The sequence below is a fragment of the Astyanax mexicanus genome, chromosome 1, assembly GCF_023375975.1.
Source record: "Astyanax mexicanus isolate ESR-SI-001 chromosome 1, AstMex3_surface, whole genome shotgun sequence".
NCBI classification, from domain to species: Eukaryota; Metazoa; Chordata; class Actinopteri; order Characiformes; family Acestrorhamphidae; genus Astyanax; species Astyanax mexicanus.
Genome location: NC_064408.1, coordinates 42,667,327 through 42,955,684, shown reverse-complemented (window position 1 = coordinate 42,955,684; position 288,358 = coordinate 42,667,327). Strand labels below are relative to the sequence as shown.

Genomic DNA, 288,358 nt, shown 5'->3' with positions numbered 1-288,358 from the left:
AGCCCATGTTTTCATAACAGTTCATAACAGTTTTTATTCAATTTACAGCCCAAAATCATATTTTTAGAATGCCTAAAATGCAGGAATGGATGTTTATTAACAAACGAAATGAACCTAAGTAAAAAAACATAAAAAATATTGGCTTTATACTGTCTGCAGTAAAATAAAAGTCAAGGAAAATGTACTTGTCACTAATATTTTCCAACTTATTTTTGTTGCCTCAAATGAATATTTTGACTGGCTTTCCTGTACTGAGCCTCATTTAGAAAACAGACTATGTGGCCTAAGCACCCCTTTTTCTGTGTGAGTAGATTGGTGGAGCTAAACGTTAGATGTACAGCTCTGTAAAAAAAAAGACTTCACTTCAGTTTCTGAGATTTTGCTATTTATAGGTACATGTTTAAGTAAAATAAACATTGTTGTTTTATTCTAAAAACTACAGAAAATATTTCTTCCACATTCCAAATAAATTTTTGTCATTTAGAGCATTTATTTGCAGAAAATGAGAAATGGCTGAATAAAAAAAAGATGCAGAGCTTTCAGACCTCAAATAAAGCAAAGAAAACAAGTTCATATTCATAAAGTTTTAAGAGTTCAGAAATCTATATTTGGTGGAATAACCCTGGATTTTAATCACAGTTTTCATGCATCTTCGCATGTTCTCCTCCACCAGTCTTACACACCGCTTTTGAATAACTTTATGGCACTCCAGTTCAGCTTGGTTTGATGGCTTGTGAACATCCATCATCCTCTTGATTATATTCCAGAGATTTTCCATTTGGTAAAATCAGAGAAACTCTGTATTTCTTTTCAGAGGTGTATATAAATGTGTGGGCTTTTTGTGGCTATTTCTGCTGCTTAGTTTGTCAATAAATACTGTATAAACTGCGGAAAGAATGTGCATTTTAACATTTTGACTGCTTAAACATTTTGTTTAAAGATAAAAATATGGGTTTTCCCTGAAATCTGTGTTTGAAAGTTTAGTTTTCCAACCCTCACCCTGAGCAAAAGCCTCCTGCACATCTCCACCCACTCCAGCCAGAGAGTCCTGGGGCATGTGGATGGGTGGGTAGCCAGTGTGCGTGGGGGTGGTGCCTGTAGAGCGGACGGGCATGGGGATTGGACGAGAGGACCTATGGCCTGGTGAGGTCTGAGGAGATCCTGCTGCTTGGGCCTGACAGGAAGAGATAAAAAAAAAATAATAATAAATAAAAAAATATATATATAAATATAAAATCAGCCACACACATTTTTATAAGAATTATAATAATGCATTCATGTGTTGTCATAATTGAAAGGCCAACATATGCTCACCCATGCCATCACAATCAATCCTTTACTTGTTTATTAGTGTTTATTCTACTGTTAGTGTTTTATACAGTAATAAAACAACTACTGCTCAGATTTTTTAGCAGATTTTACAGAACATCTGCTCAGTAGACTTTTGCCCATTGCTCACACACACACACACACACACACACACACACACACACACACACACACACACACACACACACACACACACAGTGAGGAAACTTACAGCCTGCCTCTGCTCCTCTTCCTGCGCCGGGCAGCAGAGGGGCGGAAGAGAAGAAAACAGTGAGAGAGGGAAAGACTGACAAACACAATCTAGCCTATGTTACTCTCAAACACGTGAGACTGAAAGAGGAAAAAAGAAGGGAGATTACGAGACATAAACGCACACAGCAACAGAGGAAAAGAGGAGCTGGGTTAAGACAGCTATTGCCCTCTAGTGTCTGTGTGTATGTGCAACATGGTGTTAAACATAAAGTACCATAATACTCTGTAAAGCATTAAGATGGCTTTTATCTGGGGTGCTGTTAACTTGCAGTTTATGAGGCTGGTAACTCTGATGAACCTATCCTGTGTAACAGAGGAAACTTCTGGTCTTCCTTTCCTGAGGCAGTCCTGATAAGGGCCAGTTTCATCATAATGTTTTTGGTGGTCTATGGGACTGCACTTGAGGATACTTTTAAAGTTCTTGAAATTTTTCAGTTTTCAGATTGACTGACCCTAAATTTCCTTCGGGATAAATAAAGTATCTATCTATCTATCTATCTATCTATCTATCTATCTATCTATCTATCTATCTATCTATCTATCTATCTATCTATCTATCTATCTATCTATCTATCTATCTATCTATCTATCTATCTATCTATCTATCTATCTATCTATCTATCTATCTATCTATCTATCTATCTATCTATCTATCTATCTATCTATCTATCTATCTATCTATCTATCTATCTATCTATCTATCTATCTATCTATCTATCTATCTATCTATCTATCTATCTATCTATCTATCTATCTATCTATCTATCTATCTATCTATCTATCTATCTATCTATCTATCTATCTATCTATCTATCTATCTATCTATCTATCTATCTATCTATCTATCTATCTATCTATCTATCTATCTATCTATCTATCTATCTATCTATCTATCTATCTATCTATCTATCTATCTATCTATCTATCTATCTATCTATCTATCTATCTATCTATCTATCTATCTATCTATCTATCTATCTATCTATCTATCTATCTATCTATCTATCTATCTATCTATCTATCTATCTATCTATCTATCTATCTATCTATCTATCTATCTATCTATCTATCTATCTATCTATCTATCTATCTATCTATCTATCTATCTATCTATCTATCTATCTATCTATCTATCTATCTATCTATCTATCTATCTATCTATCTATCTATCTATCTATCTATCTATCTATCTATCTATCTATCTATCTATCTATCTATCTATCTATCTATCTATCTATCTATCTATCTATCTATCTATCTATCTATCTATCTATCTATCTATCTATCTATCTATCTATCTATCTATCTATCTATCTATCTATCTATCTATCTATCTATCTATCTATCTATCTATCTATCTATCTATCTATCTATCTATCTATCTATCTATCTATCTATCTATCTATCTATCTATCTATCTATCTATCTATCTATCTATCTATCTATCTATCTATCTATCTATCTATCTATCTATCTATCTATCTATCTATCTATCTATCTATCTATCTATCTATCTATCTATCTATCTATCTATCTATCTATCTATCTATCTATCTATCTATCTATCTATCTATCTATCTATCTATCTATCTATCTATCTATCTATCTATCTATCTATCTATCTATCTATCTATCTATCTATCTATCTATCTATCTATCTATCTATCTATCTATCTATCTATCTATCTATCTATCTATCTATCTATCTATCTATCTATCTATCTATCTATCTATCTATCTATCTATCTATCTATCTATCTATCTATCTATCTATCTATCTATCTATCTATCTATCTATCTATCTATCTATCTATCTATCTATCTATCTATCTATCTATCTATCTATCTATCTATCTATCTATCTATCTATCTATCTATCTATCTATCTATCTTCATTTCATAAAGTATTTTCAGTTGAGTAGTTCTTGAGATAATATGGATAATTGTGTTTTTTTTTTTATTGTATTTCTGTGGAAATTAGACAAACTGTGTAAATGTTACAGTAAATGTGTCAGTATTTGGTGCACCTCAAAGTAGTTGAATAATTTACTAATTAAAGAGAGGGTGTCTAGATATTTTTAAAATATATAAAATGCACGTGTGAAACACTGAATTACTGAGCAGATTTAATTCAATACTGATGCTGAACACTTAAAGTTCGCTCTGTTTTATACAGAAAGTTACTTGTAAGAGAAGAAGTGTTTGTGTGTGTGTGTGAGCGCGTGTGTGTGTGTACCTTCAGTAGTTTCATCAGTCCCTCTAGCTGCACCATGAGCTCCCTCCGGCTCTCCTGCAGAGCTGACATCCTCTGCTCCAACTCATCCTTCCTCTGCCTACACACACACACACACACACACACTCATTACAATCAATTATCACTGACTGCATTACCCCTGGCTGTGGCAGGCCTGGCGTCAAGGGACGGCACAGGTGAGAACAGAGAGTCACTGCTTCCCCCAAACCCTCAGTCATCACAGCCAGGTCTTCCTTACACTCAACTGCTTAAAACACAAAGCTTTCTATGGAAATGGAAATTAAAATACTTTAATTACAATACAGATTCATATACGTATATGTAAGATTTTATCATTACACACATAACAGATGAAAACTGATTGATGAAAGTCAAGTGAGTGACCAAATGTTTACATGAATTCTAGGGAAGGAAACTGATGAATATTGTTGATGTATGTGAAGCATTGTCAGCTCAGTTACTGCGAGTTAAGGCCTCTGCTGGGGGGCTCTGTTGATGCCTGGGGCTTGAGTAAAGTGTGTGTCCGGTAAAAGAGTCACCTGAGCAGCCGAAGTTCAGCCAGCAGGGTGGGGTTCTGCTGGGCCTTCTCTGGGGTGGGCTGACAGGCCTGCTCATGTTCTAAACGCAAACGCTGGATCTCCTGTAAAATCTCCCTATACAGAGAGAGACAGAGAGGGGGAGAGAAAGAAAGAAAGAAAGAGAGAGAGAATAAAAAAAAAATACTAAATGGTTAAAAGTCATTCTGAAGCATTTCTATTGGTCCGGAAATCATAAAATATTAACACAATGTAAAGAACAGACAAAAAATACAACACAACAGTGACAATATACACTACTGTTCAGAAAGATTAGTTAGACCCAGTATATTTTTTAATTTTTTACATACAGAAAATGTACTTAATGTGTTTAACATTTTAAGCACAATGGAAAAAGTTATCAAACAATGATTTCACACTTACTTACCACACATCGTACTTTAAATTCTATACATACACATGTATGTTCCATCCATGCAGAGAGACTTTTGTTTGTTTTTACCTGTTTTTGTGTTCCAGTTCTGCTATTAGCTGCCGTTGCTGCTTGTTAACATCAAAGTTGAGCTGCTGAGATCTCTGCAGAAACAGAGCAGATCAGACAGTGAGCAATCTGGCAATTCAGTTACCATACATTTAAAAATAAATATGATGGGAATTATATATATTAAATAATGTACAGTGGCATAAAAAAGTATTTGTCCCCTTACAGATTCTTTTGTTTTCACATTTTTCATACTTACATTTTTCAGAGGATCAAACAAACTTTAATATCAGACAAATATAAAAAGCACTTTTTGAATAATGATTTCATTTATTAAGTGAAAAGAAAATATCCAAACCGAGCCACAACCAAGGCTGATTTCTGCCAGACCTGTAGAATCAAGAAATGACTTCAGTAGAACCTGATTGACAACGTTAAGCAGATAAAAGATCTCAAAAACAACACATTATGAAGAAATTTAAAAACAGATGAGAAAAGAATACAAAGTCATTTCTAAGACTTTGGGACTCCAGCGAACCACAGTGAGAGCTATCATTCACAAATGGAGAAAACCAGGTGAACCTTCCCAGGAGTGACTGGCTGACCGAAATGATTCCAAAAGGGCATGGACAGCTCATCCAGGAGGTCACAAAAGAACCCAGAACAACATTTAAAGTACTGCAGGTCTCACATGCATCAGTTCACTGTTGATGATTTAATAATAAGAAAGAGAAATGCTGGAAAACCCAGCATTAAATTAAAACAATTCTGTAAAGAAGAATGGATCAAAATTCCTCCACAGAGATGTGAAAGACTCATTGTCGGCTATCAGTAAAGCTTGATTGCGGTTGTTGCCGCCAAGGGTGGCACAACCAAGATATTAAGAGGCAAAAAAAAATAAAAAATCACACAGGGCTAGTCTGGTTTGCTTAGATTTATTTTCTTTACATTTTTTTATATTTACTCAGGTTATCTTTGTCTGATTTGAAAAATCTGTTTGATAATCTGAAAAATATCAGTATGACAAAAAACAAAAACAAAAGAAATTTCAAGGGGGAAAATATGTTTTTTTTTAAACACCACTGTATAAATTCACACAAAGTACAATCACATTAGCACAGTCAACCTATTCAATAGCTATAATAATACATACAAACATAACAGCTCAACTTTAACTGCATTAAAATATACAAGCATAACTATAATAGCATCACTGTAACTGTATAAATACATACAAACTTCTGTACTGATAGAATGTCAGAAATAAGAACACACATAACTTACAAACATAATCATTATTATGTATTTTAGGTCATTTATATTTTAGAAAATATAAATGACCTTTATATTTTAAGGGAAAACACTGCACTCCTCTACAAGACACTCTCCCATCACAACACGGCAGACTGTGGCGCAGCAGTGGCGTTTCTTTATTTACTTTATGAGTAATCTAGGAAAGAGTGAGTGTGCGCATGAATGTTGTTTATGGCTGTTTGTTGGATGAAGAACGACACTGTGTCTGGTTGAGAGTCTGTGTAAATAGGAGACAATCAGAGTGTGTCATTGTGTCATTGTAATAAAGAGGTGTTACATATCATATTTATGAGATCATATTTAATAGATTACGGCTGATAAACAACACCTCAGTCAGTTTGCAACGAGTAAATAAAGAATTCAGCTTTCCTGCAGTAAATACTAGAATTTACTGGTATTTAACTGAATCCATTCGTTCTTCTACTAGTGAAATGGCCCTTGTGCCACTGGTTGCAAACCCAAAAGCATGATCCTTCCACCCCCATACTTAACAGTTGGAGAGGTGTTCTTTTTTTAATGAAACTTCACCTTTGAACTTTTGCTTCTTATGGCCCAATCTTTCTATTTAAACTCTATTAGCCCATCAGGCTTGCTTAACAAAATGTCTAAAGCTAATGTTGTGATGAACGCATAGGAAACTCATATTTATGCTGGTGTCACTGCACAGTACAACAGTAGTGCACCACCAATTTTGGGTCTACTAAACAGAGGTTTACATTCATATTATATGTGTGTGACTCACAGGTGCATTGCTGGGTTCTGTCGCTAACCGAGATGTATATCGTGCAATAAGTCTGTGTTCCTCATCCGTTCGACTGGGACTGTCCAGAGCACTGAAAACACAAAAATGCAAATAAGCTGTTATCATAAATATCCTTGTTCAAAAATATATTACAAACATGCACCACTGTTCAAACATTTGGAATCATTTGATTTATCTTTCATAATTATTTGCTTTATATATATATATAATAAATAAATTATATCTGTAAGGTGGATCAGTCATCGTGGGGGTTTCTAGAATCAGAGGTTTAGTGGTGCTGAGCAACCATGGACTGAAAATAAAATTGATTAGAGTGCCAAGCAGGATATAAGAAGAAATAGACTTTATATATATATATATATATATATATATATATATATATATATATATACACTATATATATATATATATATATATATATATATATATATACACAGTTGCAAGAAAAAGTATGTGAACCCTTTGGGATGACCTGGATTTCTGCAGAAATTGGTCATTAAATGTGTTCTGATCTTCATCTACGTCACAACAACAGACAAACACAGTCTGCTTAAATTAATACCACACAAAAAATGATATGTTTGCATGATTGTATTGACATTCACAGTGAGGGGGGAAAGTATGTGAACCCCTAGGCTAATGAATTTTTCTAAGAGCTAATTGGAGTCAGAATGTGATGAGATTGGATGTGTTAGTTAAAGCTGCCCAACAATGCAAGTTAACAATTCTTGAAGGTAGGTCTTCTGAGAGCTCTTTTGTGTGAGGCATGATTCACACCAAGCAATGCTTCTTTAGAACAGCAAACTCAAAACGGCTTTGTTATTTATAGGGCAGGGCAGCTTTAACCATCCCATTCAATCTCATCACATCCTGGCTCCAATTAGCTCTAAGAAAAGTCATTAGCCTAAGGGTTCACATACTTTTTCCCCCCTCACTGTGAATGTTTAATAAAACCATAAAAACATATATATTTTTGTGTGGTATTAGTTTAAGCAGACTGTGTTTGTCTATTGTTGTGACTAAGATGAAGATCAGAACACATTTAATGACCAATTTATGCAGAAATCCAAGTAATCCCACATGGTTCATATACTTTTTCTTGCAACTGTATACATATGAAGGTGTGTTACTTTTATCTTAAACATCTTTTCAGCAGATATGAAGATAAAACTGAAGGCACATTTTTACAGATTTTCATCAAAAATTTCTCAAACATTAGCTGTGGGAGCATTATCGGACGCACATTCAGAAAGTATTAGTCTAGCAAGCAGGCTTTAATATAAACACACAGACTGTCCAATGGCAGTAGAGCTAGCCTCTCTCACACTAGTTTAAACATAGAACAGTGTCTTCAGCCTGCAGAATTAGCTTGCTAAATAAGAAGAGCGTTAAACAATAAAAGCATAAAGAGCGCAGTTTGATGCTGTTAGCATGTGTGCGTGAGCGCTTAATAACTGCTTAGCAGCCCAAAGAGAAAGTAACAGCAAAACAGGACTTTTGCTTCCACTTTAGGGGTACTGGCAGGACCCTAAGGCATCTGTTAGCTGACAGAACTGGCAGTTAGTGTTCTCCTTCAAGCGTGTTGAGTTCAAGAACAATAGAACATAATGTGTAGCCTTATTCTCACAGTGCTGGTGATATTTGTAAGTGAAAATCACCTATTCTGTAGGAACTGGAAACAAGTAAAGTGGAAAAATGGGATGATAATGAGATGAATAAGAAGAAAAAGAATAGTCTCATATGATTCTACCACAGATTAGTCTTATATAACTTAAAAACCCTGATTCCAAACTTTGGAACAGTTGCACATGCCAAATATAATGTATTCTCTCTCATTCTCTCTCTCTCTCATTCTCTCTCTCTCTCATTCTCTCTCTCTCATTCTCTCTCTCTCTCATTCTCTCTCTCATTCTCTCTCTCATTCTCTCACTCATTCTCTCACTCATTCTCTCTCTCATTCTCTCTCAGGGTAGAAACACACTTGCTGTTTGTCACGTAAACAACTGGCTGTGTTGTGAATGTGACTGAGAACATACTAGCCTATGTGCAACGTGTGTAACTGGAGGCTTCCACTAGAGGGCAGAATGTAGAAAGTGCTTCAGTATTTACACAATGTAAACATGGCAAAGGGCTTCCGGATTTGAAAGATGCAAACATGCTACAACGGTTACACTGCCCCTAGTGTTTATTGCACATTGCATACGGATTGCGTTTTTTTTGAAGGATGTGCACGACCTACGCTCCAAACAGACAGGCAGGATACACGAAGCAGCTATGATGCGTATGCAAACACGTAGTTAACAGCAGGTATATCTCTACCTTTAGGGCGTTTTCACACCTGTAGTTGGTTTCTATGGTCCAAATCAGTTGCACTAATTTACTTGAAGCGCTTTCTCTATCTGTGTGGTTTGGTTTCACGCAGGCACAAAGTTAAACGCACCACAATTAAACGCACCAAAATGCGCGCCAATAAACCATGCAAGCACACTGTCTCCTCTGATTGGTCAGAGCTGTCCGGTGCCCGTGCAAGAAAGTAAATATAGCGAGTAGATTCTGTGTTCCAACATATATCTGTGCTTTAACACAGAAAGCTGAAATGCTGCCCTTTCAAACAAAGGGTTTTCAATAAGACGTTCAGCGCAGCTGCCAGTAGTGAACGCAGCACAGACCTTGCATGTAAACAGCATGGAACAGAGACACAGTTTGTCCAAAGCTGTGGTAATTAGTGTTATCTGGCTAATATATCAAACTGCACCTTATCAGTAGTTTAGCCTAAATAAAAGGAGTATATTTAATAACTGGGTTAGACTGAGACCGCAATCACCACAATCACCACAATCGGATCAAACCGAGAACACCTCCACTAGCAGGTCTCAGTCCATTTTTTTTTTTTTTTTTATCCGAACCAGTGTAATTACTGTTTCTACTCCTGCTCAAACAAACCGCACGAAAGTTACAAACGAACCAAAGTCCATTTTAACCAAACCAAACAGTGCTGGTGTGAAAACACCCTACACACACACATACACACACACATACACACACACACACACACACACACACTCTCACACACACACTCTCACACACACACACACACTCACACACACACACACACACTCACACACACACACACACACTCACACTCACTCACACACACACACTCACACACACACACTCACACACACACACACACTCGCTCTCACCGTGGGCTGGTTTGTAGTTTGTTCACATATGCTGCAATCAATGCGTGTTCCTCATTCATACGCTGAGCAGCAGCTATACCCTGTACTCTACATGCGCACACACAAACAAACACACACACACACAAATAAGTGTACACACAAGACACCCACATATAAAAACACCACAGACAGAAATATGGATAAAACACAGAAACACACATGCACAACAAAAACATAGAAAAGAACAAATGAATGAGTGTGTGAAATGATGAATGAGGGAGTTTATGCCTAACAATGCAGTGTTGTGTGTGTGTGTGTGTGTGTGTTTTCTCCCTTATTATGTTGAAAGGAAGAAAACACTCCAGTCTATTTTTGTATGGATTTCCTTTCCATCTCACAGAGTGATCAATAGAACTCCCTTCCCTTCTCACACACACACACACACACACACACACACACACACACACACACTTATTACCATACTTTAGCAGCAACATTAGACCATCGCACACTTATCACAATTTTAGTATAATTAGGTCATTATCATTTTAGACAAACACATTGAGCTCCTTCATCTTCAGCCTGTGTTGCTCTGTAGAATGAGCTAATACACACAAACTGACAATCTTCGCACATTACAAGCAATATAATGCAAATTTATATAAAAGAAAAAAAACTTGATGTATACAGATATAAATGTAATTTGATGTACCTAAGCAAACTGTCTAAAACCTTTTGTCTGAGCATGTATGCATATTTGCTCATAAAACACAATATAAATATGTAGTGCACAGTATAAAGTGCAATTAAAAGCATAGCCAATGCATTGTTTTACAGGGCCCATATCTTATATGTCTTCTCTATCCAGTTTTAATGTTTGTGCTGTTTTATGTTCTGAAAAGCACAAAAATAATTTATATACAGCTCTGAAAAAAATAAGACAAGACACTTCAGTTTCTGAATCATTTTGTCTTGGGTAAAATGAACATTGCTGTTTTTATTCTATAAACTACGGACAACATTTCTCCCAAATTCCAAATAGAAATACTGTAATTTAGAGCTTTTATTTGCAGAAAAGATGCAGAGCTTTTAGACCTCAAATTATGCAAAAAAACTAAACAAATTCATATTCATAAAGTTTAAGGACTTCAGAAATCAATATTTGGTGGAATAACCCTGTTTTTTATCACAGTTTACATGCATCCTGGCATGTTCTCCTCCACCAGTCTTACACACTGCTTTTGGATACTTTGTGCCACTACTGGTGCAAAAATTCAAGCAGTTCAGCTTGGTTTGATGGCTTGTGATCATCCTTCTTCCTCTTGATTATATTCCAGAGTTTTTTAATTTGGTAAAATCAAAAAGACTCATGATTTTTAAGTGGTCTCTTATTTTTTTCCAGAGCTGTATATGGGAAACGGTGGCAGACTGAATAAGTGGAATTATTTAATTAAATGTTTGCCACATCAGAGAACCACTCAATTTTAAACACAATGTTTTTGTAATTTTGTTTTCAAAATGTAAAGTCTCAATTGTGCACTGTACATTTGTAAATGTTAGTAGTGTAAAAAATTTAATGTTCTGCTAATTTGTGTCCATTATTGAAGATGGTGCTAAACTGAACTCAATTTGATTCCCTCTCTCTCTCTCTCTCTCTCTCACTCTCTTTTTCTCTCTTTGTTTCGTTTGATAAATGTGTATATTAAAAACGATGGGGTCCTAAAAACTAGGGGAAAAACTAGAAGAATAAAAATACATAGTTTTTTGTTTGTAAAAAAAAAAAAAAAAAATGAAAGGGCTATCAAACGTTTTTGATCTTTTGAAGTTTTAAGAATAACCTATGTTTAGTTCTATATTTCTTCTGGATGGCCTGAACCAGTCACTGCTTGGATCTGTTTTAATCCAGCAGCAGCTGATTTCATTCTACTGCAGATTATACTGAGTATAAGAAAATCACTAAGGTTTCTAGTATGTTTGTCATTATTGTAATATTCTTATTTCTTCTGAGAAAATGAACTCATACTTTAGATATTACAGGACTTTTGCATAGAGCCATACATGCAGTCTTTGTGTTCTGTATCTAATGTGTCGACATTAATCATTAACTAGGGCTTGAGTGTAATGATACGGGTTGAATGTCCTGCCTTCCTTCTTATTCAGCGCTCCTCAGAGTCTTCATACACCATCGTAAAGAACTTAAACTCTAAATAAATGTGCACACACACACACCCGCACAAACACACACACACACACAGGCTCGGGGTCAACAAGTTCAGTCAGCAGGTGCACTGACCTCTTCATAGGGGTGTGTCCTGCAGCAGGGGGAGGGGCTGAGTCGTTCATGCTTTTTGGAGCAGGACGGGGCGGACTGAAAGAAAAGAGAAAGAACACACACATGAATACATACAGTCAGATATGCTAAAATATCATCTTACACAGACTTAAATAATCATAATTATATTTGAAACATTTGAAAAATCATTCAAATGATTTTAGTCTCTCACAGACATAAACACATTCGATCAGACACACAGTCACACTCACACAGGGAACCAAGCCCAGAGAAAGCTAATCACTCATGTAGAACTAATCAATAAAACAAACACAAAGTTAAGAGACTGAGAAAGCGAGAGAGCGAGAGAGAGAGAGAGAGAGAGAGAGAGAAAGAGAAAAGGAATGTAGAAAATGAAAGAGAAAATGATACCAAGTGCTGCTGATCTGGCTTCTTCTCTTAAAGCGAAAGAAAAAGATAAACAGATCTCTCTTTTTTCCCTCTCTCTCTTTCTCTGTCTGTGTGTGTGAGTGAGTGAGTGAGTGAGTGTGTGTCCCGTGCTCTACTGAAGGGGCATCACACTGACTACATCACTGTCTCCACGGAGACACAGGGGTCATGTGAGTGAAGTGTCCAATGGGAATTGTCTCACTGTCCTGACAGCACTGTCCTTGAACACCGCAGAGACAGACAGAGACAGAGCGAGAGGAAAAAAAACGCACTAGAGAAAAAAGTACACTATACAGACAAAAGAATGGAGACACTTGCTAACTTACTGTTTCTTTTAAAATCAGGCGAATTAAAAAAAGAGTTTATCCTGATTTGTTGGAGTAACTTTCTCTACTGTTCAAGGAAGGATCTCTACTAGATTTTGGAGCATCTACTAGATTTAAGAGCAGCTGATTGGTTGAATGATCATAAACCCACCTTATTCCCAACTTCACAACTCATCCTAAAAGTATACTGGATGTAGTACCATCATTACAGAGACCACAGCTTTTCCACTGCTTTATACCCCTCTAGTCTACACAAGTTCATGTTTATCTGCTACAGTGAGTCTTATTTTATTGTTTCTTTTTTTTTTTTTTTTACAGGGTCTAGTCAAGCTGTATGTATGCATTTTCACATCTGTGTCAGCTATGAGTGCAACATAAAGCAGTTAATTAAGCAATAATACAGTCAAGGTTCGTACTATAACTTATAATATTGACACTGCTGTGCTTTGATCGTAGGAACAAGGCCACAGACTTTGAGGATATTATGGCGATTATATGCAAGTTCCATATTCTCATCCTCTTTAATTCAAAATCTTTCAATAAACAGCGATAATGGAACTGCCATATACATATATATATATATATATATATATATATATATATATATATATATATATATATATATATATATATATCAAGCCCCCCTCTACAGCTAATATGACCATTACTTTCCCTATTACATCAATTAAACTATTTCTTGTGCAATATATCTTGAATAGTTATAAATTGCATAAATTGTTAGTGTTTCTAAAAAGTTCTTAGAACAACTTAATATAAAATGGGACCAAACACACATACAGACACACACTTACACGATGTTGGACAGGTCGAGGGGTCTTTCTGGGTTTTCAGGATACATAGGGTGGGGGGGTTCCCGGCTCGGAACGCAACCCAATGACTTACTAATAGCACGGCCGAACTTCTTAGCAGGAGATTTCTGCAACACACATATACACACATATACATATATTTATAAGGACTATATTCACAAATTAAACAACATTATGAGCATATCCTTGTTTCTACACCTATTATCCATTTTTTTTTCAGCTCTGAGCATACAGGAGCTATGTGTAGTTTGATAATTACAATCTGTCATCCTTCTGTTTCTCTGTATAAACTTATCATTCTCCTTTCATCACTGCTGAAACTCGGACACTATACTGAGCAGTGTTTTGTGGGCAGCGTCCTGTGGACAGGGTTTGGTGGGTAGCATCTTGTAAGAAGCATGCTGTGGGCAGATGAAGGACTACAGGTTGACCAACACAAATTGTTCAGTAACAGAATAGCAGGGAGATCTACAAGGTGGAGTTAGGTAAACGTTAGGAAAAAGTGTCTAATAGAGTGGAGGACAGTGAGTGGACACAGTGTTTAAAAACTCCAGCAGCACTGCTGTGTCTGATCTATTCATAGCAGCACAACACACACTACTAACACACCACCAGCATGCCAATGTCACTGCAGTGCTGCGAATGACCACCATCCAAATAAAAGCTGCTCTGTGGTCACACTGCGGGTTCCTGACCACTGAGGAACAGGGTGATTTTTTTTAGTAAAAACAAGTTAGCGTGTCTGAGCTGTCTGAGACTTCAGCTCAGTACTGTAGTGAAGAGGAGAGTGAGAGTGTAATAAAGGACACAGAGTGAATGTCCCTGCAGGACCTCCACTGATTAGTGATGACTGGGTTCCTGAAGCTCACCCAGGACGAGTGCTCCTTCATCTGGTGCTGGTTGCTGTGGTTACCGCTGGCATGGCCGCGCCAGAAGCAGTTCTGGCAGAGCTGATAGCTGAAGCACTGCTGGCATCGATACCGAAACCCAACCATGCTTTCACTGCGACAGTACGAACAACTCACAGGATGGACGACTGAGGAGGGGAGAGAGAGAGAGAGAGAGAGAGAGACACAGAGAGACAGAAAGAGAGAGACAGATTTGGAATCAAACATACAGACCGAACTTTATTAATTCTCAAGGAACTTACAAACTTACAGTATAAATACATACAAAACTGTGCAAACATTTTAGGCTCCAAAGCAAATGACACTAATCCGTTTATCTCAGAAATATGAGTGTTTTCACCTGAAAAAGCACCACATATGATTTAAACAGATGCAAATAAACATACATACAGTAAAACGCAACAAGGATTTCTCATTTTTAACTAAGTATGTTATATCCTGTGAGCCGAGCTGAAGAATAAAGTGTAGTTCCAGATTTCTCCTGGATGCCCTCAGCCAGCATGTGTATATGTTCAGTTACGTCAGCAGCTCACCTGATTTACCACATTTACTCAGTGTTAGATAGCTAAACAGTAATATTAATAGTAGATAAATTACAGTTTAAAGTGTGTAATGCAGCCATGTGACACTATAGTAACACATAATACATTATTATGGTTGTCATCACTGACTACATGAAATGAATTTATTTTATGTTTCTGCTAAAATGGACAGTAAAACAATAATTGATCACTAAAATAAAAAAGTGTATATGCATGTTACCATTCTCTACGTTTGCGATGCGATGCATGAGGGGCAGCCAGACGAGACACTGAGGAGGAGAGTCGTCCATGATCGTGTCCAGGAACATATTCAACATCACTTTCTTCTGTTTTAGACACACATGAAGAACAGACCTTTGTTCAACATCACCTTCTTACATAAAAAGTCACATTTCATCATTTATTGTGTTTTGATGTAATGCAGGAAAAGAGGACATTATTTATTTCTCTCCTGATAAATTACATCACAGAACACTATTCTGCGGGTCTCATTGGCAGTATTCAGTACCGGTACTTAAAGAACCTTGACCAGAGCAGAATTATGATCCATATCACACATTTTCAAAATTATGTTACATTGTGACCAAAAAGCCTGGTCCACTACATAATCTTCATATTGCTAACATTAGCTAACCTTCCAACAGTGATGGCATAGTTACTTTGAAAAAATAATCTGATTACTGATTACCCCTTTTAAAAGTAACTTACTAAAGCCCTATTAGAGCTTAGATTCTCTGCCGAACCCGACCTGACCCGAGGCCCGACCCGAAATCGGGTCGGTTCGGGTCGAGATTTCCCACCACATTCCTCAGGCTGGGTCGGGTCGGGCTCCAGAAAATAGTCTGAGATGTAGGCATCTGTTTTTTAATTAATATTTATTTTTAATAAAGCTCTGGTGTGATAATCACAATGTTGCTAAGTAACCAATTATTATTGTTAACGAAAACGAACCAAATAACAAAAACTGAAAGTGAAACTAAACTAATTTATTTAGAAGCGCTGTTTTCACTCCCGCAGTTGTACAGCGGGGGGTGTTGTGCCGATTCTGTCCGCGAAGCGGGAGTCGGATTTAGCAGGGAGTTGGATTCAGCATAAGCGCGGCGGCACCTCGCAGTCCGCGGTGTTAGTTGAAAACGCTCGCGCTAGCCGCAAAATACGACAGAAAACACTGAGGGAGCTGTAGAATTATGTATGGGACTAGACTATGAGCACGAGGAGATAAAAGAGAACCTTTACCTGTGAGTAGCTCACACCAGAACACGCAAATCTCTCTCTCTCTTTGTGTGTGTCTCTCTCTCTCTGTGTCTCTCTCTCTGTGTGTGTCTCTCTCTGTGTGTGTCTCTCTCTGTGTGTGTCTCTCTCTCTCTCTCACGTGAACTCCTTCGTGTTTGACTTGCAGCACTGTGTGTAGCTGTTCTTAAAAATCATTTAATTAAATAATAGTTCTATGCTTGTATGTTACAGTGTTAATTAACATAATTCTAATCATATTTCGCTCATTTAAACAGCCCGAAAACAGACAGTTTATGGTTCGGGTTGGGTCGGGCTCGGGCAGAACGTGCACGGGCTCGGGCTGGGTCGGGTGGGACTTTTTGGGCCGATCTAAGCTCTAAGCCCTATCCGGACAGGAGTAGTTTTTCAGTCTGTGAAAAATATTTCACACTTCTACTCAGTGATAAAACTCTTGCATCTGGATTGCAATAAAAAAAAAGAGTTTTTTGGCTTTCTCGGTCACGTGAAATTGCGATCAGTAGTTCCTCCATTTCCACTCGCTGTTGTGTTTAAGCAGATCTCCGTGAAAACACGTGGAAAATGTAATTACAGTGCAGGGCAGTGATCAAATAGCTATTTCATTTAATACGCGAGGAGACGAAACTCAGAGATGTGGATCCAGACGGGAATCACAGAGGGGACCACAGAGGGTTTAAGATACTTTTAAGTTACCTTTAAGTTACCGCTGCCTCAATATAAGTTTTGCCAAAACTCACTTTACTGAAAGCTTCACTCTACGTTTGGGACTTGTTCTTTAAGTGTGCCTCTGCGACTTCAAACATTTCTTCAAAAGTGACGTTGTGTTTTTGAAGCTAGGTAACACACAGTGACTTGATTAAATATTTTAATCTATTTACTGGACTGGAAACAGTAATGCGTTAAGATTACTTGTTACTGAAAAAAAGGTCAGATTTGATTAAGTAACGGGTTACTGACATCACTGCCTGCCAACCATAAAAGGTAGAACCACAAGTAGCACAAGTAAATATATCTGATAATTTGACTCCTAACAAGAATTTAGTGCTGCACACGCGGACACAGCAAAACAGTGTAGAACGGCTATGGATGAATCGCTGAGCTTAGTTTGGTGCTAACTTAGCAATTAGCATAAAGTGAGAATAATTACGCTATGTCATTATATAGTACACATAATACAGTACACTGCATTACAATTGAGTAACACTGAAGCAGTGGCAGGACTTTCAAATAGACATATTTTTACATTACAAATTAGAAATTGCTCTGTACCTGCTGTGGGAAGCATGATTGGGCGGAGTGTTCCGTGTAACCGAAGGAGGGACCCTCGAACACGGCGGATGGCAGTTTGAGGCACTCCCTCAGAAAGTGATCAAATCTGGACACAGTCATTGCCCCATTGGAGTCTGAAATCTGAGAGAATATATCTAACACACACACACACACACACACACAGTTAAGCACAGAAGGGATTATATGCTCTAAATGCAAAAAATGCACAACCAAGATTTTTAGTGTAATGTAAATCACATTTTTTTAGTTCAATGGAAGAGCCTTTAAACAACATCCTCTTCATGACAAACATTTTTGGTGAAAATATTGGTTAATATTATTTTACACTGGTTACTATAACATTAGTTTTTCTTTTAAGTCAGGGTCAGGGTAATTCCAGAGTAGAACTGGACAATATGGACAAAATATATATCATGACCGATTTCGTACTTTTGGTTGAGACAATACAATTCCTATATCGATTAGGGCTGCAGCAATTAGTCTGCGTAATCGACAACGTTGACTATAGAGACACACACAAAGTGAGAGAGTGGCAAATCCTGAGCGTCCTGATTGGCCTCTCCTTATTCTTAGTTGACCAATGAAGTTCAAATGTGGGTGGGACTTGCAGCGCGTAAGACAGCGGTAGAGAAGCACAAACAGTGTAGTAGTAGCACTGTGTTCATTAAAAACAAACAAACACATTTAACTCCACAAAAACACTCTACAGTCAGTCTTTACTAGTTCTGTACTGAGTTATTACCCATTGTGAATTAAATTACTGCAGAGAGCTGCTGAGGTGAGTTTCAACATTAGCTGGTTATATGCTATGTTAAGTTTTATGTCATAGTAACTACAGACTTCAACTTCAATAAAAAAAAATATATATATATATTTTCTAAAAACAAACTAACTTTTCAAAAAAATGATTTGGGGGCCTAAATGTTTAGCTTTCCTCACCAGCGGGAAGTACAAATTGAGGACATGACAAGAAATAATCACGACTATTCGACCTTTCATTTTTGGAAGGTGGCAAGAAATTAAAAAAAAAAATACACTAAACTCCTCCCACACAGTGACCGGCACAGAGCACTGACCAAGAAACACAAAAGATTCCTTTATACTGGTCATACAAGCTGGTCTGCATGTAATTGCATGTGTAGTCCACAAGGAGGCGGTGCTGCTTCACAGAATACAGATTGTACAGGTATTTTGGGTAGGCACTAGGGGAGAGGCTTGGTAGCAGGTGAACAGGGGAAATACTCACAGCGCAGTTTGTCTACGATCTTCCCTGAACACATGATAGCCAGCATCATCTTCACTGAGAACACAGTCAGCCTCCCCTGACCTTCACTGCAAAACACAAACCATCAGAACCTCTGAACACAGATCATCACTCCTCAAACCACATACAGCATGCAAATTCATTCAAATTGAAGTAATTCAAAATACAACAATACAGCACCACACACACACACCTCTCGTGTGCAGCCAACAGGAAGTTGAGTAGTAAGCTGATGCTCTGCTGGACGTTGATCTGGTGGGTGGTGGGCAGGCGTTTGTTGAGCTGGAAGTAAATGGAGGAGACGATGGTCTCCAGTCTGGACACACTCAGTTCCGTGTTGTGGTCCAGTGTGTTCAGTCCATTATCCCGAAAAGCCTCGATCATATTCCACACGTCCACCAAGTGTACTAAAAAGAGACAGTCCGAATATTACAGCTAAGCTTCTCAGTATAAGGCGCACTTAAAATCCTTTAATTTTCCCAAAAAATTGGTGTACATTTAAATCCGGTGTGTCTTATGTATGGATTTTACCAATGAGTTTTTAAGAAGCAGTAAAGCCACTCTTCTAAAGTACAGTGTTAAACAGGAGTTTCAGTTTAGTTCTCCAGCACCAGGGCTGGAGTAGCATTAGCATTAGCCCCTAACTGCTATTTCCCAGTTCAGATCAGCTTCTAGCCTGCTGCTAACCCCGGCTAGCGCTGCTGGAGCAGTATTAAGATTAGCCGCTAATCACGCTAACTGTTTCATTGTTCAGATGTGAGTATATTGGGCTGTATTCTGTGTGTTTAGTGTGTTAAAACAAGCTACATGGGATGAACTGCTAGCTGATATCGCCATGGTTTACTGGAACACTCATGGCTCCTCAGTGTAGCTCTGTCAGGCGCCACTAGCCGCTAATGCTAATGCTAATGGTCCAGCCTGGTGCTGAAGAAATTTGGAAATCTAAGCTTACTGTAAATAAACTGAAGCGCTTTACTCACTCAAACAATTTTTAGGAGAGAAATATGTGTAGATTTACGTCCAGCTCTCATTTGACTTTAAAAGAAAGTCTTTTTTATTACAGTTTTGTTTACTTAGCTAAGCTTTACTTAACTTAGTTAGCTTCCTTATAGTCTTTAAAATGTGCCTTATAGTCTGGTGCGTCTTATGTATAAAAATAGACGTTCATTGATAGTGCGCCTTATAATACAGTGCACCTTATAGTGCGAAAGATACGTTAACAAACCCAGATGCTGTATCCACTTGTCACTTACCAGCACTCAAATTACTTTAAACGTTCAAATCAGCATTTTACATATTTGTGAACCCTTTCGAATTTTCTATGTTCTATGTTATGCATAAATATGACCTAAAACATCATCAGATTTTCACACAGGTCTTAAAAGTAGATAAATAAAACCTAGTTAAATAAACAATACAAAAAATATTATACATTGTCACTTATTTATTATAGAAAATGATCCAATATTACATATTTGTGTGAGTGGCAAAAGTAGGTAAATCTTTGTTTCAGTATCTGGTGTGATCAAAAAGCTTTCAGTATCTGTTGATCAGTCCTGCACACCGACTTGGAGGAATTTTAGCCCATTCCTCCATACAGAACAGCTTCAAGTCTGGGATGTCGTTGGGTTTCCTCACATTAACTGCTCACTTCAGGTCCTGCCACAACATTTCTATTGGATTAGGGTCCAGACATTGACTTAGCCATTCCAAAACATCCACTTATTTCTTCTTGAACCATTCTTTAGTAGAAATAAAGATATGCTTGGGGTCGTTGTCTTGCTGCATGATCCACCTTCTCCTGAGGTTCAGTTAATGGACAGATGTCCTGACATTTTCTAGAATTATCTGATATAATTCAGAATCCACTCAACACCTGATTGTCATCCCATTGATTGAAAACCTCTGACTCTAATTTCACCTCTCACAAATATGTAATCTTGCATCATTTTCCTCAATAAATGAAAGACCAAGTATAATATTTTGTCTCATTTGCTTAACTGGGTTATCTTCATCTACTTTTAGGACATGTCTTAGAACAATTGATGATGTTTTAGGCCAAATTTATGCAGTTATGAAATATAGTAAATTCTAAAGGGTCCACAAACTTAAAAATGTACCTAAATTATTATCATATAGTTTTTCCTACCTAAAAGACAAAATTAAAAATAAACAATGAAGAGTGGTTGAACATTTTCCTCAGGACAGCGTCTTTATCATCACACGCTGTAAATTATTTTCTTTAAAAAATAATCATTGGCTTCAACAATGCTCACATTTGATTTAGGATATGCCCAGTCCTCCACCAGAGGGCAGTGCAGAACCTGTGTTGCTAATTTTGGTGCGAGTTTTATTATCTGTTCGGTCTGAAAAAGGAAGCAAAGAAAAACTACTGCAGCTGGTGTGAAGCTGCTCCAATACTGACCTTACTACATTCGGTTTATGATTAACATTTTTATAATGTTACTGAAAAAAAAAAGTTACAAGTCGTTAAGTAGCATACTGTACCAGAGCAGTCAATTTCTCTGGGAGAAACCTAAAAGGCATAAGTAGTTTCGGATTAAACTATCAAGCTTAACCAAGTTTGGCCTAGCCTTCTATCCTAATAACTTGTGGGTTAATGCAAGCTAACACAGGAAACATTGTAAATGGCTTACAGGTTTATTTGACACCACATGAATAAAAGTATTGGGATCCTGCTTAGTCTTTGTTTCTTCTGAATTCAAGGGTTAAAAAAAAATTTGCTGCTTTTGTTGGAGTACTGTCTCTACTGCACAGGAAAGACATTCTACTATATTATGTTGCACTGTTGAGGATTTGAGGTATTTTTCGCACTATAAGGCACACTTAAGATCTTTTCATTTTTACAAAAATCCTCCTTTTATCCGGTGCGCTTTAAGTATGAATTTTACCAGTCAGGTTGTAAGTAGCAGTAAAGTCCAAATTATAGTGTCATTCAGGAGTTTCAGTTTAGTTCTCCAGCACCAGAGTAGCATTAGCATTAGCTGGTAACCATAATTGTCCCGTTCAGAGGTGGATATTATCGGCCTGTAATTTTCTGCTAACCCTGGCTAGCACTGCTGGAGCATCATTAGCATTACCTGCTAAACGTGCTAGCTCTTTCACCATTCAGGGGGGAGTCTATCGGACTGTAGTCTGCGCACTTACCATGCAAAAACAAGCTGTGTAGGATGTGTGCCTTATAAAACTGTGCGCCTTATAATACTGTGCGCCTTATAATGCGAAAAATACAGCGAGTTATTAAAGTCAGGATTTGGATGATCACCACTTTACCTCATTTCCAACTACTTAACTCATCCCAAATAAATGGAATGGACCACATTTTTTTACAGCCATGGGTGTAACTTAAGTAGCTGAATGCATTTATTACAAGAGCGATCCACAAACATTTAAGAATATAGCATAGGTCAAACACAGGCTAAGTCTGTCCAAGAGGTTAAATTCAGGCTAACATTAGTTGACATAAGTAAAATATGTGGGTATGAAGTTTTAGACACAGTTCAATATTGCATTTAAAAAAAAGATTATTGTGTTTTTATTTATTTCTGGGACTATTACAAATAAATCTCTACAATGTTTATATGTGGTTTCTGTGTTAATAGTTGAAATAACAATGCTTCAATTCACAACTGAAGTGTTTTAAGTGTAGTGTTATCATTAGGGCTGAACGATTAATCGTTTTTTAATCGAAATCGCGATTTGAATGGACGCGATTTTTCAATCGCAGGAGCTGCGATTTGAATTAGCCAATAGCCTGCAAGTGTTTCCAACTTATGTGGTTAAAAGCGCCTGTTCTGTGTCTGAGAGGCTTGTGTGTGTGTGTGAGCACACCGCCTGCTCTTCTCCGATTGGCCTGATGCAGCAGGGGCTGGATTCATTTGAATATTTTTTTCACTGGAGGGCGGGGCTGCGTTCAACGCAACGAAGCCAGCATGCACTGCCGCTCTCTCCATTGCAGCTACATCAGGGTGAATTAAATTTAAAGTGGCGCTTGGACATGAGTGGAAGACTTGGATAAAATAATTTAAAGCCAGGCGGACACTGTGCAATTGTTTAAATGCGTTGTAGAGTTCAGATTGTCTGCGAACCCGAACCTGACTTGATGCCCGAACTCGCGCCGGGTCAGCAGAGAATTCCCTCCGCTTTCCTTTGCGCTCTGTCAGATGGTGCTCCAGAAAATGGTCTGTGAGGTAGATCTGTTTTAATACAACAAATCACACTATGATCTTTATGATGTACCACAAGTTACACTGTTATAATCACACAGTGCTGCACGCGTGTCAGCAGCTGCAGCTCTGCCTGTTTAAAGCTCCGCGCGTGGGTTAATCGGTTTGCGCCGCACACATCGCCGGGGTGACGACGCGTCTTTTTGGGGCAGAAATAATATTTCTTTATTTTATTTCTGCTATTGCGTGCCGTTTTTCGTTTATATCTTTTGGAATTCGTTATATTGTAATTTTATTAGTATTTGGGGATTATTAAATAAAATATAAAAGTAATATATAAACAGTATAAATAAATATCAGTTTGTACCAGTGTTGGGAGTAACGGCGTTAAAACAGCTTCTGGCCGCTGTGCCTGTGGTTTGGCGTGGTGAAGTGAGGCACAATTGTGACGATTTGCTGCTCTAATCAATTCAGTGATTGCCGTGGACAAGCCAAGTTCCGAATTAAGGACGTTAAGCTCTTTTTAGCTGCTCCGATGTTTGTGGTGCTGCTGCTTTCTCTTTTAGAGCTTAGATTTTCTGCCCGAACCTGACCTGACCCGAGGACCGACCCGAAATCGGGCTCCTATTTTTATTTTATATAAAGCTTTGGTGTGCTAATCATAATGTTGCTAAGTAACCAATTATTATTGTTCACTAAAGCGAACGAAATAGCGAAAACTGAAAGTGAAAAACATTTGTGTTAACTGAATCTGATAAAAACGGCAATTAAAAGAAAATAACATAACTATCTCGAACTGTATTTTGTGTTTATAAAACTAACTACAACTAACTGAAATTACTGATAGAATACCCTCATTTTCGTGTTAAATTAATTTAAAAGCGCTGTTGTACAGCGGAGTTGTACAGCGGGCGGTGTTGTGCCGAGCGCGTGGCACCTGGTCCGTGGCGTTAGTTCTTGTGTAAAGCGCTCGCGCTAGCCGCAAAATACGACAGAAAACACTGAGAAACTGCAGAACTATCTATGGGATTACAATATGAGCGCCAGGCAGATGAAAGAGAAACAGCAGATACAGCGTGAGAATATTTACCTGTGAGTAGTAACTCACACCAGAAATCTCTCTCTCTCTTTCTTTCTCTCTTGCAAAACGTGCACGTTTTGGGCCTGATCTAAGCTCTATTCTCTTTTGGCAAGGCTGTTGTTATATTAATACCATTTTAACGGTCATTAGATTGTTGTTTTTGTCCATTATTTTTTTTGTTTATATATACATATTTCCTTTGAGGGTGGCTTGGTATGTTTAATTTCATCCCCAGACGCGTTTTTCCGTTTTTTCCGTTTTTTTCAGTATTACAAGTTTTAGTAATTTTCTTTGGTTGTGTGGAGAATTTCGTTTTATTTTTTTTAAATTCGTTAGATTATATTTTTGTCAACATTTTGGGTTTATTTTCGTTTGTTATTTTTCTAATAGTAAATGTATAATTGATTTCCTTTTTTGATGGGCGAATATTAAAAAGTAACGCGATTAGTTACTTTTACTGGTAACTAATTACTTTTATAGTGGAGTAACTCTGTTAGTAACTCAGTTACTTTTTTGGAGAAGTAATGAATAACTATAACTAATTACTTTTTCAAAGTAACGTGCCCAACACTGGTAGCTACCAGTATGAAGCTAACAGCTAAAAACTGATTTACTTTTAAGTTCATTTATTTGTAAAAATGCATCTCAAAACTCAAAGAGTTTAGGATAAAACCGATATTTTGCTTTTTTTTTAGCTTTTCTGCTAAGGCATTACTGTCCACAGCGGACCAGTCAGTTACTGATGTTGCAGTTATACCTTTTGTGCATGCAAGCATTAATGATGCTACTTTTGCATTTAATGTGCAAAAAAACTGATTTACTTTTAAGTTAATTTATATTGTAAAAATGCATCTCAAAACTCAGACTTTACAGTTACTGATGTTGCAGTTAAACCTTGTTATTTATTTTGTTGTTACTTGCAATTTAAAAATAAAACTGAAAACTGCATTTAATCTGAGATACCTGTGAATATTTTATGTGGAAGAAGTTTATAAATTTATTTGATAGGTATGGTAACCACTAATACAGGTTTAGGTTTTTGATGGATTAAAAATAATCGCAATTTAAATCGCAATCGCAATATTCTGTGGAAAAATCGCAATTAGATATTTTGCCCAAATCGTGCAGCCCTAGTTATCATCCTGTAATATAATGCAACATTATATTGCAGTGGTTTTAGCTGGGATGAAGGTGCTTTATTGTTCTCGGCTGTACTCACATTTGCATTTCTTCTGGACAAAGCGAAGCTTGCAGGCCGTGCGATACGTGGAGAGTCGGATGGTGTCAAAATTCTGCGTTCCTGAGACATTACAACCCAAAATAAAAGGTTAGCAGCCGGCACTGTTCCATATTTAAAAAGCACAGGAGCCAGTTATAGTCAGGTCAAGAAAGCCTTAGGGGGTTTAGGTTAGCACTCACTCATCTCCATAAAAATCTGCCTCTTCTCCGCCATCGTCTTTCCTCTCCTTCCTCCTTCTTCAATCATCCTGAGAGAGAGAGAGAGAGATGAACAGAGAAATATACATATGGATTAGATTGAGCATCTGTGGCATAACATGAAAACTGCTGTTCACAGACGCGCTCCAACCAACTTGGCTGAGCTTGAGCTGTGTTATAAAGAAGAATGGGGCAAAAAACCTCTGTCTCTAGATGCACCAAGCCAGTAGAGACAAACCTTAAATAACTTGCAGCTGTAACCGCAGAGAAAAGTGGCTCTACTAACTATTTACTGTATATAGTGGGGTGGAATACGTTTGCATGTCACACTTTTCACAGAGTTTATTTGGTGTTGTTCTTTCACTTAAAATCTTAATAAAATACATTTAAGTTTGTGGTTGTAAAGTAACAAAAAATTGCAAATGTTCAAGGGGTATGAATAGTTTTGCATGACATTGCATATGCAGCTCTGGAAAAGTTAAATACCACTTCAGTTTCTGAATCTGTTTCTCTGATTTTGCTATTTATAGGTTTATGTTTGAGTAAAGTAAGCATTGATGTTTTATTCTACAAACTACAGAAAACTTTTCTACCAAATTCCCTAATACAAATATTGTCAATTAGAGCATTTATTTGCAGAAACTTAGAAATAGCTGAAATAACGACAAAAGATGCAGAGCTTTCAGACCTAAAAAAAAACAAAGAAAACAAGTTCATATTCATAAAGTTTAAGAGTTCAGAAATCAACATTTGGTGAAATAACCCTGTTTTTTAATCACAGTTTTCATGCATCTTGGTATGTTCTCCTCCAACAGTCTTACACACTGCTTTTGGATAACTTTATGCCACTCCTGGTGTGAAAATTCAAGCAATTCAGCTTGGTTTGATGGCTTGTAATCATCCATCTTCCTCTTCATTATATTCCAAACGTTTTCCATTTGGTAAAATCAAAGAAAATCAAGCTTTTTTAAGTAGTCTTTTATTTTTTCCAGAGATTTAGTTTTTGATTTTTCAAGTATTCATTTTTATTTAGTTCTCATCTCGTTTTCGTCATGAAAAATAGGTCGTCAACGAAGATTTTTCGTCATAGTTTTCGTATATTAAATTAACACTGCAACAAAGACAAACACCAGGCCGTCTGGACGTGTGATGCCTCATACAGTGCTGATTTGCCTTCACACACAGATTAATTGGTTGCCTCCACCAAGACAAAAGCAGAACTTGTCACTAAAAATGACCTATTCAGTTGTTCTTAGCAGTTTCAAACAAATACCCACCAAGTTTCATTTCTGTTGGTTCGAAGCCGTCTGGGTGCAAAAATGTCAGTTAGGAGGCTGTCAATATATTACATTATTTATATGATTTAACAAAATCCTTCCTGCATGAAAACAGTGACTTTCAGACAGACCTTGTATTTCCAACGACAAGCATTTCACACTCGCCCACACATCCAGAAACACACAAATACAGGAGTATGAACTGAAGATCACTATCTCTGAGAGTTCAGTAATTCATGCTTTAAATCATTAACAAAACTCAGGTAGTTCATGTAAGCTCTCAGCACTGCTATCATGTACAAGTGAGATTACTGCTCTCTCTCTCTCTCTCTCTCTCTCTCTCTCTCTATTCTTACACTGTACAGTGTTTCACTGCTTCTTCCCTCAATCACTCGTTCCCTCTCACACACATATGCACGCACGCACACACACATTCCTGAGGGGATTTAAGAGCTTCCCAAGAGACTTATCCATAATAACCTGAAACAAAGAGGCATACATGAGTTTGCAACAGCATTGTAAAAAGAAACACCCCCCCCCCACACACACACACAAAGCACCTCACACACCATCCATCACAGTCACGATTCCAGATTGTGTATCCTATTGTTACTGAGTCCTTTCACTCCCCCAACATTTCTCAAGATCCTTCATTCACTCAGGTTTGTCCATGGTCATATTAAATACACAAATCAGCCACAACATTAATACCATCTTTTCAATATAATTTATGTCTGTCTTTTTTGTTGCTGGGGAGGGATGGATTCCAAAAGACAAAGCCAGCAGTAACTTTTTAAGCACTTTGTGCTACAATAGCAAATTTCAAGGTAACAGATTGGCTAGCCTTCACTCCCAAAAAACAATTACTGTGCCTTAAGCGTGATGACCTTGACACCAGTTCGCTGGTTCTTCTTTTTGGTTGGTGTGTGGTACAAGGTTATTATTGTTAATGTAATAAAAACGAACGAAATAACGAAAACTGAAAGTAAAAAAACATTTTTGTTAGCTGAAACGAATTGAAAAAAAAAGGTAACTAACTAGAACTGAATTGAGATTTTATAAAAAATAACTAATATAAACTTAAATTACAGATAGAATATTCTTAATTTTCTTGTTTGTTAATTGATATATAAGCGCTCTTTCTACTCCAGCAGTTTTACTCATGGTCCGTGACATCAGATAGCCACCAAATAACGGCAGAAAATACTGAGAAAGCTGCAGAAAAGTCTGTATGGGATTAGAAAATTAGTGCGAGGGAGATAAAAGCATGTGTCCTGTTGTGAAACAGGAGATACAATATGTGAGAAACTCCATAAAGTCTTTTTTTTTGAGAAGCGGCATAAGAGCGCTAACTGTGAGTACATTTCCCAGCCTGACTCTGAGAGTAGCTCATACACCAGAACACCTCAAGCGGGAGGACGAACTGATAAATATCTCTCTTTCTCACTCTTATTCACACACTCTAAAAAAATTATTCCCGATAGTTGTGTTCACTTGTTTGAGGTTATATATGTGAGGTACAGTATAGTTAGTTCCTCACTGATATGCTAAAAATCTGTATCTGTATCTAATGCTGGGGGTCCATTTCTTACTTTATTTTAGTTGATAATGTATTGAGTTTCTGAGTTTCATTATGTGTTTCTCAGATTGAGCTCTCTGAAAGAAAAAAAAAAAAAAAAAACCTATGCCAACATCTCAGTGTTAACACACACACACACACACACACAACATTCCGGCTGCCTGTAACTCACAGCAACCCTGGATCTTGCGTTCCACTCCTCCCAGCCTTCATTAGCACTAATTAGCATGTCATCAGCACAAATGTTAGGACCCAAGCGCTAATTTATCTCTGACTGCTGACCTTAGCTTAGCTTAACCTGCAGGAAAGTAAACATTGTGGGGCCGAGTTAGCAGGTCTCTGTGATAAAGTACAGAGAGGCTACCTCAGCTACAGCCCTCACAGTACTATGATGCTAACGCTAATATCAGGAAATGTTAACATAACTGGATAAACACAAAGTAGATTTTGTTGATTTAAAAACAGGCTAAAAAGCATCAAGAAATCAAAGGTGAAGCTAGTGTTGCTTTTAGCCTGCAGGCTAAAAGTAAAAACAGCACACTGGTTAACAGATGAACTGGTTAAAAGGCTAAAAACAACCTTCTATCTAATGTCTTGAAAGCTAATGTTATGAAACTTTAGTGGAAGGAAATTGTTTTTGTTGTCCTGTTTATAGCTAATTTTTTAAAATATGTATTTAAAAGATCAATCATGAACAGCTAACATTCTGCTCTAACAGTGTCGCAATCTGAATGATCTTATCAAAAACTCTACACTGGTATGCCAAATGTATATGGATATGGAGCTAATTTCGTGTCCCATTACTTTTGCACTGTCCCATGGAAGCTAAAGAACTCAACATATCGTTGCTGTTCAATACAAAACATGTATCATCGAAACAGCTGTGTGTTTTTTTAGGGTTTGGTCTATAGAGAACTATGACAACTAAAGGACATTTAAGCAATTATACTAGTTGATTTGTTAGCAGTAGATGTGTGGAAATGTTTTATTGGATTGTTCTATATATAACCTTTCAATACAGCACCAAAAACAGGGTAAATAAAAAAGGCATTTTTCAGTACTTTATTAAACCCTATAAGCAGTAATAAGGGAAATGTGGTTAACTGTAGCATTATTCTGTGATTTTAGACTGTATTGTTGGCCTGTTTATAATGAAAAATGTAAAGGGCAGCTAATATTTTAAAAATATGTACAGCTTTGGAAAAAAGAGACCACTTAAAAATGATGAGTTTCTTTGATTTTACCAAATGGAAAACGTCTGGAATATAATCAAGAGGAAGATGGATGATCACAAGCCATCAAACCAAGATAAACTGCTTAAATGTTTGCAACAGGAGTGGCATAAAGTTATCCAAAAGCAGTGTGTAAGACTGGTGGAGGACAACATGCAAAGATACATAAAACTGTGATTAAAAACTAGGGTTATTCCACCAAATATTGATCTCTGAACTCTTAAAACTTTATAAATATGAACTTATTTTCTTTGCATTATTTAAGGTCTGAAAGCTCTGCATCTTTTTTTTTATTTCAGCCATTTTTCATTTTCTGCAAATAAATGCTCTAAATGACAATATTTTTATTTGGAATTTGGGAAAAAACTTTGTCCATAGTTTATAGAATAAATGTTCATTTTATTCAAACATTTACATATTAATAGCAAAATCAGAGAAACAGATTCAGAAACTTAAGTGGCCTCTTATTTTGTTCCAGAGCTGTATTTAAAAAGAACATTATGAGCAGCCCAAGTTCTGGTCTAAGAGTGTCGCTAAATGGATTATCATATCAAAAACTCAGACTTGTACCTTGGCATGCCAAATGTCACTAAATATGGAGTTAGTATTGTGTCCCATGACTTTTGCAATGTCCCATGGAAGCTACAGAATGCAGAATATCGTTGTTGTCTAATGAAAAACATGTATCTTTACATGGCTTAAGGGAGAGTTTGTGTGTTCAAACTGTGTATTATGTATGTGCATATGTAGACAATCCCTCTTGCATCAATTGTCAGGCCTCCCTTGAACTCCCTTGTACTCATGTCGTGTTGCCTCACTCACAAGATAATACCTCACCTCACAACTTTCACAGGTGTGAGAATTCCCAAGCTATCCCCTTTGGCGTGTCAGGATACTTTTGCAATTCTATACTTGACTTAACAATTTAAAGGTGCCACCTGCTGTACATTATGTGAATATAATTTATGGCTGAACAGTGATATCTGAACTGTACTGTTGTGGTTTGGTGGTAAGAATGTTGGGTTATTAATCACAGGCTTTTAAGATTCTCGCAACCACTAAGCCGTCAAAGTTTGAACCTTAAGCAAAGCCTTTAACCCTTTGTGCTCCAAGGGTGCCGCACCATGACCGACCCCGTGGTCTAACCCTGGCTTACTAAGCAGGGATTTGCACAGAGAAGAGCTTAACTGTACAAGTGTACAAGTATTATAAAATAAAAGATAAGTACCTCAAAACTGACAAGTAGCTGCTTTAAAACTGTATCGGCATCATACAGATGTTTAACCACAAATGTTATCTACTATATAGGATCCCCTTTCCCTCACCTGATGATATTAACACTGAGTGTATGAAGGCTAACATGTTTTCTGGTGTAGGAGTAAACACGCGGTAACCACATGGCCTCCATCCAATATGATTGGGCATGTGCTTGTAAACGCACGTGTTGAAAGCTGTGCACCTCAGTCCAGCACAGTTTTTCACAGATATTTCCAGTTACAGCTGAATTCACGCTTTTATTCGCAAAAATACGCTCTTATTTACCTTTCAAAAAGGGCCGATTACTGCTGTTTTGCTCGGGTTTTGAGTGCTCGGCGCTGACTCTTGATCGGTCCAGATCTCAAACACGAGACAGCACACGGGTGGGGGCGAGGCTTGTGACGTCAAGGACTCTGCATTGTTTAATATCGCAATATTTATCGCCAAAAAGTACAATTACAAACGTAAAGTTTTTTTTAATATTGTGCTTTGGATACAATTACACTCACTCCCTCACACTCACAATTATCCTCCTTGTACATTTGGCTGCCTGATGAAATGCTGTAAAGTTTGGTGAAGGAGGGATAATGCTTTTGAGTTGTTTTAGACACCTACAAATTACACCCACAAAAGCTTTTTTGACATCCTATTCTAAATGTATAGACATTAGAAAAGGCATTTCAAGGTTTTAGTGTGTGTCTATAGTAAATTCTGCCCATGCATCATATTTACCAATTAATGCTCTATAATGGTAGTCCACTGGAATTTAGTCCCAAATTCCATTTTAGATATACTTAAACAATTATACACAAGAGGGAGTGCTATAACCTGTAATATGTTATAGCAGATCAGCACAGCAGTGCCAATATTACACATTATAGCACGAACCTTGAGAGTATTTTATTGCGATCATACCACAGTTCCATTATCACTGTTTATTTAAAGATTTTGAGTTAAAGAGGAAGAGAAATTACAATCTGCTTGGTTATTAAAACTCTGTGAGTTAAAATAGTTCCACTGCTGCTCTATTTGTAGCTATGCTGTTAAGCTGGTAAGCACTGCATTGTTGCTAGGTTACCTGTATGTGGTGGAGTAATATATGGAGAGCTTCGGTTACAGTGCATTACCGGCTGATAATGGCACTTGTAGAACGCCTCTCATCCAATCACATAGCAGGGTCGGAACTAACCGTGATATAAAAAAAAAATTGCCAACTAATCTATGAGAAAAATATAGGTGACATGACTACTTATTATTATTATTACTTTGTTATTACTGGTGTTTTTCTTGCTCATCCTGTAAAGATAAAGCAACCATGTTACAGCATTTATTAAAACAAAAACAATATAACGTAACTGTTCACACTGTGACCTTTGTGTGTTTGTGTGTGTGTTGATTGCATGTGTATATAAAGCTGACGGTGCTCTCATGGGCTGTTAAATCATTCCTCTCTTAAAGGCCACAAGCCTCCGCACAGGAGGAGATCTCATAAAATGTTCTAATATCTCACACACACACACACACACACCCATCCACACACTGTTTCAAGTGAAGCCAATAAACCGTATTAGTAAGGAAATCCCAAAACACACACACACCAAGTATATGTTTATGTGTGTGTAGCTTATAGACACAGGCTATTCGATATGCATTAAAATGTCTTACCTCTTTAGTGGCTGGAGTTCAGCTAGTGCAAAGGGGCCAGGATGAGGGTCTGAAAAGTAGAAGAAATCACACACACACACACACACACACACACACACACAGGTGTAAGGAACGGGAGGAGGAGGAGCTCATGCTGAGGGCAAATACAGCACTAAATCCTCAGACAGGCTACTGGAACATCAGAAAGAACTGTTTGGGTAAAAACGCTGTGAGAGGAACATAAGAGGATGTGTGGCCTCAGTTAACAAGTCTAGACTATGTTCTCTGTTTCCACTGTGGTCCTTTTATACAATACTGTGTGTTAAGTCTTATGCAGGAATGAAAACTGATTCACTCTTTCAGGCCAGATGTTTTAATCTGAGCAGTAACTAAGTACACAAAATGTATTGCAGTATTAAAGTCTCATTCATAAAGTCAGTGTCAGAATATGAGGTGCCATTTTTTTGCTCTGTCTCTCACTAATACAGACTAAAATAACTCATTCATTCATGAGCATTTAAAATGTACACAAGATGGGGCACTCACTGACAAAACGTCACAAAATGTCACTATCTGAAAAAAAAGATGCTGTCATTTACCTGAAACACTGTCTGTGCTATAGTGTTAGCTGTTAGCTAACATTGCCCAGCTAACTAATTTAGGCTACACTCTCTCAGAACTGAGATTTTATCATCAGTACTGAGGTTAGTTAGTCAGAAACAGCTGTACTGAGCTGTCAGTGTGTATCTCTACTAGAGGCTAGCTAGCTTAGCCAGTAAGGTTGAAAAACCAACACTACAGAAAAAAGTGTTATTTCTGTGTTCTGTCCATCCAGTCGCTCTGGAGTGGAGTTTCAGTCATGCTAGCTAGGTGAATATCATTTATTAGCGGAAGAAATCACACAAGCACACGTGTGGTAATGGTGATTTGAGGTGAACAGAACATTAGCTATCATGCTAGCTAAGTAGATACCCGATATCATGGATTGTGCCCAGCCCTAGTTCAGAAAACACCAAAAACAACAAAAACTACTGACCTTATTTAAAAAATAAAATTAGCCAAGACAGGGTTGACTTGCTGTTCTTTAGTTTCCAATGGAAGATGCTACGCTAACACTTCTTAAAAAAAAATGGATTTGAACCAAACCTCACCTCTGCAGGTACACATGCACAAATTCTTTTTTTTATTTACATCAAAAACATCCAAAACACTCTGTAAACAAATGCTTTGGTACTGTATACAATTCAGTATAGGAAGACCTTATTTAAATAGTGAAATCTTAAACTGTAGATAGTTTATTTCAATTGTATTCCTAGCATTATTTCTGATGTTATTAGTGACAACACAAAAATATATTTTTCACTATGAAATATGAATTTCTTGTTTATGATACAACCATTTTTTTCTTCAAATATAAATGGTTAAGAAGTGATTTTTTTTTGTGAGTTTAACATCACAGAAAGAAAGTACACTTAATGCGTTATTAATACAGTACCTAATGCCTCACACACAGTTTTTACCATAGTTCTGTGGAATTATTTTGGCCAACAATTGACATTCATGGCAGAGAGGGTGTTGCAAAACAAACTATTTCCCAAAAATTCAGAAGAAATGTGTAGATTCAATGTTGGGTTTGGATAGTATATAAGAAGGTGATGTGTGCGTTGGTGACCCCTGAATTTGGACGTTCATCTCTAGAATGCTGGTCAGCAGCTAAAGAAGTAATGTATATATATTTTTTTCAGTTTGTTTATGATCTCTGTATCGGTCAGAATGAAGTAAAAAGTGTTAATAATCATTCATGATATTTGTCTAGACATTTACCTGTTATAGTACACAGCAAACTAAACCCAGTACACATCATGTTAACAATTATGGATATAAAAAAACATGATGATTAGTGCTGTAAAGTAGTGAGGCTTTAATAAGGAGGCACGTATTGATTTATGTTGCTCATGTTGCTTATGTTGCTTAAAATATGTACACTGTGTGATTGTTATTTACTGTTTATTCTGTTCATCACACACACTTAAACAGGTTAGCAGCCTAGATGCCAAAGCACTGTTTGAAAAGATATATTAAAACACATCTAATAAATAACATGGTCAGCAGACTAATAAAAAAAACAGATGACAAATGACTAAGATGCCACCCATACAGACAAACACGCAGAGGGAAAGCGAGTATCTCTTTGACTTAAAGCCCACCCACCAAGACTTTTGCAGAGAACACAACACCAATATCTCGGATCTGTTATACTGTTAGAATATGACTAGAAATATGATGAAGAAGATAAACAAACATCAAAGAAGATCAGAATTGAATATGCTATCATTGCTTTCCAACCGCTGTTCATCCTTTTCATCAATATTAAACTGATGGTTTCTGCGTTTTTAAATGTGTTATATGTTATTGACCTTTGTTCTGATTATCTGTTCTGATGTCTCATCAAACACAAGTCTAAAATTATGTCCAATATTCTATTAATATTTGCTGGTTTCACATTCCGCTGAACTACAATTCCCAGCATCCACTGCAACACAATGTGCACTACAATCCACTCGCCCCAATAAAAGCGGTTACACGCTACATGATTTTGTCGCAACAAATTCAGTGAATCTAGTGAATAAAGGCAGGTGTCTATAATTACTTCAAATAATGTAAGTAATTGAACTATGTAATATTTAAGGTCTACTTCAAGTGCCTATATTAAGCTATTTAATATAACACAATACTCCAGCAATATAACATAAAACAGACTGTCCTGCTTCTAATATCAACTGAATTTTCTATTCATACGCCTGGTAAAAAAAAAAATTATGTTGCATAGCAACCATGGCAACAAACTACACAAATGGGAGGACTTGTTTATTATTTCTATTATTATTATGTTTTAAACATTCAACAAAAAGCGAAATGTCTAAATGTCTGTCTTTTGTATAAACATAAAAAATAGCAATGTAGCAAACAGTATATATATATATATATATATATATATATATATATATATATATATATATATATATATATATCTATAAAAATACCTAAGTGCAAAATATTTACAACATGCACATAAGCTAGAAATATAAGCAATTACATAAAAAAACACCCTTATAGCTTAACATTAAGAAGCAAACCAAATGCAAAATAGACTGCTTTAAAAGACTAAATACTGCTGGTATCAGGAGATGGATTTTTTTTTTATCACAATATTACTGTCACAATGTACTGTGCATTAACGATATGACACACTCCTAGTGTGAATTATTTAGCTGAACAACCAAATGGCAAGCACAGTTATTGGGTAATGCTAATGCTGCTCCAGCAGTGCTATCCAGGGTTAGCAGAAGCATACAGGCTGATAACTCACCTCTGAATGATCGAATGGCTAGTGTGGTTAGCGGGTAATGCTTATACTGCTGGAGAAGTAAACTGAAACTGCTCTTTACAACCTGACAGGTGAAATTCATACATAAGGTGCATCAGATTATAAAGCGCATTGATCATTTTTGGGAAAATTTATTTTCTTAAAGTCCTTATAGTCCGAAAAATACGGTAATTGTGCTTAGAGCTGATATTGTTCTCCTGTGTACTTAAAAGTGTCTCATCAAACAACATCAACATAAATCTCAGCTCCACATTCAGTTCAGATAAAGTGATCTACAGTGTCTGGACTGTGAATGTGGAGGATTATATTTCCTCATAAAAATTCTGGAATTCCTGTAAGGATGTGGACACACAGAAAACAGGCTGACAGACTCAATAGTGCTCTAAAACACAATCCAGTGTGGTTACATTATGATCGTTAAAGAAGAGAGAGAGAGAGGGACAAACAGAGAGAAAGAGAGGGAGAAAGAGAGAGAGCAGAAAGATAGATAGATTGGAAGAAGGGCATGTGATGGAAACGTGTGTGACCCACCCCCCCCCCCCCCCGTGCTATTCCTGTAACAGCCCACCACCCCACCCTGCTTCACGTCATCTCAGCAACAGCTGAATCTATTCTCATACCACACACACACACACACACACTCATTGCCAAATAATTAGAGCACATCATACAAGAAGCATTTATATAGCTATGTTCATTTGCGTGTGCGTGCGAGTGTGTGTGCTATTTGTACCTACACACGTTTCTGAATGGGGATGTGCTGTCAGTCATCATGCCAAATTTAAGCCTTACTTTGTAAAGCACAATGCATAATGCGATCAGAATACTGGAATACAGTATATTGATCCCGTTAAAAAAAATTAGCACTGACTAGCATGTCAGAGGCTCACTCCCACCAGCACAAACACTATAACTGCAGTGCTAATTCATTCCCAGGAAAAGTAACTTTAGCTTAGCATAGCCTACAGAAAGGCAAACATGACAGAGACATGCTAACCCACTCTCACCACTACAAACAGAGAGGCTACTTCAGCTGAAGCACATTCTTAAACTAAAATTACAACATAAGCATAACGAAATAAACAAAAGTGCAGTTGTTTTAGTCTAAAATGAAAGACACTGATGCTACAAAACAAAACAGAAGCGCACACACTAGATACACGTCTTATGTCAATCTCTGACTACACTACATTTCGTTTTGTGTCGTTTTTGTGGGACTGGCAACACTACACGTTAGTCACGGACCAATCATCGATTACGTCCTCATGTGAGTTTGTAGGTCATCGCGGGGAAAAAGCATAGAATCTGACAATCATGGCTACAGAAGCCCTTTGCGTGATGGTGGTGCTTTTGTGCTCAGAAGAAAAAAAAAAAAAAGAGGGAAAAGCGACTATGGACTCGTTCCTCCAGTACTCCAGAGAGAACTTGAGGTATGGTAACGTAGCTACTGGTTTCAGTGAATGTAAACAGAATATCTCATTGGATGAAATAGATTATTAGATGATTATTAGATTATTCTTCTGTGTCTGTGGTCCAGTAAACGGCAGGAGCACCGCTCCGCTTTCTTTTCCCGTGTTTACATCTGTGCGCCACAGAACGATCTGTCTTCCTATTGGTCAGCTTCAGGGAGCACGTCGTGAAGCAGCATGTCAAACTAGGCGATAAAATACAAAAAAAATCTAACATGCTAGTCTTTCCGCTCCGACGCTGTCGCTCACGTCAAATGACTGATCTTTGACTGTGGCACACTACACGGACCTTTGTCGCTCACGACATTGAAATTCGGATCCAACGCACGACGTAGCCAACAAAATCGGGTCGAAGTCTGATCCAGGCATTTAGCAGCCGGAATAAACATTATTACTTCTCTAACGTCCTAAACTTTCACACAGTTGTGCTATTCAGAATAGACAGAAGCAAGTCAGGCCAATGTAGGCCCAAAATCAAATACCGGTTGACTCCGAACAGCAGGCGCTTTGTCAAACATTGGTAGGCACCCAACATCAGGCCAACGTAGGCCAAACATCAAACATTGATTGGCACTAAACTTCAAGCCAACATAGTGATTTGCCAATTCCATGCCAATGTAACCAATCATGTTGAGCCAATGTTGAGCCAACATATACTTACTATCTGAGTTTATCTTGCTCTACTATCTAGGGAAGGCTTTCTACTACCCCTTTGGAGCATTTCTGTGAGAATTTGATTGCATTCACATTCCTACTGCTCCACAGCTCAATGCTGGGTGGCTTTATAGCCCTCTAGCCCCCGTCTGTCATTAGGCATGGTAAGAAATGATACTGGATATATATTGCATGTAATTTCATGCCCCAAACAACATGAGACTGTTAGAGATTGATGAATTTAAATAAAATTTAAAAAACGTTACCCTAATGCTGCATTTATTATTAATAATATTGGTTATGATTTAAATTTTTTGCTTTAATAGTTGTAGCAAATGTCCTGCAATGACGATCAATGGCTTAAGTAAATACTTTTGCACTCCGTGTTACTTATCTGACTGGCCCTGTGACAGACATGACATCACCAAAACCAAATTTATTTCTGCCCAATTCAACTCCAACAGAAGAAAATTCTTTAAAAAATAAAAATCACTTAACCTCTCTCTTTCTGTGGCACACTCACACTTAGTTCACAGTAGTGACTGTATATAAGTGTGGACAGTGCAACACCTGTCAAAAAGTGAACCATGACAGGTCTAGTGCTTCTGTTTTTCCATCACTTCTAATTAAGGCATCGACACACCAGAAATTGTAACCTTGTAGCACAAGTGAACCATTATGGAGGTCTATGACTACTAAAAAAAATATTGATTGTGAGGTGCAGGATTGAACATGACATGAAAGGGTTAAACTTTGCATAAATTAATGTCCACAGTTTTAAGCATCCAACTGAATAGGAAAGAAAATTGAATGGCCCGGTGAAAAATATTAACTGGTCAACTGCTCTGCTACAGTCAACATTTGGTAGATGGGGAAAGTGAAAGTGTAAACTGAAAAAGTAAAAGTATCGTATGCAATAATATCGCCAACGTTTTTAATATTGTGAACGATATTATACCCTGAAATATCAGCCACTCCTAATTATCACATCAAGATACTACTATTTTGATAAGGGGAATTTACACCGTTCTCATTTCCCATTATATATCTACTATAGAAAGATTATATCTCTCTAGTTTCATTTATTTTTCTTCAGTCTTCAATATATGGAGCGCATTATTAGTATCATGATATTCTGGATCACTGACTTCTGTTACAAGCTGATGAAAATGCTCGTATTTTTTAATATCTCAGTTAGCCATATCATATCATATTTAATATTAAAATTTAGTTTTTATTTTGGTGTAGTAGTGTATTCTTAATTTTTTTTATTCAATATATTGTCATATCGCCAAGAGTATCGTTATTGCAAAATACCACAATATTACCATGATATTATTTTAAAGCCATATTACCCAACCCTAGTACAGTGTATCAAAAGATAATATGGGAGGATATGTAATGGTAGTGAGCTCCACAGGTGACATGACTAATACGTTGCTAAATAAACAGGTCTAGGACAAAAAATAAGAGACCACTTAAAAATGATGAGTTTCTTTGATTTTACCAAAATGAAAACCTCTGAAATATAATCAAGAGGAAGATGGATGATCACAAGCCATCAAACCAAACTGAACTGCTTCAATTTTTGCATCAGGAGTAGCATAAAGTTATCCAAAAGCAGTGTGTAAGACTGGTGGAGGAGAACATGCCAAGATGCATACAAACTGTGATTAAAAACCAGGGTTATTCCACCAAATATTGATTTCTAAACTCTTAAAACTTTATGAATATGAACTTGTTTTCTTTGCATTATTTGAGGTCTGAAAGCTCCGCACCTTTTTTTGTTATTTCAGCCATTTCTCATTTTCTGCAAATAAATGCCCTAAATGACAATATTTTAATTTGAAATTTGGGACAAATGTTGTCCGTAGTTTATAGAATAAGACAACAATGTTAATTTCACTTGAACATTTACCTATAAATAGCAAAATCAGAGAAACTGATTCAGAAACTGAAGTGATCTCTTAATTTTTTTCCAGAGCTGTATATACACCGAATACAGAGAACGATACAGTTAATAAAAACAAAGCTAATGTAATTACCAGTAATGGAAAGAGGATTATAATAATAGGGGGATATTTTAATGTGATACAAAATGACACATTTGGTAGGTTGCCTAATATTAACTGTTGTAAACCAACCAACCACATGCACAATATTCATGAATGATCACTCTCACTACATTTGCCAAAAAGTTAGTCAAACGTAGTCTTCGATCAGGAGTGCTGACAAAGAAGTGAAGCCATCACTTTTTTATTCTTTCCACTTCACTCTCTCTCTTCTCTCTCTCTCTCTGATGTCGTCTGCTCAGAGCAAATCCGATAACTCCCTCTGGGAACACTACAAAAGCTTTCAGGCTGGGAAAACCCAACCTGTTCCCTCGTTCCTCTCTCCCTTTCTTCCTCTCCACCTTTTCACGGCCCATTTTCCACTTCCGTCTGTAATCCTGTATTATCAGCCTTCTGTCTCTCTCCCTCTCTTTCTGTTCTCCATTCATTTAGTGCTTTTATACACAGTCTGTACCTGCTCAGGTCCCATATTCACTCTACGTGTCAAAAGTTTTGTGACTACCTATTATTATTAGTGTATTTAAACTAGAAGCTATAGTAAGTCAGCCATGAGGTTAGGGTCAACGTGGCCAATGGTGAGTATGGGTTAAAGGGGTATAAAAGGGTATAGAGTGCTAAACCTCCACCCTATATTTTTGGGAGGAGCTGGAGTGCCAGAACCGATCATCCGACATCAGTTAGGTAAACTCACTAAATCTGTTGTCTGCCTGAATCAATCAAATCTTCCTCACAGCAGTTCACATATTTAAGCCTTTACTGGAGTGTAGAGTTGCAAAGGAGGACAAACACAGTTAATATAGATCATTTCTGAAAAAATACCAGACAAGCAAGTCTCCACAAACTTTTGCAACAATCATTTCCTGGGAACTTCAGATTATTTTGAAGAAACCATCCAAAATAGTGCAATCCTTCACAATACAATAGCTTAAGGCTCGTGTTTTGGCTTGGAGCTAATGTATTAGCTTGTCACAAGTGTGTTATATTGCAACACTCTGAAGCACATCTTTTTTTTTTTTCAAATCTTAAACTATAAAAAAGGTTGACACAATAAACTGAAAATGAAAGCATGAACATAAGTTGCATTTTTAGCAACTTCCCATTTCTGCTCTGTAAAAAAAAAAAAAGATTTGTTCGAGAACTTTAACGCTAAAACACTACTGGTGTGTAACTTTTTTTCTAGACCCTGTTCACACCTGGTCACTTCATGTGTCTTGCACATCAGGACTTTATCTGGAGAAGGTTAAGCCAAACACACCCATTATGCTTTTAAAACAGATATAAATACATATACATTCACTCTTCACTACTTCAAAAAGGGGTCTGAGATGCATGCATTAGTCTGTGGGAGGAGCTGGTAACCAAGGTAAGATGGATAAACACTTTATAAAAGGAGTAGCGTTTTTGGATATTTTAGATTAAAAAGATAAAACGTCTGTATGTAAAATTGTGAATACTCCATTTAGAAAATTGCTGTAATTGTAAAACTGTAATTCAAATCGCCCAAATGTCACACTAACTGAAATGCATTGACCATCAAGTGATGCAGTTCAGATTTTAGTCACATTTAACAAGGTCTTACCTTAAATTAAAACAAGTATTACAAAATATAAGCAAAATATTTCTGAAAAAAAAAAAAAATAATAATGATAAGTAACAAAACCTCAATTATTAACTTTTGATCATGAACTTCAAAACATATGTACTAAATCTGATTACTCAAGTTTGCAAGCTAACAAATGGGACTGAACAGAATTAGTTAATTCATTTACGGTATTTTTTTTTCTAAGAGACTTCTGAGAGGTATCCCCATACTTTAAACCTTTACTACTGTTATCATTTGAGAACTTCACTGCCTGGCCAAAAAAACGTCTCCACTTAGATTTAAGTAAGCAAATTATGGGGTGTTTCTGTAACAGGATTCAGTAACAGTATGTGCTGAAAGAATGAGGTCAGCTGACTACCTAAATATACTGAATATAGACAAGGTTATTCAATCAATGGATTTTTTCAGGCATATTCCTAGATCACAGTGTCAGGATTCATGGTGCTGGAATTGTGAAAGAGTGGTTCAGGAAGCATGAGATCATCATTTTCACACATGGATTGTTCACCACAGAGTCCAGATCTTAACCTCATTGAGAATCTTTGGGATGTGCTGGAGAAGACTTTGTTCAGTGGTAAGACTCTACCATCATCCAAACAAATATTAGAGTGGTGACCTTTTTTTTTGGTGGCAATTTTTTGGCCAGGCAGTGTACCTTGTATTGACTTACAAATCATTCTACATGTATCTATATACTGATTTGAAGTGGAGTAAACTGTTAGTTTAAAAACATTATTGATTTTTTTTTTCACTTGAATATTTTCAATTTTGTCATTTCTAAATTAAGGGTCCTTTTTTTAAAGCTCATCATTCTATATAGAACCACATCAACTGAAATAACCAGTTGCAGTTCTTCAAATAAGGACTGAGGCAACAGCTTAATATAATCAAAGTCATTGATCAAGGAACTAAATCAGTTTGCATAATGTTCCTCAACACGTCACAAAAAAGTGGCCACGCCCACTATAACCAGAGTCTGAGTCTCAAACTACACACAAACACATTAAAGAGTGTGTTAAAAATAGGTCACCACCATCAGAAGTACACTCATTAATGTACTGGTAGTATACTACAAGTAAAAGTGTGAGGTTTGAGGCACAGAGTGAGCTGCAGCTGAAAACTCACCAAACATGCATCTAATATCCAATATAAGACTAGATTATATTATAATATAATCCAATTTTCCGTATTTTTTCGTATTTTGAAATTTTGTAATCTGCAAGGTCTGAAAAGAGGAGATTGCTTATACTTGTCAGTTCTTTCTTAGAATGGCAGAAAAGCAACATATTTTACATGCTGTCTTAATTTTTCCATGTTTAGAGTAGTTTCTGCACTGCTGCTGTTCTGGTGATATAACATTGCTCCATGCATTACCTAACATTGGCATTCAGCCATTACATTTGTGCAAGTGAGAAAATAACTTAAACATTGTAAATAATTTTAATTTACAACGTTTTCCATGCACTACACTGATACAAAATACAAATTAAACAGTGATTTCCTACACATTATCCCAGTCACAATATAATTCCAAGTACAACCAACTGAAGTTTTAATCTTATAGTTAAGTAAATGTTTTAATGCTGCATTTCAGATAAAGGGTTGCCATGACATAAAACAGAGATTATCTGTTAACACCACAAGTATTAACTGGTGAATAATGCTCTAAAGTGCTTGTGATGTGTTTTTAACAGACGATTTGTAAAGACATACTTGAAACATTAAGTTAATTGAAGATTATTATCTATAATTTTTTTTGAGTAAACGTACACAAAACACCTTTAGAATAACTAATAAATTAGTTTAGAAAACCTAATCGTTGGATAGCTAAATAGCTAATTACTAAACCACTTACTGATTCTTATTTTCTCAGCACAATACAGAACTTATTTTTTGCTAAAACTGTCAAGTTCTCTAGTAAAGAGTCACATTAAACTAGTTTAAAGGTTAAAGTACAGTATTAAAACTTTTAGATCAGCCATTAAGTTTTACAAAAGGGAAAAAAAACTGACCAGAGATAAGGGTAAGTGTGCCGTGTTCCTCAGGAGTCTTTATCCTGTAGCTGTGTGTGATCCAGTGCTGACTGCAGCCCTTCTCACTTCCTCCACTCGCTCTATTTCAGTGGCTGTTGCTATAAGCAGCTGATGAGAGTGGGTCTATGGAAGCTGCTCTATTTACCTCAGTCTCAGACACTTTAAACTGCAGGACGGCAGGGAGCTGCAACACTGACTGACTGTGTGTGTGTGTGTGTGTGTGTGTGTGTGTGTGTGTGTGTGTGTGGCAGGTTAGGCATCTGTGTGTGAGACACATGAGATGCATCTACTCCCCTTGGCCCCAGAAGCAAGTTAGGATGGATGCCTATGGGGTAACACACACACACACACACACACACACACACACACACACACACACACACACAGGTAGAAACAGTACAATATAAACAGAATAGAGATCATCTCACTGTTCAAACAGTCCTAACACTACACACCCTGTAGAAACACACACAGTGGCAGGTGCACACAGTAAAACACAGGGCTTTTAAAGCTGGCACACCAGGTTTGGACAAACAGAGCCAGAAGACACAGTACCCTTAACTGCCCCACACACACGCCCGCACCACTGGACACTCCACTGCAGTGTAGGCTAGTTCAGCACTACACCAGCCTATGATGTATTTCAAAAGTAGATTTTCACAGAGGGGTGTGTCTCATCATATAATTTGCAATAATACAGACAAAAAGGATTGAGGTGTAATAGGAGGAATAGCGGTCCTTTAGTGTCTGTGCCGGATCTCCTCTGAGCTCAAACCAGACTGTGTAAGTTTTCCGAGGCGGCCGCGACCAACGCTTGTGAGAACTGTGACCTGCTTTCCGACCTTTAGTTCTAACAGTTCTACAAGGGCTACTGGTTCATTCTTTACAAACTAAGATACAGACACTCTGGCAGAAGCTGGAAAGAGACCGAATATGTCTGAACGCCAGAAAACGAGAAAGAGAAACTAATCCGCCTGAAACATTTATTACACTCTACAACTGTAGGGGGAGTCCATGAGCACAAAATCTCAAATCCTACCAAGTGGAGCTTTTAAGCAAAGAGTTAAGAATTCCTATGGGACAGTTCTAACCTACAAGTTAAAAAAGTTGGAAAGATCAGTGAAAGATTAAAAGATCATAACTTTTAACTGACCCTAACACAGTCCATCAGCCAACGTGGGCTGTTTCTCAATATGCACTCTTGTATGTTTTTGCATCGTTGTGTTCTCGCCTGATGTAATCTTCCGCAGTTTCAAGCTGGAGTTACACTTCATGACTTTTATGCCAATTTTACCCACAATTTCTAGTTCTGGTCAGTCTGTGCCAGTTGGCTTTAGTCTGCAGACACTCGTGTAGTGTATGATGGGCTAAGACTCGATTTTTAACTTTTTAATCACATCTGTCTTCAGTGACAGAAAATCAAACGTTTTATTTAGTCAGTCTGATCCAGACCTGTCTTCTGCCTATATTAGCACCACAAAAGAAAATCATTTTAGATGCATATTACTAAAGTAAAAAAATCCACACACTGCTTCCTCCAGCTCTTTATGTAATGTGCAGGGACCAGCTGAGCATGTCTTCCAGCCAATCACTTTGCCCAACAACATTAAATAGTTTTTTGGTTTGCTTCCGCATAAATAACAGCACAATCAACAACTGCAGCAAGCTCATGCACCTCCATGTTTGCATCCAAATCTGGCTGTGTAGTTGATCATACCCAGTCATGTAGTGTGTGCTCTATACTGGTTCCGATTCCATACAAATCGGCAAAAACAGTTGTAGTGTAATATGTCCATTCTAGGTGACTGTATGCAAAGCTTTAGGTGAATTACAATATTTATTCATTTAACAAATTTATGAAGAACAGTTCTTGGATGTTCTTACTCATCCTAAAAACAGAGTAAGATACACAGCATCTAATTGTTATGTTACTGTTCTTGTTTTCTTGTGAGTTTGTTTTTGCAAGGTATTGAGGATTCAATATAATAATTGATAACATACATTTTTCTTATTTATAACAGAAGCTAGGCTAATGTTGGCAACACACACTGATTTGGACTGTTGTCAATCTCATCTTTGTAAACACATGCTCAAAATACTCTCTCAACCCACATCTCTTAAACACTCCAGATCTTTATTTATTTGGAGCAGACATGTCTGTGTGGTTTAGTACATGGTGTGACATACTTTAGTTTATAAACACAAAAATAAACTTACCTTTAAAGCTGAACCATGGAGCGACAAATAGAGTAATCATTCCAATTTTAGCTTAAACCTTTAAAATAGGACTGGGCCATCTTATTCTGTGTGTTTTTTTTTTTTACTTAAACCATATGTACTGGAACACCTTCTAGTTCATTAATTCTTCCAATGGAAGCAGGTATGGTCTCTACTGTTGAGGGAAGGCTTTGTAATAGATTCCGGCACATGAGACTTATTGGAAGTATTGGTTGGAGCAACATCATTCCAGTGAACAATGATCCACAACTCAGTACTGTTGGCTTAAATACACCTCTAAACTTAAAGGAGAACTCCAATGTAAAATTGACTTTTGGTGTAGTAAAACATGAGAAAGAGTACTAACCTTTGTTGAATAGTTCTAGTTATTTTGTGCTTTTTGCCCAGCACTCTTTACAACAGGAGCTTTAGGGCTGATTTTGCCCCTGATAAATCGCTTTTTACTCTCTTATCCAGGCTCAAAGTAGCTCCACACCTCATTGGTAGAATTCGGCGAGCCCTGACATTTAAAACGAGGCATTAATAACTTTAAAAGAAGCTTAATAAAACCACTGTTTACAACCCATAGCTTTAATCGGGCGCCGCCATCACTGTACTGATCATGACCATAGACATATATATAGACGCTGCATAGCCTGCACCTATAATAATCACAACCCTACCAATTTATACCCGATTTTCACAGTTTGGTTTATCACAAAAGTTCACACATTACAAATACCTGCTTTCATGCTGAAATACGTTGTATTATGCTCTTTGACAAAGACAGACTAACAAATGTTAGTACTCTTTATCATGTTTTACTACACCCAAAGTAAGTTTTACACCGGAGTTCTCCTTTAAAGTACTGTAAGCATTATTAGTAGATGTATCCACAAACATTTGGACATATAGCGTTAGTGTCCTGGACGAGGATTAAGTCTAGTGCTGCCTTACATTTTTCTTTCAATATAGAATCTTCGTTCAAAATGTTGGCTAGTCCAGGACAAGGCTTAATCCGAAAACCGACCCACAGAGAGAGAGAAAAAAAAAACTGTATTAGGATGTGAGAAACAGAATTGTTTCTCACAAAGATGGTTTTAGCTTTAAGAAGTTTAAGAACACCCTAAAACTGAGATACCACATGATGGCCAAGGACATACTACAGTTTTCCAGGACAGATTCTACTCAGAACAGGTCTCCATAGAAAGCTGATGGACTGGCCAAGAATGTCTCTAGACCTAAACTCAATTGAGCACCTCTGGGGCATCCTCAAGTGGAACTTAGGAATGCAAGATCTTTAACACCCACCAGCTTCGTGATGTTGTCACGGAACAGTGGAAGAGGATTCTAGAGGCAATCAGTAAAGCTCTAGTAAACTTCAAGTCCAAAAGAGTTAAGGCAGCCCTGGACAAAATTGGTGATCACAAAAATATTGACACTTTGGGCACAATTTTGACATTTACACTTAAGTGTTTACTCACTGTTGTTAACAGCGGTTTAAATATTTTTGGCTGTGTTGAGTTATTTTGAGGACAAGTTGTACAATGACTACTTTATATTGTATCAGTGTCATATCTTCAGTGTTGTTCTGTGAAAAGCTAAAAAAATTTTTTTACACAAATGTGAGGGGTGTTATCAATTTTGTGAGATATTGTAGATAAACAGAAGCAAATGGTCTCTACAGATCACTCAGAAAAAGAGAACACTCCGCCCCCTACACTTCCTACAGTGTACTACAATCTGTCAGAATAATAATGATGGTGGAATGTCAACCTTATTGTCTAATTAATCCAATCTACACACAAACACCTTTTCGGGTCAGCTTAGAGTCAAATGACAATTTTGGAACTCATTTGGTCATTCGGTCTCAGTCTCTCTCTTTCTCTCTCTGTGTGTGTGCGCGTGTGTGTGGCTGGCAGGTTAAATGTCATTCGGAGGGGTACCAGCATTCCAAACGTTCCGCAGGTCAGAACCGTGTCAGAGTTAGTTTGAGAGAGGTAGAAGATGGGGGTAAGTATAAGCTTCACTTCAGCACCACCTTGAGTGTATGTGGGAGGAGGGGGTGTATAATGAGTCGCATGACTAAAGAGTTCCCGCTCTCATTCTTTCAGAAAGCTTACATGCTTCAGGGACATCTCAAACTCATGTCTCATACACTTTCCATGTGTTGTGGAAAACATGCTCTTGTTTCCTAGACAGCTATTAAGTCATGTCTTATACTTTATAATGACTTTCAAAAGCCATTATAAATACTGCATGTTGTATTATACACATTATACTCATTTCTATATATATGCCAAATTTAATATACTGCCTGAAATAGGAATGCACCAATTCTACCTTTCCGATAGTGATACCTGATCCTTAAGTATTTATACCATCCCAAAGTGACAGTCATATTTCTGTTACTCTGAACAGTTATGCTAAGTTAAAATTATCTGGTTTTCAAAGAACACATATGATGAATTACTTAAATATTTTAGGCAAATTTACCCCCCCCCCCCCCCCCAACTTTTTGCTGTTTCAAAATAGCAAAAATAGACAAGAGCCAGAAGCAAACTACTAAACTACTAAATTTTTCAGCAAGAACACAAGAAAGTTATATTTTTCTAATGATTCTCAAAACAGGAAAGAAGTTCTTTATTAATAATACACAGCCAACCACCACTCCAGAGTCTGGTAAATCATCCTGAAAGTCAGACATGCTGATTTGCCTTTTAACCATCCTAAAAGCAGTTCTCCTTAAATTATGTATCATCCATACCAAACCTTGCCTGCCACTGTTTCTGTTAACTGCATATTTACTGTACTAATATATATGTTGTTGAGGATGGTATATATGTCGATTTGCATCACTTGGCCTTTCCTAACAAGTAAAACTGGCAGTTAACTTAAAGCTTAAATCTTGTTAAAATTGCACAAAAGGAAGTATTCTTTATACTTTTTAATGTTTAGAGACCAGTTCATATTCTGCATAATAACACAAATCAAGGACTTCTTAAAGGTTTAAGAAAGAAATTCTTAAAGGTTTGTGTGCCTTTGTTTATGTTTTATCGTTAAAGACAGTCTTCCATGTCAAAAACAAACTATAACGCACTTGCACGAATGGCATTTACAGATTGAATACCCCCATTTTTCTTGAATAGAGCAACTCATGTGTAACGTTATGTTCCATGTACAACTTTTTTCATGTAATTTCAACATCTCCATCTGAATAAAGATTTTTTTTTTTTATTGAACGCTTCGTAGTCCAGGATTGACCTTAATTTTTTTTCCACAAAATCCAGTGAATTCAGAGTACAAACCTTACAGTGAGACAGTTACACAGTGTTTCACTTAAAAGAGCCAACCTACCTATAAAACATATAAATATGAAACCACATCCGCTCTGTTAACGAAACCTCTGCCTGCTGTGGTTTGCGCATCTGCCCATGTTCTTTTCCACTTTACATCAATAACATGACACTACTACCAGAAACACAGTTTGAACTTAATTTTTATTTTAACACAGTTAGTTCTGACCCTGCAATTTAATGTAATTGGCAAAGAGACCCATATTGCAAAATAATGGCACTCAAAGCAAAGGTCTTCAAGTAGTACTCTACTACATGTACACATAACCAGTGAAGCCAGCACATAAGACAAAACACCAGCCAAAAGAAAATAGACTTCAAAATAGAGGGCAGGCAAATGTTGCAAAATGGCACTTTGGTACATTTTTTGCATTAACATTACTTTGTATTTAAAGTATCTGTTTGAATGAACAAAATCTGTGAAAGAGGTCAATATCACACAAAGTCTTTCCCTTTTGCAATTTAATTACAGTGCTGGTTTAAACACCGAGCTGTAACAGGTCAGTTTAACTTGAATTATCCCACAAACCATGGTTGAAGTGGCAGACTGTGTGAATTCCCTCTACCCTGACAAAACCTTCTCAAGTAATCATTAACTTGGTGATTTACACAAGGTCCCCCTACCACACACACACACAATTGTACTGCTGTCTTAGTGAAGGTAGCCCCTCTACTTACCATGTTAAAAAGTTTTAGTTTTTAAATGCATAACTTTTACTCACACATGTTTACATCTGGGAGTTTTCAGGGTTAAAAAGGGTGTATTTATTTCAAAACATTGTAGCCTTTCCAACATTTTCAATAATGTTCTCCTTTTCTAGAATAATACAACCAGTATTGCCTCAACTACAGGTGGTAAACACAACACGGAAAACAAATCACAAGCATTGCTGGCCTTTTCGTATTTGCTAACAGCTGTTAGCCACCATTATCTACCAGATAATGACTACATTACAACATAGACTACATTACAACATAGTACAAATGACAAAGTAAAGCTGCCGGAAAGTGAACAGTTACTCAGTTAACCACTCTGTACAGCTATGGTGAGTAGAAAAGCATATCCAGATGCACAACACATGCACAGTAGCTAAATATCATGCTGGCTTCCACTTCTGTCATCCAAGGACAGAAAAGGAGAAGTTCACAAAAACTAAACTGTTGAGCATGAGGCAAAAAAATATAATGAGACACATTGGTAGAGTCAGTATCTGATCCAAAAATACTAATATAGCATACCTTTATGAAGTCTCCGTTTATCCAATCCTACAGTGTTGAGCTGTCTTTCCACAGAAATGAAAAAAAAACGAAAGCATGATTTTCTACAGAACAATATCAGCCTATTGGAAATTAAAATGATTGCATTTCTATAAAGCACTAAAAAGGTTTAGTAACAAGTACCCCAACACATCAAATATCCCTGTTGTCTTGTCAGAAGACCAGTCAGCTGGTTCACACACTGATCAAAAGAAACACAACTCACTCAAATTAAGGGTCCAAGGCTCAAAGCAAACAAAATGATTCCTGCTGCCTTCTAATCCACCTCAGAAGTTTATGCTTTGGGGGTCATAAATACAGCAGGATTTCTTTTTAAGTGGGTTTTGGTTGGAATTTTCTAAAATGGCTTTAAGGCATTATAAGACATCTTTACCTCAAAAGAGGATGTACTACAACAGCAGAAGACCAAAAGGTTCCACTTTTTTCAGCCAAGAAAAGCAACCACTCTTTCCTGTTATATTTTATAATTTATATTTTATAACCTTTATATGAAATTGCATTATATGAAATTCAATACAGAAAAAATACTTGGGGGGGATAGTAGCGAAGTCAGAATATTTATTATTTTAAAATATAATAATGTAATCCTGTCCACATCCAACATTTCTGTCAGGAAAGATATGGGTATGCTGTCAGATCTCAAATTTAGAATCAAAATTCTAAAAATCAGATAGGGACAGTTTTTGGTGGTGCACCAGTCCTTTCAACACTCAGTGAATCATTTTAACACAAAAACAGTTCTACTGGAGAGTGTAACCTTTGAAAATAAATATGGTTCTGTAGTATGACTGCAACAATTACTGGTCATCATAATCACTTATGTTTACTATAGAAGTGTGACAAAGTCCTGGGGGCATAAATGCAAAGGGGAAGAGGTACACTGACTCAATCAGATCAAACAAATACATTTGACTATGCTATTAACCCCAAGTTTTCTGTTTGTGTTTTAAATGCCCCTTCCTACACGAAAAAAGTGCAATGTATATGAACATAGTACAAATAACAAACAAAGTACCTGATGTTGGAGATCAATGTAACTTCAATGCATTAACATAATCATTTAAGATACGGGAATTCACAGGTGTGCAGAATTGAGAAGGTGAGGTAAAACGTGATTTGGAACAGGAGCCATGCTCGCTCACAGAAAGCAGTGATTAAGAGGATGGCAGAAATTGTCGCAGACTACAAAAATAAGTCGACAACCAAAATAATCATTAGTTACAGACAGACATATATGGAGTACTAGAGAGACAGACTTGATCAAAATTAGGAGTACTGCTCTACCAAAAAAGTGACCTCAGTAGAAATTGAAGTGTTCTTTAAACACCACATTTATGCAAAAGTACTAAATATTTCAACATTTTTTACACTTAAGTATTGAAAGTACTAAACTGAGTATTTATTACTCAAGTACTGAAAGTAAAAGTACAAGTACTGTGTTGTGGAGTTATTACAGAAAGCAGTCAAAAGTTTGCAGAGTAAAAAGCAGAATGGGCGGCCTTGATCGCTTGATTCTCTTAAAGATGAATAGCTCATCATTCCAGGTGATGATGCAGAGCGTCTACACTCTGGCAGTGATGATATTGGTTTGGAATGATTCCTAACATTTTTATAATTGTAACGATTAACAATGCAGCACATAATGTATCGAAGCAAAAGTATTAAACAATAATACTCTAGTAGATACAGGTACAGCATTTTAGTAAGTTACTTAAGAACAGTAGTGAAGTATTTCTACTTCATTCCTCATGCATCTCTGGATGCAGACCTGTTACTAGTTAACAAAAAAAGGTCCCCAAAATGTAAAATGTCCCTGTTCTCCTGTCAGAAGTCCGTTAATTTGTCCCCGTTTGAATCAAAACAAACACTGAACACTCTCTCACTGGTTTTCCTCTCATTCAAATCAAGCTTCTCACTCTGAAACCCAGCACAGTCCTGTAGTACCTCATCAGATCTCGCAATATGAGACAGTATTAAATGAAGACTGTGAGCTCAGGCTGTTCCCTGGCTCATCAGCAGCTCTTCAGTCAGATAGATGAATGGAGCGGACTGTTATCCGCTGATCAGCGAGTCTGAGCAGAGCATTACAAACTCGGCTTTCATAATATAATTAAACCTGAGGCTCCCGGCGAGCGAAGAGCCTCAAAACTCAGAGAAACCAGTATAAAAGCTTCTGAAACTTCTTCAAACACTCGAGCTTTACTCGAGGAAACGAGAGAAGTCAGAGTAAAAGCGAGCGGCCATGTTGGTAAAAAACAAACAAAAAAACGTTAACTCTGTCCCAACCAAGAAACTCCACACTCCACAGCGGAGCGGCGGAAAGAGAGTCTGAAACCGGAGACTGGGCCGGATTTGCCGCTTTAATTTGCCTACAGTAAGCAGTAAAGTAGGAGTTTTCTCAGGAGTGAAGTTAGAAGCGCTGTGGGACTCACCGCCGCTGGTTTCCGCAGGTTGAGGTGAGTTAGCTCTACCAGCTACCAGCTGCTCCGGCATCCGACTGCTGCTGCTCACGCGGGGCTGCGAGCGGCGGCGGCGGCCCGGGGTCTCATTCCAAGCCGGGCAGAGGCGCTCTGAGCCCGGGCACAGGGCTGCTCTAACACCGGGAGCTCCGGGGGAGTGAGTACAAGGAGCGCAGACTCAACATGCTGGATCTCTCTCTCTCTCTCACACACTTACTTACTAACACACACACACACACACACACACACACACCAGGGGGAAGAAACATCAACAACCAACCCCCTTCTTTCTCTCTCGCTCTCTCTCTCTCTCTGGGTTGAATGCATGATTGCTAAAGCAGTAAAGAAATAGAGGGATAGAAAATAATAATGAAAATAATAACAAAAAAAAAAATATTTATATATATACAACTCTGTAAAAAGAGACAAATGCAAAGTTTTCTAAAAATCAGCATCTCTACATGCATGACAGCAATTCCATTCCAGTGTCAGTTGAATTCCAACCTATGTACACCTCATTCTACTTAATGTGCTTCTGATTAGGTGATCACCTTAACCAAATCTTATTTAACAAGGAAATGTATAAAAAAAAACACTGCTGTGGTCATCACAATCATCTTGCAATGGGACAAGCTGGATGGCAAAACAAGTGCTAGGAATAGCTCAAAGGTAATTGAAATTTAAAAAATAACTATTAACCATGCCAAAGGAGTTGAAAACAAAGTCTTGAATGAGGAAAAGAAGAACTCGATTCGAGGGTTAAATTGACTCTCCTCTGACCGGAATGACCGTCTTCTTCAAATGTCAGTCAGCAACCGCCGGATGACATCATGTGACCTACAAAAGGAATGGCAAACGGCAGTTGGGGTGCATGGCAAGAACACTTCATAACAGGCTCCTAGAGATTGGACCATAGAGGATTGGAGTAAGGTTATCTTCTCTGATGAGTCCAATTTTCAGCTTTGCCAAACACCTGGCGTCTAATGGTTAGACAGAGACCTGGAGAGAGCTAGGTCAATCAATGTGTGGATAAAGACCACCAGACCAAGACCCTGTCATGGCCAGCCCAATCTCCAGCCCTGAACCCCATTGAAAACCTCTGTAATGTTATCAAGAGGAAGATAGATAATCACAAGCTATCAAATAAAGCTGAACTGCTTGAATCTTTGCACCAGGAGTGACATAAGGTCACCCAAAAGTAGTGTAAGACTGGTGAAAAGTGCCAAGACGCATTGAAGCTATGATTAAAAAATCATGGTTATTCTTCCTTGTTTTATTAGCATAGTTGTTTCATTTTGCATTTTTTGTTTTTTGGTGTTGACCATTTCTCATTTTCTGCAAATAAATGCTAAATTTTGGTTTGGAATTTCAGAGACATGTTGTCTAAATGACAATATTTTATGTGGAATTTGGGAGATATGTATTTATAGAATACATTTTATAGAATAAAAGAACAATGTTCATTTTACTTAAACATATACCTATAAAGAGTAAAATCAGAGAAACTGATTTTGCAGTGGTCCCTTAGTTTTTCCAGAGCAATATATATACTAGCGCCTCTTAAAAATTTGAATATCATTGAAAAGTTTCTTTTGTTTCAGTAATTCAGTTTAAAATGTGAAACATATATATATGTATTATACATCTATATTTTATTATACATCTATTTTAAGAGTTTATATATAATTGGTAATGATTATGGCTTACAGACAATGAAAACACAAAAAATAGTTTTTCTGAAAATTAGAATATTACCCAACTGTTGTGCTTTTGGCAGTGTGGGCAGTGTGCCAAGTCCTGCTGGAAATTTAAATCTGCATCTCCATAAAAGTTGTCAGCAGAGGGAAGCTTGAAGTGCTGTAAGGTTTTGGACTTGATGGAACACAGTGGACCAACAGCAGCAGATGACATGACTCTCCAAAACCTCACTGACCATCAGTAAATTTTACATTTCATTTGTAAATCATGGGACCAAAGTCTGGAGGAAGAGTGGAGAGACACACAGTCCAAACTGCTTGAGGTCTAGTGTGAAGTTTCCACAATCAGTGATGGTTTGGAGAGACACATCATGTGTGTAATACATCTATATAATATACGAGTTTCTCATTTCGAACTGAATTACTGAAATAAAGTATCTTTCCAATGATATTCAATTTTTTTGAGAGAGAGAGAGATAGTTGATAAGAGTAATACTCACTCGAGCCTAATGCTGTATGGCAGGGGTGTCCAAACTACGGTCCATTTGTGGCCCGTTTCCTTTTTTGAAGTGGCCCGCAAGGTATTTTAGAAATTAAATAAAAGTTGGTCCGCAGGTTTTTATAATGTGAGATTTAAAGTTTAAATGCTAGGTGTCAGAAAGGGTCGAGAATGCATGGTTGTGGCGCAGAAAATGGGCCAAAGAGTCTAAAAGCAGCGAGAGTGCTCAGTTGTAGAGCGGAAAACGGGCCAAAGAGTCTAAAAATAGAGAAAAGTATTGGGAGTCCTGCTCATTCACTGTTTCATCTGAAATTATATTAAACACCAGTATTCGATTGCATTCAGCAGCAAGAGCATTAGTTAGGTCAGTATGTTGGACCACCATCACCCATTTCACCCTCAACTGCCCAACCCATCCTGGTACCAGAAGTACTGGATAGAGTTTAATTATTCCAGAGAACATAGTTCCACATTTCCACTGCTCCACAGCTCAATACTGGGGGCTTTATACCCCTCTATCCCAGAACTGGCATTAGACATGGTATCAAAATGGTTATGCTTTTCTGCTCCAGAGAGTCCTATTCTATTGACTGTACTTCTCTAAGGGGATTAGACAAGCTGTGCATGTCTGCAGTGGGTGCAACTGAGCAAATAGTATTTTGCTATGCCTTTATTAGATGCGGTATCCAAAAACATTTGGAAATAGAGTGTGAGTAGGATTTTTTTATGGTATCAGTAGTTATGCTGGATACTGACCTTGGTGTTTACAGTATATTGGAGCAATACAGAAAATGAGCAAGACTACAACTCCATGCAGTAAATTATACCTTTAGGAGTGATGAAACTTACAGTACCTCACCTCACAGGTGCTCTCACCTGTCTGATCTGAATGCAATCAAATCATTCACGAAGAGTAGAGAACACAACTAAAAAAAGAGGGATAAACACTAAAAGTACAGGTGTCCAAAAACTGTAGTGTTACAGTTCAAGCAAGTGTGTTAGTCATTTTGAGATGCTATAGGTACAGTGTGTGTGTGCCGAGCTACATTCATTACATTCCACACAGTCATGACACTGTGAACTCTTTTCCTTTTATGAGGGTCTCTCTCTCTCTCTCTCTCTCTCTCTCTCTCTCTCTCTCTCTCTCTCTCTCTCTCTCTCTCTCTCTCTCTCTCTCTCTCTCTCTCTCTCTCTCTCTCTCTCTCTCTCTCTCTCTCTCTCTCTCTCTCTCTCTCTCTCTCTCTCTCTCTCTCTCTCTCTGTGTTTCTCTCTCTCTCACACACACACACAGACACTATAGTAAGGTCACAGATAGTGGATCATTAACTAAACTTCAGTGGTGAGCCAAAACAAAAGTGTGTGTTCCTGTTCATGTGTGAGAGAGCAAGACACTGAGAAAGTGAAAGAAGCAGTGTGTGTGTGTGTGTGTGTATGTGTGTGTTTGTGAGGTTCCTAAATTACACACAGGCTGTGCAGACGCTGCAGAAACAGGAAGCCTTATTTGGTGTTTTAACAGTGAACTATAAAGACGCTTCTGCAGCGCCATCTGGTGGACAGAAGCAGAAACTTCCATCTGTCCATTCCAATGACTGTATATAAAGATCCAGCTATCCATCTTCACATTCTCGTCTTGATCATGGTTTCAGTGTTTCCAGAGCCCACCTAAAATAAGTTTGTGTAAGGCAGGAATGTTCTGTACTCCAGAGGTAATTAAACGTCAAATTCCATCGTTTTTTTCATTCATTTTAAAACGTCTGTTTGTCATCTCTAGTCTGAGTGAATGTCATGTAAGCTGTTTTTTTTTTGTGAAAAATGTGCTTCTTTAGTCCAGTGGAGAATTGGGCTCTCGCTAATGAATATTTATACATGCAAACATATTGCCTCTGATTGGCTAACAGCACTGTGAGGCAGCCAGACGGACAACAGTTAAAAACATTTTTTACATTACTTTATCGGTCTTTATATGTTATGTCATATGTCATATGTTACTTTACAACATATACTGTAATGCCTTGCTAAGTGCAGTTCAGCCACTGATCTAGACTTAGCTGATGTGATATTTGCACAAATATGTTGTTTCTAGCGCTGTTAGCTCCTATCTGACGAGGCATGAATTTTAGCGGGACGACACCTTTAAACTCTTCTTTTAAACAAGGCCAGGATGTGTTAGGATGTGCTTTTGTGGTTCACTTGTCAGGTCTGTAGCCTTATCCTTCTAAACAAGTGCTGTAAGATGTTGTAAAGGTTTTTTTTTGACATGTACTATATTGCTAAAAGCTTTCAATGTTTTCAAGATTTCAATGGCTACATATGCATAAAACTATGCACCTGGGCATGCAGACTGCTTCTACAAACATCAGTGAAAGCATGGTTCGCTCTCAGGAGCTCAGTGAGTTACAGCGTGGTATCGTGATAGGAATGCTACCTCTGCAACAAGTCCAGTTGTAAAATTTCCTCACTACCAAATATTCCACAGCCAGCTGTCAGAGCTGTTATAACAAAGTGGAAGCGTGTGGGAACCACAGGGTCAGCAAATCCCTTTTTTCTGCAATCGCTACAGGCCTCCAAACTTCAAAAAGATTGTGTTATATGATTGTGTTGGATTGTGTCTAACATACTAACAACTCTAACCTCATTTCCTTCTTCCCCTCCTTACATCTTATATCCAACTATTTTCCTTTGGCCTGTAATGTAATATAATGTAACATATTGTTTTCTTTTTTTGCATGATACAGCTTTAGCCTACATGGACAATAAATTCTGGAAGTGTTCCTGAGCCTATTCTGGGATTTCCAGAACAGAATCGTGCCAGTTCATTTTGGGTGCCAACTGAGGGCCCAAGGGTCACCAGCATTTAAAATTAACCATCAATCTTGTCCCTTGTGCAAAGGGATGTTTTAAGATTATTAGAGTCTGGTATTAGTTTTAGTATTAGTTTAAGCTGTGGATATTACTGTATGTAATGTTTATGGTGGGATATCCACAATTATGGCAATTTTACATTAAAGAACCTTTTTTTCTGAAATTGTGCAACAAATTTCAGATGCAGTTTTACACAAGATTGGGGAATCTCAGCCCATCTTTGCTTCTGAGAGACTGTGCCTCTCTAAAAAGCTCCTTTGTCATACCCAATTTGAGTCACTATTCCAGCCATTTGTTGCCCTTGTCCCAGCATTTATCTCACAACAACATTAGGGCTGCAACAAATTATTATTTTGGTAATCAACTAATGTGATGATTATTTTTTTCGATTAGTCGATTAGCCAGTGGGTATTTCTTTACTTTTGGAGTCGATAATATTAAATAATTGTTGCAGCCCTAAACAACATGTACCCTTCCAACATAAAAAATCTACTATGATAAAACATTAAATAGTGCATTTGATAATAATTTCTGTTTTAGTCCATGCACCACCACTCTGAACAATTCTGATTCAGTATGTTTCTCCAGAACAAAGTGTTTTATACCAAAAAAACACATAATGTTTTGAGAAGTTTTGATCACGTTTTCCTTTTAATACATAATAAATGAACCCAGGTGAACCCAGACTGGGGAACTATTTGTCCAGCAGAGGGCAGCAGTGGCACAGAGAAAGACAGCAAGCCTGAAGCTGGACTGCGCATGCGGCCTCTATCAGCACACAGCAGCACTGACACACACAACTGTCCAAATCTGTGCGAGAAGGACCTTTAGGTGACCTTGTGAGTGGATTTATATTTGTCAGAGAATTCTGACTTACTGAAGTCTGTATGATATTTGGGGTCATGTTGTCTCTTTAAAACCAGAGACAGTTTTAACCTTTAACCTGGTTAAAAGAGAAAAAACATTGAATGTTTAACCTGAGATAATTATTAGATAATTATTGGATTATTTAATAGCAGTGGAATAATGCATGCAGTGTTTTGGCTCATGATGGTGTGGGATGCGTTCTTATTTTTGGAAAATTAACAGCATCTGTATAATCAGGTTTTCAAGTGATTATGCAAATGCTTTGTCTCCATTATTAATGGACTGCGTTGTGGAAGAATTTCACCCATGTGAATCAGTAGTGGTGGGAGGGACAGAGCAAAATATACACACACTAAATAAACAAATAAACGAATAGTAAACGTGGTGATGCTGCGGAATGAAGAGCAGCCGAGGGGGAAGGGGGTTGTCATGGAAACAGATGGATTTCTGTTCCCATTCCCACCGTGGCAGCTCAGCTTCCCTTCAGATTCCAGCAAGAGCTTCTTCTAACCATCTCTCTCTCTGTCTCTCTCTCTCTCTCTCTCTCTCTCTCTCTCTCTCTCCCATTATCTCTGATGATCTTCTCCCTCATCCGGCCCCCCTCTCCACTTCTTCTTGTGCTCTTCTCCTTCAGCAGCTACAGTAGTGACTCAGATTCTGGTGTAAACAGACCCAGTCTAAGCCTTCACACACAGGCCTAAAATTCTCCAACTGCACAGTCCAGTGTTTCTGCTCCAGCCAGCAAACACCACATTCAGCTGATAAGCCAATAGCAAACCTTCCATTATCTGAATCAAGTCGGATTCTCTGCTGAAAAAAATACAAGATGTTGTTTGAATTTGATGGTTTAGCTTGTCCATAAGCATGATCAACCTAATCAAACTAGATCTCCAGTATTACCAAAAAAAAACAAGCTTGCTGAGCAACATGATCTGCAAGTCCAAGCTGGTCAACCAGCATGACCAACTATGGCAAGAATCAAATGCATGCTGCTAGAAATTGGATGCTTGCTTGCTTTCAGAATTATCGTCTATTGCTATCAAGCATCGTCATGGTGATGTGCGCATGTGCAATAATAGTCACATCGCAGGACGTGTGATGTCACCTAAGGCAATTAAATCAAACACATCCTGTTGCAATGTTTTGATTCTTGAGACAAGAAGTAGATACACAGCGTTGTCTCTGTGTCTGCGTGAGTGATAGGCTGCTGCTGCCTAAGAAGCATGAGGGGGAGCGGGCGTGAACATGAGGTAACTGCATGGCCTCCCCATTGGCACCTGGTTGTAAACAGCCTGACAGCCTTTTGAAAGCTGTGCACCTCAGTTCAGCACAGTTTTGCGCAGATATTTTCAGCTACAGCTGAATTCACGTTTTTTTATTTCACTTTTAAAAGGCCATTTAAATGCCCGAGTAAAGGAACAATTATTGTTGTTTTGATGTTTCCCTCAGGTTTTGAGTGCTCAGCTGACTCTAAAGCTGAATCAGCTCGACAGTGTGCCGGTGGGGGCGGGGCTGGTGACTTGATGGGTCCTGCATTGTTTAATATTGATACATATCACCGAAACAAAAACATTGCAATGTAATTTTTTTTCCAATATCGTGCAGCACTAATGTTTGTTGAAGCAAAGGTGCTTGGTTTTATACATGGGCCAATATGTTGAGTTTTATTAAGTAGAGCCATGACCGCATTCATTGTGATGCCAGATAAGCAGCTGATGGCCTAAAAATTCATTTGTTTGTTTGTTTTTCCAGGTAAAGTTCCATTGACAGCGATATCTCTTTCTCAAGGTAGTTCAGGCTTACACACACATACTCACACACGTACAAAGACATGTCCCACTTACACTAAGCTTGTCACTCACAAAGTGTGTGTTTACAGCAACCTGACCCACTCAGCTTTTACTGAGCGCTCCCCACGCGATGCTCATCAGTGCGATGCTCCATGAAAGGGAAGTGACCCTGTGTGGAGGTTAAAGAGAACATGCCCCCATCCACCCCCGCCGATTAACCGTAATGAGAGATTGTATGTGTGAGTGTGTGTTTGTGTGGGTGTTAATTATTAATGGGCGGATCCAAATACCTGATTCAGCTCTGCGAGGCCTGACGAGAGATAGAGATATTGTCTTACTGCGGCCTCTAGACTGGCATGCCTCACACAACACAGTCATTTGACCTCAAAGCATCTAAAGTACAGAAACAATAGTCTGTGGAAATGTCTTTAAAACATAGATAATGAGTTTAGAAATGTAATTCTGGACATGGCATGCTTTGCAGGCATTAAAAGTCAATGTGAGTCTTAGTATGTCATTAATTTAATTTTTAAGCATTGTTTCTCATTCACTCACCTTTCGCCATTCCATACACATGCCAAAGGTCATGGGATAGCACAATGTAAATTGGTCATGAATGTTTCTTCAGGGAACGGCTTGGTAATGCCCACACCTGTATAAGCTGTGAGGTGTTATCTTGTGAGTAAGGTTAAATGCTGGCCAGTGTGCTTCTTGCAAAGCGTGAATTACAATAAGAATTTTGGAAGTTTGAGTAAGGTCTGATAGTGGGGGTCAGATGGATGGTGCATTTTAATCCTAAAGTCTTGTGGGCATTTAACATTCCTCTATAGATTTGTCCAAGCGACTCACATGCACAAATAACATGTACATGTGCGGCATTCTTTAGTTTCAGTGGGACATAGCAAAAGTCATCGGACAAGATACTACATCCTACCCCATGTGTTTTGTCACATGTCATTGAGTGGAAACAGTATGTGCTAGTTTCTGGGTCATTTTCATACATAAGGTGCACCAAATTGTAAGGTGCATTATGCAAATCTAGTAAGGAACAGGGGTGTCACCATTTTTTTTTTCATTCTAATTCAGTATGTCTCGCCACTGGCTGGTTGGTGGGGGGGGGGGGGCTAAGCTAAGTAAACAAAACTAACTCCTAAAAAAGTGCTAATTACCTAAGGGTGCTGCAGCAGTGCACCAGATCTGATTAAAACCTTTGTACATTTGGTGGTTTTAGACATATTAACACAAACAAAAATGCATTGCTAATAACATTAGTAGCAACCCTCTTGGACAAGTGTGGACTTTGTAAATTATGGTTAATCACTGGGATGTAAGATTCTGTTACAAGCTTACAGCTAAGCAACCTTCATTAATCCATTTTTTGTGACCAGTGACCTTTAGAAGTAACAGTGGACAGTGAAAGTAATTTAAAATGATGTTCTAATAAAATAATATTAAATAAATAAGGGACACCAGTAAATCCAGCTGCAGTACATGACAGCCTGAAAGCCTCTCTGAATGCCAGACATTAAGCTGACCATTCATCAGCCTGACAGTTTACTTCATCAGCTTATGTGGTGAAGAGTCAGGGGTGGAAAATGAGGAGATGCTTTACTGACAGCTATTCTTTCCTGAAGACAAAGCCTTTAATGCAGCATTAGTGAGCAGAATCTGTCATATTAGCAGCATTTAAAAAAAATGAAAATCAATATTATTTCAATTACTTGGAGATTACAAGGAGAACAATAAACAATACATTTCCAGTGTTATTAGTAGTGTTGTACTCGGCCTCGTATTGGACTCGAGCTTGTTTGAAATTGTTCTTGTCTTGGTTTTGGAGTGAGGTGGACTCTGAGACTGTGGACGAGACTGGCCGAGTCAGAGTCCTCTGTCTGAGGTGAAGTTCATTAAAAACTGAACCTTTTTTCTATCGTTACTGAACATCAACAATTCATTCAAACAGACCGAAAGGTTGTGTGAATCATTGTGAGCTCGGGGACCACGATTCATTTTTCCAGACACCTAGAAAGAAAGCACAAGAAGAAGTAAGTGCAAACCAGCGAGATAACCAACTTAAGCAGTGGGCTAGCTAACTGTAGCGACGAGCTAACTAAAATACTAATGTTATTGGGGAGAGAACTAAAGTTAGCAACAAGCTAGCTAACTGTAGCGACGAGCTAACTAAAATACTAATGTTATTGGGGAGAGAACTAAAGTTAGCAACAAGCTAGCTAACTGTAGCGACGAGCTAACTAAAATACTAATGTTATTGGGGAGAGAACTAAAGTTAGCAACAAGCTAGCTAACTGTAGCGACGAGCTAACTAAAATACTAATGTTATAGGGAGAGAACTAAAGTTATTTACAAGCTAGCTAACCGTAGCAACAAGCTAACTACAATGCTAATGTTATTGGGGAGAGAACTAAATTTAGCAACAAGCTAGCTAACCTTAGCGACAAGCTAACTATAATACTAATGTTCTCAGGAAAGAACTAAAGTTTTCTACGAGCTAGCTAACTGTAGCAACAAGCTAACTAAATACTAATGTTATTGAGGAGAGAACTAAAGTTAGCGACAAGCTAACTAAAATACTAATGTTATCAGGGAGAGAACTAACGTTAGCAATGGGCTAGCTAATCGTAGCAATGAGCGAACTAAAATACTAATGTTATCAAAAAGAGAACTAAAGTTGGCGACAAACTAGATAACATTAGTGACAAGCTAGCTAACCTAAGGGATGAGCTGTTTAAAGGGGAAAATTGTGATTGTTTTTTTTTTTTAAGTTTAGAATAAGAATGAATGGAATTTGAATTTAAACTTTTATTTTTAAATCGTAATCTGGTCTTGGTCTTGACTCGGACTAGGCTTTAGCAGTCATGTCTAGCAACACTAGTTTTTTTATTTTCTTTCAAGTTACTGGCTGTAGAAACTTTTGACTGAGATTCTGACCATTTTGTGAGTATAATGTTGTCATGTGACCACTAGATGGTATGGTCAGTGTCTCCATGCAAGGCGAAAGGGCCAAAAATTATTAAAAAAAAATGTAAGTAACATGGAGCAGAGAAGCAGAAATGTAATGTCTGCATGGATATAAAAAAAAGACAAGATCACCTTCCCAAAAGAGATGTTTTCCTTCCATTTATTAACAGCGAGCTCATCCTTTAATTCAGTAATTCAGAGATATCTTACAGTCTTTTAGCCAGTAACACACAATTTTAAACACACACAGTCCTTATGCATAAACAGAACTTCATCTACCTATACAGTTACAGTCAGGGAGGCGGGCTGTCGGCTGGAGTGTATGGCTGATTCAGTCAGGTGTGTGAAAGCTGTGTGTGTGAAGTATCTCTGGATGTGTTCAGTAGTCAGAGCAAGTTTCTCTTTTGTGTGTGTATGCTGTCCAGTCTTTAGTCATGCGTCTAGTCATGTTGTCGCATTGCTTTGGGTTTGAGCAGCAATGTAAAGGTCTAAGCTGAGCTGAAACGAACCCCACATAGAATTAGAAAAGGTAGAACAGATCCTCCTGTTCCAGGAGTCACCAGTCGGTTCCATAAAGAGCCACTGCAGGTTTTCATTCTGACAACAGATACCTGATCCACTGTCTGAAGACTGGAAATAGTGTTTGGAATAACACTGGCTGCTTCGCTGATCTTGGGAGACTCCAAATGAGGTCACCATGGTTTACATGTAAAACGTATACTGATACAACAGGAGGATTTTAAGAGCCATACCACAGAAGAACCTCTAATAGTTCCCTACATAATAATTGGTGCCACTTTATGATAGTTCTTTATAATCTTTGCAAAGCATCTTACTGAATAAACTTTACAAAATACTGTATTTTTTTTGCACTATAGAGTGTACTTCAAATCCTTTAATTTTCCTCGGAATCATCAGTGCGCCTTATAATCCTTATAAATGAATTTTACCAGTCAGTTTGTAAGGAGCAGTTAAACCGTTCTGCTGAAGTGCAGCATTCTCCAGCAGTCTTAGCATTAGCCATTAACCACGCTAAGCGCTAGCTTTTAAGATTTCAGTGGTGAGTATTATCAGCCTGTAGCCTGCTGCTAACCCTGGTTAGCACTACCGGAGCAGCATTAGCCGCTAACCACAGCGATAGCTCTTTTGCCATTCAGAGGCGAGTATATCTGACTGTAGTCTGCGTGTTTACTATGGTAAAACAAGCTATGTGGTATGAACCGCTAGCTAATATCGCCCTGTCTTACCCAAGCACTCAGGGTTCCTCAGTGTAGCGCTGTCGGAAGGCTAACGATTAGCGGCCAATGCTAATGCTCCAACTTCAGTGGAAATCTGTAAATCTAAGCTTGTTGTCATTAAACGGAAGCACTTTACTCACCCAAATAAGCAGGTTTCAGGACAGAAATCTGTGTAGATTCACACCCAGTGCTTGTTTGACTTGTCTGAAAAGTTTTTTACAGATTTTTTTTTACAGTTTTACTTAGCTTAGCTTTCCTGCTGAATTAGAAAAAAAACATGGTGACACCCCTGTTCCTATTACTAGTTACTAGTGTTACATAAAATGCACCTTATAATCCTGTGTACCTTATAGTGCAAAAAATACAGTAACACTTTACAACAATTATTCTTTACGAACCTTGGGAAACACCTTTATAGTAAAATAGTTTATGGTGTAAGTTTTTGGAAACAATGTGTACCACCTTACAGGTACCACTTCAAAACAATGGTTCTTTGGGAGCCATAGATATCACTTCAAATCAAGATCCTTTCCAATAATTACAGCTGCAAACTAGTAATTATAGTAAAGTGGTACCACAGTGACTAAAGTACCAAGACTAATTTGAAAGAGTCTTAGAATTAGACGATTTCCAGAAAATAGCAAATAGAAACTGTTCATGAATATCTAAAATGTAGCTATTTAATGGTTATAAATGAGATCATAAACTAATTTAGGAATTTCATATACACTCTGTGGTTTATAAGATGTGATGTTTAAAAACATGGATGAATGTGGGCTCTTCTTGCTATTTTTAAATGCTAAACTTTGGGGAAATGATGACTTATGAAAATGGTTCCTAAAAGAACTATCAAGTGGAAAGTTTTTAAAAAGAAAACCAAAACAAGGTTTTTCTATGATGTCTCTCTGAAAATCCTTTGTAGCACCTTATTCAACTTAAGAAAAAAGTTTAGCACTTTGTGTCATATTTGTATGATAATATATGTAGAGTGTGTCTATAAACTACCGGCATTTTGTAGCACAGTAGGGTTTCATAATAGAACCAAAAAGTGTTGATTCTAAGTTTCCATTCATTTGAGAACTGAGAACTCCAGAGTTCAAAAAGCTCTGGATCCATTTGAATTCCTCTGTAGTCATTTGTACCCATAAAAGTGACTTATATTCAACCACAGCAGCTCTATAACACCCTATCCACCCAAAGCTTACAGAGAAAAATCAGGGGCATCTTCGTCCAAATAGGTCATATAATTAAAGTGACATCTGGAGGAACTGAAGACTTTGTGGCAACCCACAAAGTCACATGTCAAGATGTTTGGTTAATTTGTCCATGATAATTATAAAACAGTTTATAAGTGGTTTATGTACTGAATATTATACTTTTATTGGCTCCAAAAACAAAATTTCAGCTCTCTACAGAATGTAAAGGAACTAGTTTCAAACATAATGGCCCACGTTTCTCTCTGGACTGGCTGTAGAAACTTTTGACTGGGATTCCCACCATCTTGTTTTCAATCACTGCAGAATTTTGGGAATCTAACAGCCCTACAGTAGTCTGTGCAGTTTGACTGGACTTATTTAGACATTTTGAACACAACAGCCTCTCATTAGGTTGAAAAGGACATTTGAGTGAAAAGCTTGTGCAACCTATCAAAATAGAGCTGCTCCAAAGGGACATACATATTTGGGGACGGTGCACTGAATGGTCAACTGGCACATTACAGTGAGTTCTTCTGTCCTATTATACTTATTTGTACCCATAGATCACATACTTAGTACTGCACCCTATGCAAAAATGGGTTCTTTGATAACCCTTTTTGGTGCTATATACTGTAGAACCAATTGTTTTAAAAGCTTTATACAGAAGCATGTGCAAAGGTTTCCACCAAATCCAATCCAAATGATTTTTGAGTTTTCGTGGTTCTTCATAGAACCACTCTAGAACACTCAGCCATTCTAGAACACTTATTTTTAAACCGTACTTCTACAGAACTGACCCAGCCGACAGAACTGAATCCAGACCCTGTTCCACAACCCTGAACCAAATCACTTGAACACACACACACACACACACAGTAAAACATGCAGGCCGATCTCAGGAGAAATAGAGTGAGTGACTTGTGGTGCACTCGTCTGTAGTCCTCCCATCTCTCCTTTCCGGCTCTTTTCTTTACAGTAGATCACACGGGGAAGTTAGTGTGAGCACACGCAGCTTGGCCAATCGCCTCGGTTCCGGCAAAATCCTCTTCCAGCTTCGGAAAAGAAGATTGTCCATCCTTACCAGGGTGCTTTCAGAATTATTTTCCCTAGAATAAGTCTTGGATTTTTTCCTTTTTTCAGCTGGAACTCATTGATAGGACCTGCAGTGCGTTTTCATGTTTTTTCCAGCACATCAGTAGTAAACATATTGAGGTCATTCAGTCGACTTAGCTTAAGTGTTAAGCTTAATAAAAAAAAAAGGCAGCAAAAAAACACAATCAACTAAATCCTGATGCTGGAAAAGGCAGAGACGAATCGATCTTGATTGATCCGTCTGCAGCAAGTGTTCAGAACCTCGTCAGGTCATAACCCAAATGAAAAAAAAAAGACCCTCGTCAGGTCATAACCCAAATGAAGGAAAAAAAGACGAGATAAGAAAAGAGACGAAAACAAATGGTTTGGACTGTCTGTCGCACTGCTTTCCTTACTGTTATTTCTGCCAGTCTTGTTTTAAAGGCCGCAGTATGTATCCCATACGGAGTCAAGTGTTATATAACCTTTCACAAAAAAAAAAAAAAAAAACAGAAAAAGAGGATGTTGGGGGCCGACCAGTCCTTGCTTCTTGCTCATCCCTCACTGGTGGAGTGCAGAAGGGATGCATTCCCTGGAGTCTCATTGGTGGGCTGTCGCTGTGGCAGCACTGTGGGGGTGTGGCAGGCTGTTGGACCCTGAGGATGCCAGAGAGAGTGTGGAGCTTGAGGAGGACACGGGTCGCTGAGCTTGGCACCTGAGCATAAAACAGAGATCATCACTGTAGCCTAATGCAGGTACAGTACACACATTAAGATTTACTGCAGTAACAGTCTCTACTTTGTATGCTATATTCACGATTTGTGAGGGGGGAAGGGGTTCTGAAACTTTTCCTAAAATGATCCACAAATGCAGGTCTGTCCAATCACTTCTTGAACCAAAGGTGCACAGTATGACCTGAACCAGACCCAGTAATTATCCTAATCACACCCTTAGGAAAGATTATGCGTCTCTGTGTTGAATCCCAACACAGCTAATCCTGGATTACTGCACGCATCCCACACCTCAACCATAATCCTAATTCCATCCAGCTAATCCACACTCTGCATGTATATTGCTACAGAGCTATAAAAGTGTCATACCTGTCAATCGGACCTGTGCAAGCAACTTATTACATTTCAGTAAGTATAGGCAGAAAGTTTGACTCTTGTTAACTTCAATCACTAATACCCCTTCTGTATAAACTGTTTTTCCCCCCAAACTCAAGGTGCCTAGCACGTAAAATATTCCTGTCCCATTCAAAACAGCTATATCCACAACAAATTCCTTAAACATTCCATGACCCAACAGAAGTCTAGAGTTATTAATTATATTCTAGTATATAATTAGTCTGTTTTACACTTATTTAAATGCAAATAATAAAGAATTACCTGTAGGACCGCACCTAATGATTATTTTTTTATTGACTAATGTAATAATTATTAATGTAATAATTTACTGATTATTCACAATATATATATATATATATATATATATATATATATATATATTTGTGTGCTTGATTAAAATACCTGAATCATAACAATGACAAAAAAGTAATATTTCTTTTAACATTTCAACATTTTCTTTATAATCATCTTCACTTAAAAAAACACACAGTACGCACTTTAGGGCATTATTCTAATGGTGGTGTACTATTTTAACTTATCTATTTAGTGTAGTAATGTGCAGTTTGGGACAAAGCCACCATGGTTATGTATGGATTTTGCATTTGCATTTACCTTGCATTTAATTTTGTTTTGATCTAAAACAACCTTTTGTGTTTTTTTAGGTTTTTAATACTGGATAAAATGTCCCTCTTTCCCTCTGCCAGTCCATTTTCCCACTGCATAAGAAATTTAATCCAGCACACGGTTACTGCATTGCAGTTCTCTCAGTGCATTGCCAGCACTCTGTCACACTTACAGTTACAGTACAGTCAATGATAACTTGCTTTTATATCCTACAACAATGTGGCCAGGCAAACAAACATTATATACAGTGGTATAAAAAAGTTTGGGCACCACTGATAATTTTCATGATTTTCCTTTTAAATCATTGGTTGTTCAGATCAGCAATTTTCAGTTAAATATATCATATAGCAGATGAACACAGTGATATTTAAGAACTGAAAAAAGTTAAATATAGGACTTTCAGAAAGTTTGCAATAATTCTTTAAACAAAATTAGTCAGATGAATAAATTTGGACAACCCAACAGAAAAATTACATCAATATTTAATAGATTCTCCTTTTGCAGAAATTACAGTCTCTAAACGCTCTAAAAGCTATTTTTGATCATTCTTCTTTACAAAACATCTCCAGTTCAGTCAGGTTTGATGGTTTCTGATCATGAACAGACTGCTTTAAATCACAGTACAGATTTTCAGTAATATTCAGGTCTGGGGACTGAGATGATCATTCCAGAACATTGTACTTTTCCGCTGTATAAATGATTTAGAAGAATTTGAGCAGTGTAGAAAGAGTAGAAAAACTTTCAACTGGCACCTTAACCCTTTCTCATAGCTGGATTCACCTGTGTATGTAGGTCAAGGGTCAATGAGCTTACCAAAAAAAATTGTTTCAATAAATAGTTCTAAATGTATTCAAATCAATTAACAGACAAGGGTGCCCAAATTTATGCATCTGCCTCATTTTGTTTAAAGAATTATTGCACACTTTCTGTAAATCCTATAAACTTAACTTCACTTCTCAAATATCACGGTGTTCATCTGCTAAATGATATATACTGAAATTGCTGATCCGAACAACCATTAATTTATAAAGTAAAAATAACCATGAAACTTATCAAGGGTGCCCAAACTTTTATATACCACTCTACAATATAACCGGATACCCAAGGGAAGGTAGCCCGGATGGGCAAGACTGCACACTGATGGTGAGTTAGGGTTGGGAGGGGATAAATGCACATTATGCAAATAAACTAGGTCAGGAGCCAATAGAAACATTATGTTTCTAGTAATACACTTAGAAAGGTTGAGTAGACTTTACACAACTATACCCAAACAAAGAAAGAGTAAATTGTTGCTTTTATAGTGTTCAGACTTAAATTGGCTCTGTGCATGCTGGGCAGTATATTAGTTTATTTCAGGTAACATTGAAATATTTTACTCGGTCATATATATTTTAACACTGAACACCATTTAAATTCCAATGAGCTAAAATACACTATGAAAGTGTGAAAAATTGTGAAATTAAATTGTTTAACTTAAATGTTTTCTCTACAGTTTTTTGTATCTGTGTAGATGTTATCATTACCAGTAATTGTTAAAATGTTATAATGACCTGATAACTCTCACAACAGTGCTATAATGTCTAATGTCATGATTTTAAATGCACATTTGACATAAACTGCAATGGAATTATTAACTGTAGTATCTGACATGATAATAACCAATAATGATATCAAACTGGTACCGTATATTACAACTTATGTAAACATGTTTATGGCCTTGGTTTGTCACAGTGTTAATGGAGTGTAACAGTTTATTGTTATGCACTATTCCTTTTTATAATTTAATAGATGAATGTACTGTTTCTGTAATCCCTGTTTCAGTATTCAGTTACAGTAACAATGAAGTGTTTCAGTGTGATTCACAATAGTATTGTAGTTGAATTACATACTGACCATGACCGAGATTTCCTGACTCGACTGGCCCCTGTTTTCTCTCTATATGAAGCATTGTCCAGTAGCACGTCTCGGCTTGGCTCCGCCTCTGAGCTCGCCTTTGGAAAGTCCATTTGAAACAGGGTGGGCGGAGTCATGTCCAGCTCTAAAATCATGATGTTCTCAGCCTGTTGAGAGGAACAAAGCCAATGAAAAAATCGATAATAAAGTTCCCTGTTTTTGAACACAACAACCTTTTCAGATTGAATATGTATAAATATCTGCATAGTAACAAACATGATAAGTGAAAAGAGGCTTTTTAATCTGTTATAGAATCTGTGTGTAAAATATCCATCAAAATTTACCAAAAAAATGAACACCCTTTGTTTTCTGTTGGAGGTCTTTGTAGTAACTAACCCCTTGTGTGGAGGCTGTACTGAAGACAGGCTGGCATACATTGTGAGCTGTTGATCTGCTACTAAACAGTTCTCAATTACAGTCGCCAAGAGGGAGGTATAAATAATACAGAAGTGAATCCTGTGACTCAAACACACTAATCACAAAAACAGACACTTAAACAGACACAAACAAATATAGTCAGAGGGCCATAGGAATCATACATAACCACCAATGCCATAGTAACATGACAAGGTTGATGGTAATACTAGAGGTCGAATGTCTGACACAGTTTTTTGATTTTCTCTAAACATAGATGCTAAACTGGGAAAACCCTTTACCGTGCATAAAAAAGTTGTTGCACCTTAATCCCAGTGTTGCACTGAAAGCTCTGTTTATTAGCTCCAATGCTAATTTGTCATCTGGAGAAGTAGATTGTTCTCAAACAATTTGCGACCTGGTTTGTGTATGCAAGTTTTACAGGTGTATTCAGTCAAATTGTGCTACCACACCATGTATGTATAATTAAGGCTGGCAGGATATTTTACTTACCAGAAATGATTCCCAGAAATAAAAACCTCCATTAAAATTACAGGCAGGACATATTAATAACATTTAAAAAGCATGTAACAGCATAAAATGTAGGAAACTGTGATAAGATTTATTTGTAATTAATTACATGAGTAAATTTTTGTAACACTTATATTGGCAAATAATAACAGAATAGTTAGATCATTAAACACACCCAGACTTATCAAGTCTAGTAATGTCTAATAACTGTCAGAAGCTATCATAAAATTCGTCAACAACACTAAAGTCCTATCCGGACGGGAGTAGTTTCTCAGGGGGACGTTTGTGAAAAATATTTCACGCTTCTACTCAGTGATAAAACTCTTGCATCTGGACTGCAATTGAAAAATCAGGAGGAGCAGTTAGTTTTTCAGTTTTTTCGGTCACATGACATCACGTTTAGTAGCTCCTCCATTGTAGTTCTCCGCTGTTGTGTTTACATGGATCTCCAAGGAAAGTCTAATTACGGTTATTGGCAAGTGGACAAATAGCTATTTTATTAAATGCGAGGTGATGAAAATCAGAGATGTGGATCCGGATGTGACTAAAATTACCGGAGGACCACAGAGTTCAGTGTAAAACAGTACATAATTCAGCCTGTTTTCTTAGAGGATGTCTGAGAAAAACACATACAGGGTCATTCCGGGCGGGAAGAGATTACCCCAGGACCCCCTGAGAAACTTATCCTGTCCAGATAGGGTTACAGTAACATAAAAAGATTAAACCAGACCCAAGTCATGCAATACTTAACAAAGCAAAACAAAGCTCAGCATTTTCCGCTCCATTCTGTTTTGACTCGTTTTTAGCTCGGTCTTCCTCAGTCCTGCTGCCCTTTTCCTGCCCTGCTGTCATTCCGGTTTTGTTTCATTTTGTCTTTCTCTTTTATTCTCTTTTTGCAAGAAAAGAAAAATAATCATACTCTGTATCTGGAGTGGGCTCCCATCGCTATGGCAACCCTGGCAAACTGGCTGATTGGTCGCTTGTAGCCCACTGCAGAGGCGGGTCTCCTCTTCATCTGAGTGAACTTACTGAGAGAGAGAGAGAGAGAGAGAGAGAGAGAGAGAGAGAGAGAGAGAGAAGAAAAGAGGTCAACATTCTTTTGACAAAAGAAACATGCTAATTCCAGTGACAGAAAAGCACAATTAGTCGGTATGTGTGTGTGTGTGTGTGTGAATGAGTAAGCATTTCTGTGTGAGAGAATTTTGCCAGTGAATGGTCTTCTGTTCTCTCCATTCTCTCTTGCTCTCTTGTCTATCACACACACACACACATACACACACACACACATTGTGTTGTGTATTATGCTATTATGAAATCTGTGGCAGTGATTTTTCACACTGTGCCACTCTGATCTGGCAACCCCTCAAAAGCAGATAAAAGCAGCCGCTGTTGTTGTGAGGAATATTTACTGTATTATTTAACAGAAGATGCTTCTGTTACAGTTCAACCAGCGCCAAGCTGTACTATCAACTCTTGCTCTAAATGGAGTGTCACAAAAACACTAAGCAGCGGGTCGAGCAGAGTGCAGAGTAGGGCGGTTTAAATGACACTGTAAACAGCTGGCCTGTAAATACAAAAAACCCTGTAAATACAGTAATTAATAGTTTGTTATTAGTAGTACTAATAAAGCAGTTCACAGCTAGAGTGCACTGTTTTAATATAAATATACAGAGTGTTACTGTGTTGTTTTTATTTATTGGAGCTATAGTACTCAGTACTACAGTGAGGTATTGTTTATGTACAGCACTGCTGCCCTCTTCCTCTTCTTGTACCAGTTTTCTCCAGTTTCCAAGAGTCTTTTTAAAATGTAACAGGAAACAGTGTTCGCTACTCTCTGGCTTCATCAGTATTGTCTGAAGAAGACTTTTTTTTAAGGCACACCGGATTATAAAGCGCACCGAAATTGAAAGCCTTTTTTCTGGTCTATTTTCATACATAAGGTGCACTGGATTATAAGGTGTGGTAAATTTTTTTTTTTTTTTGGATGTTAATCTACACAGATTTCTCTACTAAAAACTGTTCATTAGAGTGAGTAAAAAGCTTCTGTTTACTTACAATAAGCTTAGATGTCCAGTATTTTATTGCGGTTAGCAGCAGCGCTAGCCTTGGTTAACAGCACTTAGCAGTTTGTCCTCTGTAGCTTGTTTTAACACGGTAAACACACAGACTACATTCCAATATACTCACCTCTGAACGGCAAAAGAGCTAGCATTTAACACGGTTAGCGGCTAATGCTAATACTGATCGAGCCTCAGTGCTGGAGAACTAAACTGAAACTCCTGTATAAAGCTGTACTTCAGAAGAGCGGCTTTACTGCTCCTTACAACCTGACTGGTAGAATTCATACATAAGGCGCACTGACGATTTTTGAAACTAAAGGATATAATTGTGCCTTCTAGTGCAAAAAATACGATACTTTTAATAGTTACAGAGTTCTCTGTGTTTCTGTGTATTTTTTCTAGTTATTATGATGAAAGTCTGAATGTGCTGTGTGTTGTTTATATGCTGCAAATTGGTAAAGGCTTTGTAAATTTACATTTTAAATTGACATTTTAAATGCATCAGTTTATTTTGCATATATTGCTACTTTTTTTTCAATATACTATTTTTTACAATACAAAAATTATTCTTTGTTCAGTTTTTTGTTATTTTTTTACTGCCTTGCAGTAAGTTACTTTGTTCACTAGATTTTGTACCATTACTGGTTATTGACTGAACCTAAGGATCTTAAATGGAAAAATAAAGGAAAATGGGGTGTTATAAAACCTTTTACTGGTAATGTAATTTTCTCCCATATGCCACTGAATACACTGCATTAAAATCAAATAAAAATGGAATAATTCTATATCTCTGCTACAAGCTAACAGCTAATGATGGATTCAATTTAAACTGGAATATCTAATTTTTCATGCCTAAGTTTCAACTTTATTTAACAGAGGAAAACAAATATAAAACACTTCAAAATACAATGAGTTGAAGAATTACATTAAATTGTGTGATAAAATAAATAGTAAAAAAACAAGAAATACAACTAAAAAAACTAAAATAAGGCTACATTAATTAAAATTACTTAAATGATGATAAATAAGCATGATTTATAAACTGAAACCAAAAAAATAAGATAAGTAACTGGAAAACTATCATTATATGAATGTGTAAAATTATTTACATAGAAATTACCCAATAATATTTTGAGTTTGAGTTATGCAATTGAGTTACATTACAATTTACATGCACAATAAAACATACCAGGTTATTCTGCTGTATTTCATTGTGTGAATATCCGAATAGAATTATCTTACATGCACACATGCCCCTACACTCCTACACACACCCACACACACACAGAGCCATTCTGCATGACCCAGATGGAGCTTAGCTTTTTTATCCTGCTCCTTTTCCTTCCTGCAGAGCAGAGCATGTGGCAGCCACACACACACACACACACACACACACACAGAGGAGCAGTTCACATGTCAGAGATGGAAACTCGAGTCGCAGACTCTCACTTGCACTCGTGTTGCATGTTGACAGACTGGCAGCTTAAATGACTCCTTAACTGACTGACTTGTGACTGACATTGGACTTGCACATAAATGGCTTGTGACTCATCTCTGTCTCACACTTAAACTACCGACTCTCGACTCAACTTGGACTTTTGCTTAATGACTCAAATGACTTCAACTGGAGCCAGTGACTGGAAAATCGACTCAGGCTCAAAGCCCAGAGACTCAGCACTCGACTCAGCACTTGACTTGGACGTGCACCTCCGAGACTGTACACTTGACTTGTACTTAAAATACTGACTTCTGACTCATCGTAGATCAATTCCTTAATGACTCACACGTTAAATCAAACCTGTACCAATATACACAAATACATTCAGCTCGAATTCACCCCACAGAGACTCAAAAACTGACTCAGACTTGGACTTGCACCTCATAGAGCTGGATGCATGCTCAGAAACTCCAGACTTAGAACTAAGAAGACTTGAGACTAGGATTAAACTGATATTCAGAAACTTGGGACTTGACTTGTAGAGAAAGCTAACTGATATTCTGTTATATCAGTAATTTATAGTCTGTTATAAATTATATTCTGTTATATCAGCAGTATAGAATGTATCACAGTAATGTGATGTAAAAATCCATATTGTGATAATAGCAGTATTCTGTCTGGAAAGCACTCTGTTATTTAATATGAAGCTACTGGCACTATGAACTATTTAGGGTCAAATCACCCACCCCTAGTACTTTAAGCTAGTACTTTCTGGTTAATGGGGATAAATAGAGGGACATTCTACTCTCAGTTATACTCTTTGGAACTCTCTGAGATCACAAATAGCTGTGACAGTAGCAAGGACAGAACCAGTGGTTTCTGGAAGGTACCACTAGGGAGCCTGATTTTTTTATACAACAGATGCAATTTCCATTGATTTTTCAAAGCTAAAAGACTCAGAATTAGACTCAGAATTCCTAATATGCGTATGACAACAACTGTACAAGGTCAATACAACTTCAATGGCCTAATATTTTCATTTCAACTGCTTAAAGCAGTTTAAAACTATTGAAAATTGTATGAAAAAACAACAGATTCCACTTTTATCCATCCAGTTTATGCTACTTTGTCGAATCTACACTGTAACTTATGCATAGCCATGTACCCTATGCCATATCTGGCACTGTAATCTTACAGCAACAACTGTGACTGGTTTTATTTGGTAGCATCATTCTGCCATCATTGCCATATGTAATTTCAGTGGTTCATTGGTTCACCCATATCATTTGACGCCTTCTATCTCTTTCGCTGCTTTACTGCACCAATGCACAAACATAAACGCTCAGCATAGACAACTTGCACAGGCTATAGCGTGGACTCTGAGCTGATTTGCTGCATAAGCATAAAATGACCTCCAGATCCGGCTCAGACTTGTACACAAGGATACATCACCGGTCACACGAAGGTTGAGGTCACTCACTTCTCTGCAGGGACGAGAGGCTGGAACTTCCATTGATCTTCCTCAGTGTCAAACACCAGCCGGTTCATTATCTTATTCTTCTCCTCCGGAGGAATGAAATTCTCTATTATCAGATATCTGCACACACAAAATGTCAGTGATTAGCATATATACAAGGCTAATGTAGCTAACAGGAAATGGAAGCATTGTGTGCATAACTGAATCAACGTACTCGTCTGAAAGTGAGTGCAGTGGTTCAGTAATCTCTAATAGACTTGTGTATGTAGTTCCTGACACTCTATTATACTAGGGCTGTATAGTCGAATTTATGATATGTATCACAAAACAGGACTTAGGATTCAATATATTGCAATATGTTATGATACTGTTAGAAAACTGTTATATTGTAATGGTTAAAATTATAATTAAGTAGTTTAAAAAACATTTTTATAAAGTCTGGGTAAAAAATAGGTTATTGGGATTTGATAGGAGAGTACAACACTGCTTTCTAGTGGTTGGGTTTAAACACAACACTAAATGAACCACTGTCACCATAAAATACTGTGTTTCTAAAAAAATTATTTTGTATACTTTACACAACAATATCAACAACTGTTATATCTCTGTACCATGTTTAGCATTTAGCCATGTGTATGTGTGCATTTGTTTACTCACTTGAACTTGAGTTCTCTCGTTAGCTCGTTTTGTGTCTGCTCCAGCTCCTGTCTGGTTCTAACATGTTCATCATTTACATCCTGAATCTCAGCCTTCACTGCCTGCAGCTTAGCATACAGCTACAGAGACAGAGAGAGGGAGAGAGAGAGAGAGAGAGAGAGAGAGAGAGAGAGAGAGAATAACACAGTTATATTTTGATGACTGATGTGTGAAGTGGTTTGTGGTGTGTATGACTGATCTGGATCTGCTCTTCTGATAATGATTGAAACGTTACAGATGGTCTCCTGGGCAACCAACTACATGCCATTACCATCCCCCAGCTGCCCTCACGTGTTTTTCTACATTGATTTATCAATTCAGTCTGTTTCCTGTCATTTATCAATTCACCCATTTCAAGTTTAAATATACAATCATTCATTCATTCATTCAATCATTAGTTTCCTCTCATCATTCAAAACCTTCAAATATCAGTTTACCCTTACCATTATAAGTCAATCTGAATTCCATGAAGGAAATCCACTCATCTATTTATATCTCTACCCACTCATCCATCTATTCATCCACCCACACATCTATCCTTCCATCCAACATCTATCCAAGCATTTCTCCATCCATCCACATGACCACCTATCCATGAATCCCTCTGCTCTGTCACCGTGTCATTGACCTGTTCATCCATACACTCATCCAACTAGCCATACACACATCATCCAGCCATTCATTTATTCATAAATACAGTGCATCTAGTCCTTCATTCACTCATCCTAGTGTAGTCATTCATCTATCCATCCATCCATCTATCCACTCACTCACCCATCCATCTACTTAACCATCCACCCAAAACCCAAACATCTATCCACTTATCCCTCTACCCACCAACCACCCACCCATCCATTCATGCATCCATTAATCACATTAGATCATCCACACATCCATTTACTCATCTATACAGTACATCCAGTCCTTTATTCATTCATCCCAGTTTAGTCGTTTATCCATCCATCTATCTATCCATCCATCCATCCATACATACATCTATTCACTCACCCATCCATCTACTTGACCATCCCCCGAAAGCTCAAACATATATCCACTTATCCCTCTACCCACCCACTCATCCAACCATCCACCGATCCATTCATGCATCCATTAATCACATTACATTATCCACATGTCCTGTTCGAAGACAGGGGCTTCATGCAGTGAGTGAAGGGTAGGAAATTCAATCTGTGTTACTGTGGGAAAACTGTCTGAAGCTCGGCCAATCAAAGAGCTTTACTTACACTGTTGGGGTGGAAGATCAGCAAGAGCAGTAATGGAGGTCAAAGGTGTAAAGTAAGAAGTGAGAGTATGTTACTGGACTGGTGCAGAGATGACAGGATAGAGGCCAGGCAGGTGGAGCAGGAATCGTGGCTGTTAATTTGTTCAGAACACTAATATGGGAGTCCTGATTGGGCACAAATCATGAACCACACATGCAAAATCATCACCAGAGAGATTTTTTGGCTGTGATCCCAATCTGTCGGAGTTGTTCACCTACATAATGTCACATTAATTGCCCCTTTATTCTCAGTTTTACTGGTTTAATCACACTACCAGTGTGCAACTTGGTCATTCATGAAGTATGTCCTCAGAAGAGGGCTTTGGGAACACCCACACCTCAAAACAAAAGTCATGAGGTCTTATCTTGTGAGTAATGTTAAGCATTGGCTAGCATAAATTGTCATTATAGAGTTGGAGCAAAGTCTGATAGTGGCTGCCAGATGGATTTAACATTCTATTTCCAAAGTTCTGCGGACAAGCAATTTAACATTGCTAAAATTAAAATCACGGACATTCAACCACATTCAATGTCCCACCAGATGATTAGGGGGGGCATTATTTAGCTATCATAGGACATGGCAAAAGATATGGCACCCAATACTAGTTATTATCGCCTTGACTTTGGGTGTGTCATTAATAGAAGATATAAAACTGATGAATGTTAATGTCCAAAGGCAGATTTCAATGACACAGTGATAAATGCCTGTGACAGTCTTTCAGCTTTGGCTATACTTTTTTGTTTTTGTCCACCTGTTCACATAGCCAACCGGCTTCATTGTGAACGTATTTGCCTTTGTGCTATGTGTGTTACTGGAAGCTTCTATGACTAGAGGATAGCTCAGGCATCTCTGATGGCTGCTGGACAAAACACACCAGCATTTTCTGTCATGCGCAGACATACAATGTGTCCACATTGGCTTTTAAAGCAAGGGTGATCTCTCACCAACTACACTGACAAGTAAATTTGTCACTGTGCAGCGGCGAAGACACATCATACAGCTGCTCATCAAAACTTTTCATCTGTTTGATGCTGTTGAGTGCTGCACTGCACAATACATGAGGTATTCATCCTGCATATTTAAATGCATAGTTAACAGCAAGTATATCTGTACCCTTAGATTGAGGACATGAAACATAAACTGACTTAGCTTCAGGAGAAAGATTTGTCTGGTTTGACTGCTGATGTGGCAGCAGTGCCAAACAGAGCATGTTGGTGTTTATTCTTGACTGCTGTGTAATGTTAAGTAGTAATTCCTACAATCCTCAGCATACATTATGTTCTTCTTTTTTCTTTATCAGTTGGAGGCTGGTTATGGCCTGCAGCAACTCCAGGTGTTACAGTCTTTCAGTCATTCAGCTTGGCACTAGGGCTGCCAACATTATGAGCTTATTACATAGGTTTGTAGTTTAAAGTGCTGCTATGGTGTCATGTCTTGATTGTTCTCACCTGTCGGAGTATTAATCTGTAAACAAACAGACTACATATATATATTTATAGTTACCAATTTTTTAACACTATAAGGCACACCGGATTATAAGGCGCACCAACAATAGAGGTCTATTTTCTGGTCTATTTTCATACATAATGCGCACTGGATTATAAAGCGCATTTTAGGAGACACTATAAGGAACTTCTAATTCAGCAGGTCTCGTTGCTGTGTGTAGCTAACTAAGTTAAGCAAAGCTAAGCTAAATTAAGTACACTGTTATTCTTAAAAATACTTTCTTTTAAAGTCAAACCAGCACTGGATGTTAATCGACACAGATTTCTCTCCTAAAATAGTTTATTTGGGTGAATAATGCGCTTCTGTTTATTTACAGTAAGCTTAGATTTACAAATTTTTCCAGCACTGGAGCATTAGCGGCTAACCGCTATTGGTTAGCGGCTAATGCTGCCCGACAGCACTACACTTCGTTCAGCCAGGGCAATATTATCTAGTGGTCTGTACAACGTAGCTTGTTTTAATATGTTAAGCACACAGACTACAGTGCGATATACTCCCCTTTTAACGGAGAAAGAGCTAACTAGCTCTTAGTGCGGTTAGTGGCTAATGCTTATGCTGCTTCAGCAGTGCTAGCCGGGGTTAGCTGCAGGCCACAGGCCGATAATGCTCCCCTCTGAACGGCTAAGTAGCTAGCGCTTAGCGGCTAATGCTAATGCTACTCGAGTCTCAGTGGTGGAGAACTAAACTGAAACTCCTGTATAAATGCTGCACTTCAGTTGAGTGGCTTTAATGCTGCTTACAACCTTACTGGTAAAATTCAAAGATAAGACACACCGGATTGAAAGGCCCACTGACAATTTTTGGGAAAATGATGTGCGCCTTATAGTGCAGAAAATACGATATATGCATGTCTGGATGGCTTTGATTAAGCTACCTAACTATATATTTTCAGTCAAAAGTAGTTGCATAAATACAGTGCAGCCTAATCTCTGGACAGGTTAAAGATTATTAGATAGAAAGTAGTCCGTTAGCAGATTAGCATTAGTGCTGGTGCTGGCGTTAGCATTGGCGGCACAGTCAGTGGCTGAGGAAACATAAACCGGACAAACCTTTTTGTACTGATAAAGGGAGGAACGCATATCCACAGGGTCAGGGAAGAGGTCCAGGGGTCAAAGGGAGCAAAGAACAGAGGAGTTAGGGAACCAAATACAACCTATCAACATGGAGGGACTGTGTGTGTGTGTGTAGCCAACATAGAGAGAAACCAGTTCTACTGTCCACACTGATGATGTGCTTGTAACCTTGTATCCTTGTATGTGTTACAACTCACCTTTTTCAGTTTTTTTGTTTTGGCCTCCACCTCCTGCTGCAGAGAGGAGAATGTTTCTCTCAGCTCCAGCGTCTCCTCGTCCTGAATCAACATCATCTGCTGCATCTCCCGCTCTTTACGCGTCTGCGCACACAGACATGCAATGATGCAAACATGTTCACAAATGTTACTGTATAACTGCAGATAGAGCTCTTACTCTTGAGTATATTGGTAATAATAAGTAACACATATAATGAACAAGCCCCTGGCAAGGCTAGTGGTTTGCTGGATGGTTGATGTGGTGTTCCAGATGTTGCTAGGTGGGTGCAACAGTGTTACTAGATGCTATAGTTGCTATTATGATGCAGATGCTTGTTCCTATGGTATTTCATGTGGTTTATATGATATTCACTAGTTTGCTACTAGTTAGTTGCTAAGCCATGCCTAGATGGTTGCTAATGTTGTACTAGGTCGTTGCTTAAGTATACCATGTGGTTGCTTAGTGTTGCTTAGTGGCTCCCATGGTATTTGCTAGGACATTCCTTGATGGATTATTGAAAAGCTATTTGTATCTTTGGTACTAGCTACTGTGTTTCCTAGGTCATGTTATGTGTGTTACTATTTAGTGTACTTGTGTAAAGGGTAAATTAGTGCATTACAGGACAATAGGAGTATGTATTTAATAGGCTTGACACTATAATTATATTATGGGTTTATTGTGCAAAATACTAAAATAACAATATTTGTTTGAAAAATAGTGTTTTATATGTGTATATAGGTTTTACTTATTGTGATATTTAAATAAAATAAAAATCATTCTATTCTAAGCCCAATACCTGAATACTGAACTCATAATTAAAAGCTCATTGCTGTTTCAAAGGAGGTAATTTCAATATAATAATTTTATTCTATAATTAAATAAATGGAATAAAATGAGAATAATGTTGTTTATTGCATTTTGTCTGGGAAAGTATACCTTCCAATGAAAAGGGTTAATATTTGGCTTGATACATATTTTTTTTAATAACTGATGACTTAAAATAACAGTCTAAATAATTATTTTTACAATAAAAATGTCTGTGTGTGTGTGCGTGTGTGTGTTAAAAGTTACCTGCTCAGTAATCTCTTGTTTTTTCTGCTCCAGCATCTTCTGTTGTTCATTAGTGTGATCAATAATGTTCTTTCCTCCAACCAGAAGCTTGCTCTCCATTGCCTAGCAACCAAAGATCAACATCAGCATCAGTACACACAGATACATTTCAACCCCCCCATATCTACACCCACTATGCACTTTCTCAGAAACCCCTCTGTTACATCTCTATCATAATGGTTTACAGTAAGAGACAGTAGCTCATTTGATGATGTTTAGTTTGTATTAACCATCTAAAAGCCCTTGAGCGGGGATCAGTTACCACAGTGACCGCAGAGCTGCTATTGGCTGGATTTTATGGCCTGGTGGTCCCACTCTCATCTTAGCAGTGACTAAAATGACTAAAATCCCAGCAACCCTGCTGTGCCTAATACACTGGTTAGTGGTTGTCCGGTCTGAATTACAGTATGTACCAATATAATGCCACTTCTGTTATAATAAAAATATATTTAATTACAATCATTCAAATATAGCAATGTATTACTTTTGTAACAATACTAATACTTAAGTTTAGCCCTAATTAGTGACCAAAGTGAAGGACAGCTGGCTCAGGGGGCTTCCAGAGCCCACACACTGAGCCCACTGTAAGGGAGATACTTCCTGTTTATCTCTCATTCGAGAATAACCCATTCATTTACAGTCTGTAGAGAGTCACTGTAATGAGTCACTGTGTGACAACACACATAAACACAGCAATGATGAAAAGAACCACTGATATCATTAAAGGAATAATTCACCAGGAAGGAATACAGGAAGCATACACACACATACACACACATACACATTTTCACAACTCATAGACAATGTCTCTCATTATTTAGTGATATATTTAATATTACTGTGGCCAAAAGAATAGAGGACCTTGTGTGTGTGTGGGTGTGTGGTGTCATGTTTAGTTTGCATTAGAAAACTGACTGGTTGGACAATGCAGACACTAAAAATAGCCACCCAAAAAAAAAACAGCCAATACACACTGACAGGCTGGAGGAGGAGATGTGCTGCTGACAGAACAGCCAACACAACCTCAGCATCTTTGTCTCTCTCCCTCTCTCTTTCTCTCTCTGTATTGCTATCTATCTGTCTATCTATGTATAAAAATAAGAAGGTTGAGTGATAAATGAACGATAAAATCCAACACAACCTCAACACCTCTCTCTCTCCCTCTCCCTCTCTCTTTATATCTATCTATCTTTCTGTCTATCTGTGTATAAAGATGAGAAGAGTGAGTGATGAATGGACTATGAAAAGTCTAATCAAAGCAAAAGTGAGAGAGAGAGAGAGAGAGAGAGAGAGAGAAAGAAAAAGAAACAGAGAGGATAGTAGAGTGTGTTATGGCTGTGGGATCAATGGTGGGATTAGAAGATTAGAAAATAACAAACATTAGTCTCTCCTTCCCTCACACACACACACACACACACACACACACACACACACACACACACACACACACACAGAATAAGTAAATGAGATGACTCTGGAACAAAAGACAGAAAGTAGTTCTTGAAAGTGCACTGTATATTACACATTATGTAATTCGGTACTGTACAATCTCAGATTCCATCTGTGCCAAATGTTTCTGCATATCAGCTCAATAAAGTTATTAATCAGTGGTGCAGTGTACTACAGTAAGCACTTCAACTAATTTATTCCCCTTTTTAATTTAGCACTGATGTCCGTAAGTTTTGGGATTTAGGGGATTTAGGGCCCTCTCTGGTGAGAATGGGTAATTGCACCGAGCATGCAGAAGAATCATTTTGAACTGGGTGGGTGTGATGCGGTCTCCTTTCAGCGTGGATGAATCCGATTTCAGGTTATGTTCAGTCAGAGAGAGAGAGCGTGCTCTCAGTCAGAAACTTCACTTTATCGTCTCTTTGTTTTTACTATAAGTGAATAGGCTACTGAGCTCTGAGTTTCTCGTCCTGAAGTCTCCATTGCTTCTACACACAATTCAGTCATCAAACACACAAACCATGAAAGCAGTTTAGTTATAATCATATAAAAAGCATCTGAAGAATCGTGAGAAATATGTGTCTGAATACAGAGAGAATTTGCAAATGATGTTTTCGGAACATGTGCAGGTGACCAAAACCACATTCCAGTTATGCTGCACAAAACACACAATACTTTTTACCACAAATTAGTCAGAGTGCTTACACTGTACTGAACAGCCAACAGCAGGTGGTTACACCTGTGTTTGTGTATGTATTTTCCTTACTCACTGTGTGTGTGTGTGTGTGTGTGTGTGTGTGTGAGTGTGTGTGTGTGAGTGATTGTGTGATGGAGGTGAAAATGAGTGTGGCAGAGAGGGAGAGAGAGAGAGAGGGAAGGGAAAAACACAGAAACAAGTTGCCAGGATTTAAAATAGAAAGGCAGCCTCAAGGGAGCTACCAGCTGAGTTGTTCTGTCATCTCTCTCACACACACACAAACACACGTGCGAAAGCACACACAAGCATGCACGCACACTTGTACACGTCATTGTGCACCCAGGCGATTTTTCAGCATGGCCTTCAAATCCAGGCCCCCCTTCTTTCACATCGCCATAGCAACAGGGACGGAATGAGACGAGTTCATTACGAATGCGTCCGAACTGCGACCTCATTGGAGAGGGTCCACAGAGCAAAGCTCCGCCCACAACCACACAGACGCTGACTCATCAATATTTCAGCAGAAGCAGCAAAACATGCTGGGAACCGGTGAAGAGTGATGCCTGCATGAGACTAATAGACACACGCAAACACACTAAGAGTCTCACAATCATGCACACTCACTCACACAGTTCCTCCTGGATTAGTAAATGCACACATACACACTCACCATTAACGGCACAACCACTCTCTTACTCACTTACTCCATCATTCCCTCATCTTTCCATTTTTATTGCTTACACAAGCATTTAAAAAGTCATGTGCAATTTTGAAATTTCGGCTGAAAAAAATGTGAAATTAGTTGTGGTTTCATTTACTACAGTTATATATACAATACACTTTAGCAGTGGTGTGCAGTGAGGCCCTTCTAACCCTTCAGAGAAGGGGTGACAATAGGTGCATGTTAACCATTACATAATATTTAAACAGGAAATATATATTATAGTTATTGTAAACTATAAGCATATTTTATAAATTAACTCAAATAAAAAACAGCGATTAATTCAAAGCATTAGTCTGCGTTTTTCAGTATCTACAGGACTCTTATCTGACTGACAGCTGTTTTAACCAATCAAAGCTTTTTAAAATGGCTTCTGCCCCCGTGGCTGCGTGACCCTTCTCCTGATTTTGAGAAGGGTGTAGTAATGAGTATATTAGCAAAGTCGCAGGACAATCTACCCAATCAGTTTCATGATTTTCACTCCGGGGGCGGGGCCATGACTGTCTAACCCCTTCTCAGCGCTGTGCTGAAGGGGCTACGCATTGCTCTGTGTAAAACAGAGCGCATGCTGGATTAGTTCAATATAACTATAATGGAATTGCAACGGTAAATGAGACAAATATTGTGTCACATCATATTAAATAGCCTTTTTAAAGGCTGTCCTTCAATGTGTTGCAGAAGGGGTACCCACTATATTAACTGCACGCCATTGCACTTTAGATTGCTAAACTGCTAAACAAGCAAAACAGAGAGATCTGAATCAGTTTTGCTCTTGATTTGTGATGAGTATGTTGGTTTGGCCGGCTGTGAACATGACACAGGTGTCTTTAACACATCCCACCTCTTTAGGTATAACCTTTTGTATTTTAGTGGACTATAAGGCACACCGGATTATAAGAAGCACTATCAATAAACGTCTATTTTCTGGTCTATCTTCATACATAAGGCGTACCAGATTATAAGGCATTTTTAACATGTCACCATGTAACCAAAACTGTAATTCTTAAATATATATATATATATATATATATATATATATATATATATATATATATATATATATATATATATATATATATATATATATATATATAAACGAGCGCTGGATGTTAATCTACACAGATTTCTCTCCTGAAAACTGTTTATTTGGGTGCGTAAAGTGCTTTTGTTTACAGTTAGCTTAGATTTCTAATATTTTTGGGCTGTTAACAAAAATGAAAAGATTTTAAGTAATTTTGCAAGTATATATGGAACATGTAGTAATACTCAGGAAATACTGAATTGAGGCTTGATATATTCACTCGCCAAATCCTTTCCATTTCACTTTTGCGCATTTTAGCTATATTCTAACTAACCATATCTCTTTTTACTCTCCCTCTTACTCTCTACCTACCTCTTGCTTTTTAACATGTTCTCTTTTACTCTTACATTCTTACTCTCAATCCAGTTCTCACTTACTCTGTCTTTTTTGCTCTTAACCCATATTTCTTTTGAAACATTTCTACCTTTCCCTCTCTTTTTCTATATATACCTTATACGTATAATCACTTCTCTTGCTTTTTCTCTCATTTTCTCACTCTCTACCCATCTTTACCCTCTTTACCCTCTCTCATTTTCTCACTCTTTACCCGTCTTTACACCCATTTCTATCTTTCTCAGTCTCCCCATATTTGTCTCCTTCTTTTGTCTGTGTCTCTGTCTTACTCTCCCTTCATATTTCTTCTGTCTTGCTCTTTCTCTCTCTCACACACACACACACACACACACAGGTCTTCCTGCACAGATTGTTTGCAGAGATTTTCCGGCTCTGGGCTGTGAGGAAGGAAACAGGGGAAAGAGAACAACACTGTTGGCTGAGGACTCATGCTACGAGTGTGTGTGTGTGTGTGGGTGTGTGTTCTCATGTGTTTAAATGTGTGTGTGAGTGTGCTCATAATGATTCAGTGTAATTAAATCTTTAAGATCTGTTTGTTTTAATTGATGTACTGAAATCCCCACCCAGACCCCCTCTGGTCATCTGGTGATGCATTTCCTGTTTTGCTGTAATTGTTCCGTGATCTAAGCTGTGATTGGCTGGTGGAGCAGCAGGCAGGATGAGGCAGTGATGACACATCCCCTGTCAGGAAATAACCACCAGCCACTGTAATGTTTTATTTATAATACATAACAGTAGCCCCCCTCCTCTCTCACTCTATTCCCACCTTTTTCATTCTGCCTATATCTCTCTGCTTCAATCAGCTGTTTATCCCTTTCATTTAGAAACAAACATCATATAAACAAACTACTATCAATTAACATATAAACTGTTAGTTTTGTGAATTATTTGGTTTCAAATTCCAGTTAGATATCTGTGGAGGGTGAAATTAGGTATTTTTACACACTTTAATTTGTTTCTCTGGTCTAAATCAGTTTTCCTCCTTCGTTTAGTTTGGTTTCACAGAAGGAAGTTCAACAGAATGAGTCTTAATAAACCATGTACCGTAAGCTTGTTGTCTCTGCTTTTTGGTCAGATCTGTCTCGAGCAGAGCAGGAAATTGAATACAGGAAAAATGTCCTGTGTTTCTGCACAGCACATATTTCATTGGACTTTCAGTAATTACCTGAGTAATAAATCAGGTTAAACTGCACATGAAAAGCCATTTAGCTCAGACATAAAGAGTAAATTTCATAGTAAACTAAAGTTATTCAGAAAACTCCAGATTCACATACTGAGGTCAAGTTAGAGCTTGGTATAGGTGTACTGCAGCTATGATTAGGGGTAGAGTTTAGGTCTAGTGTAATTTTGTGAGTAAATAATAAAATACTGATATAAAATACATAATCCTAATGTCAATAAACTCTCACTAAGTTAAGCTCTACAGCAGTTCTACTGCTATTGGATGCTGGCTTTTGGTTTTTTAGAGTTGTCCACATAAAAAAAAAACTACAAACCTGTGTGTTTACAATAATTCTGATTTTATCTATAATAAAGAGCCGTTTTTTCTACTGTACACATATTTAAATCAATAAGAGGTTAGAATTTTTTTTCCATTAAACAGATCTGAAGTAATCAATAATGATCAGAATGATTTCCATAACACAAGCACCTGTTTAAATTATTGTAATATGTGATGATACCAGTTATCATACCAAGGTAACAATAAAATATGGTGAATAGAGTAGCCCTATTATATTCCAAGTACTCTCTATATGCTATAATTGTGTTTTATTACTCTATATATACTGCTTTACAGATCCAGGCAAGATTTGTGACAGAGTTGAATTGGATCTCCCAATATTCACTCCGGTAATTTCTGCTGATTTCCCCCTCTGATACAGACACCCAGTACTGGTGATATCCAGATATCCAGATCAGCATTCTTTACTGCTTTTAGTCCAATACTGATAATGGCTATTAGTCTGGGCCATTTCTAGGCCTCCTAGTGCATTTCCATAGCACAACACACAAACACACACATAAACATCCATTTGTACACACACCCATTTGTGTACACACACACCCATTTGGACAGTTCACTCACTCCCTAAATCACTCACACACTCTAATGCTTCTTCGTAGAAAGCAGGGCTCCAGTTGTCTATGTAGCTTTTAGCATTAATCAATGCTTAAACAACCTCTTTCTCTGACCCAGGACCTGCCTGACAACTGCCCACTGATTGGCCGGCTGCTGGCAAAAAAGGAATATGGTTCCAAGGCCAATTATGATTGGCCTACCAGTCCCTTAGGTCAGCCAATCATGGCTCTAAGTGAAAGAATGTGCTTTGTTTGGCCTCGTCAGGACATTTAGCTAATTACCGCTGATTCACACACAGTGTGACCCAGTTCACACACACACACACACATACACACACACACACAACAATACACAGCATACAGTAGAGCCCAGAAATTTCCATATCCAATTTTGAAGGAAATGCATACATACTGTGCGTAAGTGCCCTTAACTAGACCAGGCCATTCACCATGTTTCCCTTTCAGGAAGAATAAACGAGTGTGTGTGTGTGTGTGTGTGTTTCATATGTGCAACTTTAGCTGACCTGGAAATCTGCTCTGATAAGGCAGGAAAGATGTGTCTCAGTGATCAAAGCAAGAGGAAATATAAACAGACTGCACAATTCTATTACTGCCCTCTATCTCCACTCATCTTTATCTAACACACACACACACACATTTTATGCGGGCCTAGTTACAGCCTGGGGGCCAGATAGCAAACTGTTATGTCAACTAAGATTAGTAGGCTACACTACTCTAGCCAAATCATTAGATAATGGCTTCCTTATTACCAAAGGCAGAAAGCAACATATAATTTTAAACCCAAGACTGGGACAAAAATGGATCCCTACTCATTCTTATATTACTCTATTATTTAGCTTTACTTGCAAGCCAAAATCAGAATTTACCACTTTGTAATGCAGGCAGACGAGCCCAGTATCTGTACCCTTTTCTTTCGTAGCCATGGGGTTTGTAATGTGTGCAGCATGTGGTTTTGCATTGTCTTAAAAAAATGTTTGACATGCCTGGCAATTATGTCATCAATGGCATTCTCTCAACCCCACACCATGTCAAATCCTAGATTTTAGATTTTTTTCCATACTATCCCGCGGCATATGCTTCAACCCTCAAAATAGGGTTGGAGTTTGGGAAAATATCTACATTGTTGGGCAAGGTGGTCTGGAAGTAAGGTGTTACTATTTTGGCGGCAGAAAACACAGGTGCGCCACTGACTGATTAAAACCCTGAGAACATTCAATCGTCAGAGTCCATTCCTATAGGTGTGCCATGCGTGTAGAACACATACACATGGATGCACTCCACAGCGTAAATTTAACTCAACAATAAAGAAAATAAAGAATAAAATAACATTGCTGTTACATTAAATGAGCTGCTGACATACCTTTACAGCATGAACACAGGTCAGTATCCTCTGCTGAGATGTACAAAAGTGCCGCACTGTTAAGATACGAATGCACACAAATCAGCGAGCACCTGCCTCTTAAAGGGAATGACAACTGGCACACTGATTGGTTTATGTTACGTTACCCCCAAAACACACCCATGATTAATTAAAAGAATTATTACATGCCTTTTGCGTACTTCGAGCCTTGCACAGTGTTTTATTGCGCTCTCAAAATACCAAAGACACACCGACTAGCCCTAAATCCAGCTGCGCTATAGATCGCTAAAATAGGGCCCAAAGTCTATGCACCAGCTGAGAGAGCCATGAATTCTCTTGCAGAACTACACTGTGGAGCTCAGAGTAGGAATGCTAACAAAAGTAGATGCTTAGCTTTTGCTTAAAACTCCATTATTTTGGAAGGGATTCCTTTTGCTTTCCAACTGCTGCTGCTGTACACTGGTTTGTGGTTAAATGTGGTCCACACAGTTTGTTGTGTTGTATGTTAGTGGTGGTTTTGGACTCTTGAGAGGGGAATCTAGTTAGTGGTGTTAAAAGTCTTTACTCTGCTTAATTGCGAAGGTGTGTTGTGCTGTGTACTATAAAGTACACTATGGGAGAATGTAGTGCCCTCAATGTCACACCTGAATAGGGATCCATTTCCACCCCAGCCTGTGGTTATTATAAATTTGAATTCTAGGAAAATGAATTTTAGGATGTGAAAAATGTTTTTTTCCAACAATGCCCTCTGAGGCAAGGTGATGTGGACACACAGCCATGCATTTATGATGTGTTTAAGTCAACCAGCTGCAATTAATAAATATTTCATATTGCTTATACATTTAAATTCATTGTATCTAGAGGCATCGTATCAGCTAAATGCGTTGTAGTTTAGTCTGGAATTTCTGTTCCTTCTTTTCCCAGAAAAATCTTCTACATAATGAATACCAACATACAAAAAAACACACTTAAGTAGTTAAAATATTTGTGCCTGACTAAAGAAATTCACTTGTTTCATGTTCTTTTTCTTCTGTTTAATAAACTAAACCAAACTATTTCTCACTATATAGCCCAATACTAAATAGGAACCCACTTGGGTCAACGGCCAATAACAAACAATATACAGTGCAGTGATAGTGCTGTACACCCCTCAGGCTACAGACTGCATCTTCCAGCTGACTTTCAGCATGTCCCATATTTCAGGCCAAAGAGCGTTCAATAACCCACTTTCAGTGCTTTCAGGCTCTTTTTATAGCTAACAGTGCTTGCTCACTGCTAACTAATCCCTATTTCTCTCCCTCTCTCTCTCCCTCTCTCTTTCTCCCTGGTTTCGACAATCTCTTATGTCACCCCTTATATCCAGCCTGGAACACACTGAAGTGCATTACATAATTTCATGTGAACATTAATAAAAAGTTAAAGAGGTTGTTTTAGATCATTGATTAGCATTAGCCTATTGACCTGGAAACGTTGCAGTGCAAACATGGACCGGTTCTTAAAAAGTTTGCAAAAACCGGCTCTGGCATTAGCACTTCATTGGTGGAAAAGAGGTATCAGGGTTCCTCAGTGTAGCGCTGTTGGGCAGCAAAGCGCTAGTGGTTAGCCGCTAATGCTAATGCTGCTGCCTTTTTGGAAATCTGAAAATCTAACTCAAATAAACAGTTTTCAGGAGAGAAATCTGTGTAGATTTACATGCAGCGCTCGTTTGACTTTAAAAGAAATTGTTTTTTTTTATTATTAAAGTTTTGTTTGCTTAGTTTAGCTTTATGTAACTTAGTTAGCTACCCCCTTTAAAAAAATACTTGACAGTGCATTCACTGATTTAGTCCTTTTAAAACAAGCTTTATAAGCCTCATATCATATCTGACTGTTCAAGATATGGTGTTTTTCATTACCAACACGATGAGAGCACAGGAAATATCAGAAAGTGCTTTTTTAGAGGGTTAAGTGTTTACCCTGTTTTTAGCTACAAAGTAAATCCCCATGACTTTCTTAGTCTTGAATGTAACTCTATTAGGCCATTACCTCCTTTATAGCATTACAGGTCACACAACCAGGAGATTTGGCTTGTATTATTAGCAAACACATTTGGTTTTAAAACATATTCTTTTCCTTGCGTACATAAACAGGTATAAACCAACATATCTTGTGTTACTTGTGGTATGCTGATACACCAGCACTGTACCAGCACCAGAACAGTATATACCAGCAAATGCTGTGGTTATAACTCAGTATGATAAAGAGCTAGCATACCACCAGCACTAAATCTGTATAAACACACTATAAATAGTTATTTGATGTCTTCTGAACACCACTATATTAGTAAACAAGAATCAGACAAGCATACATAGCATTTTATGAGTTTTGGAAATAAATAAACTGGTCAACCAGCTCCACAGCAGCCTCAAAAACAGTTTAATCCAGCATATGTTGTGTTCTGAACACTGGTGCTCACCCAGCACCACATCACAATAAGATCAGTATAAACAAGTATTTGTCTTGTTTGAACACTAGTACTAGGCCAACTAGAACCACAAAAGCAGCAAAAAAGCTTTAGCAATGCTTTTCATTACCTAAATGCTGGTGTGTAATTCAAGCTGGTTCACACACTGTTTTTTCAGCAGGTAAGTCTGGTCAGAGGAAATAAAATCAGCTCTGGTTGTGTAAACAAAGGAAATAAGAAATTATGTGGACTAAAAACTTCTGACCCACGAGGACAAGGATTTATTTTAACTTGCCCATCAGTCGCCTACAGTACAAAGAGGAAAACTACAGATTAGCATTTGCATCATACACTCAGAAAGCTACAAACTGGAGGTAAAGGTATGACAATGTAGCATTGGCAGTCTTATCTAAAAACTCATACTGGTAAGAGCATGAGTGAGAGCAATTAGCTATTTAGTCTCAAATCAGCTAGGCTAAAGCTAACCTACACCTACAAGTAAATGAGCATTCCTTTAAATAAGAACAAGTAATGCCCACTTTCATCGATCCTCACACAGCCGGTCACTTATACACACCCAATCAGCTGTCATATCAAGAACCTCATAGTGACAAGTGCTACATACTGTATTCACACATTCAAGTGATAATATCTCAATAATATTCATAGTATTTCCATGGAATAAATCTTGCCATCTGTTTCCCTATCCAACCTATTTGTTCATGCTTGTCAAACTATTTATCCTGACTTGATTTCAAGATGGCGACACCTGGAGCACTACCTGAAAGAACTGTGTGTCTTTTTTAATAAACTAGCTGTGCCCTTTAAAGTGTCTTGTTTTAAATGTCAGTGCCCTTAGAATTCTACCAATGAAGTGTGGAGCTACTTTGAGCTTGTTAATGGTATAAAAACCAAAATTTCTTTGCATTGGAACCGCTACACCCCTATCACTAGCACTGTAAGGCTGTTTGGAGCATCGGCTAAAATGAAAGTCCAGATTTCTCCCTTAAATGTATTAATGTTGTTGTCTATAACCAATTGGTTAGCATATATTTAATAAGAGTCTATTTACTTAGATCCAAAGAAAACTGAAAACTAAAGAACTGCAATGAAGTATATTAATGTTGCTCAGTTACGTGATATAGAAGCTAACATAAATGCTTGGTGTTTTTGCTAGCTGTTGGACACAGTCTGTATCAGTCCTTCTGTCTGTATCAAGGTTTAATCATAGTTAAATTATGTTATGACATTTATATAGTGTTGTTGTTTCAATGTCTTACTTTTCAACATTTAATAAACTATAGATTGCTCTTCCTTTTTATTCTACATCGCACACTTTTAAAAGGTATGTTGTTAACAATGAATACAACAGATCACAAAAGAAAAAATTACCCTTTTCACAACATTTAACATTTAGCCCTTGTTTCACCATTTTGCTAACGTTGGAACAACAACTGACATTCTTTTTAACTACATTTCAATGCTGAAGGTCAGTCATGTGCTAGCTGGGTGCTAGCTTATTCTGCAGTGCTACATAAAATGACCCAGAGCTAAGAGTCTATTTGTAGTAAACAAAGTGGGCTCTGTCAAAGAAACAGTGAGTTTGCGTAGGTGTTCAGACAGCTAATATTAGCATTTAATTCATTTCATTTACAAATTAGACCCAATATTTTTTAGCCTGAGAATAATGTGATGATGAGTAAGCAAGGCTTTGGAGTGAACACTAAAGGGACCTATTATCTATTCAGTCTTAAATCAGCTAAGCTAAAGCTAAACTGCACCAAAGTAAATGAGAATTCCTTTAAATGGGAACAAATAATACACACTTTTATCCATCCTCACACAGTGGGTATTATACAGTTATACAAACCCAATCAGATGTGATGTTTATAAAGAACCACATAGTGGCAAGTGTCACATATGGTATTCACACATTCACAAACCACAACCACACAATTACCCACCTTGAACTTAGCAGTGAGGAGCGCTGTGGCCTCCTGTTCTTTCTTTAAATCTCCCATCATCCTCTCCTTTTCATCAAGGAGCTTCTGCCTCTCCTCGACCACCAGCGAGCGATCATCCATGATGGCCTCCTTCTCTCGCTCCAGCTTCTCCTGCTGCTCCTGCATGTACTCCTGCGCCTCTTTCTCCATACTCTCCTGATCGTCATCCTCTACCTCCTCTTCCCCGACATCTTCATCCTCCACATCATTCTCCACCTCATCCCCATCTTCACTCTTCTTCAGCTGGAGGAGCCTTCTCTGCCTAGCGGTGGGATAATAAGAGAATTTTAGTAACAGGATAGCTGACTGTAGAAGTGACCAAATATGGAGTAACGGGACAATTTCCGGTGGGCTGCTCTGTGTGTGGGCCGCTTGAAAAAACTAAAGTAGAATCTGATTTAAATATTCTAAGTGCATGGGCATTAGCCAATAACCGACATGCCACCTCCCCCAGCATAACATAATTACAACAAGCGTGAACAACACAAACACATTAGGTTTGCTACCTTGTATGCGGTACACTCACCGCTCATGTGCGTGGTAGCTGCTCTTAATTAGGTAAGGAAACCCTAACTGAGCAATTTAAGACAATTCAAAACCCATCAATAATGAATATTGAGAAAAGATCATTTGTAATGTGTGGGCAATTTCTTTTCCAGCACAGGGACTAAGTCTATCTGTAGACTATATTTTTCTTTGAACAGAAAATCCCCATTCAAAATGCTGCGTAATCAAAGACTAGCCTTAAACTCTGTCCGGAAAACTGCCCCATGGTATGTGGTTATTATAGTTAATTTCAGTGGTAAGATAAAGAGAACTTATCAATAGAAGGTTTGCTAAGTGCGGACCACGCCTAAAGAAGTAGAGAAAGAAGAAGGAAAAAGGGGAGGGAACTCAGGGAAATTTGGGCTGGAGTTCTGAACTGCGTGCTTGAAGAAGCGTGCAGTTATATCCCCAAAATTGGAGCTTGTGTGGAAGCTAGTTTGGAATGAGCCTGTCTCAAACCGTCTGGTTGGGAACGGATGTATAGGTTATAAGCTTGGGAAGACCACCGGCCAGGGAGCTTGATCGTGTGCTCGGAGATTCCTTGTCTGGAGGCGTTGGATGCTGCACGATGTAAACTGAGTGGGCGGAGAATTGATCTGGTGAGTAACTACTGGGAGAAAGGATGCGACGGAGATGTATTGGAACCAGTGCTTTGAGATTATACTACTAGATTCCGTTGTGAACAGAGGATCTAAAGGTGATGCTTGTTGAAAGAGGCGGAGATTAAGTGGTGGACGAGTGGTTCGTACGGGCTGAGGGGTGAGTCAAGTTTGAATAGATAGAGGATCGTGGTTTTTGCCAATTTGGTCCGTTTGCTTCATTCTTGAAGGTAAGGGTATCTGAGTCAAGGATGATGATCTGAAATTAGGGGCTGAGAAGGAGTTGTGGGAGATTTTAAGGGAAGTAAATTCTGAGCATCTGAGGAATCTAAGTAGAAGGACGGCTGAAAGGATGGTTTGTTGAGCTTGGAAGATCAGTTCGTTTACACGGGGGTTAGGTGAAGTGTAGTTTGTGAAAATGAAGGTACTGAAAACGAAAAAGAATAGAATTAAATTCTATCAGCGATAGAATTAAATGGACCTCAGGTGTGAACAGCTTTAGTGGTGAACTGATGCTTAATGGAGTGCCAAGTGAGACGACGGATAAAAGGCAAGATTTCTAGCGATTTGGAGCAACTTTTTTTTTTTTTTTGATGTGGACTGCGGCGAGATTGATCAGAGTGGAATAGAATAGATTTTGACCATTCATGTCCCCAGCGACGAGGACCGCATATAAGTCCAGAGAGCGCAGAAGAATTGCGCGGCGGAGCAGATGAAGTTCTCCGGCCAAGCAGAAGCGACCAGAGGAAGGAGCGGCATCTGTGAATAGCTTAATATCAAAAGAGCTGGAAGCTGCGTTGGCGTAGAAGAAAAACCCGTTCGATTGCAGAGGAGGCACAGCCAGAAATTGAGCTCTGACGTGCAGTATCAGTTGAGCATAACGAATGGTGGAGGGCTCGGACGAAAAAGCCAAGCGGAGGAGGCGGGAAATGAAAGAACGACCCTGGGTTCGATTTTGGGTTGTGAATAAAGTGGCCGAGGGGGGAAAGACGGTGCTAGGTACGGGCGGGGAGACTTGAAAGGAGGCAGAGTCCAGAAAGATCCCAAGAAACTCGAGAGATGTGGAGGGACCAACGGAGTTCTCCGACGGCGGGGCACGGAGGCGAGTGAAAGCACTGGTCATGGCTTCAAGACCCATCGAGAGGGGCGAGGAAGGAGGACCGATGACGAAGTTACCCAGGAGGTGGAGCACGAACTGGGGCCCGTGTTAAGCAAATCCAGCAGAGCGCCTTAAGCAAAGGAGTCGAAGCTTGGGGTTACTTTGCACCCGAAAGCAAGGTGAACTGAAAAACGGACTCTGAAAAGGCGCCAGGAGTCAGGATGGAGAGGGAGGATTTTGAAAGCCGAAACCACGTCAGCCTTAGACAGCCAGGCCCATCGCGGGATGGGGAGCTTCGTTCCGCAAACACACGTCAATGAAGTTCCAGATCCGGGGCGTCTTGGAATGTAGCAGGGTTCCAATGTTGGAGATGAACCGCAGCGCGAGCTGAGAGGGGGCGGCGCTGTAGATGGAGAATGAAAGTCATGAAGCTCCAGCAAGGAGCTGAGCGGGTGCTGCAGCCCGGTGAGAAACGGCGAGAGAGGAGGCGGGGAGAGAATTGACGGAGTAAAGGAAGGAGAAAGGCTGGCTGGAAGGGACTAGGAAGGTTGGAGAATAGTGTTGCCAACTGCTCAGTAAGGAAAGTAGCCATTGGCTGCAATTTGTGATTAAAACCCCTTAAATGTTAGAAATGTTACAAATGAACTCTAACAAATGAACTACGTCTGTTGCTTTTATAAATAGGCAGAGACTTCTGAAAATAACTGCATTTTAACGTAAATTACATGATTAAGTTTTTTTTTTTTTTTGACAGTCAGCGGCGGCTTTAGGTATGCGCAGTTCGTTGCAGCGTGTTTGAAGAGCGGTGTGAGTGTGTGGTCTGACTGAGACTGCGCTGTGAGTGTCGTGGGCGGGGCTCGCGGCAGCACCTGCTGCTCGCTGAGGAGAAACTGAAGAGCATGTGTGTTCATTTAAACTCTCAATAACAAACAAAAACTAAGTTGGCAAGTTGGCAACACTGTTGGAGAACAGCAGGAGGAACGCAGAAATGGAGAAGGAGGATGACTGAGAGAGGGGGTTTGAACGACTGAGGGGAAGAGGGAAACGAGAGAGACGAGAGAAACGAGGAGCCGAGGCGAAGTTGGTGCCGCGCCAGGGGTGCGAGAGCTGCAGCAGCGGCGAGGGGGTTTGGACGACTGAGGGAGGGGGTTTGGACGACTGAGGGAGGGGGAGTTGGACGACAGAGGGAGGGGGAGTTGGACGACAGAGGGAGGGGGAGTTGGACGACAGAGGGAGTTGGACGACAGAGGGAGGGGGAGTTGGACGACAGAGGGAGGGGGAGTTGGACGACTGAGGGGAAGAGAGGCGAGAGAGACGAGAGACGAGGCGCTGAGGCGAAGTTGTTGCCGCGCCAGGGGCGGCTCATGTGCGCTGTTCAGAGGTTCAGTGAAAAGTTCCGCTTTTGGAGCAGAACGGGGGAAAGGGACGCCGCGGTCCTTCAAAAACCCGCTGCAGCTTAACAACAGTCCAATCGGACATGCGAGGAGGCTGGGACTTACTAGGAGAGAGGGGCGGGAGAGAGGGAGAGAGGAAGACGGGCGTCCGGAGCGGCGAGCCCGCGCAGGAGGAGTAGGGGAAGAGGGAGAAGAGCGGCGGGAGTGCCGAGATCCCGGGATGCACTGGTGAGGACGACCGACCCGGGAGGAAGAATAAGCAGTAGCCGGAGTAGAACCAGGAGTAGCCGGAATGGAGATTACGGAATTCAGACGACGAGCCCGGCGAGGTGGAGCAGGAGTGGAGACAGGCTGGCTAGGAGGGAAGAGGTCCTCGTCGGAGGCGGTGAGTTAAAGGTCCATGACGGAGAACAAGCTAAATGCTAGCAGGCGGGTGCGGCAGATTCGACTGATGCGAACTTTCGTCACGAGAGATAGTTAGTTAGGGGAGGTATTTATAGGACGGTTGATTGATACGGGGTGGAGTTAGAACGTAGAGTTCGGGCGTGGTCCTTCTCCCAAACTTTTGTTATTACATAACATCATAAAAATTTAACATCTAACAATCTTTTGGTATTTTCCAGAAAAGTGACCTCAGAAAATTACTCCTTTAGTAGGTTTATGTTTTATCATTTAGTTACTTGCATAACACTAAACATGCATATGTGGGAGCTGATCAGACAGTTGGGTGTTTTCACTTTGGTCCAGGGCCGAATTATGTTCCCAGTCCAGCCCTGCTACACAATCAAATTTATTGTGTGATCAATCAGTAAAAAGGCAGTACAATAAAACCTATAAGATGATAATTTACTGATATACATTTTGATGGCACGAATGTCTATAATATTCGTAGCACTGTAACTAATGATGTCTAATGTAAATTAGGGTGACAATATATTGTTTCAGTATTGTCACTGCAATGTGCTTATGCACAATAGTCCCATTGCTGGATGTGCAATGTCACGTAAGACACATTTAATTAATACGTTTTTGCTTCTTGATGTAAAATTCACACAGTTCTCATGTGACATATCTACTCAATATAGTCATAATATCTGCCCAATATATTTTATCATACTCCAATTTTACAAACACAAAGTGCATAATTAGTCTTTGATCATGAACCTCTGATGAATATATTTTTCACAATACACATGAAAGAAAAATAAGTCCTGCAAAGTAGTGCAGTCCATTTCAATATTGAAAATTGGAATTTGTATTCCGACAGTGGCTTCAAATTAAGCACAGCACTGGTGCTGACTAATGACAACTTCATTAAAAACATTCACTTAGAGGAAAAGAAGATATTCAGGATACACCTACAGGATATGGATCTGATCTAGGATCACATGTGAAGGTGACTTAAATCTGATTTAAAAAGATTGGATTTGTTATTGGAACTGACACATAAGAGCATTTAAAAAACAGATTTGAGTCACTTAAACTTGTTAATGTGAACATAGCCTTAGATGTAAAGCATCTCATTGGCCTAAAATGTAAGTCCAACAATTCTGTCTTGAAAATTCCACAAAGGGGGCGCTATTAGTAGTTATAGTTTTGAGCATATGAGCATAAGATTCTCATTTACCATTCTAAATGTTAATATTTAAATTATCTATGCATTGTTAAAGACAGGAAGTTCTTTTTCATAGAAAGGTTAACAAATTTTATGAATATGTGGGAAATTCTTAGTAAATCGAATCCTAACATAATATCAGTCCTACCTTTTCTTTTCAGTCAGCATTCCACGGCGGTCTAGCTGTGCCTTGAGTCGGGCGATCTCCTGCTGGAACTCCCTCAGCAGAGCATCCTTGGGGTCCTCGTTGACCCGTGGAACGTTCTTAATGTTCTTCGCTCGGCTGGCGTAGCGCAGCGTGGTCAGCGTCTCCTCGTAGCAGCATGAGGCTGGTCCCAGTGTGGCCACCATGATGGTTTTAGCATTCCCACCCAGTGAGTCCCGGAGCAGCCTGGTGAGCTTGGAGTCACGGTACGGAACATGAGAGCTGCGTCCGTCCACCAGTGCCGAGATGACGTTCCCCAAAGCTGAGAGCGACAGGTTGATCTTGGCCGCCTCTTTCAGACGCTCACCTTTGACACCAGTCTTGGCCTGCCTCTCGCTGCCCGCCAGGTCCACCAAGTTGAGCTTCCCCACCCGGATGTGGCTGCGGCCGTCCGGCCCGGGCTGCCCACACTCTACTGTGATGGTAAAGATGGCGTGCGAGCGTGAGCTGTGCTCGTTCATGTTAGTAAAGCCCACAGAGCGTGCTCGATTCCCAGCGTTCATCACATGCTCAATCTCCTTCACATTCTTGGTGACAAAGGTTGACAGGTCCCGCACGTACACGCCAGACTCAGGACTCTCCTTTAGTTCCAGCTTCCTACCCTGATCCTTGGACTAGCAATGAGATGACAACAGAATTTTAGCATCAAGACAATTGACTAACAAAATCAAAATATAAACATTAATATAAAATGGACAATAATTTACAATCAATTAATATTGTTAAATTAAATGTTTCAATACCAGCGATAAGGATGACTCAAACACATTTTCGATATTTGATTACACATTATTATCAGAAACATGTAGGTAAAGACATCTGTTGTTTTGTTGATCCATTCTCTCTTTTTTACTGGTCATATCAATATAGAAATACAGCTCTGAAAAAAAATAAGAGACCACTTAAAAATGAGGAGTGATGTCAAAAAATAGCCTGTTTGCATTTATTTCTCTACTCAGCTTAGCCCCAACCATTTACACTGAAGTCATAAAGAGTGTTTCAGTCCAGATTGCTAATTAAATCATAGACATTACAGGGCAGCCCATTACGTCAGACTTCATTTACATATATCTGGCTTAAAGGCATGATACCAAAAGAAGCATGTCTAGATAAAAACAGGTCATAAGATGGTCAAGTACAATTAAACAAGTGTGTTTATAGAGATAAGATTGGTGACAGTGTTTGTTAGCAGCATTAGCCTAGCATCCCTGGTTCTAAATGAAAACATGTCTTGACTTGCCTAAATCAATAATGCCCTTTTTTTTCGAATACACTCTTTTATGTGAACAATATATGTGATATATAAGTAGGTGCTGAATAGAAATTAGAATTAGAATTATAGAATTACAGACTTCCCTCCAATGGATTACTGGAAATAGTTAAACTAGCTAACACACAGTAATCTACTGGATTGTTTATTGTTTTTTTGTTTCTGATGTCAGTGTGTGTGTACAGTAATCTATACGGGCTGGGTGTGTCTACGGGTGTATCAGTGGAGCAGCAATGTCAGTAGCACAGTAATCTAGTGGATTGATTATTGGTTTGTTAGTGCTGATTCTGATGTCAGTGTGTACTGTGACATCCTCTATATGGGTTTGGTGTATCTAGTGGTGAATCAATGGACCAGCAGTAGGCCGGTCACAATGGCTATTTTTTTGGACAATAAATTGAAATTATATTATAGTCATTTCATCATGTCAGACCCATTTCATAAATATGTATTAATGCAACCAGTATTTATCGGTAAAGTACACTTTTATTTATAAAAAAAAAACAGATATTGGGAAGCTGCCAGAAAGAATCTCAATAGATAGGCTTGTTTTTTTCTGTCAAGAAACCTGTATACCAGTATATAACTGCTTTATTCTTTGTTCAATACAAAAGCTGCTTTTAGGGTTAAAGAGAGCTGCTTGCTATGCTTTAAAAAATAGCTGAATAAAATATGTTTATCGTGCATGGTTTTGGGAAATTAGTGCACCCAAGTGGAAGAACCGTAAAGGAGATTGAACTGTCTGATATATCTTAATTTATCATGTTTCACATCGATATCAGGATATCTATCTTTGTAATTGCACACCACATTTTTTTTCTATACCAAACACCCAGAGTGTGCTATTGATTATATAATTATATGGATATACAGCTCTGGACAAAAATAAGAAAACTCTGATTTTACCAAATTGAAAACCTCTGGAATATAAACAAGGGAAGAAGGATGATCACCTCCCATCAAACCAAGCTGAACTGCTTCAATTTTTGCACCAGTAGTAGCATAAAGTTATCCAAAAGCAGTGTGTAAGACTGGTGGAGGAGAACATGCCAAGATGCATAAAACCTGTGATTAAAAAACAGGGTTATTCCACCAAATATTGATTTCTGAATGTTTTGCATTATTTGAGGTCTAAAAGCTCTGCATCTTTTGTTATTTTAGCCATTTTTCATTTTCTGCAAATAAATGCTCTAAATGACAATATTTTTATTTGGGAGATATGTTGTCCGTAGTTCATAGAATAAAACAACAATGTTCATTTTACTCAAACATATACCTATAAATAGCAAAGTCAGAGAAACTGAAGTGTCATTGAGAATCGCTCCGGTGTTTTAAGAATATGTCAGCTCTTAATGAAATGATGAGTGTGTACAGGCCCTGGCAGCAGTGTGAGTGGTCTCTGTCGTGGCCTACCTCAGTCAGCAGGTCGCGGATCTCCTCCTGGTAGATCTCCAGGTAGGAGGCTCGGACCAGGTACTGCTGGTTGTGGGAGCGGGAGATGTGGGTGAAGATGTGCTCGAAGGAGTTGGGGATGATGCCGCGGCGCTCGGGGTCCATCCACTGGCCCTGCATGGTGTAGGTCTTGCCGGTGCCGGTCTGTCCGTAGGCGAACACGGTGCCGTTGAAGCCCTGCAGCACGGAGTCGATGAGCGGCCGCACCGTCTCGTCGTACAGGTCGGTCTGGCGGGACGAGCCGTCGTAAGCCGCGTCGAAGGTGAAGGTTTTGAGGGGCTCGTCCGGGAGCGCGCGGCCCGGGTTCCGCAGCGCCACCTGGCCCAGCTTCACATCCACCGACACGATGCTGTCGTGCCCGCCCGTCTCCTCCCTGCGGTTCAGGGGGCGGCAGCGGACCACCACCTTCACCGCCTCGCCCTGCTTCCCCTTCACAGACATCCTCCCGGTGAAGAGCTCGAGCAGCGGAGAGAGATCAGCCGTGGAGCGGAGGAGAGAGGAGGAGGAGGGGGGAGGAGAGAGACACGAACGGTAACGGCGCCGTCATGGCCGGACTGACAGAGAGAGAGAGAGAGAGAGAGAGAGAGAGAGAGAGAGAGAGAGAGAGGTAATGAAAGAAACGCGCCGCTGTAGATAAAGAGAAAGAGAGAGAGAGTAAGCTCAGAGCTCTGGAAGCTCCGGTGCTCCGGCGCGGTGTCTCTCTCTGCAGCCCTGCCCCAGAGCTGCGCACTGCCCCTGCTACCCCTACTGCTGCCGCTGCTGCTGGAGACACCCAGCACACGCACAAACACACAGAAAGAGAGAGAGAGAGAGAGAGAGAGAGAGAGAGAGGATGCGCGCGCCCCTCCCTCCGTTAAATCAACGTTGATGTTATGGTTGAATCAACGTTGGATTTGGTGTTGATTTGGAAAAAAGTGAATCAACGTTGATATGGCAACATTGTTTCAACGTTGTACGTTCAACCTTTAATAAACCATAGCTCACTAAAACTGGCAAATCCTATAGTTAAAAGAGTGTTAACAATAAACCTACATCATTGTAGTAAAGCTGAGTATAAAGAATAGTATAAATGTTATCCACCACTACCAATCTGATTCAACATCTGATCTCAGAAACACTAAAACAGTAAAACTAATAGAACATGAACATGAAAAAGCAGTTACTGCAAATGGAAGTAAAACCACTTTTTTATCCCTCCATCCAACCGTTTTTTGAAACTGTACGAAATGTAAAATGCTAATTCATAAGGCAGACGGTTGAGGACATAAAGTGTTTAATGTTTGCACAACTATTTAATATTAAATGTTGTTTGAAACAACAACTTACATTACTTCAGTCATATTTCAACCACATTTTAACGTTGAAGGTCGGTTGTGTGCCAGCTGGGTCTCTCTCATAAACACACACGTATAAATGATCATATAACCATAAATAATAATAATAAAAGTATATTCAGAAAAAAATATTAATAAATGTAATACAAATACATTGTTTTTAACATGTAATCATTTTTTGGTACGTTATGCACTGCCTGGCCAATAAAAAATAAAAGTTGCACCGCCTTTAGCTTTGATTGCAGCCCACATTCTCTGTGGCATTGTTTCAATAAGCTTCTGCAATGTCACAAGATTAATTTCAGTCCAAAATTACATTTATTTTTCACCAAGATCTTGCAGCATTGATAATGGTAGAGTCTGACCGCTGTACAAAGCCTTCTCCAGCACATCCCAAAGATTCTCAATGGGGTTAAGCTCTGGACTCTGCACAGTAAAGTCTGAAAAAGCTGCAATCAGCTTCTTCTCGTTTTCTTACTCTGTAGCTCAGCCTGTGGTTTGTGTGGTTGGTGTGGTCTGCGTGGTGCTGATTGACTACCAACTAGCGAAACTCCCTCTCACATACACAATAAGTCTAAATCGCCCCCTAGTGGCTACAGAGCTGAACTAATTCTGAACATGTGCAATACAGAACATATTTGCCCTCTACTATTAAAAATTATTATTATTTATTTATTGCTCTTACAATGCTATAAATAAATAAATATATTGATACTAATATATATATATAATATGATTACTGCAAACCATCTAAATAGCTACAGTCTAACTGACCGTCTATTTACACTTTACACATGCTTAGTGAAGGCAAATGTTCATTATTCTCACATGATTGCTTATCAAAAAATGCCTTTAAACTGCATTTCGCCATATTTTTCTAGTTAACTGTTTGTTGGATGTAAATGCTCTCTACACTGTGACAGTATTTCATCAAAAATTAATAAAATATGCTTTAGAACATAGAATACTATTTCACACTGCAATTTATTTACATTAACCTGCATTACAAACACTTTTATACGGTGGCCGAGAAAGCCCAACGCAGTGCAAATTGAAAAGCGCTGCAAAAGCACAAAACACATCCATCAAAATTACAACACAGGCGCAGCAAATAGAAAAACGCGCTGCAACTAGAAAAACGCGCTGCAACTAGAAAAACGCGCTGCAACTAGAAAAACGCGCTGCAAATAGAACCACAACACAACGGAAGTGAGTCACAACACAACGGAATTTTCCCGGGGGACCTTAAAAGATACTGTACCAGCTAAGCTGCGTCTTCAGTAACGTCTCGGACTTCACTATGTGTACAAAGGACAATAAGTGGCAAACAAGGCGTTTTGTGAAGCAGAACTTTTAATAATATGCACACAACCGTGGTAATCACAGGTAATAAACATAACTTACTTTTCAGAAGCTTGTTTGCCACTTATTGTCCTTTGTATACAGCTGGTACAGTATCTTTTAAGGTCCCCCGGGAAAATTCCGTTGTGTTGTGACTCACTTCCGTTGTGTTGTGGTTCTATTTGCAGCGCGTTTTTCTTTTTGCAGCGCGTTTTTCTTTTTGCAGCGCGTTTTTCTATTTGCTGCGCCTGTGTTGTAATTTTGATGAATGTGTTTTGTGCTTTTGCAGCGCTTTTCAATTTGCACTGCGCTGGGCTTTCTCGGACACCGTACTTTTACCCTAAACTAAAAATCATAGTATGAATCTGAATAAAAATATTTTAAACTAATATACAGTATTTACACTTACAGAACTGACAACCGTGTACAACAACTCTCTTACATCCTCTGAAGACATTTCCCTCTGACTTAGCTCTCTCTCTCTCTCTGGCTGAACATGATTCATTAGCTCTGAAAGAAAACCGCATCACACCCGCCCAGTTTAAAATGATTCTTTTGCATACTCGGTGCAATTACCCATTCTCACCAGAGAGGGCCCTAAATCCCCTAAATTCCAAAAGTTACGGACATCAGCTTCAAAGGTAAAACTAAAAATATTAGAACATTAGAACAATATTAGTCAGACTAGCTAGGGAAATATAGGTGATTAGAAACGTTTTGTTTATAGATTTTTTTAAATAATATTTTTATCAAATATAAATATATATTTTTATATGCTGTCACAGTCTTAGCATTGTCCAGCATTGCTACTAAAGCATTAGCATCTAGGACTGCCTTTTTCCTCTGTTTTGCTGGAATTACTATTCATTATTAATTGTCATTAAATGCATAATAATCAAATTGTCTGAAAATATAACCATATTATAATGATATACAACAAAATATTCAGGTAATTAATTAAACTTTCAACAAATTTCATGCATTAAAATGCAAAATATATAGATATTAGTGTTGGTTAATTATTATTAAGAATGGTAAGTACATGTTAGTAGTAGTTAGTAGTAGAAGTAAAAAGTAAAATTCCATTTTGAAAATAAATAAATCAAAAGTACAGAATAAAAGCTTCTTGTCAGGGTGAATTGCCTGTTTCTACTGTAGATCACGAGTAGTCTCTGTCAGGCTCCAGAACGGATCGTTAATGTACACTGAAGCAGTGAGGCTCGTTACTCTGACTTTATGAGCTCTAGCGCCATCTGCTGATCGGACAATAAACACGCAGCCTCATTTTTAATACAGTTCCTCCTTCAGCCTGCAGGGGGAGCGTCCTGCACACTGCTGGAGCAGAAGATGAGCTTTCTGTTCTGTATATCTAAATCAGGGCTGTTCATTCCTGGTCCTGAACTTAACTCATTCATGTCCAACAGCAACGTTTAGTACATTTACAAAATAAAATAAAATTGGTGTAAAATGATGACATTCTGTATAGATAAATGTCCCTGTGGAATAGTAGAGTAGAATAGTTGACCAATAGAATTAGGATTGTCACAGTTTAATAGTGTCACTCAACACTGAGAACTATAAGATTAGGCTATGTTAAAAAGCAGCTGCTGAATCTTTGTCCATTGTATTCGCAACCATATTTTTAAAACATTTTTATATGCAATAAAATGCTACCTTACTGTTACTAGAAAAAATAACATTTAATGAAATTTCACAGGCCTTTTGGCCGTATCATCTGCCTTCATTATTATGATTGAGTTTTTTATATATAATCAATATTTGGTGTTTATTATTATAATTATATTGCTATATTTATATTAAAAGGAAGCCAAAAAACACATCATATAAATGTATAATATTATATAGTTCATTTTTATACTATAAACGATACACAGGGCCATGTAGGTTTCAATGTTTTTCTCCTTTAGTAAATAAAATCTTTATTTTAAACCTGCATTTTGTGTTTACTTGAGTTGCCTTTGTCTAATATTTAAATGAGTTTATTGAAACATTTCAATATGAGTGAGTTTTACACCACTATGTATTTATAAATACACACACACACACATTCTAAAAAATGTTAAATATTATTGAAAAGTTACTTTATCCCAGTAATATAGTAATATACAGCACATCATGCTTTTCTTTGCTGACAACTCTTATGGATATATATATATATATATATATATATATATATATATATATATATATATATATATATATATATATATATGCGTTTCACATTTTAAACTGAATAAAAAAATAAACATAATGAAATAAAGAATAAAGTAACGTTTCAATAATATTCGACCTTGCTCCCCATTCCACCTTAAATGGAGCAACTGTTTAATTGGTGAATGGTAAATTATTCCACCGACCTCTTCACATGTGGAATGTGATTTAACAAAAACGTTAACAGGGAGGTGGAGCGCCCCCTGGTGGTGGAGGTTCTGAGCGCGTCAGTCTGTTACAGGCCTGTGATGGATCTTCCTCCAGTGCTGCAGGCAGACAGTCAAGTCCGTGCTTGGCTTTGACTGTGAGCCAGCAAATACTCCAAATTCCTGCATGAAACATTTCTGTGGTCCTCATGATAAGTGTGTGTGTCACCATGATAAATTCCCTGTGCCTGGATCTTCCTCCTGTGAGCTTTCATGGAATACTCTTCACCGAGAAACAGAACTGTCTTTACGGACAGAATAAAGCATAGATTTCTCTTAAATTTTAAGAGGATTAAAAGAGAGAATTAGCTTGTTTTGCTGCAATAACAGCATCTCCTTTTCTGGGGAGGATTTCCACTACATGTTTTAACACTTCTGTGATTCAGCTACAGTTTACTCAGTCGTAAAGTACTGGGATGGAGCACCAGCACTTCAGAGAACACAGATCCACGACTCCACAGCCCAATACTGAGGGCTTTATACCCCTCTACAATTTGGATTACAGTGTAAAAAATGCAGATGTAGTGGTTCCTTTTTCATGCTTCTTCTTTTGTTTTCTTTTTAATTTTTGTCTACTTTCATCCTTTTTTCTTTTTTCCTGTCTTTGCTTCATTTCCTTTTTTTTTATTCATGATTTTTCTGTGCAATACCATATATCAATATGTCTATGGTGTAAGTTATTGTATGTATTGTTATTGTGTATACAGTAAAGTTATCAGTATATTCTATTTTATTTTACTATTCTACTTGTAAATACTGTTCTCTGCAAACTAGTGGGAACCTGCACCTAAGTTTTTCACTCAAATGTACACCTGTATTCTGTGACATGACAAAAATCTTAAATCTTTTGTATTTTCTTTTTTTTATCCTCCTTACTTTTCCTCTTGCTTTAATTTGCTGTATTCCTTATGTCTGCACCTTTTCACTTTTTCTTTCGTGTAATTCTTTAATATTTGTTTTATTTTTCATTTTACTTTTTGCTTTTTTATTCCTGTGGCCTTCTTTTCTTTTCTTCATTCCTGTTTTTTCCTTCCTTTTTTTACTCTTTTTGTATGTTTTTACTCCTCAGATTATTTTTCATTTTTATTCTTCTTCCTGTCTTCCATCCTACCAACTTCTTTTCTTTCATTGTTCTTTTTTTATACTTAGTATTTTTTCATTTATTTTATACTTTCTGACTGTAACCAGTGCTTCTAAATAAAAGAACTGCTCTGCAGCCAAAAGGAAAAGTTGGACTGTTGATAGATTGGAAAGCTCTGCGCTGACCACAAAATCCCCCTTGTTTTGTTGTCCATGTACCGTCATCTTGTAAACACAGCATGGGACAGTGGATTTGAATGATTTTGCCCTGGTTAAGAGGGCTTTGATGGGCCTGATTTTGAGCTTAACCACAGTGAACTCGCTGTAACACACAAACTAGAGTGCATTGTTATACAGGGCCTCAGAACATGACTCTGCCAGTCAGGTTTTAGAACAGTAACTTTCTGTTATATAATAGAAAATGAATCACTATAGTTGGCGTTTAGCTCTGCTCTGTGTTGGACAGGCTGTTGTAGTGGTCAGCTCTGTGACTGAAGCTGTGTGGGACATCCGGTGGGTTTAACAGAACCAGATGTGCAACTTTAGTGAGTCATTCAGCAATAGATCATCTGACAGCACTGCTGCCACACCCTTACTTTGTGAGAGACAGAGAGAGAAAGAGAGGCAGAGAGAGAGAGAGAGAGAGAGAGAGAGAGAGAGAGAGAGAGAGATCCCTAGAGGAAGCTCTATTGTAACATAACAGGACTTTCTACAGATCTACAGCAAACTCAGTGTGTTGCCATAGTTTAGAATAAGGTACTAGATGGACTATAAGCCACAACTGGACAGTATTAATGTATAGATTAATACATAGATTACAACTGTGTGTGTGTGTTTTAAAGATCACATGACAAGCGTCTTTGACAGCTCTGCACTGACCGCTAGCAGAAGCTGATTCCCAGTCAGACTGAGAACAGAGCTTTCTCTCTCTCTCTCAGACACACAGACACACACACAGAAATGAGCCACTCATTAAACCACAGCCAGGCCCAGTCACCCTCCAGCCCTGACTCAGCGCCCCCAGGCTTCTTCACGTCTACTGGCACTCTGAGCTACAAACTAAACAATGCAATAAACATTCCCCATACATCACATGTACACAGTTTTCCGCTGTCAATCAGCCAAGAGATTTGCTTCATAGTCCTGCACTGGAGCTTTTAGTCTAGTGCAGCTTTTTTATTGGTCATCCCACTATACAGACACACCAGTGAACATTTTGTTGTTGTTGGTAAGTATATTGACTATTCCTCATCCAAGAATGTACTCTCCATCTCTCTTTCTTGATTGCAAATCTATTCAGAAGGAAGACAAAGATTACCAGACAGAAAATTATTAAACATTTAGACCGATATGACCAATATTTATTGAGCTACACATACAAACGTTGTGTGTAATGCACAAGTTACAAATGTCAGATGTCTTGAAATTAAGTTGTGGAGGTTACTGCAGTGTTGATAGCTCGTCAAATAGCATCCCTCACATTTTCAAACAGGGATAGGTCTGGCAATGCAGCTGGCCTTGGTGTAACATCTGTCTTGAAGCCATGATTGAGATAGCAGCAGCATGTGGATGAGCATTGTTCTGCTGGAGTAGCACACCAGGGTGTGCATTCAGAAAATCTAAGTCAAGTGGTTCCAGGATAATTTTAACATAACATTGGGCTGTCAAAGTGCCGTAATGAGTTGTAATTACAACGGAAGATGATATGGCATTGTATGAAATGAAATTGCACCCCACACCATGACACCAGGCCTTGTGGATGTGTGAAATGTGACATCAAACCATTTATCTAGACACTGACCACATTGTTGAAAGTCTCAGCAGTAGACAGATTTAATAAATAAGTAGAAAGGTCAGAGAGATCAGAAAGGTTAATGTTGTGCCACTTTCTACGCTGAATATTTCAAACTCAGTAACGGTACGTTTCCCAGTAAATGAGTGTTTCACACTAACTCTCTCTGGAATATTTTGTTTAAACATTTAATAACATTTGTTTCCCTGAAAATTCTGTGGAATTTCTATATTACAAGTGGGCCCAGCTTGAGCTCTCTTTAATTAGAGCAAAAACAAAAGTGGATCAGCGCCTTAAGATGACTATCAAATTCTGGCATAGGGCAGGGACACACCCGAGAAACACATCTTACATCACCGGATTTGACTCAACAGCTGGATTTAGCAGTTTCCCAACAGCAGGCCTGTAGTGCACCTGCACAGAATAGTCCAGTCCCATGTTTCAGCCTGTTTCACACCCTGTACCACTATTCCAACCAATGACTGTAGAAAAACAGTCACTGATTCCATTCCAACTGACTATGGGCTTATCTAATGCAGGGAGACACTCCAACTGTGCAGAGTAGGTGGAATACAACACGCCTGCAGCTGAGAAGTGGCCCTCTATGGCATGAATTATATTTTTGGGGGAAAAAAATAAATCACACGACTAATTGGGAGAATTTTTTAATAACAAGCTGACTGTTTGAATCAACACTGCTTTATCATGATGGCCCTAACAAAAGTGATCCACAACCACAAACATTTTTTAGTAAGTTTACAACCAGAATGTACAAATATATAAACAGCCAAATATAATAATTTGATATATTCTTGCTCATATGCATATTTTTATTTAGGACCAACTTGTACACCACATTTTATTCGACATAGATATGACTTGGAATATTATATAAAAAAATACAAACATACACAAAAACTAAGGTATGGTATGGAATGCTGTAATAACCAAAAAGCTGGTTTGTTGCCTGAGGGCAACATCATGCCATATAGTGTTAGGGCTGTGTACTGGAAAAAAAAACTTGAACAAAACCTTGGCATCATGATACAAAAGATTTTTTTTTATATCAATTTTTTTTATCCCATTTTCTTACCTATTTATAAGGCCAATTACTCAACCCACTCATTAGGACTCCCCCCATCACTAGTGATGCCCCAACACCAGGGTTGCGTCCAGAAACCCCAAAAGTGTCTCCTTTTTCCTACCGATCCTCCTCCTCTCCTCCGTGACCCGGAAACTGATTTCGTGACGCCATCTTGCCGCCTGTCCGAATACCGTAGGAGACGAAAGAAGCCGCTTAAAATTCTCCTGTAGTAGGCTTCCATTGGAGGATACATCAGTGTATCCTACACCGGAAGACTTTTAAGGATTTTCCAATGACATCACTGCATCCACGCCCACAGAGCACGCGAAAAGTAGTGCGAGGAGCAGGCAACGCCCAAATATACGTCATAAACATATTAATTAACTAGGTTCCTTATCTAATTATACAGCCAGTAAAGCACTAATATATGTTTTTGTTTAGATAAGCTGTATGCTCAGTAAAACTTTATTAATGTTCCCATATTTGTAACATGATATATATATATATATATATATAATGCCTGGGAGTAAGCAGGATTTTATTGGAATATCTGAATATTTAGCTGTGTGACAGTAATGTTCCATTGATGCTGTTTCATCTAATATTTTTTCACTTCAAAATGTATGCAAAATATAATATGTATTATTATATTTATTATTTATTAAGATTTGTTATTTGTTTTATTACATTCAATGAAATCATATTTTACTATTAAAATAATTTAATATTTACATATGCAACCTTCATCAATGGCTAATCAGGCTGCACTTTGAAGCTTGATCTCTAGAATTTGGTATTGTGTTTATTGATCTCTCGTTTTTATTTTTGTATGTGGAGCTTTATTCAGAAGCTGTGATTGGCTGGGCAGTATCCGGCATGTGCTAAAAGTGAGCGTTGTGATTGGCTCAGTTCATTGGTAGTCAACATCCTATCTAAAAGGGATCAGCTGTCCCATTTCCCCAATTACAGCTCCTTCCCTCCATTCCTCCTCCTCCTCTCCTCTCCTCGATTCCTCCACCTTCTTCCGGGGTAGGAGAGGAGGAGTAGGAAAGGAGGAGTAGGAGAGGAGGAGTAGCAAAAGTTTCTGGATGCAGCCCAGGAGGGTGAGGACTAGCACATGCCTTCTCTAATACATGTAAAATCAGACACTACCTCTTTTGGAACTGCTGCTGAAGCAGCATTACTGAGTAGCATCACAGCGCGATTGGAAGAAAGCGCTGCGACTCGGTTCTGATACATCAACTCACAGAAACCTTGTGCTGATTGACATCATCCTTTGAAGTGATGTGGGGAGAGAGCGCCATCTATCCACCAAGAGAGAGCAAGGCCAATAGTGCTCTCTCAGGGCTCTGGCAGCTGATGGCAAGCTACATGAATGGGATTTGAACCAGCAATCTTCCAATCATAGTGGCAGTGCCTTAGACTGTTGGACCCAGAAAAAAATATATTTTTTATCCAATCAGAACAGAGGGATCTAACAGCATGACTGACTGTCTGAAAATAATCTTTACGTGTAGCCTAATATATAAAAAAAATAATATGTTCTTAAACCCCTACACCACATACTATGTAGTATCTCCACAGCAAAAGAAGGCCAGTGGAGAGAGATTTCACTGGCTCTCTGTGTGAAATGATGATCTGCCACCTAGCCAGTCTCTCCCAGCTGTTTTTAGAACACGTAACTGAAGGGGGCAAATGACATGCACCCATTAACATTTGCCCCCTTTCAAACCCAAGCAGGCTTCAGCAGTGAACGCCCGCATGCCTTCTGACAGCGCAGCTTCTGTCCAATCAGCGGTGCAGAAAGCCCTGACAGACTGACGCTTTGGCCAATCAGAAGCGCGAACGCTGAAACCGGGGCGGAAGGGAGGCGCGGTCTGATATCTAGGGTGTCGCCTTTGGTGGCTCCATTCGAAGGCGACGGCGGTCGTCTGTATTTCGGCATCTTTCAGAGCTCGGAGAGTAAACCGGGGGAAACGGCGGCGGAGATCCGACAAAACAGCGCGGGGTTCGGCTCTCTCGGATGGTTAGACCCGCAGACACGGCTGGGATGAGGCGGTGTGCTGAGAATCTGAAGCAGCTCGGTGTTTAGTTTGGAAGAAAAGAGTAAAGTCGGGTTTTTGAGGGAGCCATTTTGTCCCGACTGTGTGGGAGAGAGTGAGAGAAAGAAAGAAAGAAAGAGTGGGGGGCAAAAAGGGGGAAATCTGCTCCAGAGAGAGGAACTGCCATCCTCCCGAAAACCCACAGCGAAAGGACGGAGCTCTAAACAGTAGTCTAGCCTGCCGGGAAGAGTCGGGTTTACACAGGGCCCGGGTTTAGTTAACTAGCTGTGCTCCAGATACCAGCCAGCCAGCGTAGCTTAGCCTAGCTCACAGCTCTTTAGCTCTGCTAGCCTGGAGACAACACACATATTTACCCCATCAGAAACTTAGCCGAGCTAGCTTTTAGCCTTTAAGCGTTAACGTTAACTTTTTAAAATAAAACAATAAAGGCAAATAATGGCGAAGAAGACGTACGACTTGCTGTTTAAGCTTCTCTTGATCGGAGACTCTGGGGTGGGAAAGACCTGCGTGCTGTTCCGCTTCTCAGACGACGCCTTCAACACCACCTTCATCTCCACCATAGGTGAGATCACCCGCTAATTTCTCAGTTTTTTTTTTTACAGTTTATTTTCCCTCTTCAGTTAGTTAACCTAACGCTACACTCGGGGACAGAAGCTGGTCTGAGGCGAGGTGTGGTGGAGCTGTGTGACTGACAGGCTGCCCTTGTTGGGCGGGGGGAAAATATCATTGAGGCCCGGTGTTCTGTCGAATTGTGCTACCTTGTCAAACCGTGCTACCATAGTGTATATTTAACTATAAAAATACGAAGCATGTTCCCAGTAGATGTGGCTAGTATATTTGGATGGCATAAATCACTGTATTATGGTAAAGTTATGGCAATGAGAGGTCATTACAAACTGCTTTTGTATTTTTTTTTTTCAAATAATAGTTATTGTATTTATTATTATTAATTTATATTCACACTTTTGTGCAATGACAGTGAGTCCAGGGTGTTTAATGCACAAAAAAGTAAAAACAAATTTATTATAAAAAAAAACGAGAAATAATAAAACAAATTGTAGGTTAGCGCATGCGCAGTGACTTTAGGAAGCCTGTAGCGATTGGTAGCATAACTCGACAGAACACCGGTTTCTAGCTAACGCTACAAGTTTGGAGGTTAGCTGCAAATCTAAGCTAACTAGCTAACGCTAGGTAGCTTTTCGCCTTTTTCGATAAACTGAGTTAAAATTAATTAGCTTTTACAGGGTTACTTTGGAACAGTAAGAGCTAAGTAACTGTGCTTTTTTACTTTCTCGAGAAACAGATAGATAAGCTTCTTGGTTGCTAGCTAGCGTAGCTAACCTAGCTCGCTAGTTAGCTAACTGAACAGTTTTGAATATCTTGCTAATGCTAGCTAGTTAGCTGGCTTGTGGTGTTGTCCTAGTGAGCCCCCAGAAGTTCAGTTCTTCACATTTTAGCTAAACTAGCTAACCAACTAGACGAAGAGAGGAGTTAGGTTAGCCGTTAGCTAGCTATAAATGTATATAGCTATAAACCCCCCTCACCCCACCCACATAATATAATAATGTAATAGCTAGCTAGCTTAATTAACTACTAAATGGCCATTGCAGCTGCACCACTGAGAAGCTATTCCTACCTAATTGCTAGCCAGCTGTCTAGTCTTGTCTAAGTGAACACAGGCCCTGTCAAGGGAGTGTTTAGTATCCCTGCCCTGGAAGGCTAGAGCAGTGGTCTGAAACCCTGCCCTTGGTACGTATTTCAGTATTCATCCAAAGCTATCTATCTCTCTTTGTCTAAACTCCTTACCATAAGTGTTCACTTAGTAAAATGCGTGTTCAGATAATACAAAAAAAATATAGGTTTAACAATAGCCAAACCTGTTTCCTCATTTAGATGTACATCTTGAGATTGTTAAGTGAAGGGTTAGTTGTAGTGTTGAGTGGGCCACAGAGATAGAAGGAGTAAACAGTGCTTTGTTTCAGTGATACTAGAGTTGGACGACATGGCACAAATCTAAATCATGATATACAGTTCTGGAAAAAAAAATCCTAGACCACTTAAAAATAAGAGGTTTCTTTGATTTTACAGAATTAAAAAACCTCTAGTTATAATCAAGAGGAAGATAGATGATCACAAGCCATCAAACCAAGCTGAACTGCTTGAATTTTTACACCAGGAGTGCCATAAAGTTATCCAAAAGCAGTGTGTAAGACTGGTGGAGGGGAACATGCCAAGATGTGTGAAAACTGTGATAAAAAACTAGGGTTATTCCACCGAATATTGATTTCTGGACTCTTAAAACTTTATGAATATGAACGTGTTTTCTTTGCATTATTTGAGGTCTGACAGCTCTGCATTTTTATTGGTATTTAAGCCATTTCTTATTCTCTGCAAATAAATGCTCTAAATGAAAATATTTTTATTTGGAATTTGGGAGAAATGTTGTCCGTAGTTTTAGAATAAAACAACAATGTTCATTTTACATATAGCCTACCTATAAATAGCAAAATCAAAGAAACTGATTCAGAAAGGAAGTGGCCTCTTAATTTTTTCCAGAGTTGTAAATGATTTCTATTAAAATGAACAATATAAAAGCCCTCACCCTTTATCACACACTGATAGAGCTGGGTGAAAATATGTCATCACAATATTCAAACAAATTATTTAGTTTTCTCAGTCTATCATATAAAAAAAAGCGTCAGCAGTGGCAGATTCTACTATTCTGCGGTTCAAATGCTCTTTCATGTAAAGTACAGTTATTCTTATTTTATATTTGCTGCACATCATTCAGGATATGTACACCCTCTGTAATAAAATGCACAGTTAGGTTGGTATTCTTTAGGTACTGAGGATATGCTCAATGCTTATTTTTGAAATAATAATTCAGCGCACATTTTTCAAGTATGCATTGATGTCAGATTACTTTACAAAACTTAAGTTACCTGATGTTTTCTTTGTGCTGATCTTACAAACCTAACATCTTGTCTTGTTTTTTTTCTGCTACACTAAGGGGACTTTTCAATAGGAATTTTAAATGCGGGAAGGTTGTTTTTAACTGCTCTTTAAAAAGCAAGGTGAATCACCTAGCAAATTATGTACGTTGTTAACAGATAGATTTGTTCTGCATTTCTTAGCACAACATTACCTTGATATCATCTGATGCTGTGATGTATGAATCTATGTGGCTAATACCTAAAAGGGAAATTTCACTGAATTTGAATAATTTACATTTGGTTTAGTTGTAAAAATATTGTTTACTGTTGAGAATCTTACAGATTCAAATTTCTTTATAATGGTTCTAATTAAATTAAGCATATTCATGATTACAACACAAATATAGTCATTTTTATATTTTAATTTACAATTCAGATCCACTGCTGAATCTTTTAAGGTTTATATGGGATTTTGGCTAAACTGAATAAGTGAACCACACAAGTAAACTACACATTGAATTTACTACAAACTTTCAGCTCAAACCTTTAACTCAGGGCTCTGACTGTGAACAGTGCTGACAACTTTCTCTAGAATGAAGCCTTTTACACCAAAACAGTTTTAGTTGGTTTGTTAGAAAGGCCATTTAATTAAGCAGGTAATCACTGAAATCACTTTTAATGAAGTGAATTTGTGCAGTGAGAGTCCGATTATAGATTGTGACACATGCATGCTTGATAACTGTTCCCAACTCCTTCTGCCTTTAATTACTGTCACCAGTATGTTTTCAGAAGGGAAGTCTGTTTCTTTTTCCCCTTGCTTTGGGAGCTAGTCAGCATGCTAGTGCATTGGCCTCAGAAGTCTGGGTCATGTTTTTGTATTTGAGTTTATGTTTTCAGGGATTTAGACTTGGCTGATTGGAGAGAGGTGTGTTGTGCTCTCAGGTTGGTTCTGTTTTTACAGAGACAGAGTTTAGAGTGTAAAGCCGGTAATAGTGTGTATGGGGTGTTGTAGTTGAGCCACCTACGTTGCGAGAAGGGGAGCTGTGTGACAGAAAAGGTCACAAGTTGGGTGTCATTCAAGGACAAGGCTGCTTATATGGATTTTAGTAGGACAGAGCTATCGACCCATCCGTGCGCCGCCTTCAAATGCTCTTGTTCATTGAAATTGTAGAAAATGGTGTTGAGAGAACTTTAGAATATCTTAAATTTAGATTTAGGTCTGGTACTTGGCATGTGAATACTTGGGGCGTATTCACATTTTTAGTTTGTTGGCCTTAGTCTGAATCACTTACAGACTTTGTGGACAGATTCAACTGGACAAAAAAATGCAGTTGTAAAAATGTCTGTAGTAAACCACTCCAAGTATGTCAAAGTACAAGGGTTACAGAAATCTAAAGTGAAACCCTACAATGGTCGCTCAAGGCAATAAGTTCCAGTATGCTTTTAGTTCGACATTACCCTTGGCAATGCTGTTGTGGCTGCACAAATGGATGTATGACATATATCTCAAAACATTATCCAGTGGTACTTATAATGTTTTGGCATTCATAATACACAGTATGTATCGCATCTAGGCCTGTATAATTACATGTGTGATTTGAGTTCATTTGTGTTTTATAGCATATACATATATGATCAGTAAAGAGAATCTGCAAGTGCCTTTGTGTCCAGAGTTAAAAAAAATAATTGTTACTTTAATCTATTTGTTGTTACTTAATTTTTTTTATAAAGGTCTTTTTAATATTTAGTGCCGTTTTTTCAGAACACAGAGTCCCAGGGTGGTTGTATTTTATTTGTTTTATTTACTTAGGATATAATTTGTTTTCTATTGGAAGCCCAATGTCTGTTCTTAATAATAAAAAAGTTAGTTTCACTGTAAAATGGTGTAATAGTATTATAAAGCTAGTATTTTATTACTGTAGCACATTGTCCTCCTTTGGGGAGCCCAGAAGCAAGAAAAAGCATTTTCTATAGTAGTGCTTTAAAATGACAATATTATCGTTTATCGCAATAATATCTGGGACAATATATTGTCCTGAAAATGTTGTTCTCGTGACAGGCCTAATCGCAGCTGCACCTAATTGTGCCATATTTTTGTTAAAAAAAGTACATTAAAATCCTGTCTTCCACATATGTGTTTTTTATTACATTAGGTATTGATAAATTTATATAAATTTTATTTAAATGAAATATAAATCGAATTTAATCAGGATTCACAGCACTACTATTTGATGTCTGAAGGCACACATTGAAAAACATATGGTTGAAAAAGAATCAGATGGGACTGAAATTCACAAATAATTTTTAATTGTAATATTTAAATGTGTATGCTTTGGTATGGCCTTACAGTTTTGAATACTGCCTCATGTATTTTCTGTGTATAGTACATCGCAATTGTCAATCATAGAGGTCCAAGTACTGTGTGTCAGTGTGGAGTCGGGAGAGCAGAAATGACGGTGAGGTTTGATGGATGGATATTGATTGCGGTACTGTGGGATTTATTTAGTCAGCTAAATAAGATATGAACATTCTTCTCTACATGAAGTTTGCTGCAGAGATGGACCTCAGAAATACAGTGTAGTAATTTTTTGCCATCACTTAGCTAAACGATTTGTAACCATGTTCTTTAGTGTGCAGTGTCGCAGTGTTGCTTTAGAGGGTGGTAAGTTTGAGCTGTAGGTTGTTGGTGTTAATTAGTACTAACAGAAGACTCACTCATCTGGTGCCTTGATCGTAATAGTGTGTGTTCTATGTTGGTTAGTAGAAACTACAATAGTGAAACACAAACAGTGATTCATTTTAGTCACAACCAGAGTTTTGGTATTTCCAGCAGCAATTGTAAACACACAGGTTGGTTTAGGGGTTGCCCAGGCGATGATGCATGTGGTTTGTGCGGTGATGCGTCATTGAAACGATGAGGAGAAACCATGTCATTTTTTTATTTAAACAAAGAATGAGAGTGATATGGCTATGTATGTTGTTTCTGATAAATTACGAATCACACACATTTGAGTGTATTATGCAATGGTCAGTAATTCTAAAATCATACGTTATCCTGCAACACTGAGTTATTAACTGCTTTATGAAAATAGAAAAAGTTTATATATTTTTCAGGAACTGTTTAATTGTTAGATCTGATATGTAGAAATAGATGAGAAAGGATCTATATAAGCAGATACTTGTGGAATTGGTATAGGCAAATATTTTATCAATAAATCCTTAATGAACACTACCAATTTAAGAAAGAACATAGTCACCTGTCATTTAAATGAAGAGAGCGGATCAAGGTTTAAATAGAGTTAACAGTCCTGATACACTCTGATGACAAGCGTACCACATGGGTATCATGTTGCCATGTATCCTATTCAATATTTTCTTACACCTCTGCTGAAGACCACCCTAACATTTTACTCTGTCATCTGCTCTTCCTTTCTGACCCACAGCCTGCTTTTGTTTTCTTTTCCCCTCTATCCATTTATCTTAAGTTCTCTCTGGTGTGATCTCTTTCTCTTTCTGGTCGATGGAGTTCTTAAACCATTTCTTGCATATGGCTGATGCAGCTGCGATGGCTCAGCATCCTAAAATACCCACCGGAAACTCCCCTTATCCCTGAGCACAGAACAGGATCGTGTTACACACTCATATAAACATACAGAGGCTCCTACGTTTAAAAAGAGCCCAGCTAATGCCTGTTATATCTAACCTTATAGCAGAGGACACACTCTTTCTCCATGTCATAAAAAATGTTTCCAAAGTTTCCTAAGAGTTTACAATCTATGATGCTTCTCCTCCCACCTGGTATCTGTCAGATAGGGACTGTCCAGTAGTGTTCGTGGTTAAACTGAGAAACCTGCTGAAATTCAATGAAAATGAAGCCAAAATCTTCCTCCATTTTGGCGATTCAGAGACCAGAGTCTGCGCAGAAGAGACCAGAGGAGGGAGAAAGGCTGTGGAGAGACCGCCTACTCATTTAAATAACCCCGCCCCTGAGGGCTGCCTCGCGGTCACAGACTGCAGAGCGGGGCGGAGCGGAGCTGACGGTCTGTTATTGGTCCCGCCCATAAGCAGCCCTTTTACCATAACCACACCTTTTTTGAATAGAGCTGAATAACGTTTTAAAAACCGAATTCTGTGGGGATATAAAAATTTGACAATATAAGCAGAGGTTACACTAGCTGTTACATTTAAATAATGGAGGTAGAATTACAGTATATTAGAAAAAAACGTGATTGAAAGTTTTCTGTTTTGCCATTGAAACCTATGGGGATGGGTGGAGTTACACAGCTTTCTGCAGCCGAACAGCAGGGGGCGCCCGACCTGAGGTGGCTTCACTTTTAAGAGACGATGCTCTGTCCAGCTATATACAGTCTATGGTGAATACCAACTACTGATGATCCGACAACCCGAGTGACAGACTCTGAATGGGGGCACGTTAACCATATAAAATAAATGTAGTATTGCATTTTTTGCAGTGCTTCTATAATGTTCTGCATTGTCTCTCAAGGTCTTTGTTAGCTTAGTACAGTGAAAATCGGCAGAGCTAAGTGATGGACTCGCAAGAGGGGAATCTGATTAATTGTGTTTACAGTTATTACTCTGCTTATTCTTCTATTACTCTGTTATTACTTCTACACATTTCTCAAATATGTAATAATTGTAGAATTGGCTAAATTATAGATTGATTGCACATTTCAGAAGAAAATCATCTGGTAGATTTGGATTGTGATACACAATCAAATTATACTTCTGTTTGTATTCTATACTGCTCTCTGGCTGCGCACTAAGAATGAGAAATACAAATAAAGTTAGGTACTACATGAGCAAAAATGGTTATGTAGTGATATTTGCTAAATATATTGGTGGAAACCTTTCTTTCGGAATCTTTTTTTTATTCCTTTGCAGTAATCTGCTCCAAACAACAGAGCATCTGTGATCTATGTTTTCTGTGCATAAGGTGGACTGGGCAGCTTTCATCAATGGGCTTAATTTCTATTAATTGAGAAAACCCTCTTTACTGAACAGTGGGTCAGGAGCTGAACATTTTTAAATGAATGTAAACTTAGTATAGTACTTAAATCTGCTTTTTTTCCTCCAGTTTTAAGGGGTTATTGATTAAGGTGAACTGGAGTTGTGATAAAGTGTTAAACAGTTAACACTTAACAGTAATGACAACAGTTTTGCGATGGACTGGTCTGCTGTGTTTATGGCTCCACCTGTATGTCCCAGTTCAGTACTCTTGTTGACTTGACATGGGTCACTTGGCAATGGAAATAATAATATGAGGGGTCACTGATTTGTTCAGTATACAGTACTGCACTGCTCAGTGGAAAAGTGTGCCGAGTTCAACCTGGTCATGTTTTATTGGGTGAAGCTCGAGTATATGGACTGAGATTGTTGAGGGTTTGTTTTTGTGGTATGAGAAACAGGCTTATTTGGGTTTAAAGGGTGCTACAGAGTGAATGTTTAAGGGATGAGGCTATGGGTAGAAAGAAGGAGCGTGTGTGTGTGCGTATGCGTTGTACTCTCTGCGCTGTTGGCCTTTTCTAACTTCTCTGGTTACATCCTCAGCACATTCTGCTGCACATGATGGAAATAATCACACATGCACACTCTTGCTTATGGGATAAATGAATGTGCAACTCAGATCACAGAGATTAAACACTTACATATAAACCAAAACACAGTCACTTTTTTAAGGTATGTTTGTGTGTCTAGGGTTTTAACATATTTTTAATCCTTTAATTTCACAAAAATCATCAGTGTGCCTTTAATCCAGTGCGTCTTGTGTTTGAATTTTACCAGTCAAGTTGTAAGGAGCAGTAAAGCCACCCCGCCAAATTGTAGTAGTGTTATTCAGGAGTTTCAGTTTAGTTCTCCAGCACCGGGACTGGAGGAGCATTAGCATTAGTCGCTAACCACTATTTCCCCGTTCAGAGGGGAGTATTATGAGCCTGTAGCCTGCTGCTAACCCCAGCTAGCAATGCTGAGGTAGCATTAGCATTACTTGCTAACCGCTCGCGCTATTTCCTAGTTCAGAGGGGAGTATTGTCGGCCTGTAGGCTGCTCCTAACCCCAGCTAGCACTGCTGGAGCAGTAAGCCATTAATGCTAAAGCCTTAGTGCTAGAGAAATTTGGGAATCTAAGCTTACTGTAAATAAACGAAAGCACTTTACTCACCCAAATAAACAGATTTCAGGAGAGGAATCTGTGTAGATTTACATCCAGCACTTGGTTTGAAGCAGCAGATAGTTGGCAAACTATCATTGCTATAAGGCTAACTGATGCCAATCAGACTTCTTTAAAATCCAAATTAATGCTCTCCAGCTACCTCTTGCTAATGTAAGCGCTCGCCTACTTTGTTGCACTCGTTGCTGATGCACAGACATAGAGCTTCTCTAGTCCCTACAGAAAAGTAGCTCCAATAATTTAGCCCATAGACTTGTGAAGCAGATTAATTTGAGCCTATTGGCACCATTCCTAAATCCAAGCAAGGGCTAGAAGGATATAAAGCATTGAGGTGAGGAACAGTGTTCTTCAGAATGGTATGGTGGTGCTTCATACTGTATTCACAGCATTGTGGTAAAATCAAGATAAAAGATATCCCTGGACAGTAGGGAAAGTTACATCCAACAAAAGCATGATAAAACTTTTCAATATTCCTGATTTCAGAAGAAACTGAGTGAACAGAAGGGTTGTTTTTTAATTGTACAAAATTTGTAGTGGTTAATGGATCCACATCTTCTCCACACTATTTTCATTTAAATATATCATATATATATATTCCATATAAAGTCATATATTGTGATATTTGCCTAAAAATATTTTAGAGCCTATTGTACAACATACACGGCAGAGGGGCCTCTCGTTTCATGTTGTAAGAAGACACATCTGCTGCTTTCTCTGGCTTTTGAGTGTGAGGCACCATTCACACCTGCCACTAACATGTATCCTGTGTGATTCGATCACAAATGATTGCCAGAACGCATAGCTATTAATGTCTGGCTTGTGACCACACATTGTTTCTGATAGAGGAGGAGTCTTCCACTTTTCTGTTCTCAGCCCAGATCAAGAGGAGGACACCTTTTTTCGTATGTTCACCAGCTGCAATTATTGCCCTTATCCATGCTGGTGATGGACAGTGTGGTCTTATGGTTATCATGTGTGTTACTGTACAGTTTTTGACTTGGTTAAAGCTTTGCAGTCAGGTGGCTCGTCAAGACACATTGAGGTTCACACTGCAGTACTAATGTGTACATGTGTGCCAAACCGCCTCTGAATGTGGTTTGCTTGTTACTTTGTTGAAGCCAGGTTTAAGAAAGGTAATTGTAGAACGTTTCAGAGAAATTGCATTGCCTGAATGTGTATTGGTTCTGCAGCTAAGGTAGATTCCACTTCTAGATATTTTTTAGGCTGTTGCTGTGGTTTTCCAGGTAGTTTCTATGGTGTTTCTATGGTGTTGATGGCTGATTGACATTGGCTAATGATGTTGGTAGGAGAATGCTTGGTGGTTGCTGTGTTTTCCTAGGTGGCTGCTATTGTGTTGCTAGGTGGTTGCTATGGTTTTCCAGGTGATTGCTGTGGTATCGCATGCTGCGTGTTTCTAGTGTATTTATCTATTTGAAGGGAGACTTTAAATTTTAGCACATTTTTTTAGATTTTTTTTAACATTATGGTATTTCTTTTGTTCTAGTAGCAAAATATATTATATTTTGTCTGGTAAGGTAGATTTTAAAAATGTGATTGTAGAATGGAGATATTCCCTACAAGTAGATGACAAATATTAATGTTTTGAGCTCAGTGTTGCACTAAATATGTTTGCTGAGGGGGGATTTGAATCTTATTTTTTAAGTCAATGTGTTACGTTTTAATAGCAAACAATTTTATTGAACAATATTCGAGATGGAACAATCAGGGGTTTCCAGGGCTGATTTTGATTGCCGATTATAAAATCTTAGGCAGGGTGAAGGCCACGTAGACGCCAGGCAAACTTGCTACAGCTCCATCAAATTACGACCTCCTCTAAGCAAACATTGGGAATCTAAGCTGACTAAATAAACAGAAGTGCTTTACTCAACAATTTTCATCAGAGATATATGTGTCAATAGTTTATAATAGTTTTATAACCCATGCAGCTGTGCTCCAGCTCCAGAGTTTCATCTAGAGGTTGGAGAAGAAATTGCAGCTTCCTGTAAACAAGCAGCTCCAATAGTGAAGCCAAAAGCTAAAAATAGTGAAGCTAAAAAAAAATTATTCGATACTGATACATAGCTGATTGATATTTCCATCTCTAGAAAATATTTGAACATATTTGAAATAGTTTCTCAGGTGAGGTAAATTTGAAGTTTCATTGTTTAAAAGCTTTTGTTTTTTCTAGTCCGAGTAATAATGTTAACTAATTTAATTTAGTTAATGACGTTAATTATATATTTTTCTGCAGTTATGCTCTCTATTTGGAATGTCTGTTTTAGTGGGCGGAGCCTGGATGGATTGGTTCCTGCAGTCATAAAACAGCCAGTGTTTGCTTTTACTGTGTGCACGATAACATAATGAGGCTTCATTGCCAGAAGGATGCATCACATGATGCCCTTGCACAGAAACACTTCAGGGAAGGTTTAGTAGTTGACGTCTTCGGAGTTCAGTCAAACACCTCATTTCACCCTCATTTTGAAAGCAAAGCTGGAGCCACAGAAACACGGATGTTGTCTTTTCTGAGCTTAGAAACGTCACGCTGCAGTTCTATCATCAGATAAGAACCTGCTGTCATTTCTGCATGCAAATTGAGGAGGAAATGCAGCCAATCATCCGAAACGCTCAAAGAAAGCTATGAAATCAATCTACTGCGCATTTTTCCGTACACACCAAGCAGGCAGCTTTCCTGCTGGACGTTATCACGCAGTACAAGCTTTGCTGACGGACACGGTTTATCCATCCCAGAGTGCATTAGGAGGTGTTTTTGGTGGAATTCTCTTTTGAGGCAGCTCGTATTTCAGCAGTTGCTTGATTTTTGATCTCTCTTTCTCGCTCTCTCTGTCTCTCCCCCAACACGTCTTTCACATCTTTTTCTAACCCTTAGGTTTTTTGCTGTCATGTCCGTGCGCACCTTCAGAAAACCCATCTCTCAAGGTTTTGAAGTGCGTTACAGCAATCGCTCGGCAACAGATCAAAAGCAGTTTACACTCAGATGTAGCAAAGACATGTTTGGTTCTTCAGTTGCACTGGGCCAATGCTAAATGTCCAAATGTTTGTGGACACCCTTTCTAATGAATTCACATTGCTACTTTACACTGGAGCAGTGTAACTGTGTTCTATGAGATGTCTGTGCTTCATTCATTACTTTTAGAATGAGTTAGGGATAAGGTGGGGTGGTAATCATCAAAAATTCTGATCTCTGTAACGCACTTGTTGCTCAAAGCAATTCCTTAAATCCTCATAGCAGTTTCCTGGAGAGTAGAGACAGTTATTTAATAAGTAGACGTCCCAAAACGTTTTTGTTTGTGAAAGTCTAAAACCTTTCTATGAGGAGATGTTAGAGACATTAAGATGTTTTGTTTTCTTCACCACCACTGTGTAAAACAGTGTGTTTAATGTTCAGCCCAATTTATACTTCTGTGTCAAACCTACGTCGGAGCCTGACTGTATCCAGCGAGAGTGCGCTACGCAGCAGAGCATGTTTATACTTCTGTGTGCGCATATCAGCGGCTTTGTGTCACTCTGCAGTTTAAACCACGAAGGCAGGAATGTGTGGGAGGGGACGTGAAGCCCGGCAGCTGTCCGTCACGCATAGTTACGTTTCCAGTGTTCTGTATAGTTAAACAGAAAAACACTCCTTGCTGACCTCTTTGTGAGCATGGTCAAACATCTTTAATTAGAGTTATTAAAACTGCTTGAAAGAACTGCAAACATTTCTTTTCTACTGTTCATAGAAGGAAAAAACTTAGTGTTAGTGTTAAGTTAGTTGATAAAGAAGTAGTTTATTGTGGTGATCTATCCGCCTTTTCCTGTTCAGTTATGGTATTTTGAACCCTGTCCATTTTTTTATACTATTATATTCACCAGCATTGAGGTTGTAAACTCTTGCATAATCTTTATAAAAATGCATTGACCATCAGAATAGGATATTCTGGTTGAGCCATGGCTATAAGCTGTGCTCTTTGCAGTGATGGAGGTTCATTCAGTACCCTTGGGATGAGTTGGAGTGGCAGAACTGAGCTTCCAGCATTAGTACTGGACTGACTGGATTAGTACTCTCTGATGCTTTAATTACTAAATACAAACAAATCCAAGTGTCTTAAAATCTGTGGAGAACAAAATAATTTGCCGCACGCGCTTTCCTTATGACTGATGCTAAATCCTTATAGTGGGGTAACTCTGTTAGTAACTCAGTTACTTTTTTGGAGAAGTAACTAGTAAACATAACTAATGACTCTTTCAAAGTAACGTTCCCAACACTGGTTGACAATGAGCAAGTTTCCCGACGCACAACGAGCAGGCTTATTCTATTTGCGTGAATAACATGAAATGTTTAAAATTAATACAGACATGTAGAAAAAAAAACAAAGACAAGCTGTAACCTAGATATAAATAATAATATACTAATAATAATAGAATAATAATAGAAGAATAATAAATAATATAATACTAATAATTGTAGCAGTAGGGTACATCCCTGACTCCGTACAATCCCTGCTAAAGCTTTAGGTGAAGGAGACCTAAAGAAGGTCAGTGCATGTTTCTGGAAAACAAAAAAGTGGGCGTGGCATATTGGGTCATAAATGACGATGGACCATGATATCGTCCATCGCCACAACCCTAGTCTGGAGTTCAGGCATCGATAAGCAGCGCTAGTGTCAAAATTTTTAGTGTTTTCAGGATAATTTAGTTTTCCTTGGAAGTGCAATATACACTTTTACCAATTTAGTTCAGACGGGTCCATATCACCTCTATTACCTTAATATTTACACTGATACAGAGATTTACGCACCTTCTGTTTGGAGCTTTATATAATATGATGGTTTTATATATAAATAAAAAACATACAGTTTGACATGGTATGTCATGACATTACAAGGTAGCACAAAATTACAGAACCACGTTTATTACTTTTATATTGAAGCAGCATCAGCAGATCGTCACTGCAAAACATAGCTGTTGCAAAAACACTATTGTGCTTTGTTGGTATGTCTGCTGGAATGCTAATGTCTATTATAGACATTTTTAAAAGTAGTATTGTGTAATTTATTTTTCTTAGAAACATTTAGGCTGTTTAAGATATACATCAGTAGGCCTGTCACGATAATTAGATTATCAACTTATTGTATAATAAATGGATATGAATTCAATAATATTTAATAATCGTGATGGCTGTTGTGTTTATCTGTATGTTTGTTCACATATATATTGTTTAATGCTTTGTTGTGCTGTTGTCTTAAAATAATAATAATATTGTTAATCGTAATAATTGCTGGGACGATATATTGCCCACAATAATTGATATTGTGACAGGCCTATACAATAATGAAATAAATAAACCAATCAGCAGCATTCTGATTAATCCTTTGTTTAATTTCGGTTATTAATTTTGGTTTATTTCAGTGCGCTTCAATTAGAAACTGTCACTGTTTTTGTATAGATTACACTGCGCGTGTTGATCAGTTTTTTAGTCGTTCCTCCAGTAACAGTATATTTCCTGCATCAAGTTTTCCTGGTCTATTTGAGCTTTGTTGGTGCTTTTCCACTTGAGTAAATGCTTTTTTTTTATACATCCTCCTTTCATTTTCTCGTTCAGTGCTTTCATAGTCTCGCTGTTGCTCTCTGACCCCCCTACCCTTTCTGAATAATGTTGCTGTGTGTGTGTTTGTGTCTGTGAGCTGCTAAATCTTCAGCAGTAGACAGATTGAGATGGGCCTCTTCATGCCCATGCCAGTGAGTGCCAGTCTGTGCCACATGCTCTGCCAGGCAGTTTCCATACTGCCTGTCGGCAGGGGCCCATCCGAGGCAAACTGCGCCACACACTTCAGTTTACTGCGTACACTTCTGACAGCCGAGCGACAAACAAGTAAACAGCCTTTTGTACGGGCGTTCAGCATATCAATGACTGAATTATTATTCGCTGGTTAAAGAACTGAAGAGAATTAATTTATTTGACCTCACTTTTTTGCCATTCGTGATTTAAAACTGATGTCTGTGTTTTGTTTAAAAAATGCATGCAAGCATAAATAAATCAGACATGTTGTCTTGGATTTACCTTTGTGTGTTTACATTATTGCAATAGGTTGATAAAATCGTTTGGATTTGAAAGAATCTGAAAAAATCGAATCGTGTGACCCCAAGAATCGATTCTGAATCGATGTGTGTGATTCCCAAAGATTCACAGCCCTATGCTCAAGTGATTTTAAAGTTTGTTGTAAATTCTGAGCTCCTTATTTTGCTCTTGGTGCCTCATCCTTAACTTCAGTTTCTCTTTTTTTTCTCTCCTAGGAATCGATTTTAAGATTAAAACAGTTGAATTGCAAGGAAAGAAGATAAAACTACAGATATGGTAAGTATAGACTGTTTGTCCTCACCTATAAGGGCATTGTTTTTAAGTAGGATATTTACAGGAATGTCAAGAGAGAAAAAATAAGGAAAAAGTTTTCTTGTGTTTGTTGCTTAGTAATTTTAATGATTGTTTATTTGTTTGATTGCATAGGGACACAGCAGGACAGGAGAGGTTCCACACCATCACCACCTCCTACTACAGAGGAGCCATGGGCATCATGCTTGTGTACGACATCAGCAACGCCAAGAGCTTCGAGAACATCAGCAAGTGGCTCCGGAACATTGACGAGGTTAGTCTCTCGCAAAGATATCATTTACACACTGTTGGATTTATAGTACTCTTGTCCCTTGCCAATATTGAGATCATTTTTCTTTTTAGGGGTTTTAGGGCCTTTTGTGCTGAAAGTCAAAACTGGCTCAAACATATATATATATATATGTATTTTAGCTTATTCCAAAAAGCATCAGTTGTTCAAGCTGCTTTTGTCACTGTTTATTTCTCTCCAGAATTGTAGACAATTGATACTTCCTGAATTAAGCTTTCCAAAATGTTTATTTAGGTTTCTGCCAGTTGTCATTAAAAGCTTATGTTGGCTTCATATTGCATTATGAATAGTGCCCTTTGTTTCTTGATAGAATAAAACATGATGTTGCCCCTACACTTATTATTACAATAATGTATTACAATGTGTCAAAGACCTCATGACCAGGGTTCCCATGTATCCTGGAAAACCTGCAATTTCAACAGCTTAATTTCCAACGACACTTTTAAGCCTTAAATAAAAAAAAAAGTAATGATACATTTGCATTTAGTGATACAGTAAGTGTGGAATAGACCTTTTTCACGGTCACTAAACTTTAAAACTTTAGACCCGTAGCCTCCTGCATCTCCGCTGTTTACTACTGCACAGAGCTCTGTGTGTGAGCCTGCTGCAGCTGCTTTCAGACGGTGGACGGGTTTTTACAAAGCTGTATGATCCTCGCATCTCTGAATGGACAAAATAAAATAATAACCCTTGCTGTGGATCATTCTGGAGGACAAAAGAAAAAACTGTATTTCTAAGAATCGTGTACACGAGGACACCTGCAAAAAAGGCCTTTGCACTGAAATAGTTTTGAGTATACAGTTTTCTTTTCCTTTGTAATGTTGAAGCAGCATTATGGAATAGTTAGCATTTCTTTCTTTCTTTCTTTCTTTCTTTCTTTCTCTATAGTCGAAATTAGTGTAACTCATATAAAGGGCAAGCATTACACATGCCTTTTTGGACAAGCTGAGAAATATAAAAACTGCCACTGCGTAGCTTGAGATATCAGATTAAAAATGTGCTTTTAACACAACAAAGGGATATAAACTGAGAAAATAACGAGTGACCTGTTTTCAATAAGAACATTACTTTACTTACTTTGCTTCATGTATTTCTACATTGAACTGCTGACAGTCCTCACTGATAATAATCCAAACAAATGCATTATGAATGAATTGAGTTTAGCATTTTTAAGCACTATTTTAATTTTACTGTAATTTTAAACTGAACCAGAAATTGCTTAATGCTACTACTTACTACTTACTACTTATGCTTCCGCATTACCACCGAAGTGTGAAAAAGGTCTACAGTACACACATTAACCATTTGTACAGTTGTTGTAGTTATGGCACATGTCCTGGAAAAGAGTGGGAACCCTGATGAGACATTGTACAGTCAAAGTAACATTTCATTTCTTTTTCTCACTGATGTGAGAAAATACCAAAATAGCCCATTCTTTCCAGGTTATGAAACATTTTAGCAGACAAGAATGCAAACAGACAGAACAATGCCATACATATAGGCCATGCAAACAAAGTACAAATTATACAGTAACCCCTTTTGTTCAGGATATGCTAACTGTCTACAGCAGCTAAAAGAAAACCTTGTTTAAACTGCAGAACTTTAATGTTATATTATACTTTGTTTTGTGGCCCCTTTTATTCTTAACATTTTAATAGATATTGGGATAGAGCCTTCTTCGGTCTGGAGTTGGTGTTCCTTCAGTCCCTACTTTAGCACATTTTCTGAAAGCTGAGTCCAGAACAGTGTAGCAACCTTCATTTAAACTGTCGACAACATTTAGTTTCAACCTTTTCTTTATTAGATTAGTGTTGTGTCTTGAGATCTTGATGATGTAAAGGTTCTTTATACACACACACATGCATCTACTGTGAGACTGAGGGAGCATTTTTTGGTTTGTATGACGTCTGTATTTGTATGCTCTTTATGTACAGTTTACAAAGATGTCAGTGTTATGATGGGCTGTACTGTGTGTGTGTGATCTACAGCATGCCAATGAGGATGTGGAGAGAATGCTGCTAGGCAACAAGTGTGATATGGAGGACAAACGGATCGTACCAAAGGCTAAGGGAGAACAGGTGAGGTTCTGTGTGTAGTGTGCATGCAAGTGTGTAAGACGGGGAGGTTGAGTGTTGCGCTGTTGTAAGGATCTATTTGAAGGGTGTTTATATCTAGGTTTTGCCTGTTGTGCAATACAGATCACTTTATACCAGACCCCCCCCCCCCCCCCTTTCCAAATGTCTGTGTGTTTTCTTCTTTACTTGCACATAAACATGTCCTCAAGTTTGATGTTTTGAAATGTGTTATGCCACACCCCCCAAACACACACATACACAGAAGTGAGAACACCTAAAATGATATTTGATTGGTTGTCTTTCTTGGCTTTTCTTCAGATTGCCAGAGAACACGGAATTCGCTTCTTTGAGACAAGTGCAAAAGCCAACATCAACATTGAGAAGGCGTTCCTTACGTTAGCAGAAGACATCCTCAGAAAGGTATGAGCTTGTGTGCACACTTCATTCAGAAATCTGGGGACACCACTTAGCTTTTTCCTCAGTGATTGGCCACACAGCTTAAAAATCGTCGGGTTGGAAAGACCCCCTGGGCCTTTATTATGACTCTGATCTGAACACAGAGCACAATTGAGCAGTTTTGTGAGTGATGTTGAGTGACTGTTTGTCTTTCCATCTTGCAAGCTCAAAGCTGTGTGGCCAGTCACTGTCTTCTCTTTTGGGGAGGACCGCTCATTAACTCAGTAAGCCGTGAACCCACAGAGGATGTGTGACTTATTTCTCTTCTAAGGGTTTCTTTACTTTAATACATTAAATATTTGTTATATCACAATCATATACACAAGAACACCTGCAAAAATACTTTACACAGAATACCAAAGTGCTTACTTTTGGCAGGTTTAGCTTCAGTGATGCGCTTTTGTATGGTAATGAACTTGTCTCCCACAGTATGAAGAACAAGTTTGACCTACATCATTTTGAGTTTATAGTTTTCTCTTCCTGATTAATGTTGAAGCAGCATTATGGGAGAATTAGCATTTCTTTCTCTAAGGCTCCCTCTACAGTGGTGAAATGTTATTTAGATAAAGGACAAGCATTACACATGCATTTCTGGACAAGCTGAGAGCTATAGAACTGCCACTATGCAAAATGATATATCAGATTGAAAATGATCTTTAAACCCCTGATCGATTTGACAGTTGCTGACAATGCTGATATTGCAACAAAGTGACAAACAGTGGGCTTTGGCATAAATCCCAAGTTAAGTTATGTTACTGGCATGTTTTAATGGTAATAAATTAGTTTGCACAATTCACATTTATTTAGCTCCATATCCTATATCCATGTTAATAATACATTTTATTTTTATATTATTATTATTATGTTAATTTATTGTTTTGTTTTTTTAGAAGAATGGAAACAATTCTTCAACCTCCAGTTATCGTTTAGATATAAACAGGGAGTTTTTGCTACTGTGCTGTTAAGTGCAGTGTAAGATGAATACGTTCTGCTCTGGTCTGTATTGTGTTACAGCTTTAAATTCCACATTAACCATGAGCAATTAAAATTGACACTAAATTCCAAACGTCTTCCAGCTCCCTAGTGCACTGTTTTTAGGAAGTCCTGAGACTATGGTTTCTACACCCAAATATTAGGCTCATTGTTTAGGTACAGAAGCCCCTATTTTTAAGCTACTAATCTTAGTCTAGACTCAACATGAAACTAAGCAATAGAATGTGTGTAAGCTGTAGAACCAATTAATAGCATGGGGGGAAAAAGTGACTCAGGTTAAAACAATCTAGATCACAGTAAGTGGGAAAAATCAGATTTGTGCCACTTCAAGCTAATAATGTAAACATGGCCTAAGGCTTTTGCACAAGTATTTGTACCCCTCTAATTTTTTTGTGTTTTTTTTCCAGACACCTGTAAAAGAGCCCAACAGTGAAAACGTCGACATTAGCACCGGAGGCGGAGTCACAGGATGGAAGACCAAGTGTTGCAGTTGAACAGTGTCTCTCCTTTTTCTCTCCTTCTCTCTCTTATCTCTCTCTCTCTGTCTCTCTCTCTCTCTCTCTTTCTCTCTCACACACACACACACATTCACACTCACTCACACAGACACTCACAACCCGCACGCACACATACACGGCCCATACATATAAAAAATGTCTTGTTCTCTTTCTCACACTCTCATTTTCTTCCTTCTTTGTGTCTAACTCTTCTCATCCACTTCTTCAATCTCTTTCTCTCTCTCTCCCCTTTTCTCATTTCCTCCCTTTTTCTCCCTCTCTAACTCAACTCTTGTTCTTCCACTCACATCTGCTTGCTGACAATATAATTTTTATTTCTGACGGCAAAAAAAAAAGAAATGTATAGATAAAAAAGAGAAATCATGTCATGTTTCTTGTCATTTATTTTAAAGGTTTAAAATAAGAGGAAAAGAGGGAAAGAAAACCTCTTCACCACTACATTTTTAAAAAAAGATTGAAAAAAAAGATGAATTCTGAATGAAGGGGGGTTGGAAAGGACCCGCTGGACCTTTTTTATGACTCTGATCCATCAGTGTGAAGGTGAAACTAGCTGACTAATCCAAACAGGCATGAACATTTGAGGCCATTTTTTTGTTGTTTTTTTTGTTTTTGTACAGTTTCTGGGTTGGTGGTTGGGATATTTTGTGTGTAGCTCTGTGGTTAGTGTGTACAGAGCTTTTTGTCTAACTGGGGTTCTTTTTCTTTTTTTTAAGGGGTCTTTTTTGTTTGTTTTTTTCGTCCGGTGCCTTAATGTGGAGCCAAAAGGCTTAAACTCCTGTTCTCCCTGAACCCCCAACACCTAACACAAGTGCACACACATACACATGTGCGCACACACTCCCAAATATCACCTCATTAACTATTCCACCTGCCCGCCCCCTCCATGTGAACTCACTGAGGAACTCCTAAACTCGCCAGGACAGACGTTTGAACCGAAGAGAATGGCATCTGTTTTTTTTATTTTTTTTTTCTTCTTTTTGTCATGATTTGTTTCACATTTTGTGATGTTTTTTAGTTGTTGTTTATTTTGCCACACCTTTCCCAGTCTCTCTCTCTATCTCGCTCTCATTATCTTTTTTTTCCTCTCTCTCCTGATCCTGCATGCCATTTTTCTTTTGGTTTGGAGACTTTTGTGTGCAGCATGAATGGCTGCACTGCTCATGCTCAGTTCTGGGGGGGTGGGGTTGAAGTTCTCTTTGGAAATTCAAACAGTTTTGCAGATCCATTAAAAATAAGCTTGTATAAGTTACATGTTTGTTTCTTCATTCTGGGCAAGTGGAAGCAGTTCGCTTATGTATTTTGATGATTTTTGAGCCGTTTTACACCTTGCATACACATGCGATTCGAGCCATCAGTTTACTTTACTTGCAAATGAACAAATGAGAAGCCCAGTGTTAAACACAGCCCACGCTGTACTGGGAGAAGGAAGTTGGAAGCTCTGATTTCATGTAGTTACACTGGGGACACAATGCAAAAGCCAAAATGTATTGATGAAAAATCTTGGCATGAAGTGCATGTCAATGCAAGGGGTAAAAAAAAAATGTGTGTGTGACTGAGTGTGAGTAATAGCTCTAGGTTCTTCCTTTGGATTGTAGAAAATCCAAATAAAAGAAAACGCTAAGGACATTTCAGTTAAGCCCTATCCAGACAGGATAAGTTTCTCAGGAGGTCCTGGGGTAATTTTCTCTTTTATTCTCTTTTAGATGTCCACTGAGAACATCAGGCTGAATTGACTACTGTTTTTCGACAGTTCTAGTCCTGTCCAGAGGCTCATCTCTGAGTTTCGTCAACTAACGTTTAATATAATAGCTATTTGTCCACTGCTACGCACCGTAATTACACTTACACTTGTGTTTCCATGATGATCCACGTAAACACAACAGTGAGTGGAAATGGAGGAGCTACTGAACGTGATTTCTCATGACCGAGAAAGCCAAAAAACTCACTGGTCAATCTGTTTTTCAGTTTTATCACAGAGTAGAAATGTGAAATATTTTTCACAAGCCTCCCCCTGAGAAACTAATTCCGTCCGAATAGGACTTTAGACAGTATACACCGCTGCACTTATCTTCCTAGATGAGAAATCCTGCTTTGTACAATCTTCTTCTTTGTTACAAAATATAAAGAAATATAGCCCAGTGTACAGCACAGATATTCCCATGCTGATTTTGGATGATGTTTTACATTTTACAATCTAGATTTGCAGTTAGCAGAACATCACTTTAGAATACAAACTTTCTCTCTCCTCTGGATGCAGGTGCATGTTGCGAGTCATCACACTCAAAATGGTACATAGAGTAGTTACAGAATCATTCCTAATTCCTAAACTTCTCGATAGCAAATAATAAATTCCTAGTAGATACTGGAAAATTAATAGTAGTTACTGAATGTTCATAAACTACTCAATAATTTATGGGCCATTTCACCAAATGGGTGCCATTTGCTTGTAACTTGTCTTCCAAATTAAACATATTTATGTCTTTTCAACTCTGAATCTAATAACATATTTAACTGTTCAAAATATTTACTGGTCAAACTCAGCTTTTCTTAATTTTTTTTAAAGGTTTCTAATTTGAAAATTAGAATTAGAATGGTTACAAAACTCATGTGACATTTAAAAATCATGTTTAAAAGCAAGTTCACAAATTCCTTTAATTTCCTCACGAAAGTCTTTATTTTAAAGAAATAGTTGCATGACTGCATGTTCAAATAGTTGATGTTGATGACAAATCACTCATTCCTGTTACTGGATCTTACTCCTGTTACTCGCACTCATTCCTGTTACGTTTTATGTTTTGAGTAACAGGAATGAAATTTTAGCATAGAATAAGCAAAAACATGACAAATAGCTAAATAGCGGCTATGCTAATAGCATGAGAAGACTGATCACATTATGTTTTTTCCGACAAAAAAAAAGTATTTTAAAAATAAATAAGATCTAAAAGTTAATTTAGGTTACAATAAAATCAATTATACAGAAAAACTAATGAAGGAACTTAATTTTGGTCTTCACGTGATCTTCAGAAGAACAAGCTGATGTCACTTCCTGTTGTAGATGTGACTTGTAGAATGTTCCAGATGGGGTAATGTTTTACGGTAACAGGATTGAGTAAAACCCAGGGATAAAACTAAAAGGTTTATTTTAACCTACATATTAAATATTAAAGCATATATGGGATTTAATTAAATAACATCTCTGAAGGATTTTAATAATTATATTTCATGGTAAAGTTTATAGTTGAAGAGTGGGGACAGGAAAGTTTACTTTTGCAATTAAGTCAACGTAAAAGACACTGCTTAAGTTGAGTTTGGATCATTCTAAATATTAAGAAGCATTATTAAGTAATGAAGGGTAGTTTTTGGTAGAGTTTGAAGGGTAGGAAGGGTAGAGTTTGAGGTGGATACAGACAATAATGGTGCTTACTGAATAAGTAATTCACAGTAATTACCGAATATAAAGTGGATATCAAACAATTCATAAACTATTGAATAATTCATTGTGGATACATTTATAGTGGATATTGTATAATTCCTAATTACTGATTAATTTAGATTATTTTAAAGAATTAAAAGCTGATACTTAGTGAGTTACTGATGTACAGTTACTAAATAATTCCATTGTTATTCAATGTTTCAAAATATATGCTGAATAAATGCCAGTAATAAGAATAAGTAGATGTTCTTACTTACAGAAACCTTGCTGTTGTTTTGGTAAAGACTGAAGCTGGGCGCTGTGTTTATTTCAGCAGGGTTCAGTGTTTGATTTGGCTGTTATCGCCTCCCTGTGGTCACATGAGGAAACAGAAGCACAAGACCTTCGCTCTAGTGAGCGTGTACTGTAATTTGGGAACTATTTAAATAACAGCTGCTGATTCTCAGCGCTAACTGGAAGGAGTCATGTTTTTAAAGGGCCCGTAATCCTTTCTTTTCTTCTTTCCTAATTTTGACCCTGAAATCCACTTAAAACACTTACATACCTTTATATAGCAAATACATGATTTAATTTTATGACAATTTCCTGGCATATTTTTATGACCCAGCTTAATCATTTTGTATCTGTGCTTTTAATGTAGTATGTAAATGAACACTGGTCTGATTGGTTGCTATTTTTGCAAAGCAGTCTAATTTCTAATTTTGGCAGTCTAAGCTTCTTTTCGAGTGTCCCCCTGCCCCTTGAAACAGAGTTACAAGAGAAAGGGGTGTAATCCTCACCCTAAGAACTAAGACCCTGCCATTGCACCATTCAAGGTGGAACGGTAAAGTTAGCTAGCTAGCTACAGAGACAAACGTTATGTAGAATTTGGCCATACAACATTGAAACTACACATTAAACTATGGCATTATAGTGCTAACTGCTGTAAGCTGCACAGATGCACTAGAAGTATGGGACATCTGATTGTAAAGCCATAAGCATTACTATGGAGTTGGTCCTAATATTCAGTCTTCTAAGAAGGCATTTGTGGAGTTTGACACTAATTTCAATTCTAGTCCATCCACAGGTGTTCGTTGGGTTGAGGTCAGGGCTCCATCTCAGTCAGTAAAGTTCTTCCACACCAGACTTACCCAGCCACTGAGCTGCTTTATGCGCTGGGATTCACAAAGTTGGAAGCATATCAATTGCTGAAGCTTAAGATTTTCCCTCACTAGAACTAAAGAGCCATGGTCAACCCCTGAAAAATTACCCTATAGTATAGTATCCTTCCTCCACAAAACTTTACAGCTGGCAAAGAGTGGCCAGAGAGGTAATGTTTTTTCCCACATTCGCAAAATACATAGAGAAATACTGTGATTCATTACTCCCCAGTGCTCTCACTACTCCGAAGTACAGTGACTGTGAGCTTTATTTCACTTGGTCCAACACTTGACATGAGAGTTTTAGTGATGTAAAGCTTGCATGCAGCTGCTTTACCATGGATACTCATGAATGACATGGAGCCCTTGGCAGGCGCACAGTTTATGTTGAAATATTAATGCCAGATGAAGTTTGGAACTGCAGTGACCCAGCTCTGTAACTTTGTGGTTGGACAATTCCAGGCAGAGTTGCTGTGGTTCCATTTACATTTACAGTGGTGTGAAAAAATGTTTGTCCCCTTATTGATTCCTTTTTTTAATCAAACAAGTTCAAACATTATTTAAATTAAGTTTTTTCTTTTTAAGAGAGGTAAAAATCCAAACCTACATGCAGGGGCAGATTTGGAAGTTCTGGGGCCCTAAGCAATGGTTTTTTTTCCAGGTGCCCTGATCAAATGGATTCTTTTGTATAGAAAATGCAATATTCAAGGTTCATACACCTTCAAAAATTCAAAAAATCCCGCTCTGTCTGCCTGGACTCTCGCCTGTAGCGACCGTCTCTCGCCTGGAGCGATCGCTCGCCGGCTCTGTCTGCCTGCCTTTAGCGCCTAGAGCAACCGGGTCTCTGGGCAAACAGCACCGGTCGCGCTAAGCACTGAAGCCGGGCAGACAGAGCCAGCGAGCCGATCGTTACAAGCAAGAGCCTGAGCGTGCCGCTCCGGGCCCTAAACTCCGGCGCGCCGGAGAGCGGGTTGTTAGGATGTTAGCATAGCCCGTTAGCTCACTCTCCTGCCGTCTCTTTTTCCCCGCCCTCTTCCAGCTCGTTGAGGTAGGCGGTCCGTCACGAACCCCGGAGATATCAGCCAATAGCGTTTGCTGAGGGAGGTGGCCCCAGCCACCTCTTTCAAAACTTGAGCGCAAAAAACTCAGGTAACTGCAGGTAATTCACACAGCGCACGAGGGAAAAAAAATCACCCAAAAAGGAAGTATAGTCTCTGAAACCAACCTTCAAAGTTTTACATGATTCCAAAACATTAAATGACACTAAAATCTACAAACACAGGGTTTCCAGGCATTCACAGCTATGTGTGCAGCAGACAATTAATGTCGGATAGGTAGGTGACAATATTAGCCTATAATGTACTGTAACCGTAGATCTCCATGTGTTACTCCGCCACATACAGGTAACCTAGCAACGATGTAGCGCTTTCCAACCAAATGCGATAATTTTAAACACCACTGGGAAGCGCGAGATCCTATAGGCACAGTGCAGAAACGACATGTCTCCAATAGGCGGCGCAGGCGAGAGACGCGGTCCACACAATTCAAAAACATGAATTATTACACACATTATCAGCCACCAATATCAGCGTATTTTAAGAGAGAGAGAGCTGATTGTAAGGTGGACTCTTGTAATTCCGCAGGTCTTGCCGCTGTGGGGCGCAGAGGTAAACAAAACTTTTAATTCTTAAAAAAAAATATTTCAGTCAAACGAGCACTGCACTTTAAACTACACAGATTTCTCTACTAAAAACGTTTATTTGAGTGAGTAAAGTTTATTCTGTTTATTTACAGTAACGTTACACTTAGATTTCCACAATATTGACTGAAATGGCCGGTGGGGGGTGGCAGAAGGAGAAATATATTTGAAGTCACGGGCCACAGACTCTGTAATAAAACAAATAATGAAATATGCCACTTTAAATAATACTTTTTCCTGATTATTTCATTTACACACCATTTTACTTGACTTACTATCTTTATATTTGACAGTGTTGTGTAAACTAAGATTTTCAAATTGATTTTTATTTTCATGATGTCTCTTAATATTAAACTCCTTAATTACGGCAACTTTTAGACTCGGCCCGTTTTCTGCGCTAGAAATGCGCACTCTCTCCGCTTTTAGACTCTTTGCCCCGTTTTTTCTGCGCTAGAAATGCGCACCCTCTCCGCCTTTAGACTCTTTTGTCACGTTTTCCTCGCTAGAAATGCGCACCCTCTCCGCTTTAGACCCTTTGCCCCGTTTTTTCTGCGCTAGAAATGCGCACTCTTTTGCCCGTTTCTGACACTTAGCAATTCCACCTATTCAAACTTTGAATCTCACATTATAAAAACCTGCTAATCAGCTGGCCAACTTTCATTCTATTTCTAAAATACCTCGCAGGGCGCTCCAAAAAAGGAAGCGGGCCGTAGTTTGGACACCCCTGTTTTAAACCATAGCTAAATGTTTCCCCCACGAGGGCGTGGTCTTTCTCAGGTGATGCAAAGCGCTGTTTCCACGAGGAGAAGCTACGGACCAATCCCAGCGCAGGGGGCGGGGCTTTTCGGAATACACATGGGGAAAAGTGATGATGAGGAAATGTCTCATTCACTCAAAACTCATTCATAATTCCAGCGTGTGAAAGGGTGGAGAGATTTAACTGCAAGTTAAAGTTTCTCTGCATTCTGATTCCTTACTTTCTCTCAATTTCTCATGTGATGAAAAACAGCTGAAAAAGGAAACATCTCTCTTATTTATCTCTTATTTCCCTTTCTTACTTTCCCATCTCTCTCTCTCTCTCTCTCTCTCTGTCTCTCTCGGTGGGTCGGAATATGGGCGGGAACAAAAAAGGAAAAAAGCGCGTGAGGAAACAAGTCTTCTCTTCCTCCTCCTCCTCCTCCTCCTCCTCCTCTCCTCTCTCTGCAGTATGGCTCTCTCCGGCGGCGGCTCCGCTGCTCTCGGTCTCTCCCCGGTTCTCCTCGCTCTGGACTCGGTATGAGGGCTGAAGGATGGAGCTGCTGGCGGATCTCTCCTGGAGCTCGGTGGCGCTGCCCCTGGACGCCGTGGTGGCAAAGTTCCGGCTACCCGCGCTGGTCAGGCTAAGCCAAGGTAACTTCTCCATCACTTTACCCACCCATCCTTCCATCCATACATCTATCCTTCCATCCACCCATCCTTCATACATGCATCCACCCATCCGCCTATCCCTCTATATAGAGTAAACTCTCTAACTCTAGTTTTAGGCTCGCGGTGGAAATGCTCGGGTGTGTTTTCTTAGCGATTAGCGACGCAGAAGTTTGCACAGTTAACTTTTCATGATTTTCGCAACTTTCTCCCTTTTTCTTTATTTCTACTTCTACTCTTTTTCTTTCATCATTATTTTTATTTATTCATCCCTATTTCTTCTTCATTTTCTTCTTTTCCTTCTTAATCCAAGTTCTTTCTCGTTTTTCTTTTTCTTCTTTCCCTGTTCTTCTTCTTGTCCATCCATTCTACGCATTTTCTTCTTCTCTTCCTTCTCCATCTTCTTCTATTCCTTCTTCTTCATTTTCTTTTTTTTAACTTCTAACCTGTTCTTCTGTGAGTCACAGACTAGGTTTAAACACTGTTTGGAAAACTGCCTCACTATGCACAGTATTGGTGCACCTGCTAATTCATTTTTCTTCTGCAATCAAGGGTATTAAAGGCCGGTTTATCTTGCTTTTGTTGGAGTAATGGTCTCTTCTGTCCAGGGAAGCATTTTGGAGCATTGCTGTGCAGATTCATGAATGTTATTGAGTTCAGGATGCTAAATCACCGCACCTCATCTCCAATTTCCTTCTATCTCCAACTCTTTCCAAAAGTAGTGGTTGAAACACCATCATTAAGAGAACACAGTGCTAGACAGCTCAGTGCATATATTGGACCATATATTGGACCAGGACCAGGATTACTCTGTGTCTGTGTGGAAACTGGCTTGGAGTTGGTTAAGAGATGATCTTACACAAAAGAAGATGTCAGGTCATCTGTATTTGTACAAGGAATAGTTTCATTAACAACATAATCTTATACTAAATTGCATTGTCAGTGCCTTTTTAATAAAAAAAAAAAATTATGTTGTCTGTTAAATTATAATGAATTGAGTGGTGCCATAGAAGGGCATGGCTCTTTATGGAACCAAAAGGGGTTCTACTATGGCCTCACTCAAAGAACCCTTGATAGTACCTTTATTTCTAAGACTGACCTCGAGCTGTCAATATTTGGTTTATCCAGAATTTACAGCATCCTAGATATAAGGATCATGGATTGTGTGGGTGTCTGCAGAATTGAAGGATGCACATTGGTTCTGCTTTCTTTTAGAGTGACCTTAGGTGAAGCAGGCTTCAACAGAGGTCAAAGTTGGTATCTGTTTATTGCAAGAAAAGATTTCTTACAGTTTACGATAATATTTGGCATAGTTTAAAATTAACTAACATAATAGCTCAATATATTCAATTAATTCTTATGTTTTTCATTGTATCATTCCAGTTAATATTCTCATGTACAGGACTAATATATTATATATGAAACAGTATAACTGTAATCTACAACACCTGTTGTGTCCCATTTAAGCTATTGGAATGATCCCAGTTAGGAGTCTTATAGAAATAAGTAATTGTTGAATAAATGAGTTAGTTAAGTGAGTTTAGTGTCTGAGCGTGTGTAATAAGGGTTGATGCTGTACTGTTAAGTGTGTATGATGATGTGAATATGATCAAGAGTGTGTGTGAGGTTCTCCACAGAGCTGAGGTTGGTGTAAGGAGTTACTTTGCTCTTGGCGAAAGGTGACAAAGTGGCTGTTGTGTGTGAGCAGTGATGCAGTGCCTTTCATATGGTAATGCTGTAATCGCTCGATGAGTGCTCTGCATACTAAGAGGCTGGGCCAGAGCACGGCTCCAACTTTTAGTCAAACGCTGAACGGCCCACAACGAGGCGGAAGAACCACCGGCCTGAAAACACACCGGCTGTCATGCATTCCAGCAGACCACGGCTGAGAGCTTTGTGTGGAGATTACGCTGAGGAAAAGCCTCCGATTCACCGGGGCAAAACTTTCGGCCAGTGTGGGAAAAGAGAGAGGCGTGAGCAAGGGAATGGTCAGGGTAGTGGATAAACACTCTCTAGAGTGTGTATGTGAGTGAGAGAGGGCTCTCAGTGGTTAGGTCATGGGACACTTGAGGACCCCTCATCTCTCTTTCTTCCTCATCTCTTCATTTACACTTCTTATTATTTGTATACCAAACTGAAAATTACTAACAGGTTAATCACAAAACTAGCAAATGTTGCACAAAGTAATGAGCCAACCACAACTTAATTAGCTAACTTAGATAAACTAGTGAATTAAGCATAAATTACTTAGCTAACTGCAAACTAACAGGCTAAGTACAAAGTAACGAACTAAGCACAACTTACTTAACTAGGAAGCCAAAGGCAAACTAATAGGCTAAGTACAAAACAAGTGAACTTAGCAACTAATTACTTAGCTAACTTCAAACTAACAAGCTAAGTACAAAACTAGCATACTAAGAAAAAATTACTTTACCAGCAAACTAACTGTAAACTAATAGGCTAACTACAAAACTAGTGAACTAGGTATAAATAACTAAACCAGCAAGCTAAATGCAAACTAAAAGACTAAGTACAAAACTAGCAAACTTAGCACAAATTACTTAACCAACAAGCTAACTGCAAACTAGCAGGATAACTACAAAACTAGCAAACTAAGCATAAATTATTTACAGAGCAAGCTAACTGCAAACTAACTGGCTTAGTACAAAACTAGCAAACTAAGCATAAATAGCTTAACTTGCAAGCTGACTACAAACTAGCAGGATAAGTACAAAACTAGCAAACTTAACATAAATTACTTAACCAGCAAGCTAACTGGAAACTTACAGAATAAGTACAAAACTAGCAAACTTAGCATCAATTATTTAACCAGCAAAGCTAACTGCAAACTAATAGGCTTAGTACAAAAGTAGCGAACTAAGCATAAATTACTTAACAAGCAAACTAACTGCAAACTATCAGGCAAGGTTGAAAAACTAGCGAACTAAGCATAAATTACTTTGGACCTGTAGAACAACGTCAATAGATTTTAATTTCAGGTTAAATGTTGGTGATGATGTCAGATGACAAAAAATTTAAATCAGGATAATGTCTATTACTGTTATATGCCTGCAGGGTTAGCTAAATGCAAGCTAACAGGCTAAGGAAAAAACTAGCAAACTCAGCACAAATTACTTAACCAGCAAGCTAACTGTAATCTAAAAGGATAAGTACAAAACCTAGCAAACTACGCACAAATGACTTAGCTAACTGCAAACAAAAAGGAGCTAAACTAATGAGCTAAACTGCTAATTAAACTAGCTAATTAAAAAGTAATATGTGAGCTATTATATAACTCACTGTGTGTTGTTATTATGTGCTGTGGTACCGAGATTTTCTGTTATTTTTCTCTGCATTTTCACATTTTGGAATCAAGTTAGCTTGATTTTTATTTTATTTTTCCAACGTTATGAAGCACAGTTCTTGTATGTTTTTTTTCTACTGTGAACAGTCTTTTCTGTAATGCTAGATGTTCTATTAAACTAAAAAAGTAAACATCACATTAAAAACACCCTCATGAATAAGCAGGATTAGTTTCCTACACAAATGAATATATAGTCTAAGAAGTATTACAGATTTTATAATATTATAACAGATTTTCTGGCACTCTTTTTTTATTTCATTATTTCAAAGCAGCGTTGGTAATATATTGTGTCTTTGTGGAAATGCTGAAGATCTGAATCAGTGAATTCAGCTCAGCACTTTATTCAGTGCAGTCAATTAACCAGCTCTCATCCTCTCTCACGCATTCATTCCCTCATTCATTTTCTCACCCCCTCTCTTATTCATTCACTCTGTTATTAACCCTCTTTCACCCACTCTCTCACTCACACACATAGAAAGGCATATTGGTCCTTTTCTTTTGCTGCACTTCATGTTCCATTCTTTCATTCTTTTTCTTTTACTCCTTAAGATCTCTTTCCCTCCCTCTCTCTCTCTTTATCACTTTCTGTCTCTCTCTCTTTCTCTCTCACGCTCTGCTGCCCTGTTGACCCTGTAGCTGTGGCTGACCCCTTACCTACAGGCCTTCCAAAAATCACAGTTATTTCTCTCTCCCTCACTTTCTCTTTTTCTCTCTCTCTCTCTCTCTCTCTCTCTCTCTCTCTCTTCTTTGCTCTCTCTCTCGCTCTCTTTCTCGCTCTCTCTTACTTGCTCTCAGTTCAGTTCAGTTCAGAGGTGCTTTATTTGGCGTGAATGTAATTACATACACTATTGCCAAAGCAATTAATAATACATGTAAACAGATATTATAAAAAAATACTACAAATAATAACAAAAATACTCTCTCTCTCTCTCTCTCTCTCTCTCTCTCTCTCTCCCACATTGCTCCTTGCTTGCCGACTTCTACGAAACACACACACAAAAACACACACAAACACACACACAGCTTTATTATAGGTTGGCATGTATAGACTGTAGATGTGTTTGTGTGTGTAGTAATTATAGACAACTAAGGCTTAGCAGAACCTGTGTGTGTGTGTGTGTGTGTGTGTGTGTGTGGTTCATTTCCTCTGTAAAAGCCTCTGTTTTAAGACTTCCATCAATAAAGGATTCTTTTAGTATCTGATCAATACGCTCCTCTTTCATCACATCCTCTCTCTCCCTCTCTCTCTCTCTCCTGCCCTGTCTCTCTCTCTCTCTCTCTCTCTCTCTCCCTTTTCGCTGTATCTCTCTCTCACACTCCCTTCTTTCTTCTATTGTCTCTTTATTTGCCGTCCTCTCTCTTTCATTTTATTTCTCTCTTACACACTGTCTCACTCTCACTCCATCACATACTCTCTCTTTCCTTTTCTCTCTTTAGTTTAAGTTGTAGTTAAAGTTGTGTTTTATTGGTTTGACTGTAATACGACCCACTGCTGTTAGTGATTAACAGTAATTATGCCACAGCCTGTGATGCGATTGGATGAAAGACATTCTTGGAGTGCCAATATTGCATGATAATGGCACTCTGGCTAGTTCTCTTCCAGTATACATAACCTAGCTAGGGCTCCCAGTGCTTACAAAGAAGCAGTAAGCAATTATTTTACAAGTATAATTATATAATTATACCAATTAAAATATTTTTGTGTAAACATGACATATTGAAAGTAGCTCTTTTTTCACTCTCTCTCTGCAAAATTCTCTCTCTCTCTCTCTCTCTCTCTCTCTCTCTCTGTCAGTGCATCAGTAACTGGGTTTCAAGGAAGAGAGTAATGTTTTGGCCAGTGTTTTTTCTTGTGTAATGATTCTTGTGCGTATATCATTGTGTGTGTGTGAGAGAGAAAAAGAGAGACAGAAGGAGAGAGAGAGTGCCCGCTTGGCTAAATTTCAGTGGTGTCCCCTGGCAGCAGAGGGGGTCTGTTCCGGGGAGAAACATCTCTGTAGTGATGACCGCTGTGGTTTCCGTTCTGTGTCCGAATGAAAGCGTGTCTAGAGACACTTTTCACGTCTCAGTATATAAAAATGACTAACTGTCCAAGAACCCCCCTGGTGTGGGTTTCTGTGTGGTGTGGGTAAAAAATAAACTTTTTTACTGGATAATCTCCACTAAAAATGTATTGTATTTTTTTAACTACATTTTAAGCAGTTAATAAACAATTTGTGGTAAATTGTATTTATAAAGCACCTTTGCTTTATAAATGATTGTTTACCAAATTGCAGTGCAGGAGTGTGAAAAAAATAATCTGGCCATGCAACTTGTAACTACAATAAACGGATACTTGTTTTCTGTTTTTGAATAGGTTATTATTGCTGTTTACAGACTAATATATATTATACCTTGTTCTAAAAAAAACCAGAAAAAAAAATCTGAATTAAGAGACAGGTTAAGATAAACTATTGATTATATGAGTGAATGGATCGGTTGCTTTAAAGAGGCCACTGAATACCAGCATGGTACTGTAATAGGATGCTACCATTATAACTGTCAGCTGGTGAAATTTTCTTCCTATCTAGATGTTTCACCATCAGCTGTGAGTGATATTGTTGAAAGTGAAAGTGTTTTTGAACCACAGCAACCCAGACACAAAGTGCAGAGTTGTACACTTGCTGTTAAAGCTGCAAAAGGGGAAATTACATCATATTAAACCCTATGGATTTAGAATGGGATGTCATCAAAGGTGTCATAAACAATTAAATAAATAGAGTGCTACGGTACTTTTGTCCACATAACATATGTTTTGGTGTATTTACTTGAGTCTAAGGCCAGTGTTAGCCTAGGATCTTCCTGTCACTAATACTGTACAATTACCAGTACTGGAAAACAAAACAAAAGTCCAAGGCCAGACAGTCAGCAAAAAACAACAGAGGCAAAGAACGTGAGAAGAACACATGCTTAACATAGTTTCACCCAAACAGAACTAAACAAAAAAGACACAAACACAAGATTTTAAATTCACAGACACACACCTGAAAGGGATTACAGAAAGGCAGGTCTATGAGAAAGGTACACCTGGAAACACGTAGGTGTACATAATAGGTAGGTGAAACAAAGCCAGTAAAAAAGGCCCAAACCAACGGAACCATGTGCTACAGTCCACATGGCAAACCACAACAAACAATGACAGGCATGTGACTCCTGGTCTGTGGAACCAATGTGACCCCTGGGGAAGGCTTTAAGGAGAGGCAGACATACAATGACTTCCAACAAGAGACGGGACCTAATTTATAAGATGCAAAAGAGAAGAGGAAACTGGGCTGGGGTACAGACACAACAGCACCAAGGATAAGACAGGTGATGGGACCTGGTAAGGGACAACCGTAACCAATACAGTTAACAGTACATGAACTGACAAGGCGACTGATCAGTTGGTCTAATATAGGGTGACGTTTCCATTATAACCAATCTGGATCCAGACCTAGCAAAAGTCAAAGAATTCACAGAAACCAGCATATTCATTGAGCAAATGAAACTGCCAATGGGGCCCATTAGATGTGTAGATGTGTTCTGAGGGTCAGGCAGGGGTGCTTGTAAATCTGACCAAGCAGCGCTGGTGGCATGAGTGCCTGAGGTGCTGGTGTCTCTGGCACAGGATAGGCCCAGGCACCAGCTCTGAAGGGATCCATGGTGCTGGCTTTGGGTGAGCCAGGGGTGACAACTCTGCAGGGGAACCACAGGATCACAGGAGTGTCTGTGACCGCTGAATCAAGCGACCAAGGATTCTGGGGCAGATTATTTTAGATTTTGTGTTTTAGGCTATTCTATAAACTCAGTTTATAATTTTGTTCACGTTCACTCAGGTTCACTCAGGTTACATGTAGCTAGCTAACTTGTATTTTTTTTGGTAGTTAGCTCAGATTATGTTATTATATTAGCTAGCTCTGTAAAGCTTGTATATTTCACCTGTAACTGCCCCACACTGCTGCTTGAAAAAGTCCTAAATTTTTACTGGAAACTCAGTATTATCGTATTTTAAGGTGCACTATTAATGAACGTCTATTTTCTGGTCCATTTTCATACATAATGTGCCCTGGATTGTAATGCGCTTTTTAAGAGAAACTATAAGGAACTTGTGGTTCAGCAGATCTGACATGCTAAGCTAAGTAAACAAAACTGTAAAAATACTTTCTTTGAAGTCAAACGAGCTCTGGATGTAAATCTACACAGATTTCTTTCCTGGAAACTGTTTTATTTGGGTGAGTAAAGTGCTTCTGTTTGTTTACAGTAAGACACTAAGGCTGGGGCATTAGCATTAGCAGCTAATCTCTCTAGCAGTGCTAGCCGGCTACAGGCCAATAATACTCACCTCTGAACAGGGAAATAGCGTTTAGCGGGTACTTCTAATACTGCCCTGGTGCTGGAGAACTAAACTGAAACTCCTGAATAGTACTGCAATTTAGGCTTTACTGCTTCTCTGACTGGTAAAATTCACACAAAAGGCGCAATGGATTAAAAGGCACACTGACGATTTTTGGGAAAATGTAAGCATTTTAAGTGCAACTTATAGTGCAGAAAATATGGTACATAAAATAAATGAGTCATTTTTTGGTATAAATTATTTAGTATTTCAACCAATTTGGCCAAACATCAAAAGCTATTTTTTGGGTTGAAAATTTTGGTTGCCAAATATACAGTGTATCCCTAATTATTATACCTTACACCAGGATTAAATACCTTCTATTTTTATATGCACAATACACACAATAGGGTATAATAATATTTTATTATACAATAATATTTTACTTTATCTAGGGAATTTTCTGTCACATAAACATTTTTAAGAATGTGTCTTTTGAGTGTCTATGTGTAACATATTTGTGTTTCTCTTTAGGTGAAAATGTGGAGGGATTGTCTGAAGAGGATGTAGTTCTGTTGCACTCGTGCAGGCAGTGGACCACTGTGACTGCACATTCTTTGGAGGAGGGGCATTATGTCATCGGACCCAAGATTGACATCCCATTGCAGTACCAAGGTAAAGACAAAACATGTGTATAAAAATATATATGACAACATAAATATACTTGTCTGCTTATACCAGAGGTGTCCAATCTCATCAGCAAAGCACATGTGATCAGTTGTGTAAAGACTGAGCAGTTGATTAAAGAAGTGGAGATAAAAAGTGCTAATGGTTTTTAAGAACAGCTGGCCCTTTGCATACAAGGTCAGACACCCCTGACAGAAATTAGAAACCATCAGAGGTGGAAAAATTGTAATTAAGTAAAAGCACCTTTACTTTGCTAAAATTCTACTCAAGTAAAAGTAAAAGTATCTAAAAATCTACTTGAGAAAAAGTAAACATTACTCAATTTAAAATAGTAAGCACCAATAAAAGAATACAACAGTACTTTGAGTAAAATTACATAGTTACTTTTAATTATTTGATGTAAAAAAAGGAAAAAAAATCATAAATTTAATTGTTTTTAATAAACTATTGTTTCACATAATAATTTGGACCTTTCAGGCAGTATTTGTTCAGACCACCCCATAAAACAAGTGGCATAGGTTTCTACGATCCATTTTTGTTCTTTACTATTAAAATGTATGGTAATCTAGGTGACTATACACTGTAATTTTATAGTTTTACAGTTCATTATTATTTTTTAAATTGCCATTGTTATGCTTTAACTGCTACTGACATGTTTTTTAACATTTAAGCAGATTGTTTAATGATAAAATACTTACACCACATACTTTCTCAGGTTTGATGTGGAAGTTTTGAAAGCTGACAGTTCTGTCTGGTGGGGCACATTTTGTACTGCATGAGGACATTATTGCCTCGCTATTCCACGTGCGAGCATCCGTGCCAATTTTTTTCCCCAGCATTTTATTTTTTACTCAGTAACGGGAGTTTTTCAATGTAGCAAAGTAAATTACTTGTGTCAAAATGTACTTGAGTAAACGTTAAATTACCTATTTTAAAAACTACTTTAAAAATTACAAATTACTCATAAAATCTACTCAATTACAGTAACTTGAGTAAATGTAATTCATTACTTTTCACCTCTGGAAACCACGAATCACAAAACTCAAAACTACTAAGAATAAAAAGTTATGTAGGTTCTAGAATAGAGCGCTGGAAAGCTTCAGAATTTAAGTAAAAGTAAAAATCTTAAAAAATGGATAATCTTGCACTGTATGCTACATAACATAACATTAGCATTAGGGGAACAGTTAGCAATAAACCATGTTAAGAATAGGCTTGAGGAAGTCGACAATTATGTTATAACTCTTTTATGCCGTTTACTCCAATCATGTGTTTCTTATTTTTTATTATATAAAATTCATATAAATATATCAATATCAGACTATACACATAAATTACATAAAACATACAACATGACTAGACTATTACAGTCTTTAAATCTGTCTCATATAACATTATACCTTTTGAAATAAAAAAAATAAAAAAATAAAGAGGATTAGACCGCACTCGTATAATGTCCAGTATATTTGAGATGTGCACAAAAATGGGAAAAGAAAAAGAATATTAAGGAAAACACAATACATCATATATGAACAACAACAATCATCATAAACTCATGAAAAAATAATAAACATATCCTACTCAAAACAAATCAAACAAAATTTTGACCTCTTGAAGTTAGCATAAGAGATTCCATTTTTAATCTTTTATCGCTTGTACTGAAAATGACAAACACAATCTCTACCACTTGTGCTAATCCTGGGTATAGATAAACACAGTGCTGCTAAACACAGGGTATCTGAAACTACATGTGTAGGAGGGGAGCAGAGAAAGGGAAAGTGCAGGAGAGTCTGACTGATAGACGGCATGGCAGTGATGTGGTGATGGTTGTTACTGCTGTATTGATTGTTGTATTAGAGCACTTAACATCACACTTGTTCACTCTGGTCTGGTCTGCTACATACAGTGACCTGGCCATTGTATCTGTCTCTGGTGTATTGCTTCAGTGGTCATCAGTGTCTTGTCATGTTATATAACAAATGTGTTCATTCTTCTGGTTAGTGTCCTCTTGAACCAACACACATGCGCAGAAATATACTAATAAGAGAGGCAGGGGTGGAAAAAAGCACATAGCCAGTCTTTTATTACAGAGTTTTATGCATGCCGTTGGTGTGTGACTATTAAAATAGCGCCAGGTGATGTTTTTTACTGTTGCTCAATTCAATAAGACATGGAGTAAGCCGAAGCATTTATTTATTTCCAGTAATGTATTTTATAGTAATTTAATAATATTGCCATAAGAAGAAATGAAATTATACAGCTCTGGAAAAAAATTAAAAGACTACTTCAGTTTCTGAATCAGTTTCTCTGATTTTGCTATTTATAAGTATATGTTTGAATAAAATTAACATATTGTAATTTAGAGCATTTTTTTTTTTTGAAAATGAGAAATGGCTGAAATAACAAAAAAATGATGCAGAGCTTTCAGACCTCAAATAATGCAAAGAAAACAAGTTCATATTCATATTCATATTTTAGAGTTCAGAAATCAATATTTGGTGTAATAACTCTGGTTTTTAATCACAGTTTTCATGCATCTTGGCATGTTCTCCTCCACCAGTCTTACACACTGCTTTTGCATAGCTTTATGCTACTCCTGGTGCAAAATTCAAGCAGTTCAGCTTGGTTTGATGGTTGTGATCATCCATCTTTCTCTTGATTATATTCCAGAGGTTTTCAATTTGATAAAATCAAAGAAACTCATAATTTGTAAGTGGTCTCTTTTATTTTTTTTAAGCTGTATAAGTAAGATATCATCATTAGTGCACCATAGTGCTTCTTTTGGGGTTCTTTAGTAAAGCCGATGACATTATTGTAGTAATGTACTATTTAATCAAACCAACTTTTTACTTAATAAAAATTACCCAGCTAACAGAGGAACATGAAAATGTTCCCAGCTAGACAAACAGTAACATTATGCAAATGTTAAAATGACATGCCCAAAACTAAAAATTCTAATCTAAACTTAACTACACATTTCTAGTGTACATACAAGAATATTTGGACAGAAGTATATGGACACCTGCTCAGTCAGTGTTTCTTCTCAAGCAATATAAAATAATTTATCCATCTTTACCTGTCCAGGAAAGGCATTGTATTCGATTTTGAAGCATTGCTGTGAGGATTTGATTGAATTCAGCAACAAGAGCATCACTTCCTGTGTGATATATTTTAACTGTCCCCAGAAAAGTGATTCCGAAAATGTAGAGCTTTTCTCTTTAAACCCAATAGAATATATGACTTTAGCAAGAAAAAGATTACAAAAATCGGGTTGTTCTCAGTGTTTTGATGTGCAGTGTGTTTATGAGAACATATATATGTGTGTGTGTGTGTGTGTGTGTGTTTGTTGGTAAACCTCACTCAGTGGGTAGTCCGGTGGCCGTTATCTCATTCATAAATTCGGCTTTAGCATGACTTCATCCTGACGTCATTCCCGAGGGATCAGGGGAGAAGCCCATTCTGAAAATCCGCTCTCCGGAATACCGGCCACTAAGCATGCTGCAGTTCCTCTCCTGGGAACACCACTACCCAATATACCCGTCTCCGGCAGCATGAGGTCATGTGACCAATGAGATCACCTACAAGGGTTTCCGGCGGCAACGAGACGCCAGGGATGAAGTGAGACAGAATGAGAGAGATGAGATCATCTGTGTGTTCCTCGGTCTGGGGGCTGGCTGGGCTTAGACAGACGATGACGGCGCGGATGATGATGATGATTATGATGAGGATGTTAGTGTTGATGAGCTTGACAGCATCCAAACAGTGCCGGATGATAAACAGATTACAGAGACTGTGGAGAAATCAGGACTTTATGAGGACTGCAAGAATTGATTATGATAGGGGAACAAACTTAGGAAGAGGATGATGGTGATGATTCTAAAGATGGGGATGACCGTGATGAGCAAATATGAAAAGAATGACTCAAAATAATAACAAATAAAATAAAAAAGTATATAACAGTAGGCTACATTAGCTACAGATGAATGTCAAATGTCCTCAGGAAGAAGGTCTTTTGCACATACTTTTAAACGGTTAAAGAGAAAAAGGGATAGGTTTTTTTACTCAAGAGCAGTTAGGTGGTTCTTCTCTGTGGATTGTAGCTGTAGAATTGTAGAAAAATTATCTGGATCTGTTGCTGCTTGATTTTTGCCAATAAATCACTAGAGGGAAAAGTAAGTCACTAAACCAAGTAACAAAATCATTAAGTATATGTTTTAATGTATGATGGGGATTGTAGTGCAGTGAATTGTGAAAATATACAGCTCTGGACAAAAATAAAAGACCACTCAAAAATGATGGGTTTCTTTGATTTTACCAAATTAAAAAGCTCTGGAGTTTAATCAAGAGAAAGATGAATGATCACAAGCCATCAAACCAAGCTAAACTGCCTGATTTTTTGCTTAAATGAGTGGCATAAAGTTTTCCAAAAGCAGTGTGTAAGACTGGTGAAGGAGAACATGCCAAAAAGATGCATGACAACTGTGATTAAAAAATAGGAACTTAAATGTTTTCTTTGCATTATTTGAGGTCTGAAGGCTCTGTATCTTTTTTGTTATTTCAGTCATTTCTAATTTTCTGCAAATAAATGCTCTTAATGACAATATTTTTATTTAGAATTTGGGAGAAATGTTGTCTGTAGTTTATAGAATAAAATAACAGTGTTCATTTTAATTAACATAAACCTATAGATAGCAAAATCAGAGAAACTGACTCAGAAACTGAAGTGGTCTCTTAATTTTGTTTGTTATTATCCTCTTGTGCTTCATCATTGTTCTCAGGATGCTATTGGTGGACTGTTCTCAGTCCAGCAGAAACAAAGAGGTGTTTAAAAACTTCAGCAGCACTGTTGAGTCTGATCCACTCTTACCAACACAACACACCAACACTATATCAATGCCACTGCAGTGCTGAGAATGACCCATCACCCAAATAGTAGCTGCTCTGTGGTGGTCCTGTAGGCTCCCGACCACTGAAGAACAGGGAAAGAGAATGATAATAAAGTATGCAGATACAGATACAGGACTGCAGTCTGTAGTTTAAAAACTACAGTGTGTCTCTATGTGCTCAATGGAGCTAATAGGAAGAACAGTGGGTGTAGAAACAAGAAGGTGGTCATAATGTTATGCCTGATTGATGTAGGTGTTGAAGGCGGCTGCATTACAGCATGAGTTGGGAGGAGAATGAGAAAATGAAAAAATAGGAGTAACCCAATACACACCTCCCTCGAGACGAGCATTACTCACTTTAAAGTCATGCAGCCTCCATCTGCTGTCATCTACCACACTGACCTTCAGCGAGGCGAGACCTGAGCATGTGTGTATGAGGGTGAATATGTGTCACAGCAGTTTATATTTGAAGAAAGGCGAACTTTACAGCACCAGTACACCAATAAACAACATCCTCTACTTATCTCTGAAGGCTTTGCACACGATTTTGGATTGTGTCTGTGAGAATATGTGCCTATTCAATCAGACAACAAGCACGAAAGGTCAATGAATGAAAGGCACTCGATCTCAGTCAATGTTGTAGTTCATTCTGAAGATGTTTAGAGGGGGTTAAGGGGGAGAGACATTGTACATATGTAGAGAAATCACTGGTTGACATGTTAATCAGAGTCCTTCTATTATTGCATGGCGTCTGTTTATGGATAAAGTCTCGCCCTTCATTAAAAAGAACCAGAGATCAGCTTTTGCTAGTCACAATTAGCGGGTTTTTTTTTTTTACTGTCGTGGAACCGGCACTGTTCTGGAACCTAATTTTGAACCATTCACTGTGTTTGCACCAAAAAAAAGTAGGTTCCTGAACCAGGAATGTGTGGCACTAGTGGGAAAGCCCTTCTGCATGAGGAGCTCTGTGCACAGACTAGGGGTGTAACGGTACAGAAAGTTTACGGTTTGGTTCACACCTCGGTAAAGGCCCATGGTTCAGTATTTTTTTAGGTACAAGAGACTGGGCATTCTGTATAGCCTCACTTTTATTAATTTCATAATAACAATGGAACTGACTTATAACCATGTTTTGTTTTTGGGATGGAATGTTGTAAACTGGGCTCTTTTATTAAATGGCACTTTTATTACGGGGTACTTTAATGAAACCAGGGTGCGTTTTCAGTGCAGCGACAGTGTGTGGACAATTTACGTCATCTGCGCTTCTGCGCACGCTCTCTGCTTGTGTGCTCCAGCCTGCACTCTCTAGTGCACTGTTTCCACTCAGCTTAAGTGCTAAGAGCTAAACTTCTCAGGGCAGGCTAGGGGCTAAGTCAGTAGCGAGTTGCAAACAAAAGTGAGAACACCCCTAAGTGAAAATGGCCAAATTCTGCAATAGTGTCAATATTTGCCTTCAGTATGGTCACTGTACAAGTTGGCATTTATGGTTTCCTTAATGAACTGTAGCTCCCTACAGCCAGCAGAAAACAACACTGCTATACGATATCAATATTTTCTTATATCACTATTTGCAACCATTTGATTTAGCATGCCTGGAATTCCACAGGGATCTTCTGTAGGGCCTATATAACCTGCAATATATATGTGTTATATAACCTGTTACAGTGGTGTAAAAAAATGTCATGATTTCCAGATTTTTTGCATGTTTGTCACACTTAAATGTTTCGAAACATCAAACCAATTTAAATATTAGTCAAAGACAACACAAGTAAACACAAAATGCTAACGCTTTTAAACGAAGGTGTTTATTATTAAGGGAGAAAAAAATCCAAACCTACATGGCCCTGTGTGAAAAAGTGATTGCCCCTAAACCTAATAGCTGGTCAGGCCACCCTTAGCAGCAACAGCTGCAACCAAGCGTTTGCGATAACTTGCAATAAGTCTTTTACAGCGTTGTGGAGGAATTTTGGCTCCACTCATCTTTGCTGAATTGTTATAATTCAGCCACATTGGAGGGTTTTCGAGCATAAACTGCCTTTTTAAGATCATGTCACAGCATCTCAATCGGATTCAGGTCGGGACTTTCACTAGGCCACTCCCAAGTCTTTATTTTGTTTTTCTTCAGCCATTCAGAGGTGGACTTGCTGGTGTGTTTTGGATCATTGTCCTGCTGCAGAACCCAAGTTCGTTTCAGCTTGTTGGTAGACAGCAGAATCCATAGTTCCATTTATCACAGCAAGTCTTTCAGGCCCTGACGCAGCAAAACAGCCCCAGACCATCACACTACCGCCACCATGTTTTACTGTTGGTATAATGTTCTTTTTCTGGAATGCAGTGTTTCTTTTACGCCAGATGTACTGGGACACACACCTTCCAAAGAGTTCAACTTTTGTCCCATCGGTCCACAGAATGTTTTCACAAAAGTCTTGGGGATCATTAAGATGTGTTCTGGAAAAGTTGAGACGAGCTTTAATGTTCTTTTTGCTCAGCAGTGGTTTTCGTCTAGGAATGCTGCCATGTAGGTCATTTTTGCCCAGTCTCTTTCTGATGGTGGAGGCATGAACACTGACCTTAACTGAGGCAAGTGAGGCCTGCAGTTCTTTGAATGATGTTGTGGGGTCTTTTGTGACCTCTTGAATGAGTCGTCGCTGCACTCTTGCGGTAATTTTGGGCGGCCGGCCACTCCTGGGAAGGTTTACCACTGTTCCATGTCTTCGCCATTTGTGGACAATGGCTCTCACTGTAGTTCGCTGGATTCCCAAAGCTTTGGAAATGGCTTTATAACCCTTTCCAGACTGATAGATCTCAATCTTGGCATGATTTGTAGCTTTTAAGAATCTTTTGGTGGACTTCACTTTGTCAAGCAGATCCTATTTAAGTGATGTCTTGATTAAGTACAGGTGTAGCAATAATCAGGCCTGGGTGTGGCTAAAGACAGTGTACTCAGGTAACAGAGACCACAAGGGGGTAATCACTTTTTCACACAGGGCCATGTAGCTTTGGATTTTTTTCTCCCTTAAACACCTTCATTTAAAAATAGCATTTTGTGTTTACCTGTGTTGTCTTTGACTTATATTTAAATTGGTTTAATGTTCCAAAACATTTAAGTGTGACACACAATGAAAAAAATCAGGAAATCAGCAACCTCATGGACCTGTAGCTTCTCTTAAAAGTGAAGTCACCAATAATCTAGTGCCTCTGCTGGCTGCTTGCAGAATGACAAGTAGCTCTGCCCATTCCCATATGTTTCAGTGACAGAATAGCCCAGTATGCATTTAATTTTTCTCCTCTAAACTGTCTTTCTATTTCCAGTGTCTAAGTCCAACAGTTAGTTCTCCCTGTACTGATAATGGCACGTTTTTAATTTTCCCAAAGAAGCCAGTTTTTAAAAACGATTTTAAGGTAATTGACAGCCTTTGCTGAAACAGACCTAGCTAGTTAATTATACTATTAGCAATCATGTGCTGTTGTTGGCATTAACAGCTAACATCTAGTTAGTGTAAAGTGTGGTCTAATTAGTTGTTAGCCAGCCAGCTAACGATTCCCTAAAGTTAACCCCCAGGAGAAACACCACCATGAACAACACAGAGGTCTGCAAACTATTTAGACAGACATAATGAGTTAAGCATTAGGCTCAGATTAAAGTTTTTTTTTATCATTCAGCATCTATCAGAATATAACCTGAAGTGTGTTCGGTTCTCTTTATGGATCATTTGGTTTAAAATAAAACAATTAAACTTTAAAATAAGAGTTATGAGTAAGTAAGTAAAAGCAGAAGCTCAAAAAATAATTAAAAATTAAACCGATTTAGGGATTAATGGTAATAAAGTTGAGTAAAAGTTGAGTTAATTTGCTCAGTTTTCTACTGCAGTATATTTAAATAAAGTAGTGTTTTTAAAACCCTCAGGACAGTGCAAATCCATCAAAATGTCAGGAGCAGGCAGGGGGAGGGATGTAATAAGTTGTTATAGAAACACTTCTGTAATAAAGGGACACTGAGACACTCAGACAAAAGACAGGGAGGAAATGGAGCGAGAGAGAGACAAAGCCAGGAGAGAAAGTGAAAGAGTTTGAATGGTTCCTGAGCACTGCTGATCTCACACACACTCAGAAACACTAGATGGTCAGAGGCTAAAGACAATCGGGCGGTCTGCAGTTTAATATGTTGCATTGGGTACAATGTTGCGTTACTCAAATACATCCAACAATGAGTGTTATTATGTGATTTTTATTAAAAGAAAAATGTATGTAGCAGGATACTAGACAGGGTGTTGTTTTGTTTGGACATCTAAATAATCAGTCAAATAATTTCTTAAATAGACCACACTTTATGGGCCTAATGCATAACTCACTCACTCATGTTAAGCAAGTGAAAATATTATCCACTAGTGGGACTTGTTAGCAATTGTCACTGAATGAGAAGTAACTGGAATGAACTCTCCATCAACTAGACCTCACAGAAAAACAGAATACTCGCCGTTAACCTAAAGTTGTTTTTTGTCATTGGTATGTTTTGTTTTTGCTTATTGGTTTCTGCTGTCTGGGGAGGGATCAAAAGAATAAAATACAGGAAGACGGTTGTGTGTAGTTCTGTGCAGTTTATCCTTACACATCATAGTTGGGTTGGATTGAGGTTGGATGTTTGTTTAAATAAATGTACTATATATATAATATATATAAACATTAAATATGTATATGATATGCAGTGAATACCAGAGTATAGACAAATAATGATACAATTTCAATTTAACAATTTAAGTGTAGTACTCTTTTTGGGGTGTAGTTGACTTACAGTTTCTAAGGCTGCTAAAACTCTGATGAACTTTTCCTGTGCAACAGAGGTAACTCTTGGTCTTCCTTGCAAGTATTTTTTAAAGTATTTTTTCTTTATTTAGTTGAGCAGTTCTTGCCATATTATGTATTAGAACATCAAATAGATACTCAAATAGAGCTCTGCACTGTATACCAACTCTACCTCTTTACAACTGATGCTCTCAAACACATTAAGAGACAAGAAATTCAAGTAATTAACTCTTGACAAGTTTAGCACAGCTGTTAACTGAAAGCCAATCCAGGTGACTCTACCTCATAAAGCTGACTGAGAAAATCCAGCCAAGATGTGCAAAACTGTCATCTAAGCAAGAGGAGCTTCTTTAAAGAATCTAAAATATAAAACATATTCTGGTTTGTTTAACACTTTTTGTTTACTAAGTAATTACATATGTCTTCTGAATTTAAGGTGCCTCCAAGCTTTTGATTGGTACTGTATATGTCCAAATGTTTGTGGACACCCTTTTTAAAGCTTGCTGTGTAATCCCTAGACAGATGTTCTGCCAATAGAATAGGACTGTCTGGACCAGATAAACAAGTATGTAGGAACATTTCTATGAACAGCTGTTACATTTTTGGGCATCAGCTCCAGTTAAAAAAACTGCTACCATACACATGCAAATACAACTCTGACCTGCACTTATTCAGGGCCTGCAGACTTCTGTGAACTTTGTCTCTGAATGGCTCTTGCTTCTTGGTGAGTCGAGGGTCGTGATTAAGACCTCCTGTGAGTGCTTGAGTGGTAGTTGTCATAGCACCCACAGTGGACTGAGTGACAGCTGAGATGCATGAACTTTTGTATTGCTGTCTGGGTGTTTGCTTTACATTTGCTTTTATTTGAAATGGACTAAGACTTATTAATAGATGTTATAAATACATTAAAATAATAATGGAGGGGTAGAAGATCTTATTTCAGCTAATAAAGGAAAGAAGCACTGAAAGCTGTGTATATGTCTTTAAATCTAAAGACTTCTCTGGTGTTTGTTTCACATGAAGTTTATTGAAGTCTGTGCTGTTGTTGTTTTGGTGTTAAGAAGTGGATGTGGAATGTGATCCTTCATCTTGTTGTGGGGAAAAAATGTGTGGAAGCAGAAAAAGACTGGCTACAAGAATCTCCAGCAGACAGTTTACATTCAGCCAAGTGTTTATATATGAGTGTGTGTTTGTGTGTGTGTGTGTGTGTGTGTGTGTGTGTGTGCGTGTGTGTGTGTGTGAGTGTTCACAGGGCACGGACAAAGCATTGTTGCTAAGAGACATAAACGCCACTGGGTCTCTTGGTTTAAGAGGAGCTGTGTGTGGGAGAGAGAGGTTTCTATAGAGCTAGTGAAGAATGTGTACTCTCTCTCTACCCCTCTCTCGCTGTCTCTCTGACAGTGACATTACTGTTTAATTAAACCTTTTTCAGAGCAACACACTGTTGCTATTTACTGTATCACCAGTAGTACTGATAGACAATGTATATCACCGCTGTCCAATGAAAAACATGTATCTTCATTTTTGATGATTTTTATTTTACTCAGAACTTGAACACAAAAACTGCCCTTATACTGAGTCAACATTTCTTCATGAATGGACCAATAGAAATTCTCCAAAACTACCTGAAATAAACTTTTTTAACATTGAATTCAATTGAAAGCTAAGACGGTTTTGTCTCTCTCATATAAAGTTTGTTTTGGAGATACATGTTTTTCAGTGGACAGTGATGATATGTATACTTTTCTATTGTTTACATGTTACTACATTGTATACTAATTGCATGATGAATGCATCAATACAAATCTTCCAACTAATTTTGTAAAAAAAATAAAAATGAAAATTATACATTGACTTCCATTTAAAAGTTTTTTGTTAGTTAAGAATGCCCCCCTCTCTCTCCCTCTCATTCTGTCTCTCTCTGTAGGAAAGTTTAAGCTGTTGGATCAGGACCGGGATGTGCGAGAGCCTGTGCAGTATTTTGCGAGTGTTGAGGAAGTTGCTGGAACTTTCCCTGATCGAGTGTTCGTCGTGGAGCCCATCACATTCAGCATGAAGGTCAGTGAGAAGAGTCACTAACAAACAAACAAACAAATAAATAAACAAATGCATATTTTAATTCATTGCTCATCATCAATAATGTTTATTATGATTAGGAAAGAAATTATTCTGACCTGAAAGACCTGATTCTGATTAGTTTTAAGTTCACTCTTGAACATAAAATAGGTGCCAGGAGGGGGTTCTTAATTTATTGCATTTTTCGCACTATAAGACGCACTTAAAATTCTTAGATTTTTCCTAAAAATCGGCAGTGCACCATGTAATCCAGTGAACCCAATATATTCTACCAGTCAGGTATTAAGGAGTAGTAAATCCACTTTACCTAAATACAGTGCTATAAAGGTCAGTTTTAAGTGAAGTTTCTTCAGCACCAACTCTGGGTGCAGCAGCATAAGCATTAGCCGCTAACTACAGCGCTAGCTCTTTTGCCGTTTAGAGGGGAGTGTATTGGACTGCAGCCTGCGTGTTTACCATGTTAAAACCAGCTACGTGGGACAAATCGCTACCTAATTGCACCCTGGTTTACCAGAACACTCAGGGTTCCTCAGTGAAACACACCGCTTAGACTAAATATTGAAAATCTAAGCTAACTGTAAATAAATGGAAGCACTTTACTCAGTTTTCAGGAGAGAAATCTGTGTAAATTAACATCCAGTGCTCATTTGACTTACAGTTTTGTATACTTAGGTGCTTCCCACTGCTTCCCCTTTAGAAGGGAAACATGACGACACTCTTGCTCACTTAGATGAAGTCATCCTTACTAGCGTTAGTAAATGTGCCTTATACCAGTGCGCCTTATGCATGAAAATAGACCAGAAAAAAAAGACATTCATTGATAGTGCGCCATATAAACTGCATGCCTTATAGTGCAAAAATAGTCCACTAAGGATCCTTTAAGTGGATGTTCTGTAATAACCCTGTTTGTAAATGAAATGAAAAATGTGAGGGCTTACACCATTTAAAGGTGTTTCTTAAACCAAAAGATCTAACCTAAGTTCAGTTAAGAAATATTGGTTTCTAAGTCTAAAGTATCTAGTAGATGTATTTTCTTGATAATTAAATAAGCTACAGAAGACTCCAGAGAGTCCTATTCTATTTGCAGCAATTCCCTACAGGGACAAGCTGTGTTTTGTACACAGATGGAATGTGGCCTCTACCTTTAACCCATCCGTGAAAACACTAGTGAGTACACTCAGAAGACACACAGTGATACAGTGAGAACACATGCCTGGAGTGGTGCGGCGTATGGCAAGCAGTGAGCTTTAGGGCCCTTGCCGTGGCAGCTTGTCATACCCAGTTATCAAACCCACAACCCACTGACATCATGTAGGCCTCATACACACTTCTTATTATTGCTGTATTTAAAAATGGATTGAATAATCAAAGTAATTTTGTTAAACGAAATACCCATAATTGACACATAATTGATTCTTCTGAAATCTCTGTCTCTGTGTCTGGTCATGTTTGTGTTCAGTCAGAATAGCTCAGCATTGTGCACTCCACCTTTGATAAAATAAAACTTCCTGTAAATAGAAAAAAACATTTAAATGGAGTCCATTTTAAATTAATTTTACTGTATATATATATATATATATATATATATATATATATATATATATATATATATATATTAGTGGTAGGCCCCTGGGGTTAGGGGCGTGACCACTGTGACCCGGAAGGAGGAATCTCACAGAGATACACAGACAAATCATACCTTTGAACTCAAATCATACCTTTTATTTTAAATGCCCTCCACCACACCCAAAAACAACTCAAAACATAACTCAGCCCAATGGGGCTCTAGAGTCTGTAGAATTACTTAGTTTTACTAAATACGAGTCCGTGCAGCCTCAGCCCTCAGCTCCCCAGTCAAAGTCCTCCCAAATGATGGCGGAGGCTGAGTATATATATATGTCTCAACTGGCGGCTCAATCAGCCCTCATGCGGGCCAGCTGAGACAGGCATGGCTTTGCGCTCTGGCGTGGGGCGGACCCACAACTCCCCCGCCTCCTCACGCCACAGTCCCTCCCCCTAAGCTTCCAGCCACCAGGGTCGAAGGTGAGGCGTGACCTGGTGACTGGAGCGAACGAAGAGAGGCGGGGTGAGGAGAGCGGGGGATGCAGTTCGTTGGCTTGGGCCCTCCCCTTCAGAGAGAGACCCGTGGAGATGGCAGCCCACCTCCCAGCCTCCGTCCCCCAGCCTCGCGCAGCGGCGGCTCTCGGTAGCCCCGTGGGGGCTCTCGGCAGCGCCGTGGCGGAAGGTGCGGCGGCTGCTCGGGGCACCGGGACAGGTGGAGCGGCTGCTCGGGGCACCGGGACAGGTTGAGCGGCTGCTCTCGGCACCGGGACAGGTGGAGCGGCTGCTCTCGGCACCGGGACAGGTGGAGCGGCGGCTCGTGGCACCGGGGCTGGCTGAGCGGCTGCTCCCGATAGCGCCGGGGCATTCGGAGCGGCGGCTCTCGGTAGCGCCGTGCATTCTCCACCACTGTAGTAGGCCCCTGGGGTTAGGGGCGTGACCACTGTGACCCGGAAGGAGGAAGCTCACAGAGATACACAGACACGGGGAGTAAATGAACTGAAATCATACCTTTTATTTTAAATGCCCTCCACCACACCCAAAAACAACTCAAAACACAACTCATCCCAATGGGGCTCTAGAGTCTGTAGAATTACTTAGTTTTACTTTAAAGGCTAAATACGAGTCCGTGCAGCCTCAGCCCTCAGCTCCCCAGTCAAAGTCCTCCTAAATGATGCTGGAGGCTGAGTATATATGCCTGTCTCAACTGGCGGCTCAATCAGCCCTCATGCGGGCCAGCTGAGACAGGCATGGCTTTGCGCTCTGGCGTGGGGCGGACCCACAACTCCCCCGCCTCCTCACGCCACAATATATATATATATATATATATATATATATATATATATATATATATAGATAGAGAGAGAGAGAGAGAGAAAGAAAGAAAGAAATAGAGAGAGAGCGTGAATAGAGGGCATGAATGCATGGTGCCTTTCCGTGCCCGTCTCTGTGTCTGTGTAATAATGGCCTTTCTGCGTTTCTGGTCTGTGTAATGTGCTTTCTGTTGACCAGTCATAGAAGCTTCATTACCCATAATTAGGTTTTAGACATATGTTTAGACAATAAGTGCTACAGTACAATTAGCCTGTATACAGAAATACATTTTTACTCTTAATGGAGGATTCTAACAGAAAACATTTTAGTATATATATGTTTTGTTAACAGGAAACTCCACTAGTTATTTTTATTATTATTTTTAACGTATTTATGAAGTGTTGAGATGTAAACAGTCATTTAGAGTGGGATTGCCGAGGTTTGTCAGGGATCATCATGTCTTCTACTCAAATAAAGTCATTTACTGTATTTACTATCAAACCAACCAGTGAACCTACATGTGTCTAAGGTGCTGTAATCTGTTGTAGTAACCTGATTCAGTAATGGCGAATCTGAAAAGCTAGTTAATATGAATTACACTACGTGTGACGTGCAGAGGCGGGAAAGCCGTGGGTCCGCCCTACACCATGACACGCAGCCCCTGCCTGTCCCTGCTGCTCTGAATGAGGACTGATTGAGCAGCCGGCTGAGACTGGCATAAAGACTCACTCTGAGGGCTGAGGCAGAAAAGACCCTTAAAAGACTAAAAGTCACAGGTTAAGTGACTAGAGCCCCACTAGATCATGGTAGTTTTGTTTTTAGTTGTTTTTGGGTGTTAGTGGAGGGCAAATCACTTTGTCTGTGTCTCTGTGTACTTCCTGACTACTGGGTCATGGTGGCCACGCCCCTATCCCCAGGGCAGACATTTTATCTTTTAATTTAAAAAATCCGAAAACGCAACTCTTTTCTGAAGTGTTTATCATCATATTGTTTATCATGATATATTTAACATGATATTATTTATCATATTAACTCAGACTAACGCACAGACTAACGCGCACAGATTTACTAAACATTCCGCCGAGGACTGAGCTCGTACCGAAAAAAGTTCCAGCACTTTCGACACAAACATCCGGTGGGATAAAGTATATATTTACCGTTTCTAAAAACTGCAGCGCCATCGCTCTCCGGTAAGGATCCGTGATTAGTTGAGGAAAACAATAATAATCTCTCCTTCACAGTTTATGTGACTCGTTTAGTGCGTTATTTCTCAATTTTCAGTCACAGACCCGTGTTCTGAAGTATAATCCAGTGTCTGTGTCTGTGTGTGAGTAACTCCGCAGCTTTGTGTACATGAGGTCAGCAGGTGAAATGAGTGCATGGGCTTGAAAACAATATTTGATTCAACCCAAAGCGCCTGAACACCAAACAGATATATATATATAATTGTTTTTTTTAACAGGTAAACCTAATTTTGAACCATTTCTTTGTCATCTGTAGTTAGATCTTCAGTGGGGGGGAGGGAAGATCAATTATAATTATAATTTTAATTTTGTGCATGAATTTTTTACTGCATGTATCCCTCCACCATGAACAAGTTAAAAAACAACATCCAAAACCCAAATTGTCTAAAAACAATTCTGACCTGAAAGACCTGATTCTGATTGCTTTTAAGTTCACTCTTAACAATAAACATAAAGGTGCCAGGAGGGGGTCCTTAAATAAGTCCACTAAGGATCCTTTTAGTGGGTGGCTCTATGATGAACCCTGTTTGAAAGGGTTCTTAACCATGTGGTGTGTTACAATTATGTAAAGGGCTTTTTACATGCTTTTTAATATCTCCTTTGACTCCTTTGACTAGAATTTTCTATAGGATGGAACTTTTCATACCAGACCCACTGAGTGATGCAAACAGTTAAAAATATATATTTCCCTGTTAATCTCTTTCTCTCTGTATCTGTGTGTAGGTGGTATCGGGGGAGTTCAGTGAGGACAGCGAGGTGTATAACTTCTCTCTGCAGGCGGGTGATGAGCTGACTCTGATGGGCCAGGCTGAGCTGCTCTGTGTACAATCCCCTCGTGAGAAGTCACGCCTGGCTGCCTTACTGCGCCGACTGGGGAAGGCGGGCGGGGCCCTGGGTCGCCCCACCCGTGCTAAGGTGCTCTGCTTAATTCTGTTTCTTTTAAAAGTATAAAACACAATAAATAACTTTTCTCTGGACAGCATTAAATATATCAATCACACCAAACAACTTTTATTACCAGAAGATTTTTTTTGTATTGTTCAAGAATTCAAGGAGACTTTATTGTCAGTCACTTCACATGTGGTACATAAGGTGAAACCAAATTGTAACCTCACGGTCCAGTTTACACCCAAAAGAGCAATTCTAAAATAGATAACTATAAGAAAAATAAAATAGAATAAAAACACAAAATAAAATAGATACGATAATATGCACAAAATATAAGGAGTAGGGAAGTAGCAGCAACATGAAGTCCAGAGTGCAGGTTGCTATAGCAGCATGGATGACTATGAATGGATATCAGTACCATGAAGGGTGATAAAGTGACTTTGTAAGTGTCCTTATAAAGTATCAGTGCAGTGTGTTTTCTAGGTGGAGTTTAAGAGTCTTGCAGCTATTTGAATAAAGCTGTTTCTCAGTCTTGTTATTTTGCACTTGATGCTCCAGGCAGATAAAAACTATTTTCTCATAATTTTTTTAAGCTCAGAACAAATATGTATCTTTGACACAATTAACAAAAATGGTTATCCTCCTGTCAGTTTCAAAATGACACATTCCCACCCACTAGCTAGACATCCTCTAATCATTTGATGCTACCAGCAGCAGGTGAAGGCTACCATGTGCTTCTCCCAAGTCACTTGTTTCCAGTGACCACCACAGTGTCATTAAACAGTTGAACATGCTTGCAGGAGAGCACTGAAATGCAAACGTTTGTATTGTTTGAGTTCCTGTAAGAATATGCTGAAACACAACAGTAACTATGCTACAAGCAAAAAACAAACCAAAGGGTGGACAGGACTATTCAAAGAAAAATCAAGTCTAGTTATGTTTTCTGGGACTTCAGGGATGGATCTTGCAGTCTACCACTGCTAGAGCCAATGCTTAGGCAGTTGCGTCACTTGGGAGAGTGTTGTTAAATTAAATGCACGTTATACAATGAGATTTTATATTTTAAATTAATCTGCACCGATGTGTTTATCAAATGATGCAGATGTTTGGACACATTGCTCAGCTTTAAATGAGTTATCCTGATTGCAGGTGCCCTGCCTGATCTGCATGAACCACCGGACCAACGAGAGTGTGAGCCTGCCGTTTGGTTGCCGTGGCCGTTTCTGCACACGATCGCCTCAGGAGCTGCGGATGCAGTCGGGTGAGCACACGGTCCGCAGTATTGTGGAGCGAGTCAGGCTTCCCGTCAACGTAGCAGTGCCATCCCGGCCGCCGCGGAACCCCTACGACCAGCACTGCGTTCGAGAGGGGCAGCGCTACAAGCTGTTGGGCATTATCAGCAAGACGGTGGTTTTGTGCTGCGTCCTGCGCAAGGAGGAAGTGGTCCCCTCCCACTTTCTGCTTCTGGCCGACATGCCACGGTTCTCCCTGCCGGATGGCCTGCTGCGCACTGACCCTGTCTACCAGCAGGCGGTGCTGCAGAGCGCGATCCGCTGCCAAGACATGTTCGATCCAGATGATTACTCGAGAGCCGTGAGGGAGGTGAAGACAGACTTCATGGAAGAGTGCCTGAGTCCGAGAAGAATACGGGTGTGCGTCCAGGGCTATGGACGCAACGATTTAGGACAGTCGCTGCAGAGGCTTTCCCTGTGTGTTTACGGGGGAGGGACCATCACACACACGCTATCGCAGGGCTGCAGAGACTCGCTGAGCAACACGCACACCTCTCCAAGCGAAGGGGAGGGGGAGGAGCGTGAGTATGTCACTCCCGATTGGTCCACAGAGACACAGGAGATCCCATACGAGGAGCTTTGGACCAATCAGAGTGGAGGAAGCTATGGAGAGATTCCGGAAAGCACGGTGAAGGTAGAGCACAACCTCATTTCCTTCCACTCCACCTCATCGTTGGATGGTACTGCCGGATCCGCTCAAGTGGCCACGGTGCAGATGGAGGCGGGCCGGGTGGCAACTCCACCCCCCGTCCCACCCAAATCAGAAGCTGTGAGTAGATTCTAAAACTTTTTACTTACTTTTTTACTTGTCTTTTACTTGGTGTCTGGTATATACTGAGATAATAAACTAGCAGGCAATGAATGAGTTAAAGGTCTCATTCCACCATTTTAAATTCATTTTAAAATGTTAAGTTGTGCTCTGTAGTTTGAATGAATGCCATGTGAGCCGTTTTTTGTGTTCTGGGGTTTCTATTTTGCCTATCTTTATTTCACTGAATTAGTGGTTTCTGAAGATGGACAGGATTTCGGCTCTTGCTCATGAATATTCTATTCATACATGCCAACATATCAAACATATGATTGGCTAACAGCACTGCAGCAGAGAACACCTACCTGAGCCTTGCCAGCCTGAGTTTTGCTCTGTCTGTGGGCGGTCCTGAGCTGAGGTGGGCGAAGCCATGAACTCACTGGTTGATGTAGACTTCAGAGTCTTTCCTGATCAACTTGTTTTCTGAGGATTTTCTTTTACTAGCTACTGCAGACAGGGCATGCATATACAACTCAGAGAGTATTTCACAAAGAACAAGGAAAAGGGAATTTTAGCAGAAGGAGACCTTTAATCTATAGACATCTTAAACAATATGTTTTGGCAACCAAAAATTGTGTCTCATTGTAGTAAAATGTAACGTGATATGGGGACCCGGTAAAAAGCGGAATCCGGCGAAAGTAAATGGTGGATAAATTAGCTAATTAACGAATATTTAGAGCTTTCCATTATTGTATACTCTGACGAGTTTTATTATTTCCTCTCAAAATCAATGAAAGAGTTCTGTTTCACACCAGCTAGTTAGCTATCTTGTGTAAGTATCTATCAAGATTGGTACACCATGCTCTTTCCAGATTCTGCATTTTACTGAATTTCTGTGATATGAGTGTGAGGACCATTTAGGGATTTTTTTTCTCCAGTGGTAATTTGGGGGACACAGCCAACCAAGGTTTTCCATTGGGTAGGACTTCTGGAACTAAACTAAGGGGTAATGCATCATAATAAAAAAAGCATAATGATAAGCACCAATTAGGGATGCAAATGATTAATCGACTTTAGATTACTTGTCGATCAAGAGGTTGCTTGAACAAAATGTATTACTCCCGATTAATCGCTAGAGGGCGCTACTGAAGTAACTTGAGCAGAGCGTGAGAACGAGAGGTGAACACATCTCGCGAAAGACCAGGGTTGAAAACAAAATGAAGCGGGCGAAAAGAAGTGCGGTGTGGGACCATTTCAACATTGTTAATTTAGGCAAAGAAGTACAGAGAGGATATGCAGCATAATCGAGAGAGATTTGATGCCAATCAACACAGTTGACGGTACAGGATTTTAGAATCTCATTGCTTTCCTACAGCCAGGATTGTTGAGGATTTCCTAATTAATAGCATAGATGCTTTTTCTTTATAATTGATAGGCTCAATAATATTCTGTTTTTTTTTTTTTATTTGCATCCCTAGTACCAATCAGTTATGTCCTTATTTCCAGTGAATGGAACCATTTAGACGACAGAAACAGCAATACCATGTTTCAGGAAGTTCTAGACACATCTCCAATATACTCCAATTTACTCCAATATACGTCCATATATGGTTTCTGACACTATATGACAACATTTCTGTATTTATAAAAAGGGGTATAAATATACATAGTGCAGAAAAAGAATCAGCAATTTCTATTCAGTTTTCCACTCAATTTGAGGTTAGGCTTGCTGAACTCTCATTTTAAGGACAAATGTGTAGGTGGTGTTTGTTCTTTTCAAACATTAACATTAAATATAAGCTAAAAAAACACTGAGGCACAGGATAATCTTTACACTTGATAGGTTCAGGTTTGGTTAACCAGTACTTTGTCTCTCCTCCAGCCTTTATGTCACTGTTGGATTGAGGTTCTATATCAGCTTTGCTGATTGTTTTCAACTCATTTTCATTGTAAACTTAGTCCAAGTTGTTGAGGTGTCCAATTCCAACTAGGGATGTAGGGGGTGTAGTATCATGATATAAAAGTATTTTGATATTATCTTTTGCAGTATGGTATCTATTCTATCTATAAGTATTGCATTTTAAAGATTGGTGTCAGATGCCCGTTTATGATGTGTTGTGTTTAAACCCTGACTGCTAGATAGTAGTGTTGTACTCTCATTATATCACACTGTTATGATTGTATGATTGTGTATTGCTTTTATTGTACTGAGATTTTTATACATACATTATTGTGTTTTTATACTGTTTAAATCATTGGAATATACAGCTCTGGAAAAAATAAGAGACCACTTAAAATTATGAGTTTCTTTGATTTTACCAATTAAAAACCTCTGGAATATAATCAAGAGAAAGAAGGATGATCACAAACCATCAAACCAAGCTGCACTGCTTGAATTTTTGCACCAGGAGTGGCATAAGTTTATCCAAAAGTAGTGTGTAAGACTGGTGGAGGAGAACATGCCAAGATGCATAAAAACTGTGATTAAAAACCAGGATTATTCCACCAAATATTGATTTTTGAACGCTTTAAATTTTATGAATATGAACTTCTTTTCTTTGCATTATTTCAGACATTTCTCATTTTCTCCAAATAAATGCTCTAAATGACAATATTTTTATTTGGAATTTGGGAGAAATGTTGTCTGTAGTTCATTTTACTTAAACATATCATACCTGTCAAGTCTCCCGTTTTGGCCTGGAAACTACCGTATTTTACTCCTCGTTCCCACCGTCCTCCCGTATTAGTATTTTCCCGTAAATTTCCCGTATTATATTGAAATTTCAAAAACTTTATTATTAAGGATACGGGGCACTGACCGCGGTGTGCCTCTGAACCAATCGTGGTGCTGGTTCAAGGAGAAAGTCCCGCCTTTCAGAAGAAACAGCCAATCAGCGGAGCGCAGAGGAGGGTCAGTGTGGGAAAGACCCAAACTGAACTGATCAGGGGTGGAGTGATCAAAAGAAAGAAGTATCAATTAAAGATTAGTAATTGTGTAGGCCCCTTAGGACAAATTTTTGCTGTCCTTTTAGTAAAACCTCATAATACTATTTTTAGGTCGCCAACAGTCATTTTGCAGAATTTGTGCACCCTTTTTTCAATTTAAAGGGGTTTTAATTTGGCTGTATTAAAAGAATGACATATGTAGGAATGTCCACAACATTTCGGTGTCAACAGAGCTAGACCTATCAGATTTTGATAATCTAATTGTAGTGTGTAAGTGGTTCACATGTGGTTATTTTAGATTTTTTGTAAACCTGTCTTAAAATGTAAGGGATACTGAACCTCGGTTGGGCTGGTGGGATGGCTTTAAGCGGACGGATGAAAATATCCCTTATTTTTAAATTCAAAACTTGACAGGTATGACATATATCTATAAATAGCAAAATCAGAGAAACTGATTCAGAAACTGAAGTGGTCTCTTCATTTTTTTCCAGAGCTGTATAATTTTACACACAAAATCCCTGTATGTTGCAATACTGTGTATTGTGATACGTACAGTATAATATCATCAGGTTATTTTGAATCTTTTATTCCTCCACTTTTCATTCAGTTGGTCTCACTGGGATCTCTAAACTCAAGTTATGTTTTAGCCTTTTTAGTAGTGTATCTCTGTTTCTTTAGAATGCTACTTGGTCTTTATTTCCAGTGACCAGTTGTGTTTTTTTATCCAAATAGGGGGAACATTTTAAATTATTTAATTTTAATCATGCAGAGGTAGACTGTGAACCAGGTGTAGACAGCATCTTCCATCATTGTAAACAACATTTTTTTAAACGTAAGTAAGGATTATCCTTTGACAATCTGTGATTCTTTCGGTCTCTCTTAGCCTCTCTTTTATTTAAAAAGTGATTATTGAATCCAGAAACAGGTCAAGGCTCAGGGGAAACACACACACACTCTCTGGGTCATGTATGGACTGTTACTGTGCATTAAGGTCCGTAAAGCATCGTAAAGCACTGCAGTCCCAGACTAAAGCCTAAATTATTGATACAGCTTTTACAGGCCTAATAATGACCACACGCTTACCGGAATAGAGTATGATGATGTGCACACACACACACACACACACACAAACACACACTGGCACACATAAACACACATATACTGTATACACAGAACTACAGAACCTTTACTGTATCATCAGAGCTATAGAAGTGATTACTCTCTTTGGCTCTGACAGATAAAATTATAGTATTTCTGCTCTCTTTCTCTCTCTCTCTCTCTCTCTCTCTCTCTCTCTCTCTCTGTTCACCCTTCTGCTATTTCGCTCCCACGCAAATTTTCTGCCCTGGCCTGTAATTTAGTTAACCAAAACACACACACACACACACACACACACACAGTCCCTGGTGTATGTGGACAGGAAGGCTGCTTTCTCAGAATGTCCTCTGGCGTCCGGCGGGGGAGAATGTGTGGACAAATATGTAGATTAACAGAGCGTGTCACTCTTCCACAAGAGCGGAGCCTTTCTCATAAGCACACAAATAAGAACTCCTCTAGTAAAGTTGTCTTTGCCTGCTTTTTGTGTTTGTTTTGCTACGTAAACGACCCCTAAACTCTGAGCAAATGGGAAAGTGCAGTCACTCAGGCTCAAATGCTCTTTGTGACAGAATCCTGGAACACATCTATGAGAGTTCCTGTAAGAAAAAAGCTGGAATATGACAGTAACCATAGCAGGAGCACCAAACAAACAAAAACAGTTGTTTGCCGTAGCTCCTTTGACTGCTATGACCGTAGATGTGGCTGATATGAGTCTGTGGTCGTCAGAATGTGGTTGTATTTGTTTTGCTTTGTAATGGTGATGTTGAGTCCACAGTCTATGGTGTTTGAGGGTCCAATTATGCAAATCTGGCTATTCAATAGCAGAGTTAAAGGTCTCGTAACATGGAAAAAGTATTTTTCCCCAGAGTTCAGTGTAATATGTAAACATTCGTAAAGTTTCAAACCACACCGTTCACTTCCCAGTCCATACATGGACATTGAGGACTAGTTTTACATTCATCATAGGTGTGGGTTGGGATCACAACAAGAACTGTTGTTCCTGTTTGTCAAAAAGCAAACGAATCATTAAAGACAGAAGGAAGAGGAAGAGTAAAAAGTTGTTTTTTTTCTTTTTCACGCACATTAAACACTTGTTCCAATCAGCCAATCAGAACAGAGCTTGTGTACATATCTGTCATAGAGAAAAAAGAAAAAAAAAATAATAACATAACAATGAGAATTTTTACTTAAAAGCTTTAAATGCTATTGAAAATATTTTTACAGATGTATTTTTTTTTTTTTTTTTTTTTACAGATTTGCAATACTTAAAATCCACAAAAAAGAAAAAGTACAAAGTGACCTGATAAGAGAACTTTTTTCAGTATGGAAAAAATAAACAGTTTAGAAGTGTAGAACTGTTTGTATCACTTAATTAATTGTATTTACAGATTTTAAATTGATTGTAAATGAAACTATAAACATGTAATCAATTAAATTGGTGAACTCTTGCTTAAATTTTACACCTCATTTTACACCAAACAACATTAGTTGCACTTTTCTTTAGTCCTTCCTAACCTTCATATGAAGAAAGGCAAAATATGGGCATTAAATCCTCAAAATCTAAGATATACCAAAATAAATGTTACATGTTACAATAAACTAAAAGCTTAGAAAACTCTCACTCATTTGTCATCATTGTCATCATTTGACATCATTGTCTTGATTAGTATTAGACCTTGAAACCTTTAAACTACTTTCTCTCCATTTTGTTGCTGGTTAGTACACCCATTCCCATTTCTTTCATGTAAGCCTAAAGTTAGCTAGGTTAGCTAATGCAAGAAGTACACAAAACTGGGTCAAATCTTCCACAAATATGTTATCTTCATTGTTTCTCTGCATGTGACGCATTCTAAACAAGATCTAATTTTATTTAATAAGCTTTAACCCTCAAAATACACAAGTGAAACTCTCAATTATTTTAAATCCATATTAAACCATCATTCTAACACCAGTTGCTAACTGTAAACAGTGCTGTGAACTACCACATTAGAATAGGTTAGAATCTAACTGATCAAAATTCAGATAAAAACTGACTCAAATCAATCAAATCAAAAGGTGTAGGTTTGAGCAGCAGGTTGTGGAGGGGCAGAACGGTGAAATTAAAACCTGTTCTGTGATGTTTGGGTCTGTAGCCTGCTTGCTAATTTGATGTTAGTTTAGGTAGACTGGTATAGATTCAACAAGTTCCACAAGCCACAGTACAGGTTATATTCTGAGGGGGGAAACATGGCCAAACTGCACTTTGGGGGCTTTTTACACCTTTAATTGGTTTCTTTGGTCTGGATCAGTTGATGAGTTTGTTTACTTGGAACACACCAGAGTCTGTTTTAACCAGACCAAATAGTGCTGGTATGAAAACGCCCAGTGTTGGTCATTTAAAGATGCAGCACTACATATTATAAAGGAGAAAACAACCTAGTTCTTGTACAAAACAAGTGCTGGGTCAGCTTAGTTGCTATTCCAGCAGCGGAGACAGTAGTGATTGATTCAGTAAGTTCATGTCTCTGGTGTGCATTATTATATTGCATATGCACATGTTTAAATTAATGAATTGATGTCCTCATAAATCATATGTATAACTGTGCTGTGTAGAAATGCTTTAAGGGAGCCTGAAGGGGGTTTTAAATCCTGTCTGTAATCAAAAGGTGAAGTGGTTACAGATGTTGGTTATTGGTCTGGAGCAGTTCTCGACACCGCTTCTTTTTGGATTCACATTAGAAACTGTTTTCTTTCTTTCTCTGTCTCCTTTCTTCTCCTATCTCTCTGTAGGTGAAGGAGGAGTGTCGCTTTTTGAATGCGCCCCCTGTACCGCCTCGCTGCGCTAAAGGAGGAGGACCCATACCAAGCCCACCAGTCCCGCCCCGTTTCCCTAAAGCACCGCCCACAAGCACTCGCAGCCCAAACCTGTCTTATTACTCCTCAGGCCTGCAGGAGAAGTATGCCTCCCCCACACACACAACACACACACACACAGTGATCAATATAACAATTCCTTTATTTCTTTTTGCTGTATAATATTAATTTGGTGAAAGCTAAAAAAACAGTGCTATACTTGAGGAACAATCAATCATTTTTATCTATGTAAAAAATGGTGGAATAAGCCAAATTTTTATTTACAGCTTTCATGCATCTTGGCATGCTCTCCACCAGTCTTTCACACTGTTTTGGGTGACCTTATACCACTCCTATGGCAAAAATGTAAGCAGTTCAGCTTTCTAAATGGCTTGTGTCCATGAGGTTTTCAATAGGGTTCAGGTCTGGAGATAGGGTCTTTATTTGGTGGTCCTTCATTCACACCTTGATGGATCTAGCTGTGTGACACTGGGCATTGCCCTGCTAAAAAACAGACCTCAACGTTGGGGGACTTTGCCAGAGCAAAAGGATATTGATTCCTGAACTCCTCCTAGCAATAGTAAAATCCAATAAACTGATAATTGTGAATTTTGTTCTTTTTTCCAAAGCTGTGTTAAACTCTGTACTGTATATTATTCAGTTATTGCAATCCGTTTCATGACCATGACTTGACCATCCAAAATATTTTTGCCTCTTTAACATTGCTGTTGCACAGCTGTAATTACCACTGCTCACGTGCACAGTGTACTTTATACAAGCACAATGTAATGATTCATTGGCTAAATTAACTTAGTTGTCCTGTAAGTATCCAAAAACAGGTTTAATGTCATCCTGCAGCACCAACTGCTATTTTTACCCCCCAAAATAATAGGGGGGGGGGGGTTAACAATGAAGAACATACATTTTAGAAACCAAATTTTTGCTGATATCTCTCTCTCGCTCTCTCTCTCTCTCTCTCTCACTCTCTCTCTCTCTCTCTCTCTCTCTCTCTCAGTTCAGCTCCTCGTAGTGACAATAGCTCTCCGTCTCCGGACTCCTACTCCCTGTATTGTTATCCCTGCACATGGGCCGACTGCGTGACCTCCGACTCCTCAGCATCCCCTGACCCCAGTCAGCCAGCACAAGCCTGTTGGTCCCACCCCCGAGGAGGCGGGGCCTTCACCTCAAGCGTTCTAAACACACCTCTCCTCAGCACTGACTCTGTGCAGAAAAACTACTCCACCTGTCCACGGCCCCGCCCACAGGCCCAGAACCGCTTTGCTCCATTTGGCGCTTTGAACCCTTTTGCTAATCCTGGACACGCCCACAGCTCCTCCGACTGGCTGCCCACTGGTCGAAACTCACCTGTCCTGACACCTGACCTCAGTGGCTCCTCCCCTAAGGAGCCTGCAGCCAGTCAGGAAAGCTCAGAGGCGAGTCCAGCTCCACCGGCTAGACCAACGCAGAGCTCAGAGGACGAGGCCATGGCCCTTAGCCCCGCTTCTGGGTCTGCTGCCATGGCCAAGGGAGCAGAGGGCGGGGCTACGTCATCGTGGCGACCACCGGCAGACCTCTGCTGGCTCTCGGTGGAGGAGGTGTCGGCCAGCCTGCGGTTCATCGGGCTGTCCGACGACGTGATTGGCCTTTTCAGCAGAGAACGGATCGACGGATCGATCTTCACGCAGCTTTCGGAGGAGATACTGTCCGAAGATTTCAACCTCACCAAACTGCAGGTCAAAAAGATCCTGCAGTTCATTAAGGGCTGGAGGCCCAAGATATGAGCCTTCACCTGCACACATACTGTGAACCGTACACAAATGAAGAATCCAGGAGGTACAATAGTGTTGAACAGAAGTAGCACAATTGTGTGTGTGTGTGTGTGTGTGTGTGTGAGAGAGAGAGAGAGAGAAAGAGAGAGAGAGAAAATGGGGACTGTCTAATAATATGCATTCTTACTAGGGCTTGTACGTCCAGAAACGTTCATTATTTGACATCAGTAAAACGTATTTTTATTAGTAGTACTTGCTACATTATTTTAAGGGGGCTACACAGCAGTATTTGTGTGGTGCAATTTCAGCAGCATTTATTTATTTCTGCTCTACTGCAGCTGGATATCTGGGTAGGTACTGTAATGTAATGTGTGGGATCTGATTGGTCATTTGGTTCAGGATTAATGATGTGTGTAATTTCCACAAATTCCCACAGAAAATTCCCACATGACACCCTGCATGTAAACTCAGTAACAGCAACCCAATGGCTGTGTCTATTAGTATGGTTCATTAGTTTATTCCACATATTGAGAAACTATTCATTACTGATTAAGTAGTAATATCAGACTGTAAAAATACTGTTAACAATACAGATTCATACTGGATTAAATTGATCTGTATATGTGACCATCAGACTGTAAATACCACACTAGCACCTGATTCTTTACAGATTAAAATTGCGAAAAACTATTACTATCTGATTGTAAAAAAAACATCACACTACAGTTTCACATTGAAGTAAATCACTGCAGCTATTAGTGTCCCTTCATAGCTATTAGATTTTAAAAAGTAAACACACTGCAAATTCATACTGGATTAAGTCGCTTTACAACTATTACTATGACTGTAAAAACTATGCAAATTGCTGATTAATAATGGAGCATAATTGTAATGCAAAATATTAATATCAGACTGTACAAGCTATGCACACTGCACATCCATACTGGATTAAATCATTTCACCATTATTACGGTTAGACCATCATAAAACAAACCACACTACAGATTCATACTGCATTAAAATCACTTTACCATTGTTAAAAAGCTTTACCATTAAAAAGTTAACCACACTACAGATTCATACTGCATTAAAATCACTTTACCATTGTTAAAAAGCTTTACCATTAAAAAGTTAACCACACTACAGATTCATACTGGATTAAAAGCACTCTACTATTGTTACTATTAGAACTTTAAAAACAAACCAACACTACACATTTATACTGGATTCAAATAACTGTACAATTGTTACTATTAGACCATTAAAAAAACAAAGCACACTACAGATTCATACTAAATTCAAATCTTTCTACAAATGTTACTATTAGACCATTAAAAAAAACACCTTACAGATTCATATTGGATTCAAATGACTCTACAATGGTTACTATTAGACCATTAAAAACAAAGCACACTACAGATTCATACTGAATTCAAATCACTCTACAATTTGACTATTACACAATTAAAAAAAAACAAAGCACACTACAGATTCATACTGGATTCAAATCACTCTACAATTGTTACTATTAGACCATTAAAAATAAACCACACTACAGATCCATACTGGATTCAAATCTCTCTATAAATGTTACTATTAGACCATTAAAAACAAACCACCTTACAGATTCATACTGGATTTAAATGACTCTACAATTGTTACTATTAGACAATTAAAAACAAAAGCACACTACAGATTCATACTGGATTCAAATCACTCTACAATTGTTACTATTAGACAATTAAAAACAAAAGCACACTACAGATTCATACTGGATACAAATCTCTCTACAAATGTTACCATTAGACCATTAAAATCAAACCACAATATAGATTCATACTGGATCCAAATCTCTCTACAAATGTTACTATTAGACCATTAAAAAAAAAGCACACTGCAGATTCATACTGGATTCAAATCTCTGTACAAATGTTACTATTAGACCATTAAAATCAAACCACACTACAGATTCATACTGGATTCAAATCTTTCTACAAATGTTACTATTAGACCATTAAAATCAAACCACAATATAGATTCATACTGGATCCAAATCTCTCTACAAATGTTACTATTAGACCATTAAAAAAACAAAGCACACTTCAGATTCATACTGGATTCAAATCTCTCTACAAATTAGACATATTAAACATGCAAGCCTCTAATTCATAGTGGATTACAATCGTAATGCGTTTAATTCTTTCAGGCTGTAAAAGCTATGCACACGACAGATTCATAATGGATTAGGATAATTTCACCATCATTACTATCGGACTGAACATAATTATTGAACAAAAAAACTGAACATAATTACATAATAACATAATTATTACTGTATGAATCTTTGCATACTGCAGATTCATACTGGATTAAAATCACTTCATTTATTACTGTCAGACTGTAAAAACTAAACATTCTGCAGAATAAAATAACAGATTCATTTGATAAGGGTAAATTACAATGCTTGTCCAGGTAAAACAAATCCAGCTCCAGTACAATTGTATCTGCAGTTGACAGGATTTTTTTTTTATTATTGTTTATAAAAAAAAAATTAGACTAACAAAGTACATTTGACTCTAAATTAAATTTAGCTGACTGCTGCATTTGCCACCACCATTTTTATTTACTAAAACCAGGTACAGTTACCCACTGCACTGATTACTGGCCATTTTTTTGACTGGTCTAAGAAACCCTTAGTTCATATCACATTCCCCCGATTCATTATGAGTTTAGAAAGCTCAGAGCTCAGCTGCTGAGGGACCACGTCCCACTGAACTACTGAATATCTGCGTGAGTCTGTGTGTGAGCGGTGCATGAGTGTTTTTGTGTTTTAAAATGAGATTTTATATATTTAAATATGACTAGTTGAGTACAGAGTGTCTACAGACTAAACTGTGTCGACACTGGGGAGCGTCTCAAAACTGCGTCTCCTCAATAAACAAATGACTGATGTAATAGTAACTAATCCAGTGTTGAGCACTATTTGAATTTGTATCTTTTTGTTTTTGAATCTTGCTTATTCTTCTGTTTTATTTTTGGGCTGTTGTTCAGCAGGTGCCTTTAAATGATAATAGAACAAAGAAAAGATAATTCTGCTGTATTTTAGTGAAACTTTTTTTTTTGTTTGTTTTATAATACCCAAAATGTGACAACTTTGTACTTCCTCCTTATGGCTTGGTCTTAAAGGTGTGTGTTTGTGTGTGTGTGCTGTTTATTATAATTCTCTTGTTTTTGTACCCTCTAAGGCACCATCCAGATTTATTCAGATATTAGTAAAAATGCATGGTTCTCTTTTTTTTATTGTCTGCTAGATTTCTGAAAATATCTGCAAGAATGCAAATACGGCCCTGAAACTCTCGTGAGCATACCAGCCCATCACGGGTTAATACCTGCAGGGTTTTTAAATTCTAGCATATCGGACAAAACAGACCTAAATACAGAGCATTTTTTTTTCTTGTCTTGTCTCACAGCAGAACTCAATAATCTCACAAACTGACTGAAAAATTTCATACAATCCTGAACAGGAAGAGAGGTAGATATTTCAAAATTGTGTTCTGTCACACAAAAACACTGAAGTTGCCATTTTCAAAAACTCAAAAAGAAGTTGTCAGTGGCCTGAAACACTGCTGTCTTGTGGATGGGAGGCCAAAACAATTGTTATGGACAAAGCATAAGTGGGTTGGTAAATGTTAAGCCAAGTAAGATCACTGCCTCTGAAACAGGACTGTGCAAAATTCTGAAATTCAGAATTTAATTAAATTAAGTTTTATGAATTCAAATTAAAGGAAATTACAGGAATTGAAATTAAATTCATTAGAATTCAAAGAAATTAATTCTTATAAATAAATTTGTCCACAATTTAAGTTATATTTTTTTAAAATAAAATGTGTTTTAATATTAATTTGTGCTCTATAAATAATATCTGTATGAAATTATTTACTGTAAAGCTTTATTGTTAAATACATCTTAATTATCTATTATGACTTTATTTGAATTTCATGGAATTCCTGTTTGCAGTCTCGATTAAAATTCTAAATCAAGAATTGAATTCTCAATTCTGTTCTGAATTTTGTACAACCCTGAAGTGAATATTCAGTATTGATCACGACTGTTTTTGTAAGGCTCCATTGTAGCACTACATTTACTTTGCCATTAGTCCTGAGTTAACTGAAAACTGTGTTCACAGTACCGGTAAAAGTAGCACAAATTAGATTTTTTTTTTTTGCTTAATTTTTTTTTAACTGTTTAAAATAGAGACAGTTTGAATGGTAAAGTTTATTCCTAGAATCAACCTTCGTTATTTAAAGTTTTTTTAAAATCCAAAGCCATTTTAGCTGTAAGAAGACAGTATTACCCTAAAGGCAGCTGTTTCTTTTCCTGATCTCCGTCTCTAGGCAGTGTTGAACCTTTTTAATGACAACCGGTTAAAGCAGCATTATGTAAGAATTGTTAGTTTTTGCTCATGTGTTCCCTCTACAGGTGAAGTGCTATTCACTTCAGTGAAGACTAATTGTGTTTTGAGCTCCCTCTCCTGTGGCATAAGGACATTTTACAAGCTAAAAGTGAAAGAAGCATGTGGACTGACGCAGATCTGAAAAAAGAAAAAAAAAACACTGGATTTTACACGAACATGAAACTGTTTGTGAAGCATTACACTGTTCTGATTAGTCATGTACCGTATTTTTCGCTCTATAAGGTGCACTTCAAATCCAAATTTTACCAAAAAGCAAATTTTTCTAGTCAGGTTGTAAAGAGCAGTAAAGCCACTCCTCTGAAGTACAGCTTTATACAGGAGTTTCAGTTTAGCTCTCTAACACCAAGGCTGGAGCAGTATTAGCATTGGCCACTAACCGTGCTAAGTGCTAACTCTTTTGCTGTTCAGAGGTGATTATATCAGACTGTATTCTGCGTGTTTACCGTGTAAAAACTAGCTACGCGGGACAAACCACTCGCTAATATCACACTGGCTTCCCAGAACACTCAGGGTTCCTCAGTGTAGCGCTGCTGGGCAGCGTTAGCCGCAAACCGTTAGCAGTTAGTTTAGTGCTGGAGAAATTTGGGACTGTTAGCTTACTGTTAATAAATGGAAGCGCTTTACTCACCCTAAAAACAGTGTAGATTAACATCCAGCCCACATTTGACTTTAAAGAAAAAAATGTTTTTACAGTTTTGTTTACTTGAGCTTAGCTTTACTTAAACTTAGTTAACCTACGCCACCACCAACACCCAGAAGCAAGACTTGAATTAGCTAATTAGAAGGAAAACAGGGCGACACCCCTGTTCCTTACCAGTGTTGTATAATGTGCCTTATATTCTGGTGCACCTTGTGTATGAAAACAGACCGGAAAATAGACGTTCATTAATAGTGCGCCTTATAATACGGTGCACCTTATAGTGCAGAAATTACGGTACTTGCTTCAGCAAAGTTACATAACACAATTAGAACCAAACTGAGCCTGAATTGTATATCTGTTAAAATATGGGGTGTAAAAAAATCAATATATTCAAGTTTTACAATATCTTATTTTGCAATACTGTATGCAATATGTGTTTTTTTAGTACTGTGTTTAAACCTGACCCTAGATAGTGGTATTGTACTGCTATCACCAAGTTCTAGCTGATACACACTGAACCTGTTATTTTAAAGTAAAAGTTCTACATAATGCTGCTTTTTAAATTGGCAAAAACCCTCCTTACCTAAAAGGTATTACAGTGCTAGCCAATGCAGGTGTTTGTCAGCTGCTGTAACAGAGCAGGTAGTTAGTGTTCTCCTCCAAGCGTTTTGAACCCTAGTGATGATGTTTGGAGCTTTAAACAACTTGAAAGAAGAACATGCTATATAGCCTTCATGGAGGGAGGAGGAGTTAGTGAAATGAGTCAGTTTTTTTTTATTATTTTTTTATTATTATTAGTTCCAGAACTCAAACAATGCGTTCTCTGACACTAAGAGCCATGTGTGATTCAGTCCATATGCAGATATGTACTTGACACATAGTAAACTATTTACTCAAGTGTAGTATAGTAAATGTACATGCATCTCCTAAACAGCACCTTAACAGTAGAGAAATAAAGCCTTCATAACTTTCAATAAAAGTCAATGTAAGAGGAGTTATCTCCATTTATGTTTTTCTGTTCATTTCAGGCCAATAACCCAACCCACTCATTAGGACTCTCCCTATCACTAATGATGCCCTAATACCAGGAGGGTGGAGAGAGAGCAAAGCCAATTGTTCTCTCTCAGGGCTCTGGCAGCTGATGGCAAGCTGCATGAACGGGACTCGAACCAGTGATCTCCGGATCATAGTGGCAGGGCTTAGCCGGCTGGATAATTTGTAGACCGAATTCTCTCTATTTTTGTCGATTTCTAATTTACTAATATATAATTTGAACACAAAGACTGTCCCTTACACTGTGTCAAAAGGAGCTGATGAATGGCCCAATTGAAATTCTATAAAATTACCTGGAATAAAATCATTTTTACATTGACTTCCATTGAAAATTAAAATGGTTTTATCTCTCTCCCGTAAAGTTGCCGTTTTGGAGATACATGTTTTTCATTGGAAAGTGACTGTATGGTTCTGAACACACATTTATGCAAAATAAATGTTTTAAAGGTGAGCGGTTGGCATGCTGCCAACTTGTACCCAACGGCTTCATAACAAGTCAGATTATGTTCAGGACATCATTAAAAACTAAAAAGAAAACAATACTAACACTATTCACATCCTCTTTTCTCCCTCCTGCTTCTACAGTGAACCTTCTATTTAGTTATCCATCTGTCATACACACACACACACACACCCGTATACCCAACATACACTCAGTTACTGTGAGACCTAACCTTAGGGGTTGCTTAGCCTCTGATAAAGGGAAAAAGTGTGAAGAGTGAAGTGTGCGTCATGCCCTCACACTCTGTAATTAAGTGACAGTAATTAAATGCTTACTAACCATAGCTTTTAATTGTGCAGGAGTTGTGCTGTGTGTGTCTGTGAGAGTGCAAGTGATGTGTCAAGAGTGTCTCCATAATGAGGGGTTTCAGCAGCCCTCCTTTGCTGTTTTCTCAGCGTTTGGGAAGCGCTGACGAATCGTGTCGAGTGTATATATTTTACACCTCCTCTGCTGTAGACACACTTGTACTCGGAATAATGTTTAACGGCTTTAGTGTTGATTTCATTTTTACTGAAATGTCACCTCCTGTATGATTTTAATCCATATGGATTAGTTCAAAAAACAAATAAAGAACTCTATAGTGCTCACTCAGTTTCACTCTTCCTCACCAGGTGCATAAATGTTGTGCAAGTTATTGATACACCCATAACACAGCCATAAAATAAACCACAAACAGTTGCGTAAGAAAATATTAATATTTCAAAATATTGCAATATTCTGCTTTGAAATACTGTATCTGTATTTATTATATACTGTATTTTATACCCCTTAAACTTTTTCAAATTTTGTCATTTTAAAACTACAAACAACTACAAGTTTAACTGGATAATTTGTCGACAGGACAACTATAAGTTGTGAACGCCACAAATCTGACCTTTATGGAAGGGTGGCAAAAAGAAAAAAGCATTGCAGAAAGAAAGTCCAAGTGTTGGTCCATCACTTAAAATATCAAAAAAATTGAAAGTTTGTGGTTGTAAGGTAACGAATTGTGAAAAGGTTCAAAGGGTATGAATACTTTTGCAAGCCACTGTGTATCTTTGTAAATTTAATCATAACCCCTGCACTGTGATATGTACCATATTTGCAAGTTCCTGCCAATACACAGTCCTAATAGCAGTGATACCTGCAACCAGTGGTCCTACTTTTGTCTCTGCAGGAAAAGGTTCATCCATATACTGCTGTCATATGAAGACTTTGCCTTGTAGACAGATATTATGCAATCTGCACTCAACTTCTACTACAAAATCTGCAGAAATTCTGTAAAAATTAAACCTGATTGGGATAGATTTTTGCAGGATAAGATAAGGATTGGTTCAACATGTTGTGTTACACATACATTACATTAATTATGTAAGTGTAGCTCAATAAATATGAACATGACTTTATGACATTGTTGTTCCTAGTATCTTTACCATCCTGACTCAAAGTATTACAATCCAACACTTGTTTCTCGGTGCAACTATTTTAACATTGAGAGACTGATTAAATTTACAAACCACAACTTTGGCCACTTAAGACTTAAAACAGAGTGAAGAGGCAGATAAAAACTACTGTAGAGTGAGACACAGTAGGTATTTTTATTCCATTATATTACACATAATGTACAGCAGCTGTGGGCAGAGGGACGGCTACCTTTCCATCTATTACAGAAACAAAACATCCAGATTTAGGTGCAGGATTTATCTAAAGGAATTATGATATGAAGCATGAAAAGCAGCCAGTTATTTCTAGAGTACTGCCTAATATCTGTAGAGTTAAAGTTCATTAAATTACAATTATTCACAAACGAAAAAAAAAGAAAAATTCTATACACAACAAATAAACAACAGCAGAAAGTGCAAAAGTCATATCTCCCATCTTCCCACACAGACAGACAGTCTGAATTCATGGCGGGGAAGAACCTGATCACAATATAGCTGCATTAGTTACAGTTCATCACGGCTGAGGGATCATGATATCAAGCCATTAAATAAGGACGCAATTCCCAGAAAATGCCTAAAATCATTAGCACTTATCATCTATTGCACATATGTTAACTGAAACAAGTTATGTCAACATGATTGTACAGTAAGGCACAAAAACTAAAAACATAAATGTGTTCAGCAAGAAATGAGCATAATTATACAGAGTACCAATGTGTGATTATTGCTTATCATGTCTTAAACAGTGAAAATAGAGAAACAGAGCACCCAACATGATTATTAGAGGTGGACGGATGAGTTATGGTGACCCTCGAACCCAAGTTCAAAAAGCTGTTATTGACCTCTGGTTTAGGTTCACTTGTGGAACTTCTTGCTGGGGTCCTTAGCATAGTCCAAGAGCAGCTGGCAGGGGGTGAACTGGATTCCATAAACGTCCTCGTAACGTTTCATCTTCTGAACTAGTTTATCTGCTCCAAACGAGTCCACAAACCGGAACGGACCTACAGCACAGATACAGATCACAAAAATAATAAAGCAAAAGTCAGAGTTTGTTATGTACAGAGGTCAGAGACAGTACAACTGACAGAGAAATGATTTCATCACACAAAACAATAAGAATGTACCGTATTTTACGCACTAAAAGGCAAACTTAAAATTCATTAAAATTTCCCAAAAATCATTAGTGCGCCTTTTAATCGGTGCATTTTATATTTTATTTACCAGTCAGGTTGTAAGGAGCAGTAAAGCCACTCTGCTAAAATACAGCTTTATACAAGAGTTTCAGTTTAGTTCTCCAGCACCGAGGCTGCAGCAGCATTAGCTTTAGCCGCTAACCGTGCTAAGCTCTAGCTCTTTCGCCGTTCAGAAGTGAGTATTATCAGCCTGTAGCTAGCTGTGGCTAGTGCTGATGGAGCAGAAATAGCATTACACGCTAAGCATTAGCTCTTTTGCTGTTCAGAGGTGAGTATTTACTAACGCTAACTGTGGCTTGATAGTGCGCCTTATAAAGTGAAAAATACCGTAAAATAATTAAAAAAAAATTCTTAATCAAAGATAGAGTTTACAAAGTACAGAAATAATTTTACTGTGTACAGTGCTGGAATGGCAAGTTAAATGTAAGTGAATGTGCAACATAATGCTGTAAACTGAGCAGATAGTATAATAATAATAATAATAATAATAATAATATTTTTTTGTGATTTATTAATGTTCAATGAAAAAGTCCTGAAGATATGATGCACTCTTTATTGTTTATTGACTAAACAAAACAACTTCATAAAGAGATATCTTCTATCAAATCACATCAGAGTTCCTAATATAATGTGCAATGGATGACCTGTTCAGAGTAGAAGTGATTTTCATAGACTGTGTACATATGACACGCACTGTATGATTACTATAAGAATTCTAAGAGTTGCTAGAACACAAAATTTAGCTAATAACTGTATGCATGTAATTTGGGTTGCCATAACTGTCACTGTTGTAACACTATTTCTAAACCGGTTCTAAAATGAAAATGTTCTTAAAAGGACATGAAATGGGAAATTGTTAACCATCACTACATCTGTTTAGAACATGCTAATCGCCTACAGTACCACAGCAGACAAATATCATTATATGCATTCACAAACATCACATCAGTAATTTTACAAAAAAGTATAAGGAAGCTGGATCTGAGGAGAAAATGTTTTGAAATGATTGAAGACCTTCATGTGCATCAAAGTGTGTGTATTTGTGAAGAGGTGTGTGTGTGTGTGTGTGTGTGTGTGTGTGGGGTCACCTCCTAGGCAGGGAGGGAAGCCCAGGCCAAACACGGCTCCAATGTCTCCCTGAATGGGATCGGCCAGAATTCCCTCCTGCAGACACAGAACAGCCTCATTCACAAAACGAGACGTCAGACGATACTGAACATCTTCATCCCCAGACCTGCACAGACACAATGACAACAGAATATTAACAGATATGAATCAAATGTTCATTAGTTTTAAGTTATGGAATGTCACGTAACTTTCTGTACATTCCACATACACAAATCTATTCTATTTGTTTTGAGGAAAGTATGTCATGATTTAGACATAAATACCACAAACTGTATCAGTACAAACAAGCAAACTCTAATAACAGCTCTAATAACCTAATGCTGCATTCTAACTGAACTTAAAGTTCTAAGTCTTGAAGTTCTAAGTATTTTTCACACTATAAGGTGCACTATATTATAAAGCGCGTGATGCTGCATCTGTCATCTGCTGGTGTTGATCCACTGTGTTATATTAAAGTCTAAAGTCAGTGCAGTGTTTTCCTGGAAAATCTTACAGCATTTCATGTTTCCCTCGGCTGACAACTTTTATGTAGATGCAAATTTCATTTTCCAGCAGGACTTGCACACAGTGGCAAAAGTAACAGTTGGTCTTATATAATATTCAATTTTTTTGAGATACTGACTTTTGGGTTTTCATTGGCTGTAAGGCACAATCATCAACAATACTAGTAATTAACACTTAAAATAGATCACTCTGTTTGTAAAACATCTATATAATATATTAGTTTAACTTTTTAAACTAAATTACTGAAATAAAGTAACTTTCCAATTATATTCAAATTTTTGGAGATCCATTAGTAGGTTGAGTGGCACTTACACAGCAGGGGGCGCTGTCAGCTTGAAGGCTTTTAGAACCTCTTCTGCTCCAGAGTTCAGCTGCTTCTCCTTCTTGCCAGCATATATGTACCATCCCTTACCAGTCTTACGACCTGGAGAAGATAAACACATGTTCAGTGGTTAATTGTTCATCACTCAGATATACAATATAAAAATGTGCACATGATTACAGCAGCACATAAATGAATGTGTTGTTAAAGATGCCCTTGTACCCTTAAAGCCTTTCTGCACCATCGTCTTCAGCAGTTCTGGATTTCCTCCCCCAAATCGAGGCCCAAACGCCTTCCCAAGATCCTCTGCAACATGAGCCGCCACGTCCACGCCCACCTCGTCTATCAGAGCCGTCAATCCCACAGGAAAGCCAAAAGACGTGGTCAAGGAGTCCAGCTTTTTCGGCGTTACCCCTTCCTGTAAACACAGCCAACGGGATTTTTGTAAGGAAGGTTTGTAATTATTCTGCCTAAGTATGAGACATAGGTCTGTCCTGATTATGTAATAATTCATGTAATAGTCCATATTTATCAAACTTTTCAGAGTAAGAATACTGATCCAGGATCAGTTAAAAGTTTACTAAATTCTATTAGACAGCTGAGTTGTAATTTTAGATCAGTAATTTCACTCTTAGGTGCTTGATAAATGTTTTACCACACAAAACATGTACCACACAAAACAGGTCTACGCTCAATAAATATTTTTTTCTTCGCAAAGCAAGGCAAAAATACATTTAGGTCATTTAAATTATGCAACTGTGAAGATATTTTCAGTACCCCTTCAGTAAAATTAAATGTTCTTAATAATTAAGTTGTCCCTGTTCTTGGGTGTAATTACAAAATCATGCTTTTATATCATTATTGTATCAGTTTTACAAATTAGTATTAAATGACAATAATATTAGTTATTTCTTGCACAATAATAATTTATTAAGCCTAGACAAGAGAAAATTCTATAAACTATTAAAATGCCTGTTTTTAATATATTTGAAAGTGCTAGATGAATTAAATGCCAGCTATTTAGAGAGCTCAGATGACCACAGAGGCAAAAAGACTTTTTTTTACCAGACTAAAATACACTGTCTGACCCAGACATTCAGTAAAGGGTTATTCTCACAAAACTCAAATATGTTAGACAGCAAAAAGTTAAATCAATTATTGGTTAACCAATCTAAAATCAACCACAACAAATGAAATGCAGGATATATTCACTTACCTGTAGTACCCTTACTGCTTCTGATAGTGTAGGACCCAGACAGCGTGTAGTATAGAATCCTGGTCCATCCTGAGAATAGAGTGAGAAAGAGTGAATGATCAAAAGAAGATGGTCCACAACTACAGTCCTGTTCTTCAATATCTGTCCAATATACACTTTCGTACATTTTAAGGAATCTCATTATTGGCTTTCTTATTTCCTGGACCAGATACCATTTTACAGCCCTTGAATAATCAAAACGAATTCATTAAAATAAATAAATTCAACATTTATTTACAAAAAATTGATGGGTCAGAGCTGTTTTGGTTAAGGTTTATAGTGTTTTAATATTATAGCTGGTTGGTGTACATATCTAATGTTCCATATCTACACACATTTTATTTATAGGTGATGTCAGTGTGTAAATCGAGTAGCCCCTTCCATCTTAGTCATGTATACTGAGATTTCTCAACCCGTGTGAATCCTACAGACATTCTGTAGTAAAGTTTTAGTACAATACTCCATTTCCCTAATCCGAATATGGCTATTTATATACACTCAAACATCTTACCCCAACCACTATGATGAGTTTGCCCTGTTTGAGCCCCAGAGCCACGGCTGTAGCTGTGGTGTCTTTAGACGTTTTATCTGTGGTGATGATCTCCAGCAACTGCATCTTATCAACTGGTGAGAAATAGTGCATCCCAATGACCTACAACACAAACACACACAAACTGTTTTATTTCAGCCACATACATTCTAATTTCAGATGTGAATGATTCAAACAAATGCCAAAAAAAACAATTTTCTAGATGTTAGCTGTAATTGAAAACGTAACAATGATGGGCTGCAAATGGTGGAACTCAGAATTGCAGAAGTGTAGCATCACAGAAACACAACAGAGATGCAAGATGAGCAACAAACCAGACCCAACGAAGTACTAAGCTCTGCCTGGTTTGGCCCAGAGCACGTCTGTGTTTTTATCCGATGTGCATTGGTTTGTCCCGAACAGATACGCCATTTTATCCGCACAGTTAAACACACACCTTGTCGGGTCTCTTGCTGGCAGCTGCGATATCTTTGATGGGCAGTGCTGATGTGTTGGATGCAAAAATGCAGTGAGGAGAAATCACCTGCCATCAGTGAACACACACAGTCACTCATTTAAATAACAACAAATTAGATTATTCCATTAAAAAGAGTTTACCAGTTTTAACACTAAAAACACACCTGTCTACAAATAAAACAAAGCATACTCACAGCTTCCACCTCTTTCAGTACTTTGTGTTTGATTGACAGGTCTTCAAACACTGCCTCGATCACGATATCTGCATTCTGGAAGCCACTGTAGTCGATCTGTCCTGACAAGAAGGACATATTTGTGTCCCTTTCGAATGAGGTCATGCTCTTCTTTTTCACTTTATCATTCATGCTGCGAGAGAGAGAGAGAGAGAGAGAGAGAGAGAGAGAGAGAGATCTGGTTACTGTTGGAACCTTAAACTCAAATATAAATCAATGAAAAACTCTTCACTATACATCCAAATGTTTGTGAACACTTCAACTCTACTGTGAATTCTGCAATAAGCATTGACCAATAGAACAGGAGGACCTCCATCTGAGCTAAACTATAGCTAAAGTCAGTTAAGGGATATAAAGTATATAGCCCACCCTGTGCTGAGCGTTGGAGTACTGGAATTGTGTTCTCTGATTTGAAAAAGCTCTATCCAATTTTTCTGGGATGACTGGGAATGTAAAAACCAATCCTCAGATCTAGAATAAATATAACCAATCACTAGGAGTAGAGTAGATGCTGATATTTGAGAAAATTGGGGCCAAACTCCTTATGAATACTACTGATTTCAGAGTGATCAATATTGGATTAGCAGGTATGATTTTATTAATCAGTCTTCTAGTTATTGCATCTCCTTTTCAGTCTTAACCTTTTAACAGGCCAGGATTTTTGTCAATTGTCTGATTGTCAATTGCCTGATATTACACCATTAAATCTTGAAGATTTCTATTTAAGCATTAAATAAAAAAGCTTTTATGTTTGATAAAGAACATTACTGAAAAGCATAACTGGAAATGTAATAGAAAATATTTCAAAATATTGAAGTAAATCTGCTAATGTCAAAATATAATGAATAAAATCATAAAATTGTTTTTTCCTGAACTTCATTTTAAAATCAACATTTTCCTTACTATAAATCAAACATTTCATGTGCTCCAAACATTTAATTTCATTGTTTGACTAATTTTTACGTCTATTTTCAAAAATGCAGAATTTGGGCTTCTCCAAGTGTCCTGTAGGAGATTTCAAAGCCCTTAAATTTTCTGAATGTAAATAAGTTATTTTACTGCAAGAAAAAAGGGTTTTGTATCACCTTCACTTGTAGCTTGTATACAGGACAAGGCATTTAAGCTCTAGATGACTTTGTTTTATTATCACCTGTGTAACAATCAATTTGACAAAAAGATATTACTGTGCCCTAGTGGTTCCCCGACAGCTTTCTTTTATTTATAGCTCTCCGTCTCCCTCTGGTGGATATAGGTTCATCCTACAGGTTTTGTATACAGAATTACTGCTTATTTGAAAGAAAGAAAAAATTGTTCCAGACTCTGTAAAATAAATAAAAATAAATATAATAATTTCAGTAAATTGATGTGTAAAAGAATTATGCAATTAATGATTTATTTTTATTTATCTATTTATCTTAACACTGTGACTCTCGATACAGAGGATGCAGTGACAAGACAAGTTCTTTTCCCCCCAACATATGACTTACAACTGCTGCCTCCCTTATGTTGTTTTTTTACCTTCTTTATTAGTTGGGGATCCTTAGCCAAGCAGTCTTTCTATTTATGATTTATGAGCCAGTCATCAGAGTATTTACCCATTATTAGTCAACAATCAAACAAGGCAATCTGTGTAGCCTACTCACGAAACAGCGTGGACATTGCCTGTCTTTTGAACGATCAGTGAAACTTGATGACATCTCTGCAGTGGAAATGTACACATGCATGTGTATGTGTGTAAGAAGATCTTACCCTTTGTAGACCTGGTTGTATCCTCTGACTACTCCTTCTGTTACGGTGTCCTTCAGGATGGTGGATATGCCTTTATCCACCGATACCTGGGCAATTCCTGCTCCCATCAGTCCTGCCCCCAGGATGGCTAATTTCCTGACCAATCAAAGGGAAATGACAGTTACTGCATCTATGCTGCTCCAACAGGCCAATCGGGTAAGTTCTCGTTCATCTGGGCATGCTTAAAATGTTCATTTTATTTAAATGCACAGAACTGTACAAAAATAGGACTGGACTGGACTGATTTGCAAAGTGTGACAAAGGAACATATCCATTTATGGAATTTTGTTAAGAGCCTCTAAGATGAAGATTTTGCATTATCCTTACATCTAAAGAGAAGAATGATTCCAGTACTGGACTCTAGGCTAGATTTCTAGCCTAAATCCTGTTATCCAAAAACTCTTTATTTGACACTATATACGGTGTCATTATTTCACCCTGTAATATGTGGTCATGCCACAACTACCACATTTAGTGCCTTGATGGAGCAATTAATACTTTTAACACATTAATTCCATGTAGATTGTTGCAATAAGAAGTCAAGTGCATTTTCTGTCTTATAATTATTTGTAATGACATCTGGTGAGTTTATTAGTCACTACCTGTGTTAGACGTTACATATCTGATTAGAGAACTTCTAGATATTGTTCTCCTACAATCATGCTTAGCTCCACTGCCTTAATGGTCATTCAAAAAGATGGTGGAGCTTCACATAAACAAATAAAATATTATAGACAATATTAAGCAACCACAAACAGCCCAGACATGAACCTATTGGATGCCTGTTGGGTGCCACTAATGATGCACATTAGTGAGTAGTGTACACTTACTTTACGTCTTTCTCTGGCTTGCCAAAGTTATTCTTCTTGCAAGCCACCTGGCCTTGGTATAGACCAATCAGGGCATTGGACTCTGAACTCATCGCCAGTTTCCCAAAGTGCTGGAAACCAAAAAAAAAGAAGTTAAACCAATAGCAAACTACACTAACATACTGGCAAAAATAACATGCAATATTAACTTTTTACTTTAAAACACCATTTTGTTATGATCATAATTTCAAGTTATTTATTCCCCCCTCAACATAACTCGAATCTAAACACAAAAACGTCTAACTTCAGTATGGCTGCTGATTTAGGCTAATCTGTACTTTAGTCCACAGACAGCTGTGTATTGGAGATTTCTCAATTCTGAAGTATAAGCTTTTATTCACTATTACTACCAGACTAAAATGTAGATCGCATAAGCTGTTTAAACTAATAAAACATAGTAGCTAAGCAGCTCTGTTTCTTTGGTGGGTGGGGAGATAAACGAGAGTGATACTCACCTCAGACTCTACTTTGTATCCTTCAGCAGAACCCTTCTCTATACCTGTTTGCACACACTAAACACACAACACACACGCACACACACACACAGCAGACTGTAAACTGCTTTGTTACCTTTCTTAACATGTCTCACTCCAGAGGCCTGTGAATTATCCAATTGTCCATTCATGATGCCTCTAAAACAGCGACACAGCGGTAAAAACAAAGGAACGGATGTAAATCGGACTGGATCCGCTGGATTGGATCAGGACATTCCTAGTAATGACTGTATTGCTGTTCTATTGCAGCTTACAGGGGCATCAGCTTCAGTGTTTAAAATAGCAAGCTGATTATGAAACAAACACTCAGATTCAGACTTGATCTCTGCTATAAGCTTTTGACTTGAGCTGTGCTTCCGAGACCAGGGGTCGGCAATAGGCGGCCTGCGGGCCACATCTTCAGCCATGAAACATCTGTTCCGTGAGGTTGTTTGAACTATAATGAACGATAATGAAAAAAAAATGCTTCTCTGGTAAAATTTTGTTTACATTTCTCCTCTGTCTCTCTGTCGCACTCGGCGTGATTTTAGTTTCTGCCCGTTCTCGTTTTTTTGTCCGGGCTCCTCATCTCCTTATAAGGGCGTTTCTTCCTGGCTGTGTCCCAATTCACTAGCCGAGGCAGCGATAGCGTATTTCTTGAGGTTTACCTGTTTTGAGATCAACTGTTTTGCAATTGGGTTCAACAACCCTCTGGGCTGGAGAGCAACTACTCTGTAGCATCCCAATACACTTCATTTTCCAAAACAGATTTTTTTTGTGGCCCACCACCTGATAGCTTGGAAAATTGCTGGCCGACCCCTGTCCTTGACATTGACTATGTGTATATGTGTGTGTGTGTGTGTGTGTGTGTGTGTGTGTGTGTGTACCTCTATGATCTTGAGTGGTGCAGGGTAAAGGCCTTTGGTTTGCTTCATCACTTTCTTCTGGACTGTATTGTAGATTTGTTTTCTTACAAAAGACAATCCCAACACAGAGTCCTGCAGCTCTAACACACACAGACCCATACATATTAGCATCCAGTGTAAATTTTAGATTAGATTTACAGTGTACTGTAGTTGTGCTGAAGGTGTGCTAAAGGTTAGGGTATTTCACAGTAAAGGTAATAATAAAAAAGCATCTTAATGATGTGTGTGTGTGTGTGAATTACTTTGCATTAGGCCTTTTTTCTTCTCCAAAGAGATTTTCTTTTTAGCAAGGTCCTTAGCCACGCCCACAGCCACCTCCTCCAGATATTTCATTGTACTCGCCTCTGGGTCATTCAGTCCAGGACCTGAACACAAACACACACAAACACATTGCAGGCAGTCTAATTAAAATAAAATATCGACATCTCTAAGTATCACATTACTATGTCTATTACTATTACTGTGACTATATTTTTTTTCTATGCATTCTATACATTGGATGGTATGCTGATTTATACTGAGACATTTTCTCCATAAAATAAAATTTAAATGAATGAATAAACAAATGAGCACACTTTAAAATAACAAACAACAAAAATCACTTACAGTATTGCAAGATATTAAATCATACCCTCTGTATAACTAGTTTTAACATTTTTCTATAAGAGGTGGATTTACTTCCAACTTTTACATTTTATAAAAATGTAAAGGTTTTGGTATCAAATGGTACATTCATGATGAACACCATACATATGCTATACTAGACAAAACAGCATATATTAAAGATGCAGTAAAACACAGTATTAAACAAACTGAATTAAACATCTAAATGCACCACACTTTTCTCTTTCTAATGCATAGAAACACGGATAACTGTAGCTTATAAAGCCAAAGTTGTCAGGAAGAAAGCAGGGAGTCGCCCATTTCTTGCTAAACTCATTCCTAAAATATACTTATAATTGCTTAATTAAAATGTACACAACATAGCAATGTCACCAAAAAAAAACAAAACAGTTCAGTGATATATCTTTGGAGCTGGCTTAATGCCATGTGAGGATGTATCTGCTTACCCAGTTGATCGACTACGTGGTGGATTAGGCCCATTTTCTTTGCCTTGTCTGGTCGAATACTCCTTCCAGTCAGCACCATGTCAAGTGCAGCAGGAAGCCCCAGCTTCAGAAAAGACATTATTATATACAATTAACTATACAGAATATTCATACATTACGTACATACGTAAAAGCAACTAGGCTACGATGATTTACAAGGCAGAATTCCATGATAAAATGTTTAAATGTTATTCTTTAACAACATTGCTGCATTCAAGTAATCTTAAAACTCTTCACATTCTTTACACTGCTAATTAACTGATTTTTGTTTTTTTTTCTACTGACTATTTTTCATCCTAACAATCAACAAATTACTAATAGCATTTACTAATAGCAACACTCACAATTTTTAGGCAGGACTGTGTTTGAGAAGGAGATGGGTGCCCACTCAGTTTAAATTATTGTCTGTAAACACAGAACCCCCAATTGGAAGTTTCACGACTGTCTCTCATGTGAAAGGCAACATTCATGTTCTCGGTTCATGTAAAGAGCAGAGCCACTGAATCTGCATACAGTGGTCTACAAGGTCTGCCTCAAACGTGTTGAGCCTCATTTAGAGAGGCAGTAAGAGCAAAAACTGTCCCTGTCCTGTTGCTGCTGTCTCGCGACACCCACCTACTGTCCCGTGACACTCACGTACTGTCTCGCGACACCCACCTACTGTCCCGCGACACTCAGGTACTGTCTCGCGACACTCACGTACTGTCTCGCGACACTCACGTACTGTCCCGCGACACTCACGTACTGTCCCGCGACACTCACGTACTGTCTCGCGACACTCACGTACTGTCCCGCAACACTCACCTACTGTCTCGCGACACTCACCTACTTTGTATTATGACACTGGAAATATTATATAATAGATTTGATGGTCAAATCTAGGGGAATTATCTCATAAGTCTTAAGTCGTCTCAAAAAAACTAAGATAAGACACAATGTATCACATTGCGGCACAGTTAAAAGCTCCACAGGACAGTTAAAAAGCTCTGCAGGACAGTTAAAACAGTTAAAAACCTCCGCGGTACAGTTAAAAAAAAACTCCGCGATACAGTTAAAAACCTCCGCGGTACAGTTAAAAAACCTCCACGGTACAGTTAAAAACCTCCGCGGTACAGTTAAAGAGCTCTGCAGGACAGTAGGAGAGTGTCGCAAGACAGTAGGAGAGTGTCTCGGGACAGTAGGTGAGTGTCGCGAGACAGTAGGAGAGTGTCGCGGGACAGTAGGTGAGTGTCGCGGGACAGTAGGAGAGTGTCGCGGGACAGTAGCAACAGGACAGGGACAGTTTTTGCTCTTACTGCTGCTGCTCATTTAACTGGAACTCAGTCCCACATCAGTTAGCCTATTAGCGGTTAGCCTATTAGCGGTTAGCCTGTTAGCGGTTAGCCTGTTAGCGGTTAGCCTGTTAGCGGTTAGCCTGTTAGCAGCTCAGAAATGAGTTTTTTATAATCAGTACTGAGGATAGTTAGTCAGAAACAGCTGTACTGAGCTGTTTAATACTCTGTGTATCTGTACTGGAAGCTAACTTAGCTTAGCAAGTCAACTTTGTATTTTTAACATTTTTCAGTTATATAACATAACCCAGAATTCTTTGGTATTGTAGCCACAAAAACACAGCTTATGTAAATCCCTGTCACAGTAATACAGTATACAAATGGTTATGTTTTGACTTTCTGTGGCAGTATATAAATACCAACCCTACTCAGAGACAGAAAATTGTGCTGTAATCATGTTTCTTGAAGACTTTACCAATATGAGTCCTTGCAGGTCAGTTTCTAACATGAGGCTCTAATATTTTTCACTAATTCTAATAATTCTTTTATTTTTTAATAATACTTTCTAATAATTGTGTGTTGCTTGTATGCCTTGTGGTGTTAAAAACACCACACAAACAAGGACGATACAGACAATGCTAACAGGTTAACAGGTTTAAGGTTAAATATATTTACAGCGAAACAGTAAATAAAAAAGCCAAATATGTAAAAAGTAAAAGGTCTGCAGCATGTACATTTTACAGGCAAACCATGCTACTATGTGCATGTTTTGTGCTTGTAGTCTACATGTTAAAGAATTAGGCTGGGACAAGGTCACCAATTCAAACAGGACTGGCAGGAAGTGGGGGCAAGGGGGTAAACAGAGTCTTCTCCTTTCAGCATCCATGAGTGAGGCGACCTTGAGCCAAGCATCTAATCTTCAGTGGCTCTACATGTACGGAGGTGGCTGTTCACTGCCACAGATTAGGTTAAATGTGGAGGCAGCATTCTGCTGTACTGCTGTGTGCAAAGATATTTCTATTTCTGATTCACAGTGAACAGGGTTTGTCTAATCTACTTTTTTTTTCTTCTTTCATTTTTACAGTCTGTGATGACCTGAATGCAGCATGAGTCTACATGGAGCGGTTATAAATAGCAGTATAATTTAGGGAGTGTGTGTAAAGTGTCTCACCATTTTGGGCAGTCTCTGAGTGCCCCCAGCCCCTGGCAGCAGACCCAGCAACACCTCTGGACAGGCCAGGACAGTTTTCTTAGACTTAGTAGCCACACGGTACTGACACGCAATCGCAAACTGCAACACAGATCGAAGAAGACATGTTATAGATAATTATCACAGAAGATTATGCCATAATCCATTTTTCTGAGTGTTCTGTGGGTATTGCTAACATTTAAAGAACACTGACAGAATGCATCAAACCATCCATCGATCCCCCCATCTAAACCAATTAAAACACCCATCTACCCAACAATACAATCATCCATCCATCCATCCATCCATTATACACCCACCCAATTAAACATTCCTGTTGGTGTAGTATATTCTAAAAAATAAAATAAAATAAGGGAAATAAATAAAATATTTCTTAGTGTGTTTTTTTTTTGTTATATCACAAATCAGTGTCATACAAAATCACTGCAGTATTGTGGTATTATATTAAGCCCATTTTATACACCCCTAATCATCTATTAACAGTCCTCTGTATTGGCAAGAACTTAGCAATATGAATCATGATACAGGGTGTACCATTCAAAATATCACTTTATATTACAATACAAAATACATTTAAAAAAATAATATAAAAAAACAAATAAAAGAAAATATTAGTTTTTCTGCAATAAGAACCATGCAAATAATGACAAAGTAAAACTCTGCTATCTAGTGGTCAGCTTTAAACACAACACTAAATGAATCCCAATCTTTACATGCATTTTAAAAAATTGACGCATTATTCCTAAACTATTGCACTACGATAATAATATTTTTTTGCACACCATTAGGTCTTTTGTCCTTCCATTTGTCTTACCATCCTCTGTTCATCTACCTACTCCTCTATTCACCCACTCATACACTGCCTATCCACAAAGTTACTCACTTACTCACTCATTCATCACACCACTCTTTTTTTTCCCTTTTACATCTTCTTTTATCTTTTTTTTCCCCGTTCTCACCTCCAGGCCTCCTCCCAAACAAGGTCCATTAATAGCTGCCACAATGGGGATTGGAGAGTTTTCTATCTTCTCAAACATCTTCTGTCCATCCCGTGAGAGTCCAGACACCTCCTCTGCACTCTTACAGGCCTTGATCATACTGAGAAAAATGTAAAAGTATATAGAAAAAAATAAATAAAAATCACACATTATGTACTATTTGCATTAATGTTTAAAAGTTGGAATGATTGTTTTGATAATTGTTATGCACTGAGCAGCTAAAGATATTAAACTATTTTTTGCTTTTTGCATAATACTGGGCAGCTTTCCAAAAAAAGTTCTGTTTCTCCAGAAGTTTGTAGGGAAATGTCTAGACTCTAACAAGCTTATTAGCATACATATAGTTAGTACAAAAAAATAAAAAAATATATGATTTGCATAATGATGGCTCTAGCAGCAAACTGCACTGGCAGCAGTGGGTAATGAAATCCCTTGTCAACATTCCTGAAATATTTCCATGTGACAACTGCACTGATTATCTGTCATCACTGCTCAGATTTGTGGGCTGATGAGAACACTGTGTGATGAGGGCACATATGAACTCTGCATTACAGTAATAATCATTACACACTGAACTATACATTACATGGTATCAAACATCTGTCTTAATGTCTATGTTATCAGAATTTCAAAATCCATTTTGTTAATTAAAAAATTATAAATAAAAAAAAACAATGGATTGGAGATAAATCGAATTAAACAATTTACTGTTTTAATGTTTTTATGGGGTAATCAGGCTGCCAGAAGGGGCCTCAGTAAGTAGGCTTGTGCTTCTGTAAAATCTGTAAAAGAAAACTCTTATCTAGCAGTCATTTTCTTGTGTGTCCTTAACTGAAATCTAAGCATGTTATTTTTTGCTTGCTAAAATATATTAAAGGTTTTTCTATTGGTTTAACATAGGGTTTAGTGCCCCTTTAAATCACAATAAAACCTTTTTTTACTGTCTTTAAAATACTTAGAAATCAAAGTTAGAATTTTTGTTTTTCTGTTAATTTTTACTTACTATACATACTGTTATAATTTTAGACAAAAAGCCATCATAATTAAGTATAATTAGGTATTCTGTCTTAAAAGCAGCATTTCCCTATTCACTGTGAAGGTTTAAGGGTATTTTTGTATAAAATGTTTTTTATTATTATAATGTAATGTAATGTAATATATAAATGATATTGTGATTTTACTTAAGGGCCATATCTCCCGCTGTTTATAAGCTACAAACATAACCTGAGTGATCTAAACTACTGAGCCAAAAGTTGAATGATCTGTTATATCAGTATATCTGTATAAGTGTGCAGTACTTGAGGTCGGCTCCTGCGATGAAGCTGCCTGGTTTGGTTGAGATGACCACAGCGCTCTTCACTGCCCCATTACCCCAAACCTCATACAACACCTCCATCATTTCAGACTCCATCATCTTCGTCAGCGTGTTCACCTGCTCTCACAAACACACACAAGCAAACACACACCCACAACAACCTGCATAAATATACAACACAATTATACCTGCATATACAAACACAACCTATCAGTTAGGGTTGTGCCGATGGACGTTGTGTCATTTATGACCCAACATCGCGATGGATGGTAACCATCGCGATGCCACGCCCACTTTTTTATTTTTCCAGAAACATGCACTGACCTTCTTTAGGTCTCCTTCACCTAAAACTTTAGCAGGGATTGTACGGAAAATTATCAAATCAGGTATATGACTTAAATGAATTAGAGTCAGGGATAAAAAATTAAAATAGCCTACTGCTACAAATATGCCTGATTGGCATATTATTATATTATTTATTATTCTATTATTATTCTATTATTATTAGGATATTATTTATATCTAGGTTACAGCTTGACTTTGTTTTTTTTCTACATGTCTGTATTAATTTTAAACATTTCATGTTATTCATGCAAATAGCATCAGTCTTCTGGTTGTGCGTCGGGAAACTTGCTCATAATCAACCAGTGTTGGGCACCTTACTTTGAAAAAGTAATTCGTTATAGTTACTAGTAACTTACTAGTAACTAGTTACCAGTAAAAGTAACTATTGACTTCCCGCCCCTTAAAAAATGTACAAAAGAAAATAAATTATGTAATTTCTATTTTTATTTCAAAAATAATAAACGAAAATAAACCCAAAATGTTGACAAAAATATAATCTAATGAATTTCAAAACATAGAAACAAAAACGTTAAAATGGTATTAATATAACAGTTTGGATCAAACAGTTATAAGGAATTAGCGTCAGGTCATAAGGAACAAGCGCGGCATTGGAATAAAAAAAAAAAAAAGTTTTAATAAATAAGGTCCTATCAAGTGAAGTAAAATATATGGTATTAAAAGGTATTAAATTTACATATTTATTGATTTTAATCAGGCAAAATGCGCTGCGAGCTCTCTCTCTCTCGCGCAGCGCGGAGCTGAATTCAGCTATAAATAATATAAAAGTTTAGTTAAATAAATTAAAATGAGTGAGGACCTGTAAATTTAATCAAATATTGTTGTAAATGAGTTTTTATTTTATATTAATTATTTTTAACCCCCCCCCCAACTCTATCATTGTCCATCGCGATGTTTCACTGTAAACATCGTCATCTGCCAATTAAGGAGACATCGCCCAACCCTACTATCAGTATAAAACCTACAAAAGCATGCAAAACACCCGTCTGAACACCCCTGCTTAAAGTGTCTTTTAAAAAAACAGATAAGAGAGTAAAAGATGAAAAGAGTTTAAACTAAATTATTTTATGAATCTGAAAGGGAAAAGGGCCCAAAAGCAGCCTGATCCAGGATTACAGAATTTGAAGATAGTAATACAATAATTGCTAATGGTTGTTAAGAACAAACCATAGGCATAGCAATGTAATTAAGGTCGTAGACATTGATAAAAGCTGCCATCCAAAAGTCTATTTTCCTCTCCAAACTTTTACTTTTTAGTAAACATTTTTATAGACTAGTTTATCTTCTATTTTCCTAAATATTCACAGCAACATATTTATAGGGTGCCTAAACGTTTGCTTGCACCTTTGAACAACACTGATTTTTGCGAAAGAAAAAGTGAATATTTGCTGACAATTTGCTGATATGATAAAAGTCCATTTCATAACACTCAGCCTTAAAAAAAAATAAGTGTGCAGTATGAAAGTGAAAATGACATCACATCACATCACAATAAAACTAATTTCCCTTAGAAAGACAGAACAGTGTGTTGGAGTTACTGACCCGGCCTGAAGGGTCGTTGATCTTGATGACTGCAACGTCATCTTTGAGCTCATAGTTGACATAGGTGCGAGCTGAAAAAAAGATCACAGATATGTACAGGATTATACGCCAAAAGCAGGGATCATAAAATTAATAATGTGTGTTGATGGTTTAAAACACTTATGCTAATAATTACCCAGCAGAGCTGATGATGCAGAGAAGTTCCGGCGTCCATTCACTAAACAAAAAAAATATATATTTGCACAAGTGAACAGAGCCCTCAGCTTAAAGAAAAATACTGAACCTAAAGACTGTAGATACAGCCTGAAAAGCTTAACACATTCTCTAGCTTACTATTTTATGTAATGTTTATATAAACTCAGATTACTTCATCTAAATCACATCTTTAGTTCACACAACACTGAAAAAACATGTGATCATGAATAAAAGTGTGAGTAAAACATGCAGTCAAAAACCAGTTTAAAGATGTTTACTTAAGATTGGTAATTTTAGGGTGATATTTGGACAAACATTTAAACAGGACAGGTTTATTCTCTCGTGTGTGGCCCGTCAAAATGATATTTTTTTGTGGACGATTTAATCGCCCCAGTAATTATTGTGATAAACGATATTATTGTCATTTTAAGCCCAATTACATGCCACTGACATAATGATAATAAAAAAAATCAATTTTATGAATTAATTAAAATTTACAGTTAAGGACGATGCGTTTTTATGAAAACTGATTTTCTCTGTTTAGACTTCTGCTACCTATGCTCCCTTCTGGGCTTCTATAGTTCAGAGTGGCCCTCCTCCGGTGAGGATCCGTGATTATTTGTGGAAAACAATAAATAGTGCTCCTTGAATGTTTCTTTCATTACAACTTTCTGTGACCTGTTTACTGCTTCATTACTGCTCACATTCTGCAGTATAATCCAGTGTCTGTCTCTTTTTAATAGGGAAATTTTTTTAGTTAAAATCAAAAAACTGATTTTCTTTTATTGGTGAAAAAAAAATAGATTTTTAGGGCATATTACCCAGCTCTAAAAAACAGAAAAGCTTAAAGCACAACTTCGTTCCCTTTTAAAGACAACAAATTTGTAATTTATTATAGTTTGGAAAATACATACTTTTTGCAGTACACACTGTGTGTATGGGGTTATTAAAACATTGGATATTACATAACTGGCTAAAATACTGTTCACTGTTATATATGTGAACAAACATACAATTAAACACAATAGATGATATCACAATTATCAAATATTATTGAGGGCATGTCCATTTAGTGAATGATAAGTCAATAATGTAATGATCGTGACAAGAAAAAAGGTTTTTGCAGAGCTGTGAAACCAGAAAAATCTTCAGTATTACAGAAATTAATCACTTAAGATATTTTCTTCTAATAAGAAAGCTTAAAAACTGTCCCAATATACAGCTATTATATCTATAGCTACTTTACCAACAAAACTTTGAGGGTCACTTTTACTGACCTTGGTCAATTGTAACTCTTTAATATTTAGTACTAGACTGAGCTAAAGCCACAGAATCATGCAATTAAAATCAAAAGAAATCATGTATGACCCTAACCTTAATCAAAACAGTTTAACATCCCTTATTAATCAATAATGACTCTGACCTAAATACAGATACAGTTACTGATGCAGCATGACCTGCAGCCCAGTTCTGTTTCTCCTTCACCTGACCCGGTCACAAGAGGTAATGCCACCATACACACCCTCTGTGAGAGAGCGTGTGTATGAGTGCATGTGGAAAAAGTACTCTAAACAGGGAGTGACAAGACGACTAGCGTCACCAGGACTTGGGTGTAAATATGGTTTGGGACATCATTCACTCAGGTACCATATATGGAAACTTTGGGGGAATGTTTGGGTCACTAGGCCAACCTACAAAATCATACCAGAGCCCATTTAATATCTCACTTTGCAATATATATTTTTTTCTGTATTAATTGCTATTTTGAAAAACAGGATTTTATATCAGATTTCTCCAGAAGTCCCTGATTGTTACAATATTAACAATTTATTCCATGTATCCAAAATTGGAGTCAAAAAAATGATGAGAGAGCAGTGTGATTTTTTTGTATCGTCTTTTGTATCAAGCAGCTAAAAGGTAACATTTGTTTGATATGACGTCACTGCCATGAAATCATTTCAAACAGTAAAAAACAACAATTAAAAGGATATTGAAAAATTCTTTATAACTGTGACTACATGCATGCACAAATAATTGCAATAAACAACAGTATTGTCATGTCAAGATCCTTTTAATCCTATTTACACAGTTACAGAGTTATCTGTGTGTGTCTTTTTCTACTGTAGTTATGTGCCGTGTGCTTCTAGTGTTTCTAGTGTGTAAATGCTGCAGTAGAGAGTGCAATAACAAAATCTGTTCCAGCACTGCTTTACTACAGATAAAAGCTTTGTAAATTGACAAGTTTTTCAAATCAATTTCCAAAGCTCAATTTATTTTTATTGCTACTCATAAGCTGTAAGCTAATTATGGAAACTTTATTCAGAATAAAAGTGCAGTGACCTTAACTGTAGACCACTGGGTCACTAGGCCGATCTAAAAAAAATGATACTCCGTGTTCCAGGTTGCAGCATTACCAGAGCCTATTTAAAATCTGACATTACAATATCTATCTGTGATATGGGTGTGTCATATAGTATCTTATGGTACGCAATAATATCACCAACATTTTTGAATATTGTGAATGTGAACGATATTACATCCTAAAATATTGTGCCATATCGCCCACCGCTAATTATCACATCAGGGTCCTACTTTTTTTGCTGCTTTTAGCAAAATAAAAATTCACACTGTTCTCATTTACCATTATATATCTACTAGAGACAGATTATATCTGTCCAGTATCATTCATTTTACTTCATTCCTGGATATATGGAGATATTTCAAGTGCATTAATGATCATGATGTTCTGGTCATTGACTTATTTTACAAATCTGATAAAATTCTTGTATTTTTTATTATCGCAGTTAGGGGTGTGCCATATTATATTGTATTATATTATATTGCTGAAGTACGTATATTTTTAAATATATATATATATTTTTTAAATTCAGTGTTTTGACATATCACCAAGAGTATCGCCATCGTGAAAATACAATGAAATATTGTGATATTATATTAAGCCATATTGCCCACCTCTAATCTGTGATTTAGTGCAATTTTTAAAATATAGGGTTTTATATCAGATTTCTCCAAAAGGTAATGACAGTTTTCAGTTGTTAAAATCATTCCTTTTTACAATACTCTTTTTTCTACAATAATAAAATGTTTTTTTCAGTGTTTAGTTCATTTGCTTTCCTTCAAGGCCTTGTCAGTTTACTGCAAAAAATGTGTACACTGATTTTTGTGCCATTTCCTTCTATTCTTGACTGTAGATGAAGAAAAACAAAGGGGAAAATTAGTTTAAAGGAGCAGCTCTGATTTCACTCATTCTTCTATAACTAAACTCACTCAATGCAATGCACATATAACTAATCTACTTCACAAATTAATAGCATGCCTTATTACATAACACACACTGACATTCTCAACTCTTTGGTACACTGGGGTGGTGTGTAAGGTGGTCTTCTGGTCATGCACTTGATCATTCCCCCCCATCGGTCACCCTCCCAGCAGAAGTAGGTGAAAGTTCATCCGCCTGTGAGGCTCGCAGGGTCGCGTAAGGACGCTACACGCACTGCAGCTTTTCGCTATTGAGCTGATTTCACTATAAAAAACTACAAAACCCAGAGTCTGAGTCTGATCTGCTGCACCTACCGGAGAAATGAGGGTATCTGCTGGCCGCAGATCTGATCAGTGTGCCCGCCGCCCGTACGCTCGCCATCGCCTCCGGAGCTCCGCTTCACAGACGCTGAGAGACAGACAGACGCACGCGCACAATCACGCACTCACACACGCGCACCCCCCCAGCACACAAACCGTGAAACGGAAGCGCGAGGGAGGGGAAACCGGTGCGTTAAGGACCCAAGCTGCATTCCATTTCTCAGATTGCGTAGCTAAAGTCACTTTTTAAAAGCACTGACAACTGAAACACGTGCACATGAATATATACGGCTCAGTGCATTTGGTTTTATATGTGTATGCAGATTAGTTTTTTTGTGTTTAATAGTTTTAAGACAATTTAGTGCAGGCAGATTTCAGGGCTACTACGAAACTTTTAAGGTCTTTCGAGCTGCACATTTTTTGTAGTCGTTTGTCATCTTGGTCCAGTCCCAGGAAGAGTCCCGCGGCTTCGGGTTCATCATACAGCAGGATCTGCGCAGGTAACGCTCCTTCATACACACACAGATTATCTGCATTCACTGGCTATAATAACATAATAACACACACATACACAGAGAGATACTGAACGCTTGAGAGTGTTTGTGCACATGCGCAGTGCGGGCTGGCTGATTTCACTGTCAGTGTGGTGTCTTGCTGGCTAGCTGCGGTAAGCTCAAATCCTGCTGTTTTTAATGGTCTCACTATTTTATTTATTGTAAATAAGCCTGTTAAAGTATTTGTGTTTAGTGTGTTTGGTAGACAGGGCAGTGCAGTTTGTAGTTTTGCACAATTAGTGTGTGAGAGTGAGATAGTTAGCAGTGTGTGCAGCCTGCCCTTGTGCCGGCTGAAGAAGTAGGTGAAGGGTCACCGAGCTGTTTATAATTCAGCTAATCAGGGCACGTTACCAGAATGAAATCAGAAGTCTTGCATATGACTTTTACACACCTGAGACACTGTAAAGTGTGATTAATCAGCTGATCGCAGGTTTGTTATTCTGATAGACACGCATTTATTACTAAAATGTTTACATAAGAGGATATATAATGCTACCTTCAATACCTCCTCATAAATTACTGTAGATTCATTATTTTGAACAAACAAACAAAAAAACAAACACAGTGGACTGTAATAGTGTGATTATAGCAGAAAAGAGTGACATTGGCATTGACATTTGTTTATTAAGTGTCATGTTGAAGGTGAATTAAGAGCACTGACGCCGTTTTCGCTACACTGTATGTTAGCATACATGGTGCTTGGTGAAGTTGTCTATAGCATTATTTTAATATAATAATGTAATTTAATGTAATAATATATGACTATATATTAAAGAAGAGTGAGTGACCGTGTTGAATTCACAGCTTTACAACCTTGACCAGGCTGACCGCAATGACACAGTAAAGCCTGTCATGTATGGGATCTGAACCCACGCTAGAGGAGGCCATCCTGACGGACCCTTAGTATAGTGGGCGTGGTCACCCTGTTGAAGAGGCGTGGTCTAATTCTGTGTCGGCCTGGTTTCTTTCTGTTCGCTACAGTAGATACTGTAGCATCGTTACGTTTTTTCTACCATCGCAAATGAAAAGCGCAAAAATCGAGGCAAAATATAAACGAAACTATTTTGTGGATTTATATATGTAACATATTGTACATAGAGTTTAGCAATATATCAATATTTTTATTGTATAATTATATAATTTACCATCATTTATATCGTGAGGACACTGCTTTTGCTGTCCAATGAAAAACGAGAAGCTCCATTTTTGTTGATTTTTAGTTTGCTAAATAAGTTTAACAGGCGAACTGGCAACATTTATAAAAGACTTGAAATAAACACTTTTTATTTCATTTACTTACATTTTGTTGCTGTTCTGTAAAGTTGCCGTTTTGGAGATGCATGTTTTTCAGTGGACTGCGATCATATCAAATGTACCATCAGGGCCTACAGGACCCTGACCTAACTAACCAATTTAATTACAGAGAGTGTTTAATTACATGGTGTGCCACAAAAATTTAATAATCACTGTGCAAATTATTAAATAGTATTTAAATAGCATAATAGCAGAATCTGACACTGCTGATGTTTTTTTTCTCCTTATTTAAACTTGATGATAAATACTGTGTGTCAAAGTCAAAGTGGTTTTTATTGTCATTTCAGCTATATACAGAGTACACAGTGAAACGAAACAACGTTCCTCCAGGGACCATGGTGCACATAAACACAGTGTAGACAAAACAATAGTGCAACAGTACAAAAGTGCAGACAGACAATACAACACAATACAGACAGAATAATAAATAACAAGACAGTGTACAAATTATGCAGTGTGCAAAAAGTGTGCAAAAAGACCAGTGAGGTAGTAATTACCTCTATTGCACAGTGTGCAATAGAGTCCAGTGAGGTAGTAGGGTTTTTAGTGCTTTCCATTTTCTGGGGTAAGTGGGGTAAGAGTGTGTGTGCATGTACAGAAAAAACATCAGTTCAGTCTCTGCAGTTGAGGAGTCTGATGGCTTGGGGGTAGAAGCTGTTGCAGAATCTGGTCGTGCTGGACCGGATGCTGCGGTACCTTTTTCCCGAAGGCAGGAGGGAGAACAGTTTGTGTGAGGGATGGGTGGGGTCATTCACAATGCTGGTTGCTTTGCGGATGCTGCGGGTGGTGTAAATGTCCGTGATGGAGGTGAGAGAGACGCCGATGATCCTCTCAGCTGTCCTCACAATACGCTGGAGGGTCTTGCAGTCAGAGACGGTGCAGGTCCCAAACCAGGCAGTGATGCAGCTGCTCAGGATGCTCTCAATGGTCCCTCTATAGAAGAGTGTGAGGATGGGTGGAGGGAGACGGGATAACGGGGAATGGGATATAATATTTTTACCATATCACTCAGTATCAGCATGCCATTATGTACACCATGGACAGTGGCTTTTATACTGTACATATTGGTATCAGAATCTTAGCATGGGGACCTAAATGAAGTAATATAGTATGAAATAAATTTTGGGAATATTTCAAGCCCTGAAATTAAGCCTAGAACTTTAAAAACATAAGGCTTCTTTCATAAACGTATAATCATTTCATAATATTTTTATGTCATACTCTCTTACTTAATACTTGTAAAACGTCTATGTTCTTGCCTGGTCTGTTGAATGTGTTGCATGTTATACATCTGTGTCATTCATTCATTTGTGAATTTTTTTTTTCAGATTTCTAAATGCTGCTGGTGTATTAAATCATTTGTCTAGTATACCCTCAGCCATGTAAAGCTGCTTTTTGACATAAATAGCATAATGCAATTAAAATTAAATACAATAAAAACAATTAAATACAATAAACACACCGGTTTATTTTACAGTGCAGTAAATCCAAGCACTGCTTCTACTGAGTGTTGCTTGTCTGTTGGGAATTAAACAGGTCTAATTTAAAAAGGCCTCTAACAGGAGTTGACAAGCTTTCGATAATATCAGTGTTAAATTATTTTCCTCTCTCCCGTGTTGTGCATTTTTCTGAATAGAAACACGTGTAGGATTTTTGCACAAAAACCCATTCATTCTCTACACTCAGATGACAATGTTAAGTGGAAGCTTCTCTTACCAGAAATTCTGTGGTCTAAATCTCAGGCCAGAATTTCTACATTTGTATAAACTTCACAATTATAAGGAAAATACAGACTGTTGAAAAAATGTTAAAAATGGGTGAATAGGGAGTTGAGTCATTTGATAATTGTACATGGAAAAATACTCCACCATAAAACATTTTACTGTTGTTTCTCTGTGTAATAGTATGGTTAATCTTGATTAAAGTAATTTTATTAATTTCCTTCTTTCTTTCTTTTTTTTTAGCTGAAAGATGGCGACAATGTTGTTAAAATCTTTTAGGAGCAACCTGGTGAACTTCAGGGCCTATCAGTTTGGTAAGCAGGGTGATGCTCTAGACTGTCTATAAAAAAATATTATTGATAAAACATTTAATTTAATTATTCCTACTAAAATACATTAGTATTCCTGAACATTTTGTGTGTGTATCTCTCCCTTTCTCTCTCTCACTCTTTCAGGAGCAGAGCGCTGTATCAGTGCAACTGCCTCAGTGCAAGCTCAAGGTACAACACTCAACATGTTTAAAGATGGAATAAATTTGTGATTTGATAAAGCAGGGGTAATGATTGTAATAACTGAAATACGGTTTGTGAAGTGTCATTCATTTCAAATCTTATTATTATTCAGTCATTAAAAAAGACTCTATGCCTGTTTGCCGAGATTAGATCAAGTCGCATATTGATGTGAAACCAATTATTTTATATTCAAGTTTTGATTAAACCGGAACCTCCGCACACACACACACACAGTTACATTCTATGCAAATACAGTTTATCACATAAGTAACTGACTGTGTGAGGAAGCAACTTAGAGAGCAAGCTAAGCTTTGAGTTATCAAAGACCAGGGTAGTAAGTTAGTAATGAGGCTATTTTAACAGTGAGCTAGTTACCATAAAAATATTAAAATAATATATGCGAATATATGATTAACTAAAGAGTTTGTGTGTTAGAATGTTCAGATGTGTGTTCTCTGCAGAGGAAGTGACTTACTCACACAGTCAGTAACCATAAGTTGTTTGAATCGAAGTACCCAAACTTTTGGAAATAATGAAAGTGTTTAGTTCATGATTAGCTCTGATCACAACTTCAGCCTTGTTTTATTAACAGCAAAGAGCAAAAAGACTTTAGCCAAGCCTGGAGTGAAAAATGTTGTTCTGGTTGAGGGCGTCCGAACACCGTTCCTGCAGTCTGGGACCACGTAAGTTCGGACTGATGTGTAACTTAGTTCAGCAATTTTATTCAGTAAGACAGAACTGGTTGCATTTGACCGTTCTGCTTGATTTAAATGTTTGTTTGTTTTACAGATATGCTGATCTGATGCCTCATGATCTTGCCAGAGCTGCCCTGCAGTAAGTGCCTTCTTTTCTACTGAATAAAGACTCCTTTAATATTGTGCATTTGTATTCAGCAATGTTATATTTATTATGCTTACAATTGTTTTAGATTTTACTTGCATTGCTAGCTTATATTAGCTCGGTTGAGCTAGCCAGAAGCACCTTATTTGGAGTGGTCCTTTGAAAAAGTTACTCCTAAGAGTATCAGTAACAAATCAACAACATATCAGTAACAACAACAATATCTTATAGACGTGCTGTTAATGCGTTATGTACAATGAGTATTGTTGATGTATTGTTGATGTAATATGAAATAGACGTATTTAATATCCAAAACTTAACCCAGCCTTACCCAAAACCCAAACCTAGCCCTGATCCTTAATCTAATCATAAACTCAATCCAAATCTTAACCCTGGCCTTCAGTCTGCCTCCTTAGCCTCAATCTAAAGTGTTGATATTTAGGTATGTCAAGAACAGGACCTTTTGAAAATGTTTAGTTTACAGTCCTTATCTTGTAATATATTAGTGGACTCCATCTAATACATGCATTCAGCTACTTTAAGTATGTGAACATGTATACATACAGCTACATTATCTAGTTCCTGATGAGGAGCATGCCTAATGTCATGCTGATGCTCAGTACTTTTGAGATCATTAGTTGAGTTGGGAATGAGGAGGGTTAGATGCAGTCACAGCAATGCTCCAAAATGTTGTAGAAATATTTCCTGGACTGTAGAGACCGTTACTCCAACAAAAGCAAAATAAACTTTTATTTTTTGATTCTTGGATAGACTTGTCCCAATAATTTTTTCCAGGATGAGTGCTTGGGCTGACTGATGATATTCTAACTGATGATAGTCCTGTTCTGCCCTCTGGTGGACGACTTGCATTGTGGCCCACAACACTTTCTAGATAATAGAAATGAACATCCCACTGTGACCAAAAATCAAAAGTAGCAAATGACTTTTCTTAACTTTGATGTCAATTATACATATATGCTTTTTAATTATTTTTAATTTGACTTTATATATTTATTTATTTATTTATTATTTATTTGTTTGTTTTCTCTGCAGAGGCCTGCTTCACAGGACTGGGCTCCCTAAGGAGGCTGTCGATTACATAGTCTATGGAACTGTTATTCAGGAGGTGAAGACCAGCAATGTGGCCAGAGAGGTTAGTTCACACCCGAGCAATGCACTGCGAGGTGGGGTTTGTGGGATACCAAGCTTACGTTCACTTAGTAACGATTTTCTGGCTTAAAGTAAAGACTCAGTTAAATTTTTTTTTCACTCCATACACCAAATATGCTGGGTCAAATAAGAGATGTTTGGTTTTGTCTTGGTTTTATTCGGACATAAGGCTAGTTGAAGTTTAATTTCTCTGATTAGCTTCATTTGTCTTTCTAACCATGCTTTATTCATTACACAGAAATTTGTTTGATATAAGTGTACGATGTTTGAAAACAGCTTCATTCCAGAAGCTTTAGGACTCTTAAACTCGTCCTAGCCAACACACTGCACTGACACTTTAGAAGGACAATTACATATTTATAACAACACTGACCATTTACCCACACTGAGACACTTTATCATATTACTGCTATTTGTTCACATTCATCCATTCTGCTATAGCAAAGGTGCCTTATGCACTTGCACTTTTTCATGTTGCTTCTACATAATTATCTCGTACACTCATTTTTATTCGATGTGTATTTATCTTATCTATTTCATTTATATTACATTATATTTTATTCTTTTTTTATCTACATAACAATAGCTCTCAGGTGTAACTAGACCATAAGATTGCAGTTTTGTTCCACCTCACGTACCACATATGATGCGAATGACTCCTTGAAGCTTCATTAGCCTCAAGGCTCCTAAAGACGCAAAAGAACTGATGTCACTAAATAGTCTCAAATGATTGATTGACTATGTTTGTGCTAATCTCTTCAATATTCAGTTTCCTTAAACAGATCCAACACGAACCATTACAGTGGTTATACATTTTAAATGCTTAGCTTAACACTATCAGTTCCAACCAGTGTCCATCAGTGTCTGTACAGCTGGATGGGCACTGGATGGAAACTAGTAGTGTCAAGCTGATCATTTTAATTGTATAGGAATTTGATTGTTTTTTGTATAGAGTCAGATAAGATTAATGAAATGTTTTCTTTTTATTTTGTAAATCAATATTGTGTGTGTTTGTGTACACAGGCTGCACTGGGTGCAGGATTCTCCGATAAAACTCCAGCCCACACTGTCACTATGGCCTGCATCTCATCCAATCAAGCCATGACTACAGGTACTAATATGTTAATTTGTTTATTTTTCGCACTGTAAGGCGCACTTAAAATCCTTTAATTTCCCCAAAAAGCACATTATGTATGAATTTTACCAGTCAGGTTGTAAGGAGCAGTAAAAGCAGTGCAGCATTATACAGCAGTTTTAGATTAGTTCTCTGTGGCTAGAGCAGTAATGCTAATGCTCCAGCCTTAGTCCTGGAGAAATTTGTGAATCTAGGCTTACTGTAAATAAACTGAAGCAACTAGAGATAAATCTTTGCAGATTAACATCCAGTGTTTGTTTGACTTTGAAAGATTTTTTTGTTTTGTTTTGTTTACTTTGCTTAGCTTTACTTAACTTAGTTACCTATCCCCCACCCCGCAGCAGACCCCTGTTTCTTAATAGTGTCGCATAATGCGCCTTATAGTGCCTTACAGTGTGAAAAATCTGTTGTTTATATTATATTCAGCCTATTGTAGGTTTTATTTTATGGGCATATTTAATGTTGCAGACAGCATGTAACAGATATATGCTATTGTGTTGTAGCTGTGGGGTTGATTGCTGCTGGTCAGTGTGATGCGGTGGTAGCAGGTGGAGTCGAGTTCATGTCTGACGTGCCGATTCGCCACAGCCGTAAAATGAGGAAGACCATGCTGTCTCTGAACAAGGCCAAGACGCTCGGAGCCAGGCTGTCTCTTCTGGGATCAATTCGACTTGCTCATCTGTCACCTGAGGTATTAATATTCCCATTATGCGTTTTACACTAAAGACATATTGTACTCACTTAAACCATTTTGGATTTTGGATCTACTGTACCCCAAATATATTTGATCAGCTTGGACGTGTCTGAAGTTACTACAAGTGTAAAGTAAAGCTTAAAGTAATGTTAAGTGCTTAGTGGTCCCTGGTGTTGTATGATCAATAACACAGTAATCCACTGTATACACTCAGTAACCACCGTCCAGTCAGAAGGAGTGTCTGAATACTTCTTAATATGTGTTATACATTTATTCTGCACTGTTTAATCTATATATTCTCCTTTCCTCTCTCTGTAGCTCCCTGCAGTGGCTGAATTCTCCACAGCAGAAACGATGGGGCACTCCGCAGATCGTTTGGCAGCTGCGTTCGGTGTGTCTCGGCAGGAACAGGACGAGTTTGCCCTTCGCTCTCACACACTGGCAAAAAAAGCTCAGGATGAGGGCCTGCTCAGTGATATTGTCGGCTTCAAAGTGCCCGGTGAGCCTTACAGTTCATTCGTCTGAAGGGGGCAATGTTGGGCCTTAAAAAGCAAAAAATAGGAAAACTCTGCACAACTGGTTAAAACTGATTTAATTATAATACAACAAAATATGCGCTTTCACATCTTAAACATTTTAAAAGAGCATTTTTTATTTATTTTTATTTATTATGCATACTTCCATACAGTGTTTGTAGTTCCAAATGTAAATTAAGTGTTTCAAAAAGAATTCTTGGCCAGACAAAAAAAATCACTGGGGTTAAACAAAAAAAAGAAAAAAGAAAATAATAATACACCGAACCAGTAAAAGGTTTAATATACCTTTATATTCAGTCTTTCATTATTTAAAACATTTCTGCATTGTAGATTAATACAATATATTAATATAATCACCCGAACTATATAAAAAAAACATATGGAATTATTTAGTAAAGAAAAAAAGTGTGTATTTTTCCCCTATTTCTGCTTAGTTTTTTTTGACTGGATTGGATTTTGCTCTGTATTATTACATGAAAAAAATAATAAATAAACCTGGGGGGAAAAAAGAAAAAAAAAAAGAAAAAAGTGTTAAAAGTATGTTTTTATATTTTATAGATTCTTCAAAGTAAGCATCAAATCTGTCTATTTTCTCAATAAGCTATTTGAGTTATATTTACCTGTATTTGCTTTTAGTTAACAGCTGTGCTGAACTTGTGAAGAGTTAATTAGTTAAATTGTTATGAGTTTGTATATAAATTGTTATGAGTTTTGAATAGCTCTATGTGAGTTAATGTTCTAATCCATATTATTAAGAGCTACTCAAATAAGTAAAGACAAAATGCTTTAAGGAATGGTCAGTAAATCTGAAAATGTAAGAACTGTGATCGCACTTGAGGATACTTTTAAAGACCATCAAAATGTTATGATGAAACTGGCTATCATCAGGACCGCCTAAGGAAAGAAATACCAAGAATTGCCTCTTTTGCACAGGATAAGTTTATCAGAGACTATTTTAAGTTACTAAATGATTCCTTAAGTGATCCTTCTTAGTTTGGATAACTTTATTCACATGGATGAGTTCATTTACAAAAAAATAAATACATTGAATGAAAAGGAGTGTCTAAACTTTTGACAGGTACTGTAAAACAAAGTTATTGTAATTGAAAATGCATACTAGATGCAAAAAGTTTACACCCCTAATGTAATACAGTATGAACACAGCAGTGGAGACAGTCTTCAAGCCAGTCACATCCTATGAGAAAGTTTCCTGGAGGATTAGGCCTATACTTGGGCTTTTTAAGATTTTTCATTAAAATTAAATAATTAAATAATAGGCTTACTTCCTGTCTCATAAACCAACCTTAAAAGACAATTATGTATGGCTGTAATAAAATGTATGACAGTGCAGTAGTAATTTTAATCACATTGATGCTAACAAATCTGAGTAATCCTGTTTAAATCAATGTGAAGTTTTATGAGTTTTACAGTTTTATTACAATGTGATTTATATATAATTTATAACCATAATTTACTGATACTTTTAATTTGTTAAAGAGTCCCACTGTTTTTTTTTGTATTGTTTCAGGAAAGGACATTGTATCCAAGGACAACGGGATCCGGCCCAGCACCATGGAGCAGATGGCCAAACTGAAACCCGCCTTTGTCAAACCGCACGGGACCGTCACGGCCGCTAACTCCTCCTACCTGGTCAGTGACCAATAAGAGCATAGTTCATTTACTGACCTGCTTTGAGTATTTTTAAGCAAGATTTCTTAGTTAGGTTTGACTGTGAAATAGAAATACTCCTCAGGTCTTCTCTGATTGGACAGTCTTGAGTTTGAGCTTTAAAGCTTCTACAGAGATATTAAACTAATGCTGTTTATTTACTGAATTAAACATAATAGGCGGTTATAAATAGTGTACAAAGATTATAGAACATTGTATGATGTTAGAAGTAGAATAGAAGTGCAAAAGAGGAGTGTGCAAAATTTTTAATTCTACCCTACAGGGTGTTGAATTGAATTTGAATAGAAATTACAGGGTAGTGGACGTGATTTCATTTCAATTCAGAGAAATTAATTCTTATCACATATCAGTGAGATAAAAAAAAAGACACACTTACATTTAAACAAGCATTCCCTTTATGTTTAATAATTAGCATTATCTTAATTTCAAAGTAATTATATAAAACAATGTTTTAGTAAATGCAGTTATTGTCATTTATTAAATAATTTTACAGGGTAACATTGTTGTATCTTATGTTCAGCAGTTTCTCAAATGAATGACAACCATTCTAACGATTTGGAAAAAGCAAGGCATTCTGGGGAAAATGCTGTCCTATCATTCCCTACAATTTAAAAGTTATTACAATTTTAATTATCTATTTAGTATGTTTTAATAATATCCGAAATGAAAGTCATGTAGTAATCATGTATGTAATATATACTGTAAAGCTTCTTTGTTAAATACACTTAAATTATATATTATATTATATTATAATATATTATATTAATTTAAATTTAATGAAATTCCAATTCTACTTCCTTAAATTCTAATTTTAGTTGCAGTTCCACCTCCTATTTGCAATCTTATTTCACAATCAGGAATTTAATTGGATCATTCTCTATGGGTCATTCTCAATTATGAATTTTGTACAACCCTGGTTCAAAATGGACATGGACAAAAATGACACTTATGGACATAAATGCTTACTGTAGACGATTTATTTCCTCATTTACTTTCAGAAGGTTATGTGTGGTCAGCTGAAAGGTTTTATGAATATAAATACTATTTTCTGTGTTTATTTTCAGACTGATGGAGCCTCTGCAGTGCTGATCATGTCTGAAGAGAAAGCACTAGCTATGGGTTACAAGCCCAAAGCATATCTCAGGTAAACAACCACTCTCAATACACACTGTAACATAGTGAGAATTACAGATGGTATATCTGAACGAATGAGGTTATAGAAATAGGTGAGTATAAAACACTGGATGTGATGAAAAGACTGAATCTGTGTGATGTGGTTTAATATAACTGTAGAGGGGGTAGTACAGTGTTTGAGTAGTTGAAGCACTGTAGCCTATTTTTAGATGCACGTCTAAATGCTCACCATGTGTTGAGCTTTTATTTTTACACAACCAATTTCCAGCCTCTCCTTATCCCTTAGAATTAAACAAAGCATCTTAGCTTATAGTTGATACATATAGAGATGCGTTAGAATCTCACTGAATGCTCTCTCCACCTGAGGATCTTATCACTAAGTTACTTTAGGGAAACTGGGACCAATCTGGAGCTGCGTTCAGAATCACTTCCTATTACAGAAATGGAGCACTATATAGCGTGTCGGGCATTTTGTAGTGCTGTTTGAAATCTCAACAGTAGGTTTTATTCACTATAAATACAGTGAGGAAAAAGTATTTGAACACTTTGAGACTATGCAAGTTCTCCCACTTAGAAATCATGGAGGGGGCTGAAATTTTCATCTTAGGTTCATGTCTACTGTGAGAGACATAATAAAAAATGGAATCCTTTTTTATTTCCGGATTTTTTTTTTTTTTTTATCATTTATGTGTGTGTTACTGCTGGGTGTTCAAATACTTATTTTCCTCACTGTAGTTCACTATTATACACCCATAATGCATCACAAAATGTAGTGTACAGACGATTCTCACTAGAATTTACAAAGTATAGCAGAATAAAAAATATGCTAGTTAGTTCAGTATAAATGCTCTATAAATGTATCAAATGTGTATTTACTGAGTTAATGAGTGAACACTTCCGAACACAGCTTGTTTACTATACCCTTAAGACTGATATACAGTTAGACCCATAAATATGTGGACAGTGACACAATCCTCATAATTTGGACTATGCATGCCACCACACTGGATTTGAAATGAAAGCCCCATAAATGAGGAGGCTTTGTAGAAAGATGGCTGTAATTCGTTAACGCTTTATATTATATTTTTGTTCAACCCCTTGAACTAAACCTGAAAGTCTACATTTCAGTTTCAAATCAAATTGGTTTTACTGTAAAATCAGTGAGGTGTTAAGCAGAGCCCAGATCATGAAGATTGTGTCACTGTCCAAATATTTATGACCCTAACTGTATGTAAATAAGCTGTGTGTTTTGATTGGCCTCTCCTTGCATTATGGCTCACCCAAAAAGCATTTTTTTTTTTGTTAATGGCAATCTTTATTAGTTTTTTTTTTCTAATAGACCAATTCTTATAACTTTTTAAGTAAATAAGTGTGGCTAAAGTGCTGCAGGCCAGATTTGAGGATAAATAAGGCCAAGTGTACCTCAAAACAGGCTGATAATTAGTTTTTTTTATTATTATTATTATTATTATTATTATTAGTGATATCGGCTTTTTTAAATAAAGTTCTGTTATTTAAATAATTAAAAGATACATTATTGATCCTGAAAGAAATTTATGAAAAACAGTAGCAGTCACACAATACAGCACAATAATACAAAACAATAAAAAGGGTGCCGTATACAGGCACCACAAAATTATTAACTATAGATGATACCGTCAACTATAGATGCATATATCTCACTTATTGCAATAATGCATGAATAAACCGCAAATTATAATTATAAAAAAAAGTAACTATAAATTATAATATATTCACTATACATTTTTTTAAGTTTTTTAAAGTAGAAAAATATCTGCCAATACTAAAGATTTGCAAAAACTAAACAAGCCACACGATCAGGCTTCTCAAGATAATTACATTATCATTTTGTAAGACAATATATGTACATGGCTTTTTTCATTTTTAATGACTTCATAATTACTAATTAGTTATTTTTCTCAGCAAGCCTATTCCATTAGCATGAATAAGACTGTATGTCTTCTGATGTTTTATTTTGGCTATTTTAAAGAATGTATTTGTATTATTATTATTATTATATTATATTGTCATTATAGCAGAGGCATAAAATGGTCTTATGAAAACTAGAATTGTTTATTGCAATTATTTCTGAGACAAAATATCGTCCAAATATGAGAGTTATTATTAAATAGAGTTGAACAGTAAATGCGTCAGCCTAAAGCTAACCTACGGAACACGACCCCTCACTACGCAGCACTCTGTGCTACACGCTGCCCTAAACCGCAGCACTGTGCACAACAGCCGCCTGCTTTCTGAGTTTCACGCTGAAAGTTTTGTGTTCTTGTTTGTTTGTTTTTATTTTAGAGATTTTGTGTACGTATCTCAGGACCCTAAAGACCAGCTTCTGCTGGGGTGAGTGACAGCTTTCTTTTCTGTGCTTACGGCTTTCTTCTCTCTTTCCCTGTGTTTTAGTATTTTTTATTCTTATTGTGTTGTGTTGAGCTTGTAGTTGCGCTGGTAAAGCGGCTCTGCTGCGGTTTGGTTTGTGTTGATGTTTTAAACTATGCATGCTGTGTACATTTGCGCGCAGCTCTAGCTGCTTCATTCTCCTAAGCAGTGTTTACTCCTCACACAGACATTTATTACTGTCTTTTTTGTTTTACGGGAAAAAAGAAACATTCATTTCTTTATTCCAGCACTGATTTTCCAGGGCAGGTTGTAGAAATTCAGGCTACATTTCTTTACTTGAATTGAAGAACCATTGAAGGGTTGTTAAGGCAACTGAAAGTGGTTCTTTAATGGCATTCAAAGAACCCTTTTCACACCTTTTTACCTGAAAGATGTGCAGAAAGAAATCTATACTGTTCTCCTCTTGGATACATTTTTAAAAATAAAGTACTATAACTGCCTTTAAAGGTGAACTTCTGTTGTTGGAAAGGACCGTTTATAGTAAAAGGTTCTTCACCATTTTTAGATGTAAAAAAAAATGCAAATTCCCTTTAAAAAGTTTAAAAACAAATTCAGCAGTTAATAGATTTTTTTTTCCCTTCTAGAGCCATGCATCCAAGCTGGGATCAGTTTAAGATTCTTTGTTTAGTTAATTTTTTCATGCATAAATTAGGTGTTGGTTAGATAGGTAAACACATTTGTTATTATTTCTTTTGTTAAAAAAATTGTTTGTAGAAATAAACTGAAAAATAACTATGTGAGTATATTTGGATGGCAAAATGGTGCAGAACAGCGTAAATATTTTAGGAACACAGGAATTAGTACGAACTAACTTTTCTTACTAAAGCTGCCAACATAATTTCAAAAATGCAAAGGGCATGGGAATAGGTAACAATTACAACAGGAATTTACTTTATTGATAGTCATTTCTTAAATGAAAAAATCAACTACCATTGTAACTACCCAGAGTTTGTTTAATTTTTAAGTGTAATAATATAGAATTTTACATACACTGAGTGCTTGAACTAGACTCCACATGAGGAAAAAATGTAATGCCTGCCATTATGAAAGCATGTAAATGAAAGAAAATACACATTTTACACATTATGAGAAAAACATGGGGAAGATTTTTACATTGTAGCCAAGCAGCAGCAATGCAGCAAGCAATGCAGTAAGGTGTTAGGAAGGTTGTCTTGATATTTTTAGTTTATTTAATCTGAAGTAAATTTTACATGAATGAGTAACTACTATGAAATTAATACACAATTTATTTAGCATTGACAAGGATTAACATATTGGTTCTGGGGTTTTGTGTTACACCTGTGTGTTGTATAGTTTATATTACTTTTTTACATTTTCTGTAGTTTTCCATAGTTTCTGTCTCTCTGAGAGGCTAAGTTTTTATTTCTTTCTTTATTTATTTTTTGTTCCATCCCTCATGTAGCCCGACCTACGCCACACCCAAGGTTCTGGAGAGGAGCGGCCTGACTCTGGCCGACATTGATGTGTTTGAGTTCCATGAGGCTTTCGCTGTGAGTGTTTCTAATATCCCTGTTTTTTTTTCTATTTACATCTGCATTTAAACATGGTCATCAACAGTTTTACACTTAATTTTATTTATGCTAAATTGTGTTTTTTTATTTTAGAGTTTATCGGTCCCACTGTTGTATATTTAACAACAAAAAGTGACTTTAGTGAATCAGAGAGAACTGCGTAACCCCAGTCATATTTGTGTAAATTCAGTAATATTATTCTTGGCAGTTTGTGTTCGTCTAAAGGCTTCTTTCACTTACAGTGATGATCTTGTATCTCTCAGCTTGTCCAGCATTACACTTCTTGACTGCAGGGGGAGCCCAGGAGCAAGAAATAGATGGCCATTCTCCAAAATGCTGCTTAATCTTGTTTAATTGTATCTGTATGTGTAAGAGTGCAGGGACAGTTTGAACTGCAGGAAACTTTAGTCAATTTGCCACAATGTGACCAAATTGTAAATGTAAATAATGCAGATTTTTAGAATTTGAAAGAAATCCTTATGTATTCTGAGGACTTAACAGTTTTCCATTCCGTCCAAAATGTATAATAGTGTAGCGTCTCCCCTGTTTTCAGGATGGCTGTGTATGAGTGTGTTTGTGTACACAAACGTATGTGGGTAATATGTAGTGTAAATCTGTGAATTTTCAGTTCCATGTGTACTTATTATAATGTTCTTTTTCTCACAGGGTCAAATTCTGGCTAATCTGAAAGCCATGGAGTCTGATTGGTTTGCTCAGAATTGCATGGGCCGGAAAGCTAAGGTATACACGTCTGCATGTGTGTCTGTGTTTGTGTTTATAAATGTTAGTTGTGTATGTTTTTAATTCCGTATATTCTCGTCTCTTGTCTCTTAGGTTGGCGCCCCACCCCTTGATAAGTTTAACATGTGGGGAGGATCTCTTTCCCTCGGGCACCCGTTCGCTGCCACCGGCTGCAGGCTGGTTACTACAGTAGCTCACCGACTCAAGAAGGAGGGAGGACAGTATGGCCTGGTGGCAGCATGTGCTGCAGGGGGACAGGTGAGATCACACACACACTTATATACAACGTTCCTTTCAAATATTCAAGCAGCTATTCTGTTATTAAAAGGCATCAGATTCACCTTATACAGATTGTTTCAGACCAGCAAACAAGTCTTCTCTTAAAGTACATTGTACTTTTTCACAAGCATTAGTGTAGCAGACTAATGGGAATTTGATATTGTGTGCAATGTCTTCTTGAATTTTGCACCTGTGCATCTGTCAAATACCTCACTAAATTAAAGTGTTTCCACAACTTGATACTGCCACCCTCATGCTTTACTGTTTGCATATTGTTTATTGAGGAATAGGCTGACTAAATATTGCACAATAGAGGTTTTAATTTTATCCAAAAAGCTTGATTGATGGCCCTCAGGTACATTAGCTGTATGCAGAATTCTGAGTTGCACACAGTCACTCCAATCACAGCCACTGAACATTGTAGCTCCTTCTGTTGTTGTTGTCTCCTGTTTGTTGGTTTCAGAGTAGCTTACACTGGTGTTAAGTTTTAAGAGAGGTGCTTGTCTTGCAGGTCCTGGGTGGACCAATGCAACTTCCATTTTCTCACAGATGATTTTTTTAAAATCTTTAATCAATCTTTATTTCCATGGATTTTTTTCTTAAGCTTGGTAAAAGCCAATTGTCTACAATATCATTTTACATTTATTGCAATATCACTTTAAACTAAAAAAACGCACAGTATATATCAAAATGTAATTTGTAATTCAGACAAATCTGATACATTTGCTATACAGTATGCATGTGTGAAAATAAATAAAGATGTGTACATTCATGCATGCACATGTGTGAACAAATGAAGCAAAACTGCTGGTGTAACATTGGAAATTAAGGACATTTTTTAATCTACAAGTCTTTCAGTTTCTTAATTTTAGGCATTTTATTTGAGACCACTAAAGATCTCATTTGTGTCCTGTGCTGTTTTTGTCTTATTCTAACATGTTATTTTTCTTTTTCTTTTTCAGGGCCATGCAATGGTGATTGAAGCTTATCCGCAGTAGGACTTTCCAGTCAATGTCTACTTCTAACATATACAAACAATAACCTGTATAAAAACCATAAAACACATAAACCACATACACAGCCACAGTGTAGGACTGGTTCTGTAAAACACCGTCATGCCTTGAGGGAGAATGTTTCTGTGAATGTGATCTGAATGTATGGATAGGTATGCATTTGAGACAGTTTTAAATAAAGTGACTACAAAAGGATAATCATATCTCTTAGACACTGCATCTTTCAGCATATCATGTTAACTCTTGGTTTCGTGAACTCTGAATTCAATTATCTCAGTACAAAAAAATGATCTTTTTGGATTGTGTACATAGTTGTTCTAGCAGGCAATGGATCAGTTTGTGACGTTTAGCTCTTAATAAAATTATGTAAGACTAGAATCCAGCATAAGAACTAAGGAGACTCATTTAAACACACCTACATGTGTGGAGCCAACAATATTTCCATTGTGTCTTTTCTTTTTTGTATTGTTGTTGAAAAAAATAAAATAAACTAATCTAAGCTATCTTTCGCTTATGTTCTTTCTGTATATGAGGATTTTTAGCAGGGGGTTAAAGACCCTGTCTTTCAAGTCTTAAACTTTAAAATTGTTTATACCTTTTGATCAACATGTAATTTTGGGGATCAGATGAACCATAGTTTGGATCCATAAGCTAAACTGCCACCTTATGGTGCACTGGAGAGGCAACAGCAAGACAACCCCCCCAAAAAGAATGGTTTTGCAGGTGGTGACCAAAGACAAATACTCTCTGCATATCATTCCCTTTTGTCGTCACTGCTGGTATCATGACATTGTACCTGCAGCCCTTTCAGGTTGCACAGTTAGTCAAGCTCCTCCAGGACCAGCACAGTGTCACAGAGTTTGGAAGGGATACCTACCAGGACATAAGCTGTTAGAAGTAGGAGAGCAGGACTGGGCCATAGAAGGACATCAACCCAGCAGCAGGACCAGTATATGTTTATGTGTAAGAGGAGGAAAATGAGGGAGCATTTCCAGAGCCCTACAAAGTAGGGCAGCACGATATATCGTTTAAGCATAGTCATTGCGATTTTCACATGCGCAACTGTCACAACACTGGACGTGTAATGTCACTTAAGGCAATTAAATCAAACACATGATGTTGCAGTGTGCGAGGGGGAGGGGGCTGTGGGGGCACGAGTAAACACGAGGTAACCGCATGGCCTCCATCCACATAGCTGGGCATGTGCCTGTAAACTCACGTGCCGAAAGCTGTGCACCTCAGTCCAGCACAGTTTTGCGCTGATATTTCAAGTTACAGCTGAATTCAGGCTTTTAATCACAGAAAAATGCTCTTATTTAACTTTTTTTAAAGCCATTTAAATGCCTGGCTAAAAGGGCCGATTACTGTTGTTTTGCAGTTTTCCTTTGGGTTTTGAGAGCTTGCCGCTGACTCAGCTCTTGATCGGTCCGGATCAAGAGACAGCGCGTGGTGGGGGTGGGGCTGGTGATGTCATGGGCCCTGCATTGTTTAATATCCCGATATAAATTGTCGACAAACGAACATTTGCAATGTAAATTTTTTCCAATATAGTGCAGCCCTACTACAAAGTGACCTCCAGTGTGTTACTGGTGTGCATGTTTCTGAAAAACTGTCATAAACAGACTTCATGAGGGTGGCATGAGAGCCCAACAACCTCTACTGGGGCATGTACTCACAGCTTAGCACTGTGCAGAATGATTGGTATTCACCAGAGAACACCAGAATTGGCACCATGATAAAGGCTATACTGCCTGCAACATTACCCAGCAAGACCGGTTTAGTGGTGGGTCAGTGATGGTCTGGGGAGGCATAACCTAACAAAAATCTCCATGTGATGGCAAGTGGTTCCATAAATGCTGTAAATGTTAGCGCAAGGTTTGAAGAGTTTGAGCTTGGATATCTGGTTCAGCTTGCAGCTTCTAATTATAGTGTGTGGAATGCCATAGGCTATGTTCACATTACTAAGCGGAAGTGATTCATTAATACATAAAGTCCCAGAGGTTCACAACTGGATTCAGGTCTGGGGAATCTGAGGGCCAGTCAATGGAATCAATGCCTTCCTTGTCCAGGAACAGGACTGCACACTTTGGCCACATGAGGCCAGGCATCGTCCTGCACCAGGTAGAACCCAGGGCAAAAATAATCTTTGTGAAAGGTAACCTCACTTGCGGCCCTGTAACAAAACTCAACTTATGGAGTATTCTACATGTAGAAAAACCAGATGAGTTCTGGAAAAAAAAAGTAGTCTAATGAGGTAAAGAAAAAAAAAAAAAAAACCCAACTCAATCGGTAAAGGTAAATCTGGAGAAAAAAAGACAGGGCCAGCTGTGAAGCATGAGGGTGGATGTGTCATGCTTAGAATTTTACTGTGTTGTTTACTCATAGGCGTAGGAACCGGGGGGGATGGGTGGGACATGTCCCACCCAATATTAGAAACAGGTGGATTTGTCCCCCCCAAAAATGATATCAGTTCGCTCAGGTCAGCTGTACTATTAATGAGGAGACAGACCGGACCAATCACGGAGCCGGTTCAGGTATTAAGTCACGCCTCTCAGTAGAAACAGCCAATCAGCTTGCTGGTTTTGCGGCGCGCGGAGCAGAGGCAGTTTGCTGTTGGGGAAGCCCCGCCCCCTCGCTGTGAGATTTAGCAGCGGGATCGGGACGCAGCAGCTCCAGCTGATTTTAAAACAGATATGGATATACGAAGATTTTTCTAAGAGAAAGGTAACGATAGGCTAACCACTTCAACTGTGATGATATGTTTCTGATAGCTGGTTAAAAATACACGTCTCTGAATCAGCACACAGTTTAAACCCACTGTGATTAATAAACTGCAGCTGTGTTAGTGTGTTAGCTTATCTTTGGAATTAGCTAGATTGGGAGTCAGGGTTAAAGGAAAAAAATAAAATATATATGTAATGTTTCCCTGTACCTGATCAACTAATCACTTTAATTTTCAAACTGTTTATTCATTTAGGATTACAGGACTTACTGTGAGCTATAATGAACGAACATTGATTTAACTAACTAGTTATCTAGAAGCTGGATGTAGATGATCGCCAGAATTTCGTACAGTACTTTAAGTTGGTAGTTTAAAGCAGTTACTTAACCCCGATCACTGCCCTAAACTAGTGTTTTCCACCTGATCAGCTAATAAACAGTCATTTACTGAGTTTACCTGTTAAAATCCTTTAGCCCCCTATGGAGCCTAAATTAATCATGTATATCCACCAGAGGAAGCTCTAGAATATGCAGAACAGTTTTAATATGCAGTAGAATATATAAGAACTGTGTTGAGAAACACTGCTGTAATGTGACTTCTGTTCATTTGTATTTCACAGTAAGACCACATATCCTGACGTTTATAAAAGTCTCTATGAAACGTAAAGTTACATTCTTTTACATAAAAGGACACCATCTTAAGAAGAGCTCTCAGTAGAAAAAAATAAAAGTGCAGGAGAAAATGTAAATATACAACAGAATTGACATGCCAATACATAATAATAATAATAATAATAATAATAATAATAATAATAATAATAATAATAACAATAATAATCTGTTATATTATTTTAAATATTAGGTGATAACTCAGACATTGCTTGCATAATTTTTCTAACAACAGTAGCTGTAATGTGGAGTAACATGTTTAGGTTGTAAAATCACCTTATAATAATAATTTACTTTTAATTAAAAGTAATTTCCACAAATGTTCTAGGAAACTATTGGGTGGGCTTGGGTTCATATTGGCAAATGTGTCCCCCCCAATATCAAGCCCGCTCCTACGCCCTTGTGTTTACTAGTAGTATTTTATGTATACCAATTAATTCTAAATTCAAATTACACATCGTCCGTTAAAAATCTTAAAACTGTCTTCAGCATCTGGATCATAACCCTAAACACATCATGTCCTTCATCCATGGACTGACTGAATAGACACAAACTGAGGCTTTTGGAATGGCCCTCACACACAGTCCCTTGACCCAAACATCATGGAAGGATCTCAGAACTAAAGGCCTTCTGTGAAAAGTTGGGTTTTTCTTTATTTTGTGAAATATTTGTATTATTATATTTAAATTATTATTTTTTTGTCATGTTATTAAAGCCTCTTTCACTCGTGATTCGCGGCGGGTTGTTTCTGAACTAATAAATAAGGATTGCAGGCTTTGGGCGCCGTGTTACGTCACGTAGCCCTAGTTCGGTGCACGCGCGCGCTGGTCCCACCGGGGTCGCGAGAGAGGCGGCGTCTGCGGGGAGCTGCGCGCGCCTTTTCGCTCGCGACATCGTGTTTACCGAGAGAATCAGGACGCTTCTCTTCTTCTTCTTCTTTTTGACGCACCCAGAGGATCCGCTCCCCTCGGTGTGTAAACACCGCCGGTGGTCCCGCGCGCAGATTTCTGCGCCTGCTTCGTGCACGCGCACGCACGCACGCGCTCTCACACAAAGAGCTTTATGTTTATATTTTGGTTCTCTCTCTCTCTCTCCCCCCGCGCTAAATAGTCTGTTTTCTCCTTTGTTCCTTTAGCAGGGTCCCATTAAAATTATTAATAAAAAATAAATAAATAAATAAATAAATAAATAAAAACAGATTAATTCCTGTGTTTTTTAGGCCTCACACGGCGCGCGCGCCTCCAGCTGCTGCTCGGTTTGCGCATTAAGGTGACGCTTATTTGTGCAAAAGTTTGCAGCAGCTTCAGATATTTTGAGCGCGAGCTGCGTGCGTTCGTTTAGCCGTGTGTGTGTGTTTGGGGGCGGGGGGTGCAGGGGGTAATCCGCGTGCAAAACGGAGTAAAATGTAAATAGCGCTGGCGTGTCGGGAAAAGCACTGTGTGTGTGTGTGTGTGTGTGTGTGTTTTGTTTTAAGCAGCCTTCAAAAAGCCTCCAACCCGCGAGAGGGGCGCGCGCTCCCCGCTTTCCTCCGCTGCGGCGCGCGCTTTGATCAGCCGCGCGCCCTTTTTATGGCGTTTGACTGGAGAAATGCACCCGCTGCTGTCTGTACAAATCTGCCTCAGAGAGAGAGAGAGAAAGAGAGAGAGAGGGAAAGAGAGAGCGAGGGAGAGAGAGAGTCTCACGCGCTTTAATCTCGCCTGTCTTTCTGCACGCGCGCCACAGAGTTCCCGTTTCTGCACCTGCTCAGGTCTCGCGCTGTGAAAAGAGGAGCGCGCTCGCTCGAGCGTGTACTTACGGTGTGTGTGTTCAGAGTTAATGCTCACCCGGTTATTACTATTATTAATATTAGTAATAGTAGTATTTATTGATTAAAATATTGCAATAGTAACACACAACAAAACACTATTATTGTTCTCATTATGGCTAGTAAGTACACAGTAAAAAAAATTACATTTAGGGTTAAAAGTTTGCCCCTATGGAAATATTAAGTTGAATTATTAGTTTATTTATGAAAACGCTTTACATAAAAAACAACGAGACACACCATAAAAATATTAGTCCAGATTGTTAACCTAGTTTTAGTTAACCTAACTTTTCATTACAATGCTTACTGATTCTGAACTTCGTTTCAGACAGGAAAATAACTGAATTCACCTACAGTTAGAGCTGGGATGACCATCTCATAAAGATTACATTATGATAGTAACTAAACATATTTTTTTTCAAAATCTCACAGAAACGACTAGCTTATAGACCAAGCTTATACACAACAGACGCAACACGACAAACACATTATTTTGACACACAAACACATTATAACTAAATTAACAGTCCCCAAATTCATGGTGAGTATAGGCATTAATATGTTAACTAGTTTACTTGACACCGCGGAACAGCAACTTTGTACATTACATCAACAAAAATAATTTTGTTTGTAGCGTGTTCAACCTATTTTTTAAATACTTATATAATGTGTATAATATTTTACATTTTGTCTATTTCCATTGACCACTTCTTTTAGGATGGCTTTTGGCACCATTGCCACCAGTATATAGGTAGCCTGCAGGCTACCTCAGGTAAACCTGTAGATCATTTATTATGGTGAACTGCCTGTCTTGTATGTTGTAGCCTGTATAAGCAAGCATTTTCTGAGCTACTGCTTTAGCATTGTCTTTCTCATCAAATGTTCTCTATTTTATTCACCTGAGCATAACATTTAAATCAAAATTATTATGTAAAGCCTCCGATATAACAAAAAACATAAATTGCATTCATTTGAGTGCAGCAGGGGTGACACAAAACATTTGACATTTTTGCAAAAAAAAATGTTTTTGTAAAATTACAGAATGTTTTTATTCATTTTTAGGTTAGTTTCTTTTAATATGGCCAAACTAAAATTGGTTAAAAAAGAGATAATTAATGTATACCATTTAAATAGATTTTTTATTTTAAATACATGTGAAACATTTAAAAAGAAACAGACTTTTCTTGCCATTTTTGGGTGATTGTTTACAAGAAAGTACTGTAAAATGTAATGAGGGCATGTTTTACAGTATGTAAACTCAGCCAAATTTTTTTTGCTCAAATTGCATTTTCACCTTTAGAGAACTGTCTGAAAGTTGTCAGCATCGTAGTAATAAAACAATAATATGATTGTAATAATAGTGTTATTACTATAAATTTTACTACAATTACTAATATACTGTTGTTATTATTGTAAAAGTTTTCCTTGTTGACAACAATGATGACTATAACTTATATTAAAGTCTGTGGAGAGTCTGCGAGTGTATATATATGTGTCATTAGATCAATGTTAAACGGCCTCAGTGCGTGTGTCCTCATTTACTGACCTCATTAAAGTATTTCTGCTGTTCAGTTGAAGCGAATCCATCAGGTTTACAGCCGTGTCTGATGGGGCGTTCCTCTAATGATCAGGCTGCAGGACTGGACTCTTATCTCTCAGGTTGTTGCTGTAGGCCTGATCAGTGTATCTGCTTCTGCTCACGCACTGCAGTCTACTAATCTGGACAGAAGTGGCCGAATCTAAAGTATTGGTACACTTTCTTATTCACAGTTTCATTCAAAATCAAGAGTACCGAAAAGCAGTTGGAGTAACTGTCTCTACCGTCTGCTGTGAGAAATTGAAATCACTCAGACAAGAGAGTTGCTAAGTTTGGCATAGTATGTTGGATGATCTTTAATTCTCAACTCATCCCAAAAGTATTGGATGGAGCACCATCATTCCAAATAACAGTTCCACTGTTCCACAGCTTAGTGCCCACATCTGGCATTAGTATCTGCTCCAAAGAGTCTTATTCTATTGGCAATACTTCTCTGTACATCTAAGTCAGCAGTGGGTGCAACCTGAATTACCTGACAGCATTAATTAGAAGGGGTGCCCACAAAATTTGGGCATAAAGTTCATAATGAGGCCATAAATTAATAAGGCCATGCCTACTTAAAATAAACCATGTCATTTTTGGGTCTCTGTATTAGAATCATGACATGAGGATTGGGTTTGGGCACCCCTGATTATTTCCTGATCATTGGTTGTTCGGATCAGCAATTTCAGTTAAAAAATGAGAAGTGAAATGAAGTTTATAGGATTTACAGAAAGTGTACAATAATTCTTTAAACAAAATTAGGCAGGTGCATACATTTGGGCACCCTTGTTGTTTTATTGATTTGAATACCTTTAACACTAATTATGAGAAAGGGCTAAGGTGCCAATTACAAGTTTTTTCCTCTTTGCATCTTCTCTGAAGAGTGGCAACATGGGAGCCTCAAAACAAAACGACCGACGATCAAATGACCTGAAAACAAAGATTGTTTAACATTATGGATTAGGGGAAGGATACAAAAAGCTATCTCAGAGATTTCAGCTGTCAGTTTCCACTGTGAGGAACATAGTGAGGAAATGGAAGACCACAGGCACAGTTCTAGTTAAGAAAAATCTCAGATACTCAGAGAAGAAGGATGATGAAAACAGTCATATTCAACCCACAGACAAGCTACATCATCATCTTACTACAGATGGTGTCACTGTGCACCGTTCAACTTTTCAGAGCACTTTGCAGAAGGAGAGAATGCACGGGAGAAAAATGCAGAAGAAGCCTTTTCTGAGCACACGCCACAAACAGAGTCACTTGAGGTATGCTAAAGCACATTTAGACAAGCCAGCTTCAGTAAAATTTGGTGGTGGTTCCATCATGCTGTGGGGCTGTGTGATCAGTGCCAGTACGGGGAATCTTGTTAAAGTTGAGAGCCACATGGATTCTAGTCAATATCAGCAGATTATTGTAAACAATGTCTAAGAATCAGTGAGAAAGATGAAGTTGCGCCGGGGCTGGTTCCTTCAACAAAACAACAATCCTAAACACTGCTCAAAATCTACTAAAGCATTCATGCAGAGGAAAAAGTACAATTTTCTGGAATTATCATCTCAGTCCCCAGACCTGAAAATTATAGAAGATCTGTGGTGTGATTTAAAGCGGGCTGTTCATGACCAGAAACCATCAAACCTGACTGAACTGGAGATGTTTTGTAAAGAAGAATGGCCCAAAATACCTTCAACCAGAAGCCAGACTCTCATTAGAAGCTAAAGGAAGACTTTAGAAGCTGTTATTTCCCAAACCTTTTCACACCACTGTATATCTGGTCTAACACACAAGTTTCCTAATTCTTAAAGCTTCGCAGAGGAGGACATTTGTATACTTTATAATCTCCAAAGAATCACAACCCAGTATCACAGGATAGTCAGGAATAGCCATACATGACCCTAAGGTCACCATGCCCAATGCCAAGTGAGATATGGAGCAGTGGAACTGATGGGGCTCCATCTAATAACTTTAAAATGGGTTGGAGTGCCAGAACCTGACCTCACTCATTATCCTGTCGGGTTTATTGTAACCAAATATGTACAACATTCCTTTCCAAAAAGTGGAGTCTGTTACCAGATCCAACATTTTATTTTATATCTTTCCTTTCAGGAAAAAAAAACGCAGCACAGTGCCTAGAAACCTTTGGACAGTACGTATATTACTGCTGAGTGTCTGCTGAGTTCTTGAGAGTTTGTATAGGAGCCAAAAATACTCTCATGAGACACACTGCCCTCATGAGACACACTACCCGTACCTGCAGAAAGAGGCCGGACGTTTTATTTTATGCCTTTTTATATAAACTCACACATTCTTTCTGTCAATCTCACTGTCCCAGTATCAATTCTATAACTTCCTGTTTCTTGTATAGGCCCTACATTTGTATACCTACAGTTTACGTACAGAAAACCTACGCAGGCAATCAATAACAATCCACAAATCTCATATTACACCCGTGAGAGTAAAGCTCTGCCAGAAACTCTTCTTTATAGACTAAGGTATTTTTATTTTATGTGTTTTCTGACTACGGTTACATTCTGCTTAAACACTGGCTTAAATTGGTTTAGCCCCTTTTCTGGGGTATTTTCACACTGCTGGGTATAGTTTCGGGGTAGATTTCGTGTAGCAGTTGCTTGATAGTAAATGTATCACTATATTGTGGACACTAGGCCACAATAATTGCTCTATTGATTCATCATACAGTCAATCGACATGATCTTAATCATTTTGATGCTTTCAATATTGTTGATTGTTTTTTGCAAGTGTTTATTTTCACAACATATTTTAGGCTGTTTAGGAAAATAGCGCTGCCAAAACACAAAGAGGTAAACATGTGTTGTTTGAAATCCGTGTATCATTCGTTCATTTGATATTCAATTGAGAATCAAAATCGGAAAATTAAAAAACCAATTCGTTTTTTCGTTTTTTCGTTTTTGAATATAATACCAAAAAACGAATAACGGCTTGTATTTTGTATTTTTATTTGGTTATCCAAACAAAAATTGGAAATTTAAAAAACGGACCAGGAGCCGAATTTGATTTTGATTTTGAACTTGACCCATTTGTGTGCCCCGGAAGTTACTGATTTGTTTATTCTTGGTGGGTTTCTGTTGCGCGGGAGTTCACTGCAGTGTTATCTACACAGTCTGTATTGCTGTAGGCTTTGGATGGAGTTGAGGATGGAGAGTTTTATCTTGTTCAGAGGAACTAAACGCGTTGCAGTGAAAGAAGACGATATGACAACAGAAAAAATCGGCAGGATCTTTCAGGTGTTTGTCTAACGTTCCGTAGCTAAATGTCATATTTAGTTAATGTTATTCTGTGAATTGCCGCCTACTAAATATGACATTTAGCTACGGAACGTTAGACAAACACCTGAAAGATCCTGCCGATTTTTTCTGTTGTCATATCGTCTTCTTTCACTGCAACGCGTTTAGTTCCTCTGAACAAGATAAAACTCTCCATCCTCAACTCCATCCAAAGCCTACAGCAATACAGACTGTGTAGATAACACTGCAGTGAACTCCCGCGCAACAGAAACCCACCAAGAATAAACAAATCAGTAACTTCCGGGGCACACAAATGGGTCAAGTTCAAAATCAAAATCAAATTCGGCTCCTGGTCCGTTTTTTAAATTTCCAATTTTTGTTTGGATAACCAAATAAAAATACAAAATACAAGCCGTTATTCGTTTTTTGGTATTATATTCAAAAACGAAAAAACGAAAAAACGAATTGGTTTTTTAATTTTCCGATTTTGATTCTCAATTGAATATCAAATGAACGAATGATACACGGATTGTTTGAGGCTAGTAGATTTACAAAAAAAGTAAATATATAAAAAAGTAAATAAATAAACTTTTCACAGCCAATACAAAGTACCAAAAAAGAAAAAAGAAATTGTTCTATTATTTATTTGTATTGTTAATTACTATTATTAAAGGTCATTCAAACTAAATAGTTATCATTTGTCACAGTGATAACCCAGAAAATGGGACAGTTTTTGGCATTAAATAAAACAACACTTAAAGTGGCGGCCGTTATTATTTGGTTACTGAAAGCAGAAGCATTTCTGAGTGGAGAAGGGATAAACTATTGTGTTTAATGGTAGCAGTGTGCTGGAACGTCCTTCCCTGCTAGGCCTAATATATTAATTCTAAAAACTGGGCTTACATCACACGTACAGCCTCTAAAAGAGGATCCGGCTCAGTTTTACTGAACTCAGGTGGAGCAGTGGAGACTTCAGAAGGGGAAACTCAGAGCTCAGTAGCTCAGTCACTCATAGTAAAAACAAAGTGTGTAGTTGAAGTGAAGTTTCTGACTGCGCTAGCTCTCTCTTTCTGATTGAACATAATCTGGAATCGGATTCATCTGCTCTGAAAGGAGACCACATCACACGCACCCAGTTTAAAATGATTCTTCCGCATGCTCAGTGCAATTAGCCATTCTCACTAGAGAGGGCGCTCAATCCCAAAACTTACGGACCTCAGCATTAAGGAACTTGATTAGAACTCGTGAACATCAGGCAGACAGTAGCAGATACTACCTGATTTGTTCTATATCATGCAAAAACAATATTAGACACTGTTGATATAGGACTGATAGGTTAAACCTTACCTTAACTTTTCAGCTATAAAGTTATAACGTTTGTTTGATTTTAAGGGCATTGGTCATTGTATCCTATTTTGAGACATTTATCGAAATGTTTAGTAGAATATTAATTAAAAAATAGTTTTTTTTAAGTAGTCAATAATTTACTGTAAGTACAAGCTGACTTACTTAGCTAACCTAGCCAACAGATTGCCCACAATGTTATTTGCAAGTAATCAGATTGGATTTGCATATCAGAAATTATAAATGTATCTTAATGGGTTATTGTGGTAATGGCATTAGTGTCAGTAGTTACGTAGCTGTATGATCCTTACACTTCCAGCACTCTTTGTGGAGTGAGACTGAGAAGCATTTGTATGCATATTTTTTATGTTTTTTTTTTAATTATGTTTTTTATGTTTTTACTGTTCAGACTATCAAAAATGATACAGTCTGAATATGGGATGGATGTCAGAACATAGCTATAGAATCCAGTTAAACACTTTTAACACTTGCTTGTAATATTTTTACCAAAATAATTTTATTTTAAAATATTCAATATTTTGTTCATCTATGCCCATATATGAACATATTAATAAAACAAAACACAGTAAGGACACTTACTGACTGAGATGATTCAGTGGTGGTGATAGGGGGTCACCATGACTGTAGCACAAATATAGGCATTTTATTCGCTATCCAAATCTACAGTTGAACCTACACAAATTATTTGAGTTTTATGTGTAATTTTGATGATGGTAAAATAGTAGGAAATATGAAATAATCTTGATTTTCTTTGTGACTATTTTGTCATGCAGTGACCTGCATGTATCCCACCACCAAGAATAATGAAAAAAGCTTCAGCTTTAAAGAGAAACCTGTGAACAGTTCTAACAGATAATTTCACACCAGTCTACTCTGATATGACACTGTCCACATCCAAACCATGCACAAACAATAAGCAAAGAAAAAATAACAATAAGCAAAAATTGCAGCCGCTTTAGCAGCAGTAACTGTTTGCAGGTGTGCTGTCTAACTGTGTAAACAGTGTAAACTTATTTTTTAGCAGCAGATCACACTGTCAAGTAGAAAAATGTCTGCTACATGTGACGTGAAGTGTAATGCCTGTGACTGGGATCAGCAGGTGAAAACAGAAGTGCTGTATTTTGCAGTGTGGGATTGAGAAGTGAAGTGTGTCTGCTCATGAAGGAGAGAAAAAATGTGGATGTTCAAATGAATTTAAGATGATGTAAATAGTCACATTAAAAATCACACAGAGTGGCTTTAAACCCGCAGTGTCATGCAGGAGCCGCAAGACGAGTGCTTCAGTGGTGGGGAGCAGGCAGGCACTTTTGCTGTAATAATGTGCTGTCAGAGTTTAGACAAAGACCAGCTCTGACTTATTTGGCAGGCTGTGCTGTAGATATAAAAAACTGACAATGCATCTAAAGTCTCCTCTGTACTCACTTTTACGTTTTCTACATTTAGTTTTACTCACATTTTAATTCTTCACTTACACATTTACAGAACAAACACATTCGATTCATAATTAAATAATTTATAGTCATTACTAAATCATATACAGTCATTTATAAACAAATCCTGGCCATTACTGAACAACGTATAGTAATATAATTCACAGTGGATGCTCAAATATTTGTATAATAAATTTCTGGATAATGTATTTGAATCTAATAATTTATAGTGTATATGGAAAAAAAAAGTTTTTACTGAATAATTTACAGCCATATACATTTTCAGTAATGACGGAACTATACATAGCATGTAGTAATTACCAGAACATAAATAATTTAGGGTAGTTAGTGTATAAATCATAATAGCTACTGAATAATTCATAGAAGACACACAATGATTTAGACAAGACAATGAAAACAAAGTGTACACAGAACAATTCCTAATTGTTACTGAATAATTCATTGTGGGTACTGAATGATTTATGGTGGATATTGTATGAATCACAGAATATAATGAATAATTAATTGTAGTTCCTATATAGTTTATAATGGATATTGAATAATTAATAGTAGCTACAAAATAATTGATAGTGTATACTGAAAAATTCATAATGGGTAATGAGTACATCACAGAAGATAGTAAATAATTAATAGTAGTTACTTAATAATAATTTATATTAGACATTGAATAATTTATTATGCATAATGGATAAATATATATAAAATACTGAAAAGGTATTAGTTGTTACTGAATAATTCATAGTAGATACTGAATAATTCATAGTAGATACTGAATAATTTATTGTAGATGCTGAATCATTTTTAATAATGACTGAAAGATGTTGTAACTCATTAATATCCACTCTAGTTTTTGTCAATTCATTTGTCTAGAAAGTTTGCATTATGTAATTAGTTTTTTTTATTAATTATTTAAATACTAATGAATTAGACCAATGTAGCTTTTAGTCATATGCCAACATTTCTGTTTCTGTATATTTGATCAATAAACAATATTTTAAATTTGAATAAGTAGATGTTAATTCAAGACTTCACTTCACACCAAGCGCAACAACTTCTGCAGTGTTTTCTCTTAAATTTAGACACATTAATTTCTGTTCACTGGGTTTTAACATATAACTGAATAATACAGCTGAGGATGAAACCTTCTAAGTTCATACTGAAGCACAGGACAAGTCTTACCATTCACATATACAGTATATATGTTTGTGTTTGTGTGTGTGTGTGTGTGTGTGTGTGTATACTGTACGCTGCAGTTCTGTAATGGCAGCTTTTTGCTGATGCTGGACAATAATGATAGAGGCTTGTTGCAGTGTGTGTATGTGTGTATGTGTTGACTATAGTGAGTGGCTTGCTTTATCTTGGCCTATATGGAAGACAGAAATCCTTAGGGGACACAGGATGAGAAAAACTCATACTTACACTTACACACACACATACACATTGTCAGTGTGGACAGGTCGGCAGGTCACTGGCGTATGTGTGTGTGTGTGTCATTACCCACCGAGGTGTGTTTGAGTGTTAAGTTTCTGTCACAGAGCCAAGTGTGGCTTTGGGTTGTGTTTTGGTGGATGGGCCTCATTTGTGCGTCTTTTTTATTTCATAAGTGTTGCATTGCTGTTGCATTATATAGAGTTGCATATTGCTTTCTCTCTTCAGCGGTTGTGCTCTTTTGTTAAGTGAGAAAATGATCCCTATTACCTCTCCTCCAGCCCTCCAACCTTCCACTCACTTTTCCTTCATCATGTTTTGTGATGAAAAAACATGGGATTTGGAATAAATTAATAGTATTTTTTTTTTTTTCATTTCCCTTGTTTCTAATTTGTAGATTGCATTGATCGGTTCAGGCAAGTGAGGAGAGAGGGGGTTGAATTTGTAATGGGACACAATTCTCATTAAAGCTATCCACTGAAAAATCATTACTGCTCACAGACAAATCGAGTATCTGTTCATTTAGCAGCCAACAGAGGCTGAGATATGTGGGACATGTGAATATGTTGTTATGTGGGTTTTGTATGTAGATATATGGGATATGTTGGTATGAGGGATACTTGGGATGTGTGGAGTATTTGGGTATGTGGATATGTGGGATATGATGGGTATATGGGATATGTGAGTATGAGGGTATGTGGATATGCAGGTATATGGAATAAATGGGTTTGTGGCATGTGTGGGGTATGTAGATATATGGGTATGTGGATATATGGGTATGTGGAATATGTGGAATATATGTGCATGTGGCATATGTAGGTATACGGGTATGTGAGATATGTGGGGTATGTGGATATGCATGTACGTGGGATATATGAGGTGAGGGTATGAAGGTTTGTGGGATAAGCGAGTTTGAGGGTATAAAGGTATGTGGGATGTATGGGTAAGTGGATATGCATGTATGTGGGATATATGGGATATATTGCAGAATTTGTGCAAATGTGGAGTATGTGGGTATATGAGGTATGGTGATATGTGGGACATATGGGTATGGTGATGTGTGGGATAAATGGGTATATGGGATATGTGGGTATAAGGGATACTTGGAGTATGTGGGATATTTGGTTAAGTGAATATGCGGGTACGTGTGATATATGGAGGATGTGGGTATATAAGGTATGGGGGATACGTGGATTACGCAGGGTATGTTATATTTTCTTCATTTTTTCTCCTCTCATTCTCATTCTTCTCTCTCTTCTTTTCTCTTCTTGTCTCATTTCTACTGGCTCATTTCTTATCTTCTTGTTTCTCTTCTATTTTTCTCTTGTCTTGTTTCTTCTTTTCTTGTCCCTTTTTTTCTCTGTTCTTCTTGTCTTTGCTTCCTTTTGAGTTTTCTTGATTGAGCTCATCTGCTTTCCTATCTTTTTTCTACCCTTTCTCTCTCTTCTCCTATGTTTCTAGCTTTTTTTTCTCTTTCTGTTTCTAACCATTTCTCATCTTTTCTCTTTTCGTCTCGCTTCTCCTCTCAGACGAACAGAGTATGTGGTTATTTAGCAGGTGAAGGAGGCTGAGGTTTGTGGAATTTGTGGTATATGTTGGTATGTGTACAGAGACACGGAGTGAAAGAGGGTTGGAGAGGTGGAGAGTGTGTGTATTATGTGTGTATGTGGTGTGAGTGTGTGATTAGGGGGGCTTAGCAGCGAGGAAAGGAGAAAAATATATATATAATGAATTACAATGGCGGACATGAATTGAGAGCCGAGTGTCAAACACTGTCAACAAGACGGCTCTCTGTCACGCCGAGCATTCTGAGACATTAACAGCTTCTGTCATTCTGCTGACAAAATGGTGGCAGAGATTTCCCAGGGTGCCCAGATGACTGCTGGCGTTTGTCAACAAGCCGCTGTCAGCGAGGGGAGAGAGAGAGAGAGTGAGAACGAGAGAGAGAGGGAGAGAGAAAGCTTCGCCATGTCAGTGACAGCTAACACACCGAGATCCCACGGGTCTTCACCCAGCGCCAGAGAGAGAGAGAAAGAGAGCGAGAGAGAGAGAGAGAGAGGATTTGTGCTGAAGAACGACAGGTAGGGTGAGAGAGGGAAGGATGGAGGGATAGAGAGAGAGAGAAGGGCGAGAAGAGGAGGAGGAGGAGGAAGAGGAGGAGGGCCGGGAGGGGAGGGGCGCGCGCCTCCTGTGCACCTTTCATATGAAATTGCAGGCGGAAAATGAGCTGTCACTCCAATTCCCAAGATGCTTTGCTGTTTAGCATAAGTGCGCTGTGTGGGCCGCCTGTCGGTCGGACCGACTCAGACAGATAATTAACTAAAGCTGCAGTTTTCCTCCCTTCTCTCTCTCTCTCTCTCTCTAGCTGGAGCTTCCTCCCTCCCTCCTTCCCTCCCTCCGCTCAGACGCCTTCTCCCGCGCTCATCTGCATTTTTCGCCAGAGGCGAGCGGTTAGCACTCGAGCCAGCCACAGAGAGGGTAAGAAGCCAATTAGTCAGGTGGATGGATGAGTGATTGACAGCTGGCTGCTGGAGTCCCTCTCTCACACATTAATGCGCTCTCTCTCTCTCAGTCTCTCTCTCTCTCTCTCTGCGCTCTCGCGCCCGTGTGTGTGCAGGGAAGCAGATGAGCATGGATGGAGTGTGATACAGAAGCAGTGGCTGTAGCCGTGTGTACTGCTGTCTACGGGCTACTGCCGGCCATGCCGCCCTCCTCCTCCTCCTCCTCTTCCTATTGTGCTGTCTCTCCTTTCTCTTTCTCTCCTCTTTACTTTCTTTCTCTTCCTCTTTCTGTTCTCTTTCTGCCCCATCACAACACAGTTCCAGTGCCTTCTTCTCAGCCTGATTCCCATCTCACACTCTTCCCTGATCCTTCCATCATGGCCTCTCATAAGCGCCACATACTGTCTCTTCTCCTCACATTTCCTCCCCTATTTCCCTCTGGTTTCATTTCTCCTCTCCTCTTCTCTATTGTCTTCTTTCTCAATTCATTTTCTTCTGTGCCTTACTCCTGTCTTCTCATCTTGTGTATTTGTTCTCCTCTTTTTTGTTCTCTTCTCTTCTTGTTTCATTTCTCCTCTTTGCTTTACTCTTGTCTATTCACCCTGTTTGTGTTCTCTTCTTTTCTCATTTCTACTTGTTTCATTCCCTTTCTTTTCATTTCATTTTCCCTTTTCTTGTTTCATTTCTTCTCTTCTTTTTCACTTCTTGTCTTCATTCTCTCACTTTTATTCTTGTTCTTCTCTATTGTCTTTACTTTTCTTCTCAATTAGTTTTACTTTTCTTTGCTTTTCTGTTGTTTTCTGTTTATTTTTTCTCCTCTTTTCATTTCTCTTAATCCATTCTCTTCTCTTGTTTCACTTCTTCCCTTTCTCTTCTAGTCCCTTCTTTTCTCTTTTTGTTTAATTTCTTTTCATCTCTTCTTTTCTTTTTATTACATTTTTTTCTTCTTTTCTCTTCTCATTTTATTTTGTCTTCTCTTCTTGTTTTTTAATATTTTTTTCTCATTTCATTTCTTCTGTGCTTGTCTTCTTTCTCTATTATTATATATTTTCATCCTCTTCATCTTCCTTTCTTTTTATCTTCTTATTTGTTTGTTTCTTCTCTTATTTAGTCATCTTATTTTGTGTATCTTTTTATTTCAAAAATTTCTTTCTCTCTTGTTCTTTCTTTCTGCCTTTTTCTCTTCCCCTTTCTACATTTATTTTTTCACTTTTATTTTTCTCTCCTTTGCTGTCTTTGCTTCTTTTAAGTTTTTCTCTTCTTTTTACTTCTAATCACTTCTTGACTTATCTCTTCATGCTTTCACATTTTATTCATGTATCATTTAGAGTTTCTTAACTACTCTTTTCTTACTTTCTTCTCTTAGCTTGTCTTCCCCTTTTATACTTTTCTGTAAGAGATTCTTTTTTGTCTTTCTTTTCTCTGTTGTTTCTTTTATCACTGTCTTAAAGTCACTTGTGTCTTATCCTGTCCACTTTTTTCCTTTCTTTTTTGTATCATTTTTCCCACACTTTTCTTCTCCTATTATTAGCTCTGTTCTGTTCTTTGCTTTCATTCCTCCATGGTTTCACAGACTGTCTTTCTTGGTTTGCGCCTCGATCCATTTGTAGGCGTAATTGAGGATGCCAAAGGCCGCGGCATAACCACACACACACACACACAGACAAATAAAACACCCCTGATGAGAGTGCAGGGTACTTTTTGGCCTGTAGGATGATGTTGATTTTGATGTGTCTAATAGAGCTCTGAGTGTTCTTCTCACCCAGACACACAACTGTGCTCACATTCACTAAAGTACACTCCTGATACCAGACTGAACGGGCCGGGTCACACCCACAAACTGCCTGGGAGAGGATAGAGTGAGTAAAAACTGAGGATCTGGCAGGTTCTTAACATGCAAAAATTTCCATTAACCATGGAACAACATCTTATGGACACGATCTTCAAAGATAAGATTTTACCAGAACGAGGGAGAAATTATTTAATAAGGACAGAGCTGCTCATAATCCTAAACATATCACATAATCTGTTAAACATGGTGAAGGTAGTGTTACAGTGTAAACTGCCAGTTAGACTGATGATGTAACTGCTGGTCAAATCAGCAGGATATATTCTAAAATGTAAATATAAAAATCGACTAAATGCTTTAAAATCATTGACAAATCATCACAAATGAACAATGACATGAAGTACACTAATTTCGGTCCAACACACATTTACAGCAGAAACTAAAGGTAACAAAATCAATAAGGATCTGACACTGCAGAATAACTTCACTTTGATCAATAGTGACAGTAGAAAGAGGAATCACGGCATATGCGTTGGCTCCAATACTGCTCTGTGACACCTGTGCATGCAAAGGGAATGAATGTGAGACAAAAGTTACAGCTTTGATTATGTTGGTCTGCCTAATTAAAATTAAAAACATCAGAAAATATAAAAATATAAAAAAAATATATAACATTACAGAATACATTACAGCACACATTACAGAAGGACAATATACAATGATGATTAAACCTAAAAAGTCTTGACCCTACTTAATAAAACAGCTGAGAGTAAATAAGTGTTCAAAGGTTTTGTTTAAAAAAACAGGCCTAAAGCCTTTTAAGGTTGTGGCCAATTTAACATGCCATCTACTGTCAGTCATTTAACATATCTACAAATGGGTATGTGTCACAGAGACATGCTAATCCACCTTTTAGCTATGTTGACTTTGTCACTGTACAATTAATCAACTAATCAGTAAGCTTGGCCTTAAATTTTATTCTCGCATGCAATTTACAAAATATCTTAAATAGTTTTTTTTTAAATACAGTATCTACAAATTGTATGGATTTTTTTGGGTCCTACATACAGTACCATTTGTTCTGGTAACATTAATCAGTAATGTCAGTAAACTATTGAGGAACATTTGTTTTTCAAATGTCAGCTAAACAGTGGTCTAATCTTTCAGCTGAGTTCAATTCTTTAAATGAGTGACCATAGCGGAATATGTTTAAATAGGTTGACAAACCTCTTCTGTCAACTTTACAGGAACTTAAGTGACTGCACACACCTAGGTTTAACCTTTTTCCTCCATATTATTCCAAATGTTTTATTCAAAGCATAACACTTAAGCCAGAGCTTTCCCAGGATAAAATAAGGCACAATAAATCTCAGAGAAAAGACCAAAAAGTGACAATTGAATTACTATTCAAACCCTTTCTCTATGACAAACCGTAATAATTCAGGTGCACAATATGACCTTAACAGGCCTGCCAATTAGGTGTGTGGTGTGTGTCGGTGTTCGGGATTTAATATGACGCTGTGTCTGTGAGGGTCCTCAATCAGAATGTGAACAAAACAGAAGAGCACTGAAAGCAAGTTAGGGATAAATGTATGTGTGTGGAAGTCACAGAATTCACTTCTATGTAATTAGAACTTTCTTTTTAGTGGCTGTTTGCATTTTTTACAGCTCGTAAGGTAAAACCCATGTTTCTGTTAAATTGTGTCAGTTTGATCCGGTTCAATTTGGCTCCACACTGCAGTTTAATGAGTGCACTTGAGAACTTCGCTACATCCTGGCATCATCAACTTGTGGGCTGTGTCCCCCTATGCTCCATGTTGGTTGGTTTGTGGAAGTACATTAGACATTGATGAAATGTCAACCAAGCGAGTCACCCACTAGATGTTTTAATCTAAATGAATTCAATTTAATCACATTCATCATCAAAGTATTTTAAACTGCACACTTAAATTAAATTTTGGCTGAATGAATGAATAAATAGCTGCCATATACCTCCTGTAATAACATCACATGCACATTTATTCACCTAAAAATGGAGAACAAAAATGACGGTCACATATTAATGAGGATTAAACTACAGTTACAGTAGACACAGGAATCACCAGTATAATCTTCTGTACCCATACTGCTGTGAGATGTAAGTTCTCATCAAGGGATCTGGTCTGGTGGTGCCTGAATATAGCCTGCCTCCGAACCATCCAAACAATCAAATGAAGTGCACCATAGTAGATCTGGACAAAGACTACCTCCTTTGGTCAGACCAAAGTTTGGTCCATTGCGCTGGACCATGATTCGAGACACATTTCTTACATCCTGTTTTGGTTAGAATCAAACTGATGGTCTAAAGGTCCAGATGGGACAGGGTAAGCACTCTAACTGAGCACCATTTTGAAGCTGATAAACAACTGACAGTGCGAGCTGGCCGAGGTAACATACAGCCTTTCCACACAAGGGTGGGTGAGTGGTTGGGGGAGTATGGCAGCTAACAGATGCTCACACTGGAAGTGATATGTGGAGAGGGAGGGCCGAGCCATCCTACTCACCCAATGAGAACGAGTATAATTATGCTCTCTCTGACTGTGGCATCATTGCAGATGAAACTTATGATCTTGGAATGATGCTCAAATCAAACCTACTTGATGCACTCTGACGGCTCTAAAGCAGCAAGAAATATCAAAGTCCACTGGATTCACTAACTGAAATATTGACGTTGATTTTGCCAGCCTCAAAATTAGCAGTAAAACCAATCAGAACAGATTCATCCCGACTGAGCAAAAACCAGGCAGTGTAACCTCAGCTCTATTTAAAACAGATAAAAACTCAAAACACCAGGATGTGGGCTGAAATGAATTTGAGCCACATGTTATAGCGGTGAAAACTCATCTGTTTCTCCAACTACATTTAAAACCTGTCCCAGTACATTCAAAACTGCTCCCAGTAAGTCCAAAACTCCTTAAAATACATCCAAAACTCCTCCTAGTACAACAGAAAAAAATCATTCACACAAGTGAAATAGCATATTTTGCCAAATACATCACTGGATTTATAGTCTGACAAACTGGAAGGACCTCGAACTAGGGGTGGGCGATATGGCTCTAAAATAATATCGCGATATTTCAGGGTATTTTTGCGATAACGATATACTTGGCGATATAGGAAAACTAAAATAATTTATTCATTTCTGGAATATAGTATAATAGTATAACAGTATAATCATAATGTGGCAAAATAAATAATATAGCATAAAATAATATAATGCAGCAAATAATATTGCAGAATATTTAGTGCATGCATATAAACTGCAAACTAAAACAATTATACAATAAATACACTTAAAGCTTCAGAGTAAATAATAGACTACTTTTAAGACAGAACAGCCCTATTATCAAGATATGGATTTTTAATATCATGATATTTCTGTGTCATGATATATTGTATACAATATAATATTGCCCACCCCTACCTTAAACTAATAAGTGTAAATGCATGGAGTTAAAATTTTATCATTTCAGATTCTAGTCACGTGAAGTGACCAGGTATAAACAGGTTGTTAAACAGATAACACGGCCTATTTGTTTTTGGACTGTACTCCTGAGAATGAGTCAAAACAGTTTAGCTAACACAGATTTGCGACAGATATTTTCACTAACTAGCTAATTTATCAGTCAAAGTCAAAACACTAAATGAAGAAATTTGGAACAGGCATAAAAGCTACAAGAAAGCAACAGCAAACACTGCAAACATGCAGCAAAAATGAGAGATGAAATTATATTTTCAGTGCTAAAAGCTACATCTTTTTTCGACTGGCTTGAGAAAAAGTTTCTGATGTATACATTTTTTTGAGCTTTTAAAAAAGATTTAAAAATGTTTTTCAGGTTTTAAAAAATCTATTTATTGTTTATATAATTCCAATGTTAAGATCCATTTTAATCCAATAATTCTTTAAGTCTTTTTGCACTCTTTGCACAATGCTGTTTTAGCAATTTGGTAACTTAAAATTTAACATTGTAATTTCACAATTGTTTCTATCATTACACATTAATACAGATAAGAATTTGCTGCATGCATCCAGAGCTGTATCGTTTTATTGAAGTGTAAAAAAGATTGTGTGCGCTAACAGTGAAATGTGAAATATGGGGCTGGATGTCACTGCGTCCATTGCCTGCAGCTTTTTCAGAGGGGTACAATGCGCTGACTGGATAAATGGAGGTGGATTTGACTGAGGTCGGCGTCAAAATGGCCATTTAACGGGGGGCCCATGTTTAGTGTCTGTAAATGTTAAGGTGGGGGGGATGTGAATGCTTATTCTACACCTTTAGGGCATTTATCCCCCAGGCACTGCGCTCACTGTGGTGTCACACTGCTAGCAAACACGACACTGTCAAAGCGTTAACTGTCTCTGTGAACTAACACCACCAACGGCACATCAACCGGACTACCTGCTCTCTCTCTGTCTCTCACACACACACACACAAACAGCCTGGGAGCATGGAAGACACTACTCTACAGCTTGAATGAAATGTATTTTGATTTAAGGAGTCAAACTGAAAATAAATGAGCTTTCAGAAAACAAGGCTCTTTATTTTTTCTGAAATCTAAAATGTTGTGAGGGTCCTTAGGTGGAAAATCGCATCCAAATGTTGATTCAAATCAGTTATAATGCCTCTAACTGTACACTACTGACAGAATGACTAAAATCAGATCTTTATACAATAGAGTTCACTGCCATTTCAGATTTATTTTATATTTAGCATTTAATATGTGACTATACCTTGGGGTATATAAATGTGCCTGTTCACTATCTTTTTTTCCTGACAGAATTTATAGATTGTCCCACAGTTAGGTTCTGCCTACTTGTTCAAATTTTTTTTAGAGCTCTGTGCTTAATATGCAAAATACTGTATATTGTTACTTTCACAAAAAAAGCTTTGTATCTCCAAAGTGGCAACAGAAGATATAAAAACATTTCTTACCTTTAAATATACGTCAGTGTTGGTGACATCACATGCATGTTTCTGGCTGAATCTTTAAAACATCAAAGTGAGCTGCACTTCACCTGTAAAGCTGCAGTAAAAGCAAAACAATACAAAGAAAACAATAGTTTGTTAATGTCATTGGGTTGGCAACCGTGCTTAATTAATACTTAAACAGGATTAACATAGGGTGTTACCTAGCTGATAATATAACACAGATAATAACACAAATTATAATATTAATTAAATGTGACACAGATGGCACAAAATATAATACATGCTAATACAGAAGTAAACAATAAATGAACAATATAATAAATAAACAGCTAAATAAACAACAAAGAATTACATTAAGGAACAATTATATTTTTTCCAAACCAAAGTTTAGTAGATAACAGTATACCTTTTTTCTAAATCAAGAAACTGATATAATTCAAATTAATTAACTAATTATCCAGCATCTACAAGGAATTTAATGACAGAAGCGGTGACTCTGTGTTTTGACCACCAGTAAACCCAAAACAGTGCTAGTAGCAGTCAGGTTAAAGAGATAACTGGAACTCTGATGTTGCTGGTTAGCTAACCTATATTAAATCACATTAGTAGGCATTCTTTGTATGATATATACTATGTGTGTGTCACATACAGCTCTGTAAAAAATATGAGACCACTTTAAAATGTTTTATTCTTTGATTTTATCCATTTGAAAACCTCTGGAATATAATCAAGAGGAAGATGGATGATCACAAGCCATTAAACCAAACTGAACTGCTGGAATTTTTGCACCAGGAGTGGCATAAAGTTATCCAAAAGCAGTGTGTAAGACTGGTGAAGAAGGACATGCCACGATGCATGAAAACTGTTATTAAAAACCAGGGTTATTCCACCAAATATGGATTTCTGGACTCTTTATGAATATGATTTTGTTTTCTTTGCATTATTTGAGTTCTGAAAGCTCTGCATTTTTTTTGTTATTTCTCCCATTGCTCATTTTCTGCAACTAAATGCTATAAATTACACTGTTTTATTTGGAATTTGGGAGGAATGTTGTCTGTAGTTTATAGAATAAAACAACAATGTTCATTTTACTCAAACATAAACCTATAAATAGCAAAATCAGACAAACTGATTCAGAAACTGTAGTCTGTAGTGGTCTCTTTTTTTCCAGAGCTGTAGGTTAAAACACTGCTCATATGATGAGGCTGGGTGTTGTAAGCAGTGCATAACCCCACAGAGCTGAACTGAATCCACAGATTAGTGCTCAGTTTTCCCCAGTGCTCCAGACAGTATTCACCCATTAATATGAAAAACTGAAGCCATGTTTGTTCTGAAGAAACCTGTAGTCAGTACCTTTTACACAGAAAATCAGGCTAATGTTCTGTTTCTGTTAATGTTCCTCGGATAGGCTAGCTTATATATAAATTCAGAAAAGAGCAGCTAGCTGCTAGTTTCAGACCAAACAGGAGAAATTAGAGTTTTAAACTACACTCCTGGCATTATTTTTTACTCTAATCACTACATGTTCTGTGTAGTAAAGGTCTATTTTAATTGATATACACTAAATTTGCTCAGTTTGGTTAGCTAGCTATGTTATGCTATATGATGCTAACATTAACACCTTACCGTTTGTTGGCTTTATTGATGAAAGTAGAGACTTAAGCTGTAATCTGTTAAGATTTGTAAACTCGAAATGTGGCTATTATTTAATATATATATATATATATATATATATATATATATATATATATATATATATATATATATATATATATATATATATAGATAAAACTTCAGTTTATTAATAATATTACCTCAGACTGAAGCACTGGGAGGGTAGTTTAGCAGAGACAGCGGCTAATTAGCTATGAAGAGGATAATTACTATAATAATGTCTTCCAGTGAAACACCAGAGGGCGCTCCTGAGTGAGTCCAAAACATAGACTGTGTATAGCTGGACAGAGCATCGTCTCTCAAAAGTGAAGCCACCACAGGTCGGGCGCCCCCTGCTGTTCGGCTGCAGACAGCTGGGTAACCCCACCCATCCTCATAGGTTTCAATGGCAAAAAAGTTTCAATCACGTTTTTTGTCTAATATACTGTAATTCTACCTCCTTATTTAAATGCAGCAGCTAGTGTAACCTCTGCTTATATTGTCAAATTTTTATATCCCCACAGAACTCGTTTTTAAAAACGTTATTCAGCTCTATTCAAAAAAGGTGTGGTTTTACAATAAGGGCTGGTTATGGGCCTATAGCAGATCAGCTCCGCTCTGCTCTGCAGTCTGTGACCGCGAGGCAGCCCACAGGGGCGGGGTTATTTAAATGAGTTGGCTGTCTCTCCACAGTCTTTCTCCCTCCTCTGGCCTCTACTTCGCAGACTCGGGTTTCAGGATCGGCAACATGGAGGAAGATTTTGGCTTCATTTTCATTAAATGAATGGGAACGGCGACACGGCGTCCATCTTTTTTTTACAGTCTCTGGTCCAAAATTAATGGGTCGATATGGAGAATTTGAGCAAAACAAGAGTTTATAATTTTTTTATTTGATTTTTTTTTTACTAATTCCATCAACAGAGAACAACATCAAATGCTTCAGCACTGCATACATAATTTTAAAACTTTTTAGCTCCAGTTAAAAGGCTTTTAAACATGCTCTGGTTGTTACTCCAGCACCAGCTTGACAACCATTCAGTTCACTGTAGAACTAATACTAGCATGTCTATTTGCCAAAACTCTTTTGCTGTGGTGTTCCTACTTTCTAAAATTAAAAGAATATCCTGTACAAGAAGTTAGGCACTATTTTAATGTAATTTAGCTTTTAGCAGTTTAGCTTAATTCACTTCTATTACCTCCCAGTGTTTTCTGATATAACGGGGGAAATAAGCTGCCAGGCTCACTTTTTTTAACGATGATTTTATTTATTAAGGGAAAAAATATCCAAACCAATCTAGCCCTTTGTAAAAAAAGTGTTTGCTCCCCCATAAAATAACTGTGAGTGCAATTTCACAACATTAAGCAGCAAAAAGATCTCAAAAAGCACATTATGCCCCAATCTGAAGAAATTCAAAAACAGAGGAGTAAGTCATTGACGTCTGGAAAAGGTTACAAAGTAATTTCTAAGGCTTTGAGACTCAAACAGACCACAGTGAGAGCTATCATTCACAAATGGAGAAAACAAGGAACACTGGTTTAATATAGTGGTAGTAGTATGATGGTCTGGGGTACTTTGCTGCTTCAGGGTCTGGACAACTTGCTGTAATAGATAGAACCAGGAATTCTGCTGTTTACCACACAATCCTGAAGGAGAATGTCCGGCTATCTGTTTGTGACCTCAAGCTCAGTCGTTCTTGGGTCCTGCAGCAGGACAATGATCAAAAGCACACAAATGAGTCCATCTCTGAATGGTTTAAAAAATGAATTTTTTGGAGAGGCTTCGTCAAAGTCTGATTGAGATGCTGTGGCATGATCTTAAACAGGATGTCTGAATTAAAACAATTCTGTAAAGATGAGGGGGGCAAAATGTAAAAGACTCATTGTCAGTTATCGGTAAAGCTTGTTTGCAGTTGTTTCCACCAAGGGCGGCACAACCAAGTTATTAGATTTAGGGGCAACCACTTTTTCACACAGGGCTAGATTGGTTTGGATTTTTTTTTCCTTTAATAAATAAAATACTAATTTTATTTAAAAAAAAGTGCTTTTTATATTTACTCAGGTTATCTTTGTCTGATATTAAAGTTTATTTGATCAGAAATATATCAATATTGACAAAAAGTAATGTGGATAAACTCCCTTATGAGAGCCTAAATGTCAGTAAGATCCAATATGTCTCTTTGATTGCACAATTGCTCTCTAAACTTTTCCTGTCTTGTCAGCTCTTACTCTCCATCACTGATTTCAGAACAAGCAAAAATCTGTATCAAGATCTTTCACACATTTGAGCATTTCCTACATATAAGTGATCCTCATGTAAAATTTTTGTTCCCGAAAATGTAATCTTTAGGGTGGAGTGGGTCAGTGAGTGGATTAGCACTGATGGTGTTTGCTTGTTGCTCTTTCAGCAATCAGTGTCAGCTAGCTGATTGGCATTGTCCCTCTCTTGTTTGAATTGATAATGTAGTCTGTACTGCTGTTGTGGTCTAAACAGATTGAAATTGAATTACTGCATTTTTTTTATAATTTTACTTTAATGGGATTCTTGACAAAAAAAAAGCACCCCTACTTCCCATATTCCTGGACTTGATAACTATTTCTGAGTCCACCTCAACACAAGAGTGATTCCAAATGAGGTTGAGAACAAGGCGAGACAGACAATAATAGTAATTAATAATAATAATTGTTTATAGTCTTAAAACTGGTCTTGACACTGGACTTACGACACTATTGAATATTGGATGTGATGTGGTTGTAGAGATAATCCAATCTAGTTTCCACCAGTCATGATCATTACCACCCACAGTGGACAGCGCAGTGGCAGGTTATGATTATGATTGGTGACAAGGAATTGTGAAATGTTAAATGATCCTTGGTAAACATAATGTCCTATCTTGCCCCCACTAAACAGGCCTCATTCAAATGCTGATAATTCATATTGCCTTGCCATGAGCACCGTGGCCAGTGTTCAACTTCACTCAGAAGATAACATCTGGGGTTACTTTATGATTGATGAATTCATGGTCAGTTTACAAACAGCTTTACAAACATAACTTTTTCTTATCTGGATGATCTGAGTTCTTTTAGGATGACTAAGATGGCAGCAGGCCTAGACAAACACACATACAAGTTTACAAAATAAAAAAATAAGATGAGTCATCAGACCTTATGACTCCAAAATACATCATTTATAAATGTAGTTTTATTACATACATAAATACTAAAGTGGTGAGGACTGGCGTCTGTCCTCAGTGTCCGCCTATGGCTGTCAATGATCCTCACTTTCGGCCTCTAGATTTCTTTTACCCATGCGGAGTGTTTTGGTCCTAATTTGTGGACAAATCTCTATCTCTCTCTCTCTCTGTATAAAATCTTTCTGTTATTTATGTGACTGCCACTCTTATAATGCAGGCAGCAGCTGTCTGACCTCATGCACAGTGTTTCTCCGTGGTCAAATTGAATTAATGGCTGATGGCTAATCATGTTAAACCAGTTGCAAAGCAAAAGTGGTTTTGTTATTTAAAAAAAAAATGCAAATTACAAGGAAATGAAAACACTTTAGCCACTTTATCGTTTCTGTTGGCCTATTATAAATCAAGTTTAGAGTTTATCTTGCTTTTTCTGGAGTAACTGTCTCTACTGTCTTTCTACTAGATGTTGAAGCATTGCTGTGAGAGTTTGAGTCAGGATGTTTTGTCTAATCCCATCTTTCCAGCTCATCCTAAAAGTACTAAATAGAGCACTATTATTCCAGAGAACACAGTTCACCTGCTGTACAGCTCAATGCTGGGTGATTTATACCCTTCTTAACTACATCATACTCTATTGGCAGCACTTCTCTACAGGGGCTATAGAGTAGCTGTGTGTGCACATTTGTACGTCTGTTTCAGCAACAAAAAGTAGCTGAATATATTTTTAGGAGTTCCTATGTAAAACTATATATACTAGACTATATACTATTTATTAGATTTTATTCTAGGTCATTTGGGCTCATTTTATTGGTCCATTCATCATGAAATTTTGACACAATTTGTAAAAAAAACAGGCAGATTTGTGTCAAAAATGGGCAAAAACAAAGATACAATTAAATAATAAGTTATTTAAATCAGTTTATATTTTACGTGTGTGTGTGTGTGAATGTATGTACATGTGTATTCTGCGTCAGAGCTGAAAAATGTGTGATCTTTCAGAAAGAATCCAAAGTAGCAAAACACACACACACAATATATATATATATATATATATATATATATATATATATATATATATATATATATATAGAGAGAGAGAGAGAGAGAGAGAGACAGAGAGAGAGAGAGAGAAAGAGAGAGAGAGAGTAAATCCTTTTTTCCATCATTACCTCGGCCCTGGCCTTGCGATGGCTTCTCTCCACAACACACACTGCCTTCTGCGCACTTAATTAGTCTCAGAGCTACACACACACACACACACACACAAAACACATGCAGTCTCTCCCTCTCTCCTTCTTTCACATCCATACACTAACTCTTTTACTCCATTAATCTCATACACACACTCCCTTTCACTCCTGTATACTTTTCACTTTAGGTCACTCTGTCTGTCTCTATCTCTCTTTCTCTATGTGTGTGTGTCTCCCTCTCTCTGCCTCCCTCTTCCTGTCTCTCTCTCTGTGGTGTTGACCTGTAGATGTGGATGGTTCTGGCTGGGTCAGAGGCGATGGTTCTGGCTGCAGGGCGAGTCTCTTCTCTCCATCAGTTCTGCTTTCTTGCTTTTCGTTTTCTCTCTCTCTCTCTCTCTCTCTCTCTCTCTCTCTCTCTTTCCTTTTCTCGCTCTTCAGCCCCCTGCGACACACTCTCTAATATGAATCATATTTAATATGTTATTTTTGAGTGTGTGTGGGGGGGGGGACTGGAAGCTACCGCTCCTCATTTAATAAACACCAACTTGCAAAGTAAAGCAGTTCAGAATTTGAATGAGAAAAAAACAAAAAAAAACAAAACACAAACAGTCTGTTCTGAGTGGTTGTCGGCGTCTGCGCTGAGCTGAGTGTGTTCCTGCGTTGGCTGGGCCGCTGCGTTTGGAGAGAAGTTTAGTAAATTTAGCGCTGTTTAATGTGCAGAGGCTGCAGGGGGAATGCAGCGATGAGGAAAGCAAACAGCTCTCTCTCTCTCCTTTTCTTTTCGTCTGAGAGCGAGCGAGGGAGCAGGTTGTGTTGGAGTTCAGACTGACATTTCTGACACCACTCATCAGTCTCCAGAGATTCAATCACATTAGGCCCAAACTCAGCACACATACACACACACACAGTCAGGCAGGCAGGCAGGCATGCATACAGTACATAATACATACCAAACTACCAAACCCCAGAGAGAAATTCACATGTGGATATGGCTCACACACACATTCATAACTACATACCTGGAGCATATAGAAGCCTACATTCTAAATCCCCCACACAAGAGCTCTCTCTCTCTCTCACACACACACACGTATGCACACGTATTCATAGCTTAAAGTTTATTTTCTATAGCCAGTAGACAACACTGCTCTCTTCACCACACAGTAACATATATAAATGCAGAAACACAGCTCATCTAATGCGTATTACCCATAACAACACAGCCCCTGTTGAGGGTTACATATACCACATAAACCCTATATTTACATAGAAACATTAACACATTTATTTTCTTATTAAACCTATATTGTGTGCACACAATGACCAAACTCTAGATCTGCTCCTTTTGACAGTAAGTGAACGTTAGAAAAAATAGCAACAAACACTGTATTGTCTTTAGATTTCTTTACATTATTATTCATTATTTGTAATCGATTCTTTATTAGAGTAAACCAGGAGCTGCTTGAGGAACTGAACACATCCATACAGTGACTAAATCCAATTTTGTGCTTTCACATTTTAAATACGAATAAACACAAACACTTGGTTGATTCTAGGTAGGATCTCAAACCTTTTCTCCTCATAAATTTGACTTCTCAGTTTATTTTCGTGGTAATGTAAGAAACACAGCAAACTTATATATAATATAAATGTTTTGCAACTAAGATGCCAATTACTTTACTTTAAATGAGCACATTCTTACCATTTAATAATAATAATAATAATAGTAATAATAATCTCTTACATATACTAATTATATTCCAGCAAAGTTTACAGCTTCATATTTACATAATTTGATATTTAGTACAAATTCAAGCTTTCCCAAATAATATGTTTTGCTTTTTCTTTGAAGAGTAATTTGACAAGTTCAAATCACAAGAATACACTGTTGATATAAATGTGACATATTTGTTTATATTCTGTACAAGTTAAATGCATCAATTAACTGTTTTTTGTCCATTTTTAGCTGGCAATTTCAGCGAAACTAACAGTAGATATTTTCTGGAGCCCCTGTTTGTTTTACTTTCTCATGATAGCCAACTGAAAAACGAATACTCAAATTGTATCAGCAAATAGAAACAGGAACCTAATAGAAAATTTCATTTCTGCTGACTTGACCTACAAAGCATTTGGAAGAATTTTGTTGAAAAGAAAGATTTTATTCTATATATATATATTATTATATATATATTATATTTAATATATATTGTGAAACTTCATGACAGTGTGCTTAAAGCTCCTTTTTTATTTATGATAAAGTGAATTACACACTGTCACACACTGTAAAAAACTGCAGTTTTATGATGGTTTGCATCATTTTTGTGATGTCACAAAAACAACTCATTTGGTGTTTGTCCATAAGTATTGGACAGAGACACAGTGTTTAAAATGTTGCATCTCTACACTCCCTTAAAAATTCAATCCAACAAACGCAGGATTTTTTAATTATTATTATTACCAACAATTTCAGAAGAAGCAATAAATAACCAGGTGTTCCAATTACTTTGTCATTATAGTATTTCAGTGTATAGATAGACAGACAGACAGACAGACAGACAGACAGTCAGATAGATAGAAAATAAAGTACAGTTAAATATTAAGAGTGAATGCATCTAAAAAAATAGCTCAAAATGTGAAAATTATATATTAAATAGATGCACTACACACACAGTTATCTATTTTAAGCGTGTATTTATTTTATTGTTAATGATTGTGGTGTATACATTTTAATATTTTAATATAGTTTCTCTCCTCTCTTTCCTTTCCAAAGTCCTTGAGCGTGCTGTCTACAACCAACTTTCTCTCTTTCTCACTCAGAACAATCTTCAGGATCCAAACCAGTCTGGCTTCAAACCTGCACATTCTACTGAAACTGCCCTCATTGCAGTTACAGAGAAGCTTCATGCAGCAAAAGCTACTAACCTGTCATCTGTTCTGATTCTGCTTGATCTCTCTGCTGCTTTCGACACGGTCAACCACAGCATTCTCCTTTCCATCCTCACCAGCCTTGGAATCACTGGCTCTGCATGGCAGTGGTTTGCATCGTACCTGGAGGATCGTTCCTACCAGGTAACTTGGCAAGGGGCAACATCTGCTCCATGCAGACTCTCCACTGGGGTTCCACAAGGCTCGGTGCTTGGTCCTCTTCTTTTCTCACTCTATACTCGCTCTCTGGGTGAAATAATATCTTCTCATGGATTCTCATACCACTGCTATGCTGATGACACTCAACTAATCCTTTCATTTCCTCCTTCCGACACTCAGGTTTCATCCCGCATCTCAGCATGTCTCAATGATGTCTCGATGTGGATGAGTTCTCATCACCTAAAACTCAACCCCAGCAAGACTGACCTTCTGTTCATCCCAGGAACTACAAGCCCTCACAACAATCTCTCCATCTCTTTCGAGAACTCACTGGTCACTCCATCGGCAGAAGCAAGAAGCCTCGGTGTAGTAATGGATGACCAGTTATCGTTCTCGAGCCATATTGCAAATCTGACTCGGTCATGCAGATTTCTCCTGTACAACATCCGAAGAATTCGACCGTTTCTGTCTCAGGATGCCACTCAGGTGCTTGTGCAGTCTCTTGTCATCTCAAGACTTGACTACTGCAACTCTCTACTGGCTGGTCTTCCACTGCGAGCCATCAAACCACTACAGTTAATTCAGAACGCGGCAGCACGACTCGTCTTCAATCTTCCGAAGTTCAGTCATGTGACTCCTTTGATGCGTTCCCTCCACTGGCTTCCTGTTGCCGCCCGCATCAGATTCAAAACCCTGACGCTGGCCTACAAGGCAAAAAACGGACCAGCACCTTCATACCTGATGGCGATGGTCAAAGCCAGATCTGCACCAAGAGCTCTTAGAGCTTCCAGTACGGCTCGGCTCGAACCTCCATCACTCAAAACACACAGAAAACAGACATCCAGACTCTTCTCTGTGCTGGCACCAAGGTGGTGGAATGAACTTCCACTGGATGTCAGAACAGCAGAGTCACTCACGGTCTTCAAACGTCGACTGAAGACACATCTTTTCAAAGAGTTCCTAAACTAATAAAAAAAAAAAAAAGGTTCCTAGGGTTCTTAACATGATTAAGTTCTATGTATCTCTTGATCCTAGTCTACAAACTAGCTTTGGATATCTTAAGTAACTTTGAAGCACTGTTGTAAGTCGCTCTGGATAAGGGCGTCTGCTAAATACCATAAATGTAAATGTAAATGTAAATATTATATAAGACCAATTAGTACTTTTGGTAGTGTGGGTAGTCTGCCAATTCTGCTGGAAAATGAAATCCCGCGTCTTCATAAAACACAGTGGAGCAACAGCAGCAGATGACATGTCTCTCCAAACCATCACTGACCATCAGTTAATTTCCCATTTCATTTGGAAATCAAGAGACCGGAGTCTGGAGGAAGAGTGGAGAGACACACAGTCCAAGCTGCTTGAGGTCAGGTGTAAAGTTTCCACAATCAGTGATGGTTTGGAGAGACATGTGATCTGCTGGTGTTGGTTCACTGTGTTTTATCAAGTCTAAAGTCAGTGCAGTGTTTTCTCAGAAAATCTTACAGCACTTCATGCTTCCCTCTGCTGACAACTTTTATTGAGATTTCAGAATTTTGAAACTCTGAAACACTTTATAGATACTGTATTTATACATAGCGTATCATATTGTGTTGTAATAATTGCCAAATATCAAATTGTGCTTTTAGAAATAGCATAATTGGTTAGCATATAGTTTACAGTATCATACTGTAGTATAATTAACAATATCATCACGTATTTTACTATGGCCTCACAAATCTCTTAGTAGGGCACATTGTAAATGTTATTAAGAATACAACTTTGGTAAACTTGTGGGTATTGTTGAAATTTGAAATATATTTATTTATTTATTTATTTTAAAGTGTTTTAATGAAAAATTACATTGCTTACAATTCAGTTGCAATGATATTATATTAATTCCACAAAAGCACAGAAAGAAGAAAACAAGCAAACATTTCCAACTCAACCCTCCCATAATTGCTGCTAACAAGAGGTGGATGTACAGAGTAGATCTTGTTTAACTAATGTCTCCTTGAAGGAATAAGGGATTCAGATCTTTTTATATAATTTAAGTTCATCCTTCAACTTAAACCTAATTCTCTCCAATTGTACTGTACTGTCATTTCTGCAATCCACTGCTTAATCATGTTTCCAGAAATTAAGGTAAAAAAACACCATTAAGCAAATATCCTTTCTTTCTTTCTTTCTTTCTTTCTTATATCTCTGATTATATTGTAGCATAATAATTCCAAATTACTAATATTAAATCATTGTAATTGTATATGTTATTGTTGTAAAATGGTAAATAATATAATTTTTAAACTGTTATTAATGATATTAATTTTAAAGTGTGGTCTCAGTGAAGAGAAGATGAAACAATGCATTACCAGATTTAAATGTTATGTGATTTAAGACATGGATTGACTACAAAGAATACAACTGTATCGTGGAATTGTTTTAAATATCGCCAAGTATCGTATCGCGGCCGGAGAGCTGTTATAGATGAGTATTGTATCGCGGAGGACGGCGGTCTCAGAGTGTAGGAGGAGGAGAAGCGCTGGTGCGGTTGGTGCAGCTCCGCGGCTGACCGGCAGATGTCGCTGTTGTCGCGGTAATCCGGGCGCGTGAGCTGGCGGAGTCCCGGCGGAGCGGCGGGGGAGGATTTTCCGCGCTGGAGGACAGATAGTAAACACAGAGCAGCGACAGAGAGAGAGAGAGCACGAGACACCACCGAGCAGCGCTGAGCAGAGGGGCAGATCATTAGAGAGAGGAGCAGCGCCACCAGGGGGCATTCTGTTCACCGTGGGTCACAGAGAGAAAGAGGACCGTTCAGTTTTACTGAATTCATGGCAGAAGATGGACAGATACAGTTTTAAAAAAAAATAAGAGACCACTTCACTTTCTGAATCAGTTTCTCTGATTTTGCTATTTATAGGTTTATGTTTGAGTAAAATTAACATTGTTGTTTTATACCATAAACTACGTTTCTCCCAAATTCCAAATAAAATGTTTGTCATCTACAGCATTTATTTACAGAAAATGAGAAATGGCTGAAATAACAAAAAAAAAAAAAAAATACAGAGTTTTGGACCTCAAATAATGCAAAGAAAACAAGTTCATATTCATAAAGTTTTAAGAGTTCAGAAATAATATTTGGTGAAATAACCCTTTTAATCACAGTTTTCATGCATCTTGGCTTGTTATCTTCCACCAGTCTTACACACTGCTTTTGAACTTTATGCCATTCCTGGTGCAAAAATAGATAGATAGATGGATAGATAGTTTTATACATTGATTGACAGACAGATAGTGTGAATGTGTGTGTGTGTGTGTGTGTGTGTGCGGGTAGACATAAGATTTGTTGCTACATAAAACATTTACAATTCCTTGTTCTATATAATTCAACATTTTGATCTTCCATGTATTTTATTATTACAGTACAATTGTATGGCCTGTCTCTGATTGTCATGGTAATAAAACTCACTGAACCGAGATGCCATTAATAAACAGATAGATAAACATACACACAGAAAGACAGGTTATAGTTGTTTGTCATTTTTTTATCTATTTGTTTTATTGTTCTATTATTACTGTGGAATTATTGGTATAGGATGTCAGCTTGAAATTGCTTCGGCAGTGTTGCATGTAAATCAGTGATAGCAATAAAAATCACTGAACTGATGTGAGAATGATAGAAAAAGAGAAGAGAAAGAAAGAGAGAAAGAAAGAAGATTGAATAAAGGAGTAACCTGAGAACCTGACTTACTTATTATGTTGGCCCATTCATTATTTTATCAATTTGTTGATATAATATAAAATAATAATAGTATGATCAATGTGTGTTATTTGTATGTTTTACCTATATAGTAAGCCTTCACTGTAAAAGTTTTCAGAACTATTTCAGCTTTAAGCATTTTGCAAACTCAGGAGTGTTTTGCTGTTCCTGCAGGTTAGCCCTGTTTTTCTCTTATTTTTTTGTGTGTGTTGTGAGGCAGTGAGAGCACAGTAGGTGGACTGTTTATTACTTTCGCGCTGTTTGAGCAGTCTTGGTTGTGCTTGAGCTTGAGCTTCATCACTGGTCTGTGGTTGAACTGAAGGGATTTGGTCTTCAACCTGCTGAGTTTTGATATCGATACTCTGCTCTGCAGCACTACTGTTGCTGCAGCTTTCCCAGTGCAGCACAAACTGTGTTGGGCCTATGTGATCTACAGCCACTCGGAGTGGACCATAACACTGTAAAACACTTCATATTCTGCTGAGACCCTTAGTCCAGCCCCTGAACAAGGCCAGTGGTCTTATCTAACACACAAACACAACACTCACAGAGTCATCTTAAAGCCTAAAGCTGGCCAGCGTAGAAATATACAGTCAGTCAGATTTTCAATCATATTTAAAGCCTTGTTAATCTTTTTGTTTTATTTGGTTGTTTCAGTGCAATCAGGTGGACAGTAACACACTGCATTTTTAGATGTGTGTAAAATTCAACAGCAATGTGTCACGAGTGGTCTTCTAATGTTAAAGCCTTAGCTTCCTGTTAATGAACATGATTAACCACAACTCATTCAGTATACCTTATCTCTGTACAAATAAACAGATTTGATTGACAGCACACATGAGATTAACCAACTCAGTTGGAGCTCAGTACAGATCTGAGGAGGATGATTGTACAGTACAGCATATATAATTGTGTATAACATGTTAAATATCTACAGATAAATCAAGAATGTCCCTCTTTGAGCATTTTTCTAATCTATTGCAGATTCCAAAATCATTTCATACAACTGTATGCAATGTATGGGATGTGTAGCCAGTTTGCCATAGCTTTGAAAGAAACCCAAATTAATTAATTTGCATTCCTAAAAACAACCAAAGAAATTCCACAGTGACAGAAGGTATGTTTGCAGGAGTGAAAATAGTGTCCTTTAACCCCAAGAATACTGTACTGACTTTTAAGCATGGTGGTGGTTGTATTATGCTTTGGGGATATTTTGCTGCCAGTAGAACTAATCTTACCTCCAAACTAGCAGCTTTACCTTTTTTTCTAACAGGATAATAAAATAATTACATGTAGGGTGTAGGAAATAAATTAATTTCTGCCAAGAAGAGTGGTCAAATATCCATCAGGTATAGTGCCAGAAGCCTATTAATGGCTACCAAAAGCATTTTGTTAGGTGCTTTTATTAAAAGACATTTGAATTAATATTAGCTGTGATGAAACTATATTTTTGACACTTCATCTATTATTTAGAAATTATTATATATCAGCCTCCAAAAAAAGAGTGAGCAAAAGGGCCCAGAAAAAAAAACAATATAGAAATGAAAGACCAATACTGTCAAAATATTAATGTCCATGGTGAGTGTATGGAACTTTCAGAAACTGTAACTATGAAGGATCTGCTGCTAACACACACCGTCTATCCTGATACCACTTTCAGGTGTCTTGTAGAGTCCACTGCACTGCTTCAATGAGTTGCTACTTTGGCAGCACCAAGTGGGACCTACAAAATATCCGCTAGGTGCTCTTAATTTTATGACTGATTGGTTGTATATCTATTATCATTATTACATATATTTTAATTATAATCATAATTTCATATTGCATATGTTTCCATATGTCTATGTTAAACAATTGTGCTGTTAAATGAGAAAAGTATGTTCTAATGTATGACTAGCAAAAGCTAAGTTGTGCAAGAAATTAATTAAATTATTATTCAGGGTTCGTACGGTCATGAAAAATCTGGAAAAATCATGGAATGTAAAAATAGCAATTTCCAGGCCTGGATACGTTTTGAAAAAAAATAAAAATAGCCAGAAAGTTTTGGGAAAAGTCATAAAAATTTGGTCTACAAATCTTTGTGTTTACGTTTATCGATTAAGAAAATCTATTTTGAGCTAACAAATACATTGGCTCATAGTTAATACAGTAATTTAGCCCTACACAATGGAGCTCTCCGGATCTGACACACATTTTAAGCCTACTGCAATCAATGTCTGCACTGATGTTTTAAAAATCATATGGTCATGAAAATTTGCCTTGAAGGCATGGAATAGTTATGAAAAAATCATGGGAATGTATTGGTAGTATTAGTATTAGTAGTAATAGTATTATTTATGGTTATATGGAAGTATGTAAGTCATATTTGTTTGATGCTAATTGGTATTTTAGGCTTAAACTAGTTTGAATTCAGAGTCTGCAGCAGCTGGGCAGGTCACTTTTCTTCACTGCAGCAACAGATGCCTCTGCACAACAACGTCACTTCAGCACACACACACATACACACACACACTCTCTGAAAACATTCAGCATGTGCTCACTCAACTCCCTCACTTGGCCTTTTTTTAGGAAACCCTGGTCAGGATTTGGTGGCTACATCACTGACTGAGCAGTCTTGACTAGAGCTTTCTGAGGTTAAGTGATGGAGTCTGAGGGATAATATCTTTATTGCAGGGTCAGTGGTAGGGTGGAGTGTGTGGGTGGCGAGAACGGGCGGGTTAGAATGGGTAATGATATACAGGCCTGGGTGCAGTAGGCTAATCGGGCGGAGGAACAGAGAGCAGAGATGCTTTTTCAAGTGTGGAAGGGTTTAACTCGAGAGTCATGACTGGATTATCCAGTTAAAACACAGCTTATCCTGCTTAAATTAACCACATACAGTGTGGGGATTTGTCTAAGGTTCATTACTCTAATGCGCTTTGCCTGATAACCCCTGCCAAAGAGTGCGTGTGCGTACGAGGCTGCGTCTCTGTATGTGTGTGTGTGTGTGTGTGTGAGAAAGGATGACAAATCGGAGTGGCAAACGTGTTCAAATCTTTTGCTGTCTTATCCTGACTTATACAAGCACACGCACACACAGACACAGACACATATCAGCATGTAGTAGCTAACAGCCGAGCAACTAATAGGCTTGTAAACAGGTCTACAAAATCGTGTGCCTGTAGGTGAGAGAAAGACAACATAGTGTAATGATTTTCTCATGTATGTTTGCTACTCTGATTTCTTATTCTGAGTCACACAGTCACATACACCTATCCACACATGCCGGAAGACCTACAGGCTACACATGCATATTCAGTTTTCTAGCATTTTCAGTTGAAAACATGGCTGATTTAAAAGCATGTAGGTGTGTTGTGGGTATGAGGGAAAACAAATCACATATCCACACACATGCATACAGACATTTAATAAATATATAAAAGATCATTACATTGATAAAAATCAGTTCTGAGGATTTAGCACAATATCAAATACAGTATGTCCATTTTATATATTCAAAAGACAAGGTTACAAGGTTATTTACTGAATTGTTGCTATGTAAAGATCGTAAGCATTAATTTTATAATTATTTTTCGCTCTCATTTGGAAAAAAATGCAAAATAAAGTTTTGCTATGTCAGTTTGGCATTATGAGGCCTATGTCTTTGCTCTCCTGCTATTTATTTCAGTCATTTTAAAAGCCTTGTTCATTGCACAAAAGGTATTGAAAGTAGATAAAAGTAATTGCTTTGGGGAAATCAGTTAGTTTGTTTGACTGTGTTCCGTTTATCTTGGATTTAAGTTTTGATTGATTTTGAATCTGGGACTGATGCCACACCTCAGCTGAATATGTTGAAGTTCAACATTTTTAATAATTTACCAATGTACCAAAATATGAGCAATGAACTACTATTAATGATGGGAGGCTCTGATATGTTGATTTACACAAACATTCTGCTGTATTATTTATATGTATGATTTGACTATATGAGATGACTATAAGACTTAAAAAGGGTAGTCAGAATAAGCATTAACTTCAGACTACACCTTTTCGGTCATTATCAGTTCTGAAACTGACAATTTTTGATTACTGATTATCATTATTTTTTATTATCATTATTTTTTTTTTCTCTTTTCTTTTCTTCCTTTTTTGTGTGTGAAAGCACATGTGCACTTAATATTTTTCAATTATTGTTACTTTGTATAAAAGTGTTTAACTTCGATGACCCGAAATAAACTAAACTAAACTAAACTAAATTAAACTCATCTAAACTAAACTAATATTTATGTGTTTAAATAAGATGCACTTTTTATGTCCCTGACTATCATTGTTAGCCTTGTGCCAGATTAGCACTGTAGGCAGTATTAGTTGATATGCAATAACACATTATATAATATTTTGTGCATCTAAAAATAATGTTAACATGTCCACTGATAGTAGTTAAAGGGTTCTGGGTGTACAGGTTAAATGAGACACAGATAGAAGCGAAAATAAACATATATAATACAGTACTACTGCTTTTACTATTGTTGATGTGTGGGGGGGGGGGGGGGGGGGCTTTTGGAACTTGAAAATTAGTATGTAGTAAGTTGGAATTTCAGTATTGTGGCAAAAAAACAACAACAACAACAACAATACAGCACACCAGACATCTCATTTTTCACAACGATGCGTCCAGACAGTCCAAACAGGAACAAAACTAAAATGATTATACATTATCTTTTTTTCTGGACTTAATACAACTGATCTGGACATCTTACACCTACAGCTCTTCCAGGTGAAGTCCAGGGAAGTGAGTTGCAGTACATTTGTGAAAGGGAGCTACAGATTGTGAAAAACTTGTGTACATTTATTAGTATGAGACATTTAGTGGACCACTTTAATACATTTTACAGAGCTGAATATTCATTCACACACTTCTTGCTTTCCAGCTTAAAGATGTAAGGTATTAAATGTTAGCCAAATATTATTTTGAAGACTACAGACTAGCCACAGGTAATATATTGTCATTGACTCAGTCTAAGTTTAATTTAACACAATGGTGAAAAAAATGCAGAGCAAATGACAAAAAAACTAGTAAGTTTAGTTTATAGACACATTTCTAGGTTAAGTGTGTTTGTTTGTTCACTTATGAATGTGTAAAACCAATGCTAACATGTTAGCCACTTCGGTTATTTATCCTTAGGGTCTCACCCACACAAGCTAGTGCAACAGTAGACCTACAGGCTAAATGTGCTAAATAACGGCTTCAGTTAAAAAGTAGTAGGCGATCAGGCAGATTAGCGAAGAATGTGGCTATGTGTGTGTGATAGAACGCGTGAGGTGAATCAGGATGACAAATCGAAGAGGTGACCCTTTTTTTTTTTTTTACCTTTTTATTATAATCCACAGGGGCACACATTCACATACACTCTATAGCACCAGCGGACCTACAGGCTAAATGTGCCTATTAGCTGCTTCAGTTAGCGTAGCATTAGCAAGGTGTTTTAACACTTGTTTAGGGTTGATTAAACAGTCTGTAGGTGTGAGCGTGTGGGGGAGTCGGCACGACAAATCAGACTGGCAAATGTGCACACACAGACACACACACACACACACACACACACGCGTGCAAAAGCGCATCATTTCACCTATGGGCTAAATGTGCCTATTAGCTGCTTCAGTTACAGTTAAAAGAATATCAAATGTGATATTCAATCTGGCAGAACACCAGTGTGTGTGTACAAGAGTGTGTGTGTTAGAGGAAGTTAGGATGACAAATCGGGTTGGCAAACGTTTTATCTCTCGTTATCTTTCTCTATGTTACACGAGTACACACACACACACACACACACAGTAGCACCAGTAGACCTATAAACGTGCCTATTAGCTGCTTCAGTTAAAATGGCATTTGTGCGCTATTCTATCAGGCAGCTGACAGCTGAATTAGCGTTAGCTGTTAGCGCTGCTGAGTTTTATGACAATAGCCTTAGGGTCTCGCTAAAGATCGCATGAGCGCCCCGCTCTGCCCGCTACGCTCAGCACCCGCTGAAGTGACACGCTGTCAAAACAATAGTTTACAAACGTAGACTTCTGCGTTTGGGCAGAAAAAGCTTTAACTTCTGTCTGCATCTTTTTTTTAACCCCCCACTCTCTCTCTCTCCCTCTCTCTCTCTCTCTCTCTCTCCCTCTCTGTCTGTCTATATATATATATATATATATTCTATATATTTCTCTTCCTGTTTCTTTTTAAACCTTTCTCCGCTTTTCCTCTCATCTCATCTCCTCTCTCTCTCTCTCTTTATATATATATTCTTTCTTTGTTCTTTCTCTTTTCTATTTAACTCTTTCTCTCACTCTCTATTGGTTTTCTCTTCCTTTCTCCCTTCTGTCTCACTCCTTCTAATTCTCTTCTTCATTCTCTATATCCCTGGTCTTTCACTTTTTTCTTTTTCTTTTCTTTCTCTCAGTTACCTCTTTCTGGCTTTTTCTATTAATTTGTTTTATGTTTTTCATTCTCCCTCTTTTTTATTCTTTCCCTTTCTTTGCCCTTTTCCCATGTCATTCTTCTCTCTTTCTCTATTCTACATCTATTCTCTCCTTTTTCTCTATCTCTCTCTCTCCCTATTTTCTCTATCTTTCTCTTATTCATTGTCAGTTGTTCCCCTTTCTCGGTTCTTTCTCTTATTTTGTCTTTCTTTCTTCCTTTCTTTCTTTCTTTCTTTCTTTCTTTCTTTCTTTCTTTCTTTCTTTCTTTCTTTCTTTCTTTCTCCTCTCTTCTGTTCTCATTTATTCTCTCTCTCATTTCACACAACACAAAATTTTGTAAGTGTGCAGCCACTGCTTAGGCTGTATGTGTGTTTGTTTGTGTGTGTGTGTGTGTGTGTGTGTGCGTGGTTCGCACCACTTTTTTAAGTTTTTCAGGTGCAAACACTATAAAACAGAGCTCTGACCACAACACACACACACACACACACGTAAGAAATAATCTTTCCACACTTTCTGCTTGTTGGTATTCTCGTGCTGCTCTAAAGCTTCTGAGGTTACAATGAGGTCTGTAACCCTTCCCAAATGCAACCACATACACACACACACACACACACACACACACACACATACAAAGACAGACAGATGTATTGTGTAGAGAATGTGTGTGTGTGTGTGTGTGTGTGTACCTGGCAGAGGGGAGGCTGGCTTGTGAAGTCTTTAATGGGCTTTTGCCCGAGGCTGTTTTATTAAGATGTCGGCTTTCTGCTGCCTGCGCAGCTGACACCATTCTACAGCCCATACACACACACATGCACACGCACACACACACATTCCCCACAGACGCCCCTCCCCACACACATCCCTCAGACACCCCCACCTTGCACCCACCCTGCACCCAAATCCTCACCACACACACACACATAAACACACACACACTGTGCACCCCTCTTTCTCTCACATCAAAGTACTCGTGGAGGTTCTGAGGGCTGGTTTTGAAGCCAGTGTGTGGTGTATGTGGCCAGAAAGTGTGCATGTTATAATTCTTGAATTTGTGTGTGTGTGTGTCTCTGTGTGTGTGTGTATGTGTGTGTGTGAGACAGAGTGCATGTATGTGTCTGAGGTTGTGCCAGATTCTATGGACATGTGTGGTTTTGGAACTGGGTTGCACTTCCACAACACTGTGTGCATGTGTGTGTGTGTGTGTGTGTGTGTGTGTGTGAAACCATACATATATGTGGGTATACAGTGGGCATGGAAACTGTATGTGTCAATGTGTGAGTTTGGGTATGTGTATAGGTGGAGTTTCAGGTCATTTATGTAGTGTGTGTGTGTGTGTGTGTGTGTGTGTGTGAACTTGAAATTCGTATGTGTTATATGTGTGTGTTATATTTATATTTATATATATATATGTGTGATATATTTGCGTATGCATGTGTAAGTAAGTAAGTTGTATGTGTATATATGTGTGGTATATATGCACAATGTGTGTGTACTTTGCATATGTCTGTTGAGTGTTATATGTGTCTGTAAGTCATGTGTGTGTTTGTGTGGTATAAGTGTGTATGTAATACATGTGCTATATGTAATATGCAATATATTGTATGTGCTGTATATATGGTAAATGTAGTTATACATGCACATAGTATATATATTTGCTTATGTGGTTTATGTAATGTGTGTGAGCTTGCTTCGTTAATCTTGGTTTAGACTTTTCTGGATGGCTCTAAAATTCCTGTTTCTACTTATGAGGCCTCCAAGTCAGACCTTCTAAGGTAGTAGACTGTTAAAACTGAATTTTTAAACTGCAATTCTGAGTTGTTTGAACAACCAAAATCAGTTAAGAATGGTGTTAATAAACAGTGCAACATGGAAGAAGCACAGGCCTATTATTAAAAAAAACTGTTTGATAAGAATAGAGAAAAGAATAGAGCGAAAGAGAGAGAGAGAAAAAAAGAAAGAGAGAGGAAGAACAGTTTAGGTCATATATTCTCTTCTTTTTATAAGACTTAATATATCCGAATTAAAACAGAATTTTTTTTAGTAAGTAGAGCGTGAAATCTAAAACTTTTATACTGGAATTCTGAGTTGTTTGAATAAGCAAAGCCTGTTCAGAATGATAATAAAGAGTTAATAAAGAGTGCAACACTAAAGAAGCATAGACCTGTTATTAAAGAAAACTGTTTATTAAGATATAACATTCCAACTGGTCCAACTTTTTTCTGCTTACAGTCTGATTTGTTCCTTTGCTATATTGTGCAGTATCATGCCATCACTTTATATAAAATTTAAAATAGCATAGGAAAAAAAACGTAGGCCTATGTCACAGACCATTTTCTTGAGCCTGACCTGACAGGGCCTGAGGAAAGTGCTGGGAAATCTCAGCCCGACACGGCCGGTTGGGCATCGGGTCAGGTTTGGGCGGAGAATTTAAAGTCCAATTCTTAGTTACTCTAAATTGTTTTATATGTGTCTCAGGCCTGTTTAGGAGAATGCACTGTGGCTTTGAGGCCTTTTGGGCCTTCTTCTTATAAAAACTCTGACCAGGTCTGGTAAGCAAATTTACGCCATGGTCTGGTGAGCATTTCTTTAGTGGTCAGTGTGTGTTTTGTGTATTGTATTTAAGACAGGTGCTCTATAAATTAAGCCTTTTCTTATTATTACTATTATTTTTAGGTAGTACACGTATACAGTCTGTGTGTATGTGCTGTGCTGTATGCAATGTATATGCATGGCTGCAGTGTCAGGTTGATTGTGCAGTGAGTGTGTGTGTGTGTGTATGTGTCAGGTTGATTGTGCAGTTGGGTGCAGGATGCTGAGTGAAGTTCCTGTTTGTCTTGCTCAGGGCACCGTGTTCCCCCAGACACACACTGAGTGCTTTCTACCTCACATATTCTCTCTCTCCCTCTCGCGCACTGTCCCTGTCTCACTCTCTCTCTGTGTCTCCCCTGCTCTCTTTCTCTTCCTTTCTTTCTCTCTATTTCTCTCTCTCTCTCCTGAGGGCTATAGATCATGTTCAGCCTCAAACCAACACGCATCCTGCATTCAACCACTGGATGAAGGATGAAGAACGGAGAAAGAACAGGGGAGGAGAAAGGGGAGGAAGGGTAAGGAAGAGAGAGAGTGAAAGCAGTAGAGAGAAGGATAGACAGAGAGAAGAAGAAGAACAAGGTAGAACATTTTTCAGGTCAGGTTCTCTTTTGTTTATTAGACATAATATTTTAAGATTTTAGGCCCCTAATTTGTCCATATGAGTTTATCTTTAGATAACATCTGAAAATACTGAGAACAGTAGGTACATTTATACTTGCCTTGTTTGGTTAAAACCAGAATAGCAGACAATAATAGGCCTCAAACCACAGACCATACCAAAGGAGACTGTCTAAATTTGAAACGGCTGAACGAAGGTCCAGTTCATTTAAAGTGTGAAAGCACTTTTCTTCTAGATGGTTTGGACTTTCGGGTCAATGAATGGCCATCATCAGCCTTTAAACAATAGAAGAAGAAAAAGAACCAAAGTCTGATTCTGTCATAATGTGCATCAGATTGCTGATCCCTGTACCTACTGTAACTGTAGATTAACCCTTATTTATAAACAAAAATGAAAGGAATCTAAGGGGAATCTGTGACGCTCATTCTGCTGTGTGATGAGTGCGCCCAAGGGTAGGAGTCAAATTCCGACAGAGGGACTAAATTCAGCACATCACCTGGAAAGGTAACCGAATTGACAACGTTCTACAAACCAATCAGTGCCATGTATAGGGAGACACTTGCCATATTATGGTGTTGTCAGAGTTCTTTAGTGCAGTAAAATGCAGTTTGAAATGTAAACTAACCAAATGTATACTAACCAAATGTACTCATGAGCTCTATTCCTCACCAAATATATTTTTCTCTCTCTGTTTTTTGTATTGACCAAAGTGAAGAGAACTGTGTGGAAGTGTGTGGAACTGAGGTGCAAAATATATTCTTCCAGTCCATTCTACATCAGTGTGAAAAAGTCCAAAAAAGGATTGAAATGTTAAGTGATTAAATATAATTTTCTGTAATCAAAATTAAATGCATGTATTACTTTGAAGTATTTTAAATTGTGCAATATATATGTATAAAACAAACAAGCTTATCTTGGATTATGTTACCTGCAGGTGAGAAAATACACCATTAAAGGAGCAGCGCAAGTAGTGCTGTTGAAGTGAAATTAGATTAAATACAGAATGATGCAATAATGCATTTATGTAATTAATTAAGCATGTAAATATAAAGATTTTAAATGTTTAGGAAAAAAAGAACGTCTCTGCTCTTCTCTCTCTCTCTTTCTCTTTTCCTCTCTCTCTCTGTCTGTGACACTGATGCTTCGTGACATCACAGCACTTTGTCTGATATTTTAAATATGAGGTCGAAAGCATGGTCAGGAGACGAGCTACAGCAGAAATGTGTGTGTAAGAGTGAATGTTTGTGTGTGTAAGCATGGAAGCATTGTATAGTATTTTCAACATATTCTTTCATTCTAATTCAGGAGTGAGCATAAACAAACAAACAAACAATAAACAGAATTATTCATATTATTATTTAACTGTGTAGCAAAGTAATGAAGTGTCTCTCACAGTGTCTCTCACACACACACATACAGAACTGTAGCTCTCGTCAGCTGATTGACAGGCATTCATCAACTGCAGTCTAGTGCCGTGGATTATTAAATTAAATTTAAACAAATTTAAATTTTGTTAATTGAAAATTTCTATATTCTATATATCAATGAATTACATTTTATTTGAAATGACTTTTTTTAATTCAGGACAAATCACTTAAATTCAGTTAAGCATGACTGAATACAGTTTCATTCTCTTCAGATTAGTCCACTTCTGTTCAGTTCAATTCAATTAAATTCTTTTTAACTCAGTTTAATTATGTAAGCACTGTGTTTGTCATTAAGTTAAACAACACAATAAGTCTTTGTCCTTCATCTGACCAATTCGAGATCAGATTTTTATTATTTGAGCTTTAATGAGACAGCTTTCTGACTGTACACCCTGAACTAAGGACATGCACACACACACACACACTCACGCACACACACACACACTCACGCACACACACACACACACACACACACACACACACACACACACACATGTTTGCCTACTGTTTTCAAGGAGTAAAAACAGAGTAGCAATTGTATTACATTCAGTGTGTGTGTGCCTGCCTGGTAAAATTGCTGGTGTGTAATTGGCTTCCCCTTTCCTTTCTCTGTGATTGTGTGTGTGTGAGTGTGTGTGAGTGTATGTGTGCTATTGGCTCATTAGCCCATGTCTGGTGTACAGCACTAATCCTCCTGGGAGCAAGGTCCATGGCTGTTTCCACGGCAATGAGGGTTTGAGTGACAGGTCTCAGGGCGGAGCTTGGCCAGGCAGGCTGTTATTAAAGAGTAATTAAGAGCAATTAGCAATTGATGCCTCTGAACACTTTAATCCTTTAAACCATGCTAACGAATGTGTGGCTGTCACGGTTACACACACACACACACACACACACACACACTTAGAGACTAAAAGACTTAAATCCTGGCACACACCTAACAGGACAGGCCTCAGAAAAAAAATTAAACATATTTATTGTGCCATATATTTTTTTTTATTTTAGTATTGTATAGTAATTTATAGTTTTAGCTAAAGAGGTTATATATACACTTTTCAAAAGGGTTCTTTAGTAAAGTTTGATGATGATTCTTTGTCGGGTTAAAAGGTGCTTTCTCACCAACCTTGTTTTTTCTGAACCTTCTGACAGTTCAGTTTAATTCTGTTTTCAAAATAGCAGATCATTTAACCCCTCTGGGGTCAATGAATGCATCAGCAAGTAAAATTCAATGTTTCTTGATGTTGGAATTAATATACAGTATTATACTACGGTGGCCGAGAAAGCCCAACGCAGTGCAAATTGAAAAGCGCTGCAAAAGCACAAAACACATCCATCAAAATTACAACACAGGCGCAGCAAATAGAAAAACGCGCAGCAAAAAGAAAAACGCGCTGCAAATAGAAAAACGCGCTGCAAATAGAAAAACGCGCTGCAAATAGAACCACAACACAACGGAAGTGAGTCACAACACAACGGAATTTTCCCGGGGGACCTTAAAAGATACTGTACCAGCTAAGCTGCGTCTTCAGTAACGTCTCGGACTTCACTATGTGTACAAAGGACAATAAGTGGCAAACAAGGCGTTTTGTGAAGCAGAACTTTTAATAATATGCACACAACCGTGGTAATCACAGGTAATAAACATAACTTACTTTTCAGAAGCTTGTTTGCCACTTATTGTCCTTTGTATACAGCTGGTACAGCATCTTTTAAGGTCCCCCGGGAAAATTCCGTTGTGTTGTGACTCACTTCCGTTGTGTTGTGGTTCTATTTGCAGCGCGTTTTTCTTTTTGCAGCGCGTTTTTCTATTTGCTGCACCTGTGTTGTAATTTTGATGGATGTGTTTTGTGCTTTTGCAGCCCTTTATAATTTGCACTGCGCTGGGCTTTCTCGGCCACCGTATTATACAGTACACAAAGCAGCACATCATTTCAAATTGGAGCATAAATGATACAAGGTTTTAATCAAATAAAAATCTGAGAAGTGTAAGTGCAAAAGTATTAAGCCCCTTTTACTCTGAAACCACTGCATCCCAAGGATCACTGTTCAATCCATCATCCAAAAATGGAAAAAAATATTCTACTGCATCTGCAAACCGAACAAGACATGGCCATACACTCAAATTAACAGACTGAGCAAGAAGAGCACTGGTCAGATGACCAAGAGGCCCATAGTCACTCTGGAGGAGCTGCAGAAATCCACAGCTCAGATTGGAGAATCGGTCCACAGGACATTTATAAGTCGCACACTCCACAAACCTGGCCTTTATGGATGAAGAGCAAGAAGAAAAACATTATTGAAGGAAAGACATAAGATGTGTTGTTTCCAGTTTGCCATATGACATTTGCGAGACACAGAAACCATGTGAAGAAGGTGATGTGATCAGATGAGAATAAAGTTGCACAGCGCTATGTGTGGCGGAAAAGTAACACTGCTCATCATCCTGAACACACCATCCCCCTGTGAAACATGGTGGTGGCAGCATCATGCTGTGTGGATGCTTTTGGTCTGCAGAGACAGGTAAGCTGGTCAGAGTTGATGGGAAGATGGATGGAGCTAAAGACAGGGTGATCCTGGCAGAAAACCTGTTGAAGACTTGAGTCTGGGAAGGAAATTCACCTTCAGCCTGAGCTACGGTTATAAAAAATTGATATTTACATACACTCTTAAAACAACCTGACTGAGCTTGAGCTATTTTATAAAGAAGAATGCGCAAAAATCTGAATCGAGCTGTGCAAAGCTGGTCACACTTTTTAAATCTTTATTTAATTACATTTCTAAAACCATATATAATTTCTATCCACTTGTCACACCTAGCTGCCGTTCCACTGTCCTGACATCAGGCTCTTCTGATTACTGAGACTCATTCACCTGGAGCTAATCTGCTAATTACAGTTGTGTATAAATACTGGGACTCTAGATCTAGCTTCCCTGTGAGATATTGCCACTTTGTTTCATTATTCAGCATTGTTTACCCTGTGTTTAGTTTTTCCAGATTTTTGACTCTTTCCCAGGTTTCGACTCTGGGGCAATTTCACCTCGTGATTTCGTTATTAAAGATTCTCTGCATTTGAATCCCGTTACCTGGTCTGAGTGTTCCAACACTGTACAATTATGTGCTACTTTGTGTTGGTCTATCACTTAAAATCTCAATAAAATACACTTAGATTTGTGGCTGTAAAGTGACAAAATGTGAAAGAGAGGTATTAACACTTTTGCAAGCCACTGTATAATGTATTTGTGGAGCAGAAATACATAGAAAGAGAGAGAGAGGTAGAGAGAGGGATGTGGGCTGGGTTAGGAAGAGGAATCAGTCTGTATTGATTGAGCTTTAATATCTACAGCCAGCCTTAGGCCTCAATCACACGCTACGTTTACAACTAAAACTCACTCACACACACTCCAACACACCTGCATGTGTGGTATGTTTACTAAAAAAGCACACACACACACACACACACACACACACACTGAATAATCACAGAAAGAATACTTAACATTCAGGATATCAAAACATCTGTCTACACTTTTTTTCATCAACATTAAAGCACTCCGCTAGTCTGTCTCTCTCTCTCTCTCTCTCTCTCTCTCTCTCTCTCTCTCTCTCTCTCTCTCACACTCACACACACACACACACACACACACACACAGTGCTCTATAATTACAGACCTAGCTATTATTTGGGTTGTGGTTCATTCTCAGCACTATAGTGACACTGGCATGATGGTGGTGTTAGTGGTACAAGTGGATCAGATACGGCAGTGCTGCTGGAGGTTTTAAACACTTTGTCTGCTCAATGCCCACTTTATTAAACAATCCTACCTTGCTGCTTCACTTTATAGATGTATAGAAGCTCATCTGTCCTGAGATGTTTTTGCCGCTCAACCTCTAGTCCTTCACCAGTGGTGACACTGCCCAAAGAACACTGTGTGCAGGACACCGCTGGCTGTATATTTCCATACTCTCACCACATCTGTGTGGGTTTCCATCTGGGAACTACGGTTTTCTCCTACAGTGCAAAAACAGGTGAATTGGTTACTCTAAATTGCCCTGCTGTGTATTCATTTGCGTGAATTTGTATGTACAGTACTGTGCAAAAGTTTTAGACACCTAAGTAAATGGCACTAATCCCTTTATCTCAGCAATACAAATGTTTTTGCCTAAAAAGCATCACATGTGATTTAAACAGATGCAAATAAACATAAATACAGTAAAAAGTAACAAGAATTTCTCATGTTTAGGTAAGTAGGTTGTATCCTGAGCCAAGCTGTAGAACAAAGTGTAGATCCAGATTTCTCCTGGATGCCCTCAGCCAGCATGTGTACATGTTCAGTTCCATCAGCAGCTCATCTGATTTTTTTTTTCTTTTTGTAAAATTGCTGTTTGTATTTATTGTAGTGCTGGTGTTTTACTAAGCTAATAAACATTTACTGCCCAGAGTGTTTATAAGAAGCTTTTTCTTTACTTAAAATTCATACAAAACATTTGCACAATACTATATGTCTGTACGACCACATATGGATTGGGGTGAAACTCCTTGTTGGTTAATGCAGTCCTGCAGGTGGCTGGTCGTTTCTGATTGAGAGAGTGCTGAGAGGTTACTTAAAAGACTCCATATAAATGTAACTTAATTCAATCATTCATTCATCCTAACCTTCAATACAAGTCCATGAAGACTATTTTATTAATGTTATTCAACCTTAACTCTAATCATAGTCATTTTAGATCATTTCTATTATTTAATTCATTGTAAAATTCTGACACAGGGTAAAGAACTGCCAAATTCATGCATTGTCAAAAAGTTGATTTTTCACCCGTTATGATTCTCTGTCTCTCTCTTGATCAATATCATTCTTTCCTGTTTCTTTGTCTCATTTCTTTCTCTCTCTCTTTCTCTCTCTCTCTCTCTCTCTCTCTCTCTCTCTCTCTCTAGGGTATATAGGGGTGGAAGTGCTGGGTGAGAGCCAGAGACAGGAGGCAACATAATTACAGCCTCTAAACTTTGGAGCTAAAAATGAGAGAGAAGCGTATTTCTGAAGGAAAAAAGCAGAGTGAAAGATAGGGGTAGAGAGAGAGAGTGAGAGCAAGAGAGAGCGAGAAAGAGGGAGAGAGGGGAAAACGAAGGGTCGATTTATCTTGTATTGACAGGAACAGCTTCAAACGACGACCTTGAAAACTAATGAGCGTAATGAGTGAAATATTTTTCACTTTAAAAAGTGAAACTATAATCAAATGGACCCCTGAAAGACGGCCTAATGAGGCCCAGCTTTGATGAGACGGGGCTAGTGTGTGCGCGCATGAGAGAGAGAGAGAGAGAGAGAGAGAGAGAGTCAGAGAGAGAGAGAAAGAGAGAGAGCGATAGACTGACTTTTTTTCCTGTAAAATCCTGGCGAGCGAGGGCCTCACTCCTGCTAACTCATTAGCTGACCTGACGATTGCATGATTAGAATACTTTTGATGAAAATTTCAAGGATCCCCCCTCCACCCAACATTCAAATTTTTGTGAAGCTTGATAAATATTGCACAGCTTTTTTTCCGAGAGGGATAAAGTGGGAGGTAATTTATTAAGAAGACTTCAAAGCTCCTCTCAATGAAGAGCAGCGTGGAGTTGATTTAATGTTATTATTCACCCTGAAATCGACAAATATATTTAAAGTGAAGAGACAGAATGCATCGATTTGCTGGCGCGCACACACACACACACTTACACTCACGCATGTAACTGTGCCAAAAAGACCTCACACCCTCCCTCTACAGACTTCAGAGGCTGTTTCATCTCATAAACCGAAATTGTACCCTTGAAAAGCGGTTCAGGAGGACGTCCATCTACTAAAATGTGGCTGGCTGCAATGTGAAGAACACAGATTTCAGACACTTGCTGCTTCTGGGGCGAATGTCGTTTCCAGGTACGCTGGAATGAAATGTTGTTTCTTAGCTGCTGTCATGAGCTTGGCCGAGGTTTAGAGAGCACTGTCAGTATCGCTTTATTTCGAGTGGTCCTTTGTTGATGTAATAAACTCTCAACAGACTATCAGACAGAAAAGTCTACCTGTGAAGCATCTGAGACACTCAAGTAGTCTGAAAATTCAGCTGGAAGATCAACAGGCTGGTATAATTCAGTAAGAAGCTCTGTTGATTCACATCCAGGTGTTGTCATGGGGACTAGGTGGGGGTCTAGTCCAAGCCAAAATTGCACAATGTGGGAAGAAAAAAAAACGTTTGTTTTGGCACATTAAAACAAAATCAATCATTCAACAAAAGAGCATGGAGATCTGCACAAATGGAGTAGCCTTTACAGAAGTCGCAAATTACGTTCTTGTGCCTTATTATTATTAGACTGTATACATTATTTTGAATTAATTTTAGAATGGTAATTTGGCCTTCAGTTTTGGTATTGATCATAGAGTCGAGTCATGGATGAAGATCCTTAGAGAGTTGACCCCAGAGTTGATACATTCTTGTAGATCCATGGGGAGTCATTTATAGACTGGTTTACAGTTGTAGATTGATGGAGATTTGCCCATGTAGATTATTTACTGTTAGAGATTCATGAAGAGTTGACCATAGAGATGATTCACTGTTGTAGATCCATGGAGAGTTGTCAATAGAGCTAATTTATGGTTTTATATCCATATAGAGTGTTCAGTAGAGCTGATTCACTGTTGTAGCTCCATATAGAGTGTTCAGTAGAGCTGATTCACTGTTGTAGATCCATATAGAGTGTTCAATAGAGCTGATTCACTGTTGTAGATCCACATAGAGTGTTCAATAGAGCTGATTCACTGTTGTAGATCCATGGAGAGTTGTCAATAGAGCTGATTCAATGTTGTAGATCCATATAGAGTGTTCAATAGAGCTGATTCACTGTTGTAGATCCATGGAGAGTTGTCAATAGAGCTAATTTATTGTTTTATATCCATATAGAGTGTTCAGTAGAGCTGATTCACTGTTGTAGATCCATATAGAGTGTTCAGTAGAGCTGATTCACTGTTGTAGATCCATATAGAGTGTTCAGTAGAGCTGATTCACTGTTGTAGCTCCATATAGAGTGTTCAATAGAGCTGATTCACTGTTGTAGATCCATGGAGAGTTGTCAATAGAGCTGATTCACTGCTGTAGCTCCATACAGAGTGTTCAGTAGAGTTGATTCACTGTTGTAGTGTCACCGGGGAAAGGACGCACACCAAATGACAAAACACTCTTTCGGGTATTTTATTCCGATAGATCCCACCCCAGGGATTTTTATGAAATATAAAATGTATATTAATTATAAAACAAATATGAAATAAAAGCAAAATAAAGACAATCAGCACTTGCTGAGCAGAAATATTAGTCTCAATGCACAACAACACTGCACCGCCTATCTTTGACTTACTGCAACTGCAGTGCACGTATTTATAGACTTTTATCAGAGCTTGTACTCAATTGTACTCAAAATAACAAAAATAAAATGAATACACTGTAAAACCCTAGCTTAGAACACAGCACAGTATTTGGTAGTGGCACTAATTACAGAAAATAGATAAATAACATTAATACCACCTTAATACCATTAACAGAGCTCTTTTAATATTTGTTTTTAAGCTCACCTCGATTTACTCAGCTTTACTCAACAAGATTTGAGCATTTCTTTAAGAGAACTTGGATAAACAGCTTCTGTAACCCAGAAAAATACAAGGCTTGAACACGAGGAGCACACTACCCCACAGAAACAATGCCATCTGCCCGCATATGGTTGTGATTCATTCAAAATACATGTTTAGAAAGGCAATATAGGCATCTACTACTGTTATAGGCCAACTAAACCTTATATTGTTCAGTATTTCCTGATTTTTACCTCTTATTTCATTAGGATGGCTCTGGATGAATCCTAAAATGGAGCACCACCATACACTGCAGCTTGAGACTCCTTCTCTACCATGCTCTTAGCTCCTGCCTTTCCTCTCTCAGGGTGACAACAGTTCTGCTTGTGTTTCTTAAAGTTACAGACACACATTTTAAAGGTGTATACTCAATTCACCACCTGGCTACATAGATCCATATAGAGTGTTCAATAGAGCTGATTCACTGTTGTAGATCCATGGAGAGTTGTCAATAGAGCTGATTCAATGTTGTAGATCCATATAGAGTGTTCACTAAAGCTGATTCATTGTTGTAGATCCACATAGAGTGTTCAGTAGAGCTGATTCACTGTTGTAGATCCATATAGTGTTCAGTAGAACTGATTCACTGTTGTAGATCCATGTAGAGTTGTCTGTAGAGCTGATTCACTGTTGTAGATTCATATAGAGTGTTCAGTAGAGCTGATTCACTGTTGTAGCTCCATATAGAGTGTTCAGTAAAGATGATTCACTGTTGTAGATCTATATAGAGTGTTCACTAAAGCTGATTCATTGTTGTAGATCAATGGAGAGTGTTCAGAAGAGCTGACTCACTGTTGTAGATTGATGGAGAGTTGTCCGTAGAGCTGATTCACTGTTGTAGCTCCATATAGAGTGTTCAGTAGAGCTGATTCACTGTTGTAGATCCACATAGAGTGTTCAGTAGAGCTGATTCACTGTTGTAGATTGATGGAGAGTTGTCCGTAGAGCTGATTCACTGTTGTAGCTCCATATAGAGTGTTCAGTAGAGCTGATTCACTGTTGTAGATCCACATAGAGTGTTCAGTAGAGCTGATTCACTGTTGTAGATCCATATAGAGTGTTTGGTAGAGCTGATTCACTGTTCTAGATCCATATAGAGTGTTCAGTAGAACTGATTCACTGTTGTAGATTCATATAGAGTGTTCAGTATAGCTGATTCACTGTTGTAGATCCATATAGAGTGTTCAGTAGAGCTGATTCACTGTTGTAGATCCATATAGTGTTCAGCAGAGCTGATTCACTGTTGTAGATTCATATAGAGTGTTCAGCAGAGCTGATTCACTGTTGTAGATTCATATAGAGTGTTCAGTAAAGATGATTCACTGTTGTAGATCTATATAGAGTGTTCAGTAGAGCTGATTCATTGTTGTAGATCCACATAGAGTGTTCAGTAGAGCTGATTCACTGTTGTAGATTCATATAGAGTGTTCAGCAGAGCTGATTCACTGTTGTAGATTCATATAGAGTGTTCAGTAGAGCTGATTCACTGTTATAGCTCCATATAGAGTGTTCAGTAGAGCTGATTCACTGTTGTAGATCCATGTAGAGTGTTCAGTAGAGCTGATTCACTGTTGTAGGTCTATGGAGAGTTGTCAATAGAGCTGATTCACTGTTGTAGATCCATATAGAGTGTTCACTAAAGCTGATTCATTGTTGTAGATTCACATAGCGTGTTCGGTAGAGCTGATTCACTGTTCTAGATCCATATAGAGTGTTCAGTAGAGCTGATTCACTGTTGTAGATCCATATAGAGTGCTTAGTAGAGCGGATTCACTGTTGTAGATCTATGTAGAGTGCTCAGTAGAGCTGATTCCCTGTTGTAGATTCATAGAGAGTTGTCAGTAGAGCTGATTCACTGTGGTAGATCCATATAGAGTGTTCAGTAGAGCTGATTCACTGTTGTAGATCCATAGAGAGTGTTCAGTAGAGCTGATTCACTGTTGTAGATCCATAGAGAGTGTTCAGTAGAGCTGATTCACTGTTGTAGATTCATAGAGTTGTCAGTAGAGCTGATTCACTGTGGTAGATCCATATAGAGTGTTCAGCAGAGCTGATTCACTGTTGTAGATTCATATAGAGTATTCAGTAGAGCTGATTCACTGTTGCAGATCCATATAGAGTGTTGAATAGAACTGATTCATGGCTGTAGATCAATATAGAGTGTTCAGTAGAGCTGATTTATTGTTGTAGATTCATATAGAGTGTTCAGTAGAGCTGATTCACTGTTGTAGATCCATGTAGAGTGTTCAGTAGAGCTGATTCACTGTTGTAGGTCTATGGAGAGTTGTCAATAGAGCTGATTCACTGTTGTAGATCCATATAGAGTGTTCACTAAAGCTGATTCATTGTTGTAGATTCACATAGCGTGTTCGGTAGAGCTGATTCACTGTTCTAGATCCATATAGAGTGTTCAGTAGAGCTGATTCACTGTTGTAGATCCATATAGAGTGCTTAGTAGAGCGGATTCACTGTTGTAGATCTATGTAGAGTGCTCAGTAGAGCTGATTCCCTGTTGTAGATTCATAGAGAGTTGTCAGTAGAGCTGATTCACTGTGGTAGATCCATATAGAGTGTTCAGTAGAGCTGATTCACTGTTGTAGATCCATAGAGAGTGTTCAGTAGAGCTGAGAGTTAATTCACTACATAAAATTGATTCATTTGTGTAGATCCATGGAAAGTTGTCTATATGTTGACTCATTATCATAGCTCCATTGGATGCTGGGTGTCGATCACAAAGTTGACTCACTGTTGAGGATGGACCGTCGTAGATGTATGAAAAGTTGTATGTAGAGGCACAGTAAGGGCAATTCTGTTGGAAAATCAATTCGCAGTGGCAGCTCCCCAGTGAGGGGGTTAAGAGCAGGAGACGTCATTGGCCGGCGGTGAACTGGCCCTGTGTTTTTAGCAGGTCATCAACCCGGAGAGGAGGAGGCCAGCGGTAATATCAATTATGACTGTTCCACGCAGCGCTGGGGAAAAATAATAAATAATAGAGAATCCTCCCACTAATTGTTGGGCTTTAATTAACAGGCTGTAACCTTTGGAGAGAGGCGAAGGTGGTGAGGGAAATTATTCATGTTTGCGTTTGCATATATGAATATGCAAATTGTAATTGCACCCCTTGAGGAGAGCACACAATGACATTCCAATGTCTATATTTTCATTTTTTTATTCATTGTATTTGTGGAGTGGATATTGGATGTGAAGGGAGTGTGGACCACATAACCCCTTAGTGCTAAAACACACACACACACACACACATGTATAATTAACAGACTCCTACACACACATGCAATCATGCCCAGCAACCTCCCACACATAGCCACACACACACCTTCCAGCCCAAAGCATGCTTTGACATGGAATCCAGGTCAATATATATATCGTAATGTACCTGACGTATGCTACACATTTTATCTTCATACTCCACTCCAACAGGAAAGGTAATCATCCTGCATGTAGTGATATGCATGTGGCATAGTAATGGCGTACTCATCTTCAGCTCTCGAATCTAGAAACCTCAGTGGACCTCTGTAGAAACGCTGTTATTGAAAAAGACTGAAAAAAGTAACACCTGTTTTCCTGCTATATATCAATCTGGGATTAAAAAAGATCTAAATTAGCATTAGTCTGGTCCTTGAGGATACACGCTAGCACTGAGTGTGAGCACACACACACACACACAGACACACACACACACACACACAGCTCTCTGCATATTCCTGATAAGTCCCTGGCCTTGGTTAGCGTGTAGCATGAACCTCCTATCCAGAGAAGCTGCAGCTAAATTAGCATTTTTCATTTCTTTAGGTGAGAAATGCATTTGAATATTGGTCTGACTCCGTGTTTAAAAGCGCTGCTTACCAGCTCTCCATAAATTAGCTTTAATGTGAGTACAGGAACTCGCAGATTAGCCCCACAGCGTATGCTAGAGCTTGATACCTAGCGTAGCATAGTGAAAGTTCTGCCTCTGGAGGACGTACAATATGTGTGTGAGTGTGTGTGTGTGTGTGAGAGAGAGTGAGAGAAAAAGAGAGAGAGAGAGATAGTGTGTGTGTGTTTGCATGCAGGTCCTTTGGGTAGCTCAGAAACTGAAAGCGAGATAGCTGAAATCCCTTAGTCGCTGCTGGGTTATCCCATAATACCTCGCTCTTCATGTTAAGCTGTAAGTGTGAGCGTGTTCATTAGCATAAGAAGTGACTGTGGAGTCACGGAGAAGCAGTCCCTAATCCCACAACTAAGCAGGAGTCCACTAAACAACAACCATAGGAGCCATCATAGCATAGCAGCACCAGTAAAGCTAATGTACTGCAGCATTAGCTTAGCAGTGGAGTGGAGGGACATATGTATTGAGCTGTTGTTAGCTAAGGTTTTGGAAGTACAAACTGAATGCAGTCTGCCTGTATGTTTTGTATTGAACTGGCTTCAGTGTATAAAAATGCCATTTTTACAACATGATAAAGCTCTTCCTATTATAACCCAGTTTACAGATTATTTTAGGCCAAATAAATTCCAGATAAGGAAGTTGTAATATCAGTAGTGTGGATGCCTAAATCTATCATAGCTGTATCCACCACACTGTAAACCCAGAAGTTGTTTTAACTCGAAGTCTGTTTTACATAAAATTGGATATTTCTAAACAATACTCAACTATTTTGAGTTAGCTAAACATTTGTGGGCATATATACATTCAAACTAAGATATTTGAGATGAACCAACTTATAATAACTGAGTTTAGTCTGTTGCCATTATATATTTGCATACTGGGTGTGTCCAACAGTTTCTACCACTTAGAAACTAAGGGCTTCCTTAGAAATAAATCAAGTTCCACTTTAGTTGTAATAACTTGATGTTTTAATTTATGCTAACTAGTTGTCATTCTCCATTACTTAAAAAAAATTGAGCAAACCGGCTTCCAATCTTACAATATAACCAGTCTATATCCGGTCTTACAATCTAACAAAAATAAAAAAGTTAAATAAACTTCCCCTTTACTTTTAATAACTTGATGTTCTAAGTTATGTTAACTTAAGTTTTCATTACCCATTACTTAACTTTTTAAGGCAACCGGTTTCCTCAAATGTTTTAAGTAAATTCAACTTATCCAAGCTTACAGTGCAGTTTTAATGTCAGGTTTGGAGCAGGTAGGAGACACAGAGGCAGCAAGAGGCAGAAGCAAGTTAATATTTCTTATAGAAAATAAACAAACAAACAAACCAATGAAACAAAAGAAACACAGAGAACATTGAAGAGGCATAAACCATAACAAAGGAAACACAAAACCTGACAAAAACGGACGAGGGAGACAGGAACGAAGGCAACTATTAATACACACAGAAGGGGACAGGAAACAGGAAACACCTGAAGACAAGTAACCAGGGGGCGGAGCTACAAGTGAAAAGGTAAGCACACAGACAGGGGCATGTGGAAGAACACAGGGACTGGGGCGGAACTACAAATGAACACAGACAGGGGCACATGGAGGAATATGCACAGAGGGAAAAGGTAAACAAACACACAGAAACACAAGCACAGAAGGGAGACGTCAGGGAACGGGGCAAGGATGTGACATTTAAGGCGTGTCATGGCATCTGAACTAAAAAGTGGGTTGCTTTAAGAACCAACCAGGATAGTGTGGATTCAAATACAAGCAGGTTTACTTAAAAAAAATAGCAGGCAAAATCATAGTCAAAAAACAAGCAGAGATAAAAAAAAAACAAAAACAAAAATAGAACACAAAACAAAAATCATAGTCAAGGGAAAGCAAGGATCAAAAAACAGGAATAAGAAACACAGTAGAAAAAACTCGATAAGACACAGGAGTGGCAATATCTCATGATTAGACTAAGCAAGAGTCCCAGTATAAATAGTCCAGTTAATCAGCTGATGTCCCACAGATGTGTGGGAGAGCTGAGACATCTTATTAGTACTCCGGAGAGGCTGATCTTAACGGTGCACACACTCTAATAAGTTTCAGATTGGGACGAATTTAATTATATTTATAGCAGTCGTCACTTAGAAATTAATTGTATGAATTTATTAACAATATTCTGTGACTTAATCATGATTCAATGATGGTGTAGGTCTGGCAGACAAGAGTTCTTTGTACTGTATTATAAGATCTCATGGTAGTTCTGATGCCTTTTGAAATTTGAATATTTTAATGTGATAGGTAAGCGCTGTTTACTTTGTCACGTGGTTAGTTAGCATTTAATTTTTTTTTCACAACCCTATTAGGAACCTCTGTTGGCTGTTTTTTTTTTTTTTTCATAACAGTCAGCAAAACCCAAACGCACCAAAACAAAATAAAGCAAAAGTAAAAAAAACAAACAAACAGAAAAACACTAGGAATAACCAGGAAACAAGTAAACAGGGAGATACAGTACGACATATAATGTTTTCAAACACCCTGTTTGGACTGGACCTTCAGAGTTTTCAGTGGGGGTGTCAGTGTGAGTTATCCATTCTTGTTAATTCCAAAGGTGTTAGAAAAGGTTGAGGTCAGTGCTCAGTGTGAGGCAATCAAGTTCTTCCACACTAAGCTTTCTTGGAACTTTGTAAGCATAAAAGTGTCCAAAGTGTTTTGGTATTTTAAAGCATTAGGAGTTCCCTTCACAACCCATATAAAGTCTATACCATTATCCCTCCTCCACCAAACTTTGGGTTGCTCCTCTGTACTTATTCTCTCAAAAAGTATAGTACAAAAATTGGCAAAGCCATTGCTAAATGTTTGTGATCAATTAATATGTAAATAAGGTAAATGAAAGGGTACTGATAAAGTAGATTTGTATTAGTAGGTGTGTTGTGCTGTATTGCACTGCCCAGGGGGAAAGTGTCATTAATTATAATTATAAGTTATTATAAGTGTAATTATAAGTGTCATTAATAGAGCGTCTGCTCTTTATTGTTGGCTCCATTGTTTTTGTTTTGCAATTTTTTTTTTTTTACTTTTATTTCAGATGTATTGTAAATGCATATTCTGGACCCATCAAGATACATATTAAACTGTGTCTTCTCACATGCATACAGCTGGCTCTGAGTGCATTCCCACTGCTTGAGCTGGAGTTTGTGAAAAGAAATCTTCATTAGAAGACCCCTTCAAGCAGCGAAGTTGTCAGGAGGGTTGTCAGGAGTTGTGAGAGGAGGAGAGGTGAAGGTTTTTGGGCTTTGCCCAGAAAAGCTGAGAGAAAAGTTCAAGGAGAAAGTAGGAAACAGGTCAACAACAGGGCAGCAAAGAGCATGCGAGCAGGACAGAGAAAGAGCGGGAGAGAAAGTAGAAGAGAAGAGAGGCAAGATGAGAGGTGTGTCTGCGTGTCTGTCAGAAGTGCAGCCTCAGGCTATTTGGAGTGTGAGAGTCATACCCTGCCTAAGGGAAAAAATGGCTAGCCTCTACTGGTTCAGGTGAGGATGTACCTGTTGTAGTACATGCTTTATAAAACTATACCCCACCATATAAATCACTGTTCCCTATAATAACAAAGACTCTGTGATAAAGTCACTGTGATAAACAAACAAAAGAAAACTGTTGTAATGCTGGACACTGCCTGATTTTTAGTGTAGATTTTCATCAAATGAATAAAAATCAATCAAACAATTTGTTAACACAAGCTGTGATAGAAAATGATCAAAATCCAATCCAATCTAACCACCCAAAAGTTAGTGATTGCAATTACACAATACTCTATTATTTTTATCATTATAATATCTTTTATATATTAGAATAAAATTATCAATATAGCATGACTTTTCAAATACCCAATCTAATCACCCTAAAGTTAGTGATAGAAATTATAGAATATACAAGTATTTTTTATCATTATAAGTCTTCTATATATTAGAATAAAATTATCAAAATAGCATGACTTCTCAAATGTCCAATCTAACCACTTAAAAAGTTAGTAATAGCAAATTTACTATATACTATTATTTTTATTATTATAACATCTTTTATATATTAGAATAAAACAATCAAAATAGCATGATAACCACTCAAAAAATAGTGATAGCAATTATACAAAATGCTTTTATTTTTATAACATTTTTTATATATAAGAATAAAATAATACAAATAGCATATCTTCTCAAATATCCAATCTAACCACCAAAACATAAATAACAGCAATTAAACATCTTTTTTATATTAAAATATAGCTCAAATTGTTTTACAGTGAAAAGTAAAAAAATAATAAAAAGAATATAACAACATAATACCTTTGCTAAAAACATAGAAGCAATAGGAAAATAGTATAAAATAGTATACAAAATTTTTATAGTATAAAAAAGAAATTAAAAGTAAAAGTAATATTATTATAAAAACAAAGGAAAAGGAAACAACAAGAAATAGATAAATCATTAAACTATAAAATAACATAATTTAAACTAAACAAAAAATTATAAAATATATATAAAAAAAACACATAGAGGAACTGAACCAGTGGACTAGCATCACAATTTGGCCATTTTTGCCCATTTTTCCTGCTTCTAGCACAAACTCTTAACAACCTTACTGTTTATCTGTTGAATCATACATATATCCTACCCCAGTTATCATTACAAGCACAT

General features: G+C 37.9%; 6 protein-coding genes and 1 long non-coding RNA gene across 15 annotated transcripts in view; 3 read left to right on the top strand and 4 right to left on the bottom strand.

Annotated features, from left to right (window-relative positions):
• dtnba (dystrobrevin, beta a) overlaps positions 1-53,695 on the bottom strand; it is a 66,602-nt gene extending 12,907 nt beyond the window's left edge. For 2 of the 8 annotated variants that reach the window (XM_022683171.2, XM_049467057.1), the window contains exons 1-18: positions 53,441-53,695; positions 32,960-33,008; positions 25,932-25,999; positions 25,732-25,812; positions 19,438-19,651; positions 19,227-19,312; positions 17,960-18,114; positions 15,660-15,765; positions 14,859-15,025; positions 13,972-14,096; positions 12,405-12,479; positions 10,133-10,219; positions 6,909-6,999; positions 4,874-4,947; positions 4,375-4,488; positions 3,818-3,914; positions 1,541-1,561; positions 1,000-1,174 (exon numbers count right to left, since the gene is read on the bottom strand). In XM_022683171.2, the coding sequence (XP_022538892.2) occupies positions 1,000-1,174; positions 1,541-1,561; positions 3,818-3,914; positions 4,375-4,488; positions 4,874-4,947; positions 6,909-6,999; positions 10,133-10,219; positions 12,405-12,479; positions 13,972-14,096; positions 14,859-15,025; positions 15,660-15,765; positions 17,960-18,114; positions 19,227-19,312; positions 19,438-19,651; positions 25,732-25,812; positions 25,932-25,999; positions 32,960-33,008; positions 53,441-53,501 (1,846 nt within the window). In that variant the 5' untranslated portion in view covers positions 53,502-53,695. Of the gene's footprint in view, positions 1-999; positions 1,175-1,540; positions 1,562-3,817; positions 3,915-4,374; positions 4,489-4,873; positions 4,948-5,771; positions 6,384-6,908; positions 7,000-10,132; positions 10,220-12,404; positions 12,480-13,971; positions 14,097-14,858; positions 15,026-15,659; positions 15,766-17,959; positions 18,115-19,226; positions 19,313-19,437; positions 19,652-25,731; positions 25,813-25,931; positions 26,000-32,959; positions 33,009-44,136; positions 44,344-50,969; positions 51,014-53,440 lie in introns of those variants that run through there. The other 6 variants (XM_049467068.1, XM_049467067.1, XM_049467061.1 and 3 more) reach the window with 6 other exon arrangements.
• Positions 53,696-64,304: 10,609 nt separating this feature from the next.
• Positions 64,305-104,663, bottom strand: LOC103045204 (kinesin-like protein KIF3C). Its single transcript, XM_049466998.1, has 10 exons — positions 103,461-104,663; positions 100,721-101,391; positions 95,281-95,581; positions 83,073-83,174; positions 81,983-82,105; positions 77,885-78,003; positions 77,231-77,347; positions 73,172-73,280; positions 71,308-71,474; positions 64,305-68,378 (listed from the first exon to the last, which is right to left on the bottom strand). Exons 1-10 carry the CDS (start codon positions 103,938-103,940, stop codon positions 68,264-68,266), a joined length of 2,304 nt encoding a protein of 767 aa, XP_049322955.1. The 5' UTR covers positions 103,941-104,663; the 3' UTR covers positions 64,305-68,263.
• Positions 104,664-114,452: 9,789 nt separating this feature from the next.
• Positions 114,453-135,718, top strand: rab10 (RAB10, member RAS oncogene family). Its single transcript, XM_007260459.4, has 6 exons — positions 114,453-115,193; positions 130,042-130,102; positions 130,253-130,391; positions 132,416-132,505; positions 132,821-132,922; positions 134,359-135,718. Exons 1-6 carry the CDS (start codon positions 115,067-115,069, stop codon positions 134,443-134,445), a joined length of 606 nt encoding a protein of 201 aa, XP_007260521.1. The 5' UTR covers positions 114,453-115,066; the 3' UTR covers positions 134,446-135,718.
• A 5,716-nt stretch (positions 135,719-141,434) lies between these two features.
• Positions 141,435-180,162, top strand: gareml (GRB2 associated, regulator of MAPK1-like). The gene is made up of 7 exons (XM_007260482.4): positions 141,435-142,129; positions 150,394-150,534; positions 162,163-162,293; positions 167,153-167,344; positions 168,467-169,378; positions 176,171-176,337; positions 177,249-180,162. The coding sequence occupies exons 1-7, from the start codon at positions 142,030-142,032 to the stop codon at positions 178,012-178,014; spliced, it is 2,409 nt and encodes an 802-aa protein (XP_007260544.3). The 5' UTR covers positions 141,435-142,029; the 3' UTR covers positions 178,015-180,162.
• Positions 180,163-186,224: 6,062 nt separating this feature from the next.
• On the bottom strand, positions 186,225-207,545 carry hadhaa (hydroxyacyl-CoA dehydrogenase trifunctional multienzyme complex subunit alpha a). The gene is made up of 20 exons (XM_007260460.4): positions 207,387-207,545; positions 203,773-203,814; positions 203,598-203,668; positions 201,676-201,809; positions 200,339-200,477; positions 199,341-199,460; positions 196,860-196,962; positions 196,032-196,154; positions 195,751-195,869; positions 194,846-194,902; positions 194,352-194,461; positions 193,483-193,617; positions 191,695-191,866; positions 191,481-191,567; positions 191,006-191,146; positions 190,456-190,524; positions 189,462-189,657; positions 189,230-189,341; positions 188,374-188,519; positions 186,225-187,093 (listed from the first exon to the last, which is right to left on the bottom strand). The coding sequence occupies exons 1-20, from the start codon at positions 207,451-207,453 to the stop codon at positions 186,948-186,950; spliced, it is 2,289 nt and encodes a 762-aa protein (XP_007260522.3). The 5' UTR covers positions 207,454-207,545; the 3' UTR covers positions 186,225-186,947.
• Positions 207,546-207,679: 134 nt separating this feature from the next.
• hadhb (hydroxyacyl-CoA dehydrogenase trifunctional multienzyme complex subunit beta) lies at positions 207,680-225,189 on the top strand. 2 transcript variants are annotated; one of them, XM_007260461.4, is made up of 16 exons: positions 207,680-207,892; positions 211,225-211,295; positions 211,437-211,481; positions 212,086-212,176; positions 212,283-212,327; positions 213,387-213,486; positions 214,527-214,614; positions 215,142-215,329; positions 215,651-215,831; positions 217,397-217,518; positions 218,622-218,701; positions 221,017-221,064; positions 222,545-222,632; positions 223,320-223,394; positions 223,488-223,652; positions 224,636-225,189. In XM_007260461.4, exons 2-16 carry the CDS (start codon positions 211,232-211,234, stop codon positions 224,669-224,671), a joined length of 1,416 nt encoding a protein of 471 aa, XP_007260523.2. In that variant the 5' UTR covers positions 207,680-207,892; positions 211,225-211,231; the 3' UTR covers positions 224,672-225,189. The 2 variants fall into 2 exon arrangements, with proteins under 2 accessions (XP_007260523.2, XP_007260524.2); XM_007260462.4 differs by lacking the exon at positions 207,680-207,892 and adding an exon at positions 207,967-208,059.
• Positions 225,190-243,435: 18,246 nt separating this feature from the next.
• On the bottom strand, positions 243,436-248,343 carry LOC111191779 (uncharacterized). Its single transcript, XR_002649661.2, has 2 exons — positions 248,230-248,343; positions 243,436-243,814 (listed from the first exon to the last, which is right to left on the bottom strand). It is a non-coding gene; the product is annotated as an uncharacterized LOC111191779 (long non-coding RNA).
• Between the last annotated feature and the right edge of the window lie 40,015 nt (positions 248,344-288,358).

What these genes read in the sequence shown, in the direction of transcription:
- LOC103045204 (XM_049466998.1), bottom strand. Translation starts at nt 103,940, where the DNA reads ATGTCTGTGAAGGGGAAGCAGGGCGAGGCGGTGAAGGTGGTGGTCCGC. An exon ending in AAACAAAAAAACTGAAAAAG is followed by an intron (nt 78,004 to 81,982) that starts GTGAGTTGTAAC and finishes CTGTCTCTGTAG; the next exon opens with CTGTATGCTAAGCTGCAGGC. An exon ending in CCTCTCGTCCCTGCAGAGAA is followed by an intron (nt 73,281 to 77,230) that starts GTGAGTGACCTC and finishes TCTCTCTCTCAG; the next exon opens with TAAGTTCACTCAGATGAAGA.
- rab10 (XM_007260459.4), top strand. Translation starts at nt 115,067, where the DNA reads ATGGCGAAGAAGACGTACGACTTGCTGTTTAAGCTTCTCTTGATCGGA. An exon ending in AAGATAAAACTACAGATATG is followed by an intron (nt 130,103 to 130,252) that starts GTAAGTATAGAC and finishes TTGATTGCATAG; the next exon opens with GGACACAGCAGGACAGGAGA. An exon ending in CAGAAGACATCCTCAGAAAG is followed by an intron (nt 132,923 to 134,358) that starts GTATGAGCTTGT and finishes TTTTTTTTCCAG; the next exon opens with ACACCTGTAAAAGAGCCCAA.
- gareml (XM_007260482.4), top strand. Translation starts at nt 142,030, where the DNA reads ATGGAGCTGCTGGCGGATCTCTCCTGGAGCTCGGTGGCGCTGCCCCTG. An exon ending in GCTGGTCAGGCTAAGCCAAG is followed by an intron (nt 142,130 to 150,393) that starts GTAACTTCTCCA and finishes GTTTCTCTTTAG; the next exon opens with GTGAAAATGTGGAGGGATTG. An exon ending in CCATCACATTCAGCATGAAG is followed by an intron (nt 162,294 to 167,152) that starts GTCAGTGAGAAG and finishes ATCTGTGTGTAG; the next exon opens with GTGGTATCGGGGGAGTTCAG.
- hadhaa (XM_007260460.4), bottom strand. Translation starts at nt 207,453, where the DNA reads ATGGCGAGCGTACGGGCGGCGGGCACACTGATCAGATCTGCGGCCAGC. An exon ending in GTTTGGGAGGAGGCCTGGAG is followed by an intron (nt 199,461 to 200,338) that starts GTGAGAACGGGG and finishes TCTGTGTTGCAG; the next exon opens with TTTGCGATTGCGTGTCAGTA. An exon ending in AAGCAGTAAGGGTACTACAG is followed by an intron (nt 189,658 to 190,455) that starts GTAAGTGAATAT and finishes CTGTGTTTACAG; the next exon opens with GAAGGGGTAACGCCGAAAAA.
- hadhb (XM_007260461.4), top strand. Translation starts at nt 211,232, where the DNA reads ATGGCGACAATGTTGTTAAAATCTTTTAGGAGCAACCTGGTGAACTTC. An exon ending in CCAGCAATGTGGCCAGAGAG is followed by an intron (nt 213,487 to 214,526) that starts GTTAGTTCACAC and finishes TTGTGTACACAG; the next exon opens with GCTGCACTGGGTGCAGGATT. An exon ending in AAAGACCAGCTTCTGCTGGG is followed by an intron (nt 221,065 to 222,544) that starts GTGAGTGACAGC and finishes TCCCTCATGTAG; the next exon opens with CCCGACCTACGCCACACCCA.